Genomic DNA, 265,579 nt, shown 5'->3' with positions numbered 1-265,579 from the left:
CCTGAATTAGAAATGATTGTGAATGTAGTGGATTTTTGACATGCATGAATCACTTTACGTTTTTGTCTAATTTTTTAGACACCTGGCCATAGGCCATGCGAATTGTTGCTCTCCCTTGGTGTCCAGGGTCGTCTAGTGTCATCTTCGTTGTTAACAATTTTTCTAAACTCTTTTCCTCTAGAAAGTACTGAACCAATAAGAATTAAACTCGGTATAAATGTTCTGCATAGAACTCTTGAGGGGATTTTTTTATCTGTACAAAAATAACAGCTGCTGTTACTAAAAATCGAACATGTGTGAGACAGAAGTTTTTCACATATATCTCCAAAACTGCTTGGTTTAGCCATATTCTGATTGTGTGAAAGTGTTCAGCATGATGAGAACTATCTGTAGTCAAATGTTTTTTTTTAATCGGCTAAACCATCTTAGGAGTTACTGCCCTTTTTCCATGTTTTTCCCCTATATTTAATGTTATTTCATTCAAAAATTTTTTCGTCTGATACTACTTGACCAATAAGAGCCCAACTTGGTTTGAATGTTTCTTTGGGTATTCTGCATAAGACTGATGCAGGGATATTTGATCCGTTGTAAAAAAAAAAAACATGGCCATCATTACTAAAAATAGAACATAGGGGTCAGACAGTAGTTTTTCGCATATTTCTCAAAAATTGTTCTGTTTAGCCAAATACTGACATAAAGCATTAAAATGCTCAGCATGATGAGACCTCTCTGTGGTCAAATTATGTTTTAATCTGTTTAGCCATGTTGGAGTTACTGTCCTTTTTTAATGTTTTTTCGCTATTTTTAAAGTTGTCTTTCAAAAATCTTTTCCTCTGACACTACTTAGAACCAATTAGAACCAAACTTGGTATGAATGTTTCTTAGGGTATTCTAGCACAATTTTAATGTGATCCATTCCCTTTCACGCAAGTTATCCAGATATCAGAAAAAAAAACTTTTCTGGCCCCTTATTCTTACTAAGCTCAAGTCACAACTCCAAAAATCAATCCCAGTCTTCTGTTTGTAGTATGGTATCTTATAGTAAAATTTATATGACCTGCATTCACTTAGACTCAAGTTATTATACAGACATATAAACATAAGGAAAATACACTTCACTCCCCTTTTTGGCTCCTAATTCCTACAAGATTCAAGTCTTAAACCTCAAAAATCAATCCCAGTCTTCCTTTGGTTGTATGGCACCTTGTTATACTATTATAAAAGATTCATTGGGTAGGGCAAACATTTCCAAAATCTATAGGGCCCTCCACCATGTCCATAGGAACAATGTTTTAAAATTTCAAAAAGATGGGACAAGTTTTACTCAAGATTTTGTAAATAAACTAAAGTTAAATGAAGACAACAACTATGATGACACTGACAAGATGATACCAATATATAACTAAAAAAAAAAATTGGTACATGTATTTATGAATATCAGTACCAGTAACTTCACAGTATTCATCTGGAATTAACAAGAGGTTTATCAACTAAAGTCTTATAAAAAGAAAGAAATAAAGCAACAATATTTTTATTATAATTTAGTAAATACAAAAATAAAAATTTTTCAAACAATCTGATTAAATACAACTTCTTCAAAACCCATATCTATCAATATTTTTATACATAAAATATATCAAGTTATTATTGGAGGATTGCATATTAACAGATACATTTGGGTGGTAAAACTTTAAAACAAGTTATTTCTTTGAATAACTGGGGTAAATTAGTTATATATAAATGTTATGTTATGTAATACATCCAAATCAATTATCATAAAGTTAAAATTTTTTGTTGTTCTCAGGCCCTCCAAAAAATGTTTTGAAAGGTGTCTCATTTTTAATACATTTTTATTGCCATACCCATTTAAAAAGGGCTGAAGTAAATCCTTCATTTTGAAACGTATAAATAGCACCCTCATCGCTTGTTTAAGTTTAAACATTTTTAAATCCCTTTCTCATTGATTTTCATGCCAATTTTTCTGATAACCAAGAATACGATTAAAATGGCCTAATTGTATAAAAGTTATACATGTACTGTAATCATAAATGATTTTTTTTATTCATGATATTAACGAGCTAAATTTATTTCTGGTTTGTCTTTAAGGTCACTTATTGATAGCTGCTTTTTTCTTGGCTGGTTTTGTCTTTGCTTGCTGTTTTCTTGATACTGTCTTGTTGGTGTTCACATATTTCTTAGCATCATCTCTGAAATGAAGTATATCATTGTTAGTTTGAATCAACCTGAAAAACTTTAAGGTATAGTTTTGGTTAAAATAAGAAGACAGCTTTGAATCAATAAACAAGACAAAAAGCACAAGTTTTTGTAAGAATCAGGCAAAATAGGAAAAATCAGAAACATGCATATCAAAACCCCACTGATCTGAAAATACAATTTCACTCATGCATGTTTTCTGTATTTGAAAAGGCCATTATTTGATTTCTGCATCATTGGATTTGCTTGGAAATTTTGAAATAAGATGTTAGAAAAATGAGGTCTTTGACAAAGTTACCTGCCCTTTGAAATTTTCATTTCCCATGCACTTCAATGAAATTATAATTCAATTTCCCAAAGGGATATGTAAAATCTTACCCTTTTTCCTTGAGTCTGATGATGCAAATAGGCAAATTATACTTTCAAAATGGTGTGTTTTTTTCTACCATGTTTCACCCACTGAAGGATTCTTACAGAAACTGACACTTAATCTCTATTATTTCGTTGTTTTATCTACTTTATGGATGACTAGATATTTTGCAATATTACAACATCACTGATCATGGGAAAATGGGATATGAACTTGTGATATGAGAAATTCGCCAATGTCACTATTGAGAAAATCTGATTGGTCTAAAGTTGTGTTGCGCTCATTTCATCCACTGTTTTCCTTTATAACTTGCTTGTTTGTTATAATGTTGAAATTAAATAATTTGAGGTGTCATATTGCATTATTCAAACATTCACTCATTATGGAATCTGTAATTATATTGTGAACCTTGATATTTTCTGGGTAGTTTTACTTGCAGCTGTCTTGAATATTTTCACCAAAGAACATTAAAATATGATTTGAGAGGAATGATTGCAAGTTAAAACTTTGCAAAGAAGATTGACCACAAAAATAAAAGATGTAATGAATATTTCCAAGTTCACAGTATCATAATAAAATCTTTGAAGACATAATATGGGCAACAACATCTTAACTACACAAACTACACATAAATGATACTTTGAGTATTATTATTTACACAAATGTAATGCAAATACTGATGGTTTACATGATTAAGCAACCAAAATAAAATATTTAAAACTAAAAAAAGATCCTATTGACAAATTTGACGAAAATGTCAAAATCTTCAATACTAAAACCCCAGAAACTAATACAATTTTTGCATCAACATATACATAGACGCCCATAAATTTTAAATACTTTCACAGTAAAATGTTTACATACTTGCTCATCTTTGTTTTGTCTCTACAACCTTTTCCACCTTCCCAATGTGAAGAGCGACTTTTTGTCATCAGCTGATGGCATCCTTTGCATGGCTTTTCTAATGCAAATGGCTGTACAGAACAAAAAGTGAAGCTATACTAAAAGTTCACATATAAAGAAAATGTAGAATTATTAATAGGATAATTAATTGGAAGGAGTAAATAACCAAAATATGATCATGAGTGTCGAAGAACGCCTAGATTTAACGAGTATGTGGAATTTGTTCTGCACACAATTTAATCTTAATGCATTCTTGCCATGAGTGATCATATTTTGGTTATTCATGATACCAAATTGATTATCCTATTTATTATATAGATTTCTTCCATTATTCATTGTTATTTTCAACATAAAATTTAAAGTTTTGTGAACAGCAGATTGATATTCGTGTTGTGACGTTTTGGCAGGAGAAAGCGTGAGAGTAAAATTACCAAATTTATTTCACAGTGTGAATTATCAAAAAAAATTACACTGGGAACATTCAGTAAATCACTACTATCTATATAATAAAATTGTGTCATTACTTTCTCAAAACTTATGTACAGTTCTTATCAGAATGGCAACTTTCTGAAACATTTAAGGAAGGTTAGAAAATTTGACCCAAAAATTTGATTTACTGTGCAAGTACTAGTGTTTGTTGGGTACTAATTTTTGTGGTTTTCGTGGGTAGGCCAAACCATGTAATTTGGTTCCCAATGAAAAGGAGATTTCCATTGGTGTGTACACTGAAAACCTCAAAACCATGAATTCAAGAATCCACAAACTTGTGTATCTTCCCTAATCCACAAAAATTGGTATCCACGAGTTAAAGTACTTTCACAGAATCACCAATCCCTTTTTTCCATGATTCTTATATGGACATATATTTCTTTCCTTTGTATTTGCTTTACATGATGAACACATGAATCAGAAATAATTTTGCTATCAATTATTGTCTACGAGATAAAAAATTAAAAAAATTATAATTCAATGCTCAAGGGTCTGTACCTTGAAAAAATCCATTATTTAGCAAAATTTAGTGTTTTCTTCTTTGTCTGTTTTATATTTTCATCTTAAATCATTTACATCAAGCAAGTCAAACAACATTTACACTGCAAATATTTACTATGAAAAGACTCCTAGAAAATTCAGCTTCTACAAAAAGTGGGATAAAAAAAATTAAGAGATCTAGTCCACAAAATGATTCTTGTGTTTCCAAAATAATATATTTACCTGTTCCTTGCAGCAGTGTCCACAAATCATTCTGTTTGCCATCACCATTTCATGGTCTTCCTTTTCGTCATGACACACATCACATGGGTAACATTTTCCACAACATGGAAATCTACAAGAAAGACAAGTGCATCAGTTTAAATTTATATGAATTTCCTTAATTCAATACCTTTGAAGATGAATTTTCTAACCATAAATTGTTGACTAGCATACATGTATAACTATTCACTAATCTCTCCATATTTAACAAACCAAAAATATAAACAAAAGTTAAAAACCAGCCTGCTTCATTTGATAGAAATATCTAAATGCTGGAAAATTCTTTAGTCCAAAAACAAAATAGGGCAATTAAAGGATAAACTAATACCACAACATACATGTATGACTATTCAAATAGATATAGATCAAGTTTTTATAGGTCAGAATCAAGGCAAAAATGTTGATTCTTGTTTTTTTTTTTTTCAAGGCATGTCTTGGATTAAGAAAGGATGGTTTGAAGGTTATGTCACTACAATGCTTCATAATTGAGGAGATTATAAAAGCATGAAATTTTTTTTCCTATAATCACCCAAATTGCATAGTTATCTCCCTTTTCACCACTTCCCACAACAAAATATTTTACCTAAACCAACGGAAGCTTTTCCTGTAGTGTTTACATGTTCCGTCATCTGGCAGAGGACTTCCCAACATGATTCTTGGGTCTTTAGGAATCTTCTTGATTTTCATGACTGGGACATTAACTGCATCTCCTAGAAAAAGAAGATTACATGCAAGTATTAAAATTTAGTTTTTACTTAACAATTTTAAGAATAAGAAAACATATGTTCCCCCATTTCTAAGCAAGGGATTACATTTTTATGACAGGTTTCCCACCATTTTATTTTCTGAATTATCTACAGATCTCATGAGGGAAACTGATAACCCTTCAGCAAAGTCTTGATTTAACTTTATCACTCTCTATGGTAAAATTTCAATTTTGACATGCTCACTTAAGCTCGTACAAACATGTGGATGAGCTCTATTTACAATAAAATTTGTTTTCAACTGCACCTTTATCAACAAAGGAGGGTGATATCTCTGAAAAGCGGGTTGAATCAGCAGCAATCTTCATCTTTTGATAACAAGAGAAGCATGAGACATCAAGCAGCTGTCCTGGTGATAAACCCTGTAAAGCAGAAATTAAAATGGTATCAAGACATTCTGCAGTCACAAGATTTTTAATGGAATAATGAAAGTGGCATAATAAAGGTTAGATCAACCATATTGTAGCTCGATGATTTTTTTTTTCATTTTGTGTCACAAGATTCTGCATCTAATACTATTTCAAATGTGAAAAGAAAACACTGGCATCAGGGACCTGGATTAGATTTTAATTTTCAGTTGAAAATGCACATTCTCATAATTTTATATTTTTTTAAACATTTTTTATTGCAATCTATTCCAGATATGAAGGAAAATAATATGATTTTAGGCCATGCCTATGATTGACAGAGCTCTATGTCACACTTAAGACAAAACAGCGTGTCTGCACTTGCACAATTTTCTACATCCATGTCAACACATTTCATCAATTCAGTCAGAATATTTTGTTGCCATTCACAGTTCTGGCCTTACATTTTACATATATAGACTGATGCTCCATCCATAAAATGAAGCTTTCAACCATGAAGACAAACATTGTACTGAAAATATTATTAAGTCATCGCATGACCTATCAAGAACAGAAAATTGACAGTGGCATGCCATTATACATGTATGTCCATTACAATACAAGTGTATACATGTACATGTAATAAAACATTAATTCTTCCAAATATACCTTTACATTTGTCTCTTTAGAGCATCTCATACAACCAAGCTTGAAGTTACAGTCCATCATTACAAGATCAAATGGAGTACAGCCTTCCACATCTAAATAGCCAATCACAGATGAGAACTGGTGAGCAATAACTGGTCTGAAATTGACCAGTTGTGACTGGTTACATTTCTGACAGGAAACAGCATTGATCTGCCCTGGTGGAGTTTTTATGTCCATCCTATTGTGGCATCGTGTACACTGTATTACTAGTTTGATCTGATGAACAACCAGGGTTGATGCTGCATCTCTAAGCTGGAGGTTTCTCAATCTTATCTCAGTTCCCCTGACTTCTGTTCCTGAGACGTCTAATCTCTTTTCTGTAGCCTGATCTATAAATTAAAATGCAAAAAGAGAGTCAGAATTGGATACTATTCATGGATAAGGGCAAAATTTACCAAACAGGTGTACTATGAAAGTGATATATCTGACCATGTTTATTTGGTGCTTTTAGTCCCATTATCTTGAAGGAAAAAAATATTGGATTCAATAAAATAGAAACAGAATGTCTAACATTGAAATTATCATTCTAACAAAAAGTTGTTCAATCCTTCAAAGCATTTTTAAGTAATCATATGACAATCAGAAGATAGACAGAAGCAGACAATAATATGTTGGAATGGTTATTGAAAATGACTAGCATTAAAGGTTTAAGGGGTAGAACTTGAAAAATGAGAAAGCAATTATCAAAAAAAATGTTTTTGTTTTCTCTTCACATTAAAATACCCTTATTTCACCATAAATTAATAAAACATACATGTATAACAATAAAAACAACAAGAAACTGCTATTATAACATGTATAAATGCCAGTAAAAATTTTGAAGTATAAATACCTTCTACATAATCATATTCCTCCCCACTACTAGCACTATCAATGGGACCCACATAAACCTCTTCATTGGCATCATCTTTTCTATAGATTGTAAACTCTGGCTCCTCCCCCTCGCTACTGCTGTCTGTCTCCTTGCTGTCATTCACTTCCTCATTTGAAATCGATGAAGCTTGCTCTTTCTTGAGCTGACTTGCAGGAATAAATTCCATCCCAGCTGCCTTAGCCATGAGTTCTCTCTGAAGCTACATTTAGGTAAAGAAGAAATGCAAATTGTAACATTGTGTACAATTATATTGTGAATTAGTGGTTATATGTAATATATTAATGTATATACTTTCATAACATTGTATTTCTGAGTTGTTTTCATAAACAAACTTCTGTTATCTATAATGTAAATAAACAATATCTTTTTAAAATTCACTGCACTTTTGTCTTTAAATTCCTTAACTTTAATTTTGAAGGAAAAGTATATGTTAGAATATTTTGCAACTTTTTACAGTTGAAAGCATTCATTTCAAAATAAGCTCTTTTTACAAATACATGTACATTTCTACACAAAGCCATTTTTGAAAATGAGAACACTATATCTGTATATACCTGTTTTAATCCTTCTGTAACAATATTCTCCAAGTTTTTGTCAAACCATTTCAGGAAAGGCCTAAAAACCTTTGTAATAACTCTTCTTTTTTCATCCTGCTTCATCTTTTCCTCTATCCATTCTTGAATTGATACTTCCACGTATCTAAAAGAAAATTAAAGTACATGTAGATTTAATTAGATATGGAACACCCCCTGTAAAGAAAAAAAAGCACCCTCTTTTTTGTTATAAATGTAGTGGATAAAACTATATTATAAACTAGGCCAACTTAAAAAAATTTCTTGGTTTTTGGGCCTCCTTCATCTCTCTTGAAGGTGCAACATTTTATTACCTTATCAATAAAATAAAAACAATAATCATCTTTCTCCTTATTTCTTCTGGACATGAACAACATAAAAGTATCCTCATCATTCATTAGGCAGTCATAAAATAGTACAAAGAAATGGCTCCTATCATCATCGATATTCATGAAAATGACTTGAGAATCAAGAAATTGACTTTGAATGGCCCTACTTTATCAATTTATTTTTATAACAATCCACCATCTTACCTTCTTACTGTCTCTGGCAAGTTCTGTTCTTCTGGTAAAATGATATCTAAAGGCTAAAAATAAATATGACAAGGTTGTTAATTGTATTAAACAAAGAACAGTGTATGAAAATGCAAGAATAAGTTTACATACAAAATAAAATTGAACACATCTGATCAAAGTGTACATTTTTGTACTTTTGGTAACATTCCACAATTGAAAATCACCTATGCATGTACATTGTACATGACACTTGCAGGGATAAGCAACAACAACATACATATAGTGTTGCATAATTTGAAAAAAAAAAGTTCATTCTACAGCTAATAACAGGGATCACCAACCTGGGTGAAATGAGCAGAATCACCCAAAAACTTCAACTTGACCCTGTAATATCCTGAAGGTCAGGTTGCGTTGGCCTCCATAATTATGGAAATTGGTACGTGTTGTACATGTAACTTTGCCCTTATATTGGACATTACCATGATCCAATCAAATAATTTCATATGCTTATACATGTATTTGTAGTTATCATTCAGAAACTCTGTTTTTTTATAATGTAAATTAAAATTTTGAGTAAAGCAATGATTAAGAGTCTTGTCTAGTTTGTTTTGTGAAATAAAAATGACAAAATGCACAACACGTAAACATGTATGATCAAATATGTATACTGACATTAAATGCAGAGTTTATGTATATCAAACGAAGTAGGGAAGCAGACAAATTTCATCCCCTACTACATGTAAATACATACAGCTGTCTACTTGTAGAAATTTCATGCACATGTACCTGTAGAATCATTGAGATATTTTGAAAGTCAAGTTTAATCATATTTTATCAAAGAACTGCACAGATAGTGAGATACTGAATTACAATAAAATTTTACAAAGTGTACATGTACATTGTATACCCCAACATTATTCCTTCCAGACAGATATTGTTTTATTAATGCATGTACATTTCTGAATATTACACAAGTACATATATGTGTATATATGTCGAACATGTACATTGTACAATGACTTTTATGTATTTGAATCTTTTGGTTAGTTACATGTACAATATAAGGCTGGATCTGGCTTTCACATTTAAACAGAAGTAATATATACATGTGGATTTAAAAATATTTTGTAAACATGTATGTACATATACATGTACATTTTTGTGTACATGTAGGTTTCCCATTTACAATTTTAAATATTTTTTTTACTAATTACAGTTTAATGTGCATGTATATATGTTTCACATACCTGCAAAGGATATTTGTTGGGAAAGACAATCTCCAGTTCAAACAGCTTGACATCATAGGGCTGAAAATGGTAATGAAAACAAATATTATAATACTATTGAACCATTTCATCATTCTTTTCAAACCTGTATTAAGATTTTATAAGTACACCAGAAATTAATGTAAATGTACATGTAGATGTACATAGCTCTAACCAGTATATGTGCATGTTCATACATGTATCTAAATGAAGTATAATGATTCACCAGTGAATCGATCATACTGACTGTTAGTACGGACATTTTGCATACATGTATTGTATCATCAGTCCAGAATTGCAATCCTGGAGCTACATTGCAGCTTTTTTCATTATTTATTCCCGATCTGGGTCTTCTGCTCTTAGTAATGCCAATATGGCGGAAGTTGTTGAAATTGACAAGTTTTAAAAAAAGTGATTGTAACTGTCCCTTTAGTATTTAAATAATATAAAATGCATGGAAGTAGTTTAGATTTCTAAAAAAAATGATAAAAAGAAGGTTGTGTGCAGTCTGTGTAATGGCAATATGCATTGCTTCTAGACATCATTATACTTATCATATCTTGAAATTTCTTACGATACACAGCTCTATATCTAAGACTCTATATGGTACATTTGTATAGGTACACATATGCTAAGTGTTCCATATGTAGTTAATTTGTACTACATGTACATGTACATGTAAGTTTAATGTGTATGTACATTTTTGTATCCATATACATTTACATGTACATACATGTAGATTGTTATATCTCACAGCACTTACCCAATCAGGATCACTTGAAGAGAAGATTAGATGAAACACATCTTTATCGTCGACCTTTGGCAGAACGGTCAATTTTTCAGTAGTAAATCTCTTCTTCAATTGCTCAATTTCAACAGATCTTTCATGCAAAATTTCTTCATCTGTAGCAGTTTCCCTTTTCAACTCTTGAATGAAGTTTCCCACAGGTATAAAAGGTCTTCTTTGTATCCTGTTCTGTCTCTTAAGTTTTGTTTGTTCTTCATCCCTTAGTGCTTCCTGGTGTTTAATACTAGTACTTTCCACCCTCACTTTATTACTTTTATCTGATGCTTCTTTTTCAGCATTTTCAGCTGGTTTGTCATCAATAGTCAACTCTTGTGCCTTCTCTACAACTAGATTCTCAAAATTTGAATCCTGTTGTGCAAAAGTTAATTCTCCAATGAACTCTTCTGCCTTTCCAACATGTCGAAACTTGCATTCATTTCCCTTTCTGCATGACCCAGCCTGATAATATTGACAAATTGGTTTAGGTCTTTTTCTAGATCTCACATCTGGTTTATCTTTTAAAAAAGTATTCCTGGTTTTAGGTCTTTCACTTCTTGCTCCAGTTGAAGCAGAATACCCCACGCCATCAGTGTCATCAAGTTCCTCTCTCTGATGAGAAAACCTGCACTCTGAGCCAAATCTACAATTTCCATTCTTGATAAAATTGTAGCAAAGTTTAGAAGTGTTAGAAGTTTTATTTGGAGCTGTAGCTTTCCTTATTGAATCATCTTTGTTCCTTATTTGCAGACTGCGAGAAGAATTTTGTTGATTTGCTGTGATGGAAGAATTGATGAATCTGCTACTTAATGATCCATCATTGCTTGTTGAATCAGGTATATCTGGTGAAAAACTGTGCACAAATTTACAATTAGTCCCAAATTTACAACCTCTTGAGCTTTTGTAAAACTGACAAATAGCTGAAGAGGATTTGCGCATACTATGAAAAGAAGAACTTGGCAAGGTTTTGGTTGTCTTTGCAGACACTTTTGAAGTTTTGTATTCCTGAGTGGAAACCAAAGCTAACACGATGGCTTTAGACCTTTGACTTCTAAAAGGCGTTGAAAGCACACCAAACTGTCCGAAATCTGAGGCTAAGGCAAATGCAAGCTGTCAAAGCCGTCAAAGGGGGAAAAACAATACAAAACCAAAGGTTAAAGTTCTAAGAAGCCTTTTACCTCTTCGGCTTCCACCTCCCACCTGACACAATAAGTGTTGTCAATTTCCCCTTTTATAGCTATTGGAGATTAAAAATAGACAGTGGTGACGAAATTCTTGCACAACAAGTCGAAATGTAGAACAAAGACAAACTGAAACTTCGGCCAAAAGAACGAATCTTGAGTAAATGTGTCACCAGTATGTAAAAGTTGGTAAACCAGTCACCTAAAGTAATAGTTAAACCAACATCGGGTAGGCATAAGAAACTATTCCGGTATGAAATATTTCTGGATTAAATATTTTCACATGTACAGATTTATAGTTAACATTTTTTAAATTGAAATGAAAGATAATATTAATCTTGAAATACTGTTTAAAAAAGTGGTTTTGTTTTAAAAACCGTTTAATTGAGACGATAAAGAATTTAGAAAAGGAATAGTTAACGTCATAACACCGACAGGCACAAGTCATTCTCTCCCTCTATAACATGGTGCATTAAAGAACAGGATAATAATATGCATTAAACAGTATAATTATCACTGGAAAAGAGTATTAATGAAAAGGGAAGAAAAGATCATCACGCCTAAAAGTGGATTGACGATTTCTTTATACTCAGAACATAGACAGTCCTTGTTGATGGTGAGAGTTCAGAAAAAAAAATCATGTTACATCCGGCGTACCATAACAAACAGTATTGGGCCCCATACTGTTCATTGTATACATCAATGACTTTAATGACAACATCAAACATAGTGTCTTATGGCTCTTTGTAGATGACAGCATCATTATAAAACTATAAAAAATATCACGGATGCTTCACAGGTTTTAAATTTTATCAAACGTAACCTAAAAGTTAACTCACAGGCTGTCAAAGAGAAAGCACACACACCAATCGTTCGACCAAAACTACAACACGACAGCTGAGTATGGGACCCTCACAACAAATCACATATACAACAGATTGAAATGGTACAACGGAGAGCAACACGCTATACCTGCAACAAATACATACCATAACACTATCTCCGTAACTGACATGCTGAACCAACTAAACTGGCAAACTTTACAAATACGACGAACAAGAACACGTGTCATCTTCATTTACAAAGAAATTCATCACTTAGTAACTATTCATCCTACAAACCTGCTATATTCCATCAGACGTCCGTACCAGAGAACACACACACAATTTCTCCCTCAGACACATCAAAACACAGAAAGACACGTACAAATACTCCTTTTATCCAAAAGCAATAATACAGTGGAACATCTTACCGGAAATTATTGCACACTGCACAACCATAGAGAGCTCCAAACTGCAGACCACAACGTCAGGCCTTGAAAGCCTCTTCAAGCAGTAAAATAAAAACATTGTTTATAGTTTTAACCTTAATTATATAGTACAAAATAAAGGAAACCCTCAATTCATTAAGTAAATGAATAATCAAAATAGCCGATGCAAAAAACCACTTTACCATTTCCTGATTGCTTTGTTACAGCTTCTAGAGAGGATGGGGGCATATTTTATATCTTTACAAAAAAGGGTGAAAAAAAAATTATATTCACAAATTCTAATGATACAATGTAACATATTAATAATACGAATATTTAATATTTATCGTGATCGAAATATATTGCTTTCTGGATGTTCTGAAAGTTAATACCTGTGGAGTGGGGTCCCTTTTCATTTGCCCATATAATAGTTGTATGTCTGGTGACTTTTTCATAGGGTATTCAATATTTTTCACTTACAAGACTACCTGCAAGTTTTTTTTGTAATATATGCATGTATTCTTTTAATCAATACTATCAAATATCCATTCACTATCAATCTACAATTTCTGTAAAGCGCAAAAAAGCAAACATTAAAAAAAAAGACATAAAATAAAACAGAAGAAAAGTAAACATTACTTATAAAAATGAGACAATAATCAGATATTACGTCACTGCATTAAAAAATATGGCAAAATTCGTATAAGAGATAAACGAATGTCAATCAAAACGAGTATGCAACAGTTAGGTGTCAGCAAAATTACCATATAGTTGCATGATAGATATCTTTTGCAAAATGAGCAAGACTCACAAAGAGGATACCCCCGCTTCGAATGGAATTCAGTATAAAACGCCTAAGTTCATTTATCTCAATTTGGAATCCTCTAACAGTAATTAAGTTCCTTCATGCACGTCTACATATGATGTCCAAGCGTAAATTGCTATAAAGGTTTATCAAAATCCACCAAGCGGCCTAGAAGTAGTTGCCCGTTACGAGGGTTTTATATGTAAAACTCAAGTTGGATTATCTCCTTTTGGAGTCCTCTGGCAATAAATATATTCCTTCCAATAGAATTAGAAACAGAAATGGGAAATACAATTACGAATTCTATCGATATCAGTACGGGATCCAATAACGAACTTTGTGTAACATTAATGGATTATGGCGGATGTCTTGGTAACGCTATCAAAAGCCAATCATTTATTCTAGTAAAAAATCAACACAACAGGAGCACATCGCATTACTTATTAAAAATCCAAGAAAGTTTTACTAAGATTCTTAGGGTGCATTGTTAGGGAAAGTTTCATCTGTCCAAGTAAAGTTATTTCAGAGTTACTATTATCCTTGGCAACTTTTTTTTTATTTTTAGAAACATTTAGTTAAAAATTCAAGATAACAACTTGAAAATTGATGGTTGATATTAGTGCAATAATGACTGAAATTGTACATTAGATCGGTTGGGTTTGCGATATGTATGTGTCAGATTTAGCACATTTTGCCTGCTTTTTACAAACACTTGTACTTGAGTATGAAATAGAAAATGAAAGGACTTAAATTTTCTCAAAATAAAAAGGCAGGATACAAAATCTGATCATGGCCTTCCATAAAAATCAAATGGTTGCTCCATAAATTTTAGTTTCTTAACACAATGGTAACAGTAAATATACGTTTAGTCTTTCATGCATAATGCATATTTAGCACGTTGGATACCTTGAAGATACATGCACTCAGAAAAAAAGTTTTATTGCGAAAGACTTGGTGTCACTTTATTCCACATTATATCCATAAGCGCATGGTTTCTTGATATGAATATACGAGGCATCCACTCTGTTACCAACTTTGGTACCAACTTGCACGACCTTCATTCTTAAAATTGAAAAAAAAGAATAATGTTTGATAACAGGATAGTTGCAGAAATATATATAAATAACATCACAAACTAGTATTACGAGATACTTGTAACAAAATACAACTCGACTGGAGCCTAAAATGATTTCCTTATTAAGTACTTCAAGAATCATGAACTTTATATAGAATAAAAAGATCTAAGCTTTAAATTGTTTCTTTGTGCCTCATCAACATTACAAGACTAGTTTGTTGAAACGCAGTTAATAAATAGCTTTAGGGGTGATGTTGAGCTGTTTTCAGATGCACCAACATGTACTCTTTTGAAATACATGTATGACTTGACGAATGATTATCAATTGTAAAGTAATACAATATGATTTTGGTTAGTCATCTTTTTTTCTCTGGTTAAAATATTATATATACTATATAAAAGATGAATTCGAACATTAATTACCATTTAGGTCAGCAAATATGTGTTTAGAATAGTCTTTTTGTTTCCTTGGGGTACCACGAAATTCCTCCATAAGACCCATTTTGTTTAACAAGAAACACTGTCACATTAGGTTCCCATCCATGAGATGTCTATTTCAATACCAAAAGAAATAGAATGATATCCGTAATATACCCCGTACAATATGAAATATTCAGAAACAAGAAATAAAATGGTACACATCACACTTATGCGCACGATTGATACTTCATATAATCACATTTACACGAGTCTCTCGATAAATACCGTTAAATCTCATAAATATACGGTTGCACAATGTATCCTTTGAGCTGCGCATAAAAATATTTAATACCTGGACCGATTTGGCGAGACCTAGTACTGATTTCCTTGGGACAAAGCCGAAACTGAAAAAGACAATATAAGTTATAACCATTCAATACAAATAGATATAACCACCACACGTCAGGAAAATAAAAGATCTTACAAATATGACAAGTATGAGAACGGAAAGGGATCGAATAGTCATTGCTTCCTCAGAGGTATAACAGGTATTTTACAAATGATATATTCATACACAGTAATAATAAAGGCCATGCATTTTATCGAATAGTCATTGTTTCCTCAGAGGTATAACAGGTATTTTGCAAATGATATATTCATACACAGTAATAATAAAGGCCATGCATTTCATCGAATAGTCATTGTTTCCTCAGAGGTATAACAGGTATTTTGCAAATGATATATTCATACACAGTAATAATAAAGGCCATGCATTTCATCGAATAGTCATTGTTTCCTCAGAGGTATAACGGGTATTTTGCAAATGATATGTTCATACACAGTAATAATAAAGGCCATGTATTTCACCGAATTTTATCCCATATTCTGTAAGAGTAATCAAGGGAACCAAGGTTATAACGGTAATCAAAAGAATGTAACCCAAGGACAAAGACCAGTCATGGAAAACAGACATACACAACAAAGAACATAGAGTAACTAAAAGTATACATACAAAGTAACAAGAGCAAATGAGCAACTCGGACTCCAGTAAAAACTGGGAGCATGGACCAGGTGCACCGGTAGGCTAAACGTCCTAAAGTTTCCTGTAAGTTTGTTTTGGATTCAAAGTAGATACTTTCACGGCACATACTTCATCAGCAATGAAGGTAACGATTTCTTGTACTTTCTGTTTTTGCTCTTCAAGAGGTATCTTAATACTTATTAAGCTCATCGACATCGATAGTTTTGAAATTATAATCCGTTTTGTTAAAAAGACCTATCATATTATACTCTTTCAGAATTGGTTGTAAGCTGGGTGTTAAATATAAATACATGTATATATACCATATCAGGTGACATACGAATGAATTTCTTCCAATCAAATCTAGCACATGCAACTTGAACAACATTCGGTTGAAGTGCAAAAAGGAGAAAGTCATTTATTTCATTTTCTGAAAGGCTTTTGTAACCATGGGCATTCATTCAAATGCTTCTCAACATAATCATATGTTACCGGCAAACCTAATTTCAAAGAACCCAATTAAAAGCCCAGTTAGTCCTTTCAATCCCTGTAAAAAAAGCCATTGCGTCTAGAAATAAATTCCATGCTCCAAAATTTGTTTGTCCGGAATAACCAAGTACGGCAGTTATAGAAGAACAAAAGCAGGTCTTTTGATATCATAAGAAGGTTTCAATGTTCCTAAGACTTTTGTCGAAGAACTTAGTCAAAATTTTCACCTGTCATTTCTAAAATGATTAAGTTATGCACCACAGCTGCCCATGGAATATGCCTCGTATTTTATGAAGTGGGTAACTTTACCTCAAATCCCACCTTAACAAAAGATATTTTATCTGATACATCTGCCTGTATGAATTATGATACAGCGATGAATTGTCACTAGATCATCAATTATTTGTTTTTGTTTCTGGTTTGGATTTCTCCTGGATAATATAGCAACAATTCCTCCCCAATTTCCACAAATTATACCACTATTTACCACCCAAGCCCTGTCAAGTCACCTAGGATGAAATATATATATAAGTCTTCTGTGGTTTCAATAGGCAAGTCACTTTCGTTCATGTTGCTTTGAAATGAAACTTGACGATGATATTACATTTAGTTTATTATGATTCATTTGCTATACAATGTCTAAAACCCTTGAAAATTTTTTTCATAACACAGGTAGTTGAAATTTAACATTTGAATAAAATTTGGTAGCCTGTAGTATTGATTTAACAAGCGCTATTCTTCTCTTTAGCCTCTGTGCAATGTTTTAATATATTTTGTATTTATTTGTAGATCTGCATCGGACAAGATCAGTAGCACTCTAAAAAAATAATTTAAAGATTATAACAATCTCTCTTAAGGAACATTGTCTATACCATGGAATTACTTTTTTTTATAAATGCACGCTTCAGGTAATATTGCTTAATTGTTACAATATGTTGGAAAACATGTAACAACTTCTTTGTTCTTGCCTCCATAGTCCAAGTTTACTACCTTTCCGTCGATTTTCAGTCGGATAAATGGGTGATCATCATTTCCAGAAATGCTCCAGGGATTTGTATCGTAGTCTTCATCAAATGATGGAATCCAAATGTTATTAATGTAACAATTTGAAACTTGGATTTTGACGTGTTTTTCAAGCAGTGCGCTTTGTTCAGTATCTAAAGTTGGTATTAAGAATGGCTTTTTGGCTCTATCCTGAATGTTTGATCTTTACTCGAGCATATCTTCTGAATTATATAGCGTATGTCGTGAAGCTGGTGTCTATGAAGGACGTTGCACTACTTGTTGAATGCACATACTTCCATTTTGAAGTTTGTACTTCGGAGCTCTCAGTTATATTTCAACGTCTGATGTATTCTCAATGAACTTTAGAGATCTTTTCTCAATGGAAGAGGGAGGTTCAGCGAGTTGTAAAACCTAGATTTAACCCATCATTTCGTTTGAAGTGCCTGTACCATTGCGGTACCAGCTGCCCCGGTGGTGTAATATCTATTTTGTCAGATTTATTTTGGGCTTGACTTATTTATGAAACGAATAAGTTTTGTGATTATACAAAACGGAATAGTCGATGCCATCTTTCAAAAGACGTCGGATGATATATGTGAGGACTATGCAATATGTTTTTACCACATCAGATATTTCAGTTGCCTCTTTGATGTCTGATCCAATATGAAACCCTGGGTAGTATAATATTTCACACACATTTGATAAAGCTCCATATTTCTATGGAGATGACTGCGATAAATCAATGAAAATAAAAATCTTAGGCTTAATTTTTCAAATGGATCAAACGGATCATTTTAAAGCGTTTAAATTTTGACAGAAATCGATGCAACGTTTTTAGCTCTTACTTCTGTCACGATGACTTAGGTTGCCAATCGACAAACTTAATATATGGATTAAAGTTGGTCGGGAATGCACACCAACAAATTCACGACAGTTTATCAACATTTTAATCAACAAGATCATTCAATTCTCTCTATGAAAGTTCGCATTCTCGAAAAAAATTTACCACCCAACGAACAGTCCCGTCCTAAGTAAAAACTATCGTAGGGAAAGAGAGGAATACTGGATACACAGACCAGGTACTGCAAAGTCTTATGGATGCAATGACAACATCAAAAGTATAGAAAACCTTTCAAGCCAATATAACAGTAGCATAAATGTGATGAATTTATTATTTATTTAACAAAAATCCAAGACGGAAAAGGAGTCATGGCCATCGCCACTACACGTCACCTAAGATGCATGATGTCTCCACAGATGGTCATCGTCCTTTCATACAGAAACCTCTTGGACTTCATCACATTTGAACTAAACTCTATTCTATACCTCTCACTCTACTACACTCCCTTTACAAAACAAGTCTTGACACTCCTGTTTCTGAACCTACCTCATCATTATACAGACTTTTTGCCATCATTTTGGATATTGGTTTCCATACTCTTTAAACCAGTCTGTGTAAAAGGTCAATATGAAGAAAAACGATAATTTCTTCCACTACCGTTTGTCAACAAAGGTATAGATGCAACTAATTTGGCTTACATCCTCCATCACAGACACGTACCCAACAAAAATCCCCCATATTTCAAGAACAAATCAATACAGATTATTTCATATTCCTATACCTCACCTATTGCATTCAAAATTTTCAATTATAAAGGGCTGTTGCAGAACCCGTAGGTTGAGGATTCTTAAGGCTAAACCACCTGGCTGTTTTTGCATACTCTCTCCATTCAAATATGGTCCTTCCGGTCACGTCGTCACGGGAGATTTTTTCAACAAACGGTCGGCATTCCAGTGGGAACAAAGATGTTCCTCTACTTGCTGACCTATTCTTTCACTTTTATGAGGCTGACTTTATAGCTGATCTGATCCGAAAAAAAGACTATCGTTTAGCTAGACCATTTAATCTCAGTTTCCGCTGTATATATGACGTATTATCGTTAAACAATCTTAGTTTCAGGGACTTGATACATCGCATCTACCCCGAAGAACTTGGAAAAAGGATACTACAGACGCTGTGAAGTCAGCCTCATATCTTGACCTACACTTAACAATCGATAATAAAGGAAAACTATTGATTAAACTATACGACAAACGTGATGCCTTTTCATTTCTTTTCATCTGTGCCAAACCCCTTCACCACCTGCATATGGGGTTTTCAAATCACAACTCATATGTTATGCCAAAGCTTGCCGTAACTACGCAGACATTTTTTTCTTACACTTAAACAATTACAATTAGGTTTCTGGAACAGGGTTATGTTGCTACAAGATTGAAGTCATCACTACAGAAGTTTTATGGTCGTCATCATAAACACCTGGATAGTCACGGTGTATCCATCTGCACCATGAGAACTGATTTATTCTACGTGTCATAGTTTTCCTTTTCTCTTTCGTCTACACCGGGCTTAACTTTTTATGAGCAACTCGGAGGATGTTTCTCGAAAAGAAGGGGACGCTTACCCTACCGGTGCACCTGGTCCATGCTCCCAGTTTTAGTGGAATCCGAGTTGCTTATTTACTTTCGCTACTTTGTATGTATTATTTTATTTACTGTATGTTCTTTGATGTGATTTTCTGTTTTCCATGTCTGGTCTTTGTCCCTGGATTACATTCTTTCGATCTCCGCTAGAATCTTGGTTCTCTTGATTACCCTTGTACGGCATATGGTAAAGTCTATCGGAGCTGGCTTTTGCCTCCTACTTTGATAGTTTTGGTACTTCTTAGATATTATCAAAATTTGAATTTAGATCTTCGTATGAAGTTGGTTCTAATACAGTAATTATGGACTAAGAGAGTCCAACGTACACCTCCGCCCACTCATCAACTTCATGATGATTTTCATGTGCCTTTATACCTCCCATTTACGAATCATTTTGTCACCAAAAATATACTCGGATTCTTTTCGAGTATAATCTTATCTTTGTATCCGACTCGGTCAAAAATTCAAAAAGATTTTACTGAATCTATTGTTTGAGCGTGTATTTGAAGTCATCTTTGAACATCAAATATGAATAAACTAAATATTATATACTATAGTAGGTGCAATCATGTAACATCCCAGTTCGTTCTCCAATTGTGCCAATGTCAGTGTTTTATGATTCATTATCTATTATCATTGCTTTAATATAATTGTATGTGTTAACGTTCTTACTGAGTCTGTTGAGTTCAAGTAAGCACATATGATGAATGATTGACATACCTATACACCACCTAGGTGTAGAAATGCTACCAGTACCCCTGTATTAATTCTCGGAAAATAAAGTTTTGTTTATTCAGTCTATCGAAAAAAAAACAAATGTTAAGTGAATAACTAATACAATGATAAGATCTCTATCCTTTTGTTTTAAAACATCAGTAGCAATGTATTTTGGAACTTGTAATTTTTTTTAGAAAAATCCTAAAAATACCAATTAATATTTGTCGTCCAATTATTAAATATTTTCCATTAAAGACGTTTCTTATGCATTGCTATCCAAAACATTTGATTGAAGACAACTTAAAGTTCTCTTTTTACGTAAACAGCATATATCTTATTGTTTATTGACTGAATTTAAATAATAATAATGATTTCCTTGAAAACCTATAGTTCTTGTTTGTGTGTTAGTTAAACATTTTTTTAACCGGATCGGGGTATATGTATGTCAAATATTCATCATAGTTAATGCCTTGAGACATTTAAAGAATGATAGCAAACACTTATCTGAAATTTCTTGTTTTTTTTAAATTGTGCCCTATTTTTGGATACTGAAGCAGTGAAATTAAGCATGTATGCTAGACAATATGATTTATACATAAATATCTTCATTGTAAATTTCAAAAAACCATTCCGTATTACTTCACTTAAATGGCCTTGAAGTCGCGTTCTTGAAGTAGCTCAAGTGCTAATTTTATTTTATTTTATTTTATTTTATTTTATTTTATTTTTTTGGCTCCATAGAAAGTTTAAGATGTTATTCAAATGTGTTTTATTGTCGAAAACTATTTTGAAGTACAGTTTTTGAATAACAGATGGCCATTTACAGGTGAAATAGTGTTTTGCAAAGTTTTTTGTCGTTATGGTGTATTTTTCCCGCAATCTCGTATGTGTGTATACCGGGAACTTTTCGTCAACAATCCTAATTGTATTGCGTATTGATTTCATATAGTTAAAATGTTTTCCCCCTAATATTTGAAAGGAACAGTCCGCAATATTTACACATATACTATTAGCAGATGCATTTCATTAATAACTTTCGTATCTTATTCGAAGTCGTTTACGCTTCATAGGATTTCGATCTATTTCTATCCGCGTAATTTGATTGGTTGTTATTTTTGTCGTTAAAAGAACTAGAGAGTCTTTCAAATCAGCTACTTTTACAAGTTCAGGTAAATCTTGCACACAAATGATTTATTTAATTCGCTCTGATATTGTATATTATAATTACTTTTAGGGGATTAATAATCAATAACGAAAGAAAAGTCTATGTTGACAACATCATATTAAAGATTGATTACAAAGATACAAACATGTAAATGTGTATTGCGTAATGATGCTTTACTCTGTAAATTATATTTTATCTTAGTGACGTATTGCGATATCAAATGCTGAAACCTTAGGATAATATGTGTTGAAATGAACTTCAACGTGCTGAAAGAATTGTAAGTTAGATTTTTAATTGATTTTAAAGCTTAATTTCATTGAAGAATCGATTGCTTAGTGCTCTATGCGTATCTATGTAAACGCATATTAATAAGGATGACATTTATCCACCTATCGTACACAATGTATTACATTATTTTGAGATGAAGTGCTCTCTTTTATATTTTTATATGAATGTTTCTTTTTTTTGTTTGAGCAAGTTTGAGAATCATATAGAAATTGGTAATTTGTCATTCACTTCTGTGAAATAATATAATGATGCACATTTCCGCGGGTTAATGGATTTTACATTGTATTTTCCTATAAACCATTAAATGTATTTCGATGCTTTCGCGGTGACTAATAAACAACTTTACAGTTTTAAAGTCTAAATTCCAAATTTGATACTCTACCGTCAATTACCATATAATTATTACCGGACTATTCACTATTTACTCTCAGACAAAATAATATATATATGACTCTATCGATATGAAAGGCTAGAGTACCTGATGAGGATGTATGGCATTGGTCATCTTGACCTATATGATATCCGTAACACAAGGTGAACAGATACGAATATAAGTTCATCCTGACTAAATATAAAAAAGGTAACTGCTACCTCTTATGAGTAAATTGAATATTACAGAGGGAATGACAGTATTAACTTATTGGAAATATGCAGCAAATAGCCAACTAGAAATTCTGTTGAACCCAACAAGTGAAAATAAATATTATGAAACAATATAAGAATCAAAATAAACGTAAACATGTTGCAGTTCCATCCTTAATCATAGGAGGGATAAGACAGATGTTTATATATATATAAGTTTACGTTATCTTCCCTGTATCAATTTGATCCGATGGAGCAGTGTAGCGAATAGAGTCGTCACATTCTGAGACGTTGTATAATATTGATTTGTTGTGACATGCATCATTAATTTGATCCTCTATCCTACATAATAACACCTAGATGAACTGTCCCGTACTACCATACATCGTGTACTAAGTTACAGCCCTAGATTAATCCTACGAGGAGGAATGACCCGGCCAGCGAAAGCTATATTTTATATAGCCTAGCTGGCCGAGTGGTCTAGGGCGCTGGACTTAGTGCAGGCGGTGTTGCCATAGATGTCACATCGGTACGAGTTCGAGTCCCGCGGAGGGAACGCCCAAAAATTTGCTTCGCAAATTTGACAGTTCTAACATCGTTGGGAATTTTTCAGACCCTTATATATATATATATCAATAGTAGCAGTGAGGAAACATAATCGTAAATATCTTTTTAGTATTTCCGGAATAAAAAAAAATAAGAAGGGGTCCCCTCGGAAATACATTTCTTTAAAAGATACCCTAATTTGATACCACTAGTCTAGTCTCTATGGGGACATTTTCTCCATAGAAATTTGCTAACAATTTGAATACGTTTATAATACGTTTTGTATATGTATTAATTTTTATCAGCGCGATTTTTAACCGTTGCTAAAAATAGAACACTTTCGAGAGCTAACCATCAGTCAATTACCTATTAAACAACAGAAGCCATAAATAACATGATATATCTTCTCTAAATTGTTAACTACTTACATCTAAATAGGCCTACTAGACAGATACACAATCTAAAGCATTATTGACGTGGTTAGATGTTTTAACACAAGTTTCACAAGGTCCTTATCAATTATGTATTTTGGAATTATTTTATGGGCTATCTTAACTATGAAGAAAAATTCAAGCACATTATAAGTATTAGTATTTTTGGCACTTTAAAACTTTTATTAGCATCAGTTTTGAAATACTTTCTTCAACTTATTAGATAGCATTAATAAAAATCTGACCGGGAGTGATTCATGAACCAAATACAATTATATATCTAATTCAGTAATGGTTATAGGCCACAAAACCAGTTTGAGTTGTTGCAATAAAAACTTATAGATTGCGTATTGGCATTTTACCAGAGTTATCGTTCTTGGTTTGGTTTATTTGGTTGATTTTAGAGGCAGATAAATGTATGGTTTCTAAAAAAAATGCTGACCTGAATAAAGAAAGGACTATCGTTACCTAAATATATAGCATGTGTTGACCTCAAAAACATCGTTGGTTCGGTGAGTTTTTGTACACCATGGATTAGATACGATAACGTAACCCTCCCTACATTAAGCTCCAGAAAATGTTGTATCCAAAATAAAATAAAGACAACATCTTTTCTAATAGTAAAAATGGTCATATCAAATTATTCTCATTCGGAAAAAAGCAAGCTACAATTATCAAAGTGTATTTGAATCAAGGGAATTAATGTAGTATCATTCTCCAGGTACCAGAACTTCATCAAAGTAGACACAATCACCATGAACCAAAAACTAACAGTACCATGAATACTAAAATGGGTTAGGGCAATATTTAATAATACGTAAGTAAAGTGGATGGTCGCACGACAACGACGACTGAAATTTATTACAGGATGCATCAAACACTCATAATATAAATATGTATCAAAACATATATATGTATATATGACCAAAAAAGAAAAAAAAATTACCTGTTCAGTGCAACGTCGTTGTGCTGAATGAGAAGACTTGCACAAAACCCGGAGAACTTAATTCAGTGAAGCGTGACCAAAAAGCCTAAAAGCGGTGAAACATGGTATGAAAAAAAAATTATTTTGATAGTGTAATTTGACTATTTGCACCAACAGAATCAAGGAAAACACACAAGACTTTCCATATCATGCTGGACCATTGAGTTACAATATCACGGAGGTGCACTGAACATGAATATTTCAAGGGCAGATAGATAACTCCAAAGCCTCATTTTTGTAAGACTATCGAAAAAGTTCCGCGCAAAGCCCGTAATGCAAACATCAAATTATGGCCTTTTCAAATAGAGAAAGTATCCTTGAGTGATATTACATTGTCAGATCGGTACCTGATTCTTACAAACACTTACACTTAAGAGATAATACATGCAGTGGATATTGATACCATGGTTATGATTAAACGTGAAATGCGTATGTTGTAAAATTTAGTATTGGAGGAAATAACATTTTATCACATAAATATAAATATCATTTAAACTTGGCCACATTAATAAAGGTAGGAGTTTGTCGTTTATCCGTTCTATTGAAATAAAAAAAAAGAATTAATTTTGTGTATTTTGATGGAACATAATATGAGTAGTTAATATTCAGCATTCATTTTTATATGTAGTTTCTTTTGTCATTGCAGGTAAATTTTAAATATTGAAGTTACAAGAAGGAGACTGGAGATACATGTATGTATAAGGAACTATAACCTATGTGTTAGACTCACACTGGATACATATATTAAAAAGTGAGATTTAAATCGGTTGCAATTTCTGTTGAAGTAATGTTTTCTAAGGTACAACGTTGTAAAAATATTCCATTCAGGGATCAAAACCAGCACCTATTACAATAATACATCATTCAGACCATAATCTGTTTTGAAATAACTTTATTGAATCACATCCCCTTTTAAGTTACTTTTACAATTGTCTGAAGTCCTGATAAATGGATTTGACGTAGTCGATATATATCCCCAAAATTAAATGTGATATACTGAATATTACATGTCAAAATCTGTATCGCATGCTGTATCAACCCGAGACTCATTTATAATCCCAAATGCCACCGGCCCACGGATGATATAGGTCGAGGGTTGATACAGCATGTGATAAGATTTTGACATGGTATGTTCATTATATCATATATTATAACCATACTTCAAGTATGGTCTGCAAAGGAGTATGATATAGGGTATACGATATAGGTCTAGGGTGTGATATAGGGTATGCGATATACATGTAGGTCTAGAGGTGTGATAAGGGGTATGCTATATACGGTAGATGATATAGGGTTTAAACAAACACTTATAATGCGTATACAAAAAAGTTATACTTTAATCTAAATATATGATATAGAATGATATTAATTCTATTGAATTATTCAGAAAGTAATATATTATAAAGTATTGAAATGCCTCTGTAATTACCTGTTATCACTTCTGTAGGTGTTTTGGAACTAGCATCCTTTGGAACCCATGGTACCCATTTTAATTAGCACTGGAAATAAAACTATAATAATGATTTTCAATGTTTTAATTGAAACATATATTATACAAGCAACATTTGTATTGATATTTAATATAAAATGCAGTAAAATTTGAGTTTTTTTTTAGATGATGTTGGTTTTGACTTTATCGAAACCTTCAAACCAAAAAACAGAAGGTGGATATGTGGTATAGTTTTCAAGCACAAAATAATTAATGACAAGACAGATGAAGTGCATTTACAAGATACACAGAAAAGTAGACGAGATCATTGAAGGTGTATTTGGACGCTATGGAAAGTTCATGGCGAATCATCCATTAAAAGTAATTAGTATTGTGTCAGTCATAGAAATTGGCCTGGGTTTAGGCGTCCTTTCAATGGAAAGAGAATCTGGAATAGAGCAGTATGCACCAACTGGGAGTGAAGCAAGTAAAGACCAAAATACGGTATCTATCATAGATATCTTTTTGTGACTCTATTGCAACTCGACAATTAACGAAAAAAATAATATTTTTGCTTATCATGTTAAATGTAACTTAAAAGGCAAGCAAGGGGAATATAAAAATAGGCAGTAATATTAAACTAATGAAAATCTTTGAACAGTTTTGCCTGAAATGTTTGGACAAAATATCCAGAATGATAAACTTGATATATATGTTTTGTAAAGCGATACTTTGTTACTTTGTATGTATTATTTTGGTTATTTTATGTTCTTTGGTGTGTGTGTCTGTTTTCCTTGTCTGAACATTGTCCCTGGATTACATTCTTTTGATTTCCACTAAAATCTTGCTTCCCTTGATTACTCTTTCGAGCCGTTTTTAAGATCAGGTGCGGACAACAAAGGCAATTGAAAGTGAAACTAAATGTTATATGATATGTCAGCCTTTTCAATACTAGTATTTTTTTGATAGCAATCGCAGTAGATTGTAAATTCTTTCCAGGTAAAGTCTTTATTTAATGTCAACACAAGTGAAAACTTCTATCAACAAAGTCTTCATGATTTTGGACTGTACGCTGAAGTCATTGTTCAACTGAAGAGTGGAGGAAATATTTTTAACTATACCTACTGGGAAGACATTCAAAATTTAATCACTTATATAGAAAGGATATCTACTCTCCGTAAAAATGGCATAACTTTTGCATATAAAGACATATGTGCTCGTACCCATGGGCAATGTGAAACTGGAGGGAACATTTTGTTTAACCAAGAATTCCTCGTCGATTTAAAACAGGGAACTGTATCATTTCCGATTTACCAACTGTCAACTGGCCAGCGGTTTTACCTAGATCAGATTATTGGTGGTGCTATTAAAATCTCTGGTAGGGTCTCATCGGCAAAAGCCCTTAAGTTTAGGTATAATCTACAGAAGGAACAACCAGAGCTTGCCTCAATGTGGGAAAAGACATATTTGACTGACATAACATCTTTCACTAACAAAAATATTAGTATAGAGTACTCGACATCCGAAAGTCTTAGCGAGGAGCTAAGCAAGCATGTTTCAGGGGATATCTCATTTTTTCCCGTTTCCTTTACACTTGTTATTATCTTTTCTTGTTTGACATTGATGAGAATTAACTGTGTGGACAACAGTTACTATCTTGGGCTAGCTGGAGTACTGTCGACGGGGTTGGCTATTCTCGGTTCTTTCGGTTTATGCAGTCTATGTGGTGTGAAGTTCGTGGATAGTGTTGGAGCAATGCCTTTCCTGATATTAGGTACATTAATCATACCTTTAGTTGTAATTGATAAGATAACTTTTTTTCACATATTTAGTTTTCATTTGTCTTCTAACGTAAAAAAAAAAAAATTCGTTTATTTTTGTTTATGAAAACGTATTTTTTTCTGTGGGAGTTCGTATCTCTAGTGCTATGGTTTTGTTTGTGTTGTACCGTTACCATTTGTTTCACATGGATAGTCAAACAACTTTAGGTGAATAAGAGAAAAAATGTTGCTATAGATCCTTTTTTGATAATTGAGGGACAGGCGATTTGCATGCGTCAAATATACTTCCGTGAGGTAGGTTTTGGGGTACAACCAAACGATTTTACTCGTGGAAGTGTTTATTGAGCATGCTCATCAACTATCCCGCACTTAACACGAAAAGGTCAACTTGATTAACGGAGTTATCAAACACATGATCACAAAAAACATTTTACGGTATACTTCAAGTTCTCTGTTTTCACAGGAATTGGTGTTGACGATATGTTTGTTTTACTGTCTGCCATAGCTGATACAAATAATGGAGACGACGTTCCTACCCGAATCTCTTCTGCCATGAAAATAAGTGGGGTAGCCATTACAATTACGTCACTTACAGAAATAGTTGTGTTGTGTGTGGGTGCTGCGTCTGTGTTTCCAAGCGTTAGCAATTTCTGCTGGTATACAGGTAATTTGTAACATTAATTACGATCTATGTATTGTTTATTATGACTGATTTTCTGGCCCATGTTTTTTTTTTTTTGTGATGGAGTGTGGGTTTCTCATTTTCGTTTAATTAAATATGGTTTGCTTCCGTCGTTTGTTGGTGGTTTGTTTTTTGCTGTCTCCGTTTTTTATGTCATGTCTATTTCTATTATGTCGTGATTTGGGTATTGCTTTAATTATGGCTTAAAATCTAACATATCAAGCCAGGCTATTAAGAGACTCTAGTTTTGTTATTTTATTGCTATTACTTTCAAAACTCTTTCCTCTTACACCACTAGACCAATTAGAACAAAATTTGGCATGAATGTTTCTAAGGGTATTCATCATAGAATTCGTGTGGGGATATATTTTGATCTGTCAACATACAAGATCGCCGTTACTAAAATTAGGACATAAAGGTTCAACAACATTTTTGTTTTTTTTTTTAATTTATCTCCAAAATCTTTGGTATCCACCAGAACTCAAGATAAAGGAGAATACAGTTTTGCATCTTCTGTGCCATCACTTGGCGTCCGTCGTCGTCAACAATTTTTGCAAACCTCTTCTCCTTTGACACTATATGACCATTTGGAAACCTACTTGGTATGAATATGCCTTGGGGTATCCTGCACAGAACTGACGAGGAGACTTTTGATCCGTCAAAAAACATGACCGTCGTTATTAAAAAAATGGGGATCACACAGTAGTTTTTCGCTACGCTAGAGCAAGTACTAACTATTCTGATTTTCTTGTTCGCCATAAATATCTGCGTAACAAATTCCTAGATCAGGGGTATGAGGAAATGCGTTTCAAAAAGGTATCTTACCAAATTTTTCAAAGATATCAGTCCTTTGTTAAAATATACTAAATTTCTTCTACAATAATGAGTAATGTTTTTGTAAATTGTTCTTTGTGCTGATGTTATCGCTGATTTACCCATTATGATGCAATTACATGCAAATGCTATTTAATCACCACCGGTACATTCACCGGTACATTCAGCCTGCAATGGGAGAGATTAAGCGCGTTGAAAACCTAGATTTAACCAACCATTTCCTTTGAAATGCCCTTACCAAGTCAGGACCATTGCGGTACCAGCTGTTCCTGTTAATATCGATTTATTTTGCCAGGTCTGTTTTGTTCTTGACTTGATTATGGATCGGATTAGTGTTCGGTAATTTTGTTGTTACCATTATATGTCTGTCGACAAACATGGCCATCGTTACTAAAAATAAATCTTTGTGGTCAGACGACAGTTTTACGCATTTATCTTCAAAACAATTAGGTTAAGCCAAATTCTGACGGGGTAAAGGAACGCTCCTATCGTGTGTTTAAAGGAACCTTTCTATCGTGCGTTTGTCGTGCGTTTAAACAAACGTTTCTATTACAGAATGTAGCTTATCAAGCTATGTGTGCGATTTATGCTCTTTAGTGCCTCTTGTTCTATAATCCCCTCTAGAATCCCCTCCTCTTCTTTTAAACTTTTCGGATATGCACCTGTCTTTAAAGATTTGTATCACCAACAAAAAACCTTGCAGCACTTGAAATCTACACCGCTCTGTAGAGTGCATTTTTCTCTCTGACCGTTATCATTTATTTACTATTATTAGTCCGAAACATAACCAATCCTGGAAGTCGTCGCATTCGACTTTTACAAACAGTTTTAGAAACTAATGTAATTCCAGTAGTCATCTTTCTCTCCAGGTGAAGAGGGACGTAACAGTGGTACTTTAACTACAGCAATCAATTTATAGATAACAAGTTTCATTTATTGCCAATAATGAATAACCATTCTATTAATATATTGACTTAAACTGTATTGCAGGTTGTGCAATCCTGTTTTGCTACTTTAATTACGTGACCTTCTTCGTCGGAGTGATGACCATCATCGAAAAACGAGTTCCGAGAAATCTGCATTGGGCAACATGTATAAAGTTGAAATCGAATGCGGGTAACGATAATGAAAACAAGTCAAATGTTGATGTTTTGTGTTGTTGTGATGAACCACAAAAAACAACAGATGAGTTGGAAGCACCAATTGAAAAATTTCCGAAACGGGTGGTCAAGCGCCTGTTGCTCTTTACACCTGCAAAAATACCAGTATTGTTGTTATTTTTTGGGTATTTAGGTCTGTCAGTTTGGAGTGTGACCAATTTCCGGGATGATTTGGACCTTCGGGATCTCGTTTCTAAGGATTCTTACTATTATAAATTTTACAATTTAAACCATAATATGTTTAGTCAAAATTTGTTGCTTTCATTAAATATCTATTCACCAATAAGTTATCGATCAAATTCGACATTAACATCGATCAACTCTTTTCTAGAAAATGCTAAAAAAGAAATTGATATAGAAAATGATTTTCAGATATCTTGGTTACACGCCTACATGCAAACTCCATTGTATGACAATACTTCTGATGTCAATTTCATCGACGGCTTAAAACAATTTCTTTCAACCAAACAAGGTAACCTCTTTATCAATGACGTCACAATCAAAAAGTTTTCTGTCGTTGCCTCGAGGTTCTTTGTAAAAAGTACAAGTCTGTTAACTTCAAGATCACTAGCAGGTCTGATGAAACGTTTACGGGTTGGTTTAAAAGTATCGGATCTCCCTGTTTTTGTTTACTCTCCAGCTTTCATATTCTTTGAACAATATGTCCAAATTATTCCTCAGACCATTCAGACATTGCTTACATGCATACTTGTGGTATGTTTGGTAACTGTATTTTTCATGCCACTTCCGGTTCTTATCCTTCTTGTTACTTTGTCAGCCGCAATGATAATGGTTGGGGTTATTGGATTCATGCATTTTTGGGGCTTGACTTTAAGCTCAGTAACAATGATACATATTATTATGTGTGTTGGTTTCTCAATAGATTTTAGTGCTCGTATATGTCACGCTTTTTTTCAAGCGGAAGGGACTATAAACAATGCGAGGGCAGCGACAGCAATTGATAGGTCAGGAGGGCTAATTTTAAATGGTGCTATTTCAACAATCATTGGGGTCATGATGCTGGCATTTTCAAAATCGTTTGTTTTCTTCTCCTTTTTCAAGGTAATTGTCATCGTCATGGTAATTGGAGCCATGCATGCTACGCTATTGCTCCCTGTAGTTTTATCGTTGGTCGGACCGAATTATTATGTGCCTAAAACAAACACTAACAATACGGAAATCGAAATATCATCGCAAAAAGAAAGCATTGGAGGACAAGAAGAAGAGGAACTTCTATGAAGGCATACTAACAAAATAATGTAAATATATTACTTTGCGTGAAATTGCTTTGCATATAGTATTTTTACAGAAACTTTTGATTATGCGAAAGACACAATATTTTTCTTGTCTTTCAAATTGAATGAGGATGTGGGTTTCGTGTCAATAAATGTTAGTTGCATGTATACTGTCATAAATTTAAGTCATAGGAAAATCCAGTAGCGTTGCTACAATGTATTTCAAGAAGCCAAGACTTCAACATGCTTGCCAAAGTGATTTTTTTTAAATGAACAGCATTTTAAAGAGTAATCGAGGGAAACAAGATGCTAGCGGAAATCAACAAAGAATGTAATCCAGGGACAAAGATGTATAATGTGGAGAATAGAAGTGAAAAATGTTGAAAAACATAGGTTTTAATGCTATTATTTCCTGATAATAATCTTGAATTGAGGGTTTCCAAACATCTTTCGAATTTTTCAGGATCCACATTGAATTAATAACACTACAGGAGTAACAAGTGTTGTGGTACGACTCGATACCCTATTTGACGCTGTGAGTATAGAAGTTAAAAGTTTTTTTGAAAGAAGTTTGGTGGTACATTTTGCAGATCCATCTATGTAACGTTGTTTGTATGGATTCTTGTGGAGTTTAGGAACCCAGTACATAGACGGTAAATCACAACCATCGTCTTTGATAGAGAGACCAAAAGAGGATAGCACAGATTCGTAGTTTTCCACTATCTCTTCTCTGGGAAATGTTGTAACAGCAACAGAATTACCAACAATATTCATAATATTTTTTTTTCGAATAGTAGTTAATTATTTTACTATCTTATCCAGCCCTTTCCTTATAGAGTTACTCTCGTTCAAATAATTATGCCGTCTTGGGTGGCTAATTCTGATTTTACATGGTCGCTCCCCATTACCTCAAATAAATGAAATGCTTCAGGAAGCGTCTTGATTGTCAGGACAAGTTTTAAATTTTATACTCAATGTCATCGCTAAAGACTTCCCTTGCGTCTTGTAATTATCAAGCCTTTTTTTCTCATTATTTTTCTGTCTTTTTTTATCATTATTAAAATGATAATTGTCTTTAAGGAAGTAGACGTAGGTTAAAGGACACAAATCTTAAAAGTCATTGGAACGTTTGTTCTTACCATATTACATCAGTCTCATAGAAGCGTCAAAGTAACTTTGACTGATTTAATTCTGTTTCAGATGAAAGCTTGAAAGGCTTTTATGAAATTGAATATGATACAAACACATCACTGATTTCAAGAGTTATGTCCTATACCCTAGGTCGACCTCCTTAAATTTATTTTATTGTTCATGTTTCATATATTAATTATGTGCTTTACTAGAGCAACACAATTCAGCATTCTTGCACTGAGTATTCATGCTACTCAAAGTACCTTTCAAAATGTGTTATACTGTTTTTACTTTGTTACTTAATAGATCATTTAAAACGATTTACTTCCTATATATTGTATATTTTGATTGTCTGTTAGAAATAAAAGATGCACATCTCGGGCTAATTTGTATGACAATGGGGCAAGATGTTTTTTAATGAATTTCCATTGTTTTTCAGTTATGGAACTTTATTCGTACAAATATGGGGTGATTTTCTGTTTTTGGACCATAACTCATAAACCCATGCAGCAATTGTAATGACATTTTGCTGAATAGTTTATCTATATTTATGGAAGTTCCCATTCAATTTTTGAAAATTTGTGATTTCTGATTAAACGTTATGGGACTTAATTCATAAAAAGGGAGTCTCATATTATTTAACTCTTTTCATTCTAATCAAAATAATATGATTTTACGCTGTGCAAATGATGGACGGAGTTTATTCATGGTTTACGGTGCACTGCCATGTTGCTACATGTATATATGGACGGAATCTCATTCGGTGAGGAGAATGTGTGAGACTTTCTTTTGGGAACGCTTATACCTTTCTACGCAGCCAATAATTTTCAAATTATAAAGTAAATAAATAAATATAAAATCGTATTCATCGAGGTATTATTTTAAAAGACAAAACGGTGCCTCCGCACTTTCGCAATCGTCTACTTCCTTGTCGACAATTTTCGTCACTTTCGTCAGAATATAGCCATTCATAGTTTTGAACTTACATTCTACATACTTGTATATCTATATATAGGACGTTGCTCATATTAACTTGTGTCATACATTTAGTCATAAATAAATTTCAGTGTTGTACCAAGCTTGAACTTTGTGTCAATATTTGTCCCATCTGTTCAAGGTTCGACTCCTGCAGGCATATCTAGGTGAGATGCGCGAACAATTTTATTTCAACATGGTCCTAATTTGTAGAGAAGCGTAATTATTACTTATTTTACGTACGTTACAACTGTTGTGAAATAAAAGATTTGTTTACGGCTTATATTTTTCCTTTCCTCGTTTGTCTACCCCGGACTTGAATTTTTATGAGCAACTAGGTTTGTGTTTCTAGAAAAGCAGAGGACGCTTACCCTACCGGTGCACCTGGTCCATGCTCCCAGTTTTTAGTGGAGTCCGAGTTGCTCATTTGCTTTTGTTACTTTGTATGTATGATTTTAGTTAATTCATGTTCTTTTTTGTGTATGTCTGTTTTGCATGTCTGGTTTTTGTCCCTGGATTACATTCTTTTGATTACCGCTATAAGCTTGGTTCCCTTGATTATTATTTCAAAGATATTTGGTTTCCTGTAAACCCAACTGATCTACGACAATTTTAAAGTCTTTGATAATAAAATAAGGCTTTGGTTGGTTTTGATGGTTATGGCCCTAATCATTTAAGAAATGTGTGGGATATAAACTTTTAATGGAATTAAATATAGGAGTTGCATATTTCTATACCAATTCAATTTAGGTTTGACACAAATAATCAAATATTTAGGTGCAATCTTGTATTATTTGGATTTAATGTTCGTTGTGATACGATGATCAATTGTTGATATAAGAATGAAGATTTTATGTCATGCATAATATTAGTTACATTGTACAAATGCTTAGATTTTAGACCTACACATAAATCATTGGTCGCTAGTGTTATATTAATTACCATACACAATGTGTTCCGTTTTAAAATTTCTACACCCCCTCCAAAGACAATCATGTTATTTCCTGCCACACTTTCAGAGAAGAGATATTGTAAAACCATACATCTGTGCTATCCTCTTTTGGTCTCTCTATCAAAGACGATGATTGTGACCTTCCGTCTATGTACTTGAATTTCTAAACTCCACAAGAATGGTACAAACAACCCTACATAGCTAGAAAGGCAAGTGCACCACCAACCCTCTTTCAAAACTTTTAACTTCTATACTCATAGCTATCAAAGAGGGTATCCAGTCCTACCACGGTACTTGTTACTCCCGTAGTGGTATTAATTCAATATGGATCCTGAAAAATTCTAAAGGTCTTCTGGAAACCCTCAATTCAAGTGTATTATCAGAGTACAATGGCATCAAAACCTATGATTTTTATAATTTAACTCTTTATATTTCTATTCCCTACTTTAATTTGAAATCCCAACTAGAAAGATGGTACATCTAGATATAAATATATAGTTCTTGGTAGATATTCTCATACTTTGTAAAAAAAAAAGATTCCAAATCATCTCCCAAATATTCTGAAGAAGATGTTTCCAAAATGCTGGATTTTTTTTAACATATTTGTCTAGTGTAGTGGACGCGTTTTTCAACAAACGGTCTGATTTCAATTGGAAAAAATGGTGCCCCTCTTCTCGCTGACCTATACCTGACTATAGCTGATCTGATCCGAAAGAAGAAAAATCGTTCAGCTAGATCCTTCAATCTCAGTTTCTGCTATAAAGATGACGTATTATTGTTAAACAATCGTAGTTTTGTGGATTTTATACATCGCATCGCACCCCTAAAGAACTTGAGATAAGGGTGTCCTATACAGTTACATTAAGGCGCACTGTTTCGCACACCAAGTTACTCCGGTCAAATTTTGTAAAACTTAAAATTAAAAGTTGAAATTTGGTGGATATTTTGATTAAATGTAGATAAGCATTTATACATAGACAGATGTAATATATGTTATGGTAAACAGGTCTAATTTAAATGAAAAATGGTATCCAGAATGTTTCAGTCCCCTGCCGTATTAGGTTCTCTCCTCAGCATCAGATGGCTGATTTTCAAAATACCTTATTTCGCACGAACTTTTGGGACTAAAATTGTGCTAGAATGAATCGAAAAGAGTCTTATTATTTTTACCTTTTTCCGCCTACTCCAAGCATGCTTTCATCCTGTGGTAGTGTCTAAGTGCCTGATATTTTATAAAATATAGTATTTGGCTGTTAGTTTTGGAAAGGCACCCCTGATTTGTACTAAAACTCAGTAATATTTTTTCAGTATGTTACCATGGCTACTGGATTTCATAAGAATAATCACTAAATTACTTATAAATGACTTGAACCTCCACACACCAAGGATTTAGAAAATATGCACTTTTTTTATGACAAAACACTAGAAATTCCTGTGTGGACTGCCTCAAAATTGCTTTATTTCAACAAAATGAGACCAAATTTTCAGAAATGACCTAACTGTATTGTACTACCTAAAGGATACTACAGACACTGTATAGTCAGTCATATCTTGACCTACACTTCGAGATTGATAGTAAAAGAAAATTATTTACTAAACTATACGACAAACGCGATGACTTTTAATTCCGTATTATCAACTTTCCTTTCATCTGTTGCAATATCCCTTCAGCACCTGCGTATGGAGTTTTCATATCACAACTCATACGTTATGCCAGAGCTTGCCGTAACTACGCAGACTTTTTGTATCGTGCTAGACTTCTTACAATTAGGCTTTTGGACCAGGGCAATGTTACTACGAGATTGGAGCGAAGTCATCACTACAGAAGTTTTATGGTCGTCGTCATGAACTCGTGGATCGTTAGAATATATCCATATGCCCCATGAGAACTCATTTGTTGAACATGTCATAGTTTTCCTTTCCTCTTTCGTCTACCCTGTATTTGACTTTTTATGAGAAAATCGGTGTGTGTTTCTAGATAAGCAGAGACGCTTACCCTACCAGTGCTCCTGGTCCATGCTCCCAGATTTTAGTGGAGTTCGAGTTGTACATTTACTTTTGTTACTTTTTGTATGTATTATTTTGGTTATTCTATGTTCCTTGTTGTGTTTGTCTGTTTTCCATGTCTGGTCTTTGTCCCTGGATTACATTCTTTCGATTTCCGCTAGAATCCTTGTTCCCTTGATTACATCTTTCAAAATATTACGTTTGGTCTTAATATGATGTTCCAGTAAGGTTTTAGATAATAAAAGATGAAGACAGTGAATATTTCGACATCATAGCGCAATGTATTAAGTGTCAGTCTCTGTAAGAATCAGGCAGTGGGTGAAACAAAGAATAAAAAAAACCATCATTTTGAAAGTTTAACTTGACTATTTGCACCACCACTATCAAGGACAAAAGACAAGATTTGCCATAGTATTGTGGTTAAATGAGTAAATAAACATTTCAAGGGCAGATAATTATGTCATAACCTCATATAACCTCAATTTTCTAACATTCTTTTGAAACATTTCTGATAAAATCATGCAATTATGCAGAGATGAAATGGTGGCCTTTTCAAACAGAGAAAGCACATTCAGTGAAATTATAATATTTTTCAGATCAGTGGTTTTTTGACATGTTTGTTTCATATTTTCCCATTTTCCCTGATTCTTAAAAAAACTTACACTTAAATATAGTACATTTAACAGTCACAATGTACTTGGTATTTTGTTTTATCTTTTTGCCACAGCAAAATCTCAATGACACGGTACAGATACTAATCTTAATTGGCTACGTTTCTACACGTAACACTTGACTTTCACCATGGCTTTATATAATTACTATGATTGACATTTTTCCTTTTAAGTGTTTGCTTCTATATCAAAACATCATTTTTGCATATAACTATATTTAAAGGTTAGGGATAATATCAGACACTGTCCAACTTTTAAACGTACCACATGCCAAAAATCCCGGGATCGAAATGCACCCAGTACTATATAAAACGAAATCACTTGGAAGATTGAAGTATAATGACAGATCGAATCAATTACATAATGTCTACCTTATAAGGGGAGAATAAGCGATATGGCACATTTTAAAACGAACATTACAAAAATTACATTAAAAGCGCCCGACAATACCATTCGTAAATTTTAATTCGTATAAACTGGTTCTCGTATAGTGAAGTGCAGAATAAACAAAGTTATTAATCAGTGCATGACAAATAACAACAAAACATACAAAAACAAACAAACAAACAATTTAAACCGAATGAAGCTGTCACAACTGGTCCCTGCTTACACTGAAGACAAAATGCCAATGTTTTCAGCACGAAATGAATTTTGTTAACTGCCCATATATAAGGTAAACGTCATTGCAAAACTTTTTCGTGTGTTTCGCTATTTATTTCTTCACCGTATGACTTAAAGTTAAACATATCAACTAGTGTTATGAAATAATAATAATAATAATAAAACAATATGGCAAAATTTTTCAGATGTAATTACATAATTGATCAAGAACTACCATTGACATAAACATTTATATTGCTAAATGTATCATGAATGTTCAGTTTACGTCTACAGCAGGGGTATCTCAATAGTTGTGTCAAAAGAGATCATTTTAGTGACATTTGATTTGGAAAAAAAAGAAATAAAACAAATGTCAAGGAAAAGAGTTTTTTTTCTAACTTCTGATAAACATAAAAGTACAGTCACTGTGGGTCCAGAAATGCCCAAAGATTTAGAGTAACTATCTCTCACTTTCACATATTATGCATCCCATCAGGGACTTTATATTACATTTTGTGCTACTGCATATTGATAGTGGGATTAACAAGTTCTCGTGTTGTATTATTCCCGTTTTGGTTAATTAACACAGGGAGTGTATGATAGAGGAAGAAGTCAATTGTACTTCAATAACCTATATAGAACTTGGCTCTTTTTTAGCAAATTTTTTCAAATTTCTCTGTTTAAAATAGGGAAACTTTGCTAAGGGTGTTTGTAAAAAACCACTGGATGTATTTTGATGAGTGATGTCCCAAAATGCTAAAATGGCAACATATATTATTTATTTATTTAAAATAAGAGGAATGTAAATATTTTCCATTTCAGAATTAGATCTTTTTAGACAAATAAGAAAACAAATTACCTTTTTAAAGGGTCATAAAGTATGATTTGTCATTGAATGTTTGTGAAAACTGTTGTATTCATTAAAAATGAAATTAGTATCAATGAAGGAAAAAAAAACTACTGAATGGTAATGGCTATTTTAAAAAGCGTGGTTTGCATAATAATGTGTATATGTCTCGAGAAAAAAAATATCAAAATTTTCATTTTCCTAAACTATACCCCAGTAAACTTTTAATCATTGGGTCTTCTGTTTGTTTAACCATATGAATTTACTACCAATTAAAAGATTAAAGAAACTTCTTTCAAATGATATATTTTTTTTTATTATTCAATAATGAGTATGAAATACTTAATCAACAGTTAGTTTACCACTTTCACTGCTTTTCCCTGAGACAATTACTGGTAAATAATAATTATAATTATTCATTTTTACAGGCAAATTGAGACATTTTTATTATATTTTAGTGTTTTGAGAGCACACTCTTCCCCATTATTGTCACCATAACTTATATAACTAAAATCCTGAAGTATTTTTATCCCCCCACTATGCATATTGTCAAATGTAAATTAAATCTTATAGGTCTGAGTAAAGACATTTTTGAAACATTATATGAAAGAGTAATCAAGGGAACCAAGGTTACAGCGGTAATCAAAAGAATGTAATCCAGGGACAAAGACCAGACATGGAAAACAGACATATACAACAAAGAACATAAAGTAACTAAAATCATACATACAAAGTAACAAAAGCAAATGAGCAACTCGGACTCTACTAAAAACTGGGAGTATGGACCAGATGCACCGGTAGGGTAAGCGTCCTCTGCTTTTCTAGAAACACCCGCCGAGTTGCTCATAAAAAGTCAAGTCCAGGGTAGACAAACGAGGAAAGGAAAACTATGACCCGTTGAATAAATCAGTTTTCATGGTGCAGATGGATACAAAATAACGATCCACAAGTTCATTATGACGACCATAAAACTTCTGTAGTGATGACTTCAATCTTGTAGCAACATAACCCTGTTCCAGAAGCCTTAGGAGTGACCAGTGCCAAAATATAAAGTTCTCGATTAACAACAGATACAGAATTAATATCTTTTAATCATATACCTTAAAAAAAAAAACAAAAAACAAAAACAAAAAAAATGTATGAGGTAAGGACATTGCACCATATTAAGACCTTTCTCAATCAGTTTGGTCCGATTATGATATGGCACGATTTGACAAAAGTCAAACATATTTAATCGCAATTACACCTCCCTGTCCATGACATCCGCTAAATCTTAATCATTTTCTAAACGAATATTATCAACGAAAATGGATGCTGTTGCATTTGAAAGTAAATCTGAGAAGAAGGCCAGACGAAAAGAAAAACAAGAAGCACGTGAACGAGTCATAGAAAAGGTAAGTAATTGTTTAAAGTCTTTAGTGTATACATTTAATATGGTGTAGGAGCTCACTTTGTGCTCGCTATTTTACTTATTAGGTAAAAAATGTAGCCCCAACCCGGCCACATTCTTGTTACATAAATGTATTCTACTTATAGTCGGCGTCACATAAATAACATACTGTTAAAATTTGAATAAAAATATTTTCTACGACTTTATAATTTATTGACACCTACCGTCGTTTAAATTGTCTTGAATGACTTGCTCATTCGTTTAGCCAAACGGCTTCTCCCTAAACATTGAATCGTTAAATTCCGGTCAGATTTTAATTCTAGGTGGCAATATTTACATTGTAAAAAGTCGGCCATGTTTACAGTGATCGGGTTGCTAGGAGATGTTGTTTACGTTTAAATGGTTTGTCCAAAAACCGAAGAACCCAGAATGCAATTCGGCGTTATTTCGGATATCTCGGATTTATTTTACGCGAACAACGTATAATACCGAGAAGTTGATCAAGCAGACGATTGTCACCGGAGTTCGACGGGAACTTACGCACTTCGTTTGTAAACAAATCGTCCCGTAAAAACCAACATGGCGGATATTAGTATGGGATTTTCCCGTAAGGATTTGTTACGCATGATTTAAGCTAATAAGCGACTTGTTTTTGAGAAGCTGTTTGGCTAAACGAATGAGCAAGTCATTTAAGACAATTTAAACGAAGGTTGGTGTCAATAAAGTCGTAGAAAATATTTTTATTCAAATTTTAACAGTATGTTATTTATGTGACGCCGAGTATAGGCATAATCAGGAAGAGGTCTCATGGCTTTTAACTGAGCAAACACAGTCATAGTGGGTTAACCCCACTAGTGGTCAAATTACTAAGTCACCAACAATTCAGAACAACAATTGTCAATTTATGGACATGTTTTGTCTTTATACACATAGCCTGGTTATTCTTCTATGCAGTGTCAGAAAAAAATACTATGTAATTGCTGACCTACATTTACTTCAGGAATGGATGAATGACAATGGCCATTGATCATCACTATTGTTTTTGTTTAACCTAGTTCTAGTACAAAGGTGAAATTCTTCATCATGCAAGCATTTACATGTACATATAGTTATCATCTATTTTAGTGAGGAATGTTTCCTGCATAGCAGACCATTAATCAGTCTGTTCACACTATTTATTGTAGTTTGAAAATCAATGTTAAAATATGAATCTACATGTACATGCACATGTAATTTTGAATGCATACACAGATTTTTAGGGTGAACAGTATATATCACAATGGCGAACTTATAAAAAGAATAATTTACATTTGTACCATATATGGAATATTGAGCTGATTTGAATATTTGAACACCTCTTGACCTGACCTTGATGTGGTATGATTCACATGAGCAAGCACTTTTCTTAGTTACAAAAAAAATCCAAATTTGTGATTGCACAAGAGAAACAGGTTAAACCTCTATAATATTTTTGAAAGAGGATAAGTTGAACTTGGCAACAACAATACTGATATATATGACTGAGTATTGTCTATAATACTCATTTATAAACATGATAAAATGTACATGTATAGAAGTATTGTATTGCATTTTTAAAATTGGTAGGTTAGTAATATAAACAAATTATTTTGGAGGTTTTTGTCTTCTGATATGTTTATGTCGTAATTAAAAGTACCTGAAAAGATAATTTTAAGTATTTAAGGATCACATATGTTTTAAATAAAAAATGTCTTAGGGGCTGTCCATAGACAATTATCACTCTTATCTAATTAGAGTTACACAGACACAATAACCTAGTGATCATTTCCATTTCAGTTTATTCATTTTCAACCATATTATTACTAGGAGTTGTCTGAAAACAACTAAAATAATGAAATAAAGCTATTTTAGAGTACTAATGACAAGACTACAATGAATTGTTTTTATAGTAGTAAATGTATATTATCAATCAAATGATAAAACAGTTGTAACAATACATGTACATTGTATCTAAAATACAGCTCTACATGTAATTTCTCAAAACATGGAGGTTATCCAGTGTCATTTCCATGCCTTCAATGTTTCTTGTCTTAATGAGTCCATGTTTTGTAGGAAATTGAAAGTACAGTGTACAATTATCCTTCTTAGCTACATATACCAATGTCTTCTTTAGTCATCTCAAAAATAACTGTCACTAAGTCAAGTCAAGCAAATTTAATTGAGAATTAGTGCATTTTTAATAGCCAGTCTATATAAGAAATAGGCACTGGGTGAAACATGGTACATGTGTCACCATTTTGAAAGTTTAATTTGACTCTTTGCACCATCAGAATCAAGGCAAAAAGAGAAGATTTTTCATATCATTTTGGTAAAATTAGTTATAATTTCATTGAAATGCACTTAAAATGAACATTTCAAGGGCAGATAACTCTGTCAAAAGCCTGAATTTTCTAACATTCTATTGAAAAGTTTCTGAGAAATATAGACTTTTCTAATAGAGAAAGCATCCTTGAGTGAAATTATATTGTTAGATCAGTGGGTTTCGGTTTTTGACGTGCATGTTTTTGATTTTTCCCGTTTTGCCTGATTCTTACAAAAACTTACACTAAACAAACAATAAACATTAGTTGGACAGAGCTTTTTTAACCAACATAATAATCTAAACTATTATACTTGCATTGATGAGAATAATTGATAAAATTATATCACCGTTGATGTATTGAAGTTGTTACTTTCATCCTTTTTTATTTGTTTGAATCTAAAACTTTTATATATATATATTATATTATATTATATTATATATATATATATAATTCAATGTGGTCTAATACATTGCATTGCTCATAAACATTGAAAACTGTCTGAATCCAATAATTTTTACAAAATTTTAAATTGAAATGTCAGTGTAGGACAACAAAAAGGAATTCCATATACAGTAATACCAATAGTCCACTTTCACATTTGCCATTTATTAAAACATTCCTGGTGAAAACTGGTTTACGGTTTTATACTAGACAAAGAAATGATTCAAAGGCTGCAAGAACAGTTATAGTTATTTCGAAATACGTCTGTGCTCATTTAAATATTGGAAATGCTTAAGTAATATACATGTGTGTATCATTTAAAAATTTCTGACACTAATCTAATCAAATTTCTGCTCCCTTGGTCCCAATTGCAATGTCACCAGATCTAACCCCAGTTGACCTTCATAAAATAACTTTTCCAGAATGAAAGTGAATGTGAAAGACATCTATACAGACTTGACAAAAACTTGTATCACCAGTGTCCAAGTGTTCTTATTTGGCTTGCTGCTACACTAGGGACATTTAGATGGGGGGTTCAAATTAGCATTGGTCCATGATCATGGACCCTTAATTTCTGATGCAGGATAATTGCAATATCATGTATCTACGTTTAGGACCCACATACATGTACTTTCATTGAGGACCTTTCACTGTTGGAAGTAAATTTGTAGTTTTTAGTCTCAACCTTTATAACTGGCATTTTTCTACATTGTTGTAGCACCCCTTTTGGACTTTGAAAATGGTTTGGTTCAGATAGATGCCTAGATTACCAAGGTTAAGAATACATTTAGACTTTAAAATTGTTCCGGTTTAGACAGGTTTTTGGAGTATTCAGGGTATGGTTTAGACAGGTTTTTGGAATATTCAGGGTTCAGTTTAGACAGGTTTTTGGATTTTTCAGAGTTAGATTTAGACAGGTTTTTTAAGTGTTATGGTTCGGTTTTAGACATTTTTTTAGTGTTCATGGTTTGGTTTAGATGGTTTTATTTAGTGTTCTGGGTTTGGGTTAGACAGGATTTTTGAGTATTCATGGTTTGGTTTAGACAGGTTTTTTGTGTCTTCATAGTGCAGACTAGACTGTTTGTTTTAGTATATGGGGTTTGGTTTAGACAGTTTTTTGAGTATTCAGGATTTGGTTTAGACAGGCTTTTTAGTGTTGAGGGTTTGGTTTAGACAGATTTTTTAGTGTTCAGGGTTTAGTTTAGACGTTTTTTTTATTATTCAGGGTTTGATTTAGACAGGTTTCACTGTATGATTATATTTTTTTTCATTTTAGGCGAAAAGAGATTATGAAAGAGATCAATGGAAGAAAGAACAGGCTAAATTAAGAGGTGAAGACACTTGGATGCTACCTGCATTAAATGATAGACTTGAGCAGGAACAAAAGGTACTATGTCTGCTACTTGTGAAATATTTCATTTTTAATTTCTACAAAACAGGCTTTTAATTAGAAAAAAAATTAAAAGCAGGCATTCAGGTCCATTGTAGTTCACACTTGTTACAAGGAACATCTTTTAAATTTGTATAGAAATACAGTACATGAACATGCATGTATTTCAAACCAGCTAGTACTCTAAAAAGTGTTTAATATAATGCAAAAGCTCCTTTCTTTAAATATTAGCTGAAAATAATTCATGACTAACAAAATAATGAACATTTATTCTAAAATACCCCATTCAAGGTGAAAATAGTTTACAGGAAAATGTTTTAAAGATACATGTATGTAATGGAAGATTTAGATTTTAAAAATACCCAGAAATAGTTTAACAATGTATAATTTACTGATAATAATTTAAAAGAATCACAAGAAAAAGTTTGTTGATCTAAAATTCACCGTTAATAATGAAAGAAATAGCATAGCAACCCTGTTACAAGTAATCACTTCTGCCAAAATCTGAAAGAAATAGCATAGCAACCCTGTTACAAGTAATCACTTCTGCCAAAATCTGAAAGAAATAGCATAGCAACCCTGTTACAAGTAATCACTTCAGCAAAATAAAAAAAAAAACAACAACAAAAAATGATTGAATTTATACATTATGTACATGTAGTTTACATCTCATTTTTCATAGGAATATGAGAAAAAGGCAAAAAAAGTAAAAAAGGAGAAAAAGAAAAAGAAAAAGCATAAAAAAGAGAAAAAGAAGAAGAAGTCAGAAAGTAATAGTTCATCAGAGGTATATGTATTTGAGGATATTTGTAAAACAGTGTTCGGAATTATACATTTTATCTCTCAATTTGGTGTTATATTTCTGTGAAAATTTGTTCATCTCTGAGTTTGTTGTTGGGTTGTTTCGTTGATTGGTTCTTGCACCAAGACCAAGTTGACAATCAGTGATTTCTTCCATTTGTTCAAGAACTTTTTTCTATTGCATAAGTGGAGAGTAGCAAATGGAGCAAAAAGATCATAGATTTCTCGGAAAAATATAAGAAATCCCAGAATTCATTAGGGAAAATTGTAAAAAAAAAAATTTTGGACCCATAGGAGTTAACATTGGAAAATTCTCCCTCTTAAATTTTCCCAAAGTAGTTTTGCTGAGTTTTTTCCTGCAATGTTTTTAACAAATCGAAGTAACTTATTACCATTTTAAGCTTAAAATTCAAATAAGATGGGAGAAATTTCTGAAAATGTGACTTAATCTCCCACTTTGACATGGGCTTGTGAATGAGCGATTGTTGAATTTTTCATGAAATATCAGGAGGGTCCTGGCAAAGCTGTAGAGTTTTCACCTACATGTATGAATATATCTGTAGTCAGGGAGGACACCATCATCATTTCCCTTAAATTGTCATCTTGACATCAACTTAGTCATGTTACAAAGAAGTACATCAAAAGTTGATAAAATTCAAACGACATGCAAAAATATCATTTTAGATAAAAGAAAATGTTAATGTCACTCCCCTATCAATGCCTACAAAAAGAAGTTCTTTTATGAATGAACATTTAAGGGAGAAGCATTAAATATCTTATTTCAAAAATTAATACTTTTACAGTAGATTGTAACTGAATTAAGTTTGAATCTTTTAAAAAGGATTCTGATGATAGCCCTGTATGGGTTGAGAAAGGAGGATCCAGCAGTAAATTAGGCTCTGAACAGCTTTCAGTGAATGAGGATAAACCTGTAATAATGAAAGGACCACAGCTCCAGGTACCTACATTAGTAGCTCTCCAGTTACTTGTAAATAATCATGCAACAAAAACTCTGATTTTGTTCTGCTTTCAAGATTCACTCTTACACTTCTTGAGGAGTTTGGATTTCCCGCATGCACGATATCAAAATACATGCGAAACGCTCACCAAATGCACAATGAACACGACTTCTGTGTTGAAAAGTTTATGACTCATAAAATGCAAGATGTGGTTTATTGGTGGTGGATTTAATGTATGTTTTGTACATACAGAAGTACTTAAATTTCACCATTGGATACAGGGGGTGTTCTTGGAGTTTGAATTCACCCTTTTGTTGGTAGGAAAATTTTGTTACATATGAATTATTGCATTTTTTCAATAAAAAATAATCAATGATAGCCTGGAATCCCCTTCCAAATCTCGTTATCTACAATTTCATATTATGCACGAATGATTTTCTTTCATTTTTTTGTTTAATGATTTTCATTAGTTATTATGTTTAACAATTTGGCTGAAAGCTGCAGACTTATAGCAAGGTCTGCTTGATTGATAAAGCTTTCTTATCCATTCAATAGATAAAATACAGTCTACCTCCAGAACAACCTTTAAGTTACTCACTCTTGCTTTGTCAGTTGTTTGTTTTATTGGCTTCGTAAATCTCATTCTAAGTTAATTTTGCCTTACTGCAATTTCTAATATAGAATGTATTGGAATCGAAAGACTGATTTGCATTTTTTGGTTTTTACTTCTTCAGTATCAAAATACCTTTTATTATATATAGTATGTCACAGGTTCATGTCTGGAACTTCCATACTGTTTCTGAATACTACATAGAATTAAGTCCATACATAATTCCTTTTAAACATCTCCCACATTAGACAGTGTCAGTGGTGGAAAATCTAATGTGTGAACTGTTCCAAAGATTTACAGGTTTATCTCTGAAATCAGCACTAAAGATTAACATTCAGTTTAAACATTTAATAAAAAGAAACAGTTCTAAATTATATGGGAAATGCAAATTAATGATTACAGTTTTATTTTACATCATGTTGTCTTTGAGATTGAGTGTATAGTGCTATTTTCACATGAATTGAAAACCTCCAGTGCTACCAGCAGTTTGATATCATTTACTTCCAGGATCTTGAAACACTGCATTACAATCCATTTTTGCTTTTCTTGATAATTTTATCAAGCAGCAATATTGTTTTGTCATTTTTCATCAGTTTATTTACATGAAAAGATGTTTTGCTGTTAATACTGAACACAACACTCTGTAAATGGAAAATCTCCAGGCATTCGAATAGTAGATTAGAACCCATTCTCATGATTGAAGTGGAGACTTTCATACCCTATTGCATTTGATTGTTAAATTTATATTCTTATTGCTCATCTTTATTTTACTCTCAATAGTTGAATTGGTATTTAATAAACTCGCCTTAGGCTTGTTTTTTTTGGCAGATAAAGTGATAAACTGGACTGATTTGCAGTATTCAATATCTCTTAAATAATTTTATCTTCTGTGAAATAATTTGAAAAACTTCACCTGGTTGTATTTTCCTGTTTTAGAGAGATAGTTGGATGGAGAGCCCTTTAGACATTATTCCAACAATATCAAAGAAAGAAATTATGGAACAGAAAAAGCTAGAAGAAGAAAAACAAAAGGCAGAGGACAAATCAAATTTACTGAATAAGGTAAATAATTATTTTTGGAATTATTTTCTTTCTGGAGTTTGAATTTTGTTCCATCAAAAGTAAGCTGAAAAGTATTTGAAGGATATTTTCTATGTAAGACCAAATAAAATAAATTTGTAGATTCTTTTCCCCCCTATCCCTAAAAATTTGGGCAGGAATTTCAAAATCAGGGTTTTTTCAAGCAGTTATTAGTATTGAGATACTATTTGACACAAATCTTTCATTTCTTGGCGACTTAACTGATGTTTCTTCTTTGAAACTGGATTTAGAACATATCTATGCTTCAAAAATCTAAAATTAGGCTAGCAAATATCTGGTTAGAAATAAAAATAAATGAAAAATAAAATCCTTCCACCTGTTGGATGTGAGTTTAACATTTAAGTTGACTTTGCCTAATTGGTTTAGAATATATATTCTGTGCATTATTATCACGTAAGTAGCATTCCACATAAGAGTCATGTGAAATCTTATTCATGGTTGGAAATCCTGCATATTTTTATTTTTGATATTTTGTTTAAAATGTCATGATAAACAGAAAGTAACCTGTGGCTTTTCATATAACCCTTGTTGTAGGAGAGAGAAGTTATATAGAATGCACTGTAGAATTCAAAATTAAGGGAGATAACTCTGTAAATGGCACTGAAATACAATAGAAACTGTTGGATTTTACATGTGGATTATCTCCTAAGAGATGACTGATTGGAATGAATAATTATACATTTCATCATAAAGATCTATAAAGCAACTTAATAACAAAAATAAAAATATGTAGCCTTTTTTAAGGTGTATCACATTTTACAAAATTTGCATGATTCTTATAAAGATTGCTTCTTAACAAACATACAAATGTAGAAGTGATGATTTTTATTTGTAATAAGAATGCAATGACTTTTGATAAAAACATACAAAAGAACTTATTTGAGGATTAAAATATAGTTAAGGTAATGTAGGAATGAAACAGACACATGTCTTTTCTTGTTATGGTCTACTATGAACCATGAAATTTACTTAACAATTTTATTTTTGTTATTTTCACTGTCAGACCTGTAACTTGAACATTAAGCTGTTGTAAATATTTTTTTTGTAGAACATTATATTACTAGTTAAGGAACAATCATAAATTTACATCTTGTGAAAGTAGATTGATCACATAAACAGTGAAAAAAAAAGACAAAACAAAAATCTCTGCGTTTACAGGATAAATATGTGTCTGATATACATTAGAATATCATATTAGCCAGGGCAGCATGAAAGGGAGCTAAATCCTTACTGGAAGGATGGAGGCACTGGTTTACCAGAGAACAAATCCAAATCATCAATTATGGGAGGGGTTGGAGATGGGGGCCTTAGCTGGATGAAGAGGGCTTACCAGAGGTGTGTAGAACAGGCCAAAGAGGAGAAGAGAAGTCTTGAGGATGTAGCAACAGAAAAATATGGGGTAATTTGTTATATTATTAAGTCTTTTGAAGTACACATAAATGTAGTTGAGAATCTTTTTTTATAACTGTATTTTCAGTTTTTTACTAGGTTTAATTTTCATGATTATTTCATATATTTCAATTGCTTTGTTTTAAAAAAATAAGTAGAATTTCATAAAAAAAGGGGAGAGTTCACAGTTTTCAGACTTCAGTTCAGTAGTCTCTAGATGGTAATAAAAATGACATTATTTACAGACATTTCAAAAGAAATTAAGTGAATCAAAATTAAAGGAGCTACTTTTACCTTGACAAAAGTGGACATTAACAAAGTGCACTTGTTGTTGATACAGCTCTTCTGAAAGTAATGTTTTCTTTTCATAGTCTTTGAAAAAGTTGGAGAAAATGTTGTCTGATGCAGAAAAAGCAAGTGTTAAAATGAAAGAAGATCAAGAAAATGAAAGAAGAAACAGATTTAGAAGGCCAAATGATGAAGAGAATGATTCTCCTGAAAATAGATACTCTTCATCAAGGAGAGACAGAAGTAGGTCAAGGGAAAGATACAGAAAAAGGTCAGGGGAATGGGAAAGGTACAAAAGGTCAAGGTCAAAAGAAAGGATGAAAAAGTCAGGGGCTCCAAATGATAGAAAATTCAAAAGACCTTCCAGATCACACTCTAGGTCCCCAGAAAGAAAGAATGATTACAGAAGTAGGTCTCCATTTGAAAGAAATAGTTCCAGAAGAAGAGAAAGGTCTAGATCACCAAAATACAACAGAAAGAGTAGGTCAAGGTCACCAAGATACAGCAAAAGTTTCTTATCGAGTAGGTTTAAAAGGCCTGGCAGTGATGAAGAATCAATGAATCCTAGAGATAAACCTAAAGGCAGATTTGCTAAACCTGGTGATTTTGATGATGATGATTCACTTGATAGGAAGGAGACGAAATTCTCCTCTAAGAAACTAGATGTGCCAGCATGGAAAAAGATGGAGTATGTAAATGTGGAGAAAAAGACTGAAGAAAGGGTTTCTGAAAGGAAAAGAAAGGAAGTTACTCCTTCTAGTAAGTCTCAAACTAATTTAGTAACCCAATGCTACCTAGTCTTTCTGTGCAAGAAGCATGATGAGATATTATGTGCAGAATCTTTCAACAGATTAAAGGTACCAGCCATTTCGCAAGGTTTCATATTTTTTTCTATTACATGTAATAACGTGAAAATTTGTCCCCATAATCTTTGATGTTAAGCTAGTTAGTGGTATGTAATGTTGTGAAAATGGTGATAGTGAAAAGTACAAAATCAAAGTATGCAGTAGGTCAGTTAAAATGAAAAGACATGGTTTTACAAAGCCAGGGATAGTGGTAAATTGGCAAAATATCAAGTATATGTATATGGTAAAAATGAAATTGTAAAATACAGAGTTGAAAAAAGCAGATTTCCATTTTAAAAAGAAAGAAATCATGTTTGAATACAAAAGAAACATCTCACAAAACTTCCTGAAATTTGACAAATATGCATATAACAACCATACAAGCAAATGTATGTTTATTATGAGTAAACCATGCTGTCTTTCTGTTTGTTTATAGGTACTAGTGGCAGTGAAAGTGAAAGTGAAAGTTCAGAGTCTGATGAACCTGAAGTGGAAACAGCACTCCCTATTAAAATCCTCACAGAACAAGAAATGAACCAGCTAGGAGCTAAAATTGTCAAAGCAGAAATTTTGGGTGATACAGTATGTTGTCACAATAAAATATTTTCACTTTAAACCACTAACTCATCATTGATTTTAAACAAAAAAAATTCCATTGTTTTTTTATCAGGAACATTTAAGGCATTGCTAAAAAACAGGGAAATGATGAATTTATAATTTAAATTATAGCCATGCTTGCTATAGACCTAACAGGGACAGTGTTGTAGGCTCTATTTCAAATCATTCTTAAAATCAATCAATTGCTAGGCATTATAAGGTTTGATAGTTAGAGTTATTCCCCTTTGATTGCTGAGTAAAATATTTAAATTCATCAAACCAATCAAAATAATGTCCTTTGATTTGGAAACGAAAAGAAACTTTTGTATTTGTTGAGGTATGGTATGGAGTAAGGTCATAAACAATATTCTTAATTTTAGGCTCAACTACTTTAGAGATACAGTACATTGACTGCAATACTTTATTCTCCCATTTTTTACTAACAGGAATGGGTGACCTTGAGTATACGGAAATTTGACAATTCCACCAAAGTTGATATATATGTAAATTTATATTTATTGCAAGCCAAAGGTATTCATCCAAGATAGTTATACAAATATATTTTTTCGTTGAATAAATCTTTGTTGGATGTCAGTAAAAAAAAAAAAAAAAAAAGACAAAAAACTTATCTTGACAGGAAAAAGCTGCTAAATTAAAGGCAGAGTTGGATGAAGCCAGAGAGCTGAAGGAAAGAAACAAAGCACCTCCAGCAGCAGAGAAGAATGAAGAACTAGGGGTGGATGTTGTATTATTGACAAAGACTGATAAACATGGTCGTGTCAGACCACTACCTGACATGTCTACTGATGGGAAAGACTTGGCAAATAAAAGGAGGAGAAAGAAACAGAAGGTAAGAAAAACAAAGTTTATTTTATAGAAAGTTAAATAGGGCAAGAAAAACAATACATGTGTTTAGGGAAAAATACTTTAAAAATTAGGTGTGTGTTGAAATGTACGAGATTTTGTTTTGGTTGAGTTCATTTGACAATTATACCTTATTTAAAAACACATCTTTAGAAAAATTATTAAAAATGTTTAGAACAGCAGAGGATTTTATATATATTTTCATACATTATTCTTATTTATACATGTAACTACTAGTATGATATATACATGCTCTTTAATTTTAGGTTGACACTCATGGAAAACAAGGTGAAAGAAAACAATATTTTGATGATGATGAAAACTTTGATCTTAAAACTCTGGTAAGTCAGTTAAAGATTTCAGTTTTTATGATTTACAAATTCATTACACCAAAATTATGTTTGATGAGATCATGCATTCAATTGACAAATGGACACCTACAAATGTAAAGGCTGTTCCAAAGCCTTCTCAGCTTCTAGCCTATAATGTAAGTTTTATAAGTAACATCACCAGAAGATGGTAAAATTTGAATTGAATAACTAATCTTCCTTCCTCAGCATAAAACTCATAAAGCTATATGTATATATATATATATAAAGAAACGCCATGATATATATATTGAGCATGGTGTTTCTTTATATATATATATATACATATAGCTTTATGAGTATATGGCCTAGCTGGCAGAGTGGTCTAGGGTGCTGGACTTAGTGCAGGCGGTGTTGCCATAGATGTCACAGCAGCACGAGTTCGAGTCCCGCGGAGGGAACGACCAAAAATTTGCATCGCAAATTTGACAGTTCTAACATTGTTGGGAATTTTTCAGACCTTTCTATTTATATATATATATATATATATCTGATGGAGCAGTGTAGCGAATGGAGTCGTCACATTCTGAGACGTTTGTATATCTATCTATATATATATATATATATATATATATATATATATATATATATATATATATATATATATATAAAGAAACACCATGCTCATTCTGTCTGCTCACCCATGTACCTTTTAATGGTAGTAATCATAATTCCCCTAATATGCTCTTTGGATATTGTTGAAACTTAACATAAGGTTTTGAATTATGTATTTAGTTAGCAATTTTAGGTTCTTACAGGGGAAGGTAATCCTATTTCATGGTTTAGGGTCCAGGTGGAAGTGGATGGTATTCTTTTGTGAATTTATTCACAAATATTGTTTAAAAAAAGAAATTATAATGTACTTTGGATGAAAGACAAGTGAGGCAAAACATGTTCTATAGATGGATAAAACTTGGGCTGCACCAGTTACTCAACTTTAATGCTGATAGCCCTCCATTGTACATGTAACATTATATTACTTAAGCATGCATTTTTGTCTCATTTGCATTCTATGCTTTTCAGTTTAGTTGTTTCTAAGATTCAGCAGTCACAAATCTGTTTGTTGCAGAATCAATATTGCTGAAATTAAATGGCTTTGCAACAGTTTTTAAGAGTTTAACCAAAAAATCTAATCTAAAATTAACAGGTTGAAAGAGAAAAGATGGGAACTGCAGAGGATGACAGTCTTATGTTTGCCAGACTTGCTGGAAGGGTATGTTTTTTATTTATACAATCCTTTGTTTTTTTTCTTGCCAAGTGTTGACATTTTCTTAGAAGTATATACAGTTGTCCTTTTTCACTTCGTAAAATTATAAATACAAAAATATCTATATTCACCTAATCAATTCTGAGTAGCTGATTGTTATGAATAGGTCTTTAATAGACAATTTTATATTATTATACTGTTCAGTTGTCTGTCTGTCTTTTAGCACTTCTTACAAAAAACTCTACATTGTTTTCATGTAATTATGGGAATAATGAAATCACTGATAGACATCATAAAACTTATTTAGCTTACATTTTTCTGGTTGTCATAGAATTAAAAAAAAAAACAGGGAAATTAGGTGATATGTACTTTTGTGTTTGGCATGGGAGATAACCCTTTGTTATTATTGTCTTAGTCTGTAGACAAAACTAGTGATGACTATCAGATTGATGATGTTTTCCTGGACAGAGCCGCAAAGAAACAGTCAATATCTGTATCAGAGATGAAAGAAAGATCTCAAGCCATAGCTGGTAATATTGTAACTTTTTTATACCCCTGTGTGTTGGTGTAAGGCCCTCTGTTGTCAATCAATGTGATGGTGTGAGGCCCTCTTTTGTCAATTAATGTGATGGTGTGAGGCCCTTCTTTGTCAATCAGTGTACCCTCCTGTTCTTCAATTTCTGCATCTGTCCCTGAGTATATGAGAGTCACCCTGCCTGGCTATATATGACTTTATCTATCAAATTGCTGACTGGATTTTAATTAAACTTTATAGGATGGATAGGCTATGATTTTTAGATGACTGTAATGGAAGATAATTAAAATTATGATTTTTATCATGTTCACATTTTGTATGAACAAGTCCTTCTAAACTGCTGAATGTATTGTAATGAAACCTTTTAAGAAAGTTAAGTAAGATAAGTAGATACGTATTTAGAAATAATTTGAGGCAGATGCAAGGCATAAAAGGATGAAGATGATGTATTGATTTTATAAAAATAATTATGCCATTTACAGTTTAACATTCACTAGAATTTATTTTTCTCCATAATTTAACAAAACTTTAAGATATGATTTATAAACATTTTGCTATTGTTAAAGATGTGAAGTAAAGGTCCTAGCTCGGTACTACAGGTTTACCTCCTGTAAGACTGAAATCGAGCTATTGGTGCTTTTAAGGCCAGAGTAATTTTTTTATAGATTACTGTTAATGTGCACTCTGCTATAATAATTGGTTTGTGCCTTACAAAAGAATTTATCTGAATTAAGGTTTTTACATCCAAAAGAAGTTAATTCATAAATAGGAAGTTTCCAATACCATTGTAAAATACATTAAGCATAGTGAAGACTATTTGGGCTAATTCAATTGTTTTTTGCTAGAAGAGTAAGTCCCGTTCCCTCTCTCTTTTTTAGCTTGTACACTCATTATACAGGTATTAATTCATATTAAATCAAACTTCAACCTCTTTCAGACCATAAGAAAATGGCAGGAAAACTTGAGAAATGTCAATTTTGTTTTGGCAATGTACCAAAGCATCTCATTATTGCCATTGGAACTAAGGTAAGTATATTTTCTAAGGTGTGAAAGTCCATAACTAAATCTTGCTTGCTATAATTGTACTTCAGCTTGGCTTTGTTGGTGCTATTACCCCCAAGTTTACCCTTTTTTAATGGAAGTGTTATGATGTGGTCAATTATTTCTTTGACCCGAGTCAGATGAAAATGGAGTACTGGACAGACACTGAATTACAACTGATACTGTATAGCGAGTTATTTTGGCAGGCATAAATTTGTCAATTTTTAGGCATAAAAGTATGCCAAAATATTTGGTGACTGCAACTTTGGTGGATATTCAATTTTCAAAGCTCAGAGTAAATACATGTATTTCATGGAATTTTTTTTGGCATTTTTAGACAAATCGCTAAAATACACCAAAATTAGTGTCTTCCAAAAAATTTCCCGCTATATGGTAATTGGAAGTTGTAAAAGAATATCAGTTGCTTTAATTACTCAGAGTGCAGTTTATTAGAGACCTCAAAATCTTTTGAATGCTTGACAAAAAGGTAGTAAAAAATTGTCTTGAAAAATATTTACTTATAAGAATTTTTTTTGAAGTTTACCAAATACCAGTGTGAAGGATTATGTTGGTGTTATAGAGGACATTTAGACATTACCTCGGGATTAGGAGGTTAATGAAAAAACAAATCTCACTTTTTTCTCTGATGTTTTAATTGGAGAATTCCTAGTGAATTCTGATCAATTTGGGTGATCCTTTATATCCAGATAAACAATATGGTTAAAGCTACACAACCAAAAGAATGAGTGACAGAATGGAATCAATAATTATGTTTCTTTGGCTGTTTTTTTACACATCCTCACATTGTATGATAACTCTAAAATACATTAATGAATATTAGTATAATTGTTTTGTACAAAACTTGTCATCATGAAAGACAGCTCCGTTCTCCATCTTTTTCTGGTATCTTTTTTCCAAATCCCAGGTAAGATGGGGAATGGACATATCATACTTAAGCATGACAATTTGGTTTTGTTTTCCTAAGATTTTAACTAATTATCTAATACTATAGTGGTTTGTTCAAAAGTGTCCTCCTGCAGGATGTTTTTGAACAAAATGTTATTAATAAATGGTTATGTTAATATCTTTATTTATCTTTACGCAAGAATTAAAGGAACTTGAACTTTATGCAATCATACACATATACTTGACATTCCATTTCAAAATAACTTGATAGACTTTTATTGTGTATTTAAGTAGCTGTCTTTATATCTTTATAAGAATCATACAAAATCTGAAAAATGTGATACACCTCAAAAAAGGCTACATATTTTTACTTTTGTAATTAAGTTGTTTTATGGGTCTATTCTTTGAAATGTGTAATTATTCATTCAAATCTGCCTGCTCTTAAGGGATAATCAACATTGAAAATCCAGTAGATTCTATTGAATTTGAACGTCATTTACAGAGTTATCTCCCTTAATTTTGAAATCTACAGTGCATTCTATATAATTTTTATCTTCTAAGAGCACGGGTTATATGAAAAACCACGTTAATTTCTGTTCACTATGACATTTCAAACAAAATATCAAAAATTAAAATAATGTAGGCTTTTTACCCATGAATCACATTTTGCATGATCCTTAGCTGGATTGCTACTTAAATTTTGACATGCCGACTTAAATCGATTTTTTTGCCTTTTATTTTAGTCCTATCTGTGCCTACCTAACCACAAGTCATTAACAGAGGGACATTGTCTGATAGTGCCAATGCACCACACTGCTGCAGGAACTGCATTAGATGAAGATGTTTGGGAGGAAATGCAGGTACACTTTTATCACTTACGTAATCAATTAGATACAAGAGGAGAATCTGTTTCACTTTTAATTTAGTGGAAAGCTACAGGCCAGCCTGCCTTAGCCACCACATGCATTCAGCAATAATCTTTCTTACAAGTATAAGGTGAAAGTGTTGGGAATCAGATGAAAATTAATACTCAAATAATCAGATAATCAAATAATCAAATAACCAGTCCAATGCGACTATTGATTAAAATCACACTTACTGCCTGAAGATTCAAGTCTTTGATGAATATGTTCTATATATGCATTTACCTGTGTTTGAATTTTACTATTAACATAGTTTACAGGTGGGTTTGGTCATAACAAGTGTCATTTCTAATTGCTTGGTCATCTTGTATTTTAAGGAATTTCAACAGGAAACTTTTTTTTACCTTCAAGTCATGTCAAGTTAAGAAACAGCTAACTAATAAATGTTTGAATGACTGAAAGTGTAAACACGAAAAGATAACTGATAGCACGAATTTGGATTTAAATTAGTGATTTCTAATTCTGAAAAAAAAAAAAACAAAAAAAAAAACAATTACTCATGCATCGTTGGAAATTGAAAAATTAATCGATGTCAGATTATGATTGATTATCGAAACATCAGTAGTGCATTCTGGGTAAAATCAACCTGTATGTTAAGACCATGTGTCTGTAAAAGACATTTTTGACTTAAGTAATAGTTATTCTAATTTAATACAAGGCCCATTATCTCATTAATCACTAGATCACCTTTCTCAATGTATCTTTTTTGTAAATGGAAAGTAACAGTGTATAGACATGAATTATAAACAATTTACAGATGATGCCTGTAATCGAGGAATTTTGTGGGGCTTTGCCATACATTTTTTCTGATAAAGTACCAAATTCATTTATGTTTTTTTTTTTTTTTCTGGTCAATATACTGTTATAGTTTTTATATTGCAGTTTAAGTAGCACTCCAGCTAAGGATCACGCAAAATGTGATTCATGGGTAATAAGACTAGTAAACATGCCATAGTAAACAGAAATAAACAGGTGGTTTTTCATTTAACCTGTGCTTTTAGAAGATAAAAATTATATAGAATGCACCGTAGATTTCATAGTATAAACCCATAAAACAACTTAATTACAAAAATAAAAATATGTAGCCTTTTTTGGGGTGTATCACATTTTTCAGATTTTGCATGATTCTTATACAGATATAAAGACAGCTACTTAATACTTATACAGTGTCTATTACATTTCTTCCCCACTAGTGTCCCCAAATAGTGATGCTACAAGAAACAGGTGCAGATCTGTAGTTCATACAAGGGTAGAAAAATAGGCAGAGCTTTAGTGATATATCACTGACCAATATGTCATTGACCATATATCATCAATAAATATACTGTCAATGCATACTGGTTGCTCAAATAGAGAGATTGCAGTATAAAAAAAATAAATAATAACTACACTGTAACATTTGGAACATGTTGCCATGACTTCTGGTATAATGCTGTTTTATGTTGGAAGATCAAATCTCTGTTTTTTGTAAACTTCTATTCTCTTATCTCCCACCACCCCCTTTTCCAGAAAGAGTAATCAGGGGAACCAATTGCAAGATTTGAGTGGAAATCAAAAGAATGCAATATAGGAACAAAGACAAGATATTATACAGACACATACTACAAAGAACATAAAATAATACATACAAATTAACATAAGTAAATGAGCCTCCACTGAAAACTGGGAGCAAGACCAGGTGCAAGGTAGGGTAAGGCACCAATCATTTTTATACCGAGGGGGGTGGGGGGGCTGGGATTTTCAATGTTGCTAAATAATTTTTTTTCTGCTCTTCTTATAATTTTTTTTTTTTCAGGAATATGGCAGGTTTTTTTTTTGCTAATCCATTTTAAGATAAACAATAAATGTAAAATATTATATAAATATCGAGGGAGGACATATAAAAGTAAAGACCCAGATATTCAGATATTGTATTCTTGTTTAAGACCAGATAAAATTACTTAGTAGGTTTACATCACCTCCTGCTTTTAAAAAATAAATTTTTTTTTTTAAATAGAACAGGAATTTAAAAATCAGGATTTTTTTCACTTCATTTTCTTGTATTTATGCACTATAATATACAAATCTTTCACCTTGGTTCCCTTGATAACTCTTTCAATTCTTGGTGATCAAAATAATGTTTCTTCTATGAAACTGATGTGGCTATGGATTTAGAACATGTCTATGCACTAAAAAGATAAAATTAGGCCAGCAAATATCTGGCAAGGAGTAAAGAATAAAAAATAAAATCCTCCCAACCACCCCATATTTTTGGTGAGGGTTGAATGAAATTTACTTGCCCTAAACAATACATGGCTTTGTCTGTAGCCAGGAATTGATGAGAAGCTGCTTCCTTGTTCTAAAGCATACAGAGCACGAGAAAGTCTGGCACTCGTGCAGGCTGGGATTAGCTTCCCCTGCGATAGCACGAGAAGGTCTGGGACTCATGAAGGCTAGGATTAGCTTCCCCTGCGATAGCACAAGAAAGTCTGAGACTCATGCAGGCCTTACAATTTCCCCTGCAATAGTACAAGAAAGTCTTGGACTTTTGCAGGGAAGCGGCCCACGTCACAATCAATTATGCATGGCCAATGTAGAGTCTATAGCCCTTTTAGCACCCCAAAATATATCAGTTTGGTAAGAAGCAATCTTTGAGTAAATTCATGATTGTAAATTATATCTAATTAAAATTCTTGCACACTTATATAGAAAATAAGGGGTGACAGGAGACAACCTTGAAGTATTTCTTGTATGTTCATTGAAGGATGGTAAGAGTGTTGATTGTGGATGACTTTGCCTTTGGTGTTTTTGTAGAGTCCTTGGATATACTTTACAATTTGACAGGGATTCAACAGTGTTTTAGTACCTTCCAAAGTGCATTTCTGTTAACTTTGTTAAGGCCTTCTTGAAGTCCAAGAAGTTTATGTAGAGGGCTGCTTGCCATTCTATTTACTCCTCGATGATGACCCGTAATTTAGTCAAGACATGATCAACTGCATCAGAATCTGGAGAGTAGTTGAATTCCTCTACAGTTTTTTGCAGTTGCTCAGGATGCCCTTCTTTGGAAGCATTATGATGATGTAGCTAAAACTCCACGCTTCAGGGATTTCCATTGTTTCCCAGATGTTTTTCAAACAGGTCATGCAAGATGATGTAGGGCTCCTTGCAGGCCCGAGTGTCAACAGAACTGGTGAAATATTGCTGCTGGGGCGTTAAACCCTAACAATCAATCAATCTAGATGTTGTAGGTTTTTTTTCAGGTTGATCTTCAAGACCTCAAGTGGAAATTTGGTTCGGTCCTGGGGCTTTTCCAGTCCTTATTTGTAGGGCTTTTATGATTTCATCCTTTGAGATTGGGCCAGTATCAACTTCAAGGTCTTCTCCAGGAGGTAGATCAGGAGCATCTAATATATCTTTTCTATTTAAAAGTGGTTGATCTAGGTTTGTTATAACATTGTCATCTTTTGTCTTTCACTGGTTTGGATGTGTTGGTTTTTCTACCTGTCAGTTGGTGTGTGATGTTGTACTCAGCTTTTGTGTCATATCTGCCTATTGCATTCTTTGCATTCTTTGGAGCAAACTCGTTGATGTAGGTTCTTTTATCCTGTCTGTTCCTTTCTCTTTACTTCTTTCCTAATGCTTATATGGTCGTCAACCATTCTTTCAACAATCATGTTTTTAGACCTGGTCATGTTATATCCTAACAGACCTACGCTTCTCAGTTGTCTCGATTGTATCGTCAGATAACCATGGCTTGTATTCCTTCTTTGAGAATCCAAGTTCTTCTTGGCATGTGGATTTTACTCTTTCTAATTGTTTGTCTACTATGTCTCTTCCTTATGTTATACTTTCGCCTTCTAATCTGATCTTGTCTGGTTGCCATGGCTATCTTGATCTTCAATTTAGCCACCACAAGTTGATGATTGGATGCTATATCAGCACTGTAATGTAGTCTATCTGGTTTCTGTCTTTCATCTCTGGAGACACCCAGGTTGTTTTATGAATATCCTTGTGAAGGAGTTGGAATGTTGTACCTCCTATGACCAGATCGTTCTGGGAGCAAAAATCTGCATTCTGAGTTCTCCATTTTCGTTGATGTTACCAATTCATTCCTTCCCCTTGATGAGTTCTCTCCCTGTGTTATCTTCTCAAACTTTGGCATTCATGTCACCCATTACAATCAAGATGCCCCAAGTGTTGTTCAATCTTTGGTGGCTTGGAGCTTGTTGTAAAACTCTTCTTTGTCCTCTTCCTCTGCTATGTTGGGAGGAGCATAGCATTGAATGACTGTTACTTTTTGTATCTTTGACATAAATCTTGCCACGATAAATCTTTCACTCACAGGATTCCATTCGATGAATGATGATTAAGCCTTCATGTTAAGTGAGATATCTGCTCCATGTTGATCGTTGCCATTCTCGTTTTGTGGTTCGGAGTACAGTAGAGTTTGCCTTGAAGATAGTTCGACCTCTTCAGATGATGTCCATCAAACTTTGTCCCAAAATATAAAGGTTGTAGCGCTCCATTTCTATTGCAGCCTGGGCAGCTTTTCCGGTTTCGTATAATGTCTCCACGCTCCAGCTTGCAATCATTGAAGCAGTCTTAAGGGAGAAAGTTTTCATTGGCGGATGAAAAATTATAGTTAAGTGAAATCGAATGTATTTTGTAATACATATACACATATCACAAGTATATTTCAGGAATGTTGCATTGGCTTCAGAATCTATAGTGAAAATATTAATTAGTTTCATAATTAAATGTATCATGTAAAAGCATATATAGAGAACGGTATATACATGTGATGATTCTATCTTCAACAAAGTGCTATGCAGTAATATTAAAAGTTTAATTGTTCATGAAAGACATGCATTATAAAGGTTTGACCAGGGTCTACTTTAGTGGTGCTTCTATTAGTTGAGAGCCTTCAGGGTCACTAATTATATAAGACCACTGCTTTCGTAACAAACACATGATTGTGTGTAATGTTGGATAGTATTTTGTTACAAATGTTAATAACTTTTTTTATTATTTTTTTTATTGACTTTAAGTCTGAGAGCACACGCTCTGCTAGTGGGCAGCACAAGCTGTATATTTTGCAGTCGAGTAACTTTTTAATGAATTCAAACTGTTGAGATTGTGCATTCGGCACATTGGACTACTATTAAGTCTTAAGTATCGTAAGGTTTCACCCTATTCCATTTGGATTTAATTAATTTTTTTTTTTTTTCAAAAATATCCCAGGCCCCCCTCCTCAATATAAAAATGGTAGGTGCCTAAGCATCCTCTGCTTTTCTAGAAACCCCTGCTGAGTTGCTCATAAAAAGTCAAATTCTAGGATAGCTTTAAAAAAAAAACCAGGATAGAGGAAAGGGGAAAGAAAAGACACGTTGAACACATCAGTTTTCATGGTGCAGATGGATACACTATAATGATCCCAAGTGACAATATGATAGACAGATAGTTTAAGAAAGAAAGTGTAAAATTCTAAATGAGCTCAATATAAAACAATTTAGGTTATATTAAATGTGTTGTATATGTTATGAATTGTTTTTGTCTGTCCAAAACAAATAGATTCCTTTTGGTTTCCGTATAGGTATTCAGGAAAACTTTGGTCAAGATGTTCTTAGAGGATGATGAAGATATTGTGTTTATGGAAACCAGTATGAGACTAAAGTCTTATCCTCATATGTCTATAGAATGTATACCATTGCCCAGGGAACTTGGAGATATGGCACCAATTTATTTTAAGGTACTGGAATATTTATATCAGATTATTTTTTATTGAGTAACATTTGCATGTACCCCTCAAATAAGGATGTTTATAGTGAAATTATGGTCTTCCATGATAATTTAAATGATAAATTAAGTACCAGTCTATAACAATGTTGATGATGCCTGGACCTGAATGTGAAATTGTAAGAATTCCAAAAATAACCACTGTGCCCCAGCATTAAAAATTCAAAAAAACTACTTCTGAATTATGTAGGTCATTTCTGACAATGATTTGGAGAGTTCATAATTCAGACCCATTATACAAATTGTATGTATAGGATATCCCTTGCAATTTAAAAAAAAGCTGACCCAAACTTGTTTAATTTAAGATTTTCTTAACATCTATTGAAACTAACCTGAAATACCTACTACAACATAAGAGGTTTAAATTCTGCAAGCCATAAAATAGGTTCCCAGCCAGCACTGGTAAATTAGTTTTATTATGGCAGATATTTCATGCATTATAGGATAAAATGATTTACCAATCAAAACAGTCTCTGTTTTGTCTGACATGCTGAGCAGGATTTACATTTTTCTAGCTCTTAGAAAGAGTAATCGAGGGAACCAAGGTTATAGCGCTAATAAAAAAAATGTAATCCAGTGACAAAGACCAGACATATAAAACAGACATACACAAAAAAGAACACAAAGTAACTAAAGAAAATAAAATCATACATACAAAGCAACAAAAGCAAAGGAGCAACTTGGACTCCACTACAAGCTGGGAGCATGGACCAGGTGCACCGGTAGGGTAAGCAACAGTCTACTGTTAGGCATGTCACCTCACTTAGACACATTATTCTGACTACATGCCAACCAGTTACTCTATCCCCTTAAATACTGCATACTTGGAAGAGAAGCAGTGACTACCAATTAAATTCTTTGGTATGACTCAAACAGGGAACTGACCCACAACATTTCAAATTTGATGCTAGCATGCTACCCTGAGAGCACTAAGGCAGTTTTTACATTGCTAGAGTCAAGCTCCGAACAGCATCTGATGTTAAAAATTCACTCTAGATGCTGCAGCCAGCCCTATTAGAAAATGCAAGAATCTTGCAAAGTCAGGAAAAAGGGAATGATTTTACACGACATAATCCAATTGTCAAATGTTGTATGATTTGAATAATGCCTGAGAATTTCACAAGTCATGCCTGGAGTGGTTAGTAAGAAAGGAAACAAACGTCTGCCACTACATGGAGTTTTGCTAGAGTAACCCAAAAATACTTCAGAAGTCAGGCTTCTGGTGGAATTAGACTTGGGTCTACACAGGTTTCATGGCATTGTGCTCATTTATTGTTGGAAATTTTTTTTTTCCTGAAATGAAAAATCAGTTTTCGTAACCTTATTAATTGGAAGGAGTACATACATTTTCTGTGAAAAACAACAAAACTAATTTGTTGAATGTATAATGTTCTTTTTACTTCAGAAAGCCATTCAGGAATCAGAATATGAGTGGTCAGACAACAAAAAATTGGTTGATTTGAAAGGGAGAGATGTACGACGTGCTGTAAGTATAGTCCATACCTCCTGGAGTAGTGAACGATTTTTATCATGACAAAAAGAAAGATAACTGTTGCTAGTATATATTTTTGTAAAATGTCAACCCAAATATAATGAACAATTGTTAAAAATTTGAGTTTATTTACAGTTGCTTTCCTTCTTTGTGACGCACTGGAATTGTATTTATTTTTTAAGAATCTTTTGTTTGCAAGAGGTTAAAATTAGTACAAACTATGATGACCAACAGAAATTGAACTTCAGGTTCTCAGGTCTCACTTGTCTCCATCAAGGATATCTCATTTCCAGCCTTGATTCCATACCAAAAAAGCACATCCTGTATCAATTTTGTGGCTTTTAACAAGGAGGAAAGCTCTTTACTATTTTATGAAATGAAATGGAGTAAAATTGTCTCCCTTTCTCATTTTTCTTCATGAACTAAGAAATCAACTTTGAATGGTCTAACCTGTAACACAGACCAATTTTTACTGGGTATTGCTGTTTGTTCAATTAAGCCTAAGCCTCAATGATCATGCATTCTTTATTTTTCAGATTCCAAAAGGTTTCCCTTATTTTAGTGTAGACTTTGGCAATGAAGGAGGATTTGCTCATGTAATAGAGGATGAAAAGTCCTTTCCATACTTTTTTGGAAGGGTCAGTGTAATATTTACATTTTCAAAAAAAAAAGAATGTTTTATATGTGAATTTTGTATCATGGTGGAATATTAATTATTATTGAATTTATATCTAAAACCAATGTAGCTTGATTTAAGAAGGTAGAATTACTAGAGTTCATGTGACCAAAAAAAAAAAAAAAAAACAGAAGTGGTTGGTGAGACCGTGGTCTCATATTCCCTGCCGGCATTCTCATCTCCTGTAAATATCCTGAATAGCATTGTTTTGCATAACTTGCATCTTAGGCTAGTTATTTCCTCATATCAGACCCTATTTTAATACAATTGATTACCTCCCTTATATTACAATTTATATCAGAAAAGTAATTTAAGAAAAAAATGATATTGTTGCTTGTCTGCAATATCTTTTAGAGATGAATGATAAGAATGACTTCTTGGTATTTTTGAAGTGTCATCCAGGTTAAAGAATGTTAATAATGCCAACGCAAATTCTCTTCAAGGAGAGACTATTCATTATATAAATACACAGGAGAAAGGATGATAAAGGCTCTTCTTAGCCAAAATTCAACTGAAAATTAATCATTAATGAAGATGTCTGATAATTCTTGCATTAAAGGAAAAAAGAATTGTTTGAAGTTTACCAAAAATGTATATTCTGTCAGTTTTGTACTTTTTTGTCACTTTCTTGTCATATTTTTGCCCAGCAAATGGTACCCACACTCAAGAAACAATTTCATATTTCATGAAACTTTCATTATAACATTATGTATCTTGTGTGATAATATAAAGTTGTTTTTTGGGTTTGGACATTGTTTTCTGGATGTAAATATGCCCAGAAAAATAACAAAATTTACCATTTTTAACAGTTTTTGTTTAATGAAGTACAAATGTGGCACCATTTTGACATCATTACTATAAATTAACCATAAAACATGCTTTTTCCTAGTACTTATATACTTTTGATAAACTTTTATGTTATTACAAGAAGGTGATAATTTTAAGGCAATATTAATTATATTTCGATTCATTCATTCTTCATTAAACTCTGCAATACACAACATAAAGGGTTAAATGTTAGAAATTTAATATTTGAATTCAGTTAGAAAAACACCACATAGTTCAGGATCAGACCTTTTTTTTTAAAATATATTAGAATATTAAGAGGCTGTCCATGTAAAAATAAGGCAGATCCTATGATATGAATTGCACTGGGTAAATTTTATCTCACTGAATTATTCGTTCCAAAGTAATAAGACTTTTTGAAATGGACAGTGGATGGCTCAGAAATTGACTTTAAAGTTTCCTATCAAAGCAACCAATTTTGCTCAAATTAAAGAGTTATCTCCCTTTTTCAGTGAATTACAATGCTTTCTATGTAGTTCATTTATCTTTTGTTCCTATAGTTAATTGAAAAACCAACATTCGACTTTGACAAGGAATACATTTGTTATATGAAATGAATGAAAAACAAAATTAGTCATGTGTCACCCACTGCCTGGTTTTTGCATGAGTACAAGATAAGCCAAAAACTATCTGATTGCTTTAATTGTCAGTGATGTTCGTAACCATAGATACATGGTTATGACATCGTTTTGCTTTCATTTTGTCTTTGTTTGCATTTTTTTATTTGCAACTGATGAAGAAGGTTGTGCTTTCAAAATATATTGCAAATGTGGTTTAATAAAATATTGTATTAGAATAAGAATTAAGTAGCACTTCAGCTCAGGATCATGCAAAATGTGATTCATGGGTAAAAAGCCTATATATTTTTATTTTTGATATTTTGTTGAAATGTCATAGTAAACAGAAATAAACATGTGGTTTTTTATATAACCCGTGCTCTTAGGAGATAAAAATTATATAGAATGCACTGTAGATTTCAAAATAATTACACATTTCATAGCATAGACCCATAAAACAACTTAGTCACAAAAATAAAAATATGTAGCCTTTTTTGGGGTGTATCACATTTTCCAGATTTTGCATGATTCTTACAAAGACTGCTACTTAATTGCAATGTGAAACTTTCTAAACTGATGTCATAGTAAACTAGAAAGTTGTGTCAACTTTTGAAGTCTCTTTTATGTCAGCTTCATTGCTTATTGATCCTGTGTTAATAGGGTGAAATGAAGAACAGGTCTGAATTGGTTTAGTTCAGTGAGATTTATTACTATAGAATAATGATTTTTATTTTTCAATCCTTTTTATAGGAAATAGTAGGTGGTATGTTAGATGCTGAGCCAACATTATGGCGAAAACCTACCCGTGAAAACTTTGATGATCAGAGAAAGAAAGTTTTACAATTTGCAGAGAAATGGAAGTCACATGATTGGACTCAGAAACTTAGTAAAAATGACAATGATGATGACTGAAATGTTCCTGTTTATTAACAAAATAATTAAATTAAGAATAAAAAAAATAGCACCCTAGTGGTTGTTTATACCTTGCTTATTAATTCAGCCATATGTTTTCATCCTTAAAATAATTTGCTTCTTCATCCAGTTTAACCTGCAACTAAACGTTTAATAATCTGATAAACCAATGGCCAAACTTTCAGCGATCTGATAAACCAATGGCCAAACTTTCAGCGATCTGATAAACCAATGGCCAAACTTTCAGTGATATGATAAACCAATGGCCAAACTTTCAGCGATCTGATAAACCAATGGCCAAACTTTCTGCGATCTGATAAACCAAGGGCCAAACTTTCAGTAATCTGATTAATCCATTTCTAATCTTTCAGTAATCTAACAAGCCCTTGGCCACACTTTCTGTAATCTGATAAGCCCATGGCAAAATATTTAATAATTTGATAAACCCTTCACTAATCTTTCAGTAATCTGATAATCATGGTAAAACGTTTATTAATCTGATAAATCCATTTGCAAAACCTCTTCTTAAAAGTTCATTTCTGTTTTTAATGAGGTTTGTTCTACTCATCTTTGTGTGTATCTTATTTCATTTTTAACTCAACTGGACAAAGCCCAAGTGAGCTATTGCCATCACTTGGCGTGCATTGTGGTCGTCGTCTTGGTCGTCATCCGTCATCGTCGTAATTAACAATTATACAAAAAACTTCTCCTCTGAAACTACTTGACTAATTAGAACCAAACTTGGTATGAATGTTCATTGGGGGTATCCTGCATACAACTAATGTGGGGATTTTTTATTTGTTAAAAAACATGGCCGTTGTTACTAAAATAGAACATAGGGGTCAGAAAGTAGTTTTTTGCTTATATCTCCAAAAACCGTTATTTTTAGCTAATTTTTTACTTGGGTAAGTGTTCAGCATGATGAGATCTATCTGTGATCAAACATTCGTTGTAATTGGTTAAGCTATATTGGAGTTCTTGTCTTTTTTGACGGTTTTTTTTTTTTTTTTTGCTATTTTCATGCTATTTCTTTCAAAAATCTTCTCCTCTGACATTATTTGATCAATTTGAACCAAACTTGGTATGAACGTTTCTTGGTGTATCCTGCATCCTGCAGTTACTGAAAATATAACGTAGGGGTCAGACAGTAGTTTTTCGTATATACCCGTGTCTCCAAAACCGTTAGGTTTAGCCAAATTCTTTTAATAGCTGAAATGATCCTTATAATTAGGACTACAAAAGTCTTCAGGGATAAAAAGTTGTCAGACCACTGCTTGTAAGAGTTATTGTCCTTGAAAGGGGAAAATTACTCTTTTTTACAGTTTTCAGTCAATATTTTGAAAACTATGATAGATTAAAAGAAACCTTCAACTGTTGAAATGATCCTTATGATAAGTCTTACCAAAGTCTTCTTGAGTCAAAATTGTTAGTGATCATAGGAACCAAGGTTATAGCAGTAATCAAAAGAATGTAATCCAGGGAGAACTTCTTGTTAAATTTATCGCTTTGAAAAGCAAAGTTCAACCAGGTGAGAAATTCAGGCTCCTGGGAGCCCCGTGTTGTCTCTTGTTGGTTGTCTTTGTTACCAAACATGTTTTGTGCATGGATCTCCCTTTTTATATCAGCACTCGGATAGTTTTTCGCTTTTCTTGTACTGAGAAATCACCACCCCCCCCCCCCAAAAAAAAAAAAAAATAAAATAAGACCAAAAATTAAACCTGTATTAGCAACTACTTAATGTTAAGAGATCATGATTAAAACATCCTGATGTTGTGTATTTATATATAAAATCAACATGTAATATTAAGACCACCTGTCTAATATGACCAGTATTTTGCTCTCCCTTGAAAGGTCATGTAACACAGGTTACAATCTAATTAGAACTAAATCGATATTAGTTGTAATCAGGATTTAGACTGGGGTTTGAAAAAGTCAAAATTGAAGTCAATGTGAAAAAAATTAAATATGTAGTTATCTCTAATATCCATTGCAACCTTTCTTTTGTGGCGTAGTACCTTGTGGTACAATTTCATGTAGATCAATGTAGATGTATTTATACTCAAGTAATTGACTAAGTAGTTGATATCAAAGACATATTTTGTTAGCCCTTCTATCCCAAACAAAATGGTCTTAAAAGCTCCAAAATATATCTAATCCAGCTCTTGCCATGCTGTATGATGAAGGTAATTGTGTTTGAAGAGGAGTGAAACACATTTTTTTTGCTTCTTTAAAGCTGAATAAACCAAGTGTTCAAATATATTATAATTATTCATGTTATGTTTATTTTGTATTCCACTAGCAAAAGATTGATTATACTCACCTGCAACATGGCGGATGCAGCTGGTGGAGTAGGGCTTGCTTACACAACTGGAACACCTGACGTCACTACCATATTTTGTGTGGGACTCCAATTGCTAGTGCTTTAGTTTTGTGTGTGTGTGTGTATGTGTGTGTGTGTGTGTGTGTGATGTCTTCAGTTTTATGTTATCTGTTTTTTTTTCACTTTATTACATTGTGTTTGTAGGTTGTCTTTGTTATCTATTTTCACGTTCAGTCCATGTTTTTGTCCTTACTCTCTCTCATTGTTCGGCCACAAGCTATGTGGTAGTATCGTGATGCACCTTATGAACATTTCTGTCCTTGTGTAACTTACCAAATATTTACTTTTTCTACAACGTGATTGATGTCTGAGGACTATAATTTGTGTCCAGAGAAAGTATTGTGAATTAAATGCATTTAACCAATCCACAATCAACACAAACTCAGGCAGTCTTGATTCTTATGTAGATATTATTTATCATTCGAAATTATTTCATCAAAAAATAATTTAAAAATTTGAAGTAATATCAATAATGTTCCCCCATCATACTTCATGGTTAAGAGCTTTATCTTCATAAATTGATAATGATTGATTGATTCATTGGTAATCAACGCATCAATATTTCAGCTATACCGGGCGATGAACATTAAATGGATGATAAAGTGAACATGAAATATTGATGGAATGAAAAAAAATGGGATGGGACACAAGGATAACAGGGACGACGAATTTCAACTGCCACTAGAATTAGGGAGATGTGGGTAGGGTCGGGCAATTTAGCGTCCTGAAGCGAAGACGAGGTGTCTGCTCCTGTTGAATACCATGACAGTGTTCTTTAACGTGCGAGGAACGTGGTATTTATCAAAAACGGTCCACCACTATGGTTTGCTGTCAGGTTTCCAGCATACGTTAACGTACATGTATTATCATAGTCTTAGCCTAAATGTTAAATAGTAAAGTTGAATGGTATGATCATGAGTTGATTGATTAGCAGAAAATGTAATTGATGTAATGGATCTTCCGTTGGATTTTGTATTAGGCAGAAAATGAAACACCATTTCATTGGCTAGCATGCTCATTGGACATCAGTAGTTTAAGTTCTATTCAGGTTAATTTCAAATACCCCTTAAGCAATTTGACGTTTATAATCCTTTCAATCATACACCAATTAAACATGCTGAATGTTTCTTTAAGAAAATTCGTACATTTTATTTCTCTGACACGTTTGAAATGTCTCAGAACTATAATTCGTGTCCAGTGAATTACATTATTAATGTAATATTTTGTACAAAATAAGACAGAAAAACACTATTTTATTGGCTTCTATACTAATTTTTTAAACGAAAAGATTGAATTTCAGTGATGTAAACTAAATTCAGTTGATTTTAAATACCCATGTATTTCATGTCAACAGGTAAGCATGCTCATCTTTCCTTAACATTTATTAGTTTTGTACACACGAATATAACAAAAAATACATTTTGTGTGTGTATATATATATACAAGAACAACTGTACCGTATACTGGCTTCCGAGGCCAGCTTATCTACGGTTTTCCGCAAACTGCAGTAAGCTGGCCTCCGATGGAGGCCAGCTTATCTTCGAATGTTGTTGTGAGGATAATGAATCATGTTTGACTAATGTAATGTATATGAATGAAAAGCGCCGTGTTTATAGATTACAGAATGATTTTATTTTCAAAAATACATTCATAAATAAGAAATTTATCGCAATTTAAAGACACCTCCCCCCGAGAAAACATATATCTCTCATATCCGGTTTGCGGTCAGATTGGGTATAAGCTGGATCCTATCTTAAAATCAAGTTTTCATCTAGATATTTGCTTTATATGTTATATTTTATTGCACGAATCAACGTATGATTCTTTAACCTATATATTTTAAGCATCATATACTAGATATATGTCTCAATTTTAATGTTGTAAGAGATATATATTTGTTTTGCAATCTAAACATCCATTTTAAAAATATATGTGAACATCCGGTGTCATCTACGTCACAGAAAAATGGCGGAACAGAAAACGAAGCGGTGACCTAGATTCTAACATTGTTTTGTAGGATTTACAAATGGATTTACATCCAAACATGAAGGAAAGCAATTCTTCCGAGCTTAGATTTACACTAATAACAGTTAACAGGTTGGTACACGTATGAATTTATAAGAATCGATGAACAATATATGCAGGGAGGAGGGGATTGTAGAGAATGCGAACAAATGTTTTCAATTTTGTGATTTTTTGGCCAATTGTGGTAACAAATAACTACTAATATCAAGAATATCCCTGAAACCTCTTTCGGGATCCATCTATTCAAAGTGTATGAATTCTGATATTAGTATGGCTTCAACAAATAGCACCACGATTAGTAGCCACATACATGTTTACATGTATACATGTTATTCACTTCAGTTTAAAGAATATGAATACTTATAAAATAACTGCCATGCATGCATCTTTATACATCTATGATCACTATTAACTGAGAGTAAAACAGTGGTTTTACATAAACAGTTTTGTAGTATGAGACAAACTCTCCTGATGCTTAAGATTATCAATCATTGGACTTGTTTACTATATCTTTTAATGACAATATGAAATGTACAGCCAACAGAAAAAAGTTAATATCTGATATGTAACAAGAAATGATACATAAAGTGTGGATGTATAAGAAAACCACCAGTTGTATTTGCAATGCAAAACAAAAATTTCAGAGTAGACCTCATTTACTTGCACATATGCATTGTATGCCTTGACACAAATAACATGAAGAAAAAAACATGTGATAAAGGATAAAATCATCATTCGTTTTAACTATATGGCATGCTTTGACACAAACTTGACTGAATCAAACATTTATTCTGATTTGCCAATACTCCTTCATGAATTGTATTGTTCTTTTTGAAAGCTGTTATTGAAAAAAAAGATATTATTTTAATTGGAGCAGCAACTTGTTCCTTTAAAGCTTGCTTTTTGTGGTACAATTTATATACATTGCAGAAGCACATAATGAGCTGATGAATATCATGTAATCTATTGCTAATCCTTCTTTAAAATTATCTTTCTGATATCTGATATGTCTTCATTATACATGTATTTGTATACCCACTACAGAGATTTCAATGATTTAAGTTCTTTGAACTGAAAAAGCAACACTGAAAACAACTAGGATATAATTTTAACAGGGGTTCAACAAACTAACTTTCTAATTTGTTTAGTTCTAGGTTATTTTTCTTATTTTGTACACAGTTTCTTATTATGTGTATGTTGTGTTGATCTAAATATTCTAAATATAGTTCACTAATTTGCAGTGTGTAACTGTGAGAAGTTATATTTAGAAATCCTACATTGTAGTTAGTTTACACATAATTATAAGCTAAATGTGTCTGTACATGTTTATAAACAAAACAAAATTAGTTCCATTAGGGGCAATATCCAGTTATGTTCTGTCATCAATTATGTTGCAATTTTGAAAATCAGAAATATTTTTAAAACATGACTTAAAAATTCCTTCAAACATCTTATTGTGGTATAAGTATACATGACATTCCTTCAACTACTTATGTTTCAAAATGAAATGTGCCTTATATTTATTCATCCAACACTATAAGTGTGTACATTAAAGTGCAAAAAATCATTTCCAGAGGTATTGAAACAATCATAATAATCAAATCATTTTATCTTTATGAAGAAAATACAAATCAGTTGTTTGGTTAATTTTTTCTCATCATGATAATTCAATGACAGATATATGTACAAGTATACATTTACATAGACTAAAATGCACCACTTACATGTTTGAAATAATATCTATTATTTTATTTCTGTTTAATAACAGAATCTTTTCTTTTCAGACTACATCATATTTCATACAAAGACTTCTTGGATAATTGTGGTTTATATTGTGCAAGTATAGACAGAAGAGAGCATGAGGCTGAATTGATTTGATATTGTTTCAAATTAGCAGAAGTGTGTTTCATGCATGACTGTTTTATTGTGACGAAGAATTTTATACAGGAAACCTACTCTTTATACTACATGTTTTGATGTCTGGTAGGGAATAATAAATACATATGCACACTTGGATTGTACATGTTGAGTTGTATATTTACACATGTATGTAAAATTAAAATTCTATTGTTGCATTATGTGGATACAAACTATTGTGTTATGATACCTTGTACATGTGCTGCTTTGGTAGTTAATTTAAAATTTAAAGAGAGATTGTGGGGAATATCTTATTTCAAAAAATGTTAAGGACAAAATGACTAATTTAAACCAATGAAATAATTCAAAAACATTTTGTTGCTATGGATAGGGCAAAAAATTGAAATACATTCTTACACAAAGAAACACTGTTTACTTCCCAAAAAGCTGTTTACAATTTAGTCAAAAAATTAATATCCAATTATCCCACACAAGACCATCTATTTTTTTTTCTCTGTAAGAATCAACCAGTGGATGAAAAATCAATGGTATGAAATAAGCCTCTACTTTGATAGTGTGATTTGACTGCATGAATTTGTACTAACGGGATTAAGGAACAAAGACGAGATTATCCATGTTAGTTCGATAAATTCAGTTGAATGAACATTTCTGAGGCAGGTAACTCCTTGAAAGTCTCAGTTACTGTCATCTGTCATTCTAAAGACAAACATATCAAGTGATAATGGGCATTTCGACTGCAGAAGATACATGAAGGTACATGAATAAATTGTCATTTTTTTTTTGACATCCATGTCTTAGTTTCTTCGAGTTCTGTCTGATTCTAACAAATACTTGACAATGTACGTAAAAGTACTAATCTCCAAAAACCTTCAAATACGAGATTAAGTTGGGTTATTACTATGAATTCCCTAATGGCTATCCATTTAGAGGATGGGGTAGTTTTGAAAAAGCAGAAAACAAGTATAACATTCAATATACACAAACAACAACGTTATTGACTTATCTTCCGGACACAACAGCCTTAATTTCCTAGGCTTTGTAGTTTTTTAAAAATATCTCGACTCAAGCTCCTGGAGAACAAAAAAGAACAACATTCAAGATAGTAATTGCATACCATATACAAATGTAATAAAAATGAAACGCTCATGATTAGGTAATAGCATGGTTGTTCCTAGTACATGGAACTGATGGAGAGAAAGTCTTCCTTACTTAAAAATGTGACTTGCTTAGAGCGATGGTTGAGACACGTCTATACTTTCAGTAAAAAAGTACAAGTAGTCACTAGTAGAATAAAAGTGTCAAAACTTACATGTACCTGAATAAGGAAAGGAGAGAAAATAAGTACGAGCAGGGGAGGTGAACAGGATAGAAAGCAACAGGGAGGGAAGTGGTGGAGACTGAAATGTATATCAAAATAATTATGAGCCGGAAAACAAATGTTGAATGAAATCACAGTCATCAAAAAAGCTTCAAGAATATGCTTATACATGTCCTAGTAATGAAAATGGCCTAATAACCCGGTTGTTATCTCTTAAGACTGTTGTCGCAGAAAAAAATGATCCCTATACCTTATGATAACTCGAAGGAATTTCATGAACCAAAAGTTATTTCAGTCGGTAAAGATGTGGTAATTCTGTTTAAAAAGAACTGTACTGAGCTGAAACTTCTTCAGAATGAATGTAATAAAATTTCGTCAGTAATCTAAAACATGGAACTTTTGAAATTGTATTGCCTACTGTTATTTCAAACCAAAACCAATAATATGCAAAACATAACCTTTGCAAAACAAAATTCCAAGAAAGAGTTAAACAATAGACTTAAAAATTGCTATTCACTGTTATACAATGTAACAAGCACGCAGTGTTTAAGGAAATATAGTGACGACTGGTTGGCTCAGATTCAGAGTAATGTGTCTGAGTAGCATACCTACCTACTGACTTACATAAGTGAGCTGCAAGGCCGTAGCCAAGGGGTGCGATTGTACCCCCGTTTGAAAAAAAAAGATTGATTTACATCTTAGCCCCTAGTTAAAGATAAATCATATCAGATGACCAAGTAAAATTGCTTATCAGTGATCAGTTCGCACCCCCTTTCAGAAAGCCTGGCTACGGCCCTGATCTAACAAGATAAAGCTTAAAATCCAGCTCAGCCTGTCGGACTAATACAAAGGAGGCTTTGTTCGATTGGACAATGACCGTTTTCTCCCTGCACCATGAATGAAATATCTGCTATAGGACGTTAAGCCATAACAAATCAATCAATTCAATAATGATGATAACCACCTGTTGGAGTGACAACTATTCATACAACTTAAAGTTGCTGTAGCCCCCATAATATAAAGTGAAGTGGAATTATCAGGAATATTACTTCTACAATGTAAGCGGTTGGAATTCCGTTCCTCCATACCAAGTCAGAAAATAGCTTGCCAGACAACCTATAGCAATGCTGGCGTAAAGGAATATGTAAAAAAACGTACCGGACAAGTGTTCTGTGGGATAGCATCTGCATACAAAATCCGAGTAGAATAAACATTTTTATGAATATATTAAAGTGTAGGCACCATATAGGCGAGAGGTCTGAGGTACCAGGTCCAGGACAGAGCCCCAGGAGGGGGGTCGAAGCCCCGCAAAGGAAAATGGTTTTTACCTGTTAAAAATTGAAATACATGTATCTACTTTATAGACATGATTGATGTAGCAAACATTAAGTCGGATCTTCAAGCATGTCAAGCATTCTAGCATGTGATACAAATTATAAAAAGAGAAATCATGTAATACATTAAAAAAGTGAAATAAAATCAAGTCAGGTTGCAAACGTGTTGATGGACATGCCACCGTGATTAACAGCAGTCACGGTATTGTTCATGTCGTGATCAGTGGCGGAACTAGAGGGATAGTTTTGGGGGTTTTATTCAGTACAAAAGTGAGCAAATACTAGTATCAGACTTGAACTCCCTGTCTTCTTATACTCCTCTAGAAATCCGTTTTGGATTCGTCACTCTTGAAATAGTTCAAATTTTATTTCATGATGAAAATACATGTAATCTACCTGTTGGGAGTTGGGAACTTGAAAATACGTGTAATGGCTAATCGCCCCACAGAACGCCCAATGACCGACAGAATATTTTGCTTAGAAACTGATAATTCAGAGAGCTACAGTTTCTGTTGGATTTTCAGTGCTTTGATTACTATTTGTAACTGAAAGTTTCCAGACTGAACAGCTTCACTCTCAGTTATGTTGTCAGTTTGGGACGTCTCCCTCATCCATTTGAACATCTGACCCAGTGTCCTCACTTTGAGTCATGACTACAGTCTGGTCGAAATGTCAGGCTGATATTTGTTTTAACTAACCACGGGATTTATTAACTTTCTCATTTTAAATCGTGTATGTTTGTGTTGAATCTTTGTTCCCTTAATTACTCTTTCTTTCCAAACTCAAATCTTCGTTAATGATGGTAATAAATATGATTTAAACCGTATAGCTCTGATGTAGAATACTAAGGTACCCAACATCTTCATATTGAGGAAGTTGGGGGTAACATGGATGCCTGAGACTATTTTTTTTTAAAATTAAATGTGGGATTTTTCTTTTACTTAGCCATGGACAGAAAAAAAAACATTCAGTATTTACCCCATGGTAAGTAGTCAACACTGTAAGTTGTCAAAATAAAAAAAGAGGTGAACTCCGGCTACTGTTCCCAGCCCCCCTTCTTTTACATAACAAAATGACCACTGAATGAGAAAAAAGAACAGAATTTTTGTTTGCAAATTCTCTATTATATTGTTAAAGTCTTATTGACAGAAATTCATGACGTCTGGGTTGACACCAATTGAAAGTTCCAACGTCAAAGCTTGGCAAAGCTAGTTTGATTTAGTGGAAACAGGTATCACATCGTTTCCATTAAAACTGTGTTATACTCGCACAATTGGAAAATCTCCAAATACTGATGAGGTTTCGTGGGTTTACATGTAATCCCCGCTGTAACTCACATGGACCAAGGGTTACTCTCAGTACTGTAGAACTTCAGCTTAGCCAACAATTATAGAATGATGTAAGAGATTAAAAGCTTTGCTGAAATATCATCTATACATTTGAATCATACATCAATTACTAGTGCTGTTCTACACGAACTGTCTTTTCTAAAATATCGGATCGATTTACCTGTAGTAGAATACTTATGTATGCATAGAGTTTCGAACCAACATGTCTCTCAAAAGTCTTGGACATTGTATGTAAAGAACTAACTGCAGTAGGACGATAACAAGAAGGCGTCTGTTGGTCCTCTTTATACAAAAGCGCATACTCTTGTAAACATTTTTGTATTAGTAAAACACAAAACGATATACTATTGTTTATGAGAAAAAAAATCACTTTTGCAAGAATCTTTAAATTCTTGGACCAGTCGTATTCCCCTTTTAAATTCCTGACTTTTTTGCCCTATTTTTTATTAGAAAAGAGTGCTTACCTACTTACTCAAGTTTCAATGCGAATTCCAATACCAATCTACGTTGGATTTCGAGAAAAGGGACTTTCCGGTATGGTAAGGGCATGTGAAAATGTGAAAAAAAACTACGCCAAAGTAAAGTGAATATATCTTGACATGCATCCTGTTTAAACGGAATATGAACTTCATACTCCATGATATAATTTGTCGAATTCTAAAACTATTCTTCCCACGTGGACCTTGCATGTATATTAAAACCGGTGTTTTGTATACCTGTGTGAACTAAACTGGAAAACCTGGAACCCACTGCTTAAACTAAAATCTTGTCTAAACTGAGCCCTCTGCTCCTTACTGAATTTGGACAAATTCTAACTGTTAATTAAGTGTTTCACTTTTTCTACGGAACTGAATGCCATGCGTCTGGTCCTATTTCCTTCACCCCCCCCCAAAAAAAAAAAAAAAAAAAAAAAAAAAAAAAAAAAAAAAAAAAAAGGCTGCAGGCGTTGTTTTGCATTAGGCGTTCTTAATTCGTACAGGAAGAAGATATCGGAGATCAACCAGAAACATTTACAGCGTAAGCCCATCTTTGTAATGCCACACCATATTTTGAAACAAACTCATCAACTGGGATACCAAGATAATCGGTCGGAACGACGGACAGACAAGGGGTATTTAATCTCGTTTAGTGGGGATTTAAAGTGATAAAATAAAATAAAAATCAACACTAATGAATACACGGATGCAGAAGCTTATATCAGCCACTCTTTTATATCTTGACTTTTCAACTTATTATCTTGATTTTTTTTTTATATAATTATAAAGAGAGTGCCCAATGAAGGCTTCTATACACAGATCACAATAAGGTAAATTATACATGAATATTATAAAAACATAACACAAATAATTTGATAGCAATAGAAATGAGAAGTTCTTTAACCATTGTAAATTCATTTTTGTCAAACTTTACTTCCTCTATCCCAATAATCACACTTTTGCGAAAAAAAAATGAAGTGTTCGCCCGAAAAAAGGCACAATCGGTGTTGTTTTTGTACGTATATTAAATGGATTGGAAGTTTAATCTCTATTGTAGGATAATTTTAAATCTGTCAAAGCTCATGTACAAATGTACTGTATACCCCCCCCCCAAAAAAAAAAATATATATATAAAAATGAAAATGATGTGATGGAAAGGAATTGCCATGCATGTATCATGTTTGTCTTTCAATGTTTTGTTTGCGCTAGTCCTCTTATACTGTATTACATGTGAGTGTATGTACGATACGAAATACGTGTGCTGGCAAAAGGGAGGTCTATCGATAAAAGTGTATGGGGTGAATAGCATTGTCCATGAAATCAATTCTGATAGTACTCACTGCACTTTTAATGTTTTTTTTTTTTCGAGAAAAAAATATTACAAGTTAAAAGTCTACTACAAATGTACGTTAAGTGTGGTACCATCGTTTTGTTTTGTTTTTTGTTTTTTGTTTTTTATTTATATTATTTCTTTTAATAAGCCCTTTCCTGTCGATAGTATCGTTTGCTTTTTGTTCATTTACGCTCACATTCTGTGACTTCTCATCAAAGGAAATACAATTTAAAAAAATGGTAATGGGGGCAGTATATTTCATGTAAAGAATATCTACAAAAATATGGTATGTCTTTGTTAAAGACTAAAGGAAGGATCATTTTTCATAATCAGCTCAAGGGGGATACATATTTTTTCTGCGTTCATTGGTCAGAGATGAATAGTTCCCGGGGGACAACAGCGTAACTTAGAAAAATCCTGTTGTTACATGTATACTTCATGGATGGGTATTCGGGGGATGAGGTGGGAATAATTAAACAAAGTCATGGAGGGTAACTTGGAAAGGCTTCCTTGCCCGTCTTTCATAATAATACAGGTGGGACCAAATAATCTTGGTAAGTAATGTGAAAAGTTGCGAGTTATATACAAAAATATAATGTGATTTGACACGTCTCCACACAATAAGCTAATTTGCTCGACTAATTTGGTCTGATATTTTCATGCGGAGATATTGGTCCGTTGCTACAAATGGAAAACGCTATTGAAACGGCTACGAAAAGAGTGAACCTGCTTCTAATGATGGAAATGGGGGTTGTGTCATACGACACTATAATGTACGTGCCAGACATGATAATTTGTATAGAACAGATGGCACTCGCGTAACAGACCAGCGGCGGATTTAGGCCGAGGCGTGGCAGGTATGCGCCCTCCCCCCCCCCCACCTAAAATTTGCAAAGTATAGGTTTACAGGGGTATTTTTTGGCGGTTTTAGGTTGAAACTTTAATTTCTCGCTGATTTTACCACAAAGGATATCTACATTGCGCCAAATTTAGAAGAATATTTCAAAAAGCTAACCTCAATTTTTTTTTCAAAATTTCAATGTGCGCCTCCCCTAATCTAAAATCTTGGATCCACCCCTGCAGACTCTTGTAATGATATTTACCTTAATAATATTCAAGGTACTCTTGAAAAGTTCATATATGTGGAGCAGGGGTCGCTCGTTTTCCAACTTATGGACAATAAAAATAAGCTTAAATAAAAAGTCGTGAAAGGAAGCCGGGTTGGAATTAAAAAGGGGGAATTATGTGGAGGTGAGCAGGCGAGCTGCTCATCTGGCGGGATATGGCAATAATTTATGATAAATCGGATATGTCGGGATCCCAAAATTGTACGGAAGCTTATATTTTTTGGGTTGATTTTCGGTGTTATCGCAAAGATCGGTATTTGCTGATATGTAAAATAGTGGTTTTCTTTGTTACCAGAGAGACCGGTTCCTGAATTTTTACCATTTCCGAATCTTTGAACTTCTTTGAAAACACCGGAGAGTTCGGGTAAATATTTGCTATCGTACCGTATCTCTTGTCGTGTGTTATAATGGGACCAGGAGGATTGTAGCTTTTACTGGTAGCAGGGGGGGGGGGCTAGGCTTGCCCCGTTAGTAAATAGGCGGTCTAACTTTTGTCATCTTGCCATATCCTGTTCACGGAATCACTTCTCACTGTGGCCGTATCTTCCACCTAAAGTTTGTGTTATTCGATGCCAAATGAATCTTTCGATAATATTCCAGTATTATTCTATTATACCGTAGAAAACTCAGTGAATTCCCAAATGCTTTGTTGTGCATAGAAAGCTCATCATACAACATCAGTTTTGTGCATACTTGTCTGCTTCTCCATACTTTCTTTTCTGTCAGTTTTTTTTTTTTTATAGATGTAACAATATAGTAAAAAAAAGACATCAATCCATAAGTTTATTTCTCGTAAATTCTTGAGAAAAATAACTGAAAATTTATTTATAATTGCATGTATATGGCATTGCCTTACTATTCTGGTGTTGTTCTGTATTTTGGGTTTATTTTCAGTTTTATTAAATGAACTATTTATCGCCTGATAGATAAACAGTGCTATATTGCAGATATTTTGTTTCTCAAAATCTACATACTGCAGAAATATTACATTTTACTGATCTAATTCTTTATTATCCTCCCTGTAAGACACTAACCTACATTTGTACTATTAAGAATTTCTTTTTCATTCCAATACTTCAATGAAATCATGCTGAATCAATTACACTAACTCAGATAACGAATAAAACATGGTTTGATATTTACATGATTAGCCTACCACTATACTAGAAGTTGAGCGAGAAATTAAATAAGCTTAAATTGAAAGTCGTTGAGCGAGAAAGTAAGCCAATACAATGCATGTCGATGCTAGACCTGCTGACCGGAGAAGATTATTATTTTCATCAGAACATTTTCTTTGTTATTGTTTTAAAGATACATGTGTGCATCTCACCTACTGCCACTACGTTTAGAATATATGCGTTCAGACCATATCGTGTTTTCTTCACGGTCACTGCTTTTGGTAGGTACTGGAACACTCTGGAAATAATTTTTTTTTTGGCATGGCCTGGAATAAGAAGAAAATAATCATTCTGGGCTAAACCTCATGAAAATACCAACATCAATCAATAATTTGAAATAACTAAAAACGATAATGAATTGTAATCCTACCTTAAAGTGGAAAAAATTGTACGAGCTAGTGTTTTAGGTTATTTCTATTCAGATTCATCTAGCTCCATATCAAGGTCCAATTTGATAAGCAACCGATGGGTTTGTCGCGACTTTGGAACGCAACTGTATACAACCGATACAACGATCCGCTCTTGTCAGGGGGTAATGGTTATTCAACATATATTCTCTGAATATGTTTATTTTTTCTGCATAGTGGTAATAAGTTACGTTTGGAGAAAATGCAACGTCGAAAACCAACGACTGACTAAGCTTTGCATGCTTCGTACTTCCCTGGTACGAAGCGTAGTCGATCAAGGGTTTCCGACGAACGAGAAGATGCACGGTATAATATTTTAATCATACAGACCCTCCTTTAAACTAGCCGTACAGCCAAATAAAAGAAGTTCACACTCTCGCTTGCACCGAAAACAATGTGTCTGGCTATTGTTTTTGTTAAGATGTAACTTGTATAATTATTGCGAGATATGTATTCAAAATCTGTAGCGGATGTTCCCCGTTAATGTTGTAGATACATAATTTCGCATGATAACCCAAAAAAATATAATAATAAACAGTTCAGTTGACGCTAATAAGCCTCTGTGGTTACATGTACATGTTTGACATAATATACATATAAAAGGTTTATGAACTATCTCACTTTTTATCTAGTAAAAAGCAGACAAGTGGCATGCAGCATATTTGTATCAGTTTCATGTTTAACAATATACATGTTATAAAAACATGTAATTATTGACTCTTTTTAGTTTGGCTATGCATTATAAAATGGAATGTTTGAATTTGTTGACAACAAACACAATCATCTTAATCATCTGAGATGTAAGTTGGTTGTTTCTATGGTTTATAAGCTATTCTTTTTTTTAGACAGCAGTTTCGGTGTAATACTTAGATAGTATGTATTTTAAAGGAACATATTGGTATCAGAGAGGAGCCAGTAACGCGGGGGTATAGAGGTGAAAGATGTCTTTTCTTATATTTGTATAGTTATTGACCTGTATCAAATTAAAAGGGACTTCGTGTATGTACATGTACCTGTATGATGAATTGTCAATGTGTACATTTGTATTACTGTTTTTCTATATAGTAATCTTTATAATATACACGTATGTTTTATCGCTAAATTTAGGGCGAACCTTTCTTGGGTTAGTCCCAATATTATAAAAACCTTAATCAGGGGCTGTATTATTCCCTAATTAATTAAGTTTTCAGAATTTAACATAAATTACATGTATTCAGGCACATGGTAATTAGCTGACAGTTGATAAGTGACACGCGAGTATATTGCGTCTTTAGTGACATTACACAGTTACTGAGTGGAATTATTTAATATGTACTGACCAAGTGTACTGAAGACGAGAAATATGAATAAAATTTAAACCTTATACACATTTAGTTACACTTGTAACAACGATTAATTATTTTCATTGTGTGATGTTTAGTACGGAGGCTCATTTCCTTTACATCACATGTATCGTGCATGTATAATTCACACGCACAATTAATTTGCGCGTTGGGGTTTGAAATATGCAGCAGATAGATTACACACTGAGTAATACCATTTATAATCAAAGTAATATCTGTTTTCGATAAGTTACATGGGCTCTGTATACATGTTTTTAGAGATGCCTCATTGGAATAAATATAAAAATAGAACTTCATGTATGTCAGTGGTAAACTCACCTCAACGGTGCAACCAAAATTGAAATCATTAATTAAAAATATGTTTACATGTAATGTTAGACTAGGAGCTTGATACTAGTATTTCTGTATTAAATATTAATTCTTTAAAAAAAATGACGGTTTATGTTGATTGTGCCACAACCCTGTTGTCGGCTATTTATTTTAGATAATCGAATTCTTTGGGAAAAATCCACGATGATATATATACTTATAACTTAATTTTCCGTTTGGACTGATTTGTAAATATATTATGTATCGGACTTCATTTTTAGTTAATTCAAGATAAAAGATTAAAGATAGCGTGGGCAGCTTCTTTTATCTTTTCGCGGTTCTAGGATCTGTTGACACAGGTGTGGGCTTGCAATTAACAGACATGTATACACATAGGACTTCATATGGTGCAACATGATTATCTAATTATGAAACAAGTTTCAGTTTTTTTAATCAGGAAAACAATCAGTTTTGATCTACCACAGTGGTTTAATGCAAATGTTGCATAACAAGAACAATAAACATTTTACAAGATTTTTTTAATATGTTTTGTGGAGGAAAAAAATTGTCATTCAAAAGCTCTCACTTAAAAGAGTTGAAATCAGGGAAATCTGCCCTATACCGACTGTCAGAGGTTACAAGACCTCAAGTTTGGGACCCCCCCCCCTCATGTTTGGGGTACTACCCCTCATATGGCAGTTTTTAAGTCAATTATAAAACTTTAAAGTTATCTAAATACATGCATGCAATTTGTTTAAAAGTGGGAATATTTGTGTAATTTTAAGTAACTTTTGAAAATGAAGTACATTTTTTTTTCATTATTTCATAAGTTACAGGCCCAAGTAAACGCAATATTTCAAGGCCCACAACTATTTAGATATATCCTGGGTAGGAAAATTGAGAATATTATACGTTTGAAGTGCCTCGAATAAAACGTTTATTTCAAATTATAAGGAATAAGTGAACAATAGCGACTTTTAAAAGGTAAAAAAGAACTACATAAAAAATATAAATTAAAGGTACAAAATTGACAAAATGACAATATGTCGTGAAATGTTAAAGTAAAGGTATATCTAATATTTAGATATTAGAATAAAAAGTATCTTTATTCAGAAAAATATACTTCAAATACAATAAACATCCCCGCTTTTAAATAAAATAAGACAATTTAAAAACATTATAATGCTATAATGGATGAATAACTCATGTCGAGACTAATAAGGTTGTTGAGAGCTTTGAATTAAATTGTTGAGACAGTTTAAGACTTAGTTGAGACTGGTTGAGACTAAGTCGAGACTATTCGAGACTGGTAAGACTGTTTGAGACAGGTCAAGACTGTGTCAAGACAAGTCGAGACATGGTCGAGACTAGTTGAGACTAGTTTGGACAAGGTGAGACTCGGTCAAGATAATCCAAGTATTTTTCAGACATATTTAGAAAAGTTAAGACAGAGTTAGCACAAGTTAGAACACAATATGCCCTATTCAGACTTATATAACTTAATAGTGTTTTTAGCGGTCACTTATATAAAGTTTAGCAGACAGAACCCTTCTTTGTCGGATACCACGAAAAATTGGAACCAATCCTCCCAACAAGATCAGTGTACATATTGTCAAGGGCTAATTTGCCCATAATACCATCTTTACAGGGCGGTCATAATTGAAAATTCGGATAGTGAGTGCAAATCAGCATGATTATGGTGATCTAGTTTTGTGACAATTTTGGTTCCAATCCGTTGGACTGTTTTTAGGAATATATAAGAAGAAGGAGAATAAGGGGACACTGACCAAAAATATGTTCCTATGTTTCCCCACTCCGTTTAGGAAACAAAATGAATGAAATTATTACATATTGACAGAACCATTGAAATAATGCCAAAAAATTTTTTTAGTGTGTAAACATGTTATTTACACTGTTCTAGGTATCGTCAGATTAGAATTAATCATCCATATAATCAATATAGTCGACAGTATAATTAGCGGCAGTTATAATATTATGACGTCATTTTGAGACTTCGTCAGCTGTTTCCTCAAAAACGATGTACCTGTGCCTCTCCTTAAAAAGAACAGTCACTTGGAGGTGGGAAATAACAGACCCGTCAGTATACAATGTACTACCAGTGGTTTTGAAGTTTTTCTGGAGGGCCATATACCGGCAGCTTATGGACTTGTTTAAAGCATTGTTCATGCGTCATAGTCTGCTATTAGGCCTGGGTAATACAGCACTCTTCGAAGTTATTGAGGAATGAAAACAAGCAGTCGATAAAAACATCTACGCTGCTGCTGTGCTTATTGGCCTTTCGAAAGCTTTCGGTTGCCTACCACATGGTCTTTTTTTATTAAAACTACAAAAGTACAAGATTAAAAATTGAAATAAAAAATTCAGTTTAGACAGTAATGAAATTAAATGTTAAACTCCTGGGTGTGACAATAGACTATCAACTTAAATTTGATAAACATGTATCTGAAATTGTAAAAAAAAGCTGCAAGGCAGCTGAATGTACTGAAACATTTTCGAAAACATTTAACAAATTTGGGGAGGCAAATTATCTACTATTATTTCATCATGTCAAACTTTAATCATTTTTCAATTATTTGGCATTTCTGTGGGGAGGCACATTTTTGTAAAACTGAAAAATGGGAAAAAATTAAGAACGCGTCTTGAGATTTATTTACGAAGTCTATAACAGCCCTATGAAATTTTACTTCGGAAATCTGGTCTTCCAACATTAAAAATAAGGAGATTATGAACAATGGCTACATAAGTTTTTAAAATGCTATCCAAACAGTCTCTTTTATACTTACAATTACTTATAATTAAATGCATAAATACTTCTTATACTTTTGGAAAGGCAAATACAGTAGAAAAACCACAGGTAAAACAACAATACATGTATTTGAGTTACACTGATTCAGATATGGAGAATCAATATATGGAATGAGCTGCCTGATAAAATTCGAAAAGAAACCTTGTACAATGCAAGAGTTTCATTAATAACTGGAATGGCATCTTATGCAAATGTGGTTCTCGCAGTTCTTGCTAATCATCTTTACTCATATAGCTTAGCATGGTCTTGCCTTTATTTTACTCAGTAATTTTACTCAGTTATTTATTCATGAAGTCAGTGCTCATTTAAGCTTTCAGCTTGCTTTGATTAGTTTATCAATGTGCTTTTTATAGTGATTTAACATTGCATGTACTTTAATTTGATTGATTGATTGTTGTTGGGGTTTAACGCCCGAACAGCAATATAACAGCTATATTCAGGCGATGGACATTATATAGATGATAAAATGAACATGAAATGAAGATGATAATGAAATTAAAATTGGGATGGGCACAAGGATAAAAGGGTTGACAAATTTTGGTTGCCACTAGAAATAAGGAGAGGTGGATAGGGTCGGGCAATTTAGCCTCCTGTGGCGGAGCGCAAAGGTTCAAACTTTTATCGAATACCACAGCAGGGTTCTTTAATGTTCGAGGATTGTGGCATCTTTCCCAACACGGTGCACCACTGTGCTTTGCGGTCAGGTTTTCTTATTATAGCCCGACGATCCAAGCATGTAACATGCCCGGGGTACCCTATTCCACCACCTGGGGCACACAATCCAGTTGCTGTGTGGGCACAGCGCCCTAGCCCCGACAAGGGTTCTGAGCACTGACTGCTTAGGCGCCTTTAACGACAAGCTTATAATCAGCGCTACTGTGGGCCTTTTGACACACAGACCCGCACGGGACACTAATTTGTGTGTATTTTAATGATATATGTATTGCATGCGTCTAATTAACATGCATCTGTATATCTGCATGTTTGCAAGACATTTGTGTACTTGTATGTGTTGTTTTGTTTTGTGAATTGGTATAAAAGCTCTACAGAGCTTATGTTGTATGTAATGTTTGCATTCAACAGAAAATAAAAAAAAATGTTCTGTACCGATCTCTAACAGTTCGGTTCTGTTCTGTGATTGGAAAGTCTCCAAATACAGTGTCGGATATCCGAAAAGGATTCCCGGATGGAATTCATTTGTGTTGCAAAAATGTGGTAATCTTGGGCAAAACTATGGCTAAAATGTGGAAGTGCTGAAAACACCACTTTCATATTTTTGGGTCAGAATCACGCATTTTTTGGTTTTTTTTATTTACCCAGAAATTATACATCATATGTTTTTATTTGTTGTGATTTATATTCCCCCTTCTAAAGTGCTGTGGAAGGGGTAATGTCTATCAGCTGGGGGAATGAATCCTCCACCCTGGCAGACTAAAAAACACAGGCTGGGATCGAGTGGTTGTTCTGGTAGAGATTTTATGTCGGTGGACAAAGTTCGGATGTTGACGAATTTATATAATTATGTTCTTCTACGGTAGGATTTTCTGACAACTCACAAGAAACCGACAAGTTAGCACTCCAATTATATTCTGTTATATACAAATGTACATGTACATGTTTATTTTTGTTCCGTTTGTTTTTGTTTTTATTTCTTTTGTTTTTAGTTTATGTATAGGTGAATTTAATAAGTATCAAGAAATGGCCACATTGAGTACTTTCTGTATTTTTTTGTGTTTTTGGATTTAGTGTTTATATCGGCTCATTATGGCGAAACCAAGATACCAATTATTGATACCCCTTCACCTGAAATTCAGTGAATGGCAACAATACAGTATAAACCAATTCTGCTAACTGGAAGATGACAAAACCCTATATCAAAAGATTAAGTCCAGAAGTACAGCACAGCTTGTTGCATTATATCAAGTGGCAAGTACCTGAAAAGTGTAACGAAAAGGGTAACAGACAGATGGACACCTCACTCCTCTTGCTTTGATATGGCGGTATAAATGAATATATTCTTGTTTGCAGTATATTGATGTCGTATTATTTGTCAAAACACTATAATATTAAATGTCAAGCCCCCTTTCCTCTAGGCCAGCTAGCACCCCCCTTTTCAGAGCATGCCGATGAGTATACCGGTAGTAAATGAAATAATTCACGAAGCGATTACTCTGTCAACCGACAGTGGAATTCCTTAGCAATTAAATTGTTATTTTGTTCTGAAGCAATAGATACGGCGCTCGTAAACCACGTGATTAAACTGAAATCTGACCTATGTGTTTGTTATATTATACATTATGTGTTAGTACACTATATTTTAGTAATTTGAATATTTCCGTGAAAGTGAAGTTTAAAGTATTTTTATCGATTACGGAGAACAGAAGAAATGTTCAGAATGTGAGTAAATCATTAATTTCAAATCAATATATAAAGTCGTACAAATGTAACCGAAACCAAAAAAAAAGGCATGGGGGTGATGTCCCCCTTTGTGAAACTGAATGTACTCGGATTGCAATTAATAGATCGGTCAATGTTGCATGCATGATCTTTCCGTTTCACAGTAGACGAAGGAAAAGAAAAAGAAGGCTTATTTTGCTATCGACGGCATCGTCACAAAACATAACAAAATGATTAAATAAATAAAGGAAGGACACGTGTAATTTCTCAAAATAATGTGAGTGAATCATTAATTTCAAATCATTATATGAAGCACTTGTATAAAGTCGTAGAAATGTAATGGCATCTTAAAGGCCTGGGGAGAGGCTGAGAACATCATTTTTCAAGTAACTTATTAAAGTGGTGTATCGGAAATATTCTGTCTGTCTGCCTTGAAATATTCTACTGGAAGGCTTTGCATCATATTTAGATCTACATGTAGGTGATAGATAATTTATGTCAGACCACTGATTGGGAGGTGGTGGTAATTCCAACCTGGTTGCACTTCATTTGTAAGGTTGCTCACAGTATTTCTAGTTTTCAGTTGTCGCCAGAGTGTGTTCTTATACACTGTGAGCTAGTAAAAATGTCTATAATATTTATTATGTTTTATATTGGCCATAATACTATTATTGTACTTTAACCAGTTTCTGAAAAGTAGCACCTCGATCCCTACTTGCTATAGGGCAACACATTGAAATTAAAATCTGACTTATTGAAAATACATCTGTATTTATAATATTTAATTAGAGTATTTGTTCTATAATGTTTTGTTGTAATGTAGAGGTGTATATTTTCATGATAATTAGTTGCATGTCTAGATAAGCATATTTTGATTTAGTCATTGCACCATTAATCTTATACCCAGAAGTTTATCTTTATTATAATTTTAAGTGGTTTACTATAGGAAAGATGTAGGATGTTTTTAAGTAGCTGTCAAAGTTTTTTATTTGGTGCTAAGTTGGTGTTGAATTGGTGCTTAATTTAGGTCAGTTATGTAAGATATGATAATTAAAATAGTTGATGTGAAATTGGTGTTGAACAGTATATAAGGGCTTTGATTTTCAGTTTTTTTTTTTAAATTGGATCGAACTTTAGTAGTGGAATAGAATGGGATAGCCCACCAAACTTGATGTTGAGGAATATACGGCTGCAGGAATGTTGTTTTTGAGAGTTGCAACTTGCCGTAACTGGAAGTTTTGACGTATACTTGCCTTAGGGTGCACTATACAGTTACATTAAGGCGCACTGTTTCGCGTTACCCCGGTCAAATTTTGTAAAACTTAAAATTGAAAGTTGAAATTTGGTGGATATATTGTTTAAATGTGGATAAACATTTATACATAGACAGATGTAATATATGTTCTGGTAAACAGGTGCAATTTAAATGAAAAATGGTATCCGGAAGGTTTCAGTCTCCTGCCGTGTTAGGTTCTCTCCTCAGCATCAGATGACTGATTTTCAAAATACCTTATTTTGCACGAACTTTTGGGACTAAAATTGTGAGAGAATGAATGGAAAAGGGTCAATTTATTTTTACCTTTTTTCCACCTACTCTAAGCATGCTTTCATCCTGTGGTAGTGTCTAAGTGCCTGATATTTTATAAAACATAGTATTTGGCTGTTAGTTTTTGAAAGGCACCCCTGACTTGTATTGAAACTCAGTAATATTTTTTTCAGTATGTTACCATGGCTACTAGATTTTATAAGAATAATCACTAAATTACTTATAAATGACTTGAACCTCCACACACCAAGGATTTGAAAAAATATGCACTTTTTTTATGACAAAACACTAGAAATTTCTGTGTGGACTGCCTCAAAACAGCTTTATTTCAACAAAATGAGACCAAATTTTCAGAAATGACCTAACTGTATTGTACTACCTTAACAGGAAGTATTTGTATTCTGGACAATATATTCCGAGGTTCCGGACAATGGTCCGAGGTTATTGTGAATTATTGACGTTAATATACATGTAACTTGCCTTAACATGAAGTTATTGTGTTCCGGACAATGGTCCGAGGTTCCGGACAGTGGTCTGAGGTTCCGGACAGTGGTCCGAGGTTATAGATTGTATATTGTTGAAGATAGTATAACTTGCCTTAACAGGGAGTTATCGCTGTATGGAGAATTCCTCGCTTGTTGATGTCTGTTGTATTGTTCCCCTGTGTCATGTGAATCCAATCCGTATTAAGGAATTCGATAACTTGATTGAGCGCACCGTGTATGTGAGTTTTCGTAATTTCCTGATGTCGAAATAACTTTTCATTCTGTAACATGTATTTTCTGTATAGTCGTAATAAATCGTAGATTAGTGACAATTCTCTTTATTTTATACCCGCCTGGAATTGTGAGCAACTTGGCATCAGTGGTTAAAACATACCAGCCAAGAGCTTTGCACATACTCGGCCGCCATGGCAGTAACTTAAAGTTGTTTTTTACCGGACACAAATTCGGTACCAGTATTTATGTTAATTGTATAACCGACAATTTACCCAACACATGTGACAGTTCATTTGAATCGAATTATTCTAGGACAGTCGATTAAGAACTAAAGACCGAAGAGGATAAAACAATTACGTTTTGTCTAGATTGCCAATTTCTTGGCCAGATTTAAAAAAAGTTCTAAACTCTCCATCACGCTAGGGTGTTGGTATCTTACTACACATATGTATCAAAGAGAATAGACTTGTTTTAATTTTGTGACTTGAACTAGTATAAAGTTGAGACCGCAAACAGACATTTCATTTCTCCGCGCAATGGTTGTAGAGTCAAATTGTACATGTATATCTCTATGAAATCGTATTACAAGGTTCTATACAGCAAACAAGGTAGATTTGGTTTTATGACATGCAATTTGTAGGAAATAGAATCAAACTGTGACCAAAAACATGTTCATGATAGTTAACAACACATACTTAATTACCGCCAAGTTTTCTATTTTAGAAATATTCTGATTGCGTGGTCAGTTACTGAATAAGTAGAAAACTATAGGCCCAAGAGAGCTTGAATCGCCAACCTGGTTAACCATATGCTTTTTGAAAAAAAACTTGAGGAATGAGACAGGCTAAGTTAAAAATCAACTGAATGGTCAAATGCTGGAAATGCTTTTAATGTCATTTTGATGATCTGAGCCAGAATTTGGCTAAAGGCAACAATTTTTTAATTATTAAAAAAAACTGGCTTCCGACCCCTAAATTTCAATTTTAAGTCGTTAATATTTTTACCGACTTTTGCACTTGTAATTTCAGTAAATAACATTTGCATATCATTTGCTTGAATATGTAGTTATACGACACATAATGATGCAGATCCTCGCCGTGTTTACCGCCATAGCGTCATAGTTCTAGCTTCATACGAGATAAAAATGTACCTCTTAAGTATCAAACGTGTGTTCTACGTGTGTTTCTTGCTTGTACGAGAACGGGAAGTTAACATGAAATCATTGGTTAGCTTTGAACATAAGCCAGTTTCCGATTCAGGCACTGTGACTCATTACAAGACAATATATATCATATACATTAGCACGCCCCAATATTTATGAATAATAGCCAGCTGCTTAATCTGGTCCCTAAACTGGTTCCCAGGTCAACATCATTAGCGACACAAACGCTACAACGTACCTTTTTAAAACATATACACATTTCTATGCGTGTTTTTTTACTTGCATTAGAACGGGGAGTTTGCATTATAATAGATAGAATAACCGGTTAGTATTGAATTTATGCCATATTGCCCAGTTTCCGATTCAAACAAAGGCGTTCCTTACAACTGATTATATAAAAGTCAAATATATTATAAGGACATCGATATGTATACACACATATATAGCCATTGCCAGTTGTTTGATCTGGTTCCGGGTAATTGACAACATTCGTGTCATCTCGGTTACATTTACATGTACGAAAGACTGCGCAATCGAATCAAGGAAACCAAGATTTTAGCGGAAGTCACCCGATTTTAGAGCATATCGTATTTGTACCATTTCGGATGTTGAAAGTAAACCAAAATTAGTGACAGTGAATACTTGACGATTAGCGACTTGGAAGACTTCAGTCTTTGATTAATATAGGCAGCCATATCTATTTACGAATTAAATAATCCCGACAGTCATTTTGAGCACAATACACTAAAGAATTGTCATGCTTGTTTTCATTAAATGATCTTAATAAATGGTTTTAGAGAAGATTTTCAAAGTTGTACATGTGAAAAAAAGCAAACAAAAACTGCTTCGGGGGCCGTAACTCCTACATCAGTCGATGGTTTTGAAAATTTCGGCATAGGTCCGTCTAATGATGCTGAACGATATTATTCCCTGCCAGAATTTCACTAAAGGCAACGGTTTTTGAGTTATTTGCAAAATAACTGCCTACTGAGCCCTATGTTTCATTTTTAGTAACGATGGCCATGTTTTTTTCATGGATCAAAAATCCCAACGGATTTGTGCAGAACACCCTAAGGAACCATGTTTGAAACCTGTCGGTCAAGTAGTTTCAGAGAAGATTTTTGAAAATTTGTCCACGACGACGACGGACACCAAGGAATGGCATATGCTCACATGGTCTTTGGCCAGGTGAGAAAATTGAATTGTTTAATCACTTTTTAAACCCATACCCCCCCCCCCACAAAGCAATATGTATAGGTGTACAGGGTACTTCGTCAGTCCATGTAATCTTGTACAATTCTATATTTTAAAACCTTGTCAAGATTTGATCCTGTGTTAAACATTTAATAGTAATCCAAATCTAGAGCTACATCAAGTTTGAAAGTTGTGTCCACAGTGTGTGTACTCTCCCTGTGATATTTCCATTGGCCGATGCAGTCGTATTAAGCTGTGCCCGGCGAAGCATGCTACTCTTGACAGGATCACCGGTGAGGATCACGAAGTGATCCGAATTTGCTAGGGTGGGTTGAGGGATGCCCCCACAAGAAGATTTTGAAATATTAAACCTCAAATCTTGCATTCTGAGAGTATCTTGAATAATTTTTCAACAATTTTCTAAGGGAGCAGCCCCTTAACCCCCCCCCCCTGGATCCGCCACTGGTACATGTATTAAGATTTTTCGATTTAATTAATGCCCCTCTTGTCAAATGAATGAATTTGTTCCAACGTCGAGCTCTGAATTCGTCAAGTGTTCCCATGTACTGCCTTTGGGATATTTTATTTGGTTTGGAAGGGGTAATCAGGTTTCAGATTTAACACCAACTACTTTTTTGTAAGTTTGATGACTTCAAACGTGCTACTTTCAAGAATAAGAATGTACAACATAAATTTTAAGTGATTCTTGAAGGTTCTTAAACTTGGATACCAAAATGATGAAAAGTAAATACAATACGAGACAGGTATAGTGTGTGAAATATGTAATTTGACACCTCATCAGTTTTCGTTGTGAATTTGGGTCAGCTAGTGCTGAAACTGTGTATTACATGACATCATCAGAATTTATCGTGTAGCTACATTCATGTGTAGATCGATTCTGACTTACACATGTTACCAAAATTTCATGCCACCCCCCCCCCCTTTTTTGAAAAAAAATATATATTAGCGAGATATAACGTTATAGAACCCATCAAAACAATATTGAATTCATCATATTTTCGGTATTTCATGAAGTCGACTCATAGTTCAGTCATGTATGCTATCATCTCAGCTTTCACGCGACCTATATAAATGTCAAAACGTCGACGTACATTTTCCTCTCTTTGCAGAAAATGATAATCTCTATAAAAGTTGACTTGGGTAAAAGCATATGGGTCTCTATATAGATTTGTACTACTGTTGGTTCCCTACCACGATGAATTTACCTCTTAAGAGGTAGGTTCAAAAAGGTGTCAGATCTGGCACTTTTTATTCTGAGCTACCGCTCTTATTAAGGTTAATTTTAATGTTTGGCTCATAATAACCATAAAAATGGGCCCCTGTGGTTGTATCAAGCGGCACCCTTCTTTATTTCTTTTTTATGCAAGATTTATAATAAATTGAAAACAGTCTTTGGACTTGAAAATAAAGTCCTTTGAGCAACGGGGGCGTTTCACTGGTTGCGTATTTCATCATGCAGATTACAAATTGATACATGTACATGTCGGTATAAGGGTATTCCCAGACAAAATACAATGTATACATATATGTATACTGTGCCTCAGATGTACACATGTACATTCTCTGATATTGATGATGAAAAACATCTAAAATTTCGATTATCATGTACCTCTGCTCCTACTTTAAAAATTAAAAAAAACGTAAGTAGTAAGATATGTGTTCAAACTTTAATAGATTTAACCAGAATAAAAAAAAAATTATTTGGGCAATGCGGAAATATTAGTCTCTATTTCTATATTTTAATCATAGAGAGTAAAAAGGTTTGTTATTATTTTTCTGACTATTTTACATGTGGTACGAGGTGGCATTATAATTAAAAAAAATGTGTATATATTATTCGCATATTTATGCCTGACATAAACTACATCAAATTTTATGTAACTAAAAAAAAATCAGTTTTCGATTTATTTCGCGTCATTTGCCACCTCTAGAATGCTTATGCAAGCACAAGTACCTATTAACAGATAAATGTCAAATGTTTCAATAGGTTATTTTAAATCAAAAGCGTTCGCGCCCCGTTTCATTGAAAAAATGTGTATTACGTTTGCTTTGTTCCTTTTGCATTAAAGCCATCAAATCTTGTTAAAAAGTAAACATGTATAAAAAAAAAATAAAAATTTGGGCAGCTCAACCAGCTGACCAAGGTCTTGATCCGCCACTGTTCCCCATCTATAACATTTCACCCGACACGAAAAAGTAAAATGAGTGAATTTTTTGGTACTATCCACATGCTTGATTCTAAATTGTTAGTTAATTGTCCAATGAATAAAATACCGACCCGAAACGAGTAGCGATACGATGTTCGAACGCACCTCTTTTCGTGTTGCTAAGAAAGAAGACTTGTACCGTCACGCAATGACGATGCCGTGAAGGACCAGGTCTATTTCATTCGGAAAATTGTGTTCTCTGAAGGATAATTAGCATACCATGTTATAGCATTCAAAATGCGATGCTTGATGTGCGATTATTGTCAAAGTTGTACATGCGATGTTTAATTCGCATGCATGTATGTGAGATGAGGTTTATGCTAGTCTTGCCTGATGCTGGCTTGAATTGGATAGACCAAAAGAATTTTTCTCTTCAAAGTATGTACAGTAATACACGATATGCATGCATTTATACTATCAATAATACAACTTAGTTACTCAAAACACAACCTTGAACTTGAACTTAGATATCTTTTCACATGTGTTGCAAGGGCGATACAAAATTAATTCCTTTCCCCTGGCGTTGGTTCTCATCACTGACATTAGGCACAGACACTTAGATCGACGGTGTTTACATAATGATTTGTCTGAGGAACGTGTGGTTAGTAAAGTCCCGTCATTGATAGAAGCAAGTTTTTCAATGCCTGTGTTCTCTAGTCGGCCTGCATGTGTACATGCATGCATGCATATAGCATGTACAATGTACGTCGGGCGGATCACAGGATCTTTCTCCCACTATTAAATTAATCCCTTTTTGGATTTGCCAGTGGCCAAAAGAAAAAATATCTCCACCCGTGATTCCCAAAAGGGATTAGCCATTAAATATGCAGCCCCACTAGTATGTAACCACAAAAAGGTTGATCCCTGATTTGGGTGTGTCTTGCTTGTTTAACTCATTTTTTTCAAATAAAATTGGTTATGTCAAATGATAAATCAAATGGATGATGATTGGGGGTTTTTATGGTCTTGACTATGCTTACGGATCTCGCACAAGCGCCCCTTACAGGGATTCTGTTAGTAAATGTCTGTTAGTAGTTGGAGGTAGCAGAGCCCAGCCTTTGGGATACCCGACCGAAGAACTCAGTCAGAGTATGTTTTACTAGCAGCTGGGCTGCTCTGTTGACGCTCTGGCTTACTCCCATACCCCATATGGGTCTGAGAGCGTTTCCCCACTCTAACTATTTGAGAGTACGTCAATGCGTAGAGTGAATCAAATGGGGAAAAAAAACAGGTTATATATACTAGTGGAGTTGCATATTTGATAGTTGGAGCAAGCCCCTGTGGTGGATCCAGGAGGTGTGTGTGTGTGGGGGGGGATTTGGGTTGGGGACACAAACTGTCAACTTAGACCCCAAGAGCTACATGTATATAGTTTTTTGGAAAGAATATAGAATTCTATAAATCGGTCAGACTACACAAGGAATAATATAGGCTTGAAAATTGATTTAGGTGTTTATGGTCCCAACTGTTCTAGAATTAGGGACTTGAAAAGGACTTAAATGAGCATTTGAAAGACTTAATCTAAAAAATTCGAGTAAAAGCATAGGAATGTCTATGATATTGTTCCATAATATTTTCTACCTTAATGGTCAAGACTTCGATTGATTTTGGTGATGAAACATGAACTTTTCAGAAATTAGGGGCCAAAAAGGGGGAGTTGAAGCATGCATTTTCCATGAAGGAAATAGGATTAGTTTTGCAGGTTTAACTTGAACCATTTTGGAGTAAGGGCCAAAAAATGACCACTTTCGGTTCTCGTCAAATGTGTCAATGCTTGCCCCCAACTGTTCAGGGTTTGACCTCTACGTATACATGAAGCTGGTCCCTGTGAAGTACTTTATCTCTCAAGAAGCATTATTTCTGTCTGATTAATTAATTTGATTAGATGAATATTGTTGCTATTTCACTTAATAAACTTCATTGCAAGCTATGCCTTTGCCATATGCATATTTGCATATCATCATGGTCATATATTCATTGGATATGGTGACTTCCAATTTGAAGGTCAAGCATTAACATTCCAAATTCACTTGCTTATACCAGGTTGAGCAATAGTGTAGTAAGTCAGATACATTTTTCAGCTCCACATTTCTGGTAAGCACAACTCCTCCTAAATGGTTTAGGCATTTGGATAAAATTTTATAGTTTTCGTTGCATATTATATGTAGATGCACATGAAGGAATATAATTGCTGTCAGAGGGACTCCGAAGGGAGATAATTCAAATTAAGTAAGCACAACTCCTCCTAAACCCCTCTTGGGATTCTAATGAAATCTTATGGGAAGGTTGGGCATCATGTGCAGATGTGCATGAAGGAATATGTCGGAGGACTCCAAAAAGAAATAGTCCAAACTAAGGGTCTTGCATGTTAAAACCTTGTAAACACAACACCTGAAACTGCTCAAGAAAATTATATACAATTTTATAGGAAGGTTGGTTATCTAGAAATTTGAATTTAAAGGGAGATAATTCAAATTATGGTCAAGGTTCAGTGAGGTCTCACTAACCACTTCCGGGTCAAATGGCCACCCCCTATGTAGTACCAAAAACACACTGAACCTAGACATATGCATTGTAAGTGCATTATTTGTGTGTATTATGATTAAAAGTAGTCAAAATGAAGCTGAGAATGTGTACTTTAAAATCATATATGTAATTAACTACAAAAGTGTATGAATATTGTTTACATGTGTGAGTAATTTGCCTCCATGCTGTCAGTTAGCAGAATAGGCAAAAATGTGGATTTTCAGTATTATTTATGCAAGTAAATTTTGTGAAGAATTTCTACTATCATCGTACCATTAGCATAATGATTTTGGAAGCCTTATTTTCCAAGTTTCGCAGCGGTATGCAACTTTAAGATGTCATTTGTCATGGGAATTCACAGTGAGACTTTGAAAATTAGTTTTTTAACATGTAAAGTAATGGAAACGTTAGAAGTGGTTAGTGAGACCTGAGGCATCTGCCCATAGAATAAAAAAAATGTTAGTTAGAGCGTGTCATTCGACATAACACTCTAATTTTCAACATAGGTTACAGGGTTTTAATGGAGAAAAAAAAATTTTATTTCCAGCAATAAGTAACATCAAAATATATAGAAATCCCTGGAAATCTAGTAATATATACCACATTATGTGTTGTTATTATACAGAGCACAAAATCTGATACATAAAATTTCTTGAAAACCTTCTATTCCTTAGTATAGTATAGGGAACATTTTTAGTAAATACAATTTGAGGGTCACCAGCCTTGTTTATTCACTATGGACAGTGTTAGAAAATTGTTGGTCAACATAGACCCATCATAAGTTATGTAGACTGCACTGTACATTTCAAAAGATATTGAGCCTGCTTGATTTTACATAGACTCGGTCTGTAAGTCTACTGTTAATTTCTTTCTCTGCATGGACAAAGAGATATGTTATAAAAAATGGAAAAAGGGCAACTTCACCTTGTTTTATGGGCTTTGCTTGTCTCTTAATTTTATTCAATGTCTAATAGCATAGAACTTAAGTTTCTGATTTAGTCATTATAAAGGTCTAACCAAGGACATAATGTACATATTGCTGGAAAGTAAAATGACTAGCCTTTGAAAGAAATAGTTCCTTTGTATAACTTCAAGAGTTGTGACATATTTTTGAATTCAGATGAATTGTTTCTTTCGTTATTTTCTTTCTTGAAGGTCAATGCAATGTGCATTGTTTCTATTATTTTTATAGAATTAATCAGCTTGAAACAGTTTTAGGTCAAGGTCTGTCCAAGAATTTTTTTTTAAAGATTTAATTTTCATCATAAGTCTATGGGGTATTTATGGCGAAATATGAATATTCCGTTAGGCTTGGATAACTCTTAACCATAGAAATCACTGGAATTATAAAGGTTTCGGTACAACTATTTGATTTCTAACTATTAGAATCATAAGCTGATGAATACATATATCTATGGTAATTTGAAGTACACATGCAGTTACTTGCTAGGTGCAATAAATGAACTATACGAGATTAAGTTGTTTGGTTGTAGTTTCAAGAAACCAAGAGGTTCAACATTTTTGCTAGAATTACACTTCCAGTAGCAAATGCTGTAGTGGTCCATACTTTGCTACCTGTAAGGCACGAAACAAGTAAACAAGTAAACAAGTGTAGAAATAGATAACACAATGTGTTAAAACACACCAGATTTTTACATTTTCAGAGCACATGATGTCGGTCATTATTAGCAATTTGGTTTAAAACAGGATTTCATTATTTTTTATTAAGCATCAATAGACAAGCAGTGCTATAGTTCAAGAAAAAATGAATCGGATCCGGTTTAATGGTACAAATGTATCTTATAAATAATATACATAATGGCTACTTAACCAAGCCAGACATAGGGTTATAAAGGTTAGCATGTTAAAATTTTTGACACTTAGTTTTCATTGTTTTGTTTTCAAATGGTGGATGATATGCATTTCTGGTGCTTCAAATTTTTATTGGATAAGAATGTCTTCTGTGACCATAAATGATAGAATATACTCTTTTGGTTTAATGGTCTTATGAAAAGAAAGGCTTTATTTTTTTTATAATTGCTGCTGTTCTAAAATGCATGAATCTGTGACGGATACATGTACTTTGGGATGATTTCAGGATTAGGTCATCTTTTTTTCATTTGAATTACTGTCCCATTTTATAGCTCACATGGTAGTCGTCGGTTGTTGTCGTTGAAGTGCTCGCCTTTAGCCACTAGCCTGATGCCTGGGGCTAGTAAAAATTGATTCGGCTAGTGAAATGATATGTACTTTTTTTTGGGCTAGTTGAATCCCATACAGTCCTCTATTATTTGGGCTAGTTGTTGATAATTTTGAAGGAAAGGACTGTCGCTGTTGTTAACAATTTTTCAAAACTCTTCTCCGCTGACAATACTTGACCAATTAGAACTTAACTTGGTATGAATGTTCCTTTAGGTATAGAGCTATTGTGGGGATTTTTGATCTGTCAAAAGATGTGGCTACAGTTACTAAAAACAGAACAGGGGTCAGAGAGTAGTTTTTCACAAAATTATCTCCAAAATTGTCAGGCTTAGCCAAATTCTGACAGAGGATAAAAGTGTTCAGCATGATGGGATGTATCAGTGGTGAAATCATTGTTTTATTCTGTTAAGCTACATGAACATGTACATGTACATGTATGTTGGAGTTATTGCCCTAAGACTTGTTAGCTCACCTACAAAATGTAGCTGAAGGCCATGTGAGCTATTGCAATCACTTGGTGTTTGTTGTTGTTGTCGTTGGCGTGCCCCATGCTGGTCCGGGTGTCTAAAGAATAGGCCTGCAGCAGCCCTAAGCTTGTCGTAAAAGGTGACTAAATAGTGCTCAGAAACCTAGCCGGGGGCTAGGCGCTATGCCCACAGAGCAATGTTTCATGTTGATCGCCTGAATATAGCTGAAATATTGCTGCTCGGGTGTTAAATCCCAATAATCAATCAATCATTGTTGGCGTTGTCATCCATGGTTGTTAAAAATTTTTCAAAACTGTTCTCCTCTGACACTACTTGACCAGTTAGAACCAAACTTGGGGTATTCTGCATGGAACTAATGTGGGGATTCGTGATCCATCAAAAAACATGATAACTGTTACTAAAAATAGATCATAGAGGTCAGACAGTATCTTCAAAACTGTTCGGTTTAGCCAAACTCTGAAAAAGTGAAAGTGTTCAGCATGATGAGATCAACTTGTGATCAAATTTCTGTTTTAATCTGTAAAGCCATATTGGAGTAATTGGTGAACCTGGTCCATGGTCACAGTTTTTAGAGGAGTCTGCGTTGCTCATATACTTTTGTTACTATGTATTATTTTAGTTCCTTTATGTTCTTCGTTGTGTTTGTCTGTTTTCCCTGTCTTGTTTTTGTCCCTGGATTACATTCTTTTGATTTCTGCTGGAATCTTGATTCCCTTGATTACTCTTTTTGCCCTTTTATGATGTTTTTTTTGCTATTTTTAATGTTATTTCTTGAAAAAAATCTCCTTTAACACCTCTTGACAAATTGGAACTAAACTTGGTATGAATATTCCTTGGTGTATCATGCATATAACTGATGAGAGGATTTTTGAGCAGTCCAAAAACATGACTGCCCTTACTAAAAATAGAAAAGGGATCAGACAATAACTTCAAAACTGTTAGGTTTAGTCAAATTCTTTCAGTTGCTGAAATGATCCTCATTATAAGGCCTAGAAAAGTTTCCAAAGGATCAAAGTTGTCAGGTGACTCTTGTAAGAGTTATTGGCCTTGAAGGTGAAAAAGGATGGTTTTTTTTTACAGTTTTCAGTCAATATCTTAACTCGAATAATATAGCGCCCTCTATCAGTCAGAGTCCTCTCAAGTTAATGGAACAATCAGAGACAGTGCAATATAAAGACTGATATTATTCAGGTTACCAGTATCCTGAAAACTATGATAGATAGAATGAAACTTTCAATTGCTGAAATGATCCTTATGAAAAGGCCTACAAAAGTTGGTGGGGATTAAAGTTACAATGTATTAGAAAACTCCTTGTTGTTTTATGCAGTTTTCAGCCAATATCTTAAAAACTATAATAGATAGAATGAAACTTTCAAATGAGCAATACATGTCATGTATGAGGTCAACTATTTTTAATTTGGTTGTGTTGTTAATTCAAACCAAATTAATCAGCATATTTAGTTATGTTGTGTATTGGTTTTATTTATTTGCTTAAATATCATGAAATTGATTCTGATATTTTAGAAATAATGGTAAAGGGTACTTTAGTATTTACATTAGAACCTAAATGTTGTTTGCCAGTGGAACTATTTTTTCTGCGGTGGTGTAAGAGATAGTTGTATATGCTAACAAGCTTTACAAATTTATAGGCTCTGGCAACTGCAATATCAATTCTGATCTATGATCTTAATTGATAACAACTACTGTAATTAATAAAACTGTCAATGTATGGTGCTGTCCTGAAACAATTATGTGCAAATGTGTAAAATTGAACTGGACACGCTTTGCTTACAGTATGCATGTGGAAGTGAAAGTTTAACATATAAAAATAGGAAATGTGGTATGATTACCAATGAAATACTCACCAAATCCCAAGAAATGAACGAAGATCCAGAAAAGTGCAGCACTCCTAGTCATCAATTTCAGGCTGTTTTTCTTCAGTGACATAACAATACTACATAGTTACCCCTTCAGCAACATTCACTACTAAATCTTTATCTTAAGGGTTTTGCATGTTAAAACCTCATAAGCACAACTTCTCAGAAAGAGCTCAAGTGATTTTTATTAACTTTTATAGTAAGTTTGGGCATCATATGTAGATGACATGCATATAGGAATATAATTACTGTTGGAAGAATGGAAATGGAGATACATGTAATCCAAATTTTTACGATTTTTACTTTATGAAACCCTGTAAGCATAACTCCTCCTAAACTGCGCAAGGGATATTTTTTTAAATTTTAAAGCAAGGTTGGGCATTTTTTGAGGCTGGGGGTATTGTTTTCTTGAGCTTGCTTACAGTATTTCTAGTTAGTTAAGGCTCAGATAGGATAAATGTATTTATCGAAGGGGATATCAAATGCAATATTGAAAGTTGAAGTACTCTATAACATCATATTTTTTTCTTGTTTCTAAACATACATTCATTCATTCATGTCTTTATATTTTAAGTAATGAAATTACAATGAACATATTACAAAATCAGCATAACAAAATGAATGTATATTATAATACTAACTATTGATATGATATGTAAAAAAAATGCTTTATGAATATTACTTGCTAATGTATGTATAATCAAAGTGCTGAGGCACTGAATCAAGGAAGATTTCAAAGTAATCAAAAATATTCATGTAACCAACTTGTAGGCTAAATAAACCGATCAAAACTTAGTCCTTTTAAAGAATAACCGTTTGTTTTAGTGCCGTGTATATTTATACAGTCCGTTTATCAATATATATTTTTGGATCTTATTTTGTATTGTTGCTTTTGGTATTCCTGGCTGTACACATGTTGATGTCCTCAAATTCCCGAACACTTAAATTTGCATATCTTACAAAATATGAATTCCACTGAGAATCACTGACTATTAATATTTGATGAATTTTCAAAGTTAGAATGGATCCACACCTTGAAATTTCAGTTTGGAGATGCATGAAGTAGAAATGAATCCTGTAGACTGGATTGATTGATTGATTGTTGGGGTTTAACGTCAGAGCAGCAATATTTCAGCTATATTCAGACGATGGACATGAAATGGATGATATAATGAACATGAAATGAAAAATGGGATGGGACACAAGGACGATGGGGTTGACAATTTTTGATTGCCACAAGTCAAAAGGGAGGGATGGGTAGGGTTGGGCACCCGAGCCTCCCATGGCAGAGCACAAAAATCCCTGCTCTCATCGAACACCACAGCAGGGCCCTTCAACGTGCAAGGAATGTGGCAACCTTCCCAACACGGTACACCACTATGGTATACAGCTAATCTTTCCATATTACAGCCTGACAACCCCAGCATGCAACACGCCAGGGGTACCCCATTCCACCACCTTGGGCACACATCCCAGTTGCTCTGTGGGCAGAGCGCCCAGCCCCTGGCCAGGTCTCCGAGCACCACCCAGTCGCCCCTCACGACAAGCCCAGCGCCGCCACAGGCCCACCCCCTGACACCCGGACCTGCACAGGGCTCGACAAAGTTTGATTGCCACTAGAAAAAGGGGGGATGGGTAAGGTCGTTCAATTTAGCCTCTTGTGGCGGAGCGCAAAGGTTCCTACTCCTATCAAATACCACAGCAGGGTTCTTTAATGTGCGAGGAATGTGACATCTTTCCCAAGACGGTGCACCACTATAGTTTGCGGTCAGGTTTTCCGTGTTATAGCCTGACAACCCCAGCATGTAACACGCCAAGGGTACCCCATTCCACCACCTGGGACACACATCTCAGTTGCTCTGTGGGAAGAGCGCTTGACCCTGGGTAGGTTACAGAGCACTATTTAGTTGCCTTTTATGACAAGCTTAGCGGTGCTGGAGGCCTATTCTTTTAACACCCAGACCTGCACGGGTCCTTTAGACTGGAGGAAGTTGAATTCAGTAGCCTAATTCAGACAACAATAACAAGGACAAATTTTAGTTTCATGACCAAAAAAAAATCTACATCAAAGTGAGCACAAACAGGGAAAAGTTTTTTTGCTCATTTCTCCCTTGAGATTTGGCCTCTGCAGACTGGAGGAAGTTGAACAAAGGCCTAATCTCAAGGGAGAAATGAGCAAAAAACTTTTCCTTGTTTGTGCTCACTTTGATGTAGAATTTTTTTTGTAATGAAACTAAAATTTGTATATGATATCTTTGTCACAAGTGCACTTTGAGTATAAATCCATCTTTTTTTCTCTCCAAAACAAAAAAGTACTAGTGAACCCATACCCCATAAGTACCACTTTGTTTATGATGAATCACTATTGCTGAGTGTTTTATAGCTGTCTACCTTCAATAATGTATGCACATTTCTTTCACTTTTTTCTGCATGAAATATAACTATAATACAAGTAACTCTTATGTTTTGCAAATATATAAGTGCTAATATATCAGGCTTCCTGTTTTTATAGTTTCTTTATTAAGAGATGTTGACATATACATTTACTGCTGCTTTGTAGTGTCCCAGCACAGAAATGGTCTGTTTTACTTTTGCTTTCTTCTCGCTTCATCTAGTGAAACTTTTAACCACTGAAAAGAAATCAAGGAAAAAAAATCATAACAGTGTCTGATTTATGCAAAATGTTACACAGTAAATTCATGAAAATATACATGTATTTTAACTATATGATATGGAGAAACCTCCTCTTGTTTGGAAATATTGTTATATGTGATATAATTTTGTGCAAATCAGGCAAAAATAATGGTTGGTGGTTATAACAGTACCAGGTTTTAACTGGTTTTTAAACCACCTGGTCAATATTCCCACAGTGATCAATACTGGTCAATTGAAATTTTGCAAACAATATTTCTGTCTTTATTCATAGTTTTTTGTCCTACATTAAAAAATGTTAATATAGTATACATTTACTATATTTCAATGTTCTTAGATTTTATTCTTTTAATAACTCTATAAGCTGTATTTATGATTAAGAAAAAATAAACATTTATCAGAAATAATATAACAAACGTTACAAAAATGTACAGTGTATTTCATGAGCACATCTTTGTTTCAATAACTATTAATAACAGGTAACATAAGTAAGAGTAGAAAAGGTTACTTTTCACCTGTCATTGTTAAAACAACATTCCCTCATTGCCAGATACATTTTGTAAATCATTAAAAGTGGTTTGAAGTGATGAGTTTAAAACAATAAATTAAAGGCATTTCATTTACCAGACAAAAACCTTCTAAATACAAAAAATGGAAAGCTTGCTAAGGATATTGCTTTATGGCTTCTTCCATGTATAATTTTAGCTACCTGCTGGTTTATAATGATGTTTGGACCCCATTTCAAAATCTCTGGATTAATCCCTGAATGTTGATTTATCTATGAGCAATTAATGTCACACTGTAAAGTAGAAAACCAATTAGATACATGTATTACTATATTTCAAATATCATGATTTCATGTACGAAATCTTAAATTGATACTGTACTGCATATGCCAGTGTCCATAGATAGAGAACATGCACATGTATTTTTGTGGTTTTCAGTGTAAATTTCTTGTTCACAGACATACAAATGTAAACTGCAAATTTTGCTAAGAAATATGACAACATTGTTCTACACTGTTCTAAAAACAGTATACCTATTACTCGTTTTGAAAATTTTGAATAACTGTGTACGTACAAAGTAAATGAATAAATAATGTATACCTTACTTAGTACATTGTACATGTAAGAATGTCCATGAAAATCAGCTCTTAGAAAAGGTCTACTTTTGGTAGCCTTGATATCCAACACATTTTCAATGCACTTTCGTGGACACAGAATTTGTAACATAACTCTCTTTCTTGAGGCTTAAAAATCTTGTTTCTTACTTTATTATCTGCATCAAAAATAAATGTATCTGGTATATCTTGACCATGTACTGAAAAGAAACATATTGATAATCATAGTTATGACTTAATGGATATATACACATGTTCATTGTATTACTATTTCTTTAAACTCCATACTGAATTGTACATGCCAAAATGGAAAGTTATATATATATAGTACTTTATACATACAACTGGTCATTCACTGTTCTGAAAAACACATACATGAAAATAAAAACATTACTGTAATAGTTTTTGGGAATCTAACTCCCTCAAATAAAATTTGGCAAAAGTTGACTCAGAAGCCCAATCTGCTGCTTCTAAAATAGTTTTGACAGATGCACCCTTGTACAATGCCCAAGTTAGAGCAATCACTCTTGTAGAATGAGCTTTAACTTTCATATCTTTATCTGCATATGCCGTTTTGATTGCCTGAACAACCAACTTGAAATAGTAACTGTTGATACTGGTTTATGTGGTTCTTTAAAAGCCAGAAATAACCTAAAACTGTCTGGCGCTTCCAACCTATGTCGAAAATCTTTTGTCATATCTAAATAGATTTTCAAACATCTATTACGATCCAAAAGTGGCCTTTCCTCGAAATGAGGAACATGTATTTTCATCCCAAAATGCCTTTGTCTATCCTGTTTAGATAAACCATGTCTTATGAAAGTAACACCCTTCTCTTGTACCTTCATAGACTCCTGATCTATTCTGAGACTCCAAATCACTACATCCTCTAAAAGTAGTTATTGCCAACAGAATACTGTTTTTAAAGTAACCAATTTTAATGAAACTTTATCAAGAGGTTTAAACTTTGAACTCTCTAAAGCTTGTAAAATAATTTCTAAATCCCATTCAGGGAGTAATTTTACTTGAGGTGGCCTAGAATGAAAAATTCCCTTAATCAATCTTGAAATGTGTGGATTTTTTCCCACTGGACAATTCTGAATTGGAGGCACAATTGCTGACAACATAGATCTATAACCAGATATGGTTCTATATTGTAAACCTGATTCATATAAATAAACCAAAAAATCATCTACTTCACTTAAAAGGTGCTGAATATGGATTAATTTGTTTTGAACTACACCAACTATTGTATTTGACAAATTTGGTGGAATAATCCTTCTGAGTTCCCTGCCTCCATGAAGCAGTGAGCAACTCTCTAACTGGTTCTGAAAAACCTTCTGCTTTGAAATTTCTGTGAAAAGAAGCCAAGCATTCAGTTTTAACATCTGTGGATCTGGATGATACATCTGAGTTCCTGGTTGAGTCAACAGATATTTCTGTAATGAAAGTTTGAGGGGAGGAGCTATCAACAACTCCTATATCTCCTTATACCAAATTCTCCTTGACCACTGAGGAGCTATCAAAATTAGCTGACAATGGTACTGCTTGATATATTTTAGTATCTTCTGACTTAGACAAATTGGAGGGAAAATGTAAACAAACATGTTCTCCCATGAAATCGACAGTGCATCCAGAGCCACTGCTTCCAGATCCACTGTCCAAGTACAGTACTTGACAATCTGTTTGTTCTGCACAGAGGCAAAAAGATCGATCTGAGGTTTCCCAACCTTGGAAAAGATCTGCTGAACAATTTCCTTGTTCAACATCCATTCTGTTGGTCGAATTTTGAATCGACTCAACTGATCGGCTTATATATTTTTCTTGCCCATTATATGAGCTGCTTTCAAAATTATACCATTTTGAATTGCCATCTGCCACAATTCCCTTGTCAGAAGACACAATTTCGGTGATCGTGTCCCCCCCCCCTGACGAGTTACGTATGGAACACAATTGGTATTGTCGGTCCTGATCAAAACTACCTGCCTTGTAGTTGATTCAGAAAATGTTTCATTGTCAGAAATATGGCTTTCATCTCTAAACAATTTATATGCTTTTCTGATCTACATTCAACTCCCCTTGAAAAATTTTGGTCCCAATATAGCCCCCAAAACCTTTCATTGAAGCACCTGTCGTGACTATAGCATCGACTTTCGGAAATACTAAAAATCAGCCTTTCAGCATGTTGACTGAATTTTTCCATCATAAAAGATGGTACTTGAGATGTTGAGTAAAGGGAACTACTTTTGACATATCTCTGGAAGATGGTCTCCAAAAATGCAATAGATGTAACTGAATGGGTCTCATGTGTAGACTAGCATTTGGTACTAACTCCACACAAGAAACCATCATACCCAGAATATTTAGATAATCCAAAGCCACTGTCTAACCTGAAAACGTCTTCTGAATCAAGGCTTGAATTTTTTGTACCCTTTCCAATGTTGGATGTACAATTCCCTTGTCTAAATGAAAAACTCTTTCCAGATAAGTTATTTTCTGAGTTGGAATCATAATGGATTTCTCCTTGTTTATTATGAACCCTAATGAAACCAGAAGATTGACACATTTCTCTCGATCTTCTATCAACTGATGTTTTGACGGACAGACTATCATTATATCGTCTAAATATACTACTAGTCTGATGTTCTGTTTTCTTAAGTAAGCTTCCACTACAAATACTATTTTTGTAAATATTCGTGGAGAAAATGTTGGACCAAAGCACATTGCTTTCCACTGATGACTTTGTTTTTGAACTCGAAAGCGCATATATGGCCTGTGGTTGTAATAAATTGGTACATGTAGATATGCGTCTGACAGATCAAGAGATTTTGCCCTATTGTTTGGCTTTACTGGGCTCAATACTTTGCTAATAGTGTCCATTTTGAAATGAATCTTTTTCAAATACCCATTTAGAGGTTTGAGGTTTGTCACCATTCTCATTTTCCCGTTCTTCTTTGGAACAGGAAATAATGTATTGTAAAAACCGTTTACAGCCTGTGGAAAATTTACTTTTTCTATGATATCTTTTGCCAATAGAGTATCTATTTCTTGCATAAAAAGACTCTTGATTTTTTTTAGAAACCAAAGTAGTCTTTATTCCCTTCCAAAGAGGTTTCTCTTGAAATTCCAATTTATAACCCTCTTGAATAATTCAAATTATCCACCGATTTGTGGAATTGTTCTGCCAATTTTGAACAAATTTAGTTAGGTTACCCCCAACAGGTATTTGTGGACACAGACATATTGTACTTGCCTCTGAGTCAACTGTCATTCTTCTTGGGGATCGGAAAAGAACCCCCAGAACTCTTGCCAGACTTGCCATCTTTCTTCTGGTTAGCCTGGTTAGTCTTATACACCACTGACTTCAATTCCCCTTTCTCACGGCTAATTAAATGACAAAAAGGCCTGATACGACCCGCTTGGTCAAGAGTTTTTGTTGACATTGCAGATTGGTCCTTAACAGTTTGACCTACAGTTTCTTTGTCAGTGTCCTTATCCAATGCATTTAACAAAGACCTAATGCCTGTTGCATGTAAAGAATAGAAATAATGTTCATATGAGATGAAAGCTGTGCTTTTCAATTTGACATAGTGGTTGGGTATACAACTGATGGTGACTGTCCCAAGATTTAACAGCCTTCTGACCATGAGTTTGTTTAAGCATAGGTTCAAGAATATCTAAAGTAGGAACCTTCAAAAACTCCACTGCACTATCATGTATAGGGAAAATGTTCTCGTATTCCTCCTTGTAAGATGTAATGTGATCAGGGTTCTTGCTACGCCAAGAATTTTCCAGAATACCTACTTGTGCTTGGTCTAATATTAACCCTACCCTACTCTTTTATTTCGCAATGTCTTCCTTAAAGATCTGTGACAAAAAATTACTCCTTGTCTGACTACTTTCATTAGTCAACTCATGCTCACTCACAGATTGCTGCAAATCTGTATTCTGTGTTATAGCACATGAAATATGTTTCAGAAACCATTCAACCTTACTGTTTGAAACATTACTTGTATTGTCATTTACATGTATGCTATCAGTGTCTCTTTTAACTGGATTATTTCCAGAAACACTTCCATTTGGTTCACTTTTGTCATATTCAGACCTTATGTCTAAGTCCTGACGTTCCCTTTCATTAACCACAAGAAGCAATTCTGACCAGGTGTCAAAGAGTAATCAAGGGAACCAAGGTTATAGCGGTAATCAAAAGAATGTAATTCAGGGACAAAGACCGGACATGGAAAACAGACATACACAACAAAGAACATAAAGTAACTAAAATCATACATACAAAGTAACAAAAGCAAATGAGCAACTCGGACTCTACTAAAAACTGGGAACATGGACCAGGTGCACGGTAGGGTAAGCGTCCTCTGCTTTTCTAGAAACACCCGCCAAGTTCAGGGTAGACAAATGAGGAAAGGAAAACTATGATCCGTTGAATAAATCAGTTTTCATGGTGCAGATGGATACACCATAACAATCCTCAAGTTCATTATGACGACCATAAAACTTCTGTAGTGATGACTTCAATCTTGTAGCAACATAACCCTGTTCCAGAAGCCTATTTGTTAGAGTTCTAGCGCGATACGAAAAGCCTGCATAGTTTCGGCAAGCTCTGGCATAACGTATGAGTTGTGATATGAACATTCCATACATAGTTGCCGAAGGGATGTTGCCACAGATGAAAGGAAAGTTGACAATTCTGAATGAAAAGTCATCACGTTTGTCGTAATAGTTTTCCTTTACCATTGATTTCTAAGTGTAGGTCAAGATATGAGGCTGACTTCACAGTGTCTGTAGTATCCTTTATCTCAAGTTCTTTTGGGTAGATGCGATGTATCAAATCCCCGAAATTAGGATTGTTTAAAGATAATACGTAATCTATATAGCGGAAACTGAGATTGAAGGAGCTAGCCAAACGATATTCTTTCTTCCTGATCAGATCAGCTAAAAGAAAGCCTCATAAGGGTGAAGGAATAGGTCAGCAAGTATAGGAGCACAATTTGTTCCCATTGGAATGACGACCATTTGTTGAAAAACACGTCCACCACACTGGACAAATATGTTGTCGATTAAAAATTCCAGCAATTTGTAAACATCTTTCTCTGTATATTTGGAAGATGATTTGGAATTATTTCTTACAAAGTATGAGAAATCTCTACCAAGAACTATATATTTGTATCTAGGTGTACCATTTTTTTTGGAAAAAACAACGATGTATAATGTTTTTAAGACGGGATTTGAACTGAGTATGGGGAATAGAAGTATACAGTGTTGAAAAATCATAGGTTTTAATGCTATTACATTCAGATGATAGTCTTGAACTGATTGTCTCCAAAAGATCTTTCGAATTTTTCAGGATCCACATTGAATTAATACCACTATGGGAGTAACAAGTGTTGTGGTAAGACTGCAGACCCTCTTTGGCAGTTGTGAGTATAGAAGTTAAAAGTTTTGAAAGAGGTTTGGTGGTACAATTTGCAGATCCAGCTATGAAACGTTGTTTGTATGGATTCTTGTGGAGTTTAGGAATCCAGTACATAGACGGTAAATCACAATCATCGTCCTTGGTAGAGAGACCAAAAGAGGATAGCACAGATTTATGGTTTTCCACAATCTCTACTTTGAAAGTCTCTATTACGAGATATTCTAGGGGAACCTAAATCTTCATCTAAATTAGGATTTAACCCTATAATTTGTCGCTGTGGTCTATGCTCCCCTACTGGGTCATTATCCACCTCTCGACCATCAGATTTAGACAGAACTGAGCTCTCCTTATTCTGACAGTTATATCTTGGGAAAATAGCTGAAAAAGTCTATCAAACTTATCATTGAAACTATTTTCCATGTTACTAAGTTTTTTTTCTACCTCAGCCCGAATAGTTTCTGTTTTCAATGGTGTCGAGGAGTACTTCCTCTTACTTGGGACCTTTTCTGTCTGTGAACAAGAAGAATTATCACTCACAACCCTGGCTGTCGGATTCTGAAAGTGAGTTGTGACAATCTGATTCAACCTCCATACCGCAACTGCAAATGCAACTTGAACTATAACACTTTGAAACATAAAATTTCCAAAGCTATGATAAATTTACGATGAGTCCGTCTTGAACGCAAAAATTAAAACTAAATTGCTTACCTGTATTTTCAGGTGCATTTCCGGGTGATGAGGGAACCGGATGTGGTGAATTCGAATTCACTCGGATGTTTTTAATTGCGATAAGAACACGTGTTCGTACGAACGTAATGATCAATATTCTATTGTTAAAATAAAATATTATTTTAGTTACACTTCAGAAATATATTTAACATAATTATTATAAAATCTGTTTCATATGCAGTATCAACAGGTGACTCCTATATCAACTCAAGGGCCACTGGCCTGCTGTGTGATATAGGTCGAGGGTTGATACTGCATATCAAAAAGATTTTTGCATGACATGTTCATTCTTTCTTGTACTTCAATTGTGTTCTGTGCAAGGTGTGATATATGATATTCAATATATGTCTAGGCATGTGCCATAAAAGTCTATGGGTGTGATTTAGCAAATTCGATATAGGTCCATGGGTGTGATATACTGTATTTGATATAGGTCTAGGGGTGTGATATACTGTATGTGATATAGGTCTAGGCGTGTGATATAAGGTATGCAATATGTGGGTGTGATGTGATATATAGGATACTTGAAATATGTTTAGGGATGTGTCACTGTGATATATGGTATGTGATATAGGTCTAGGGTTGTGCGATATAAGTCTAGGGGGTGATATACAGGAGGCAATGAAGGTCTAGGGTTGTGATATATTGTATGCAATAAAGGTCTAGGGGTTTGACATTCAGTATGAGATATGTCTAGGGATGATACAGGTCTAGGGTGTGATATAGGGTATGCGATATAGGTCTATTGGCATGATATAGGGTATGCCATAAAGGTCTGTGGTTGGTGTGGAAGTTTGGATTTTAGGAGCATGTACAAATGTATGCATCATGCATCCACTGGAGTCCCAAAGACATTACCTAATTTCACTGGATACCCAGGCCTTTCATTAAGAGGCTGTACCAGGTACTTTTATCCTTCTAAACTACTGAAAGGTACCTCCAGAATTTTATACATTTTTATCAAACAAAATGATGAAAAGTATCTCCTACAGAACCAAAGGTAACTGCATTGTAAAAAAAATATTGAAACTTCTGGATACCCCCCCACTGAAATTGACAGTGGAATTTCACTGGAATTCCAGTGAAAGATCTTTTTCCAGTGAAATGCCCTAGGAATTCATTTGTAGAAGAAAATATTCCAGTGGTTTTTTTTGTGGAGTGAAAGTATTATCATTGAAATACATGTATTCCAGAGGAATTTTAGAGAAGCCTGCCATGTTTTGTTCCAAAGAAATATTTCAGAATGAGTTTATACAATTGTCTCTCCTAATTGTTTGAAATAATAAATCCAAGTTTGAGATTTATGGCTTATATTTTGCAAAAAAATATTTAAAAGTAATCATATTTTGTTTTCACCACATTCCAATAAATTAACAAAAACCTTTGGTCCTTTTCACGTAAGTGTAAAATTAGTTGTAAGTTATGACATTGCAATACTTTGACTTACTAAATAATGACGTCATAACTTACGACTAATTTTACACTTACGATTTTTTGTGAACAGGACCACTGGTATTAAAAGAGAATTCAAGTTGCATAATTAAATGCATTGGAAATTAAATTAGTATTTGATTCTGATATATTAAAACAATTATGTTTTTTAGGTAAATAGATGATCTTTATAAAAAGTCAATTCAAACCATATGTTCCTTAATAACAATGCCAGTTTACAATTTTGTGTTAATTGATACAATCAATAGATATATTCTTATCAAATGACTAGAAATAATTTATAAGTAGTTTCTGCATCTTCAGGAGGTCATTTATTTGTACAGTTGATAAACTAAAGTAACCAGGACGAATGAGTATGAATACATACAATTGTTTTGTATGTTTGTTTGCTGGGGTTTAATGTCCGAGCAGCAATATTTCAGCTATATTCAGACGATGAACATGAAATTGATGCTAAAATGAACATGAAATGATGATGAAATGAAAAAGGGATGGGACACAAGGACAATGGGGTCCACAATTTTGATTGCCATTGGAAATAGGGAGAAGTGGATAGGGTCAGGTAATTTAGCGTCCTATGGCGGAGCCCTAAGGTTCCTACTCCGGGAGAATACCACAGTAGGGTTTTTTAATGTGCGAGGAACGTGGCATCTTTCCCAACACGGTGCACCACTATGGTTTGCGGCCGGGTTTTCCGTATTATAGCCTGACAACCCCAGCATGTACCACGCCAGGGGTACCTCATTCCACCACCTGGGGCACACATCCCAGTTGCTTTGTGGGCAGAGCACCCTAGCCCCTGGCTAGGTTTCTGAGCACTATTTAGTCGCCTTTTACGACAAGCTTAGCGCTGCTGCAGGCCTATTCTTTTAACACCCGGACCTGCATGGGGAAATACATACAACTGAAAACCAGAACAAAAAAACAAAAATTGTAAAACAAAGTTTCTGCTGGTTATTGAACTTTTATTTAAATACATGTACATCTACTGAAAATAAAATGATTTCTTTGTATCAACTAAGGTACAACAATAAGTAAATTAATTTTCTTCAGAAATAAGAAGGAAGTATTTTTTGTGAGGAATGACATATTATTATGTGGGTTTTCTGAATTAAAATTTTGGCACTCAGAAGGGTTATTGGCTGACATCAAGGGATAGCAGTTGGGCACTCTCTTTAGATAAGTTGTTTTTATTTATTTATTCTTTTAATTATAAATATTTGCAGAAAAAAATCACTTACTGTGAAAGTACTTAAATTTGTGGAAACCAATTTCCTTGGATAAGGGAAGAAACACAAGTTTGTGGATTCTTGAATTCGTTGTTTTAGGTTTTCAGTATACACATCAATGGAAATATCCTATTTGATTGGAACCAAATTTCGTGGATTGACCTTCCCACGAAAACCACGAAAATTGGTACCCCAGGAACAATAGTACTTTCACAGTAATTAAATGAAATGTTTAGATATCATTTAACTCATATGTAATAAGCATCAATAAACTGGCTTGCATTCTTCAAAAGCAACTTGAAAGATTTTAAACTTTTCCATTTTAACTGTAAGGTAAACTTTTCCTTAAGTTATATCAGTGAAAAATATTAGAAAAATATACTTTTTATAGTTTAATCTAAATGAAGATAGTATTTTTTTCTTGTAACTTGCATTATATATATAATCAAATGAACCTCAGTCAGAGTAAACAAACTTTCAGACCATCATGCTTTTTATTGAATATGATTTTTTGTGGGTATTTTAATTTTTTTCCAGATAGGCAGAAACTTAACTTTTTAACACTGAATTAAGTTCCCAATGAAATAATTTTAGTGATCAATTCTTTTTCCTGTTCTCACATGTATCACTTTTAATATTTGTTGTTGACAATAACATGAATATTAAACTGCAAATTTACTAGAATATACAACCATAATCCCTACAGGAGCATATTTCAGTTCGAGTAAATTTCAGTGGAGTGTATAGTGGGTTCCACTGGACTTTCCATAGGACACAGACCAGTAAACTACAGTAGAATTCCACTTGAATTTCAACTGAATTACAGTGAATTCCAGTAGAAATTCCATTGGGCATTTCGCCCAAATTTTTACTGTAATTTCAGTGGATTCCACTGGAAATTAAACCAAATAACAGTGGAAATTTCACTGGAATTCCAGTGAAATTCTGAATGAATTTGGGTGAAATTGCCCAGTGGTATACTAATGGAATTCCAGTGGAATTCCAGTGTTTATTTTCACTAGGGGGCCCTCCTGTTTGATAGTTCAAGATAACCTACTGAATATGATGAAAAATGGAAAATAGTTTCAATGATAAGTTTGCTACAAGTATGTACAAGTATGTTTACCATTTTATTTTATTTATGGACATGTACATGCAGTAATTAACGTATATGTACACTGTGCTTGCATTTTATGTACAGAAGTTCAATTAATCACACATGACATTTTCCAATAAAAAGGAGGGGTGCCCTCCCCTGGATCTGCCACTGTAATCTATACTTACTACACAAAAATGTACATTGCACCTTCGAAAATCTGTCATTAGAACCTCCCAACTTCTTCATTAGAAGGGTCAGAATGAGTGAAATAAATTGGCAAATCTCGATTGAGCTTTCCTCCCTGTGAATGTTCAGGTCAATTTGATGATATAGTCCAGCTCTCTGCGTCAAAATTTAAATAGTTAATATCATATAATCATTGAAATCTTGCAGTTCAATGCAGTTTAAATAGCATTAATATTGTTATTCGCCCATGTCATATTTAAAGTAAATATCACATATTTGACATGGAGTATGATCAGCGGTGGAGCGATATCTTAGAATAACCCGTGGAGTGTTATTTTGGTAGTTATATGTTGAAATGTCTATCCTTAATTAAGTGGGTTCCCAGTCTTTTAGATCAGTTGGCGTCTGTTTTCCTGATAAGATTTAGTACAAATCCCATCATTATAACATGAAAGTGCCTGGTAATTTCTCAATTATTATGTCTGACCATGTATCAAAAATGTTAATGTGTGAACAACTATGTAGGAAATATGTGCTAACTGATCTCTGTATCTTCAACCACAAATGGAACAATACTTCACTGATAGTTCAAGAATGTCACATAACAATTTCTTAATAAAATTATACCAGGTACTAATTTCACTGTAACAGAAATTTGCAAATGTCAAAGTTGCAGCTATTGTGCAATACTATCAAGATTTGAAATGCTAGTTCAGTTCAATACCTTCATGAGTTTAACTTTTAACACAAATAAAATGTCTCCACTTATTTTCCATACATAGTTTATTGCAACAGGTCTTATATTCAATAAAAAATGATTAAAAGATTTGTTTGCACTAACGAGCTACTTTCTTATGAATTACTGAAGCAGACATCCAGCATAAATTGGACAGTAGCCTCATCATTTCTGATGCATAATATATCATCTGGGATAAGGGCACAGCTAACAATATTAATAATAACGGTATAAGAATTTGAACATTCAGTATCATACAATAGATTAACAAAGACTAAATATTACAAGAAAAAAGTGCACCCTGTCTCACACTTTCAAGAATTCTGAAACAAAGTGACTTATTGATTTAATGTTGATTTACTACAATAACACTGTGAGTATGAATATAACAATTGTCATTGATTTGGCTTAATTTGCCTTTAACCCATAACTGCTTTAACCCTTACCCCATACTGTAACTGATGCTCTCCTGCCATCTAGGAAAGCAACATATACACATTTCTAAATTATAATGCTAGCTGTGCTCTGGGAAACATTTTGTTGTTATACTGTGCACCAATCTACTTATAGACAGACCTGACTTCACTTTATATCGGAATTCTGATTTTTCAATGCAAGGTTTTAATGTTACGATTCATTTTTCCGAGTTGCTCATTTGCCTTTGTTATTTTGTATGATTTTAGCTACTTTGTGTTCTTTGTTGTGTATTATTGTTTTCCATGTCTGGTCTTTGTCCCTGGATTACATTCTTTTGATTACTGCTATAACCTTGGTTCCCTTGATTACTCTTACTATATATTTACTTCTGATTTTGCCATTTTTCACCATGTTTCTTGACCTAGGAAAATCTGGTCTGTTAATGATTGAGAATTATTCAATGTGTCTGAATTCTTAGTCCCATTGTCATTGACCCAAGAATAGGTTACACTACAGATCTACATTGTATGCCATTGAGGTGCACTGTTTTGTACTCAAAAGTAGGCCCAGTCTGATTTAGTAAAATATAAAAATAATAGGTGAAACTAGATGATGTTGATTGTTGGTAGTAAAGGGCTTACATGTAAATATGTGAAATACTTGAAAAAAAAAAGTGTAAAGTGCATGCTTTAAGCTTCAGATCCTCACTGGATTTCACTACTCTGTACAAGCTGGGTGTTTCTCAAAAATGCTTAGTTTCACACAATTTTTAAAGTTAAAATCATGAAAAAAATGAGAACAAACAGGTACATATTTTTATATGCATCACCGCAAGTAGTGGCCCTATGATAAAACAAAACAAAACTAAACAAAAAAAGGAAAAGAAAGAAAAGAAAAAATGGGAAACTTATAACCTGTTTCCATGTTCAGGGCCATATATTGGGATTTTTATATGTTTGGACTGTTCCATTGTTCATGCCTCAGTATTTTTTTTTTATATTGAATGTCAATAAACAAGCCGTGGTGAGTCATACTGATTTCATGAGCATACATATACCATATTTGTTAATTTATAATTTTGATTTCAGGATAAGGAAAGTGAATAATTAAACTGTGAGTTTACTTAATTTAAAAGTCCCAACGATTGGTTACTGCAATACTGGTCCATTTTTTATGTAATCCACCAAGTCACACTTTTTACTGGAATCAATTAGATTAATTATTTGTACAATACCACAAATTGGCAGAAAAGTTACAGAAAAATATGTCCCACAACTTGAAAAGTGTTAGAATTCGCACCCTGACGGCTCCTGGATTTAGGTTAAACAGTACTATTTATTTCTTTTATAGACAACAATAGTAAAACTTTTGAAAAATTGACCTTTTTAAATAATAATGTAACTATTAACTGACTTTTCCAGTCATTATCTTCATTTCCCTTACTTAAAATGTGAGCAAAGTCATAGCATAACAGTCATCTTACTTTGATATTTTAAGCGGATGATGTTTAATATCAAAGTTCCCTATTTCTATGAAAGGCACATGAATTAAATTAATATAAATATATTTATATAAAATAGTTTACAAAAAATGTTATGCAGTTTTAAAGTATGATAATGTTAGAGTCTCAAATTAATAAAAAAAAATTTGTCCAATCATAGTGTCCGGAAGTATTTACTTAAGTAGGATACACGAAAGGGCAACCTGAAAATGAGAAATAGTACTGGTCTGCCTGTGCAGAGAACCCATCACTTTACCTCTTAATTCAAAATCATATGATGAGTCATCAATTATTATTGAGATTTTCTAAAGAATATGAAAGACTGACAGTATTCCACAATATTTTACATGACAATTCTCAGACTGGTATTGATTTTGGGAGTTAAGATTTGAACATTTGAGAAGTTAGGGGCCAAAAGGGGGCCAGAAACATGCATTTTCCTGAAGTCCAGACAATAATTTGACTATTAATAAAGTGATCTCTTTGAATCTGTATTACAAGGTGCTTCATCACCAAAAGAGGACTTGGATTGATTTTTGGGATTAAGACTTGAAGTATTTTTGAATTAGAGGCCAAAGAGATGTCTGGAACAAGCATTTTCCTTATGTCCGGACAATTACATGAGAAAAAGTGAATGGATCTGATATAAATTTTACTACAAGTTGCCATATAATGAAAGGAAGACTGGGAACAGTATTTTGGGTTGTTAGTAGAGCAAAGTAAGAATATGGGAGCACAAAGGTGCCCGAAACTACAAGGTGCCCTTTGAGGTTTTAACTGAAACCGATTAAGAATAAGGGCCAAAAAGTAGGAACTAAGATTCTGGTCATATACTTATCCTGTGTTAAATATCGAATAGTAATCTTAAGTTCAAAGTTGTATCAAGTTTGAATAAGTTTGTCCATATTTTCCCTAGCTGTTCCAGATTTGACCTCTGTGTTTGTATCAAGCTGTGTCCTGCAAAATATTTCATTGTTGATTTAAGTAGAGCTATTCCTGGGCGATATTAATGTTCTTGATGGTTTGTTAGTTCACAGTTGACTAAACTGGAGAACTGAATATCAAATTAGAATATGAAATCGAATAAATTGAGTGTCAACCATAAGAAATGTGCTGTTAACCCTATCACACTTGCAAGCTTCAGTTTTTCCCTGCTTTCTTAATCTTGGCAATGGTAATGTTATTTTAAGACAAGCATCTTTGAATAGTAAAATTGATAATGAATTGATGTGTGATTTTTTATTGGCCTAAAACTGGATGCAACATATTGAATACTGCCCTGTTTTGAATTCTGTACTACAACAACCATGAGTAAAGTGACACGTGATACTAATGTAATGACATCAAAATATGTGATTCTATGTAGAAGTACAACCATAGTCAGAATGGTATACTGTTGTTAACAGTATTTATGAATGCTTAAGTCCTAAAGGAGAACTACCAGTATGTAGTGTAAAGAAATTTAAACTATATCTGTTCACCATTACAAACTTTATAAGTTGGAGACCTGACTGAAGTTGATTAAATTTCTTAAGACAAGTGCTTGCATTATATAAAGATCAAATATTTGTTTTAACAAATAGTACCTGATTGTTACTGGATTCATGCAACTAAAACTTTTTTTCAGCAAGGAGAAGTATTCCCTGATTAATTGGTGAAATAAAGCCACAGTGTGGAGTGGAACCAGTGTCTGCTGATCAATGTGTATCTGTGAGTTTAATATCCTGAATATTTTATCTGATGTTTTTGACAAAATTCTGAAAAGTGGACTGCAGATATCACTTATGGTATAATAAATGGTTTTAATCAAGTGCAAAAATTTTGTGGTTGTATAATGGTATGATGCTTTGTTGCCATTGTCAATGTATTCATTGTCTCGGTCATCCATAGACATTCTGTTTTGGCTCAATAACTTGAACTTTGGTTTGTTGATTTTTAGAAGATTTACTAACAAGGCTATAAACTGCAAAAGGAAGGTTGATATTGATTCTGTGGCGAATGGTTCTAACCGGTTTTGAATTATGGACCTGAAAAAGGCCAAAAACAAGCATTTTATCAAATTTCAATGTATAACTCCAATTAAAAAATATGAATGACTATGACAGTATTCCACAATATTCTACATGACAATACTCAGACTGGTATTGATTTTGGGAGTTAAGATATGAACATTTTAGAAGTTAGGGGCCAAAAGGGGGCCAGAAACATGCATTTTCCTGAAGTCCAGACAATAATTTGACTATTACATGTATTAATAAAGTGATCTCTTTGAATATGACTGTATTACAAGGTGCTTCATCACCAAAAGAAGACTTGGATTGATTTTGTGGATTAAGACTTGAAAGTATTTTTGAATTAGAGGCCAAAAAGATGTCTGGAACAAGCATTTTCCTTATGTCCGGACAATTACTTGAGAAAAAGTGAATGGATCTGATATAAATTTTACTACAAGTTGCCATATGATGAAAGGAAGACCGGGAATAGTGTTTGGGTTGTTAGTAGAGCAAAGTAAGAATATGGGAACACAAAGGTGCCCGAAACTACAAGGTGCCCTTTGAGGTTTTAACTGAAACCGATTAAGAATAAAGGCCAAAAAGTAGGAACTAAGATTCTGGTCATATACTTACCCTGTGTTAAATATCTAATAGTAATCTTAAGTTCAAAGTTGTATCAAGTTTGAATAAGTGTGTCCATATTTTCCCTAGCTGTTCCAGATTTGACCTCTGTGTTCATATCAAGCTATGTCCTGCAAAGCATTTCATTGTTGATTAAAGTAGAACTATTCCTGGGCAATATTAATGTTCTTGATGGTTTGTTAGTTCACAGTTGACTAAACTGGAGAACTGAATATCAAATTAGAATATGAAATCGAATAAATTGAGTGTCAACCATAAGAAATATGCTGTTAACCCTATCACACTTGCAAGCTTCAGTTTTTCCCTGCTTTCTTAATCTTGGCTACATCTTGGCAATGGTAATGTTATTTTAAGACAAGCATCTTTGAATAGTAAAATTGATAATGAATTGATGTGTGATTATTTATTGGCCTAAAACTGGATGCAACATATTGAATACTGCTCTGTTTTGAGTTCTGTACTACAACAACCATGAGTAAAGTGACATGTGATACTAATGTAATGACATCAAAATATGTGATTCTATGTAGAAGTACAACCATAGTCAGAATGGTATACTGTTGTTAACAGTATTTATGAATGCTTAAGTCCTAAAGGAGAACTACCAGTGTGTAGTGTAAAGAAATTTAAACTATATCTGTTCACCATTACAAACTTTATAAGTTGGAGACCTGACTGAAGTTGATTAAATTTCTTAAGACAAGTGCTTGCATTATATAAAGATCAAATATTTGTTTTAACAAATAGTACCTGATTGTTACTGGATTCATGCAACTAAAACTTTTTTTCAGCAAGGAGAAGTATTCCCTGATTAATTGGTGAAATAAAGCCACAGTGTGGAGCGGAACCAGTGTCTGCTGGTCAATGTGTATCTGTGAGTTTAATATCCTGAATATTTTATCTGATGTTTTTGTCAAAATTCCGAAAAGTGGACTGCAGATATCACTTATAGTATAATAAATGGTTTTAATCAAGTGCAAAAATTTTGTGGTTATATAATGGTATGATGCTTTGTTGCCATTGTCAATGTCTTCATTGTCTTGGTCATCCATAGACATTCTGTTTTGGCTCAATAACTTGAACTTTGGTTTGTTGATTTTTAGAAGATTTATGAACAAGGCTACAAACTGCAAAAGGAAGGTTGATATTGATTTTGTGGCTTATGGTTCTAACTGGTTTAGAATTATGAACCTGAAAATGGCCAAAAACAAGCATTTTATCAAATTTAAATGTATAACTCCAGTTAAAGAATATGAATGACTATGACAGTATTCCACAATATTCTACATGACAATACTCAGACTGGTATTGATTTTGGGAGTTAAGATATGAACACTTTAGAAGTTAGGGGCCAAAAGGGGGCCAGAAACATGCATTTTCCTGAAGTCCAGACAATAATTTGACTATTACATGTATTAATAAAGTGGTCTCTTTGAATATGACTGTATTACAAGGTGTTTCATCACAAAAAGAAGACTTGGATTGATTTTGTGGATTAAGACTTGAAAGTATTTTTGAATTAGAGGCCAAAAAGATGTCTGGAACAAGCATTTTCCTTATGTCCGGACAATTTCTTGAGAAAAAGTGAATGGATCTGATATAAATTTTACTACAAGTTGCCATATGATGAAAGGAAGACCGGGAATAGTATTTGGGTTGTTAGTAGAGCAAAGTAAGAATATGGGAGCACAATGGTGCCTGAAACTACAAGGTGACCTTTGAGGTTTTAACTGAAACCGATTAAGAATAAGGGCCAAAAAGTAGGAAGTAAGATTCTGGTCATATACTTACCCTGTGTTAAATATCTAATAGTAATCTTAAGTTCAAAGTTGTATCAAGTTTGAATAAGTGTGTCCATATTTTCCCTAGCTGTTCCAGATTTGACCTCTGTGTTCATATCAAGCTATGTCCTGCAAAGCATTTCATTGTTGATTAAAGTAGAACTATTCCTGGGCAATATTAATGTTCTTGATGGTTTGTTAGTTCACAGTTGACTAAACTGGAGAACTGAATACCAAATTAGAATATGAAATCGAATAAATTGAGTGTCAACCATAAGAAATGTGCTGTTAACCCTATCACACTTGCAAGCTTCTGTTTTTCCCTGCTTTCTTAATCTTGGCAATGGGAATGGTATTTTAAGACAAGCATCTTTGAATAGTAAAATTGATAATGAATTGATGTGTGATTATTTATTGGCCTAAAACTGGATGCAACATATTGAATACTGCTCTGTTTTGAATTCTGTACTACAACAACCATGAGTAAAGTGACATGTGATACTAATGTAATGACATCAAAATATGTGATTCTATGTAGAAGTACAACCATAGTCAGAATGGTATACTGTTGTTAACAGTATTTATGAATGCTTAAGTCCTAAAGGAGAACTACCAGTATGTAGTGTAAAGAAATTTGAATTATATCTGTTCACCATTACAAACTTTATAAGTTGGAGACCTGACAGAAGTTGATTAAATTTCTTAAGACAAGTGCTTGCATTATATAAAGATCAAATATTTTTTTTTAACAAATAGTACCCGATTGTTACTGGATTCATGCAACTAAAACTTTTTTTCAGCAAGGAGAAGTATTCGCTGATTAATTGGTGAAATAAAGTCACAGTGTGGAGCGGAACCACTGTCTGCTGACCAATGTGAATCTGTGAGTTTAATATCCTGAATATTTTATCTGATGTTTTTGACAAAGTTCTGAAAAATGGACTGCAGATATCACTTATGGTATAATAAATGGTTTTAATCAAGTGCAAAAATTTTGTGGTTGTATAATGGTATGATGCTTTGTTGCCATTGTCAATGTCTTCATTGTCTGTGTCATCCATAGACATTCTGTTTTGGCTCAATAACTTGAACTTTGGTTTGTTGATTTTTACAAGATTTACTAACAAGGCTACAAACTGCAAAAGGAAGGTTGATATTGATTTTGTGGCTTATGGTTCTAACCGGTTTAGAATTATGAACCTGAAAAAGGCCAAAAAACAAGCATTTTATCAAATTTAAATGTATAACTCCAGTTAAAGAATATGAATGACTATGACAGTATTCCACAATATTCTACATGACAATACTCAGACTGGTATTGATTTTGGGAGTTAAGATATGAACATTTTAGAAGTTAGGGGCCAAAAGGGGGCCAGAAACATGCATTTTCCTGAAGTCCAGACAATAATTTGACTATTACATGTATTAATAAAGTGATCTCTTTGAATATGACTGTATTACAAGGTGTTTCATCACCAAAAGAAGACTTGGATTGATTTTGTGGATTAAGACTTGAAAGTATTTTTGAATTAGAGGCCAAAAAGATGTCTGGAACAAGCATTTTCCTTATGTCCGGACAATTACTTGAGAAAAAGTGAATGGATCTGATATAAATTTTACTACAAGTTGCCATATGATGAAAGGAAGACCGGGAATAGTATTTGGGTTGTTAGTAGAGCAAAGTAAGAATATGGGAGCACAAAGGTGCCCGAAATTACAAGGTGCCCTTTGAGGTTTTAACTGAAACCTATTAAGAATAAGGGCCAAAAAGTAGGAACTGAGATTCTGGTCATATACTTATCCTGTGTTAAATATCTAATAGTAATCTTAAGTTCAAAGTTGTATCAAGTTTGAATAAGTGTGTCCATATTTTCCCTAGCTGTTCCAGATTTGACCTCTGTGTTCGTATCAAGCTATGTCCTGCAAAGCATTTCATTGTTGATTAAAGTAGAACTATTCCTGGGCAATATTAATGTTCTTGATGGTTTGTTAGTTCACAGTTGACTAAACTGGAGAACTGAATATCAAATTAGAATATGAAATCGAATAAATTGAGTGTCAACCATAAGAAATGTGCTGTTAACCCTATCACACTTGCAAGCTTCAGTTTTTCCCTGCTTTCTTAATCTTGGCTACATCTTGGAAATGGGAATGTGATTTTAAGACAAGCATCTTTGAATAGTAAAATTGATAATGAATTGATGTGTGATTATTTATTGGCCTAAAACTGGATGCAACATATTGAATACTGCCCTGTTTTGAATTCTGTACTACAACAACCATGAGTAAAGTGACATGTGATACTAATGTAATGACAACAAAATATGTGATTCTATGTAGAAGTACAACCATAGTCAGAATGGTATACTGTTGTTAACAGTATTTATGAATGCTTAAGTCCTAAAGGAGAACTACCAGTATGTAGTGTAAAGAAATTTAAACTATATCTGTTCACCATTACAAACTTTATAAGTTGGAGACCTGACTGAAGTTGATTAAATTTCTTAAGACAAGTGCTTGCATTATATAAAGATCAAATATTTGTTTTAACAAATAGTACCTGATTGTTACTGGATTCATGGAACTAAAACTTTTTTTCAGCAAGGAGTAGTATTCCCTGATTAATTGGTGAAATAAAGCCACAGTGTGGAGCGGAACCACTGTCTGCTGACCAATGTGTATCTGTGAGTTTAATATCCTGAATATTTTATCTGATGTTTTTGACAAAGTTCTGAAAAATGGACTGCAGATATCACTTATGGTATAATAAATGGTTTTAATCAAGTGCAAAAATTTTGTGGTTGTATAATGGTATGATGCTTTGTTGCCATTGTCAATGTCTTCATTGTCTGTGTCATCCATAGACATTCTGTTTTGGCTCAATAACTTGAACTTTGGTTTGTTGATTTTTACAAGATTTACTAACAAGGCTACAAACTGCAAAAGGAAGGTTGATATTGATTTTGTGGCTTATGGTTCTAACCGGTTTAGAATTATGAACCTGAAAAAGGCCAAAAACAAGCATTTTATCAAATTTAAATGTATAACTGCAGTTAAAGAATATGAATGACTATGACAGTATTCCACAATATTCTACATGACAATACTCAGACTGGTATTGATTTTGGGAGTTAAGATATGAACATTTTAGAAGTTAGGGGCCAAAAGGGGGCCAGAAACATGCATTTTCCTGAAGTCCAGACAATAATTTGACTATTACATGTATTAATAAAGTGATCTCTTTGAATATGACTGTATTACAAGGTGTTTCATCACCAAAAGAAGACTTGGATTGATTTTGTGGATTAAGACTTGAAGTATTTTTGAATTAGAGGCCAAAAAGATGTCTGGAACAAGCATTTTCCTTATGTCCGGACAATTACTTGAGAAAAAGTGAATGGATCTGATATAAATTTTACTACAAGTTGCCATGTGATGAAAGGAAGACCGGGAATAGTATTTGGGCTGTTAGTAGAGCAAAGTAAGAATATGGGAGCACAAAGGTGCCCGAAACTACAAGGTGCCCTTTGAGGTTTTAACTGAAACAGATTAAGAATAAGGGCCAAAAAGTAGGAACTGAGATTCTGGTCATATACTTATCCTGTGTTAAATATCTAATAGTAATCTTAAGTTCAAAGTTGTATCAAGTTTGAATAAGTGTGTCCATATTTTCCCTAGCTGTTCCAGATTTGACCTCTGTGTTCATATCAAGCTATGTCCTGCAAAGCATTTCATTGTTGATTAAAGCAGAACTATTCCTGGGCAATATTAATGTTCTTGATGGTTTGTTAGTTCACAGTTGACTAAACTGGAGAACTGAATATCAAATTAGAATATGAAATCGAATAAATTGAGTGTCAACCATAAGAAATGTGCTGTTAACCCTATCACACTTGCAAGCTTCAGTTTTTCCCTGCTTTCTTAATCTTGGCTACATCTTGGCAATGGTAATGTTATTTTAAGACAAGCATCTTTGAATAGTAAAATTGATAATGAATTGATGTGTGATTATTTATTGGCCTAAAACTGGATGCAACATATTGAATACTGCTCTGTTTTGAATTCTGTACTACAACAACCATGAGTAAAGTGACATGTGATACTAATGTAATGACATCAAAATATGTGATTCTATGTAGAAGTACAACCATAGTCAGAATGGTATACTGTTGTTAACAGTATTTATGAATGCTTAAGTCCTAAAGGAGAACTACCAGTGTGTAGTGTAAAGAAATTTAAACTATATCTGTTCACCATTACAAACTTTATAAGTTGGAGACCTGACTGAAGTTGATTAAATTTCTTAAGACAAGTGCTTGCATTATATAAAGATCAAATATTTGTTTTAACAAATAGTACCTGATTGTTACTGGATTCATGCAACTAAAACTTTTTTTCAGCAAGGAGAAGTATTCCCTGATTAATTGGTGAAATAAAGCCACAGTGTGGAGCGGAACCAGTGTCTGCTGGTCAATGTGTATCTGTGAGTTTAATATCCTGAATATTTTATCTGATGTTTTTGTCAAAATTCTGAAAAGTGGACTGCAGATATCACTTATGGTATAATAAATGGTTTTAATCAAGTGCAAAAATTTTGTGGTTATATAATGGTATGATGCTTTGTTGCCATTGTCAATGTCTTCATTGTCTTGGTCATCCATAGACATTCTGTTTTGGCTCAATAACTTGAACTTTGGTTTGTTGATTTTTACAAGATTTACTAACAAGGCTACAAACTGCAAAAGGAAGGTTGATATTGATTTTGTGGCTTATGGTTCTAACTGGTTTAGAATTATGAACCTGAAAATGGCCAAAAACAAGCATTTTATCAAATTTAAATGCATAACTCCAGTTAAAGAATATGAATGACTATGACAGTATTCCACAATATTCTACATGACAATACTCAGACTGGTATTGATTTTGGGAGTTAAGATATGAACATTTTAGAAGTTAGGGGCCAAAAGGGGGCCAGAAACATGCATTTTCCTGAAGTCCAGACAATAATTTGACTATTACATGTATTAATAAAGTGATCTCTTTGAATATGACTGTATTACAAGGTGTTTCATCACCAAAAGAAGACTTGGATTGATTTTGTGGATTAAGACTTGAAGTATTTTTGAATTAGAGGCCAAAAAGATGTCTGGAACAAGCATTTTCCTTATGTCCGGACAATTACTTGAGAAAAAGTGAATGGATCTGATATAAATTTTACTACAAGTTGCCATATGATGAAAGGAAGACCGGGAATAGTATTTGGGTTGTTAGTAGAGCAAAGTAAGAATATGGGAGCACAAAGGTGCCCGAAATTACAAGGTGCCCTTTGAGGTTTTAACTGAAACCTATTAAGAATAAGGGCCAAAAAGTAGGAACTGAGATTCTGGTCATATACTTATCCTGTGTTAAATATCTAATAGTAATCTTAAGTTCAAAGTTGTATCAAGTTTGAATAAGTGTGTCCATATTTTCCCTAGCTGTTCCAGATTTGACCTCTGTGTTCGTATCAAGCTATGTCCTGCAAAGCATTTCATTGTTGATTAAAGTAGAACTATTCCTGGGCAATATTAATGTTCTTGATGGTTTGTTAGTTCACAGTTGACTAAACTGGAGAACTGAATATCAAATTAGAATATGAAATCGAATAAATTGAGTGTCAACCATAAGAAATGTGCTGTTAACCCTATCACACTTGCAAGCTTCAGTTTTTCCCTGCTTTCTTAATCTTGGCTACATCTTGGAAATGGGAATGTGATTTTAAGACAAGCATCTTTGAATAGTAAAATTGATAATGAATTGATGTGTGATTATTTATTGGCCTAAAACTGGATGCAACATATTGAATACTGCCCTGTTTTGAATTCTGTACTACAACAACCATGAGTAAAGTGACATGTGATACTAATGTAATGACAACAAAATATGTGATTCTATGTAGAAGTACAACCATAGTCAGAATGGTATACTGTTGTTAACAGTATTTATGAATGCTTAAGTCCTAAAGGAGAACTACCAGTATGTAGTGTAAAGAAATTTAAACTATATCTGTTCACCATTACAAACTTTATAAGTTGGAGACCTGACTGAAGTTGATTAAATTTCTTAAGACAAGTGCTTGCATTATATAAAGATCAAATATTTGTTTTAACAAATAGTACCTGATTGTTACTGGATTCATGCAACTAAAACTTTTTTTCAGCAAGGAGAAGTATTCGCTGATTAATTGGTGAAATAAAGCCACAGTGTGGAGCGGAACCACTGTCTGCTGACCAATGTGTATCTGTGAGTTTAATATCCTGAATATTTTATCTGATGTTTTTGACAAAGTTCTGAAAAATGGACTGCAGATATCACTTATGGTATAATAAATGGTTTTAATCAAGTGCAAAAATTTTGTGGTTGTATAATGGTATGATGCTTTGTTGCCATTGTCAATGTCTTCATTGTCTGTGTCATCCATAGACATTCTGTTTTGGCTCAATAACTTGAACTTTGGTTTGTTGATTTTTACAAGATTTACTAACAAGGCTACAAACTGCAAAAGGAAGGTTGATATTGATTTTGTGGCTTATGGTTCTAACCGGTTTAGAATTATGAACCTGAAAAAGGCCAAAAACAAGCATTTTATCAAATTTAAATGTATAACTCCAGTTAAAGAATATGAATGACTATGACAGTATTCCACAATATTCTACATGACAATACTCAGACTGGTATTGATTTTGGGAGTTAAGATATGAACATTTTAGAAGTTAGGGGCCAAAAGGGGGCCAGAAACATGCATTTTCCTGAAGTCCAGACAATAATTTGACTATTACATGTATTAATAAAGTGATCTCTTTGAATATGACTGTATTACAAGGTGTTTCATCACCAAAAGAAGACTTGGATTGATTTTGTGGATTAAGACTTGAAGTATTTTTGAATTAGAGGCCAAAAAGATGTCTGGAACAAGCATTTTCCTTATGTCCGGACAATTACTTGAGAAAAAGTGAATGGATCTGATATAAATTTTACTACAAGTTGCCATATGATGAAAGGAAGACCGGGAATAGTATTTGGGTTGTTAGTAGAGCAAAGTAAGAATATGGGAGCACAAAGGTGCCCGAAACTACAAGGTGCCCTTTGAGGTTTTAACTGAAACCGATTAAGAATAAGGGCCAAAAAGTAGGAACTGAGATTCTGGTCATATACTTATCCTGTGTTAAATATCTAATAGTAATCTTAAGTTCAAAGTTGTATCAAGTTTGAATAAGTGTGTCCATATTTTCCCTAGCTGTTCCAGATTTGACCTCTGTGTTCGTATCAAGCTATGTCCTGCAAAGCATTTCATTGTTGATTAAAGTAGAACTATTCCTGGGCAATATTAATGTTCTTGATGGTTTGTTAGTTCACAGTTGACTAAACTGGAGAACTGAATATCAAATTAGAATATGAAATCGAATAAATTGAGTGTCAACCATAAGAAATGTGCTGTTAACCCTATCACACTTGCAAGCTTCAGTTTTTCCCTGCTTTCTTAATCTTGGCTACATCTTGGAAATGGGAATGTGATTTTAAGACAAGCATCTTTGAATAGTAAAATTGATAATGAATTGATGTGTGATTATTTATTGGCCTAAAACTGGATGCAACATATTGAATACTGCTCTGTTTTGAATTCTGTACTACAACAACCATGAGTAAAGTGACATGTGATACTAATGTAATGACATCAAAATATGTGATTCTATGTAGAAGTACAACCATAGTCAGAATGGTATACTGTTGTTAACAGTATTTATGAATGCTTAAGTCCTAAAGGAGAACTACCAGTATGTTGTGTAAAGAAATTTAAACTATATCTGTTCACCATTACAAACTTTATAAGTTGGAGACGTGACTGAAGTTGATTAAATTTCTTAAGACAAGTGCTTGCATTATATAAAGATCAAATATTTGTTTTAACAAATAGTACCTGATTGTTACTGGATTCATGCAACTAAAACTTTTTTTCAGCAAGGAGAAGTATTCGCTGATTAATTGGTGAAATAAAGCCACAGTGTGGAGCGGAACCACTGTCTGCTGACCAATGTGTATCTGTGAGTTTAATATCCTGAATATTTTATCTGATGTTTTTGACAAAATTCTGAAAAATGGACTGCAGATATCACTTATGGTATAATAAATGGTTTTAATCAAGTGCAAAAATTTTGTGGTTGTATAATGGTATGATGCTTTGTTGCCATTGTCAATGTCTTCATTGTCTGTGTCATCCATAGACATTCTGTTTTGGCTCAATAACTTGAACTTTGGTTTGTTGATTTTTACAAGATTTACTAACAAGGCTACAAACTGCAAAAGGAAGGTTGATATTGATTTTGTGGCTGATGGTTCTAACCGGTTTAGAATTATGAACCTGAAAAAGGCCAAAAACAAGCATTTTATCAAATTTAAATGTATAACTCCAGTTAAAGAATATGAATGACTATGACAGTATTCCACAATATTCTACATGACAATACTCAGACTGGTATTGATTTTGGGAGTTAAGATATGAAGACTTTAGAAGTTAGGGGCCAAAAGGGGGCCAGAAACATGCATTTTCCTGAAGTCCAGACAATAATTTGACTATTACATGTATTAATAAAGTGATCTCTTTGAATATGACTGTATTACAAGGTGTTTCATCACCAAAAGAAGACTTGGATTGATTTTGTGGATTAAGACTTGAAGTATTTTTGAATTAGAGGCCAAAAAGATGTCTGGAACAAGCATTTTCCTTATGTCCGGACAATTACTTGAGAAAAAGTGAATGGATCTGATATAAATTTTACTACAAGTTGCCATATGATGAAAGGAAGACCGGGAATAGTATTTGGGTTGTTAGTAGAGCAAAGTAAGAATATGGGAGCACAAAGGTGCCCGAAACTACAAGGTGCCCTTTGAGGTTTTAACTGAAACCGATTAAGAATAAGGGCCAAAAAGTAGGAACTGAGATTCTGGTCATATACTTATCCTGTGTTAAATATCTAATAGTAATCTTAAGTTCAAAGTTGTATCAAGTTTGAATAAGTGTGTCCATATTTTCCCTAGCTGTTCCAGATTTGACCTCTGTGTTCGTATCAAGCTGTGTCCTGCAAAGCATTTCATTGTTGATTAAAGTAGAACTATTCCTGGGCAATATTAATGTTCTTGATGGTTTGTTAGTTCACAGTTGACTAAACTGGAGAACTGAATATCAAATTAGAATATGAAATCGAATAAATTGAGTGTCAACCATAAGAAATGTGCTGTTAACCCTATCACACTTGCAAGCTTCAGTTTTTCCCTGCTTTCTTAATCTTGGCTACATCTTGGAAATGGGAATGTGATTTTAAGACAAGCATCTTTGAATAGTAAAAATTGATAATGAATTGATGTGTGATTATTTATTGGCCTAAAACTGGATGCAACATATTGAATACTGCTCTGTTTTGAATTCTGTACTACAACAACCATGAGTAAAGTGACATGTGATACTAATGTAATGACATCAAAATATGTGATTCTATGTAGAAGTACAACCATAGTCAGAATGGTATACTGTTGTTAACAGTATGTATGAATGCTTAAGTCCTAAAGGAGAACTACCAGTATGTAGTGTAAAGAAATTTAAACTATATCTGTTCACCATTACAAACTTTATAAGTTGGAGACCTGACTGAAGTTGATTAAATTTCTTAAGACAAGTGCTTGCATTATATAAAGATCAAATATTTGTTTTAACAAATAGTACCTGATTGTTACTGGATTCATGCAACTAAAACTTTTTTTCAGCAAGGAGAAGTATTCCCTGATTAATTGGTGAAATAAAGCCACAGTGTGGAGCGGAACCACTGTCTGCTGACCAATGTGTATCTGTGAGTTTAATATCCTGAATATTTTATCTGATGTTTTTGACAAAGTTCTGAAAAATGGACTGCAGATATCACTTATGGTATAATAAATGGTTTTAATCAAGTGCAAAAATTTTGTGGTTGTATAATGGTATGATCCTTTGTTGCCATTGTCAATGTCTTCATTGTCTGTGTCATCCATAGACATTCTGTTTTGGCTCAATAACTTGAACTTTGGTTTGTTGATTTTTACAAGATTTACTAACAAGGCTACAAACTGCAAAAGGAAGGTTGATATTGATTTTGTGGCTTATGGTTCTAACCGGTTTAGAATTATGAACCTGAAAAAGGCCAAAAACAAGCATTTTATCAAATTTAAATGTATAACTCCAGTTAAAGAATATGAATGACTATGACAGTATTCCACAATATTCTACATGACAATACTCAGACTGGTATTGATTTTGGGAGTTAAGATATGAACATTTTAGAAGTTAGGGGCCAAAAGGGGGCCAGAAACATGCATTTTCCTGAAGTCCAGACAATAATTTGACTATTACATGTATTAATAAAGTGATCTCTTTGAATATGACTGTATTACAAGGTGTTTCATCACCAAAAGAAGACTTGGATTGATTTTGTGGATTAAGACTTGAAGTATTTTTGAATTAGAGGCCAAAAAGATGTCTGGAACAAGCATTTTCCTTATGTCCGGACAATTACTTGAGAAAAAGTGAATGCATCTGATATAAATTTTACTACAAGTTGCCATATGATGAAAGGAAGACCGGGAATAGTATTTGGGTTGTTAGTAGAGCAAAGTAAGAATATGGGAGCAGAAAGGTGCCCGAAACTACAAGGTGCCCTTTGAGGTTTTAACTGAAACCGATTAAGAATAAGGGCCAAAAAGTAGGAACTGAGATTCTGGTCATATACTTATCCTGTGTTAAATATCTAATAGTAATCTTAAGTTCAAAGTTGTATCAAGTTTGAATAAGTGTGTCCATATTTTCCCTAGCTGTTCCAGATTTGACCTCTGTGTTCGTATCAAGCTATGTCCTGCAAAGCATTTCATTGTTGATTAAAGTAGAACTATTCCTGGGCAATATTAATGTTCTTGATGGTTTGTTAGTTCACAGTTGACTAAACTGGAGAACTGAATATCAAATTAGAATATGAAATCGAATAAATTGAGTGTCAACCATAAGAAATGTGCTGTTAACCCTATCACACTTGCAAGCTTCAGTTTTTCCCTGCTTTCTTAATCTTGGCTACATCTTGGAAATGGGAATGTGATTTTAAGACAAGCATCTTTGAATAGTAAAATTGATAATGAATTGATGTGTGATTATTTATTGGCCTAAAACTGGATGCAACATATTGAATACTGCTCTGTTTTGAATTCTGTACAACAACAACCATGAGTAAAGTGACATGTGATACTAATGTAATGACATCAAAATATGTGATTCTATGTAGAAGTACAACCATAGTCAGAATGGTATACTGTTGTTAACAGTATGTATGAATGCTTAAGTCCTAAAGGAGAACTACCAGTATGTAGTGTAAAGAAATTTAAACTATATCTGTTCACCATTACAAACTTTATAAGTTGAAGACCTGACTGAAGTTGATTAAATTTCTTAAGACAAGTGCTTGCATTATATAAAGATTAAATATTTGTTTTAACAAATAGTACCTGATTGTTACTGGATTCATGCAACTAAAACTTTTTTTCAGCAAGGAGAAGTATTCCCTGATTAATTGGTGAAATAAAGCCACAGTGTGGATTGGAACCACTGTCTGCTGACCAATGTGTATCTGTGAATTTAATATCCTGAATATTTTATCTGATGTTTTTGACAAAATTCTGAAAAATGGACTGCAGATATCACTTATGGTATAATAAATGGTTTTAATCAAGTGCAAAAATTTTGTGGTTGTATAATGGTATGATCCTTTGTTGCCATTGTCAATGTCTTCATTGTCTTTGTCATCCATAGACATTCTGCTTTGGCTCAATAACTTGAACTTTGGTTTGTTGATTTTTACAAGATTTACTAACAAGGCTACAAACTGCAAAAGGAAGGTTGATATTGATTTTGTGGCTTATGGTTCTTACCGGTTTAGAATTATGAACCTGAAAAAGGCCAAAAACAAGCATTTTATCAAATTTAAATGTATAACTCCAGTTAAAGAATATGAATGACTATGACAGTATTCCACAATATTCTACATGACAATACTCAGACTGGTATTGATTTTGGGAGTTAAGATATGAACATTTTAGAAGTTAGGGGCCAAAAGGGGGCCAGAAACATGCATTTTCCTGAAGTCCAGACAATAATTTGACTATTACATGTATTAATAAAGTGATCTCTTTGAATATGACTGTATTACAAGGTGTTTCATCACCAAAAGAAGACTTGGATTGATTTTGTGGATTAAGACTTGAAGTATTTTTGAATTAGAGGCCAAAAAGATGTCTGGAACAAGCATTTTCCTTATGTCCGGACAATTACTTGAGAAAAAGTGAATGCATCTGATATAAATTTTACTACAAGTTGCCATATGATGAAAGGAAGACCGGGAATAGTATTTGGGTTGTTAGTAGAGAAAAATAAGAATGTGGGAGCAGAAAGGTGCCCGAAACTACAAGGTGCCCTTTGAGGTTTTAACTGAAACCGATTAAAAAAAAGGCCGAAAAGTAGGAACTAAGATTCTGGTCATATACTTATCCTGTGTTAAATATCTTATAGTAATCTTAAGTTCAAAGTTGTATCAAGTTTGAATAAGTGTGTCCATATTTTCCCTAGCTGTTCCAGATTTGACCTCTGTGTTCGTATCAAGCTGTGTCCTGCAAAGCATTTCATTGTTGATTAAAGTAGAACTATTCCTGGGCGATATTAATGTTCTTGATGGTTTGTTATTTCACAGTTGACTAAACTGGAGAACTGAATATCAAATTAGAATATGAAATCGAATAAATTGAGTGTCAACCATAAGAAATGTGCTGTTAACCCTATCACACTTGCAAGCTTCAGTTTTTCCCTGCTTTCTTAATCTTGGCTACATCTTGGAAATGGGAATGTTATTTTTAGACAAGGATCTTTGAATAGTAAAATTGATAATGAATTGATGTGTGATTTTTTATTGGCCTAAAACTGGATGCAACATATTGAATACTGCTCTGTTTTGAATTCTGTACTACAACAACCATGAGTAAAGTGACATGTGATACTAATGTAATGACATCAAAATATGTGATTCTATGTAGAAGTACAACCATAGTCAGAATGGTATACTGTTGTTAACAGTATGTATGAATGCTTAAGTCCTAAAGGAGAACTACCAGTATGTAGTGTAAAGAAATTTAAACTATATCTGTTCACCATTACAAACTTTATAAGTTGAAGACCTGACTGAAGTTGATTAAATTTCTTAAGACAAGTGCTTGCATTATATAAAGATTAAATATTTGTTTTAACAAATAGTACCTGATTGTTACTGGATTCATGCAACTAAAACTTTTTTTCAGCAAGGAGAAGTATTCCCTGATTAATTGGTGAAATAAAGCCACAGTGTGGATTGGAACCACTGTCTGCTGACCAATGTGTATCTGTGAATTTAATATCCTGAATATTTTATCTGATGTTTTTGACAAAATTCTGAAAAATGGACTGCAGATATCACTTATGGTATAATAAATGGTTTTAATCAAGTGCAAAAATTTTGTGGTTGTATAATGGTATGATCCTTTGTTGCCATTGTCAATGTCTTCATTGTCTTTGTCATCCATAGACATTCTGCTTTGGCTCAATAACTTGAACTTTGGTTTGTTGATTTTTACAAGATTTACTAACAAGGCTACAAACTGCAAAAGGAAGGTTGATATTGATTTTGTGGCTTATGGTTCTTACCGGTTTAGAATTATGAACCTGAAAAAGGCCAAAAACAAGCATTTTATCAAATTTAAATGTATAACTCCAGTTAAAGAATATGAATGACTATGACAGTATTCCACAATATTCTACATGACAATACTCAGACTGGTATTGATTTTGGGAGTTAAGATATGAACATTTTAGAAGTTAGGGGCCAAAAGGGGGCCAGAAACATGCATTTTCCTGAAGTCCAGACAATAATTTGACTATTACATGTATTAATAAAGTGATCTCTTTGAATATGACTGTATTACAAGGTGTTTCATCACCAAAAGAAGACTTGGATTGATTTTGTGGATTAAGACTTGAAGTATTTTTGAATTAGAGGCCAAAAAGATGTCTGGAACAAGCATTTTCCTTATGTCCGGACAATTACTTGAGAAAAAGTGAATGCATCTGATATAAATTTTACTACAAGTTGCCATATGATGAAAGGAAGACCGGGAATAGTATTTGGGTTGTTAGTAGAGAAAAATAAGAATGTGGGAGCAGAAAGGTGCCCGAAACTACAAGGTGCCCTTTGAGGTTTTAACTGAAACCGATTAAAAAAAAGGCCGAAAAGTAGGAACTAAGATTCTGGTCATATACTTATCCTGTGTTAAATATCTTATAGTAATCTTAAGTTCAAAGTTGTATCAAGTTTGAATAAGTGTGTCCATATTTTCCCTAGCTGTTCCAGATTTGACCTCTGTGTTCGTATCAAGCTGTGTCCTGCAAAGCATTTCATTGTTGATTAAAGTAGAACTATTCCTGGGCGATATTAATGTTCTTGATGGTTTGTTATTTCACAGTTGACTAAACTGGAGAACTGAATATCAAATTAGAATATGAAATCGAATAAATTGAGTGTCAACCATAAGAAATGTGCTGTTAACCCTATCACACTTGCAAGCTTCAGTTTTTCCCTGCTTTCTTAATCTTGGCTACATCTTGGAAATGGGAATGTTATTTTTAGACAAGGATCTTTGAATAGTAAAATTGATAATGAATTGATGTGTGATTTTTTATTGGCCTAAAACTGGATGCAACATATTGAATACTGCTCTGTTTTGAATTCTGTACTACAACAACAATGAGTAAAGTGACATGTGATACTAATGTAATGACATCAAAATATGTGATTCTATGTAGAAGAACAACCATAGTCAGAATGGTATACTGTTGTTAACAGTATTTATGAATGCTTAAGGCCTGAAGGAGAACTACCAGTATGTAGTGTAAAGAAATTTAAACTTTATCTGTTCACCATTACAAACTTTATAAGTTGGAGACCTGACTGAAGTTGATTAAATTTCTTAAGACAAGTGCTTACATTATATTAATATCAAATATTTTTTTAACAAATAGTACTTGATTGTTACTGGATTCATGCAGCTAAAACTTTTTTTCAGCAAGGAGAAGTATTCGCTGATTAATTGGTGAAATAAAGCCACAGTGTGGATTGGAACCACTGTCTGCTGACCAATGTGTATCTGTGAGTTTAATATCCTGAATATTTTATCTGATGTTTTTGACAAAATTCTGAAAAATGGACTGCAGATATCACTTATGGTATAATAAATGGTTTTAATCAAGTGCAAAAATTTTGTGGTTGTATAATGGTATGATGCTTTGTTGCCATTGTCAATGTCTTCATTGTCTTTGTCATCCATAGACATTCTGCTTTGGCTCAATAACTTGAACTTTAGTTTGTTGATTTTTAGAAGATTTACTAACAAGGCTACAAACTGCAAAAGGAAGGTTGATATTGATTTTGTGGCTTATGGTTCTTACCGGTTTAGAATTATGAACCTGAAAAAGGCCAAAAACAAGCATTTTATCAAATTTAAATGTATAACTCCAGTTAAAGAATATGAATGACTATGACAGTATTCCACAATATTCTACATGACAATACTCAGACTGGTATTGATTTTGGGAGTTAAGATATGAACATTTTAGAAGTTAGGGGCCAAAAGGGGGCCAGAAACATGCATTTTCCTGAAGTCCAGACAATAATTTGACTATTACATGTATTAATAAAGTGATCTCTTTGAATATGACTGTATTACAAGGTGTTTCATCACCAAAAGAAGACTTGGATTGATTTTGTGGATTAAGACTTGAAGTATTTTTGAATTAGAGGCCAAAAAGATGTCTGGAACAAGCATTTTCCTTATGTCCGGACAATTACTTGAGAAAAAGTGAATGGATCTGATATAAATTTTACTACAAGTTGCCATATGATGAAAGGAAGACCGGGAATAGTATTTGGGTTGTTAGTAGAGAAAAATAAGAATGTGGGAGCAGAAAGGTGCCCGAAACTACAAGGTGCCCTTTGAGGTTTTAACTGAAACCGATTAAAAAAAAGGCCGAAAAGTAGGAACTAAGATTCTGGTCATATACTTATCCTGTGTTAAATATCTTATAGTAATCTTAAGTTCAAAGTTGTATCAAGTTTGAATAAGTGTGTCCATATTTTCCCTAGCTGTTCCAGATTTGACCTCTGTGTTCGTATCAAGCTGTGTCCTGCAAAGCATTTCATTGTTGATTAAAGTAGAACTATTCCTGGGCGATATTAATGTTCTTGATGGTTTGTTATTTCACAGTTGACTAAACTGGAGAACTGAATATCAAATTAGAATATGAAATCGAATAAATTGAGTGTCAACCATAAGAAATGTGCTGTTAACCCTATCACACTTGCAAGCTTCAGTTTTTCCCTGCTTTCTTAATCTTGGCTACATCTTGGAAATGGGAATGTTATTTTTAGACAAGGATCTTTGAATAGTAAAATTGATAATGAATTGATGTGTGATTTTTTATTGGCCTAAAACTGGATGCAACATATTGAATACTGCTCTGTTTTGAATTCTGTACTACAACAACAATGAGTAAAGTGACATGTGATACTAATGTAATGACATCAAAATATGTGATTCTATGTAGAAGAACAACCATAGTCAGAATGGTATACTGTTGTTAACAGTATTTATGAATGCTTAAGGCCTGAAGGAGAACTACCAGTATGTAGTGTAAAGAAATTTAAACTTTATCTGTTCACCATTACAAACTTTATAAGTTGGAGACCTGACTGAAGTTGATTAAATTTCTTAAGACAAGTGCTTACATTATATTAATATCAAATATTTTTTTAACAAATAGTACTTGATTGTTACTGGATTCATGCAGCTAAAACTTTTTTTCAGCAAGGAGAAGTATTCGCTGATTAATTGGTGAAATAAAGCCACAGTGTGGATTGGAACCACTGTCTGCTGACCAATGTGTATCTGTGAGTTTAATATCCTGAATATTTTATCTGATGTTTTTGACAAAATTCTGAAAAATGGACTGCAGATATCACTTATGGTATAATAAATGGTTTTAATCAAGTGCAAAAATTTTGTGGTTGTATAATGGTATGATGCTTTGTTGCCATTGTCAATGTCTTCATTGTCTTTGTCATCCATAGACATTCTGCTTTGGCTCAATAACTTGAACTTTAGTTTGTTGATTTTTAGAAGATTTACTAACAAGGCTACAAACTGCAAAAGGAAGGTTGATATTGATTTTGTGGCTTATGGTTCTTACCGGTTTAGAATTATGAACCTGAAAAAGGCCAAAAACAAGCATTTTATCAAATTTAAATGTATAACTCCAGTTAAAGAATATGAATGACTATGACAGTATTCCACAATATTCTACATGACAATACTCAGACTGGTATTGATTTTGGGAGTTAAGATATGAACATTTTAGAAGTTAGGGGCCAAAAGGGGGCCAGAAACATGCATTTTCCTGAAGTCCAGACAATAATTTGACTATTACATGTATTAATAAAGTGATCTCTTTGAATATGACTGTATTACAAGGTGTTTCATCACCAAAAGAAGACTTGGATTGATTTTGTGGATTAAGACTTGAAGTATTTTTGAATTAGAGGCCAAAAAGATGTCTGGAACAAGCATTTTCCTTATGTCCGGACAATTACTTGAGAAAAAGTGAATGGATCTGATATAAATTTTACTACAAGTTGCCATATGATGAAAGGAAGACCGGGAATAGTATTTGGGTTGTTAGTAGAGAAAAATAAGAATGTGGGAGCAGAAAGGTGCCCGAAACTACAAGGTGCCCTTTGAGGTTTTAACTGAAACCGATTAAAAAAAAGGCCGAAAAGTAGGAACTAAGATTCTGGTCATATACTTATCCTGTGTTAAATATCTTATAGTAATCTTAAGTTCAAAGTTGTATCAAGTTTGAATAAGTGTGTCCATATTTTCCCTAGCTGTTCCAGATTTGACCTCTGTGTTCGTATCAAGCTGTGTCCTGCAAAGCATTTCATTGTTGATTAAAGTAGAACTATTCCTGGGCGATATTAATGTTCTTGATGGTTTGTTATTTCACAGTTGACTAAACTGGAGAACTGAATATCAAATTAGAATATGAAATCGAATAAATTGAGTGTCAACCATAAGAAATGTGCTGTTAACCCTATCACACTTGCAAGCTTCAGTTTTTCCCTGCTTTCTTAATCTTGGCTACATCTTGGAAATGGGAATGTTATTTTTAGACAAGGATCTTTGAATAGTAAAATTGATAATGAATTGATGTGTGATTTTTTATTGGCCTAAAACTGGATGCAACATATTGAATACTGCTCTGTTTTGAATTCTGTACTACAACAACAATGAGTAAAGTGACATGTGATACTAATGTAATGACATCAAAATATGTGATTCTATGTAGAAGAACAACCATAGTCAGAATGGTATACTGTTGTTAACAGTATTTATGAATGCTTAAGGCCTGAAGGAGAACTACCAGTATGTAGTGTAAAGAAATTTAAACTTTATCTGTTCACCATTACAAACTTTATAAGTTGGAGACCTGACTGAAGTTGATTAAATTTCTTAAGACAAGTGCTTACATTATATTAATATCAAATATTTTTTTAACAAATAGTACTTGATTGTTACTGGATTCATGCAGCTAAAACTTTTTTTCAGCAAGGAGAAGTATTCGCTGATTAATTGGTGAAATAAAGCCACAGTGTGGATTGGAACCACTGTCTGCTGACCAATGTGTATCTGTGAGTTTAATATCCTGAATATTTTATCTGATGTTTTTGACAAAATTCTGAAAAATGGACTGCAGATATCACTTATGGTATAATAAATGGTTTTAATCAAGTGCAAAAATTTTGTGGTTGTATAATGGTATGATGCTTTGTTGCCATTGTCAATGTCTTCATTGTCTTTGTCATCCATAGACATTCTGCTTTGGCTCAATAACTTGAACTTTAGTTTGTTGATTTTTAGAAGATTTACTAACAAGGCTACAAACTGCAAAAGGAAGGTTGATATTGATTTTGTGGCTTATGGTTCTAACCGGTTTAGAATTATGAACCTGAAAAAGGCCAAAAACAAGCATTTTATCAAATTTAAATGTATAACTCCAGTTAAAGAATATGAATGACTATGACAGTATTCCACAATATTCTACATGACAATACTCAGACTGGTATTGATTTTGGGAGTTAAGATATGAACATTTTAGAAGTTAGGGGCCAAAAGGGGGCCAGAAACATGCATTTTCCTGAAGTCCAGACAATAATTTGACTATTACATGTATTAATAAAGTGATCTCTTTGAATATGACTGTATTACAAGGTGTTTCATCACCAAAAGAAGACTTGGATTGATTTTGTGGATTAAGACTTGAAGTATTTTTGAATTAGAGGCCAAAAAGATGTCTGGAACAAGCATTTTCCTTATGTCCGGACAATTACTTGAGAAAAAATGAATGGATCTGATATAAATTTTACTACAAGTTGCCATATGATGAAAGGAAGACTGGGAATAGTATTTGGGTTGTTAGTAGAGCAAAGTAAGAATATGGGAGCACAAAGGTGCCCGAAACTACAAGGTGCCCTTTGAGGTTTTAACTGAAACCGATTAAGAAAAAGGCCGAAAAGTAGGAACTAAGATTCTGGTCATATACTTATCCTGTGTTAAATATCTTATAGTAATCTTAAGTTCAAAGTTGTATCAAGTTTGAATAAGTGTGTCCATATTTTCCCTAGCTGTTCCAGATTTGACCTCTGTGTTCGTATCAAGCTGTGTCCTGCAAAGCATTTCATTGTTGATTAAAGTAGAACTATTCCTGGGCGATATTAATGTTCTTGATGGTTTGTTATTTCAGTTGACTAAACTGGAGAACTGAATATCAAATTAGAATATGAAATCGAATAAATTGAGTGTCAACCATAAGAAATGTGCTGTTAACCCTATCACACTTGCAAGCTTCAGTTTTTCCCTGCTTTCTTAATCTTGGCTACATCTTGGAAATGGGAATGTTATTTTTAGACAAGGATCTTTGAATAGTAAAATTGATAATGAATTGATGTGTGATTTTTTATTGGCCTAAAACTGGATGCAACATATTGAATACTGCTCTGTTTTGAATTCTGTACTACAACAACCATGAGTAAAGTGACATGTGATACTAATGTAATGACATCAAAATATGTGATTCTATGTAGAAGTACAACCATAGTCAGAATGGTATACTGTTGTTAACAGTATTTATGAATGCTTAAGTCCTGAAGGAGAACTACCAGTATGTATTGTAAAGAAATTTAAACTTTATCTGTTCACCATTACAAACTTTATAAGTTGGAGACCTGACTGAAGTTGATTAAATTTCTTAAGACAAGTGCTTACATTATATAAATATCAAATATTTTTTTAACAAATAGTACTTGATTGTTACTGGATTCATGCAGCTAAAACTTTTTTTCAGCAAGGAGAAGTATTCGCTGATTAATTGGTGAAATAAAGCCACAGTGTGGATTGGAACCACTGTCTGCTGACCAATGTTTATCTGTGAGTTTAACATCCTGAATATTTTATCTGATGTTTTTGACAAAATTCTGAAAAATGGACTGTAGATATCACTTATGGTATAATAAATGGTTTTAATCAAGTGCAAAAATTTTGTGGTTGTATAATGGTATGATGCTTTGTTGCCATTGTCAATGTCTTCATTGTCTTTGTCATCCATAGACATTCTGCTTTGGCTCAATAACTTGAACTTTGGTTTGTTGATTTTTACAAGATTTACTAACAAGGCTACAAACTGCAAAAGGAAGGTTGATATTGATTTTGTGGCTTATGGTTCTAACCGGTTTAGAATTATGAACCTGAAAAAGGCCAAAAACAAGCATTTTATCAAATTTAAATGTATAACTCCAGTTAAAGAATATGAATGACTATGACAGTATTCCACAATATTCTACATGACAATACTCAGACTGGTATTGATTTTGGGAGTTAAGATATGAACATTTTAGAAGTTAGGGGCCAAAAGGGGGCCAGAAACATGCATTTTCCTGAAGTCCAGACAATAATTTGACTATTACATGTATTAATAAAGTGATCTCTTTGAATATGACTGTATTACAAGGTGTTTCATCACCAAAAGAAGACTTGGATTGATTTTGTGGATTAAGACTTGAAGTATTTTTGAATTAGAGGGCAAAAAGATGTCTGGAACAAGCATTTTCCTTATGTCCGGACAATTACTTGAGAAAAAATGAATGGATCTGATATAAATTTTACTACAAGTTGCCATATGATGAAAGGAAGACCGGGAATAGTATTTGGGTTGTTAATAGAGCAAAGTAAGAATATGGGAGCACAAAGGTGCCCGAAACTACAAGGTGCCCTTTGAGGTTTTAACTGAAACCGATTAAGAAAAAGGCCGAAAAGTAGGAACTAAGATTCTGGTCATATACTTATCCTGTGTTAAATATCTTATAGTAATCTTAAGTTCAAAGTTGTATCAAGTTTGAATAAGTGTGTCCATATTTTCCCTAGCTGTTCCAGATTTGACCTCTGTGTTCGTATCAAGCTGTGTCCTGCAAAGCATTTCATTGTTGATTAAAGTAGAACTATTCCTGGGCGATATTAATGTTCTTGATGGTTTGTTATTTCACAGTTGACTAAACTGGAGAACTGAATATCAAATTAGAATATGAAATCGAATAAATTGAATGTCAACCATAAGAAATGTGCTGTTAACCCTATCACACTTGCAAGCTTCAGTTTTTCCCTGCTTTCTTAATCTTGGCTACATCTTGGAAATGGGAATGTTATTTTTAGACAAGGATCTTTGAATAGTAAAATTGATAATGAATTGATGTGTGATTTTTTATTGGCCTAAAACTGGATGCAACATATTGAATACTGCTCTGTTTTGAATTCTGTACTACAACAACCATGAGTAAAGTGACATGTGATACTAATGTAATGACATCAAAATATGTGATTCTATGTAGAAGTACAACCATAGTCAGAATGGTATACTGTTGTTAACAGTATTTATGAATGCTTAAGTCCTGAAGGAGAACTACCAGTATGTATTGTAAAGAAATTTAAACTTTATCTGTTCACCATTACAAACTTTATAAGTTGGAGACCTGACTGAAGTTGATTAAATTTCTTAAGACAAGTGCTTACATTATATAAATATCAAATATTTTTTTAACAAATAGTACTTGATTGTTACTGGATTCATGCAGCTAAAACTTTTTTTCAGCAAGGAGAAGTATTCGCTGATTAATTGGTGAAATAAAGCCACAGTGTGGATTGGAACCACTGTCTGCTGACCAATGTTTATCTGTGAGTTTAACATCCTGAATATTTTATCTGATGTTTTTGACAAAATTCTGAAAAATGGACTGTAGATATCACTTATGGTATAATAAATGGTTTTAATCAAGTGCAAAAATTTTGTGGTTGTATAATGGTATGATGCTTTGTTGCCATTGTCAATGTCTTCATTGTCTTTGTCATCCATAGACATTCTGCTTTGGCTCAATAACTTGAACTTTGGTTTGTTGATTTTTACAAGATTTACTAACAAGGCTACAAACTGCAAAAGGAAGGTTGATATTGATTTTGTGGCTTATGGTTCTAACCGGTTTAGAATTATGAACCTGAAAAAGGCCAAAAACAAGCATTTTATCAAATTTAAATGTATAACTCCAGTTAAAGAATATGAATGACTATGACAGTATTCCACAATATTCTACATGACAATACTCAGACTGGTATTGATTTTGGGAGTTAAGATATGAACATTTTAGAAGTTAGGGGCCAAAAGGGGGCCAGAAACATGCATTTTCCTGAAGTCCAGACAATAATTTGACTATTACATGTATTAATAAAGTGATCTCTTTGAATATGACTGTATTACAAGGTGTTTCATCACCAAAAGAAGACTTGGATTGATTTTGTGGATTAAGACTTGAAGTATTTTTGAATTAGAGGCCAAAAAGATGTCTGGAACAAGCATTTTCCTTATGTCCGGACAATTACTTGAGAAAAAATGAATGGATCTGATATAAATTTTACTACAAGTTGCCATATGATGAAAGGAAGACCGGGAATAGTATTTGGGTTGTTAATAGAGCAAAGTAAGAATATGGGAGCACAAAGGTGCCCGAAACTACAAGGTGCCCTTTGAGGTTTTAACTGAAACCGATTAAGAAAAAGGCCGAAAAGTAGGAACTAAGATTCTGGTCATATACTTATCCTGTGTTAAATATCTTATAGTAATCTTAAGTTCAAAGTTGTATCAAGTTTGAATAAGTGTGTCCATATTTTCCCTAGCTGTTCCAGATTTGACCTCTGTGTTCGTATCAAGCTGTGTCCTGCAAAGCATTTCATTGTTGATTAAAGTAGAACTATTCCTGGGCGATATTAATGTTCTTGATGGTTTGTTATTTCACAGTTGACTAAACTGGAGAACTGAATATCAAATTAGAATATGAAATCGAATAAATTGAATGTCAACCATAAGAAATGTGCTGTTAACCCTATCACACTTGCAAGCTTCAGTTTTTCCCTGCTTTCTTAATCTTGGCTACATCTTGGAAATGGGAATGTTATTTTTAGACAAGGATCTTTGAATAGTAAAATTGATAATGAATTGATGTGTGATTTTTTATTGGCCTAAAACTGGATGCAACATATTGAATACTGCTCTGTTTTGAATTCTGTACTACAACAACCATGAGTAAAGTGACATGTGATACTAATGTAATGACATCAAAATATGTGATTCTATGTAGAAGTACAACCATAGTCAGAATGGTATACTGTTGTTAACAGTATTTATGAATGCTTAAGTCCTGAAGGAGAACTACCAGTATGTATTGTAAAGAAATTTCAACTTTATCTGTTCACCATTACAAACTTTATAAGTTGGAGACCTGACTGAAGTTGATTAAATTTCTTAAGACAAGTGCTTACATTATATAAATATCAAATATTTTTTTAACAAATAGTACTTGATTGTTACTGGATTCATGCAGCTAAAACTTTTTTTCAGCAAGGAGAAGTATTCGCTGATTAATTGGTGAAATAAAGCCACAGTGTGGATTGGAACCACTGTCTGCTGACCAATGTTTATCTGTGAGTTTAATATCCTGAATATTTTATCTGATGTTTTTGACAAAATTCTGAAAAATGGACTGCAGATATCACTTATGGTATAATAAATGGTTTTAATCAAGTGCAAAAATTTTGTGGTTGTATAATGGTATGATGCTTTGTTGCCATTGTCAATGTCTTCATTGTCTTTGTCATCCATAGACATTCTGCTTTGGCTCAATAACTTGAACTTTGGTTTGTTAATTTTTACAAGATTTACTAACAAGGCTACAAACTGCAAAAGGAAGGTTGATATTGATTTTGTGGATTATGGTTCTAACCGGTTTAGAATTATGAACCTGAAAAAGGCCAAAAACAAGCATTTTATCAAATTTAAATGTATAACTCCAGTTAAAGAATATGAATGACTATGACAGTATTCCACAATATTCTACATGACAATACTCAGACTGGTATTGATTTTGGGAGTTAAGATATGAACATTTTAGAAGTTAGGGGCCAAAAGGGGGCCAGAAACATGCATTTTCCTGAAGTCCAGACAATAATTTGACTATTACATGTATTAATAAAGTGATCTCTTTGAATATGACTGTATTACAAGGTGTTTCATCACCAAAAGAAGACTTGGATTGATTTTGTGGATTAAGACTTGAAGTATTTTTGAATTAGAGGCCAAAAAGATGTCTGGAACAAGCATTTTCCTTATGTCCGGACAATTACTTGAGAAAAAGTGAATGGATCTGATATAAATTTTACTACAAGTTGCCATATGATGAAAGGAAGACCGGGAATAGTATTTGGGTTGTTAATAGAGCAAAGTAAGAATGTGGGAGCACAAAGGTGCCCGAAACTACAAGGTGCCCTTTGAGGTTTTAACTGAAACCGATTAAGAAAAAGGCCGAAAAGTAGGAACTAAGATTCTGGTCATATACTTATCCTGTGTTAAATATCTTATAGTAATCTTAAGTTCAAAGTTGTATCAAGTTTGAATAAGTGTGTCCATATTTTCCCTAGCTGTTCCAGATTTGACCTCTGTGTTCGTATCAAGCTGTGTCCTGCAAAGCATTTCATTGTTGATTAAAGTAGAACTATTCCTGGGCGATATTAATGTTCTTGATGGTTTGTTATTTCACAGTTGACTAAACTGGAGAACTGAATATCAAATTAGAATATGAAATCGAATAAATTGAGTGTCAACCATAAGAAATGTGCTGTTAACCCTATCACACTTGCAAGCTTCAGTTTTTCCCTGCTTTCTTAATCTTGGCTACATCTTGGAAATGGGAATGTTATTTTTAGACAAGGATCTTTGAATAGTAAAATTGATAATGAATTGATGTGTGATTTTTTATTGGCCTAAAACTGGATGCAACATATTGAATACTGCTCTGTTTTGAATTCTGTACTACAACAACCATGAGTAAAGTGACATGTGATACTAATGTAATGACATCAAAATATGTGATTCTATGTAGAAGTACAACCATAGTCAGAATGGTATACTGTTGTTAACAGTATTTATGAATGCTTAAGTCCTGAAGGAGAACTACCAGTATGTATTGTAAAGAAATTTCAACTTTATCTGTTCACCATTACAAACTTTATAAGTTGGAGACCTGACTGAAGTTGATTAAATTTCTTAAGACAAGTGCTTACATTATATAAATATCAAATATTTTTTTAACAAATAGTACTTGATTGTTACTGGATTCATGCAGCTAAAACTTTTTTTCAGCAAGGAGAAGTATTCGCTGATTAATTGGTGAAATAAAGCCACAGTGTGGATTGGAACCACTGTCTGCTGACCAATGTTTATCTGTGAGTTTAATATCCTGAATATTTTATCTGATGTTTTTGACAAAATTCTGAAAAATGGACTGCAGATATCACTTATGGTATAATAAATGGTTTTAATCAAGTGCAAAAATTTTGTGGTTGTATAATGGTATGATGCTTTGTTGCCATTGTCAATGTCTTCATTGTCTTTGTCATCCATAGACATTCTGCTTTGGCTCAATAACTTGAACTTTGGTTTGTTAATTTTTACAAGATTTACTAACAAGGCTACAAACTGCAAAAGGAAGGTTGATATTGATTTTGTGGATTATGGTTCTAACCGGTTTAGAATTATGAACCTGAAAAAGGCCAAAAACAAGCATTTTATCAAATTTAAATGTATAACTCCAGTTAAAGAATATGAATGACTATGACAGTATTCCACAATATTCTACATGACAATACTCAGACTGGTATTGATTTTGGGAGTTAAGATATGAACATTTTAGAAGTTAGGGGCCAAAAGGGGGCCAGAAACATGCATTTTCCTGAAGTCCAGACAATAATTTGACTATTACATGTATTAATAAAGTGATCTCTTTGAATATGACTGTATTACAAGGTGTTTCATCACCAAAAGAAGACTTGGATTGATTTTGTGGATTAAGACTTGAAGTATTTTTGAATTAGAGGCCAAAAAGATGTCTGGAACAAGCATTTTCCTTATGTCCGGACAATTACTTGAGAAAAAATGAATGGATCTGATATAAATTTTACTACAAGTTGCCATATGATGAAAGGAAGACCGGGAATAGTATTTGGGTTGTTAATAGAGCAAAGTAAGAATATGGGAGCACAAAGGTGCCCGAAACTACAAGGTGCCCTTTGAGGTTTTAACTGAAACCGATTAAGAAAAAGGCCGAAAAGTAGGAACTAAGATTCTGGTCATATACTTATCCTGTGTTAAATATCTTATAGTAATCTTAAGTTCAAAGTTGTATCAAGTTTGAATAAGTGTGTCCATATTTTCCCTAGCTGTTCCAGATTTGACCTCTGTGTTCGTATCAAGCTGTGTCCTGCAAAGCATTTCATTGTTGATTAAAGTAGAACTATTCCTGGGCGATATTAATGTTCTTGATGGTTTGTTATTTCACAGTTGACTAAACTGGAGAACTGAATATCAAATTAGAATATGAAATCGAATAAATTGAGTGTCAACCATAAGAAATGTGCTGTTAACCCTATCACACTTGCAAGCTTCAGTTTTTCCCTGCTTTCTTAATCTTGGCTACATCTTGGAAATGGGAATGTTATTTTTAGACAAGGATCTTTGAATAGTAAAATTGATAATGAATTGATGTGTGATTTTTTATTGGCCTAAAACTGGATGCAACATATTGAATACTGCTCTGTTTTGAATTCTGTACTACAACAACCATGAGTAAAGTGACATGTGATACTAATGTAATGACATCAAAATATGTGATTCTATGTAGAAGTACAACCATAGTCAGAATGGTATACTGTTGTTAACAGTATTTATGAATGCTTAAGTCCTGAAGGAGAACTACCAGTATGTATTGTAAAGAAATTTCAACTTTATCTGTTCACCATTACAAACTTTATAAGTTGGAGACCTGACTGAAGTTGATTAAATTTCTTAAGACAAGTGCTTACATTATATAAATATCAAATATTTTTTTAACAAATAGTACTTGATTGTTACTGGATTCATGCAGCTAAAACTTTTTTTCAGCAAGGAGAAGTATTCGCTGATTAATTGGTGAAATAAAGCCACAGTGTGGATTGGAACCACTGTCTGCTGACCAATGTTTATCTGTGAGTTTAACATCCTGAATATTTTATCTGATGTTTTTGACAAAATTCTGAAAAATGGACTGCAGATATCACTTATGGTATAATAAATGGTTTTAATCAAGTGCAAAAATTTTGTGGTTGTATAATGGTATGATGCTTTGTTGCCATTGTCAATGTCTTCATTGTCTTTGTCATCCATAGACATTCTGCTTTGGCTCAATAACTTGAACTTTGGTTTGTTGATTTTTACAAGATTTACTAACAAGGCTACAAACTGCAAAAGGAAGGTTGATATTGATTTTGTGGCTTATGGTTCTAACCGGTTTAGAATTATGAACCTGAAAAAGGCCAAAAACAAGCATTTTATCAAATTTAAATGTATAACTCCAGTTAAAGAATATGAATGACTATGACAGTATTCCACAATATTCTACATGACAATACTCAGACTGGTATTGATTTTGGGAGTTAAGATATGAACATTTTAGAAGTTAGGGGCCAAAAGGGGGCCAGAAACATGCATTTTCCTGAAGTCCAGACAATAATTTGACTATTACATGTATTAATAAAGTGATCTCTTTGAATATGACTGTATTACAAGGTGTTTCATCACCAAAAGAAGACTTGGATTGATTTTGTGGATTAAGACTTGAAGTATTTTTGAATTAGAGGCCAAAAAGATGTCTGGAACAAGCATTTTCCTTATGTCCGGACAATTACTTGAGAAAAAATGAATGGATCTGATATAAATTTTACTACAAGTTGCCATATGATGAAAGGAAGACCGGGAATAGTATTTGGGTTGTTAATAGAGCAAAGTAAGAATATGGGAGCACAAAGGTGCCCGAAACTACAAGGTGCCCTTTGAGGTTTTAACTGAAACCGATTAAGAAAAAGGCCGAAAAGTAGGAACTAAGATTCTGGTCATATACTTATCCTGTGTTAAATATCTTATAGTAATCTTAAGTTCAAAGTTGTATCAAGTTTGAATAAGTGTGTCCATATTTTCCCTAGCTGTTCCAGATTTGACCTCTGTGTTCGTATCAAGCTGTGTCCTGCAAAGCATTTCATTGTTGATTAAAGTAGAACTATTCCTGGGCGATATTAATGTTCTTGATGGTTTGTTATTTCACAGTTGACTAAACTGGAGAACTGAATATCAAATTAGAATATGAAATCGAATAAATTGAATGTCAACCATAAGAAATGTGCTGTTAACCCTATCACACTTGCAAGCTTCAGTTTTTCCCTGCTTTCTTAATCTTGGCTACATCTTGGAAATGGGAATGTTATTTTTAGACAAGGATCTTTGAATAGTAAAATTGATAATGAATTGATGTGTGATTTTTTATTGGCCTAAAACTGGATGCAACATATTGAATACTGCTCTGTTTTGAATTCTGTACTACAACAACCATGAGTAAAGTGACATGTGATACTAATGTAATGACATCAAAATATGTGATTCTATGTAGAAGTACAACCATAGTCAGAATGGTATACTGTTGTTAACAGTATTTATGAATGCTTAAGTCCTGAAGGAGAACTACCAGTATGTATTGTAAAGAAATTTCAACTTTATCTGTTCACCATTACAAACTTTATAAGTTGGAGACCTGACTGAAGTTGATTAAATTTCTTAAGACAAGTGCTTACATTATATAAATATCAAATATTTTTTTAACAAATAGTACTTGATTGTTACTGGATTCATGCAGCTAAAACTTTTTTTCAGCAAGGAGAAGTATTCGCTGATTAATTGGTGAAATAAAGCCACAGTGTGGATTGGAACCACTGTCTGCTGACCAATGTTTATCTGTGAGTTTAATATCCTGAATATTTTATCTGATGTTTTTGACAAAATTCTGAAAAATGGACTGCAGATATCACTTATGGTATAATAAATGGTTTTAATCAAGTGCAAAAATTTTGTGGTTGTATAATGGTATGATGCTTTGTTGCCATTGTCAATGTCTTCATTGTCTTTGTCATCCATAGACATTCTGCTTTGGCTCAATAACTTGAACTTTGGTTTGTTAATTTTTACAAGATTTACTAACAAGGCTACAAACTGCAAAAGGAAGGTTGATATTGATTTTGTGGATTATGGTTCTAACCGGTTTAGAATTATGAACCTGAAAAAGGCCAAAAACAAGCATTTTATCAAATTTAAATGTATAACTCCAGTTAAAGAATATGAATGACTATGACAGTATTCCACAATATTCTACATGACAATACTCAGACTGGTATTGATTTTGGGAGTTAAGATATGAACATTTTAGAAGTTAGGGGCCAAAAGGGGGCCAGAAACATGCATTTTCCTGAAGTCCAGACAATAATTTGACTATTACATGTATTAATAAAGTGATCTCTTTGAATATGACTGTATTACAAGGTGTTTCATCACCAAAAGAAGACTTGGATTGATTTTGTGGATTAAGACTTGAAGTATTTTTGAATTAGAGGCCAAAAAGATGTCTGGAACAAGCATTTTCCTTATGTCCGGACAATTACTTGAGAAAAAGTGAATGGATCTGATATAAATTTTACTACAAGTTGCCATATGATGAAAGGAAGACCGGGAATAGTATTTGGGTTGTTAATAGAGCAAAGTAAGAATGTGGGAGCACAAAGGTGCCCGAAACTACAAGGTGCCCTTTGAGGTTTTAACTGAAACCGATTAAGAAAAAGGCCGAAAAGTAGGAACTAAGATTCTGGTCATATACTTATCCTGTGTTAAATATCTTATAGTAATCTTAAGTTCAAAGTTGTATCAAGTTTGAATAAGTGTGTCCATATTTTCCCTAGCTGTTCCAGATTTGACCTCTGTGTTCGTATCAAGCTGTGTCCTGCAAAGCATTTCATTGTTGATTAAAGTAGAACTATTCCTGGGCGATATTAATGTTCTTGATGGTTTGTTATTTCACAGTTGACTAAACTGGAGAACTGAATATCAAATTAGAATATGAAATCGAATAAATTGAGTGTCAACCATAAGAAATGTGCTGTTAACCCTATCACACTTGCAAGCTTCAGTTTTTCCCTGCTTTCTTAATCTTGGCTACATCTTGGAAATGGGAATGTTATTTTTAGACAAGGATCTTTGAATAGTAAAATTGATAATGAATTGATGTGTGATTTTTTATTGGCCTAAAACTGGATGCAACATATTGAATACTGCTCTGTTTTGAATTCTGTACTACAACAACCATGAGTAAAGTGACATGTGATACTAATGTAATGACATCAAAATATGTGATTCTATGTAGAAGTACAACCATAGTCAGAATGGTATACTGTTGTTAACAGTATTTATGAATGCTTAAGTCCTGAAGGAGAACTACCAGTATGTATTGTAAAGAAATTTCAACTTTATCTGTTCACCATTACAAACTTTATAAGTTGGAGACCTGACTGAAGTTGATTAAATTTCTTAAGACAAGTGCTTACATTATATAAATATCAAATATTTTTTTAACAAATAGTACTTGATTGTTACTGGATTCATGCAGCTAAAACTTTTTTTCAGCAAGGAGAAGTATTCGCTGATTAATTGGTGAAATAAAGCCACAGTGTGGATTGGAACCACTGTCTGCTGACCAATGTTTATCTGTGAGTTTAATATCCTGAATATTTTATCTGATGTTTTTGACAAAATTCTGAAAAATGGACTGCAGATATCACTTATGGTATAATAAATGGTTTTAATCAAGTGCAAAAATTTTGTGGTTGTATAATGGTATGATGCTTTGTTGCCATTGTCAATGTCTTCATTGTCTTTGTCATCCATAGACATTCTGCTTTGGCTCAATAACTTGAACTTTGGTTTGTTAATTTTTACAAGATTTACTAACAAGGCTACAAACTGCAAAAGGAAGGTTGATATTGATTTTGTGGATTATGGTTCTAACCGGTTTAGAATTATGAACCTGAAAAAGGCCAAAAACAAGCATTTTATCAAATTTAAATGTATAACTCCAGTTAAAGAATATGAATGACTATGACAGTATTCCACAATATTCTACATGACAATACTCAGACTGGTATTGATTTTGGGAGTTAAGATATGAACATTTTAGAAGTTAGGGGCCAAAAGGGGGCCAGAAACATGCATTTTCCTGAAGTCCAGACAATAATTTGACTATTACATGTATTAATAAAGTGATCTCTTTGAATATGACTGTATTACAAGGTGTTTCATCACCAAAAGAAGACTTGGATTGATTTTGTGGATTAAGACTTGAAGTATTTTTGAATTAGAGGCCAAAAAGATGTCTGGAACAAGCATTTTCCTTATGTCCGGACAATTACTTGAGAAAAAATGAATGGATCTGATATAAATTTTACTACAAGTTGCCATATGATGAAAGGAAGACCGGGAATAGTATTTGGGTTGTTAATAGAGCAAAGTAAGAATATGGGAGCACAAAGGTGCCCGAAACTACAAGGTGCCCTTTGAGGTTTTAACTGAAACCGATTAAGAAAAAGGCCGAAAAGTAGGAACTAAGATTCTGGTCATATACTTATCCTGTGTTAAATATCTTATAGTAATCTTAAGTTCAAAGTTGTATCAAGTTTGAATAAGTGTGTCCATATTTTCCCTAGCTGTTCCAGATTTGACCTCTGTGTTCGTATCAAGCTGTGTCCTGCAAAGCATTTCATTGTTGATTAAAGTAGAACTATTCCTGGGCGATATTAATGTTCTTGATGGTTTGTTATTTCACAGTTGACTAAACTGGAGAACTGAATATCAAATTAGAATATGAAATCGAATAAATTGAGTGTCAACCATAAGAAATGTGCTGTTAACCCTATCACACTTGCAAGCTTCAGTTTTTCCCTGCTTTCTTAATCTTGGCTACATCTTGGAAATGGGAATGTTATTTTTAGACAAGGATCTTTGAATAGTAAAATTGATAATGAATTGATGTGTGATTTTTTATTGGCCTAAAACTGGATGCAACATATTGAATACTGCTCTGTTTTGAATTCTGTACTACAACAACCATGAGTAAAGTGACATGTGATACTAATGTAATGACATCAAAATATGTGATTCTATGTAGAAGTACAACCATAGTCAGAATGGTATACTGTTGTTAACAGTATTTATGAATGCTTAAGTCCTGAAGGAGAACTACCAGTATGTATTGTAAAGAAATTTCAACTTTATCTGTTCACCATTACAAACTTTATAAGTTGGAGACCTGACTGAAGTTGATTAAATTTCTTAAGACAAGTGCTTACATTATATAAATATCAAATATTTTTTTAACAAATAGTACTTGATTGTTACTGGATTCATGCAGCTAAAACTTTTTTTCAGCAAGGAGAAGTATTCGCTGATTAATTGGTGAAATAAAGCCACAGTGTGGATTGGAACCACTGTCTGCTGACCAATGTTTATCTGTGAGTTTAACATCCTGAATATTTTATCTGATGTTTTTGACAAAATTCTGAAAAATGGACTGCAGATATCACTTATGGTATAATAAATGGTTTTAATCAAGTGCAAAAATTTTGTGGTTGTATAATGGTATGATGCTTTGTTGCCATTGTCAATGTCTTCATTGTCTTTGTCATCCATAGACATTCTGCTTTGGCTCAATAACTTGAACTTTGGTTTGTTGATTTTTACAAGATTTACTAACAAGGCTACAAACTGCAAAAGGAAGGTTGATATTGATTTTGTGGCTTATGGTTCTAACCGGTTTAGAATTATGAACCTGAAAAAGGCCAAAAACAAGCATTTTATCAAATTTAAATGTATAACTCCAGTTAAAGAATATGAATGACTATGACAGTATTCCACAATATTCTACATGACAATACTCAGACTGGTATTGATTTTGGGAGTTAAGATATGAACATTTTAGAAGTTAGGGGCCAAAAGGGGGCCAGAAACATGCATTTTCCTGAAGTCCAGACAATAATTTGACTATTACATGTATTAATAAAGTGATCTCTTTGAATATGACTGTATTACAAGGTGTTTCATCACCAAAAGAAGACTTGGATTGATTTTGTGGATTAAGACTTGAAGTATTTTTGAATTAGAGGCCAAAAAGATGTCTGGAACAAGCATTTTCCTTATGTCCGGACAATTACTTGAGAAAAAATGGATGGATCTGATATAAATTTTACTACAAGTTGCCATATGATGAAAGGAAGACCGGGAATAGTATTTGGGTTGTTAATAGAGCAAAGTAAGAATATGGGAGCACAAAGGTGCCCGAAACTACAAGGTGCCCTTTGAGGTTTTAACTGAAACCGATTAATAAAAGGCCGAAAAGTAGGAACTAAGATTCTGGTCATATACTTATCCTGTGTTAAATATCTTATAGTAATCTTAAGTTCAAAGTTGTATCAAGTTTGAATAAGTGTGTCCATATTTTCCCTAGCTGTTCCAGATTTGACCTCTGTGTTCGTATCAAGCTGTGTCCTGCAAAGCATTTCATTGTTGATTAAAGTAGAACTATTCCTGGGCGATATTAATGTTCTTGATGGTTTGTTATTTCACAGTTGACTAAACTGGAGAACTGAATATCAAATTAGAATATGAAATCGAATAAATTGAGTGTCAACCATAAGAAATGTGCTGTTAACCCTATCACACTTGCAAGCTTCAGTTTTTCCCTGCTTTCTTAATCTTGGCTACATCTTGGAAATGGGAATGTTATTTTTAGACAAGGATCTTTGAATAGTAAAATTGATAATGAATTGATGTGTGATTTTTTATTGGCCTAAAACTGGATGCAACATATTGAATACTGCTCTGTTTTGAATTCTGTACTACAACAACCATGAGTAAAGTGACATGTGATACTAATGTAATGACATCAAAATATGTGATTCTATGTAGAAGTACAACCATAGTCAGAATGGTATACTGTTGTTAACAGTATTTATGAATGCTTAAGTCCTGAAGGAGAACTACCAGTATGTATTGTAAAGAAATTTCAACTTTATCTGTTCACCATTACAAACTTTATAAGTTGGAGACCTGACTGAAGTTGATTAAATTTCTTAAGACAAGTGCTTACATTATATAAATATCAAATATTTTTTTAACAAATAGTACTTGATTGTTACTGGATTCATGCAGCTAAAACTTTTTTTCAGCAAGGAGAAGTATTCGCTGATTAATTGGTGAAATAAAGCCACAGTGTGGATTGGAACCACTGTCTGCTGACCAATGTTTATCTGTGAGTTTAATATCCTGAATATTTTATCTGATGTTTTTGACAAAATTCTGAAAAATGGACTGCAGATATCACTGATGGTATAATAAATGGTTTTAATCAAGTGCAAAAATTTTGTGGTTGTATAATGGTATGATGCTTTGTTGCCATTGTCAATGTCTTCATTGTCTTTGTCATCCATAGACATTCTGCTTTGGCTCAATAACTTGAACTTTGGTTTGTTGATTTTTACAAGATTTACTAACAAGGCTACAAACTGCAAAAGGAAGGTTGATATTGATTTTGTGGCTTATGGTTCTAACCGGTTTAGAATTATGAACCTGAAAAAGGCCAAAAACAAGCATTTTATCAAATTTAAATGTATAACTCCAGTTAAAGAATATGAATGACTATGACAGTATTCCACAATATTCTACATGACAATACTCAGACTGGTATTGATTTTGGGAGTTAAGATATGAACATTTTAGAAGTTAGGGGCCAAAAGGGGGCCAGAAACATGCATTTTCCTGAAGTCCAGACAATAATTTGACTATTACATGTATTAATAAAGTGATCTCTTTGAATATGACTGTATTACAAGGTGTTTCATCACCAAAAGAAGACTTGGATTGATTTTGTGGATTAAGACTTGAAGTATTTTTGAATTAGAGGCCAAAAAGATGTCTGGAACAAGCATTTTCCTTATGTCCGGACAATTACTTGAGAAAAAATGAATGGATCTGATATAAATTTTACTACAAGTTGCCATATGATGAAAGGAAGACCGGGAATAGTATTTGGGTTGTTAATAGAGCAAAGTAAGAATATGGGAGCACAAAGGTGCCCGAAACTACAAGGTGCCCTTTGAGGTTTTAACTGAAACCGATTAAGAAAAAGGCCGAAAAGTAGGAACTAAGATTCTGGTCATATACTTATCCTGTGTTAAATATCTTATAGTAATCTTAAGTTCAAAGTTGTATCAAGTTTGAATAAGTGTGTCCATATTTTCCCTAGCTGTTCCAGATTTGACCTCTGTGTTCGTATCAAGCTGTGTCCTGCAAAGCATTTCATTGTTGATTAAAGTAGAACTATTCCTGGGCGATATTAATGTTCTTGATGGTTTGTTATTTCACAGTTGACTAAACTGGAGAACTGAATATCAAATTAGAATATGAAATCGAATAAATTGAGTGTCAACCATAAGAAATGTGCTGTTAACCCTATCACACTTGCAAGCTTCAGTTTTTCCCTGCTTTCTTAATCTTGGCTACATCTTGGAAATGGGAATGTTATTTTTAGACAAGGATCTTTGAATAGTAAAATTGATAATGAATTGATGTGTGATTTTTTATTGGCCTAAAACTGGATGCAACATATTGAATACTGCTCTGTTTTGAATTCTGTACTACAACAACCATGAGTAAAGTGACATGTGATACTAATGTAATGACATCAAAATATGTGATTCTATGTAGAAGTACAACCATAGTCAGAATGGTATACTGTTGTTAACAGTATTTATGAATGCTTAAGTCCTGAAGGAGAACTACCAGTATGTATTGTAAAGAAATTTCAACTTTATCTGTTCACCATTACAAACTTTATAAGTTGGAGACCTGACTGAAGTTGATTAAATTTCTTAAGACAAGTGCTTACATTATATAAATATCAAATATTTTTTTAACAAATAGTACTTGATTGTTACTGGATTCATGCAGCTAAAACTTTTTTTCAGCAAGGAGAAGTATTCGCTGATTAATTGGTGAAATAAAGCCACAGTGTGGATTGGAACCACTGTCTGCTGACCAATGTTTATCTGTGAGTTTAATATCCTGAATATTTTATCTGATGTTTTTGACAAAATTCTGAAAAATGGACTGCAGATATCACTTATGGTATAATAAATGGTTTTAATCAAGTGCAAAAATTTTGTGGTTGTATAATGGTATGATGCTTTGTTGCCATTGTCAATGTCTTCATTGTCTTTGTCATCCATAGACATTCTGCTTTGGCTCAATAACTTGAACTTTGGTTTGTTGATTTTTACAAGATTTACTAACAAGGCTACAAACTGCAAAAGGAAGGTTGATATTGATTTTGTGGCTTATGGTTCTAACCGGTTTAGAATTATGAACCTGAAAAAGGCCAAAAACAAGCATTTTATCAAATTTAAATGTATAACTCCAGTTAAAGAATATGAATGACTATGACAGTATTCCACAATATTCTACATGACAATACTCAGACTGGTATTGATTTTGGGAGTTAAGATATGAACATTTTAGAAGTTAGGGGCCAAAAGGGGGCCAGAAACATGCATTTTCCTGAAGTCCAGACAATAATTTGACTATTACATGTATTAATAAAGTGATCTCTTTGAATATGACTGTATTACAAGGTGTTTCATCACCAAAAGAAGACTTGGATTGATTTTGTGGATTAAGACTTGAAGTATTTTTGAATTAGAGGCCAAAAAGATGTCTGGAACAAGCATTTTCCTTATGTCCGGACAATTACTTGAGAAAAAATGAATGGATCTGATATAAATTTTACTACAAGTTGCCATATGATGAAAGGAAGACCGGGAATAGTATTTGGGTTGTTAATAGAGCAAAGTAAGAATGTGGGAGCACAAAGGTGCCCGAAACTACAAGGTGCCCTTTGAGGTTTTAACTGAAACCAATTAAGAAAAAGGCCGAAAAGTAGGAACTAAGATTCTGGTCATATACTTATCCTGTGTTAAATATCTTATAGTAATCTTAAGTTCAAAGTTGTATCAAGTTTGAATAAGTGTGTCCATATTTTCCCTAGCTGTTCCAGATTTGACCTCTGTGTTCGTATCAAGCTGTGTCCTGCAAAGCATTTCATTGTTGATTAAAGTAGAACTATTCCTGGGCGATATTAATGTTCTTGATGGTTTGTTATTTCACAGTTGACTAAACTGGAGAACTGAATATCAAATTAGAATATGAAATCGAATAAATTGAGTGTCAACCATAAGAAATGTGCTGTTAACCCTATCACACTTGCAAGCTTCAGTTTTTCCCTGCTTTCTTAATCTTGGCTACATCTTGGAAATGGGAATGTTATTTTTAGACAAGGATCTTTGAATAGTAAAATTGATAATGAATTGATGTGTGATTTTTTATTGGCCTAAAACTGGATGCAACATATTGAATACTGCTCTGTTTTGAATTCTGTACTACAACAACCATGAGTAAAGTGACATGTGATACTAATGTAATGACATCAAAATATGTGATTCTATGTAGAAGTACAACCATAGTCAGAATGGTATACTGTTGTTAACAGTATTTATGAATGCTTAAGTCCTGAAGGAGAACTACCAGTATGTATTGTAAAGAAATTTCAACTTTATCTGTTCACCATTACAAACTTTATAAGTTGGAGACCTGACTGAAGTTGATTAAATTTCTTAAGACAAGTGCTTACATTATATAAATATCAAATATTTTTTTAACAAATAGTACTTGATTGTTACTGGATTCATGCAGCTAAAACTTTTTTTCAGCAAGGAGAAGTATTCGCTGATTAATTGGTGAAATAAAGCCACAGTGTGGATTGGAACCACTGTCTGCTGACCAATGTTTATCTGTGAGTTTAATATCCTGAATATTTTATCTGATGTTTTTGACAAAATTCTGAAAAATGGACTGCAGATATCACTTATGGTATAATAAATGGTTTTAATCAAGTGCAAAAATTTTGTGGTTGTATAATGGTATGATGCTTTGTTGCCATTGTCAATGTCTTCATTGTCTTTGTCATCCATAGACATTCTGCTTTGGCTCAATAACTTGAACTTTGGTTTGTTGATTTTTACAAGATTTACTAACAAGGCTACAAACTGCAAAAGGAAGGTTGATATTGATTTTGTGGCTTATGGTTCTAACCGGTTTAGAATTATGAACCTGAAAAAGGCCAAAAACAAGCATTTTATCAAATTTAAATGTATAACTCCAGTTAAAGAATATGAATGACTATGACAGTATTCCACAATATTCTACATGACAATACTCAGACTGGTATTGATTTTGGGAGTTAAGATATGAACATTTTAGAAGTTAGGGGCCAAAAGGGGGCCAGAAACATGCATTTTCCTGAAGTCCAGACAATAATTTGACTATTACATGTATTAATAAAGTGATCTCTTTGAATATGACTGTATTACAAGGTGTTTCATCACCAAAAGAAGACTTGGATTGATTTTGTGGATTAAGACTTGAAGTATTTTTGAATTAGAGGCCAAAAAGATGTCTGGAACAAGCATTTTCCTTATGTCCGGACAATTACTTGAGAAAAAATGAATGGATCTGATATAAATTTTACTACAAGTTGCCATATGATGAAAGGAAGACCGGGAATAGTATTTGGGTTGTTAATAGAGCAAAGTAAGAATGTGGGAGCACAAAGGTGCCCGAAACTACAAGGTGCCCTTTGAGGTTTTAACTGAAACCGATTAAGAATAAGGGCCAAAAAGTAGGAACTAAGATTCTGGTCATATACTTACCCTGTGTTAAATATCTAATAGTAATCTTAAGTTCAAAGTTGTATCAAGTTTGAATAAGTGTGTCCATATTTTCCCTAGCTGTTCCAGATTTGACCTCTGTGTTCGTATCAAGCTGTGTCCTGCAAAGCATTTCATTGTTGATTAAAGTAGAACTATTCCTGGGCGATATTAATGTTCTTGATGGTTTATTATTTCACAGTTGACTAAACTGGAGAACTGAATATCAAATTAGAATATGAAATCGAATAAATTGAGTGACAACCATAAGAAATGTGCTGTTAACCCTATCACACTTGCAAGCTTCAGTTTTTCCCTGCTTTCTTAATCTTGGCTACATCTTGGAAATGGGAATGTTATTTTTAGACAAGGATCTTTGAATAGTAAAATTGATAATGAATTGATGTGTGATTTTTTATTGGCCTAAAACTGGATGCAACATATTGAATACTGCTCTGTTTTGAATTCTGTACTACAACAACCATGAGTAAAGTGACATGTGATACTAATGTAATGACATCAAAATATGTGATTCTATGTAGAAGTACAACCATAGTCAGAATGGTATACTGTTGTTAACAGTATTTATGAATGCTTAAGTCCTGAAGGAGAACTACCAGTATGTATTGTAAAGAAATTTCAACTTTATCTGTTCACCATTACAAACTTTATAAGTTGGAGACCTGACTGAAGTTGATTAAATTTCTTAAGACAAGTGCTTACATTATATAAATATCAAATATTTTTTTAACAAATAGTACTTGATTGTTACTGGATTCATGCAGCTAAAACTTTTTTTTCAGCAAGGAGAAGTATTCGCTGATTAATTGGTGAAATAAAGCCACAGTGTGGATTGGAACCACTGTCTGCTGACCAATGTTTATCTGTGAGTTTAATATCCTGAATATTTTATCTGATGTTTTTGACAAAATTCTGAAAAATGGACTGCAGATATCACTGATGGTATAATAAATGGTTTTAATCAAGTGCAAAAATTTTGTGGTTGTATAATGGTATGATGCTTTGTTGCCATTGTCAATGTCTTCATTGTCTTTGTCATCCATAGACATTCTGCTTTGGCTCAATAACTTGAACTTTGGTTTGTTGATTTTTACAAGATTTACTAACAAGGCTACAAACTGCAAAAGGAAGGTTGATATTGATTTTGTGGCTTATGGTTCTAACCGGTTTAGAATTATGAACCTGAAAAAGGCCAAAAACAAGCATTTTATCAAATTTAAATGTATAACTCCAGTTAAAGAATATGAATGACTATGACAGTATTCCACAATATTCTACATGACAATACTCAGACTGGTATTGATTTTGGGAGTTAAGATATGAACACTTTAGAAGTTAGGGGCCAAAAGGGGGCCAGAAACATGCATTTTCCTGAAGTCCAGACAATAATTTGACTATTACATGTATTAATAAAGTGATCTCTTTGAATATGACTGTATTACAAGGTGTTTCATCACCAAAAGAAGACTTGGATTGATTTTGTGGATTAAGACTTGAAGTATTTTTGAATTAGAGGCCAAAAAGATGTCTGGAACAAGCATTTTCCTTATGTCCGGACAATTACTTGAGAAAAAATGAATGGATCTGATATAAATTTTACTACAAGTTGCCATATGATGAAAGGAAGACCGGGAATAGTATTTGGGTTGTTAGTAGAGCAAAGTAAGAATATGGGAGCACAAAGGTGCCCGAAACTACAAGGTGCCCTTTGAGGTTTTAACTGAAACCGATTAATAAAAGGCCGAAAAGTAGGAACTAAGATTCTGGTCATATACTTATCCTGTGTTAAATATCTTATAGTAATCTTAAGTTCAAAGTTGTATCAAGTTTGAATAAGTGTGTCCATATTTTCCCTAGCTGTTCCAGATTTGACCTCTGTGTTCGTATCAAGCTGTGTCCTGCAAAGCATTTCATTGTTGATTAAAGTAGAACTATTCCTGGGCGATATTAATGTTCTTGATGGTTTGTTATTTCACAGTTGACTAAACTGGAGAACTGAATATCAAATTAGAATATGAAATCGAATAAATTGAGTGTCAACCATAAGAAATGTGCTGTTAACCCTATCACACTTGCAAGCTTCAGTTTTTCCCTGCTTTCTTAATCTTGGCTACATCTTGGAAATGGGAATGTTATTTTTAGACAAGGATCTTTGAATAGTAAAATTGATAATGAATTGATGTGTGATTTTTTATTGGCCTAAAACTGGATGCAACATATTGAATACTGCTCTGTTTTGAATTCTGTACTACAACAACCATGAGTAAAGTGACATGTGATACTAATGTAATGACATCAAAATATGTGATTCTATGTAGAAGTACAACCATAGTCAGAATGGTATACTGTTGTTAACAGTATTTATGAATGCTTAAGTCCTGAAGGAGAACTACCAGTATGTATTGTAAAGAAATTTCAACTTTATCTGTTCACCATTACAAACTTTATAAGTTGGAGACCTGACTGAAGTTGATTAAATTTCTTAAGACAAGTGCTTACATTATATAAATATCAAATATTTTTTTAACAAATAGTACTTGATTGTTACTGGATTCATGCAGCTAAAACTTTTTTTCAGCAAGGAGAAGTATTCGCTGATTAATTGGTGAAATAAAGCCACAGTGTGGATTGGAACCACTGTCTGCTGACCAATGTTTATCTGTGAGTTTAATATCCTGAATATTTTATCTGATGTTTTTGACAAAATTCTGAAAAATGGACTGCAGATATCACTTATGGTATAATAAATGGTTTTAATCAAGTGCAAAAATTTTGTGGTTGTATAATGGTATGATGCTTTGTTGCCATTGTCAATGTCTTCATTGTCTTTGTCATCCATAGACATTCTGCTTTGGCTCAATAACTTGAACTTTGGTTTGTTGATTTTTACAAGATTTACTAACAAGGCTACAAACTGCAAAAGGAAGGTTGATATTGATTTTGTGGCTTATGGTTCTAACCGGTTTAGAATTATGAACCTGAAAAAGGCCAAAAACAAGCATTTTATCAAATTTAAATGTATAACTCCAGTTAAAGAATATGAATGACTATGACAGTATTCCACAATATTCTACATGACAATACTCAGACTGGTATTGATTTTGGGAGTTAAGATATGAACATTTTAGAAGTTAGGGGCCAAAAGGGGGCCAGAAACATGCATTTTCCTGAAGTCCAGACAATAATTTGACTATTACATGTATTAATAAAGTGATCTCTTTGAATATGACTGTATTACAAGGTGTTTCATCACCAAAAGAAGACTTGGATTGATTTTGTGGATTAAGACTTGAAGTATTTTTGAATTAGAGGCCAAAAAGATGTCTGGAACAAGCATTTTCCTTATGTCCGGACAATTACTTGAGAAAAAATGAATGGATCTGATATAAATTTTACTACAAGTTGCCATATGATGAAAGGAAGACCGGGAATAGTATTTGGGTTGTTAATAGAGCAAAGTAAGAATGTGGGAGCACAAAGGTGCCCGAAACTACAAGGTGCCCTTTGAGGTTTTAACTGAAACCGATTAAGAATAAGGGCCAAAAAGTAGGAACTAAGATTCTGGTCATATACTTACCCTGTGTTAAATATCTAATAGTAATCTTAAGTTCAAAGTTGTATCAAGTTTGAATAAGTGTGTCCATATTTTCCCTAGCTGTTCCAGATTTGACCTCTGTGTTCGTATCAAGCTGTGTCCTGCAAAGCATTTCATTGTTGATTAAAGTAGAACTATTCCTGGGCGATATTAATGTTCTTGATGGTTTATTATTTCACAGTTGACTAAACTGGAGAACTGAATATCAAATTAGAATATGAAATCGAATAAATTGAGTGACAACCATAAGAAATGTGCTGTTAACCCTATCACACTTGCAAGCTTCAGTTTTTCCCTGCTTTCTTAATCTTGGCTACATCTTGGAAATGGGAATGTTATTTTTAGACAAGGATCTTTGAATAGTAAAATTGATAATGAATTGATGTGTGATTTTTTATTGGCCTAAAACTGGATGCAACATATTGAATACTGCTCTGTTTTGAATTCTGTACTACAACAACCATGAGTAAAGTGACATGTGATACTAATGTAATGACATCAAAATATGTGATTCTATGTAGAAGTACAACCATAGTCAGAATGGTATACTGTTGTTAACAGTATTTATGAATGCTTAAGTCCTGAAGGAGAACTACCAGTATGTATTGTAAAGAAATTTCAACTTTATCTGTTCACCATTACAAACTTTATAAGTTGGAGACCTGACTGAAGTTGATTAAATTTCTTAAGACAAGTGCTTACATTATATAAATATCAAATATTTTTTTAACAAATAGTACTTGATTGTTACTGGATTCATGCAGCTAAAACTTTTTTTTCAGCAAGGAGAAGTATTCGCTGATTAATTGGTGAAATAAAGCCACAGTGTGGATTGGAACCACTGTCTGCTGACCAATGTTTATCTGTGAGTTTAATATCCTGAATATTTTATCTGATGTTTTTGACAAAATTCTGAAAAATGGACTGCAGATATCACTGATGGTATAATAAATGGTTTTAATCAAGTGCAAAAATTTTGTGGTTGTATAATGGTATGATGCTTTGTTGCCATTGTCAATGTCTTCATTGTCTTTGTCATCCATAGACATTCTGCTTTGGCTCAATAACTTGAACTTTGGTTTGTTGATTTTTACAAGATTTACTAACAAGGCTACAAACTGCAAAAGGAAGGTTGATATTGATTTTGTGGCTTATGGTTCTAACCGGTTTAGAATTATGAACCTGAAAAAGGCCAAAAACAAGCATTTTATCAAATTTAAATGTATAACTCCAGTTAAAGAATATGAATGACTATGACAGTATTCCACAATATTCTACATGACAATACTCAGACTGGTATTGATTTTGGGAGTTAAGATATGAACACTTTAGAAGTTAGGGGCCAAAAGGGGGCCAGAAACATGCATTTTCCTGAAGTCCAGACAATAATTTGACTATTACATGTATTAATAAAGTGATCTCTTTGAATATGACTGTATTACAAGGTGTTTCATCACCAAAAGAAGACTTGGATTGATTTTGTGGATTAAGACTTGAAGTATTTTTGAATTAGAGGCCAAAAAGATGTCTGGAACAAGCATTTTCCTTATGTCCGGACAATTACTTGAGAAAAAATGAATGGATCTGATATAAATTTTACTACAAGTTGCCATATGATGAAAGGAAGACCGGGAATAGTATTTGGGTTGTTAGTAGAGCAAAGTAAGAATATGGGAGCAGAAAGGTGCCCGAAACTACAAGGTGCCCTTTGAGGTTTTAACTGAAACCGATTAAGAAAAAGGCCGAAAAGTAGGAACTAAGATTCTGGTCATATACTTATCCTGTGTTAAATATCTTATAGTAATCTTAAGTTCAAAGTTGTATCAAGTTTGAATAAGTGTGTCCATATTTTCCCTAGCTGTTCCAGATTTGACCTCTGTGTTCGTATCAAGCTGTGTCCTGCAAAGCATTTCATTGTTGATTAAAGTAGAACTATTCCTGGGCGATATTAATGTTCTTGATGGTTTGTTATTTCACAGTTGACTAAACTGGAGAACTGAATATCAAATTAGAATATGAAATCGAATAAATTGAGTGTCAACCATAAGAAATGTGCTGTTAACCCTATCACACTTGCAAGCTTCAGTTTTTCCCTGCTTTCTTAATCTTGGCTACATCTTGGAAATGGGAATGTTATTTTTAGACAAGGATCTTTGAATAGTAAAATTGATAATGAATTGATGTGTGATTTTTTATTGGCCTAAAACTGGATGCAACATATTGAATACTGCTCTGTTTTGAATTCTGTACTACAACAACCATGAGTAACGTGACATGTGATACTAATGTAATGACATCAAAATATGTGATTCTATGTAGAAGTACAACCATAGTCAGAATGGTATACTGTTGTTAACAGTATTTATGAATGCTTAAGTCCTGAAGGAGAACTACCAGTATGTATTGTAAAGAAATTTCAACTTTATCTGTTCACCATTACAAACTTTATAAGTTGGAGACCTGACTGAAGTTGATTAAATTTCTTAAGACAAGTGCTTACATTATATAAATATCAAATATTTTTTTAACAAATAGTACTTGATTGTTACTGGATTCATGCAGCTAAAACTTTTTTTCAGCAAGGAGAAGTATTCGCTGATTAATTGGTGAAATAAAGCCACAGTGTGGATTGGAACCACTGTCTGCTGACCAATGTTTATCTGTGAGTTTAATATCCTGAATATTTTATCTGATGTTTTTGACAAAATTCTGAAAAATGGACTGCAGATATCACTGATGGTATAATAAATGGTTTTAATCAAGTGCAAAAATTTTGTGGTTGTATAATGGTATGATGCTTTGTTGCCATTGTCAATGTCTTCATTGTCTTTGTCATCCATAGACATTCTGCTTTGGCTCAATAACTTGAACTTTGGTTTGTTGATTTTTACAAGATTTACTAACAAGGCTACAAACTGCAAAAGGAAGGTTGATATTGATTTTGTGGCTTATGGTTCTAACCGGTTTAGAATTATGAACCTGAAAAAGGCCAAAAACAAGCATTTTATCAAATTTAAATGTATAACTCCAGTTAAAGAATATGAATGACTATGACAGTATTCCACAATATTCTACTTGACAATACTCAGACTGGTATTGATTTTGGGAGTTAAGATATAAACATTTTAGAAGTTAGGGGCCAAAAGGGGGCCAGAAACATGCATTTTCCTGAAGTCCAGACAATAATTTGACTATTACATGTATTAATAAAGTGATCTCTTTGAATATGACTGTATTACAAGGTGTTTCATCACCAAAAGAAGACTTGGATTGATTTTGTGGATTAAGACTTGAAGTATTTTTGAATTAGAGGCCAAAAAGATGTCTGGAACAAGCATTTTCCTTATGTCCGGACAATTACTTGAGAAAAAATGAATGGATCTGATATAAATTTTACTACAAGTTGCCATATGATGAAAGGAAGACCGGGAATAGTATTTGGGTTGTTAGTAGAGCAAAGTAAGAATATGGGAGCAGAAAGGTGCCCGAAACTACAAGGTGCCCTTTGAGGTTTTAACTGAAACCGATTAAGAAAAAGGCCGAAAAGTAGGAACTAAGATTCTGGTCATATACTTATCCTGTGTTAAATATCTTATAGTAATCTTAAGTTCAAAGTTGTATCAAGTTTGAATAAATGTGTCCATATTTTCCCTAGCTGTTCCAGATTTGACCTCTGTGTTCGTATCAAGCTGTGTCCTGCAAAGCATTTCATTGTTGATTAAAGTAGAACTATTCCTGGGCGATATTAATGTTCTTGATGGTTTGTTATTTCACAGTTGACTAAACTGGAGAACTGAATATCAAATTAGAATATGAAATCGAATAAATTGAGTGACAACCATAAGAAATGTGCTGTTAACCCTATCACACTTGCAAGCTTCAGTTTTTCCCTGCTTTCTTAATCTTGGCTACATCTTGGAAATGGGAATGTTATTTTTAGACAAGGATCTTTGAATAGTAAAATTGATAATGAATTGATGTGTGATTTTTTATTGGCCTAAAACTGGATGCAACATATTGAATACTGCTCTGTTTTGAATTCTGTACTACAACAACCATGAGTAAAGTGACATGTGATACTAATGTAATGACATCAAAATATGTGATTCTATGTAGAAGTACAACCATAGTCAGAATGGTATACTGTTGTTAACAGTATTTATGAATGCTTAAGTCCTGAAGGAGAACTACCAGTATGTATTGTAAAGAAATTTCAACTTTATCTGTTCACCATTACAAACTTTATAAGTTGGAGACCTGACTGAAGTTGATTAAATTTCTTAAGACAAGTGCTTACATTATATAAATATCAAATATTTTTTTAACAAATAGTACTTGATTGTTACTGGATTCATGCAGCTAAAACTTTTTTTCAGCAAGGAGAAGTATTCGCTGATTAATTGGTGAAATAAAGCCACAGTGTGGATTGGAACCACTGTCTGCTGACCAATGTTTATCTGTGAGTTTAATATCCTGAATATTTTATCTGATGTTTTTGACAAAATTCTGAAAAATGGACTGCAGATATCACTTATGGTATAATAAATGGTTTTAATCAAGTGCAAAAATTTTGTGGTTGTATAATGGTATGATGCTTTGTTGCCATTGTCAATGTCTTCATTGTCTTTGTCATCCATAGACATTCTGCTTTGGCTCAATAACTTGAACTTTGGTTTGTTGATTTTTACAAGATTTACTAACAAGGCTACAAACTGCAAAAGGAAGGTTGATATTGATTTTGTGGCTTATGGTTCTAACCGGTTTAGAATTATGAACCTGAAAAAGGCCAAAAACAAGCATTTTATCAAATTTAAATGTATAACTCCAGTTAAAGAATATGAATGACTATGACAGTATTCCACAATATTCTACATGACAATACTCAGACTGGTATTGATTTTGGGAGTTAAGATATGAACATTTTAGAAGTTAGGGGCCAAAAGGGGGCCAGAAACATGCATTTTCCTGAAGTCCAGACAATAATTTGACTATTACATGTATTAATAAAGTGATCTCTTTGAATATGACTGTATTACAAGGTGTTTCATCACCAAAAGAAGACTTGGATTGATTTTGTGGATTAAGACTTGAAGTATTTTTGAATTAGAGGCCAAAAAGATGTCTGGAACAAGCATTTTCCTTATGTCCGGACAATTACTTGAGAAAAAATGAATGGATCTGATATAAATTTTACTACAAGTTGCCATATGATGAAAGGAAGACCGGGAATAGTATTTGGGTTGTTAGTAGAGCAAAGTAAGAATATGGGAGCAGAAAGGTGCCCGAAACTACAAGGTGCCCTTTGAGGTTTTAACTGAAACCGATTAAGAAAAAGGCCGAAAAGTAGGAACTAAGATTCTGGTCATATACTTATCCTGTGTTAAATATCTTATAGTAATCTTAAGTTCAAAGTTGTATCAAGTTTGAATAAGTGTGTCCATATTTTCCCTAGCTGTTCCAGATTTGACCTCTGTGTTCGTATCAAGCTGTGTCCTGCAAAGCATTTCATTGTTGATTAAAGTAGAACTATTCCTGGGCGATATTAATGTTCTTGATGGTTTGTTATTTCACAGTTGACTAAACTGGAGAACTGAATATCAAATTAGAATATGAAATCGAATAAATTGAGTGTCAACCATAAGAAATGTGCTGTTAACCCTATCACACTTGCAAGCTTCAGTTTTTCCCTGCTTTCTTAATCTTGGCTACATCTTGGAAATGGGAATGTTATTTTTAGACAAGGATCTTTGAATAGTAAAATTGATAATGAATTGATGTGTGATTTTTTATTGGCCTAAAACTGGATGCAACATATTGAATACTGCTCTGTTTTGAATTCTGTACTACAACAACCATGAGTAACGTGACATGTGATACTAATGTAATGACATCAAAATATGTGATTCTATGTAGAAGTACAACCATAGTCAGAATGGTATACTGTTGTTAACAGTATTTATGAATGCTTAAGTCCTGAAGGAGAACTACCAGTATGTATTGTAAAGAAATTTCAACTTTATCTGTTCACCATTACAAACTTTATAAGTTGGAGACCTGACTGAAGTTGATTAAATTTCTTAAGACAAGTGCTTACATTATATAAATATCAAATATTTTTTTAACAAATAGTACTTGATTGTTACTGGATTCATGCAGCTAAAACTTTTTTTCAGCAAGGAGAAGTATTCGCTGATTAATTGGTGAAATAAAGCCACAGTGTGGATTGGAACCACTGTCTGCTGACCAATGTTTATCTGTGAGTTTAATATCCTGAATATTTTATCTGATGTTTTTGACAAAATTCTGAAAAATGGATTGCAGATATCACTTATGGTATAATAAATGGTTTTAATCAAGTGCAAAAATTTTGTGGTTGTATAATGGTATGATGCTTTGTTGCCATTGTCAATGTCTTCATTGTCTCGGTCATCCATAGACATTCTGCTTTGGCTCAATAACTTGAACTTTGGTTTGTTGATTTTTACAAGATTTACTAACAAGGCTACAAACTGCAAAAGGAAGGTTGATATTGATTTTGTGGCTTATGGTTCTAACCGGTTTAGAATTATGAACCTGAAAAAGGCCAAAAACAAGCATTTTATCAAATTTAAATGTATAACTCCAGTTAAAGAATATGAATGACTATGACAGTATTCCACAATATTCTACATGACAATACTCAGACTGGTATTGATTTTGGGAGTTAAGATATGAACATTTTAGAAGTTAGGGGCCAAAAGGGGGCCAGAAACATGCATTTTCCTGAAGTCCAGACAATAATTTGACTATTACATGTATTAATAAAGTGATCTCTTTGAATATGACTGTATTACAAGGTGTTTCATCACCAAAAGAAGACTTGGATTGATTTTGTGGATTAAGACTTGAAGTATTTTTGAATTAGAGGCCAAAAAGATGTCTGGAACAAGCATTTTCCTTATGTCCGGACAATTACTTGAGAAAAAGTGAATGGATCTGATATAAATTTTACTACAAGTTGCCATATGATGAAAGGAAGACCGGGAATAGTATTTGGGTTGTTAATAGAGCAAAGTAAGAATGTGGGAGCACAAAGGTGCCCGAAACTACAAGGTGCCCTTTGAGGTTTTAACTGAAACCGATTAAGAATAAAGGCCAAAAAGTAGGAACTAAGATTCTGGTCATATACTTACCCTGTGTTAAATATCTAATAGTAATCTTAAGTTCAAAGTTGTATCAAGTTTGAATAAGTGTGTCCATATTTTCCCTAGCTGTTCCAGATTTGACCTCTGTGTTCGTATCAAGCTATGTCCTGCAAAGCATTTCATTGTGGATTGAAGTAGAACTATTCCTGGGCGATATTAATGTTCTTGATGGTTTGTTATTTCACAGTTGACTAAACTGGAGAACTGAATATCAAATTAGAATATGAAATCGAATAAATTGAGTGTCAACCATAAGAAATGTGCTGTTAACCCTATCACACTTGCAAGCTTCAGTTTTTCCCTGCTTTCTTAATCTTGGCTACATCTTGGAAATGGGAATGTTATTTTAAGACAAGCATCTTTGAATGGTAAAATTGATAATGAATTGATGTGTGATTTTTTATTGGCCTAAAACTGGATGCAACATATTGAATACTGCTCTGTTTTGAATTCTGTACTACAATAACCATGAGTAAAGTGACATGTGATACTAATGTAATGACATCAAAATATGTGATTTTATGTAGAAGAACAACAATAGTCAGAATGGTATACTGTTGTTAACAGTATTTATGAATGCTTAAGTCCTAAAGGAGAACTACCAGTATGTATTGTAAAGAAATTTAAACTTTATCTGTTCACCATTACAAACTTTATAAGTTGGAGACCTGACTGAAGTTGATTAAATTTCTTAAGACAAGTGCTTACATTATATAAAGATCAAATATTTTTTTTAACAAATACTACCTGATTGTTACTGGATTCATGCAACTAAAACTTTTTTTCAGCAAGGAGAAGTATTCTGTGATTAATTAGTGAAATAAAGCCACAGAGTGGAGCGGAACCACTGTCTGCTGACCAATGTGTATCTGTGAGTTTAATATCCTGAATATTTTATCTGATGTTTTTGACAAAATTCTGAAAAATGGACTGCAGATATCACTTATGGTATAATAAATGGTTTTAATCAAGTGCAAAAATTTTGTGGTTGTATAATGGTATGATGCTTTGTTGCCATTGTCAATGTCTTCATTGTCTCGGTCATCCATAGACATTCTGCTTTGGCTCAATAACTTGAACTTTGGTTTGTTGATTTTTACAAGATTTACTAACAAGGCTACAAACTGCAAAAGGAAGGTTGATATTGATTTTGTGGCTTATGGTTCTAACCGGTTTAGAATTATGAACCTGAAAAAGGCCAAAAACAAGCATTTTATCAAATTTAAATGTATAACTCCAGTTAAAGAATATGAATGACTATGACAGTATTCCACAATATTCTACATGACAATACTCAGACTGGTATTGATTTTGGGAGTTAAGATATGAACATTTTAGAAGTTAGGGGCCAAAAGGGGGCCAGAAACATGCATTTTCCTGAAGTCCAGACAATAATTTGACTATTACATGTATTAATAAAGTGATCTCTTTGAATATGACTGTATTACAAGGTGTTTCATCACCAAAAGAAGACTTGGATTGATTTTGTGGATTAAGACTTGAAGTATTTTTGAATTAGAGGCCAAAAAGATGTCTGGAACAAGCATTTTCCTTATGTCCGGACAATTACTTGAGAAAAAATGAATGGATCTGATATAAATTTTACTACAAGTTGCCATATGATGAAAGGAAGACCGGGAATAGTATTTGGGTTGTTAGTAGAGCAAAGTAAGAATATGGGAGCAGAAAGGTGCCCGAAACTACAAGGTGCCCTTTGAGGTTTTAACTGAAACCGATTAAGAAAAAGGCCGAAAAGTAGGAACTAAGATTCTGGTCATATACTTATCCTGTGTTAAATATCTTATAGTAATCTTAAGTTCAAAGTTGTATCAAGTTTGAATAAGTGTGTCCATATTTTCCCTAGCTGTTCCAGATTTGACCTCTGTGTTCGTATCAAGCTGTGTCCTGCAAAGCATTTCATTGTTGATTAAAGTAGAACTATTCCTGGGCGATATTAATGTTCTTGATGGTTTGTTATTTCACAGTTGACTAAACTGGAGAACTGAATATCAAATTAGAATATGAAATCGAATAAATTGAGTGTCAACCATAAGAAATGTGCTGTTAACCCTATCACACTTGCAAGCTTCAGTTTTTCCCTGCTTTCTTAATCTTGGCTACATCTTGGAAATGGGAATGTTATTTTTAGACAAGGATCTTTGAATAGTAAAATTGATAATGAATTGATGTGTGATTTTTTATTGGCCTAAAACTGGATGCAACATATTGAATACTGCTCTGTTTTGAATTCTGTACTACAACAACCATGAGTAACGTGACATGTGATACTAATGTAATGACATCAAAATATGTGATTCTATGTAGAAGTACAACCATAGTCAGAATGGTATACTGTTGTTAACAGTATTTATGAATGCTTAAGTCCTGAAGGAGAACTACCAGTATGTATTGTAAAGAAATTTCAACTTTATCTGTTCACCATTACAAACTTTATAAGTTGGAGACCTGACTGAAGTTGATTAAATTTCTTAAGACAAGTGCTTACATTATATAAATATCAAATATTTTTTTAACAAATAGTACTTGATTGTTACTGGATTCATGCAGCTAAAACTTTTTTTCAGCAAGGAGAAGTATTCGCTGATTAATTGGTGAAATAAAGCCACAGTGTGGATTGGAACCACTGTCTGCTGACCAATGTTTATCTGTGAGTTTAATATCCTGAATATTTTATCTGATGTTTTTGACAAAATTCTGAAAAATGGATTGCAGATATCACTTATGGTATAATAAATGGTTTTAATCAAGTGCAAAAATTTTGTGGTTGTATAATGGTATGATGCTTTGTTGCCATTGTCAATGTCTTCATTGTCTCGGTCATCCATAGACATTCTGTTTTGGCTCAATAACTTGAACTTTGGTTTGTTGATTTTTACAAGATTTACTAACAAGGCTACAAACTGCAAAAGGAAGGTTGATATTGATTTTGTGGCTTATGGTTCTAACCGGTTTAGAATTATGAACCTGAAAAAGGCCAAAAACAAGCATTTTATCAAATTTAAATGTATAACTCCAGTTAAAGAATATGAATGACTATGACAGTATTCCACAATATTCTACATGACAATACTCAGACTGGTATTGATTTTGGGAGTTAAGATATGAACATTTTAGAAGTTAGGGGCCAAAAGGGGGCCAGAAACATGCATTTTCCTGAAGTCCAGACAATAATTTGACTATTACATGTATTAATAAAGTGATCTCTTTGAATATGACTGTATTACAAGGTGTTTCATCACCAAAAGAAGACTTGGATTGATTTTGTGGATTAAGACTTGAAGTATTTTTGAATTAGAGGCCAAAAAGATGTCTGGAACAAGCATTTTCCTTATGTCCGGACAATTACTAAAGAAAAAATGAATGGATCTGATATAAATTTTACTACAAGTTGCCATATGATGAAAGGAAGACCGGGAATAGTATTTGGGTTGTTAGTAGAGCAAAGTAAGAATATGGGAGCAGAAAGGTGCCCGAAACTACAAGGTGCCCTTTGAGGTTTTAACTGAAACCGATTAAGAAAAAGGCCGAAAAGTAGGAACTAAGATTCTGGTCATATACTTATCCTGTGTTAAATATCTTATAGTAATCTTAAGTTCAAAGTTGTATCAAGTTTGAATAAGTGTGTCCATATTTTCCCTAGCTGTTCCAGATTTGACCTCTGTGTTCGTATCAAGCTGTGTCCTGCAAAGCATTTCATTGTTGATTAAAGTAGAACTATTCCTGGGCGATATTAATGTTCTTGATGGTTTGTTATTTCACAGTTGACTAAACTGGAGAACTGAATATCAAATTAGAATATGAAATCGAATAAATTGAGTGTCAACCATAAGAAATGTGCTGTTAACCCTATCACACTTGCAAGCTTCAGTTTTTCCCTGCTTTCTTAATCTTGGCTACATCTTGGAAATGGGAATGTTATTTTTAGACAAGGATCTTTGAATAGTAAAATTGATAATGAATTGATGTGTGATTTTTTATTGGCCTAAAACTGGATGCAACATATTGAATTCTGCTCTGTTTTGAATTCTGTACTACAACAACCATGAGTAACGTGACATGTGATACTAATGTAATGACATCAAAATATGTGATTCTATGTAGAAGTACAACCATAGTCAGAATGGTATACTGTTGTTAACAGTATTTATGAATGCTTAAGTCCTGAAGGAGAACTACCAGTATGTATTGTAAAGAAATTTCAACTTTATCTGTTCACCATTACAAACTTTATAAGTTGGAGACCTGACTGAAGTTGATTAAATTTCTTAAGACAAGTGCTTACATTATATAAATATCAAATATTTTTTTAACAAATAGTACTTGATTGTTACTGGATTCATGCAGCTAAAACTTTTTTTCAGCAAGGAGAAGTATTCGCTGATTAATTGGTGAAATAAAGCCACAGTGTGGATTGGAACCACTGTCTGCTGACCAATGTTTATCTGTGAGTTTAATATCCTGAATATTTTATCTGATGTTTTTGACAAAATTCTGAAAAATGGATTGCAGATATCACTTATGGTATAATAAATGGTTTTAATCAAGTGCAAAAATTTTGTGGTTGTATAATGGTATGATGCTTTGTTGCCATTGTCAATGTCTTCATTGTCTCGGTCATCCATAGACATTCTGTTTTGGCTCAATAACTTGAACTTTGGTTTGTTGATTTTTACAAGATTTACTAACAAGGCTACAAACTGCAAAAGGAAGGTTGATATTGATTTTGTGGCTTATGGTTCTAACCGGTTTAGAATTATGAACCTGAAAAAGGCCAAAAACAAGCATTTTATCAAATTTAAATGTATAACTCCAGTTAAAGAATATGAATGACTATGACAGTATTCCACAATATTCTACATGACAATACTCAGACTGGTATTGATTTTGGGAGTTAAGATATGAACATTTTAGAAGTTAGGGGCCAAAAGGGGGCCAGAAACATGCATTTTCCTGAAGTCCAGACAATAATTTGACTATTACATGTATTAATAAAGTGATCTCTTTGAATATGACTGTATTACAAGGTGTTTCATCACCAAAAGAAGACTTGGATTGATTTTGTGGATTAAGACTTGAAGTATTTTTGAATTAGAGGCCAAAAAGATGTCTGGAACAAGCATTTTCCTTATGTCCGGACAATTACTTGAGAAAAAATGAATGGATCTGATATAAATTTTACTACAAGTTGCCATATGATGAAAGGAAGACCGGGAATAGTATTTGGGTTGTTAATAGAGCAAAGTAAGAATGTGGGAGCACAAAGGTGCCCGAAACTACAAGGTGCCCTTTGAGGTTTTAACTGAAACCGATTAAGAACAAGGGCCAAAAAGTAGGAACTAAGATTCTGGTCATATACTTACCCTGTGTTAAATATCTAATAGTAATCTTAAGTTCAAAGTTGTATCAAGTTTGAATAAGTGTGTCCATATTTTCCCTAGCTGTTCCAGATTTGACCTCTGTGTTCGTATCAAGCTATGTCCTGCAAAGCATTTCATTGTGGATTGAAGTAGAACTATTCCTGGGCGATATTAATGTTCTTGATGGTTTGTTATTTCACAGTTGACTAAACTGGAGAACTGAATATCAAATTAGAATATGAAATCGAATAAATTGAGTGACAACCATAAGAAATGTGCTGTTAACCCTATCACACTTGCAAGCTTCAGTTTTTCCCTGCTTTCTTAATCTTGGCTACATCTTGGAAATGGGAATGTTATTTTAAGACAAGCATCTTTGAATGGTAAAATTGATAATGAATTGATGTGTGATTTTTTATTGGCCTAAAACTGGATGCAACATATTGAATACTGCTCTGTTTTGAATTCTGTACTACAATAACCATGAGTAAAGTGACATGTGATACTAATGTAATGACATCAAAATATGTGATTTTATGTAGAAGAACAACAATAGTCAGAATGGTATACTGTTGTTAACATTATGTATGAATACTTAAGTCCTAAAGGAGAACTACCAGTATGTAGTGTAAAGAAATTTCAACTTTATCTGTTCACCATTACAAACTTTATAAGTTGGAGACCTGACTGAAGTTGATTAAATTTCTTAAGACAAGTGCTTACATTATATAAAGATCAAATATTTTTTTTAACAAATACTACCTGATTGTTACTGGATTCATGCAACTAAAACCTTTTTTCAGCAAGGAGAAGTATTCCGTGATTAATTAGTGAAATAAAGCCACAGAGTGGAGCGGAACCACTGTCTGCTGACCAATGTGTATCTGTGAGTTTAATATCCTGAATATTTTATCTGATGTTTTTGACAAAATTCTGAAAAATGGACTGCAGATATCACTTATGGTATAATAAATGGTTTTAATCAAGTGCAAAAATTTTGTGGTTGTATAATGGTATGATGCTTTGTTGCCATTGTCAATGTCTTCATTGTCTCGGTCATCCATAGACATTCTGCTTTGGCTCAATAACTTGAACTTTGGTTTGTTGATTTTTACAAGATTTACTAACAAGGCTACAAACTGCAAAAGGAAGGTTGATATTGATTTTGTGGCTTATGGTTCTAACCGGTTTAGAATTATGAACCTGAAAAAGGCCAAAAACAAGCATTTTATCAAATTTAAATGTATAACTCCAGTTAAAGAATATGAATGACTATGACAGTATTCCACAATATTCTACATGACAATACTCAGACTGGTATTGATTTTGGGAGTTAAGATATGAACATTTTAGAAGTTAGGGGCCAAAAGGGGGCCAGAAACATGCATTTTCCTGAAGTCCAGACAATAATTTGACTATTACATGTATTAATAAAGTGATCTCTTTGAATATGACTGTATTACAAGGTGTTTCATCACCAAAAGAAGACTTGGATTGATTTTGTGGATTAAGACTTGAAGTATTTTTGAATTAGAGGGCAAAAAGATGTCTGGAACAAGCATTTTCCTTATGTCCGGACAATTACTTGAGAAAAAGTGAATGGATCTGATATAAATTTTACTACAAGTTGCCATATGATGAAAGGAAGACCGGGAATAGTATTTGGGTTGTTAATAGAGCAAAGTAAGAATGTGGGAGCACAAAGGTGCCCGAAACTACAAGGTGCCCTTTGAGGTTTTAACTGAAACCGATTAAGAATAAGGGCCAAAAAGTAGGAACTAAGATTCTGGTCATATACTTACCCTGTGTTAAATATCTAATAGTAATCTTAAGTTCAAAGTTGTATCAAGTTTGAATAAGTGTGTCCATATTTTCCCTAGCTGTTCCAGATTTGACCTCTGTGTTCGTATCAAGCTATGTCCTGCAAAGCATTTCATTGTGGATTGAAGTAGAACTATTCCTGGGCGATATTAATGTTCTTGATGGTTTGTTATTTCACAGTTGACTAAACTGGAGAACTGAATATCAAATTAGAATATGAAATCGAATAAATTGAGTGTCAACCATAAGAAATGTGCTGTTAACCCTATCACACTTGCAAGCTTCAGTTTTTCCCTGCTTTCTTAATCTTGGCTACATCTTGGAAATGGGAATGTTATTTTAAGACAAGCATCTTTGAATGGTAAAATTGATAATGAATTGATGTGTGATTTTTTATTGGCCTAAAACTGGATGCAACATATTGAATACTGCTCTGTTTTGAATTCTGTACTACAATAACCATGAGTAAAGTGACATGTGATACTAATGTAATGACATCAAAATATGTGATTTTATGTAGAAGAACAACAATAGTCAGAATGGTATACTGTTGTTAACAGTATTTATGAATGCTTAAGTCCTAAAGGAGAACTACCAGTATGTATTGTAAAGAAATTTAAACTTTATCTGTTCACCATTACAAACTTTATAAGTTGGAGACCTGACTGAAGTTGATTAAATTTCTTAAGACAAGTGCTTACATTATATAAAGATCAAATATTTTTTTTAACAAATACTACCTGATTGTTACTGGATTCATGCAACTAAAACTTTTTTTCAGCAAGGAGAAGTATTCTGTGATTAATTAGTGAAATAAAGCCACAGAGTGGAGCGGAACCACTGTCTGCTGACCAATGTGTATCTGTGAGTTTAATATCCTGAATATTTTATCTGATGTTTTTGACAAAATTCTGAAAAATGGACTGCAGATATCACTTATGGTATAATAAATGGTTTTAATCAAGTGCAAAAATTTTGTGGTTGTATAATGGTATGATGCTTTGTTGCCATTGTCAATGTCTTCATTGTCTCGGTCATCCATAGACATTCTGCTTTGGCTCAATAACTTGAACTTTGGTTTGTTGATTTTTACAAGATTTACTAACAAGGCTACAAACTGCAAAAGGAAGGTTGATATTGATTTTGTGGCTTATGGTTCTAACCGGTTTAGAATTATGAACCTGAAAAAGGCCAAAAACAAGCATTTTATCAAATTTAAATGTATAACTCCAGTTAAAGAATATGAATGACTATGACAGTATTCCACAATATTCTACATGACAATACTCAGACTGGTATTGATTTTGGGAGTTAAGATATGAACATTTTAGAAGTTAGGGGCCAAAAACATGCATTTTCCTGAAGTCCAGACAATAATTTGACTATTACATGTATTAATAAAGTGATCTCTTTGAATATGACTGTATTACAAGGTGTTTCATCACCAAAAGAAGACTTGGATTGATTTTGTGGATTAAGACTTGAAGTATTTTTGAATTAGAGGCCAAAAAGATGTCTGGAACAAGCATTTTCCTTATGTCCGGACAATTACTTGAGAAAAAGTGAATGGATCTGATATAAATTTTACTACAAGTTGCCATATGATGAAAGGAAGACCGGGAATAGTATTTGGGTTGTTAATAGAGCAAAGTAAGAATGTGGGAGCACAAAGGTGCCCGAAACTACAAGGTGCCCTTTGAGGTTTTAACTGAAACCGATTAAGAACAAGGGCCAAAAAGTAGGAACTAAGATTCTGGTCATATACTTACCCTGTGTTAAATATCTAATAGTAATCTTAAGTTCAAAGTTGTATCAAGTTTGAATAAGTGTGTCCATATTTTCCCTAGCTGTTCCAGATTTGACCTCTGTGTTCGTATCAAGCTATGTCCTGCAAAGCATTTCATTGTTGATTAAAGTAGAACTATTCCTGGGCGATATTAATGTTCTTGATGGTTTGTTATTTCACAGTTGACTAAACTGGAGAACTGAATATCAAATTAGAATATGAAATCGAATAAATTGAGTGTCAACCATAAGAAATGTGCTGTTAACCCTATCACACTTGCAAGCTTCAGTTTTTCCCTGCTTTCTTAATCTTGGCTACATCTTGGAAATGGGAATGTGATTTTAAGACAAGGATCTTTGAATAGTAAAATTGATAATGAATTGATGTGTGGTTTTTTATTGGCCTAAAACTGGATGCAACATATTGAATACTGCTCTGTTTTGAATTCTGTACTACAACAACCATGAGTAAAGTGACATGTGATACTAATGTAATGACATCAAAATATGTGATTCTATGTAGAAGTACAACCATAGTCAGAATAGTATACTGTTGGTAACAGTATTTATGAATGCTTAAGTCCTAAAGGAGAACTACCAGTATGTAGTGTAAAGAAATTTCAACTTTATCTGTTCACCATTACAAACTTTATAAGTTGGAGACCTGACTGAAGTTGATTAAATTTTTTAACACAAGTGCTTGCATTATATAAAGATCAAATATTTTTTTTTAACAAATAGTACCCGATTGTTACTGATTCATGCAACTAAAACTTTTTTTCAGCAAGGAGAAGTATTCCGTGATTAATTAGTGAAATAAAGCCACAGAGTGGAGCGGAACCACTGTCTGCTGACCAATGTGTATCTGTGAGTTTAATATCCTGAATATTTTATCTGATGTTTTTGACAAAATTCTGAAAAATGGACTGCAGATATCACTTATGGTATAATAAATGGTTTTAATCAAGTGCAAAAATTTTGTGGTTATATAATGGTATGATGCTTTGTTGCCATTGTCAATGTCTTCATTGTCTCGGTCATCCATAGACATTCTGTTTTGGCTCAATAACTTGAACTTTGGTTTGTTGATTTTTACAAGACTTACTAACAAGGCTACAAACTGCAAAAGGAAGGTTGATATTGATTTTGTGGCTTATGGTTCTAACCGGTTTAGAATTATGAACCTGAAAAAGGCCAAAAACAAGCATTTTATCAAATTTAAATGTATAACTCCAGTTAAAGAATATGAATGACTATGACAGTATTCCACAATATTCTACATGACAATACTCAGACTGGTATTGATTTTGGGAGTTAAGATATGAACATTTTAGAAGTTAGGGGCCAAAAGGGGACCAGAAACATGCATTTTCCTGAAGTCCAGACAATAATTTGACTATTACATGTATTAATAAAGTGATCTCTTTGAATATGACTGTATTACAAGGTGTTTCATCACCAAAAGAAGACTTGGATTGATTTTGTGGATTAAGACTTGAAGTATTTTTGAATTAGAGGCCAAAAAGATGTCTGGAACAAGCATTTTCCTTATGTCCGGACAATTACTTGAGAAAAAGTGAATGGATCTGATATAAATTTTACTACAAGTTGCCATATGATGAAAGGAAGACCGGGAATAGTATTTGGGTTGTTAGTAGAGCAAAGTAAGAATGTGGGAGCAGAAAGGTGCCCGAAACTACAAGGTGCCCTTTGAGGTTTTAACTGAAACCGATTAAGAAAAAGGCCGAAAAGTAGGAACTAAGATTCTGGTCATATACTTATCCTGTGTTAAATATCTTATAGTAATCTTAAGTTCAAAGTTGTATCAAGTTTGAATAAGTGTGTCCATATTTTCCCTAGCTGTTCCAGATTTGACCTCTGTGTTCGTATCAAGCTGTGTCCTGCAAAGCATTTCATTGTTGATTAAAGTAGAACTATTCCTGGGCGATATTAATGTTCTTGATGGATTGTTATTTCACAGTTGACTAAACTGGAGAACTGAATATCAAATTAGAATATGAAATCGAATAAATTGAGTGTCAACCATAAGAAATGTGCTGTTAACCCTATCACACTTGCAAGCTTCAGTTTTTCCCTGCTTTCTTAATCTTGGCTACATCTTGGAAATGGGAATGTTATTTTTAGACAAGGATCTTTGAATAGTAAAATTGATAATGAATTGATGTGTGATTTTTTATTGGCCTAAAACTGGATGCAACATATTGAATACTGCTCTGTTTTGAATTCTGTACTACAACAACCATGAGTAAAGTGACATGTGATACTAATGTAATGACATCAAAATATGTGATTCTATGTAGAAGTACAACCATAGTCAGAATGGTATACTGTTGTTAACAGTATTTATGAATGCTTAAGTCCTGAAGGAGAACTACCAGTATGTATTGTAAAGAAATTTAAACTTTATCTGTTCACCATTACAAACTTTATAAGTTGGAGACCTGACTGAAGTTGATTAAATTTCTTAAGACAAGTGCTTACATTATATAAAGATCAAATATTTTTTTTAACAAATACTACCTGATTGTTACTGGATTCATGCAGCTAAACTTTTTTTTCAGCAAGGAGAAGTATTCGCTGATTAATTGGTGAAATAAAGCCACAGTGTGGAGCGGAACCACTGTCTGCTGACCAATGTGTATCTGTGAGTTTAATATCCTGAATATTTTATCTGATGTTTTTGACAAATTTCTGAAAAATGGACTGCAGATATCACTTATGGTATAATAAATGGTTTTAATCAAGTGCAAAAATTTTGTGGTTGTATAATGGTATGATGCTTTGTTGCCATTGTCAATGTCTTCATTGTCTCGGTCATCCATGGACATTCTGTTTTGGCTCAATAACTTGAACTTTGGTTTGTTGATTTTTACAAGATTTACTAACAAGGCTACAAACTGCAAAAGGAAGGTTGATATTGATTTTGTGGATTATGGTTCTAACCGGTTTAGAATTATGAACCTGAAAAAGGCCAAAAACAAGCATTTTATCAAATTTAAATGTATAACTCCAGTTAAAGAATATGAATGACTATGACAGTATTCCACAATATTCTACATGACAATACTCAGACTGGTATTGATTTTGGGAGTTAAGATATGAACATTTTAGAAGTTAGGGGCCAAAAGGGGACCAGAAACATGCATTTTCCTGAAGTCCAGACAATAATTTGACTATTACATGTATTAATAAAGTGATCTCTTTGAATATGACTGTATTACAAGGTGTTTCATCACCAAAAGAAGACTTGGATTGATTTTGTGGATTAAGACTTGAAGTATTTTTGAATTAGAGGGCAAAAAGATGTCTGGAACAAGCATTTTCCTTATGTCCGGACAATTACTTGAGAAAAAGTGAATGGATCTGATATAAATTTTACTACAAGTTGCCATATGATGAAAGGAAGACCGGGAATAGTATTTGGGTTGGAAGTAGAGCAAAGTAAGAATATGGGAGCACAAAGGTGCCCGAAACTACAAGGTGGCCTTTGAGGTTTTAACTGAAAGCCATTAAGAATAAAGGCCAAAAAGGAGGAACTAAAATTCTGGTCATATACTTATTCTGTGTTTAATATCTAATAGTAATCTAAGTTCAAAGTTGTATCAAGTTTGAATAAGTGTGTCCATATTTTCCCTAGCTGTTCCAGATTTGACCTCTGTGTTGGTATCAAACTGTCCTGCAAAGCATTTCATTGTTGATTAATGTAGAGCTATTCCTGGGTGATATTAATTTTCTTGATGGTTTGTTATTTCACAGTTGACTAATCTGGAGAACTGAATATCAAATTAGAATATGAAATCAAATAAATTGAGTGTCAACCATAAGAAATGTGCTGTTAACCATATCACACTTATGATGGTATAATAAATGGTTTTAATCAAGTGCAAAAATTTTGTGGTTGTATAATGGTATGATCCTTTGTTGCCATTGTCAATGTCTTCATTGTCTCTGTCATTCATAGACATTCTGCTTTGGTTCAATAGCTTGAACTTTGGTTTGTTGATTTTTACAAGATTTATTGAAATGTTTTCCGAACTATATCTGTTTATGATTTCATGGCGATTATTCCCTAAATGGTAATAGTTAGTCTCTTGAGAATAAAAATTGAGTATATATTATCCCAATTTTATGAAATTTTAATATTTTCTGATTCCAAGACCAGACAAAATGTTTTCACAATGTACCATGTATAATGAAAAGAGACACTTTTCATATTAAAAATGCAATATTTTCTTTTTTTTACACAAATAACATGGTATTGCATTAGTTTACATAGCTAAATTATTTCATAATAGAGTACTTTTTACCAATACTTTATGAAATTTTGGTATTTTTCTTCTCTACGAACAAAGAAAATGTGTTCCCTATGATTCATATACAACAGATATAGACATATTTCTGATGAAAATTACTTTGTTTTAATATCCAGAGTAATATGATGGTATTGCATCAGTCAAAAACACCATATTGTCTAAAAAATGAGTATATATTACCCTAATTTTATGAAATTTCAATATTTTCATACTCGGAGACTAATGCAAATGTTTTCTCAATGTACATTGTATAATAAAATGGACATTTTTCATATCAACAATGCCATATTTTCTTTTTTAGATAAATAAAATGGTTTGCATTAGTTAAAATAGCTAAATAATTTTAAAAAATGAGTACTTTTTACCATTACTTCATGAAATTTTTGTATTTTAGTTCTCCTGGAACAAGGAAAATGTGTTCCCAATGATCAATATACAACAAATATGGACATTTTTCATATTATTATTTTTTTTTTTCATATTTAGAGCAATAACATGGTATCACATAAGCAAAATATACTCTATTATCTTGAAATTGAGTATATTTTACCCAAATTTTATGAAATTTCAATATTTTTATACTCAGAGACTAATCAAAATGTTTTTGCACTGTATCATGTATGAGAAAATGGACATTTTTCATATCAACAATGCACTATTTTCTTTTTTAGATAAATAATATGGTTTACATAAGTTAAAATAGCTAAACTATTTTTAAAAAAGAGTACTTTTTACCATTACTTCTTATGAGGCTGACTTAATAGCTGATTTTATCCGAAAGAAAGAATATCATTTGGCTAGATCCTTTAATCTCAGTTTCCGCTACATAGATGATGTATTATCTTTAAACAATCCTAATTTCGGGGATTTGATACATCGCATCTACCCCAAAGAACTTGAGATAAAGGATACTACAGACACCGTAAGGTCAACCTCATATCTTGACTTACACTTAGAAATCGATGGTAAAGGAAAACTATTGACCAAACTTTACGACAAACATGATGACTTTTCATTTAGAATTGTCAACTTTCCTTTCATCTGAGACAACATCCCTTCAACACCTTCGTATCGAGTGTTCATATCACAACTCATACGTTATTTCAGAGAATGCCGAAACTGAGAAATTTGTATCGCACTAGAACTCTAACAAATAGGCTTCTGGAACAGGGTTTTGTTGCTACAAGATTGAAGTCATCACTAAAGAAAGTTTAATGGTCGTTGTTATCTTTGTTGTATATGTCCGTTTCCCATGTCTGGTCTTTGTTTTTGGATTGCGTTCTTTTGATTACTGCTGTAACCTTGGTTCCTTTGATTACTCTTTCATGAAATTTTGGCATTTTTGTTCTCCTGGAACAAGAAAAATATGTTCCCAACGATCCATATACAACAAATATGGACATTTTTTACACTTAAACATAGGTTTATTTATTTCATATTCAAAGCAACATGATTGTATGGTAAAAACACTTCATCAACATATTTTTTTGTAGAATTTTCCTTCAATTTAAAAAATAAAAAATCAACATTTTCATACTTCCAGACCAATGACAATGTTTTCACAATGTATGATGTATGACGAAAATTAAAGTGATTTTATATCAAAACATTTATAGACATTTAAAAATTGTGTATATCGAATGTATTTACAAAAGCATAATTCACATTAATGTAAAAGTTCATGTAAGATTTTATCAATCAACGAAATACGACGAACACGTACACTGTATAATAAATTATTATTACTTTCATTTTGCAAGTAAGATTTCGAAATATACCAATTACTGAGAAGAATACTTCCGGTGGACACGATCATTTGTTTATTGTGCTTCGTGCAAAGTGTTTCGTGTGGCTTTCGTGTATCGTGTGCTTTGTGTGTGTGTTTCATGTGATCGTGTTTCGTGTTTCCCGGGATAGTGTTTCATGTGCTTCGTGTGCGTGGGATTGGGAACATTGCACATTTCAGGAGGTATAAATTAGTTTTTAGTTTTTTAATTGGCTGTAAACATTAGCATGTACGCAGAACAGTTGGTTATTTTTGAAATAATTTCAAAGCTCTGAGCATAATTAAGTAGCCTTCAATAAAGAATATGCAGTACATTTAACAATAGTTTATTTGTGACATATTGTATAACTCTTCATTTTTGCAGATCCTTGCTTGAAGTCTGAATGAAGATTGACGTTGTCTGTTATCTTGTTACTATCCATGTGCTGTGTTTATTTTATCATAGTACTTTATAGTGACTAGTTTACATGACATGGTTAACATCAGCAGCATCTTAAGAGAATGCCATTAGCGGGAATTATCTCACAACTTTTTTGTTTTCAGGAAACAGCAGGCATACATGTAAGAATGCAGCAGTTTTAGGAAAGTATATTAATGATTTATTTATATCATTTTAAGATAAATGTTGAAGAGGTAACAGTTGTATGACGTGCAATTGCAATATTGCTGTATGAACAACATTATATTTGTATATAAAATACAGCTATACCACACATAAAACTGAGAAAAAGCCTCCCACTAACCACTTGTCTACCAAATTCAAGGTCGGTTGATGGGACCAAGGACTATCATTCCATCTTTGGACTATGATGAGAATTTTGGGCCTTCTTGAGTACTATTAATTCTCAAAATATTGGGAAATTTTCTATATCCACCTCTGTTGTTGAGAAGAATATTAAAAGGGGGCCATTCCTTACTGCTTGTGTACCAAATTTGAGGTCAGTGACTGGGATCAATGTCCATTAGTCCACCTTGGGATTAGGATAGGACTTTAGACCTACTTGACAATCAATTTCTAAGATATTGGGAATTTCCACATCTTCCTCTGTCGTTGAGAAAACCTTAAAAACCAAGGTCCATTAGTCCATTTTGGGACTGGGATTAGATTTTAGGCCTACTTGAGAGGTATCAATTCCTAATATATTAGAAATTTCTATATCTTCCTCTGCCGTTGAGAAAACCTTAAAAACAGGTCCTCACTACCGCTTTTGTACCAAGTTCGAGGTCGGAGACTGGGACCACGGTGCATTAGTCCATCTTGGGAGTAGAATGAAATTTTAGGCCTATTTGAGGACTTCCAATTCCAAAATTACGGGTATTAAAGGCCACCCCCTTACCGCTTAGGTACCAACTACGAGGTCAGTGGCTGGGACCAAGGTCCATTAGTCCATCTTAGGAATGGGAAGAGATTTTAGGCCGCTTATCTACCAAATTCAAGGTCGACGGATAGAACGAAGGAGTTTAAGTCCATCTTTGGACTATGATAAGAATTTTAAGTTATTTTGAGGACTATCCATTCCCAAAATATTGGGAAGTTTCCATATCTTCTATCATTGAGAAAAATATTAAGAAGGGGCCCTTCCTTACCGCTTATGTACACAATTAGAGGCCAGTGACTGTGATCAACATATTTTAGTCTGCCTTGGGATTGGGATAGGATTTTAGGCCTATTTAAGGACTATCAATTCCCAAAATAAGGGGAATGTCCATACCTTCCCTTGTAGTTGAGAAAATTTTAAAAAAGCTTCCCCCTTACCACTTATGTACCAATTTAGAGGTGGGTGACAGGGACCATGATCCATTAGTCCATCTTTTGACTTGAGTGAGATTTAAGGTCTACTTGAGGACCATCAGTTCCTTAAATATTGGGTTTTTCAATAACCTTCTCTGTCACCGAGAAAATTTTAAAATGGGGGCACCTTACTACTTATGCACCAACTTCGAGTTAGGTGACTGGGACCAAGGTCCATGAGTGCATCTTGGGACTGGGGTTAGATTTTAGTCCTACTTAAGGACTCTCAATTCCAAAAATATTAGGAATTTCCATATCTTACTCTGTCGTTATTAAAATTTTAAAAAGGGGACCCCCTTTCCACTGATGTACCAATTTTGGTGTCTGTGGATGGGACCAAGGTCCATGCGTGCATCTTAAGAATAGGATGAAATTTTAGGCCTACTTAAGGACTATCAATTCCCGAAATATTGGAAATTTTAATATCTTCCTCTTAAAAAGCCTTCTCCCTAACAACTAATGTACCAATTTTGAGTTGGGTTACTGCAACCAAGGTCCATTAGTCCATCTTTTGACTGGGATGAGATTTTAGGTTACTTAAGGACTATCAATTCCCAAAATATTGGAAAATTCCATACCTTTTTCTGTCGTTGGCAACAAAATTTTAAACAAGGACCCCCTCAACACTGATGTTCCAACTTCAAGGTGGGTGTCTGGGACCAAGGTCAATTAATCAATCTTGGGACAGAGATAAGATTTGGCCTACTTGAAGACTAACAATTCCCTAAATATTTGGAATATCCATATCTTTTTCTGTTGTTGAGGGAAAAAAATTAAACAGCGATTCCCCCTACAGTCCTTAAACCGATTGGCGGAACGATTTGACGGAGATTGATCTGATCGCAGTTTTGTTATGTAAAATGACGTAAGATCTGTTTAGAATGAAAGAAATGTAAAATAATAGTATAAATTGATGATTAAATCTATAACATAATGTAAATATATGTAAAATGGACAAAAATTACAAAAAAAAAAAAAAAAAAAAAACTGTAAATTACATTGACCGCGCTAGCACTGTGGTCATATGATGCAATCACCACTTTAATGGATCGATTTAACGGCTCGATGACTGACCGGAAACTGGTCGGTGATCTCTGACCGATCGCAATTTTTGTTGCACGGATCGGTTCAGGTACTGTACCACTGATGAACCAAATCCGAAGTGTGTGTCTGGGACCAAGGTCCGTTAGTCCATTTTTAGAGAAGGATATTATAGGCCTATTTGAAGAACATTACAAAAAGGAGGCCAATCTCACCACTTATGTACCAAATTCGAGGTGGGCCATCTTAGGACTTGGATGAGATTTTAGGCCTTCTTAAGAACTATCAATTCCCAACATTGTGGGAATTTCTATATCTTCTTCTGCCGTACAGAAAATTTTTAAAAGGGGCACCCCTTACCACTTATGTACCAAGTTCGAGGACGGTGACTGGGACCAGGGTGACTGGGACCATCTTGAAACTGGGATGAGATTTAAGGCTTACTTGAAGACTATTAATTCCTAATATATTGGGAATTTCCATATCTTTCTCTGTCGTTAAGAATTTTTTATATAAGGGGGCCCCTAACTACCTATGTACCAATGTTGGTGTCGATGGATGGGACCAAGGTCCATCTTGGGACTTGGATGAGGTTTGATGGAAGACTATCACTTGCCAAAAATATTCGGAATTTCCATATCTGCTGCTCATGTACAAACTTCGAGGTCAGTGGATGTAAATTATTTGTTACATGTAACCATTTGTACTATAAATGAACTGGCCATCCGATGCTAGTTAACATGCAAACAAACTACAATAAGAAGGCCTGATAACTTACATAACTTTTATTTCTACCTTTTTGTTAAATTATCATGGGAAATTCATGGTGTGTCAGACAAAAGGAGAAGTTTTCTCTTAGAATTTAGCACATATAAATCATGTACTACTATTTAACAAAACATTTTTTTTGGAAAATATTCATCGCTAAGCAATACAGGAAATCTAAACACCGAATTTCCGATTTTGTATATGTAAATATGCGATTTATCAATAATAATGTCAACAAAAACCAAACGTATTGTATCAGGTACCCCTATAACTGTATAAATAAATAATGTTCTCTACCTTTCGAACTGTATCAAGTACCCCTATAACTGAAGAAATAAATACTATTCTCTACCTTTCGAACTGTATCAAATTCTCCTAATTACTGTAAAAATAAATTATATTCTCTACCTTTCGCCAATTTTACATTCAATTTATTTGTTATAAGTAATTATTCAAATGCCAGATTATGTACAAACTTTTTTATTTTTTATGTTATTTCTTTCAAAAATCTTCAGCTCTGACACTACTTGACCAAAGGGGACCAAACTTGGTATGAATGTTCATTGGAGTATCATGCATAGAACAGATCTGGGGATTTTTGATCCGTCGAAAAGCATGGCCGTCGTTACTAAAAATAGAACATAGGGGTCAGAAAATAGAGTTTTGCATATATCTTCAAAACAGTTAGGTTTAGCCCATTCTACAAGGAGTAAAAGTGTTCAGCATGATGAGATCTATCTGCGGTCGAATTTTCATTTTCATCCATTAAGCCATGTTGGAGTTATTGCCCCTTGTCAAATTTTTTTTGCCATTTTTAATGTTATTTCTTTCAAAAATCTTCTCCTCTGACACTATTTTACCAATTTAAACAAAACTCGGTATTTAGTGGGTTTTTTTTATCAGTCGAAAAACATGGCCACTGTTACTAAAAATGGAACATAGGGATCAAACAGTAGTTTTTCGCATATATCTCCAAAACCGTTCAGTTTAGCCAAATTCTTTCAATAGCTGAAATGATCCTTATTTTTAGGACTACAGATGTCTTCAGGCATAAAATTTGTCAGACGCCTTCTTATAAGAGTTATTGCCCTTGACAGGGGAAAATTACAGGTTTCTTTTACAGTTTTCACCCAATATCTTGAAAACTATGATAGATTTAGACTTTCATTTACTGAAATGATTCTTATGATAAGTCCTATCATAAGGCCTCGAAAATAATATATTGAACTTTTAAGAAATATAGAAAATAAGAGGTTAAATGTTATGTTATCGGAGAAACTAGAGCATAGAAACTGTACATATTTAATAAAATAGAATTTTTTAAAATTCTTTTTGCCTCGTAACAATGGAATACTTATTTTGATTTCCGATGATCATATGTAAATATATAAAGTCAATAAAAATATATACTAATTTAATAACAATCACCATGCAGACTGAATCAAAATACCCCTGATCATTGTAAAAATGAATTGTATTTACTATCTATGTATCCATACTCTATATTTAAGTTATTTTTACAATACATATGTAAACAACATTCGTACCATAAACTGGCCTTTCGATGCCAGCATATGTACAAATTCCGCAAACTACAGAAAGCTGGCCTCGAAAATTATATATATCCTTATATCTACCTTCTTGTTTAAGAAATATAGGATATTAAGGTCATGTTATCAGAGAAAAGAGAAGTTTTGGTAGTTTTCAGCAAATATTTTCTTTTCCGTCAGAAAACTTTTTAATAAAATAGTTTACTTTTAATTTTCTTTGCCGCGTAACAAATGAATATTTTACATCATATGTAGTCATACATTTAAATAATAAAAAAAGCTAATGTACAGAAATCCGCAAACTACCGTAAGCTGACATAGAAAATCATTTATATTGTTGTTTAAGAAATATAGAAAGTAAGACGTTAAATGTCATGTTATCAGAGAAAAGTTTTTGTAGATTTAAGCACATATTTTCCGTGAAAAACTTTTTAATTAAGTAGTTCATTTTTAAATTTTCTTTCCCATGTAACACAGGAATATTTTATATTCGGATTCCTGAAATCGTATTTAAACATACATTTAAATAAATAAAAAATATCAACTAATTTGACAACAATCACCATACGAACTGCATAGTAGTACCCCTAATTTTTGTAACAAATAAATTGTTTTCATTATCTTTTGGTAGGGGCTGTAAACAGTAAGCTGTTATTAGAGAAATATAGGAGATAAGATGTTAAATGTCATGTCATCGAAGAAAACAGAGGCCTTTCTAGATATCAGCACATATTTTCAGTGAAAAACATTTTAATGAAGTAGTTCAGTTTCAAATTTTCTTTGCCACATAATAAAGGAATATTTTACATCCGCTTTCCGGTGATCATATGTAATCATACATTTAAATCAATAAAAACATCAAACAATTTGATAACAATCACCATAAAAACTGCATAGTAGTACCCCTATTTTTTGTAAAACTTATATTCACTACCTTTTGGTAGAGGCTGTGTCCATATTCAATATTCATGTGTATATGTGAAGAACATTCGTACCATAAACTGGCCTTCCGATGCCAACTAATGTACAGAAATCCGCAAACTGCAGTAAGCTGGCCTCCAAAATTATATATCCTTTATATTTACCTTGTTGTTTAAGAAATATAGGAAATAAGGTGTTACATGTCATGTTATCAGAGAAAAGAGAAGTTTTCGTAGAGTTAAGCTCATATTTTTTGTGAAAAACATTTTAATAATATAGTTATTTTTAAATTTTCTTTGCCCCGTAACAAAGGAATATTTTACATCCGGTTTCCAGAGGTCATATGTAAACATACATTTAAATAATAAAAAAAATATTATAAGAACTGCCTTGTAGTATCCCTAATTTTTGTAAAAATAAATTATTTTCACTATCTGTTGGCAGGTGCTGTGTTCATATGCAATATTCAAGTTACTTGTTGAAATATATATGTGAAGAACATTCGTACCATAAACTGGCCTTCCGATGCCAGCTAATGTACAGAAATCCGCAAACTACAGTAAGCTGGCCTCCAAAATTATATATCCTTTATATTTACCTTGTTGTTTAAGAAATACAGGAAATAAGGTGTTAAATGTCATGTTATCAGAGAAAAGAGAAGTTTTCTTAGAGTTAAGCTCGTATTTTCCGTGAAAAACGTTTTAATAATATAGTTATTTTTAAATTTTCTTTGCCACGTAACAAAGGAATATTTTACATCCGGTTTCCTAAGATCATATGTAAACAAACATTTAAATAAGAAAAAAATATATCTACTAATTTGATGACAATCAGCATAAGAACTGCCTTGTAGTACCCCTATTTTTTTGTAAAAATCAATTATTTCACTATCTGTTGGCAGGTGCTATGTTCATATGCAATATTCAAGTTACTTGTTACAATATATATGTGAAGAACATTCGTACCGTAAACTGGCCTTCCGATGCCAGCTAATGTACAGAAATCCGCAAACTGCAGTAAGCTGGCCTCCAAAATTATATATCCTTTATATTTACCTTGTTGTTTAAGAAATATAGGAAATAAGGTGTTACATGTCATGTTATCAGAGAAAAGAGAAGTTTTCGTAGAGTTAAGCTCATATTTTCTGTGAAAAACTTTTTAATAATATAGTTATTTTTAAATTTTCTTTGCCCCGTAACAAAGGAATATTTTACATCCGGTTTCCAGAGGTCATATGTAAACATACATTTAAATAATAAAAAAAAATATTATAAGAACTGCCTTGTAGTATCCCTAATTTTTGTAAAAATAAATTATTTTCACTATCTGTTGGCAGGTGCTGTGTTCATATGCAATATTCAAGTTACTTGTTACAATATATATGTGAAGAACATTCGTACCATAAACTGGCCTTCCGATGCCAGCTAATGTACAGAAATCCGCAAACTACAGTAAGCTGGCCTCCAAAATTATATATCCTTTATATTTACCTTGTTGTTTAAGAAATATAGGAAATAAGGTGTTACATGTCATGTTATCAGAGAAAAGAGAAGTTTTCGTAGAGTTAAGCTCATATTTTCTGTGAAAAACTTTTTAATAATATAGTTATTTTTAAATTTTCTTTGCCCCGTAACAAAGGAATATTTTACATCCGGTTTCCAGAGGTCATATGTAAACATACATTTAAATAATAAAAAAAATATATTATAAGAACTGCCTTGTAGTATCCCTAATTTTTGTAAAAATAAATTATTTTCACTATCTGTTGGCAGGTGCTGTGTTCATATGCAATATTCAAGTTACTTGTTACAATATATATGTGAAGAACATTCGTACCATAAACTGGCCTTCCGATGCCAGCTAATGTACAGAAATCCGCAAACTACAGTAAGCTGGCCTCCAAAATTATATATCCTTTATATTTACCTTGTTGTTTAAGAAATATAGGAAATAAGGTGTTACATGTCATGTTATCAGATAAAAGAGAAGTTTTCGTAGAGTTAAGCTCATATTTTCTGTGAAAAACTTTTTAATAATATAGTTATTTTTAAATTTTCTTTGCCCCGTAACAAAGGAATATTTTACATCCGGTTTCCAGAGGTCATATGTAAACATACATTTAAATAATAAAAAAAATATTATAAGAACTGCCTTGTAGTATCCCTAATTTTTGTAAAAATAAATTATTTTCACTATCTGTTGGCAGGTGCTGTGTTCATATGCAATATTCAAGTTACTTGTTAAAATATATATGTGAAGAACATTCGTACCATAAACTGGCCTTCCGATGCCAGCTAATGTACAGAAATCCGCAAACTACAGTAAGCTGGCCTCCAAAATTATATATCCTTTATATTTACCTTGTTGTTTAAGAAATATAGGAAATAAGGTGTTAATTGTCATGTTATCAGAGAAAAGAGAAGTTTTCTTAGAGTTAAGCTCGTATTTTCCGTGAAAAACGTTTTAATAATATAGTTATTTTTAAATTTTCTTTGCCACGTAACAAAGGAATATTTTACATCCGGTTTCCTGAGATCATATGTAAACATACATTTAAATAAGAAAAAATATATCTACTAATTTGATGACAATCAGCATAAGAACTGCCTTTTAGTACCCCTATTTTTTTGTAAAAATCAATTATTTCACTATCTGTTGGCAGGTGCTATGTTCATATGCAATATTCAAGTTACTTGTTACAATATATATGTGAAGAACATTCGTACCATAAACTGGCCTTCCGATGCCGGATAATGTACAGAAATCCGCAAACTGCAGTAAGCTGGCCTCCAAAATTATATATCCTTTATATTTACCTTGTTGTTTAAGAAATATAGGAAATAAGGTGTTACACGTCATGTTATCAGAGAAAAGAGAAGTTTTCGTAGAGTTAAGCTCATATTTTCTGTGAAAAACTTTTTAATAATATAGTTATTTTTAAATTTTCTTTGCCCCGTAACAAAGGAATATTTTTACATCCGGTTTCCTGAGATCATATGTAAACATACATTGAAATAAAAAAAATATTATAAAAGCTGCCTTGTAGTATCCCTAATGTTTGTAAAAGTAAATTATTTTCCCTATTGTTTGGCAGATGCTGTGTCCATATGCAATATTCAAGTTACTTGTTACAATGTATATGTGAAGAACATTCGTACCATAAACTGGCCTTCCGATGCCAGCTAATGTACAGAAATCCGCAAACTGCAGTAAGCTGGCCTCCAAAATTATACATCCTTTATATTTACCTTGTTGTTTAAGAAATATAGGAAATAAGGTGTTACATGTCATGTTATCAGAGAAAATAGAAGTTTTCGTAGAGTTAAGAACATATTTTCCGTGAAAAACTTTTTAATAAAGTAGTTCGGTTTTAAATTTTCTTTGCCACATAACAAAGGAATATTTTACATCCGGTTTTCGGTGATCATATGTAATCAAACATTCAAATCAATAAAAACATCAACCAATTCGATAAACATCAGCATAACAACTGCATAGTAGTACCTGTGTCCATATTCAATATTCAAGTGTATATGTGAAGAAAATTCGTACCATAAACTGGCCTTCCGATGCCAGCTAATGTACAGAAATCCGCAAACTACGGTAAGCTGGCCTCCAAAATTATATATCCTTTATATTTACCTTGTTGTTGAAGAAATATAGGAAGTAAGACGTTAAATGTCATGTTATCAGAGAAAACAGAACTTTTTGTAGATTTAAGCACATATTTTCTGTGAAAAACCTGTTAATAAAATAGTTATTTTTAAATTTTCTGTGCCATGTAACAAAGGAATATTTTACATCCCGTTTCCAGAAGTCATATGTAAACATACATTTAAATAAATAAAAATATCAACTAATTTGATAACAATCAGCATAAGAACTGCCTTGTAGTATCCCTATTTTTTGTAAAAATAAATTATCACTATCTGTTGGCAGGGGCTGTGTCCATATGCAATATTCAAGTTACTTGTAACAATGTATATGTCAAGAACATTCGTACCATAAACTGGCCTTCCAATGCCAGCTAATGTGTCAGAAATCCGCAAACTACAGTAAGCTGGTCTCGAAAATTATATATCCTTTACATTTACCTTGTTTAAGAAATATAGGAAATATGGGGTTAAATGTCCAGAGGTTCCACGCTATGTCTTACTAAGAATACCCCCAATGACTCATTTCATTAAAAGCTGGGAAAAGGGAAACCCAATTCAAGTCATCACGAGAATGCAATATACCAAATATCTATGCATCCCCTCCAGTAGAAGCTGAGTAATCTGTTACGAAGCCTACCATCATGCAGCTACTAAAAATATACTAAGTCGACCAGTACACAGGAAATAGATGAGCAACGAACCTGAAAAGGGAAAACATGGTACAGGTTATCAAGAGAAAGCAGTATACCAAATATCTAAGCAGTCCCTCCAGTAGGAGCAGAGACATCTGTTACAAAGGGTGTAACGGACGGATGGACTGATGGAGATGGTGATTGAAATGTAGTCCCCACTCTAATGAGTAACATTACTGACCAAGAACGCTAGATTTGTGAATTGTATGTCAATGGAATACATAACCAGGTAAACACACCTGCACAAAACAAACTTTTTCCCAGGCAGGCAGTAAGAACATTGGAGCAACAATAGACATATCAGAAAGTAGTACTGCTATAAGCACCAATGAAAGTCATTTGCAACAGAAACATTAAGAATTAACAGAATAGACCACCAATTCTATCACTAGCCTTTCATGATTTTTGTTTGGAAATACAAATCAGTAAATAATTCAAAACTTGTATGAAAATATGTGATAAACAGATTAATACTTGGCCTTATTTAAATATTGCTCTATTATTAACCTTCATGTATCATGCACACTAAAATTCTAACATCACATTATTAGTAAGATACATGTATGAGTAATTATAGACAAGATAGCAGACACACTAACAGGATAGCCTGTGGCTCAAGTGGACTTGCATTCCTAACCTTGTAAGTCTTCATGGGTGACTTGTTAAAAAAATATACATACTTTAGAATTTTATATTTTTTTATTTCTATAATGGTACAGTTTGTTCTGTCTTTTTAATACATTCCACTGGTTCCAGCTTGCTGTGATCCCTATGGCCGTTGTAAACCATACCTACAAACATATAAGAATGCATTCATTTAACTAAAAGTTAAAATATTTCTAGGAATTATATAAAAACAAATTATGACAAATATTCATACATTTCCTAATGTAAAACAAAAATACCCTTGTTTTACAAAAATAAACACTGTTATCACAGAGATACATGTATGTCTTGCCTGTTGTGCATGGTCATTGTTGTTCAATATTTGATAGTACTTGCAGAGCATATGGATGAAACAGATATGATATCGTAATGTAGGCGAGAGACCACAATAAATTTTCAAGTGTATTTCAATATACACATTTGAGCAGATTTTTAAAACTCCACCACCACAAACTAAATAAAGCTTCTCTGGCCTTAAGATACCTACAAGCCTGATTTTATATATAAATATTAGAAAAAGTAACAAATTTTCTGGAATAAATTCATATGACCTGGAGATGGGGAACTATCAGTGGTTCATTCCATGACTCACATGTCTTGTGGTCAAAATAAATAAGAGCCCTTTAACAAGTCCGTTTTTTTTTTTAAATGCAATATTTTTGGTAACTTGTTTTACATCAGTTGCATCATCACGTGTATTTTAATTTACAAGAGCTAGAGTTGGTTTGAGGCAAAACGTGTTTTTTAAGACCACGTAAAGTGGTAGGTATGAAAACTCATTTTGTGATTCTGACAGTGACTTAAAAGGATCAACTTAAAATTTGAAGTGGCCTATATATATTAAAATGTACATTAGAAATAATATGAAATGGTTTCAAAGCTAACAGTGTCACTTCAGATCATTTTAAACCAGACCTTTACATAGCTTGCTGAAGTGCGATTTTGACCTTTATCTTATGCTAGCCTTTATTTTGGCTTTGAACAAAAAGCTGAAAAAATGTGAAATAATGTAAGGTTCTAAGCTTATAAGATACATAAGCCAACAGTCAGCTGTATTTTATGTGTGTTTCTACAAAATTTGTCTGTTTTGAAACCTTACCTTGTATGACTTACTCTAAATAAAGTATTTCTGAGACCTCATAAGGTACATGAATATACATGTATTGACTAGATGTATTAATGTCAATGGAATGAAACTATGAGGTCTTCTTTCACATTATAAATGTTTTTTCTCTAGCAAATACAAAAATTTCAAAACAATTAAAAAACACAACTCTGTGTTTTTATAGACCCTAAGACAAGGCTGTGAAAACCCCTGATTTTGACATATTGAATTAATTGGGTTCATAAAAATGAACTAAATTGTCAGATTTCAGTCTAAACCTTGTTCACAGATAATTTTGTGGTTATTTTAATGTTCCTAGTGTATAGTTAGTCCAGAAAATCTCAAAGCTGAGCAATGTTTTGCTCACTGGTTTATATTTCACACCTAGCAGCCCTAGCAAAAGTATAGTGCAGTTTCAATGGAAAATCAGAGTACATTTCTTTTGGTCTCTCTACCAAGGACAATGATTGTGATTTACCATTTATGGATTCCTAAACTCCACACGAATCCATACAAACAACGTTTCATAGCTGGATCTGCAAAATGTACCACCAAACCTCTTTCAATACTTTTAACTTCTATACTCACAACTGTCAAAGAGGGTCTACAGTCCTACCACAACACTTATTACTCCCATAGTGGTATTACTGTGGAACCTGAAAAATTTGGAGACAATCAGTTCAAGACTTTGATAGCATTAAAACCTATGATTTTTCAACACTGTATACCTCTATTTCCCATACTCAGTTAAAATCCCGACTTAAAAACATTATACATCGTTTGGCTAGATCTTTTAATCTCAGTTTCCACTATATAGATGACGTATTATCTATAAACAATCCTAATTTCGGGAATTTGATAAATCACATCTACCCCATAGAACTTGAGATAAAAGATACTAATGCCACTGCAAAGTCAGCCTCATATCTTGACCTACACTTAGAAACTATTCACCAAACTACGATAAACGTGATGACTTTTCATTCAGAATTGTCAACTTTCCTTTCATCTGTGGCAAGTTCCTTCAGCTCCTGCATATGAAGTGTTTATATCACAACTAATACATAATGCCAGAACTTGCCGAAACTACGCAGACTTTTTGTATTGCACTAGAACTCTAACAAATAGGCTTCTGGAACAGTATTTTGTTGCTACAAGATTGAAGTCATCACAACAGAAGTTTTATAATCGTCATCATGAACTCATGGATCGCTACTGTGTATCCATCTGCGCCATGAAAACTTATTTGTTCAGCGTGTCAAATTTTTCCTTTCCTCTTTCAGCTACCCTGGACTTGACTTTTTATGAGCAACTCGGCTGGTGTTTCTAGAAAAGCTGAGGATGCTTTTGAGGATGTATGTCTGTTTTCCATGTCTGACCTTTGATTCTGGATTACATTCTTTTGATTTACTGCTATAACCTTGGTTCCCTTGATTACTCTTTCATGTAGAATTACAGAATTCTTGAAAATAAACATCAACTTACCCCCCCCCCCCCCAAACACTAGCAAATAACATTTCTGATACCCCCTATTAGGCACTAGACCACAATAAATTTTCATGTGCATGTCAATATACACATTTGAGCAGATTAAAAAGAATTCACAAGCGCAAACTATATAAAACTTCTCTGGCCTAAAGATACTTACAAGCCAAATTATATACATAAATTTCAGAAAAAATTATTATCGTTTTCTGTAATTAATTCATAAGCCCCAGCAATGGAGTAAACATGACAAATGAACTGAGTTAAAAGTCCTTAACAATAAATAACCTTCTACTGAACAAAATCACAAAATTGATTAATAATAAAAAAAATCCCAAGATCTACTTTTTACCAATTAGAGGCAAAACTACAGCAAATTACAACCTTACAAGAGTTTAAAATTTCAAAGTCACTAGATCGTGAATGCCGGGGCATATGCATAAACTTATATATAATTTTGATTCAGTGATCTACCACAAGTGGTTCATACTAAACTGACCTAAAAAGAAATCTTAACATTTAAATCTGAAGTTTCAAAATCAATAAAGTCAATAAAACATGACTGCAAACGCATATGCAAAAAATGAAACTGAATTGTGATGTAGTAATGCTAATCCAACTACATACCAGATATGATTAACTTAAATGTAGCAAATTTAGTGCTTCATAATCAAGTGATCTAATCGAAAATCTTAAAAATGATGCAAACAAGTAATACCTTAAAAATTGTATCTTAATTTTTTTTTATTAGATTCCTCAAATGTCGCAAAACTTTCGTGACATATGAGGAATATATTAAAAAAAATAAGAAACAATTTAAAAGAACAAAAGGCTCTTGAAAAGCCTGAATCACTCACCTACTTGATTGATTGATTGTTGGGGTTTAATGTCCAAACAGCAATATTTCAGCTATATTCATGCGATGAACATGAAAGGGATGATAAAATGAACATGAAATGATGATGAAATGAAAAAGGATGAGACACAAGGATAATAAGTCAATAAATTTTGATTGTCACAAGTTAAAAGGGAGAGATGGGTAGGGTAGGGCAGTTTAGCCTCCTGTGGCGGAGCACAAAGGTTCCCACTCCTATCGAACACCACAGCAGGGTTCTCTAAAGTGTGAGGACTGTGGCATCTTTCCCAACATGGTGCACCATGGTTTGCGGCCAGGTTTTCCTGACAACCCCAACATGTAACATACCAGGGGTACCCCATTCCACCTCCTGGGGCACACAACCCAGTTGCTCTGTGAGCAAAGCACCTAGCCCATGGCTAGGTTTCTGAGCACTATTTAATCACCTTTTATGACAAGCTTAGCGCTGCTGCAGGCCTATTCTTTTGACACCCGGACTTGCAAAGGGCCACTCACATAGTAAACCCAGCCTAATTAACCAAATAAATAAAGGTATCACGCTTTGTTACCATGTTTAACCAAAATATTGCAGAAAAAGAGTACCTGAGATGTAGGAAATTTTAGAATCCCTCAACAAAATTTAGAATGGGGTTGCTCTATGCCTTGTTATCCAATTTGGTCAAGGGTGGGTGGGGCCATTAGACCGCTATGCATTTGCTGCAAAAAAACATAAAATGAAGTTAAATCATGGTATGCAACATTTGCATCATTACCATTCAACTAAGGAGACAATACTAACTATATACATCAAATATCGTTGAAATTAAAGCACATTTTTTTAGGGTGTGGCCTCTTTGACCTTTAATGACTTGAAAACCTTAAGAGAAACAGAAATCTGATGAAAAAACACATGCAGGGATCCAATACAAAATACTTTTTTTTTTAAATTTGACCAAAAATTGAACAAAAAATTTTGCATGACCCAATTTTGTATCCCCTTTACTCCAAAGACTACCCTGTAAATATTTTTAAAACAAAATTTTAAAAGAAACACATTGACTTTTGAAACATAAAAATCAGATTTAGAACATTCTTTTTTATTCCAATTATAACACTCATCTTCCCTCTTTTTAAAAGTGATGGGGTAAAAACCACAAAAAAACAATATGGCTTTCCACCATGTCCCTAGGAACAGTGTGTTGAAATTTAAAAAAAGACCAGACAAGTTTAACCCAAGTTAACATAACTGAGAGGACAGGGTGATTATATGACCAAGACAATTTTTTTCTTGTAAGTTAACTAGTCAGATAATTAAAGTATTCTAGTATGATAAATAGGTTTACTTGTCAGATAACTAAGTGACAACTAGTACTTAAAATGGTGAACCTTTAAGAAAGCTTATACAGTATATTTATTGTAAAAGCACTGATTCAAATTAATCGAAAAAGGGAAAGAAATGCTAAAACCAATAAATGCACCATTGTATAAACTTTATAAAAAATGTAGACTGGATTTCGAGTAGTAACATTAAGTACTTAATTAGATAAGATTTGAAGTAGTGCTGTACTAAAACAAGAGGCTCCCAAAAGCCTGAATTGCTCACCTGTTGAATTTTCCCTTTCAAGGGCAATAGATTAAACAAGAAGTTGTCCAACAATTTTGACTCAAGATAACTTTGATAGGACTTATCATAAGCATCATTTCAGTAAATGAAAGTCTAAATATATCATAGTTTTCAAGACACTGGCTGAAAACTGTAAAAAAAAACCCTGTCATTTTCCTGTGAAGGGCAATAACTCTTCTAAGAAGCCGTCTGACAAATTTTATGACTGAAGACTTTTGTAGTCCTAAAAATAAGGATCATTTCAGCTATGAAAGAATTTGGCTGAACTGAATGGTTTTGGATATATGCGATAAACTACTGTTTGACCCCTATGTTCTATTTTCAGTAACAGTGACAATGTTTTTTTCAATGGATCAAAAAACCCCACTTCAAGTCTATGCAGGAACACTTATACCAAGTTTTGTTTCAATTGGTGAAATAGTGTCAGAGGAGAATATTTTTGAAAGAAATAACATTAAAAATAGCAAAAAAAATTTGAAAAAGGGCAATAACTCCAATATGGCTTAATAGATGAAAATGAAAATTTGACTACAGATAGATCTCATCATGCTGAACACTTTTATCCCGGTTAGGAGATATATGCGAAAAACTACTGTCTGACCCCTATGTTCTATTGTTAGTAACAGCGGCCATGTTTTTCGATGGATCAAAAATCCCCACAACAGTTCTATGCAGGATACCCCAAGAAACATTCATACCAAGTTAAGTTCCACTTGGTCAAGTAGTTTCAGAGGAGAAGAGTTTTGTAAAATTGTTAACAACGACGATGGACGACGATGGACACCCAGTGATGGGAATAGCTTACATGGCCTTCAGCGAGGTGAGCTAAAAATGACTTAGTTTTTACATAGGGTAGCAATTAAGGGTCACCGAGGTATATGTTTTTTTGATAACAATGACCAACAATACTATCTAGATTGCACAAACAAATAAGACACTATTTTCAAAAGGAAACTATTTCTTCCACAAGAAGCCTAGATAATGGTGTGAAATTAAACGCTTTTAAAAGGGAGTTAGCTCATCTTCCCAAGGCAAGATAATATTTTTTCTGTATACCCCTAATATGCTTCTAAAGAAATCTGAAAAAAAAAATTTAAGAGGAACAAATTGACACTTAATTCCTTAAAAAATAGAATTAAAATAAATTTTTTCTATCAATTCAAATGATTTCACCTTTTTTTCCTCTTTTTAGTTACATATTTTCAAAGGAGTTGGGGCAAAAAACCACCCAAAACTATGGAGTCCTCCACCATGTCTGTCCCTAGGAACAAAGCTTTCAAAGAATTGAATTAGTTTTACTTGTGTTATCATAAAAAGACCAAAGTGAAGAGACACCAATGACTAGGATGACAGGGTGATTCCATTATACCATATCAATTTTTTTAGTGGTGTTATAAAACTGTGACTGGATGCAATCACAACTATTAGAAGTAGTAGTAATAACTTGTTGGTATTACTGAAGATGAAAACATAGAAAATATATAATCACAGACAAAATCTCATTAACTTCAGAACTTACAGCAGTACTATAACCATAAAAATATTGCTAATTCTTTGACTTACATATTCTATTATGTCAAAAAGCTTTTTCTACTAGAGTCATGACTGCTAGATTACAGACCATATAACCGGTACATCAGGAGGCTTCAAATGATCTGCTGAAATAAAAAAGATTATTTTAGCAATAAAATTTTGACCTGTTAAGTTAAGGAAACTGTGAGCAAAGCCTACATGGTGATACCCTCACAAGTTATTTCCCTCCCCAGAAACCATATATGATACCCCATAAGTGATTTTAGCATTCAGATGGTAATAAAATTGGAGGTACACAAAGGTCTAATGTAATAAAGAATCTGTGATAATTTCAACAAAGTCCATTCAGCATTTTCAGAGAAGTAGACGATTTGCAGAGGGTACCCTTTTGGTCTACATATGACTAAGTACATATTTTGCATCAGGAAACCCCAAAAGTCAATCAGATGGGAAAACAAAATAGGAGATGCAGTATGGAATCATGTACAGTAAAAGTACAATTGTTCCTGGGGTACCATTTTTCAAGGTCTCAGTGGGTAGGCCAAACCATGAAAGGAATAGGTTTGGTAAGGTCCTATTTTGGCCCCAGTATTCAACATTTTTGAAAGATTTGTTTTGGTCTTTACTAGATAATGGTTGAAGTAAATACATCTCAGCCGATTTTGGTGACATCATGAATGTATTTGACCTAATAGCAGTCAAAATTAACACGTAGTAGTGAAATCTTCAATTTTGTTGCATTTTTGTGCATATTTCTCTATGGTTTTTGCCTAAAAAGGGAGTGGTGATTGATATCCGTGTTTATCCAAATATTGACATAAATGTTGTATCTTACAAACTACACAATATATATAAAGATAAGAATGATCACAAATGTGACCAAATTGATTTTTCACAAAAACCATCAAATATATGCTGAATTATTAAGATTTTATGGATTTTTCATCATTTAGGCAATTTTGTTTGTGCTACAATGATGAGATGCTTTTCTGTTTTGGCCTAAATCTTATCAAACTAGCTGGTTTAAACACTTATGTGTACAAAAAGGATAAAAAGCTCTATTTTGAACAATTCCAAATTTTGAGGCCAAAATTGGCCATAACAGGACCTGTTTCTTTGGTTCCCAATGAAAAGTAGGTTCCCACTGATAAAACTTCAAAACCACAAATTCGATAATCCACAAACTTATGTTTCATCCCTGCTCCATAGAAATTGGAATCCACAAATCAAAATACTTTCACAATATCAAAGAATCTGTTTCATCAAATTTCATTCAGCAGTTTCAGAGGAGTTGCAGATTAGAACTGGGAACAGATAAACGGATGGACACATCATCACTATATACCTCCTGCTTTTCAAGTGGGGGTATAATTTAATTTATCTCAGTGCGCCAGTTGATTCAACTTACAGGTGTTAAACTGAATATTGAGAGCAGGTACTTGTACAGTCAATAGTTTAAATTAAATACAATATCAAACATGTTTGTGTACATCTTAGGGCTTAACTTTGAAAAACTTTCAACTTTCTTAATGCTGAATGTGATCATAGAATATAGAATTATAATCAGATATTTAACTGTTAAAAAATTCAGTGAAAAGTGGGATTTACAGATACATTTAGTATGTTGATAATTACAAAAGAATTATTTTTTTTTAAAATCAAAATAAAGTTAAACTTCATCCCTTTTAACCCCAATGAAAACCAAATTAAATAAAAGGTCCAAATTCTAAAAGGTGAAGGGGCATTAAGCTATGAATATTGCCTAAAAATATCAACTTTGTTGTATAAGTTGTTCAAAACATAGTAAAATATAAAAAAATAAGAAAACTAATCATTTGTGGCATTAGTTCATTGTAAAGGAGTCATAATGGTGCCATACTTTTACATAATTTAGCAAAAAACTGCTGAGAATTTTAAATTTTGTTATACAATAAATTTTTTTTTTTTTCAGACATATTTACATATACATCCAGAAAACTATGTCAAAACCTAAGAAACAACTTTATATTTTTACATATATATGCTAATTTATGTAATAATGAATGTATTTACTAAATATGAAGTAGTTTCTTGCCAAAAATATGACCAGAGAGTGATCAAAAAGTACAATATAATATTTTATTATTGGTAAACTTCAAGCAATTTGTCTGTCCGTTGAATTCAAGAATTATTAGAAGTCTTTATGTTTTCTCATTTGTGATTGATTCAAGTCTCAAAATTCACAACTGAAATTATTGAACACTTTATGATAAATTTTCAGTTGAATTTGAGGCCAATAAGACCCGTTATCACGGTAAGTATTCACCCCTTCTCCTTTGAAGAATATACAGGTTGTGAATCAATCAAAGTGCAGAACTTTTTGTTTCTGACTGAAAATGCTGTCCATCTAACTTCCTTAGGTCTCACTAACCACTTCTGGGCTAAATGGCAACTACCCCCCCCCACCCCCCGAACACGTAGTGCCAAAAACACACTGAACCTAAAAATATGCATTGTATGTGCATTATTTGTGTGTATTCTGATCAAAAATAGTCAAAATAAGACAGACAACCCCATTCCCAAAAATACTCCCTCTTTGCAAGTGGTGGGTATTATAAATGCTCACATACCCTTGTGTTCACATATTGGAAACTCAAATAAAATGTATTTGAAAAAAAAAACAGAGGTTTTAGAGTGCCAGAATCACTCACCTTAAAACTTTGAAATCATGTGGTCATATCATTAGATCATTTAAATAAAAGATTAAGAGAGTTTTCTATACATACATCATTCCTGCCATCCCCAGAGCCATACAAAACATAGACTATTTGTAAGGTGTATTGAGGTCATTATCCCTATCAAGTTTCAAAATTTTGGCACGTTTTTTAAAATGGATTGTTAGGGTTGTCCCTTTCATTACTTCTGCCAAGTTTGGTCACCACTGCCTTCAGAAGAGTAAACATGTAGGCCAAAACATGTTTCCACATAGGGTTTCATAAGCCAAAGCCACCCACTGTGCCACCTGAGCCACACACAAGGTGGATCATGCAGAAGACATTGGTAGTTAACCCTACTCAGTTTCAGATTATTGGCACCTGTAGTTTCAGAGGAGGTGATTATTGAAAACTCAGAAAATCAGAAGCTTAAATGGCCTCCGGCCGCAATCTTGTTTAATCAAGTGGAATCAAAATTTAATCAAATGTTAAAGTTGTCCATTTTATTATTTCTGCCAAGTTTGGTCACTTTTGACCGCTTTGCAAAAGCAAAGATAAAGGCCAGAATGTGTTTTCCCATAAGGTTTCAAAGGCAATTTCGAGTGGCTGCAGCCACCCCATGAGTTACAAGAGCCCCACAAAAGGTGAATCATTTGTTGAAGGCATCAAAGTCATTAACCCTATCATGTTTCAAAACATTGATACTTGTGATTTCAGAAGTTGATCATTGAAAATTGGCCAATCAGAAGCTTAAATGGCCTCTAAGGGGACCATTTTGATTAAGGGGAACCATAAGTGGATCTTTTGTAGAGACTTTTGCGTACAATGTTTCTGCCAAGTCAGGTTAAAACTGGTCCAATTCATGTATATGAACATGAGAGAAAACGGACACAAAGTCAAAGCATGAGCTCACTGGGAACTTTGTCCATGTGAGCTTAAAGGAAAGTTTAAAGGGCCTTAATTCAAAGTAAATTTCAATGAAGCAAAAACTTGATCTGAACTAATCAGGGTACAAAAATGCAAAATGAATTCTCAAATACCAAAAAATCAGCTCAATATCTGCAAGAGTTTAGAAAAAAAAAGTGCAAAAAACTGTTATTTTGTAATTTTGGTAAAAATCAGCAGTATGGTACAAAAAATATGCTTGATCTGTAACTCATCATAGTCGAATAATACACCAACAATCAGCCCATTAATTGCAAGTGTCTGAAAAACTTTAATTTTTGTAAAATTTGCAAAGTCTAAGGACCATAATTTCTGAAAAAATCAGTGAAGTGGAACAAAAACTTAATCTTGATCTGTAACTCATTATGGTAGACTCAAATACAAAAAATCAACTCATTATCAGCAAGCTTTAGAAAACAAGAGGCTCCCATGATTTGAATTACTCACCTAGCTAAATTTTTGCCTTTCAGGGGCAATAACTCGAACAAGGAGTCATCCAACAATTTTAAATCATGTACACTTTGATACAACTTTTCATAAGGATCATTTCATTAATTGAAAGTTTCTTTCTACGATAGTTTTCAAGATACTGGCTAAAAACTGCTAAAAACCTTATTTTTGCTTTTCCAGGGCAATAACTCTAAGGCCAAAAACCACTAATTCCACTTCCCATAGGCTTCTATGCTAATTTCACAATATTCAATGACTTCTCTGGACTTTACCTTAACTTTAACCTGCAGAGGACTATATATCAGCATGATTCTACATATGTCAGCTCACAATCCTCAGAATGGCATGTGGGGTTAGCAGACTTGCAGTGCAGTACTGGTCACCGGAAGTGAAGGGTCTATAAATAGCATGGGAAATCCCAGTGTTTTCACAAGATATGGGTATATTTAAAAATCATTATGGAGATTAGGCTTCACATCACAAGAAGCAAAATGCACCTATAAAATGTACAGAAATGTTTTTCCTTTCAGAAACTGTTTAAATTTTTTAAATAAGATGAGAACTTTTTTCACAGCACTATGAGGAACAGGGGTAATTTCTGTGTAGGACTATTTTTGCGTACGTTCCAAATGCTCATTGGTTGAATTGGTGGTCTGTAACCTCTAACAAGGCATTGTCTGACAACTTGATCCCAAAAGACATTTGTAGGCCTTATGATAGGGATCATTTTGGTAATGAAAGAATTTGGCTAAACCTTTCAATTTTGGATATATACATGTAAGAGAAAAACTGGACTGACCTCTTTGTCCTATCTTAAGTAACTGCGGTCATATTTTCCATGGGTCAAAAATCCCCACATCAGATCTACATAGAACAAGTTAATGAATATTCCAAGTTAATGAATATTCATACTTACTTTAGTTCTTATTGGTCCCGTAGTTTCAAAGGAAAAGATTTTTGAAAGAAATAACATTAAAAATAGGGACAAAGCATTAAAAAAGGGTAATTATTTCAACATGGCTTAATGATTAAAATGAAAATTTGACCAGAGATAGATCTCACTATTCTAAACACTTTCAACTGCTGTCAGAATTTAGCCAAACATAATGGTTTTGCAGATATGTGCAAACTACTGTCTTATCCCTATTTTCTATTTTTAGTAATGGTGGCCATGTTATTTAAGGAATCAAAACTCCACACACAGTTCGGTGCAGAATACCCCAAGAAACATTAATACCAAGTTTTGTTCTAATTGGTCCAGTAGTGTCAAAAGAGAAGAGTGTAAAAAATTGTTAACAAACAGGGCTGCTAAATGATGCCAACAGTTCATAAAGCCTTTGGCCAGGTGAGCTAAAAAGGGACAACAGCTGAAAGGGGGAGATAGGATAGGTAAACAGTGATGTCCATTTTTTAAAAAAATAATTCAGTGTACTGTACCTTCACGTAAATACTGTAAATAATAATATATATATATTTATATATCTTAATTTTTACCCAATTTAAAGACCACTTTCTCTTTGAATTCACTACCTTGATCAACTTCTTTGGACCTATCTGATACCTATTCCAGTTTGACTGAAAGTCTATCATTTGCCTTGCATGCAATGCTCAGTATAAAAACCCTTAAGTTGGATTACCTCCCTTTGGAGTCCGTAACAGGAACTATATTCCTTCATGTTCATCTACAAAAGATTCAAACTTTCCTTTAAAGTTTCATCAAAATCCCTTCAGCGGTTTAGGAGTTGTGCTAACAAGAACTGTGGCCAGTTGGACAGACAGACAGACAGACAAAGAGATTCCAATATATTCCCTAAATTTGTTTGCAGGAAGTATAAGAACATGTTTTAAATACCTGAATCCTTATTACATCAAGAGCATAATCTAGTAGCTAATGTTTACAAGCCAGACTGCAGTACAGATCCATTCAACTTTGATGCCTGTAAATAAATTTAACATATAAATGTACCATGTACATATGTAAATTTTAGATATCTTCAAGAAATATGAAGCTGTATGCAGTGTTGTGCTAGGTATACCCCAACTCGTACAGGAAGGTGACATTGGAGAACAACTTGTTTCTTACTTACATTTTACATGTACATATATAAATCCTCATATAAAATTTGAAATCCATCCCCTTGGAGCAGAACAATTTTAAGTAAAAATATTCTCACAGAAAGAGAGACAAGGTGATACCAATATGTACAATGTATGCAACAATATATACATGTACTTCCAGAAAAATAATGAAATGATAACCATAATAGCAATGCAATTTTTCTTATTTTTATTAGTTTTCTTTTTCTCAAGGCAATGTGCATGTATGTTACAATGTACATGTATGTGCACCAACAAAATTGTATAATTGGGCAAAATAAGTAGGTATAGAATTACAGCCTTAAGAAATATGGTACACATATTATATTTAAAATTAAATTATTGCCTTACATTTTCCCAGTAACAAAAGGATATATCATACTTTGTTTCAAAAGATCTTATCAGCTGAAAAAAAAACAGTGTCTTTACCTCCACTTATCTGAATGAAGCAACAGGAAAAGTGTTTTTTCACTAAGTGTATCCATTTTATTACACAAATAAGAAGTTACAGAGCTCTCATACTTTGGTTTGATCCTTGCCAGGGCATATTAGAATTAATGTGCGCATCATGCAAGACAGCTTTTTTTCCTCCTGCAAAAAAAAATATATTAAATGCTGTTCATTACATAAATAATGAAAGCTGAACAAAATACACCCTTGTTTCATCATTAGTTTGATGAAGTAGTGTATTTCCTATAGGAACATAGCCCCAATACATAACACTGTAAAATTTGCTTATTTTTATCACATCTTCCATCTCAGGAAATTAGTTAATGAAAAACACATATTTTTTACTAAAATGCAGTTTTTTTTTTTCTGGTAAAGCATAAAATCAGCATTTTAACTACATGATAGAATAGTGTGGTATATGCTAACAAATAAAAATGCTTACATAAATCTTTCAAGAAGGTTATTTTCAAATCAAGTGTCAAAATACATAAAGCTGTGGTGCAACAGCAGGGCACAGTTGTTCAGTCAAACCTCTAAAACCTGGCAATTGACATCTATTCTCGATTGCTTAAACCTATAAAAGACAGAATACTGTATTTATTACATGAAAAATTCACAATTTGCCACCATATTACCAAAAAACATGAAATTCATATGTTTTATGCTATGACATTTAGGAATCGGACTGAGTAACAGACAATTCAGGTTTACAAGAAGAAATATGACTAAAGTATGATAAAAATTGTTATTCCAGATTTGTCGTAAACTACAATATTTATAGCGAGTGCCACGAAGCAGTGTGAGCTCTACCGCTATTACGTGTACTTTCTAAATTCCCCTTAAGATTCCACAATATACTTAAGAAAAAAAAAGTCATGTCCCTGAAGTAACAAAAAATGACTGTCCTTACAGAGAAAATTCATCATTTCCATAAATCAAACAAATAAAAATATATAGGTTAAGATTACATTTCAGTAAGAAAATATAAGACGTTACTGGTGAACCAGGGTTATATTTGAGAGAAACTTGTGGAAAGAAAATATTACCAGGGCTTCCAGGTTAAACAGCAGAGATACACGCACTTACATCCACATGTTTCCCAAAGTTTTTATAAATATAACATTCACTTCTTTAAATAAGTATAACAAATTAGAAAAAGACTTGAAACTATCAGAAAAGAGGATTTTTTTTTACTGAAATGTAATCTTAACCTGTATATTTTTATTTGTTTTTCAAATAGAAATATTGATTTTGCTTGCTGCTTAAATATAAATAAGAATATTGCACTTGCGAGGCAAAAATTTCATCCGGGTCGACCCCCCCCCCTCCTTTGTAATGTCCTTTATTATTTTTACAAGTCTCGCACAGACGATACATGGTAAAGCTCATGGTGCTCGCTGATTTAGGTGATGCCTACCCCATATTAAATAGTAACAGTAATTTGCACCTTTAAAAAAAAAAGTTGTACGTGAATGAATCTGATATTAAGTGACCATATGTAAGGGGAAATAACTGTTTTTTCTCAAAATCCTCAAGAACTGCATAAAAACATTATTTCTAGAAAAAATATAAATTGAAAGGAGCAAAAATACATTCAGTGAGTGATTCTTACATTCAAATATACATAAACAAAGTGCACCTACTTTGAAAACTTCCATATCAAGTCATGTAGGTGTAAAGTGTGTGTTTACGCCATGAAGCAGTGTCCGCAGAAAGTTATCCAGTTATTTTTTTTTCCATAGTAATACACTTATTTCTGTCATTTTTGTGAATCAAGTTTCATCTTAGTGATACTATGCAAAAACATGCTACAAGTATCAAGATGTTGCATTGCATGTGTTGAAAAATTGAAAAACACCATTCAGCAGAGTTAGAAATAGTAGCCTGTCCCCAGCCCGAGACTTTTTTGACAGGGCTGACCAATTTTAACAAAAATCTATAAAGCCATATATTGAAAAACTGTATTCAGGACTGACCAGAATTTGAATGAGTTTCATACCCTACATTCAGGTATAGGAAAAACAGTAGTATTTATTTTCCTATAGCTGACAATACTAACCTTTTTAAGTTTTTCAGTAATTTCTTATACATGTACATTCCATACATATAATTCAATTGATAACTTAAAATTATATACCAGTACATGTACTGATACACTGTATGTACAATTCCATGTTTTAAATTAAAGCCTGCATCCAGCAAACATAGCCACATACATGTATTTCTTACAATGAAATTTCTGCATAAAGAACTGAATATCATTTTCGCCTCCTATTTAAATTATCAATGAAAATACTACAATTTCTTTGTACCTTGTATATTGCCCTTACTAGTCTAAGGAGTTAAAGAACGATCAAAACTATTTTTTCATACCTTCGTTATTTTTATTCTTCCTGTCTTAAAAATGGAAACCAGATGTACATGTACACAAAGGAGTATAAATGTATTATTTATGTACATTCATGCATGTAATAATGTACAATAATATGGGTTCAGGCAAACTGTTTACCTACATGTTCATGTATAATTGCATTTGCACATGCACTTGTCTACTGCTCGTAAGACTTCAGTTATCCCCCATTGTTATGCTTCAACATACATGTATATATTCATACGTTGCTTTCATAATCTGTTGTGTCAAGGAATTTCAAAACTTGTGCATGTCGTTTGAGTGTTTCCTTCATTAGGCTTTATTGCTGAAGTTATATTCTAAGACTCTGGCATTTCAAAGGTCGATGCACAGTTGTATTTTGATACTACTATGCTGGCATAATGTACTATATCAGGATAGGCAATGCCATTTATGTAATTCTAAAGAATTCGGAAATGTCAAAATGTCTTTTATAGCTTCAGCAATACATGTACATTGCAACTATAAATATAAAAGAAACAAGATTACAAGTGCTTACATGTAAATGAATGAATTACTAAAACAGGGGTCGCGCTGGGCTTCGCCAATGTCGTAATTTGTGATTTTTTATTTTATCTGGCGACAAAAATAGCCAGTTGGCGATTTTCTTGGCGCCTAGGTTTTGTATATTAAAATTGACAGCTAGTTTACCAGCAACGGATATTCTCTCTAATTTTGTGTTGACACCTGGTCAGAGTTAATTGACTATGATCTATTAACGACTGAAAGCAATTAAAGGTAATTAGACCAGGCGAATATATTCATGGGAGGTGTCAATCAAATGTAAATATATTATTGAGCCAATCAAAACTCTCATCTGGTCAAAGGTAAACACAATTAAGGCTATGTGCACGTGGCTACACACAAGTTTCACAGCCCTGTTTAACAATGTAATACATTCAGAAACAGACTCACCTAATAACAGAATAAATTAAATCCAATTAACAATGATTATCCCATCAGGAAGTGTCTAAATACTTCGAAATGAAAGAATTGGTAAAAGAAAATGGATGACATTTGTTTACACTTTTGCCATGTGACTTTTTTGGCGGAAAAATTGGTAAACAAATAGAATGGGGATTCCCAAAATCTAATTAAAGAAATGCTATTCAGATATCAAGATAATTAAACAGGGACACAGTTAATGGTCCATGGTACAAAATGTAGTTTGATAGAAATTTTATCACTTGAGAAAAAGAATCGAATAAAAAAAAATAAATTATATTGTATTAGATAAATTAGCCCATAAATGACAAAGGTGAACATGTTTTAAAATCATTGAATATATGAGAATAGTAATATAAAGTCTTTGATAGAAGTAAAGTACCAGTTTCTGGAGTAGTACGTTTTTATTTTATGCATATGAAAGTGACAGACTAGAGCAAAAGACCTGCTTTATACATGCATCAAGAGTGAATCTTGGGTACATGTTAACATGTCATGACAACATGGCGACAAAAAATGGTAGCTGGTGATTTTTCTGGGAACATAATTTTGGAAACCAGAGCAGCCCCTGCTAAAATACATTTTGTATCCAGTGCCACAATCATGAAGTATCTATTTCCTTAATTGTTTAAATTTTTGTTCAAATAAAACAACTTGGTTATGCATAATCATATTCATAAATTAAAGTCTTCTATCTTTAGATAACGGATGTTATCTAAAAAACGTTTTTTGAATTCACATCTTTAGTTAATAATAACCAATACACTTAAATAATATGGGCTGTACCAATGGTCTGACAGTTCTTTAGTCCAACAGGTTGATGGTCTGACAGTTTGATAGTCTAACAGTTCTAAGAAATGTTATTGAAAAGTAAAAGAAACAATTCATCCATGTACATGTACATATATATCTCAGTCTATAGAGATACATGTACATGTATATAACCGTCAGGAGTTTCATTAATTTTTCAAGCCGGAGGTACTTTACAGAAAGTAGAAGGTAGCAAATAAATTCGGCAAGGGGTCTGGGGGCCGCTTAAGTGGGTCAAGGGCAATGCCTTGGTAAGGGGTCCGGAGGGTGGGGAAGGGCAAAGCCCGGAAGCTCCTGAGATTTAAATTTTGGCTTGAAAATATGGGATTAAGTCTGCAATATTTGATTCATTAAAGCATACAAATTTGAAATCAAGATATATGATGAATCATAACTGATTTAGTCTCATAACCCTGAAATCCAGGAACTCCCCTTGATTCCCACCAGATACAATTCTAGACTAATCATTTTCATAATAAAACTTCATTGTTGTTTATTGCCTATAATTATTACTGTGGCATGTAGAGCAATTGCTTGTGTCTCATTATGAAATGTTGGTCTAAAAATCATAGTCTGATAATAAATTCTTTGCTTCTGAAAAAGAACAAGGCTGGCAGTTTTCAGTCTGGTTGACTTTAAGACGGACAGAATTTTTTAAACATTACAATGCATCTATTTTCTAATATTATATATATAGCAGTGTTGAATCTCGGATTTTTTCTATTTTTGTGAGCAAAGACCAGACATGTTCTTTTAAAACTTAGGGTTACCAGAATATTTTTACAAAAACTCCCCCTCCCCGCTGAATCGAATGGTCGTCCCTTAAATTATATTTTGTACAAGTTTGTTTCACGACGTTAACTCGTTGTCAACATTAATAATTCCTGCTCTCGCCTGCACAAATCACAACAAATATCGGGAAAAATGACGGGTATGGGGCAATTCCAAATACGAACGACATTTTTTACACGTTTTATAGAATCTTTACCTGTGTTAAGCTTTTTGTTCAGCACAAAATAATCGGTGGTTGAGTCACCACATGTTTTCTACAAATGGACACTACTTTATATCCCGTAGGTTAAAGCGCTTTACCGATTAGATTTCGACGCGGACCTCGACGAAGACACCAATATAAACAATAATTAACAATTTTGGAGACATAGCCTACACGGGCTACAGACAGAACGATCTTAGATATCTATTAACTAGATTTTTCCTCAAGATTTGTTTTGTTTTTATTTTATTCTGTCGGTACCATACGCTACCGTAGCCGGGTAAAAGTACCGGGTACCGGCTCTTAATGAAAGCACTGCATTTATAATAAAGAAAGTTGGTGTGCTTAGGGCATACAAAGATGAGGCGTTTTTTTTTTCTGACCTGACCGGTTGTTTGTCACATATCTTCAAAGTGCATATCCAATGAAAACTACAATACTGAATACATGTATAATGAAACCTGTCAATAGGCGTAATTAATTGTCAACTTATAAAGACAAAAATTATGAGATAAAAAGTTCCAGAAAGGTCTTAAGTAGTAGTCTTTGTAAGAATCATGCAAATTCTGTAGAACCTGATACATTGTACATCTTACAAAAAGGCTACACATTTTTTTTTTTTATTATGTTACTTAATAGGTCTATGATAAAATATATAAGCATTCATTCCAATCTGTTTGATCTTAGATATAATTCACATTGAAAATCAAACAGCTTCTATTGTATTTTAGTGTCACTTACCAGGGGCAGATCCAGGATTTGAGTTTAGTGGGGGCATTAATTGAATTTAATGCAAAGCAAGGCAAAAAATATTGTGGGGTGAAACTTGTGGTGAATTTTTTTTTCTTACCAATTTAGGGGGGGGGCGTATGCCCAGCATGCCAGTCCTTGGATCCGCACCTGCTTACAGAGTAATCTCCCTTAATTTTGAATTCTATAGTACATTCTTTATGATTTTTATTTCCTAAAGACAAGGGTGATATGAAGAGCCACATATTAATTTCTGTTTACTTTTAAACATTTTAAAATAAACAATACAATTGTATCAAAAATTAAAAAAAATATGTAGGCTTTCCAACAAATGAATCACAATTGACTGAATCTTATCTGGAGTGCTACTTAAATGTTATTTATAAATCCTAGGTTCTAGGACCAATTTTAAACATGTTCTAGCAATAACAAGTCCTGGATTGCAGAGTGGGGGGTACATGTTTATGTACATAATGATAGGGGTGTCCATCCTTCTGCCTATCCTTCCTTCCTTCTGTTACAGAAGGTGGGATCCATCCATTAATCCTCCTACACCACTGAATAGAATATGTATGAATTTTCACAGAATCTTTATTACATATATATTCCCATTGTGCACCTCCTACTTTAGGTTCGAAATAACATATACATGTATGTTGTGAAGTGGCTCAAATTAAATGCACATTGTAAATAAGAATATTGTATAAGTAAACAAAAGCCACTTTTAAAAGGTAAAATGGAATTACAGATGAATAAAATACATGTATCAATAAAATGTAAAAAAAAATAAAGAATATAGGCTACAATTGTTGGCCTCATGGTCTTTGTCAGGGCCATTTGCAATGCAGGACATACCCAGACAAGTTTGTCTGTCAGGTACATTTTGTACAGTACATGTATCCAGAAGTCAGACCGGCTCTATCCACAATTGCTACAAATGTACCAACATTCATATGTTATAGACGAACAGCTAACAAAATTTCTGTAAGGTTTGGTTGTGTGAGATCCACAAATCATACATGTACATGTACATGCATGTACGTGTATGATAAACCACCGTATATACTTACGATTTTTGATTGATTGATTGTTGGGGTTTAACACCCAGGCAGCAATATTTCTGCTATATTTAGGTGATGAACATGAAGTGGACAATAAAATGAACATGAAATGAAGATGAAATGAAACATGGGATGGGAGACAAGGATAATGGGGTCGACAAATTTTGATTGCCACTGGAAATAGGGAGAGGTGGGTAGGGTCAGGCAATTTAGCCTCCTGTGGCGGAGCCCTATGGTTCCTACTCCGGGAGAATACCACAGTAGGGTTCTTTAACGTGCGAGGATTTTTGAAACTTTTGTCCATTTTTCACCAATATCATGTCAAATTACTGTGGAAAATCAAATGGCTATGGCTAAGCTTCAATGTCAAGATGCTCGTACCAACCTATTATATTTTTTTTCCATACCACATTCTACATATGATGCTTTTATTTCAATAATTTCTAAATTGTCAGTTTCTTCTTGGATCAATAATGTTACTAGTACATTCCACAGTTAAAGTGACAGCCCTGTGTACAATGTACCCCTTCTGTTTGCTAGTCCCACTGTCCCAGAGGTAGAGATCATTATTGTTTAAGTATTGTAAACAGTATCTGATTTTGTTCAATCTCATTTTAAATGACTTTTTGTGCATACAATGAATGTCCTAGATCTTGACCTTTTTGCCTACCTTGATGCATGACTATCAATAAACTTTCATTCTGCTATTCCCATCTTGTTTCACCATATTGGTGAAATGTTAAATCTTGCTGGATAAAACTGAATTCAAGATCCCGTCACTTGGTTCATTACTGATACATGTATATATTACAAGTCCATATTATCGGCACCAACGTGATCGGCACACGCCTTATGATAATAAACAGACGTTTCTTTACTGCAGGATATTTCCTTCGAATAAGACTTATCACAATTATAATAACATCTTAAACTTCAAACACATGGTTTGGGATTTACCCCCTTTCTCTTCTGTACACACCACGTGCGCATGGAGATTAGATCCAACAACACGATTAATTTAAAATAAACAACTTAAATTAAGTCTAGCTAATCCGTACATTCCTTACATATGACGTCAATGAATGTTATATCTCAGTCCAGTTTATCCCACTAACTTTCTGAGGTCATGGGGTACATAGTCCAGCTTACGGGCTTGTTGTGCATGAACAAAAAATAGGTGCCGTAAGCTGGCATCGTATATAGGTTTTAGCAGTAATCTGGCCTCGAGGAAGCCAGTTTACTGGCCAAAAATAGTTATGTCTTTCAAAAATTGCAAATTTAATACAGTCAAATACTTAACCGTTAAGTAACACAAAATAATGTTAAACTAGTTAATTTAGGCAATATATAGCGTAAAATAACAATAAAATACCGATTTTCGTAAAAGGCCAGTTAATGGACATTTGTAAGCAAGGCCAGTTTACGGGCTTATTGTGCTTATATATATATATATATATATATATATATATATATATATATATATATATATATATATATATATATATTTAAACAGGAAGCAAACTAAATAAAAGACGACTGACAATGGCAAACTGTATACTGTGCATATTGTTCGTGTTTCCTCTAACAAAGATTTTCGTAAGTGGATTAGATTATACTTTAACCAGCCCAGATGGCATTAAAGACTTGTGGTGCCCTAACGATTGTTTTATTGGTTTGACTGATTTAGATAGTAGAAAATGTTGTGCATGTGATGGCATCCCTAATTACGAATTGCCAAAAAACATTGGAAACTTGATGAACTTACACGTTGAAATTCTAAACGTTCGTGGTAATTACAAATTATTAATGCCTCAAGTTTCTTCATCTCAAATACCGACATATCAGTTTATATATACGGGAATGCGATTGAAAGTGTTTCCGTTTAATCTATGTGATATAAATCCGGTGAAAATTGATGTTTCTTATAATTTGTTTACCGAAATCGGAAACATTTCATGTCTAACGGAGTTAGATACCCTTATCATGACAAATAACCGCATTACAGTATTAACAAACGGAACATTTTTAGGTTTACCGAAACTAAGGTATGTTGATTTATCATTTAATCTGATAAGAGAAATGGACTACAATGTGTTTCAGTTGAGCGATCTCTTTACCCTAAAGATGGCCGGTAATTACTTGCATGAGATTGACATTGCTAATTTGATGAAATTCAACAAAACTGCATGTGGTACTAACTATGCCAATGCAAAAACTTTTATAGAAATGACGAATAAAGCAAATTTTCAAGTTGGAGAAGATGCAGGTGTTTCTTGCAATGATGTAAACTTGTCTAATGTTTCCTTCGACACACAACCATTATTTCTGATATCAAAGTCAATAGATTTCAGATTGATATCAAAATACGTTCCATGTGGACAAGCATTGCATTATGGATCTGCATATAACTGTGACTGTACAACCGGCGACTTTTTCCATCTTTTACTACCAGACGTCATTCGTTTAATGCAAAAAGAAGACAAGGATAATTTTTGTAGTAGCCCTACCGAGCTTCAACATATTAAAATAGCGGACGTTTACAACAATCAAACTTTACGCGATTTAATGATTTGTGATGTTGTTGACTATTGTCCAAAAAATGGAAATTGCAAATGCACGTGTACGTCACAACCAAATCAACGTGTTCTTATCGTTGACTGCTCCAATCAATCATGTACTGATTTTCCAGAGATTGTCCCAGAAACGAGGTACGATATCATTTTGAACATGAGCTACAATAAAATAACAAATATCCACACAAACAGACCATATTTCTCTCAAGTTAAAATTCTTGACATGAGAGAAAATGCGGTCACAGAAATTACAGATGGCATTCCATCTCTTATAAAAGTCACAGATGTCATAATAATTGACCACAGACTCTCTGATTTGCCTAAATCTATACAACTTCTTGATCCTAACATCTTTCACTTTGGTAACAATGGTATCCCTTGTACCTGTGATAACCGTTGGATTGGAGAATGGAGATCTATCAAAAAAGCCTCACAAGTATATCCTTTCGCTTTGAAATGTTCAAACTTTGATGGAATTCTAATCGAGAGAGACTTGGAAAATCTTCTGAAATGTGAGCCCGATATCAATCTGAAGACAGTAATAAGTGTTACTTTATTTCTCTTTTTCTTGTTACTAACAACGATTCTAAGTTATTGTTTTAGATATGAAATTCTAATTGGAAGAAGATTGCTTAAATTGAAATCTATAAAAACTAAGATTTGGGAAATCGATGTTTATATTTCGTTTGAAGACGAAAATGAAGAAATCCGTTCATATATTATGGTCGACTTAGAAAATTTCTTTAAGAAGGAAAGAATGACGACATATATTCAGTGTCGAGATGCTTGGTTCGGTTGTTCCGAAGAAGATAATGTCAGAAATCATATGGCAAAGTGCAAATATGCTCTTATTGTACAAACAAAAGGGATGTATACAAATCTTGGTCGTCATCAAACCAGACGATTTGAGTATAGACTTGCATGGGATCTTATGATGTCTGGCAAACTAGCAAAAATATTCATAATACAATTCGATCGGGGAATGGAAAAATTCATGGAATCAAAAACTAGAGCACTTAAACGAATGGGGTTGACTCTTGACATTTGTGAAAGAAAACGACGATTATACGATGAAATATTGAAAGCGTTTGATGAACCGATCATTGTAAATTCTAAACACAAATTTCAAAGAGGAATCCAGATAAAAGCAAATCTTCTTAAAAAAAAGATGTCCCCTGAAATTGATGTTCTTGCTGTGTACAGAGATATCAATATCTAATACGACATTGTAAGGTATTTCTGTACATATTTACTTTTTTGCTAATTTATTGTCTTTGGATCATCTACTTGATTTTTAACCAGTATTAAACATATTTATATACAAGAATATATGTCATACCATTTCATTCATTTATGTTCTTGCCTGTTTGTTTCTCTGTGTGTGTGTGTTTAGAATTGAAATGCTTGTTGGATGTCAGTTTCAAATAATATTAACTCTTAACTAAAGAGAAACTATAATTGCAGCCAGCAAAACCGACCAAAGATAGACGCATCTGGATGATATTCCATAAGTTTAAAACAAAAACAATCCTTATTTCGGAGATTTGATACATCGCATTTGATGACAAGCTAAATTAAACATAGTAAGTAATGGAAACCAGAAATAGTGGTATGACACCTATTAATAAATATGGCAAACAAATAAAAGTACTCAATATTCATCTTTATGGGGAAAGTTTAAGTGTTTGCCACCTAAGGAATACTAAACAGACCATTCTTGTCTTTTTGTCTTCTTTTTTTTTTGTTTTGGTAAGTAGCCTCATAATATCCAAGTTTGTTGAAATTTCATAAATGTTGGGTCATATTTCAAATTTTGGGGTATTTTGCTCAAGTGTAGGTTTTAAAATGTCATTTTCTGCCTAAAATCTCTTTTCAAGCTTGCAATATGTAGATTTATGAGTTATTGTGTATGTTAAATCTGTGTTTATCTCCTGGTGAGCTAAAAACACTTTGTTCTTGTAATGTTTTACAGTGCAATTTGACAGCCAGTACCCTCTTATATGAAATCTAATAATTTTGGCCAAAATAAGTGGGGGGGGGAGAGCACGCTAATTTTGGGACATATTTCTTACTTTTTACATTTATCTGGTATTAATTTTGCTATTTTTGTATATAATTGATACTTTTGAGTGGCTTTTTTATAGCTGAACCCAAATCTAAGAGTGAAACACAATATATTTGCCTATTAGAAATAAACAAAATTGAAATGAAGTTTCAGTTCCAATTTCCCATAGAGTTTCTATAGGATATGGGCGCATTGTTTTTCCCGCAGAGTGACCCAATACGCCAAAATATACACTTTGTATATACCGTTGTGATCACAATACTCTATTCTAACAGATGAAACAAGAAAAAAAGAAGACTTGAACATTTATTTCTGTAATAAGTGTAATACCACTATTTCGGAAACCAGTCGCCTGAACATCCGAGAAAGTAGTTCGTAATGACACGGAGTAGTCCAAATATTGCACCCTATCATTCTCCTTGTTTAGTATGGGTATACAAACATGGTGTCATCTGAAAGCCAAACGTATCAGCAATACTCTAAAAACTTCATTTTCTTTATTCAGTGTAGGGTAAAACAATTCTGAACAAAAACTCTTGGCCCCCTGATATGGCTAAAATTCAAAACGAAAGTAGTGATTTCTACACCTGTCTACTTTCACTTTACCGTTCTTTCGTAGAAGGCGCATAAAATTTGTATATATTTTTATGAGAGTTAAGCTAAAGGGTGAATATTGAATGGATGATAAAATGAACATGAAATGATGATGAAATAAAAAGATGGGATGGGACACAAGGACAATAGGGACAACGAATTTCGACTGCCACTAGAAATAGGGAAAGGTGGATAGGGCCGGGGAATTTAGCGTCCTGAAGCGAAGAAAAGGCTTCTCCTGTTGAATACCACGGCAGCGGTCCTTAACGTGGCATTTATCAAACACGGTGCACCACTATGGTTTGTTGTCAGGTTTCCAGCATACATTAACATACATGTATTATCATAGTCTTAGCCTAAAAGTAAAAATAGTAGTGGTATGATCATGGTTTTCAGTTCATGGCTTGATTAGCAGAAAATGATTATATATTATCAAAAGTATTAAAATAATCGATGTAATGGATTTTCCGTTGGATTTGTATTAGGTAGAAAACAAAACGTCATTCTATTGGCTAGCATGCTTATAAAAGGATTGCAAATCAGTAATTTAAATTCTATTCAGGTTGATTTTAAATACCACCACAAAGCCATTTAACATATGTCTTCTTTATAATCCTTTCAATCATACAACAATTAAACATAGTGAATCTTTCTTATGAAAATTCGTAAATGGCCCTATTACAATGGATAATGGTATACATATATTTAAGTATCATTCTGTGTAAGAATAAGTGACATATCATTTTTCTCAACTAGGTCTTTTTGCTTTAAATACATTCGATACATTTTAAACCGAAAAAGCTATTTAAATCTATCCCGAAGCATCCCTACGTAGATATTTTGTTACTTCTTGTATAAAGAAAAGTAGGGGACAATTTGTATCCCATTTTTACGGCAACGTGAGCTATTGCCATCACTTTGTGTCCGTTGTCGTCGTAATAAACTACTTTTCAAAATTGATGTCATCACTACAGAAGTTTCATAGTCGTCATCATGAACTCGTGGATCGTTATGGTGTATCAATCGTTATGGTGTAACCATCTACCCCGGACTTGACTTTTTATGGGCAACTCGGCGAGTGTATCTAAAGAGGCAGCGGACGCTTACCCTACCGGTGCACCTGGTTCATGCTCCCAGTTTTTAGTGGAGTCCGAGTTGCTTATTTGCTTTTGTTACTTTATATGTATGACTTTAGTTACTCTATGTCCTTTGTTGTGTATGTCTGTTTTCTATATCTGGTCTTTGTCCCTGGATTGCATTCTTTTGATTACCGCTATAACCTTGGTTCCCTTGATTACTCTTTCAAACATCCCCTCTGAAACTATCAAATTGATTTGAATGAAACTTCATTAGTTGTTACTTAATTCTGACATAGGAGTAAAATGATGAGATCTATATGTGTTCAATTGTTGGTGAAAATCTTTACCCATGTTAGAATTATTGTCCTTTTTTTGGACCTTTCTTTGCTGTTTTTGATATTATTACTTTCAGAAAATCTTCTCAGAATCTGGTATAGATAAAACATAGTTATTACTTGCTAAAGCGGATCGAATCAATTGTAGAATATAAACACTATATGCAGGAGATGAAGATATGTTGATCGACAGGTAAGGAATTTTTTTAATTTTAAACTTAAAGTCGTCTTTTTATATAAATCTTAGTGCTGAGATCACTACTGTTGTCGAATTCGAGATATATGTAAAAAAAAAAAGATGCCGAACGAGCTATTTCTGTGATTAACTTACACGCCAGTTCCAGACCAGTTTAAACCTAAGAAAAATTATGTCCTCATCTTATGTAAAATCAATCCTAATTCTTACCATGCGAGGTTGAGAACCACTCTACATCATAAGTTATACAAAAAGAGGAGAATGACATATTGTTTTGATTCTTCCGAACTTAATTTAGCCCTAAGTTTTTATCTGGAGAGGCAAATGATGAAATTAATGACAATTGTTAAAGATTATCTGTTATAGATATATTATGCTTAAACATGTTATCCATACTATACTTTGTCTGACTGTTCAGGCACAACCTGTATGGTTGTATCGTGATACACCCCATAAAAAATTGAAACATTTGTTTCCTAGTGTAAACTACCAAACATTTGCTTTCTTTAACACGTTATATATATCTCAGACCTATAATTTGTGTCCATGTAAATTCTAAGCACAAATTTCAAAGAGGATTCCAGATAAAAGCAAATCTTCTTAAAAAAAGAGAGATATCCCCTGAAATTGACGGTCTTGATTTCTACAAAGATATCAATATCTAATACGGCATTGTAAGGTATTTCTGTACATATTTACCTTTTTGCTAATTTATTGTCTTTGGATCATTTACATGATTTTTTTAACCAGCATTAAACATATTTATCTACAAGAATATATGCAATATCGTTTCATTCATTTATGCTCTTGCCTGTCTGTTTGTTTCTCTGTGTGTCCGTAGGTGTATGTATGTGTGTATATGTTTGTGTGTTTATAATTGAAATGTTTTATTGGTTTTTAAATAAAGAGAAACTAGAATGGCAGCCAGCAAAACCGACGCATCTGGATGATATTCCATAAGTTTAAAACAAAAACAGTCCTTATTTTGGGGATTTGATACATTATGTCTACTTCAAAGAACTTGAGATAAAGAACACTACAGATACTGTGAATTCAGTCTCATATCTTGACCTACACTTAGAAATCGATTGTAAAGGAATACTATTGACCTAACTATACGACAAACGTGATAATTTTTCATTCAGAATTATCAAATTGCCTTTCAGCTGTGGCAACATTCCTTCAGCATCTGTGTATGGAGTATTCATATCACAAATTTTACGTTATGGGAGAGCTTGTCGAAACTACGCAAACTTGTATGGCTAGAATTCTAACACATAGGCTTCTGGAACAGGGTTATGTTGCTAAAAGATTGAAGTCATCACTACAGAAAAGTTTTATGGTGGTCATCATGAACTCGTAGATTATTACGGTGTATCAATCTGCGCATTGAAAACTGATTTGTTCAACGTGTCATAGTTTTCCTTTCCTCTTTCGTCTACCCCGGACTTGACTTTTTATGGGCAAATCGGCGGTGTATCTAGAGAGGCAGCGGACGCTTACCCTACCGGTGCACCTGGTCAATGCTCCCAGTGTTTAGTAGAGTCCGAGTTTACTTTTACATTTACTTTTGTTACTTTGTATGTATTATTTTAGTTACTATATGTCCTTTGTTGTGTTTGTTTTCCATATCTAGTCTTTATCTCCTAGATTACATTCTTTTAATTTCCGCTAGAATATTGGTTCCCTTGATTCCTTCTATGGATTGTATTATCATTTATTCCAATCTGTCTGCTTTTAGGAGATAATCCACATTGAAAGTCCAATTATATCTATTTTGTTTAAGTGTCATATACATATTTGTCCTCCTTAATTTTGAATTCTACAGTACATTCTATATCCTTTTTATCTCTTTAGGGTACGGATTATATGAAAAGTCACATGTTAATTTCTGTTAAATATAACATTTTTAACAAAATATCAAATATCAAAAAATGAATCACACTTTGCATAGTTCTTATCTGTAGTGCTACTTAATTGAACAAAGTTAGTGATTATGTGTATTCAATACTTGCTATTTTTTTATAAAAGGATAGTAGTGGTGAAAAAATTTTAATGTGCCAAGATATAATATAGCTATATTTGTCGCTTATCGACAACAATATATGGGTTTTATATATAGATTTTGTAACCAGATACTTCCTTAATGACCTTTCAATATTGTGTAATAATAATAAGTATTTTAAGTAGCAGACAAGAAGTGTAGTATCCGAGCTATAAACCACACATTAATGCGATATTTCACTTGTAAAATCTATTGTATATTGTGACCAGGTAATTAAGGTAAGTATAAATATTACACTTTATAATTGCGTATTGCTAATGAAATATTGTGAGTATTACTTATTATGTTGAGTTTATTTCTTTTTGCTCTGCACAAGAAATGTGTCATGGAGTTTTGTATTTGTTATAATATTTGGATATCCGCTTCATTGTTTTAAGTGTGATTCATAATTCAATAGCCAATGTTCATAGTCTTTCAAAACTTTCGACCTATAAATGTATAGATCCGAACACCAACAATACAAAAGGCAAAATAAAAAAAACAAAAACAAAACAAAAAAAAAAGAAGAAAAAAAAACACATTTCGGCTTGACCCCAACATTGTATTAATATGCACAAGAACGAGAAATATAATTTCAAATACGTTAACAGGGCGCTTCACAAAATCAAGTTTAACCATTACGAAAAGTGTTTCATCAAGACTTATATAAAGCAGCAATTCATTTGGTTTGCATGACCCAAAAGGTCGTTTCATTATAATGCTTTGCTTGTGATATAAAAGGAGAATTAATGTCATTTTCATTATTTTCCGTATACTTATCTTTTTGCTCATACCTTACCATACAGAGGGAGTCCATATCAAATTAGAGATATGGTAATATTCATATACTGTTATTTGCAATATAAAATTACATCATAATTCTGAATCTTATGTCGTTATTGTGAAATCTTATAACACAGACGTTCTAGTTTTGTACATGTGAACTCTGGCTTCAGATAAGACATATTGCCACCAAGAGCAAGATATATGTAAAACAAAGGTATTTTGTAAATTGCAAAATTCTGCAACTTATGAATACCAAAACTGATGGTGATACTATCTCAGCGTTTTGACATAGGAAAAAGAACACTTGGAGCAGGGACCAAATCACCGACAGGAAAAGCGATCTCTGCTTTTAAATAAGACAAACGAAATCTTTGTTTTCTGTTTAATACACGTTCATGTTTATGTTTACAATAGATGTGATAGAAGCTTATGTAATTATGGAGGTCGATAAAAATGCTATTTAATTGAATCGGGAGGTTATGTGCCCTATATCAAATGGATTTACCCACAATTCATTTTGAAATACATGTACCAAGTCAAGACTATTACGTTGGTTTTCCAACTTTCCGGTTTTCCCCCTGGTATTGCCGTTTGTTAAACGGACTTTCCTTCTAGACTTCCTGTGTTGACAACTGCCTAGATTTTATCATCTTGGTAATTTTATTAGTACCATTTATTTAAGGGTTTAACAAACTTTTGAGAAGTTGACAATGCAAAAAAAGAAGATATTGACTGATTTATTTCATTGAAAGGTGTGTCGGGTTGGCTATCGGACTAGATGGGTACACTGTATGAAGCAGAAATTGAATGCGCTTTTATTTGAAACTATTATGAGAGGGTTAATCAATTACAAAAACATGTAAAAGCTACTAAAATTTTCTAACTGAATCTATATTTTTGTTAACTTCGATTGCATATTTAAGAATGCTTCTGTAATAATCTTATTTTCTTGTATGAAAATGGCACTATACTACCGATTTAAATAAAATAATGACGTCATCACGTCATGAATTTATGTTTTATATTGCCGAATGATTAACAATCAAAACAAAGTAAAACGACAGATTTAGAAAATAAGGTAGACTGACGAGAAAGACTTAAACACTTATGTATTCATTTAAATATGTCTGTGACAATATAAACCTTCCAAGCATTTTTGAATTTCTTTGTTATATAAGATATTCTCTTAAATGTAAGATAATATGATGTTTATAATTTGACAAGTGCTTTTTCTGTTTTTGTTTTCAAATCAATTGCGCGAGATAGACACCTTTAACATGTATTTATTACGCACACTGCATATTCACTAAGTTTTCATGAATTTCTGTGTATTGTTATGTTTATAAAATTCTAAAGACTTTCACGATATGTTATCAGTGCATGAAAGGCGGTAATTAAAAACGAACTTGTACTTGTGACATACGGAACTGTTTTGTAAATAAATACCGAAATATGAGCAAGATTTTAAAGTTTTGTGCGACTTTTGAAGGTTCCCATGCAAAATAACACCAAAACGAACATATTCAGACGCTACCGATGAATTTCAATTTTGTCTCAGTATTAATGTTTGCTTGATTGTCAGTTACAGTATACGACAATGTTAGATATGATAGCAGAAAATGGTTGTTTATTCCTAAAAGGCGACATTTATAATAGACGGAAACTACCTTTATGAATTAGACATTGCTAATATCTACAAAACTAACAAAACTACGTGTTTAAGTAGCTATGCTCATGGCAACAGTTTCATAAAAGTGACAAACAAAGCTGATTATCAGGCTGGACTACAAGAAGATACAATTTGCAATGACGTAAATTTGTCGAATGTATCATTCGATCAGCAACCTTTGACTTTGATATCTAAAGACAATTTCACAATACATAACTTGTGGGTCGAAAAAGCAGCATGGTTCTGAATATCACTGTGACTGTACGACTGGTGAGTTTTTCAGTCTTTTATGGCCCGATGTTGTGCGTTTAATGGAAGAAGAAGAAAGAGACCTGAATGTACTAGCCCTTATGAACTGGAAAGCATGAAGATTGCAGATGTCTACAACAATCAAATTTTGTGCGATTTAATGACATGCGATATAGTAGACTACTGTCCTAAAATGGCAAGTGCAAATGTTCATGTACATCAAAACCGAATAGAAATGTTTTAATTGTTGACTGTTCCAATCAATCTGTTCTGATTTTCCAGAGACTTTACCTAGTTTAAAGCACAATATTATTTTGAATATGAGCAACAACAAAATTGCCATTGTCCACACAAACAGAACGTACTTTTCGCAGGTGAAAATACTTGACTTGAGTGATAATAAGGTTACAGATATTATGGATGACATTCCATTTCTGACAAAAGCCACAGACTTAATTATAACTAACCATATACTTTCTGGTTTGCCAAGATCTATCCAACGTCTTGACCCGAATATATTTCACTTCGGTAACAATGGCATCCCTTGTTCGTGTGATAACCGTTGGATTGGAGTTTGAAGATCTATCAAAAACGCTTCAACAACACCACCCCATGGCTTTGAAATGTTCAAATTTTGATGGAATTCTAATCGAGAGAGACTTGGAAAATCTCCTGAAATGTGAGCCCGGTATTAATCTTAAAACCGTAATAGGTGTTACCTTATTTCTCTTTGTATTGTTACTAACAGCCATTCTAAGTTATTGTTTCATATATGAAATTCTCATTGAACGAAGGTTGTTTAAAACGAAATCTATAAAAAAAAGCAAGATTTGGGAAATCGATGTTTATATTTCGTTTGAAGATATTATATATCGTTCATATATTATGGTCAACTTAGAAAATTTCTTTAAGAAGTAAAGAATAACGACATGTATTCAGTGTCGAGATAATTGGATCGGTTATCCCGAGGAACATATTGTCAAAGATCATAAAATGATAAAAAGATGCAAAAGTGCAAATATGTTCTTATCGTACAAACGAAAGGGATGTAAATAAATCTTGGTCGTAATCACACCAGGAGATTTGAGTATAGACTTGCATGGGATATTATGATAACAGGGAAACTAGAAAAACTTTTTGTAATAGAATTCGATCGGGGAATGAAAAAACTCAAAAACTCGAGCCATAAAACAGATGGGGTTGACGCGTGACGTTTGTCAAAGAAATCAACAATTGAACAAGGAACTATTGAATGCGTTTGATGAACAAATCATTGCAAATTCTATACACAAATTTTGGAGAGGAATCCAGATAAAGGCAAATCTCATAAAAAAAAGAAATGACCAGTGAAATTCCAGTTTTTGATGAACACTTTGATAACAATTACTTATACTGCAGTGTTCGGTATTTTTTTTGAACATATTTAATCTTTTTGCTTGATCATGGTCTTTGGGTGTTTCATTGGATTTACTAGATAACAGTGTGACTTTATAACATTCGAAAAAATCATAAATCTCCATCAAGTTCTTAGCGAGGAGTGAAAGTTAAAAATCGAATAACATTTTAAAAGGGGAGACAGACAGGCAGACATCGCTATCAATAAATACTACACATCTTTAAAATATAATATTAAGCGATCTGAAAAGTAATCTAATCTAGAATAAACGGACAATAATCAAATCTGACTGTCGGTTACATTTAATTACTTTTGAAAACTTTCGTGCACTTTAATTTCCTCGTGGTGGTTTGAACAATAGAGGACATTAAAGGAAACAATTTTAAAGGGAAAGTTTGAGTTGTATTATTTGTACATATGCTTGATTTCACACTATATTACTTATTTAAACATATATACTAATATTAGGGTAAATTACAATAGTTGGATTACACTGTTTTAAAATCTTTATGTATAACGAGAATATGTATGGTTAATATGTCAAAGAGCCCCACTTATATGAAAAAATATATATTAAGTGAATATCAAATAAAACTTCCTTCGTGAAACGATATAGAACTCTCCCTAAAGCCATTGAAAATAAAGTGCATGTTAGGTGCACAATGACATAAGCTGTCAAGGAAGTGTGTGAGTTTGACAGATTCCATTCAACGGGTATGTAAGAGTTGCACCTTGGAACTGATGTTGGGGAGATAAAGAATCGGACGAACATTATGAACACCGTTCAATTTTCCTTATCATGAGAAGTAAAATTGGCTTTGAAATTCTGAAATAATGAATATGAATGTTACAGTTCTGCACACTTTTAATTCCATAATGAAAAACGACACAGTTTACTTGGGTCCAGGACGAAACTGAGAACAAGAGTAAAAACTACAGTTTCAATTTTATTTAACTTATGAAATACAGATGGTGACCAAGACATCAACAATAATCAATATAAATATAGCGGAGTATATAACTCCATTCTCTGTCTGCAATGCCTTAAATAATATTAGTACCCTTTCTGTGTCAATGTCCCACTGTTCAACATCTTTGCAAAAAATTCTCTGAACTTGACAGGTAATAAGTGATGGCAAAGAACGAATAAAACTACTGTTCCAACAAAACAAAAACAGCTGAAATGAAAATTATATTGAATAATAAAGTAAAACTTCATGAAATTTGAATTGCGTTTTCCTACCAAATTTTAGAAATAGAAAAATTCAAAATTAAACATGTTGGAAAATTCCATCAAGTGTTTTATATCCTCATGTGTACTAAAATACATTTGTTAGATGTAGTCTTGGTATGATGTTATTGTCTCCTACATATGTCTTCTTTTTTTTTATTTGTAATAGGGTAAGTAAGTTCCATCCGTGGTTTCACTAGAATGGGTCCTAATCTACCACTCAAATACATTGCGATTTGTCCTCATCAGAGCGTTGGGTTCAGTATAAAAAAGCAAAACATAATTTCGTATAAAAATACCAACAAATGACAAATATCTATTTCCACATGATAAAGAGTAAATAAAAAGCGCAAAATAGCAGATTTCGCATTGTAATACTGTATTTGAGATCCCGGAAGTAAACAATAAACCAAAGACCCGTCTTCGGATTTCAATACGTTCTACATCAGAAATTCCGTTAAGGAAAATGAAACTAGAACAAGACTTATATACCCTAGTACATATTATTCTTAAGAGTTTCGTCTTGCTCATTTATTTTTGTAGGTTTATCAGAAATACTATCAGATTAAAATTAATTAAATTGATTATTAATTAATTAAAATATGACGCAAAATATGTACAACAAAAGGAATATACCTTAATATAACGTTGCCTGTTATCAAGAGTACGGAGATTGTAAATGCATATGTACATCAAAACCAACTAATCATGCATTCGTTGCTGACTATTCCTATCAATTATGTACAGGCACAATATTATTATTTGAGCTTTAAAATAACAGTATATATTTACATGATTTTTTTTTACTTAAAAGGTATTACGGTAACAGACATTAAAGACAACATCGCATTTTTAACGGAAACAAAACACAGTCGCCGTTATAACTACCCACATACTTTTTGGTTTACCTAAATTCATCAAGCGTCTTGATACTAACATCTACCACCTTGAAACAATGGTATTCCTTGTATGTGTAAACAACCTTTAGATGTGAGACTGTGATCAAGGAATTAAGACCAAACACATACAACAATGAACATAAAACAACAAAAAATACATACAAAGTAACAGAAGTAAATGGGCAACTCGGACTCCAGTATAATATGGGAACATGGTACAACGGTAGGATTACCATCTTCTGATTTTCTAGAAACAGCCACAGAGTTGTTCCTAAACAGTCAGATCCGGGAAAGACGGAAGAAAAAACTATCACACGTTGAACAAATCATTTTTCATGGTGCAGATGGATACAAGGTAGCGATCCACGAGTTCATGATGACGACCATAAAACTTCTGACTGCAATATTGTAGCAACATAAAACTGTTCCAGAAGCCTAATTGTAAGTAGTTTAGCGCTATACAGAAAGTCTGCATAGTTAATGCAAACTCTGGCATAATGTATGAGTTGTGATATGAAGGGATGTGTCATCTGTGGCAACATCCCTTCGGCTCCTGCGTATGGAGTGTTCATATCACAACTCATACGTTATGCCAGAGCTTGCCGAAACTACGCAGACTTTTTGTATCGCGCAAGAACTCTAACAAATAGGCTTCTGGAACAGGGTTATGTTGCTACAAGATTGAAGTCATCACTACAGAAGTTTTATGGTCGTCATCATGAACTCGTGGATCGTTATGATCTATCCATCAGCACCATGAAAACTGATTTATTCAACAGGTCATAGTTTACCTTTCCTCGTTTGTCTACTTTATGACTTTTTATGAGCAACTCGGTGGGTGTTTCTAGAAAAACAGGGGACGCCTACTCTACCGGTGCACCTGGTGAATGCTCGCAGTTTTTAGTGGAGTCTGAGTTGCTCATTTGCTTTTGTGACTTTGTATTTATGATTTTTTTACTTTATGTTCTTTGTTGTGTATGTCTGTTTTCCATGTCTGGTCTTTGTTCCTGGAACACATTCTTTTGATTACCGCTATAACCTTGGTTTCTCTTGATTACTCTCTTACATTACATATATAAATTGTAAACCAATTGTGTGAGATGTTCAGAAATGATAAGTCTAATCGGAACAAAATTAAACATAACACAAATGATAATCTAAAATTGATATCACAAAATTTCCAACGAATACACCTACAACCGTGTAGATTTCATCTTAAAGCTATGATACAAACCCTTACAAAATATAACATATCTTGATCAGATATTTGACATAAGATGTGCAAAACATCATAGAAATGCTTGATGCGGAAATGAACCTTATATCAAGGTCTATGATCAAGTAGCATTAACACTACAGGAAATATAAAATTTAATCGCAATTCAAAGAAACAGGTAAAGAACGGCATTGCTAAATAATCATAATCTTAAAATTTCGTGCAAACGCATCTTCTCATATTTTTTTTGGTTGTGGGGTGGGGGGGTTGGGTTGACATGGCATCAAACTTTGTACCGGTACCATCTGTGTAAGTACAAAGCGATGCCCTTGTTACACTAATACAACACCAAACTATCGACATAAAACTTGTTTTAAAAAGAAGGCACAATGGCATCCTCTCTCAAATTAAGAAAAAATCATAACAATCAAGTAACTAGTACACGAGGAAGAGTAGAGGAGGAACTGCAGATATCAAGGGTGTACTTAACCAATCAGTGTAAATGGCAAAGTCTATCAAAAGTAAGTTCATTTGGTCCAAAAAGAAATACCAGGTACATAATGGCAATACCTAATAATCATTACTTAAAACGTTCATAAACCAACATCAAATGGTGCATAAGGAGTTTAAAAAAGACAATAAGCGAAAGAAAGGACGGACATACAATGGCATTTTGAACGCAATGTATCAAGTAGCCTTTTAACATTGTTATAATAATACGTACCCACGCAAAATCAGCACCAAATGTTTCTATATAAGATAGTTGGGAGAATATGTTATATACTCAGGTACAGTACGCGATATAATATATAAATCTTTTGTAACCCGAGAATACTCAAACCATATTTTCTTTTTATCTTAATTTGTAATTTTACATGATCATACCTTATTATCTTTGCGAACAATTTATGTCCTTGAACTGGTTCGAACAGTGACGAAAAAGTTTTGAAGGGGAATTTTGTATTATTATATTATTTACAAGTAGGATCATTTAATATTCTAACGTACATGAACGCCAGAATTAGAATTAGAATACATTGAAAAATTTGGTTTAACAGATTTAAATCTAGATAAACCATTAGTATTCAATCTATTTACATGCAGTCACAAGAAAGCAAGAACTAGGAGCATGTCAAAATTTAGAACTTAAAAAAGTACATAAAGAATATGAATAGGCTAAATCATAAGTTTTATAATTCGATCGAAAGGAAGAATTTAATCGTAACTGTTTCAATAAAGTTACTCCATGTAAGCTAAAAAATAACATTTTGGTTCATGTTGAAATTGTTTATGGGTAGGGGTGGCTATTTTTTGCCTAACAAAACTGATGTGTTCAAAGTGTCCTAGTTTGCTTAGTTACTTTATGTTCTTATGTTGCGTATATCTGTTCCCATGTCTGGTCTTTGTCCCTGGATTACATTCTTTTGATTACCGCTAAAACCTTAGTTTACCTTATTACTCTTTGACTTGGAAAAGTTCAAGTATTTATTACTTGGGGTCATTTGAAAGCTAAGATACTATATAAAGTTACTGTATTGCACACAATCTTATCTACATTACCGTATTTTGACAAAACTTACAAAAACGGGTGATATAGAAGAAATTCTGAAATTCTGTTGTTTTTTGTACGATTTTCTAGTTATTATAACCACAAAAAGAAAATGCAAGTGTCGGAGTATACAATTATCATTTAAAACTTAATGTAATAATATAGAAAATGTATGAAATAATTCCCGATCAGACTTTTATAAAAAAAAAAAAAAGAAAGAAAAAACATTACTTGCATCGTTATGGTGTATCCATCTGCACCATGAAAACTGATTTCAACGGGTCATAGTTTCCCTTTCCTCGTTTGTCTACCCCGGACTTGACTTTTTACAAGCAACTCGGTGGGTGTTTCCAGAAAAGCAGAGGACACTTACCCTACCGGCGCACCTGGTCTATGCTCCCAGTTTTTAGTGGAGTCCGAGTTGCTCATTTACTTTTGTTACTTTGTATATATGATTGTAGTTACTTTATGTTCTTTGTGGTGTATGTCTGTTTTCCATGTCTGGTCTTTGTCCGTGGATTACATTCTTTTGATTACCTCTATAACCTTGGTTCCCTGGATTACTCTTGCATATGCATGTATATGCATATACTCATTTTCTCAACCTTACAGTCAAAATAGAAAGGTGATATTGTAGAATCATGCTTGTCAAGTCACTGTTTGCTTGCGTGCTTGTCATGTAAGGGATATGATCGATTTTCCGTAATATTTTTGTGTTACGTAAAAACGAAAAAACAGCACTTTATTGGCTAAAATTTCTTTCAGCTTGATTTCAAATACACACCGATGGCATTTGGAACTATAGGTTTTTTTAAACTCATTTCTATGATCACACATTTTAACATGCCGAATGATTTGTGTACGTTATTGATATATTGGTATTTATTTTACTTAAATGGAAAGTAGACTCAGTCAAAGAAGACTATGCAAGATTGTGAACTCTGCGTTATATTCTTTTTAACTCTGACAAAAGTTTTCGTCAATGGATTAAGTTATACTTTGACTAGTCCTGATGGAATTAAAAATGTGTATTGTCCAGCATATTGCTTTATTGATATGACTGATGTAGAAAGTAGAAAGTGTTGTGCATGTGATGGCATCCCAAATTACGAAATGCCACAAAATATCGGAAATTTAATGAACTTGCATGTTGAAATTCAAAGCGTTGATCGTAAAAATTACAAACTACTAATTCCCCAAGTTTCGTCATCTCAAAAGCCAACCTTCCAGTTTATGTATACGGAAAGGGGCTTGAGATGCTTTCCTGTTAATTTATGTGAAATCAGTCCAGTGAAAATTGATGTTTCTAAAAATTTGTTTTCTGAAATCGGAAACATTTCATGTCTAATAGATTTAGATGCTCTTATTATGGCAAATAACCGCATTACAGTATTAACAAACGGAACATTTTCAGGTTTACCGAAACTAAGGTATGTTGATTTATCATTTAATCTGATAAGAGAAATGGACTACAATGTATTTCAGCTGAGCCATATTTTTACACTGGAGATGGCTGGTAATTACTTGCATGAGCTAGATATCGCCAATCTAATGAAAGTCAACAAAACTGGGTGTCTTGCTAGCTATGCCAATGCACAAAATTTCATACAAATGACAAATAAAGCCAATTTTCAAGCTGGGGAACAAGAAGGTGTTATTTGTAATGATATTAATTTGTCCAATGTTTCCTTCGACACGCAACCTCTTTTCTTGATATCAAAATCAATAGATTTTAAAACAATTTCACAATACGCCCCCTGTGGACAAACATTTCAGTATGGATCTGCATATAGCTGTGATTGTAACACCGCCGAGTTTCTTCATCTTCTGTTACCAGATTTTATGCGTTTAATGACAAAGGAAGAAAAGTATAGTTTCTGTAGTAGCCCAGCGGAGCTTGCAAATGTAAATGTAGTTGACGTATATTCCAATCAAACTCTGCGCGATTTAATGATTTGCGATGTGGTTGACTACTGTCCTAAAATTGGCAACTGCAAGTGTACGTGTACGTCACAACCAAATAGATATATAATAACGGTTGACTGTTCGAATCAGTTATGTACTGATTTTCCACAAGTTGTTCCTGAAACGAGGCACAATATAATTTTGAATATGAGTTACAACCAAATTACAAATATTCACACAAACAGAACATATTTCTCTCAAGTAAAAATTCTTGACATGAGAGGAAATGCGATTTCAGAAATTAAGGATGACATTCCATCTCTTATCAAAGTCACAGATATCATTATAACTGACCATAGACTTTCTGATTTGCCTAAATCTATCCAACTTCTTGATCCTAACATCTTTCACTTTGGTAACAATGGTATCTCTTGTACGTGTGATAACCGTTGGATTGGAGAATGGAGATCTATCAAAAAAGCCTCACAACTATACCCTTTTGCTTTGAAATGTTCAAACTTTGATGGAATTCTAATCGAGAGAGACTTGGAAAATCTTCTGAAATGTGAACCCGGTATCAATCTGAAAACCGTATTAGTTTTTACCTTATTTCTCTTTGTCTTGTTAATAACAACAATTTTAAGTTATTGTTTTAGATATGAAATTCTAATTAGCCGACGGTTGCTTAAATCGAAATCCATGAAAAGCAAAATTTGGGAAATCGATGTTTATATTTCGTTTGAAGACGAAAATGAAGAAATCCGTTCATATATTATGGTCAACTTAGAAAATTTCTTTAAGAAGGAAAGAATGACGACATATATTCAGTGTCGAGATGCTTGGTTCGGTTGTTCCGAAGAAGATAATGTCAGAAATCATATGGAAAAGTGCAAATATGCTCTTATTGTACAAACAAAAGGGATGTATACAAATCTTGGTCGTCATCAAACCAGACGATTTGAGTATAGACTTGCATGGGATCTTATGATGACAGGCAAACTAGCAAAAATATTCATAATACAATTCGATCGGGGAATAGAAAAATTCATGGCATCAAAAACTAGAGCACTTAAACGAATGGGGTTGACTCTTGACATTTGTGAAAGAAAACGACGATTATACGATGAAATATTGAAAGCGTTTGATGAACCGATCATTGTAAATTCTAAACACAAATTTCAAAGAGGAATCCAGATAAAAGCAAATCTTCTTAAAAAAAAGATGTCCCCTGAAATTGATGTTCTTGCTGTGTACAGAGATATCAATATCTAATACGACATTGTAAGGTATTTCTGTACATATTTACTTTTTTGCTAATTTATTGTCTTTGGATCATTTACTTGATTTTTAACCAGTATTAAACATATTTATATACAAGAATATATGTCATACCATTTCATTCATTTATGTTCTTGCCTGTTTGTTTCTCTGTGTGTGTGTGTTTAGAATTGAAATGTTTTGTTGGATGTCAGTTTCAAATAACATTAACTCTTAACTAAAGAGAAACTGGAATGGCAGCCAGCCAAACCGACCAAAAATAGACGCATCTGGATGATATTCCACAAGTTTAAAACAAAAACAATCCTTATTTCGGGCGTTTGATACATCGCATCTACCCAAAAGAACTTGAGATAAAGAACTCTGCAGACACTGTGAGTTCAGCCTCATATCTTGACCTACACTTTGAAATCGATCGTAATGAAAACTATTGACCAAACTTTACGACAAACGTGATGACTTTTCATTCAGAATTATCAACTTTCCTTTCATCTGTGGAAACATCCCTTCAACATCTGCGTATGGAGTATTCATATCACAAATCCTACGTTATGTCGAAGCTTGCCGATATCTTATTTTGTACAAAATATTACGGAAATTCCATTATATCAGTTTCATTTTCTTTTTATCAAGCTGTGACTTGAATAACATGATCCTACATGAAACTTTCCTTATTTGTTCTTCAAGGGTAAGACTGTTTTAATGTATAGAAATAGTCCTCCCAATCATAAGATAGAATAATTTTATTTACATAACTTCAACCTTTAAAATTATTTTTTTAATTTGAAATAATTTCTAATGGCATACAATCATATTTCTAAATAAAAAAGCAGGAATTCCTGAAGTTTAGCGTGCAAGATTATGGATTGCTTAAATTTATACAATGAACAAATAATTCACTGGACACGAATTATAGTTCTGAGACATTTCAAACGTGTCAGAGAAAGAAAATGTTTGGAAGTTTACACTATGAAACAAATGTTTCATAGTGTGTATCACGATACGACCACACTGGTGTTGCCTGAACAGTCAGACAAGGTATAGTACGGACAACATATTCAAGCATTATAGATCTATAAACAGAAAACCTTTAACGGTAGTCATTAAAGTCATCATTTGTCCCACCAGATAAAAAACTCAGGGCTAAATTAAGTTTTGAATAATGAAAACAATATAGCAGAATTAAGTTAAACCAAATGATTTTGGAGATATATGCGAAAAAAAATTGCTGCAGACTTTTGTATCGCTAGAATTCTAACACACAGGCTTCTGGAACAGGGTTATGTTAAGATTGAAGTCATCACTACATAAGTTTTATGGTGGTCATCATGAACTCGTGGATCATTCCGGTGTATCAATCTGCGCATTGAAATTGATTTGTTCAACGTGTCATTGTTTTCCTTTCCTTTTTCGTCTACCCCGGACCTGACCTTTTATTGCGGGTTTTTCTAAAAAAAAGGCAGAGGACGCTTACCCTACCTGTGCACCTGGTCCATGTTCCGAGTTTTTAGTAGAGTCCGAGTTGCTCATTTACTTTTGTTAGTTTGTATGTATTATTTTAGTTACTTTACGTCCTTTGTTGTGTTTGTCTGTTTTCCATATTTAGTTTTTGTCCCTGGATTACATTCTTTTGATTTCCGCTAGAATCTTGGTTCCCTTGATTCCTTTTAGGGATTGCGGGTCAATAAGGTCCCAAGGAGATCTCCAAATTCTGTATGATGAAATGTATTATCATTCATTCTAATCAGTCTGCTTATAGGAGATAATCCACATTGAAAATCCAATAGTTTCTTTTGTGTTTAAGTGTCATATACAGAGTTATCTTCCTTAATTTTGAATTCTACAATACATTCTATATCATTTTTATCTCCTTAGGGTACGTTTTATATGAAAAGTCACATGTTAGTTTCTGTTAACTATAGCGTTTTTAACAAAATATCAAATATAAAAAAAATGAAGGCTACCAAACCATGAATCACAGTTTGCATGGTTCTTACCTGGAATGCTACTTAATTGAACAAAGGTAGTGATTATGTGTATTGAATACTTATTTTTTTGTTTTATAAAAGGATAACAGAGGTCAAAAAGCCTTCAAAAAAACGAATTTTGATGTGCCAAAATATCATGTAGATATATTTGTCGCCTATCGACTACAATATATGAGTTTTAGATAGATATTGTATAGAATTTTTAACCAGACACTTCCTTAATGACCTTTCAATATTGTGTAATAAAAATAAGTATTTTAAGTAGCAGACAAGAAGTTTAGTATCCGCGCTATAAACTACACATTAATGCGATATTTCACTTGTAAAATCTATTGTATATTGTGACCAGGTAATTACGGTAAGTATAAATATTACACTTTATAATTGCGTATTGCTAATGAAATATTGTGAGCACTACTTATTATGTTGAGTTTATTTCTTTTTACTCTGCACAAGAAATGTGTCATGGAGTTTTGTATTTGTTATAATATGTGGATATCCGCTTTATTGTTTTAAGTGTGGTTCATAATTCAATAGCCAATGTTCATAGTCTTTCAAAACTTTCGACCTATAAATGTATATATCCGAACACAAACAATACAAAATACAAAAGGCAAAATAAAAAAAACAAAAACAAAAACAAAACAAAAAAGAAGAAAAAACATTTCGGCTTGACCCCAACATTGTATTAATATGCACAAGAACGAGAAATATAATTTCAAATAAGTTAACAGGGCACTTCACCTGATCAAGTTTGTCCATTACGAAAAGTGTTTCCTCAAGTCTTATATAGAGCAGCAATTCATTTGGTATGCATGACCCAAAACGTCGTTTCATTAACACAGAAGTTCTAGTTCTGTACATGTGAACTCCGGTTTCAGATAAGAGATATTGCCACGAAGAGTAAGATGTATGTAAAACAAAGGTGTTTTGTAAATTGCAAAATTCTGCAACTTATGAATACCAAAACTGATGGTGATACTATCTCAACGTTTCAACATAGGTAAAAGAACGTTTCTCAAAGTAATCAAGAAATATACTAAAAATGTTATGACAAATGTCAACCTTGAATTGCAATAGTGTTGCCTCAGCTGATGTAGAAGACGATATTTAGTTTTCCCATTTGAATCAAAGAGAAACATAAAACTAAACACACAGAACAGGAGCGTTAGTTCTGTGAAAGTGCTATTGTTCGTGGGGTACCAATTTTCGTGGTTTTCATGGGTAGGCCAAACCACGAAATTTGGTTTCCAATGAAAAGGAAATTTCCATTGATGTGTATACTGAATACCTCAAACCACGATTTCTAGAACCCACTAATTGCTGTTTCTTCCCTAATCCACGAAAATTGGTATCCACGAATTAAAGTACTTTCACGGTATACGAATGGGTAAAAATGTTTCTAAATAAACTCTTGTACAGCATTTCAAACAGTAATTTTCTCAACAACTTTCAATAAACTCAACAGCTTATTAATGACATTGTAGGTGCGTTGAATGTAGTGCAGCATGAGAAAATCCATACTAATTTCTATGCATATCAATACTTCATTAATTCCTATGTATATATGTAATTATCTACAAATTAATTTTCATTCAATATTATTATCAAAAACTGTATTTAAAAAGTTAAAGTATATCAATTACGTTCTGATTACTAGTCAGGATTACGGTCTTTATTTGCATATACAGCGAAACTTGTTTAAACCAAACCAAACCAGGAAAACAGAAAACCTGTCTACACCGGACTTTATTTATGCTCTTGTGTCAGTTCCAATGTATTTTGAATCTGAGTAAATTAAACACCTATCTAAACCAACCAAATTCAACAGATCAAGAGATATTGGGTTTAGAAGGGTTTTACTGTATTTTTTAATCTGCAATCGAACTAAAACATTTGCATAAAGGGCATTTTCTGTCAAGTCGTTGTTACTAGTAAACAAATAAACAAAATGAAAATTCCATAATTAGGTTAAAAAGAAACGCAAAGTTTGATTGGCTAACTTTCTCACACATGGATTTAAATTCTGATCTTTAATTCTATTTTCTTTCAAATATTTATCACTAGAATTTACATTTTATTCTTTATAATCCATTTAAATGCACACAATTTAACATACATACTATTTCTTTTATGGTCTTTGAACTTAATTATCTTACAATTGATAAGTTTGGTACATATAATAAAGTGGAAAGCAAAGTAAATCAAACAGTAAACATGGAATACCGTTCACTGTGCGTAGTATTCGTACTAACTCTGGCTAAAATTTTCGTCAGTGGATTAAATTATACTTGGAGTAGTCCAGACGGAGTTAAAGACTTGTGGTGCCCAGAAGATTGTTTTATTGGCGTGTCTGATTTAAAAAGTAGAAAGTGTTGTGCATGTAATGGTATTCCCAATTACAAAATGCCACAAAACATTGGAAACTTAATGAACTTGCACATTGAAATTTTAAGTGTCGATCGTAGCAACTACAGGTTAATAATGCCTCATATTTCTTCATCTCAAATGCCTGCCTACCAATTTATGTATACAGGAATGGGCTTGAGGGGTTTTCCTGTGAATCTATGCGATATGAACCTAGTGAAAATTGATGTTTCGTATAATTTGTTTACGGAAATTGGAAACATTTCATGTCTTACAGAGTTAGATGCTCTTATAATGACATATAACAGAATAACAGTTTTAACAAACACAACATTTTTAGGTTTACCGAAACTAAGGTATGTTGATTTATCATTCAATCTGATAAGAGAAATGGACTACAATGTGTTTCAGTTGAGCGATCTCTTTACCCTAAAGATGGCCGGTAATTACTTGCATGAGATTGACATTGCTAATTTGATGAAATTCAACAAAACTGCATGTGGTACTAACTATGCCAATGCAAAAACTTTTATAGAAATGACGAATGAAGCCCATTTTCAAGCTGGAGAGGGAGAAGGTGTTTCTTGCAATGATGTCAACTTGTCTAATGTTTCCTTCGACACGCAACCTCTTCTTTTGATATCAAAATCAATAGATTTTAGAATAATATCAGATTACGTCCCGTGTGGGGATATATTGCAGTATGGATCTGCATATAACTGTGACTGTACAACCGCCGACTATTTCCGTCTTTTACTACCAGACTTCCTACGTTTAATAAAGAAAGAAGACAAAGATAGTTATTGCAATAGCCCTGCTGAGCTAAAAAATATTCAAATAGCAGAGGTATACAACAATCAAACTTTGCGTGATTTTATGATATGTGATGTTGTTGACTATTGTCCAAAAAATGGAAATTGCAAATGCACTTGTACGTCACAACCTAATCAACATGTTTTCATCGTTGATTGCTCAAATCAATCATGTACTGATTTTCCAGAGGTTGTTCCTGAAACTAGGTACGATATCATTTTGAACATGAGTTACAACAGGATAACAAATATTCACACAAAAAGATCATACTTCTCTCAAGTGAAAATTCTTGACATGAGAGGAAATGCGGTTACAGAAATTAAGGATGACATTCCATCTCTTATCAAAGTCACAGATGTCATTATAACTGACCATAGACTTTCTGATTTGCCTAAATCTATCCAACTTCTTGATCCTAACATCTTTCACTTTGGTAACAATGGTATCTCTTGTACATGTGATAACCGTTGGATTGGAGAATGGAGATCTATCAAAAAAGCCTCACAACTATACCCTTTTGCTTTGAAATGTTCAAACTTTGATGGAATTCTAATCGAGAGAGACTTGGAAAATCTTCTGAAATGTGAGCCCGGTATCAATCTGAAAACCGTATTAGGTTTTACTTATTTCTCTTTGTCTTGTTAATAACAACAATTTTAAGTTATTGTTTTAGATATGAAATTCTAATTGGCCGACGGTTGCTTAAATCGAAATCCATGAAAAGCAAAATTTGGGAAATCGATGTTTATATTTCGTTTGAAGACGAAAATGAAGAAATCCGTTCATATATTATGGTCAACTTAGAAAATTTCTTTAAGAAGGAAAGAATGACGACATATATTCAGTGTCGAGATGCTTGGTTCGGTTGTTCCGAAGAAGATAATGTCAGAAATCATATGGAAAAGTGCAAATATGCTCTTATTGTACAAACAAAAGGGATGTATACAAATCTTGGTCGTCATCAAACCAGACGATTTGAGTATAGACTTGCATGGGATCTTATGATGTCAGGCAAACTAGCAAAAATATTCATAATACAATTCGATCGGGGAATGGAAAAATTCATGGCGACAAACACTAGAGCACTTAAACGAATGGGGTTGACCTTTGACATTTGTGAAAGAAAACGACGATTATATGATGAAATATTGAAAGCGTTTGATGAACCGATCATTGTAAATTCTAAACACAAATTTCGAAGAGGTATCCAGATAAAAGCAAATCTTCTTAAAAAAGAGATGTCCCCTGGAATGGATGTTCTTGATTTACACATTGACAGCAAGATCTAATTTCTGTACATATTTACCTTTTTGCTAATTTATTGTTTTTGGATCATTTACTTGATTTTTAACCAGTATTAAACATATTTATCTACAAGAATATATGTCATATCATTTCATTCATTTATGTTCTTGCCTGTTTGTTTGTTTCTCTGTATGTCAGTAGGTGTGCGTGTACGCGCGCGCGCAAGTGTGTGTGTGTGTGTTTAGAATTGAAATGTTTGTTGGATGTCAGTTTCAAATAATATTAACTCTTAACTAAAGAGAAACTATAATTGCAGCCAGCAAAACCGACCAAAGATAGACGCATCTGGATGATATTCCATAAGTTTAAAACAAAAACAATCCTTATTTCGTAGATTTGATACATCGCATTTGATGACAAGCTAAATTAAACATAGTAAGTAATGGAAACCAGAAATAGTGGTATGACACCTATTGATAAATATGGCAAAAAAATAAAAGTACTCAATATTCATCTTTATGGGGAAAGTTTAAGTGTTTGCCACCTAAGGAATACTAAACAGACCATTCTTGTCTTTTTGTCTTCTTTTTTTTTTTTTTTTTTTTGTTTTGGTGAGTAGCCTCATAATATCCGAGACGCTTGGTTCGGTTGTTCCGAAGAGGACAACGTAAGAAATCATATGCAAAAATGCAAATATGTTATGATCGTACAAACAAAAGAGATATATACAAACGTGGGTCGTCATCAAACCAGAAGATTTGAATATAGACTTGCATGGGATCTTATGATTGCAGGAAAACTAGCAAAAATATTTATAATAGAATTTGATCGGGGACTGGGAAAATTCATGAGATCACAAACTAGAGCACTGAAACGAATGGGGTTGGTTTTTGACATTTGTGAAAGGAAGCGACGTTTGAATGAAGAAAGATCGAAAGCGTTTAATGAACCAATCATTGTAAACTCTAAACACAAATTTCGAAGAGGTATCCAGATAAAGGCAAATCTACTTAAACGGGACTGGTCCCCTGATATTGAGATACTTGATTTACACTGAACACAATTAATAACGAGTAGGTGTGTACCATTGTCTTTGTATAACAATCTACATGTTTAGTGTATTTTGGAACGTTTTATTATTATTTGTTTTGTAAATCAGCGTTAATCATATTAATTTGAAGAAGCACTAAATACTTACATCTTTTACTTTGCGTTTGTTAACTTTTAATTTGGGGATCTGTATTTACGATCGTAAACTCCTTAAATGATTTTATCAAATTAGGAATAATGAAAAAACAAACAAGAAAAAGTCGTAAAAAGCATATCCAGAAATAATATAAAATGTTATTTTTAACATACACAAACACAAAAAGATACACATATAGCAACAAACTTACATTACATGTATTTATTATTAAATTTCAACCACATGTGTGTTCTGTTCAGAAATGTCAGGACTGATCGGAAGAAAATTTCAAAAACCCCCTTTACTGGTACACGTAGAAGCGAAATAGCGGATATGAAATGGTCATGTACACTATACTATCGGTCAGTTTAAATGTCGAAGTCCATCAAAACCCTTTGTTCATTCGGTTAAAAAGAAATAGTAGATACACAATTGCAATACCTAATAATCATTCCTTAGAAGTTTCATAAAACACAGTCAAGTGATGTATAATGAGTTCAAAATTGGCAACGAATGACACGAAAATGGAAAGACAGGCTGATATTCTTATCATGATGTAACGATTAGCCTTTTGGTGGTATTATCTTAATACCAATAGAAAGTAAACACCAAATGTTGCTATATAAGACAGCTTGGAGAACATGTTTTATGCTCAGGTAGAGTAACCGATCTAATCATATGTAAATCTGGGCTAACCCAAGAAAATTCAAACAAGATTGTCGAATGTTTAATTATTTTAGTTTGTTCAAGGAGGTAGACCTCGGGTAAGGAAAACAACTCTTAAAAATCACTGGAACGTTTGTATTCAGCATTTTACATCAATCTTATATTAGCATATAATTAAGTTGGATTCATTTATTCTGCTTCAAATGAAAGCTTGAGAGGCTTAGATGAAATTGTGTATTATACAAACATATCACTGATTTCATGGGTTATGTCCCTTACCCCAGGTCTACCTCCTTAAATTCGTACATTGCACGCGGTCGTACTTATTGAACTTTGCGAACAATTATTGTTCTTGTGGTTTGAACAGTAAGGAAAACGGTTTAAAAGGGAATTTTTTAATATGCTCATTTGATATTCTAAAGTACATCAATGCCGTAATAAGAATTAGTTAAGTTTTATTGATTTAAAATCTAGATAAAGCATGAGTCATTAATCTATCTGTTTTTGCATGTACATAAAATGTCACAAAAAGCAAAAAAATTGAAGGATGTACAAATTTAGAAATCAAATGACGTACACAAAGAATATGAATTAGCTAAACTGTAACTCCCGCATTAAAATAAATCAAACTCGTTTAACTAAAAATATACTGTTATTGCATGAATACTGGTGAATATTGTCCCGGGTAGAATATTATATTGCACGAGCTTGCGAGTATTCAGTAATCACCAGTATTCATGCAATAACCCTTTTATTATATAGTAATAAATATTTCAGTTAACATTATACTAATTTGTTGAATATAATGCATTTTACAACGTTGTATGTGTTTTATTGCACTAGTTAAAATATGATGCATAATAAATATATGAACTAGTGCAATATGAATTTATGACTGTAGAAAAATTGAAAGGAATGCATTTATTGTTTGTATTATTTGAAAGAAAAAATGGAATCACAATAACTGTCACCAAACGAGGAAATATGTTGACCCATATAAAGAGGTCATTGTCATTTTTATAACAACGTGTCAATATCCCGTTCAGTCATTTTTTTAGCAGACGACAACAATGCAATAAATTTATAAACATATTCGGAACGTCTCCGCATTTTTCCCGATATGAATGAAATTTGCGTGCAAATATTGGGATATATTGCAAGCTTTGTTTTCTATTGATTTGAATAGAAAAATATGTTTTACTATGTAATAAAATAGATTATGTGCATCGTTCAAATTAAGAAATTGAATACTAAGAGTAAAAAAAATCCTGTCTTGTTTTATGGAAAGTCGTGAGCAGATATAATTAGTAAATAAAGGGGAAAGGGTCCTCTTTTTGAGTACTATTAGTTTTTGCATAATATATGAAGCATAGGAAAAATAATTATTTATCACCAAAAATGTTCGAAACCCTTCTTTAACTTTTTGAAAACGTAATACATTTCCTGAATCGTTTAACATTTTCCGTGTACTGTACATATCCATGTTTTTATACTCAAATTATTGTCTGTAATCAAAATATATTTGTTATAAGACTTTCTTCGGAAGCTTATTTCTAAGCAACAAATAAATCAATGACAATTGAAGGCTTGCTGTACAGATTGATGATGAATCTACACGATTATTATTCAGGTCATCTTACAGCAGTTGATTTTTAGTACATCATGGTACAACAATATTGACAACATAGAATTGTCCTGGTAGTATTTTTCATATACTGAATATTGGACAGACCGTTTGACAATACAACACCGGTTCCACAAACATTACAAGACACAAGGAACAAATCTTACAACACAATACACTCTAAAAGTACACACACACAAGAAAAAAAAACGAACAGCACAATCCCATTAAAATTGGAGGTAAACTTCACCGCTCTGGTAGGACAAGCATATCCTGCTTTTTACAAAACACATGCTTTGCTTTCCGTTGAAGGTCAAAGACTAATCAAGGGAACCAAGGTTATAGCGGTAATCAAAAGAATTTAATACAGGGACAAAGACCAGACATGGAAAACAGACATACACAACAAAGAACATAAATTAACTGAAATCATACATACAAAGTTACAAAAGTAAATGAGCAACTCGGACTCCACTAAAAACTGGGAATTAAGTAAGGTAAAGAGGAAAATTTCCATGACAGTTGGAAGTTGCAGATAATATTCGAACCGGATGATCTGTTGGTTAATTCGGTCATGCTTACGACCGTGAAGCAAATGATAAATCGATTTAACACTGCCTACTACGACAATTTCAAGCAAAAATTTCAGTTCTAAAATAAAACTTTGAACGCTTTTTAGTAGTTGCTTCAGTATAATATCATTTGAAAAGGGATATAAAAAAGGACAAATCGAAATCATTTTGCTTGTCATTCATCATTCATTGTAAGATTTTTTACAGAACAATCAACAATTTTAGTATGACAATGCAACAGTTAAGAAATAATACATTTGTATGTATATAATCCATGTATATTGCCGGAAAATATATAATATTTTAATGAGTTTTCGCGAGGATTCCCCGAGCTAATCTGATTGTTTCGAATTGAGTACATATATTGACTTTCGGCAATATGCATGTATGGTTTTTATCCTGCAACCACAATTTCTAAATTAAAAAAAAACCGATTTTTTTTAAATAGTTTATTTTTTTATCAATTTTTGATGTTGCTCACAACTGAAAACGTAACAAAGAGGCATTAATATGTAGGATTAAAGCTTTGCGTGGTTGACACCCTTTTTTGTATAGTAGAAAGCTTAGTTACAGGATAAAAACAAATATATTTCCTCCACCAAAATTTGAACATGGATACATGGATGTACATAGAATTGTACATGATCAATACCGCAAAAGAAATATTGCCATGTGTTTCTTGTGGTTATAACTTGTATCATATGGAAAATGGGAGAATGAAATTGTACAAATAAATCTTCCTATCATATTTTGGGGTAAATTACTTTATTTGCATATGTAAATAGATTGTCATAGTCTTCATGAGTAATCTAGGGAACCACGGTTCTAGCGGTAATCAAACGTATGTAATCCAAGGACAAAGACGTATACAACAAAGAAATAAAGTAACTGAAATAATGCATACTAAGTAACAAGAGCAAATGAGCAAAACTCGGGCTCCATTAAAAACTTGGAGCATGGGCCAGGTGCACCTGTATGGGAAGCGTCCTCTGTTTTTCTAGAAACACCCACCGAGTAGCTTATAAAAAGTCAAGTCCGGAATAGACGAAAGAGGAAAGAAAACAAATCATGGCGCAGATGGATACACGAGTTCATGATGACGACCATAAAACTTCTGTAGTGATGACTTCAATCTTGTAGCAACATAACCCTGTTCCAGAAGCCTATTTGTTAGAGTTCATGCGCGATACAAAAAGTCTGAGTAGTTTCGGCAAGATCTTGCAAAACGTATGAGTTGTGATATGAACACTCCATACGCAGGTGCTGAGGGAATGTTGCAACAGATGAAAGGAAAGTTGACAATTCTGAATGAAAAGTCATAATCTATCAATGAAAGTATCAAAGTGGCATAAAAAAACTACAAATATAATGCAAATGTCGAAACACGTATTGGTGACCGCTCATCAGCGGCATTACAATCAAATATAGAGAACGTTCTTATTACAAAAAAAACTTGTGCATACTAACAGTACTCAAAACCAAAACTATCCAAATAAGAAACCATATCCATCTACTATGTGAAATACAATAAATGAAGCATCAGTATACGTTTGTTTACGATATTTTGAAAAATGTAACTCGACAAGTTTCGAAAAATAGGATGAATAAAATTTAAAATAATTCGGTCCGATTACTGTGCTGGTAAATACCATTGAGACTTTAGATCCACCAGCACTGGCATCGACCATGTAAAATGGATTTTCCTTAATATTTTGAATTAGAAAAGGAAGACAAAATCGGAATATTATTCGCTAACATGTTTACAAAAAGATTAAATTCTAGTGGCTAGGTTTAATTCACTTCGCTTTCAAACAATTATACATTGTGAGTACTTCTTTTTTGAATTGTGTAGAAGGAAAATTAGATATATATATTTAAATGGGACTAATACTTAAGTAGTACTCCAGCTAAGAATCATGCAAAATGTGATTCATGGGTAAAAAGCCTACATATTTTAATTTTGATATTTTGTTTGAAATGCCAGAGTAAACAGAAATTTAAATTCAGTTCTTCATATAACCCGTTTTCTTAGGAGATAAAAGTTATATAGAATGCACAGTAGATTTCAAAATTAAGGGAGATAACTCTGTAATTGACACCCAAATACAATAGAATCTATTGGATTTTCAGTGTTGATTATTTCCTAAGAGCAGGCAGATTTGAATGAATAATTATACATTTCTTAGTATAGACCCATAAAACAACTTAATTACAAAAAATGAAAATATGTAGCTTTTTTTGGGGTGTATCACATTTTTTGTCAGATTTTGCACATTTTCATACAGCCATTCATTTAATCGGTGGTATAATAACTCATTTTCAAATAAAGTAAGCAATCAGGTAATTTGATAATGATTGTCTAACCTTACCCGATAATACTCAAATCCGGAGGTATAATTGCCGTTTTTATTTTCATTTGTTAACCATCCCGTTGGTCTTATTTTAAAGTTTTTCGAATAATGAATGTTCTTATAGTTTGGAATGTATAGGGAAATTTTGAATTGTATAATTGGCAAGTAGGCTAGACTTATTCACATCAAACATACATCAATGCTAAAATTAGAGTAACTAGAATAATTTGGTAATCCTGAATTTCCATCGAAAAAGACAAGGAGTTTATGATCTTTACGTATAATTGAACTTTGAATGTCAAATTAAAGACCCAAAACAAGAAAAATGTGGAAAATTAGAATATATCGTTCCTTTGAACTCGTGTTCATGGTACACAATTACAAACACTCTGAGTATAGCTCAAGCACTGATACCTCTAGCCCCTAATACTTAATATGATATCCGCATCCCCTCCCCAAGCCAGTCAGATGGAAACGCGAAAAAGTTCACTATTGGCATTAGCTGAAGATGAATATGTGAGTTTGGTTAATTCGTGCAATTTATAAGTTGTGGAAAAATTCCGGGTCGAAATCAAGGACATGCCAACGAACGAATGAACAGATGGTCATCATGACCTCAATACACTTATAAAATATCTTTTATCATGAGAAATAAAATTTAGAAACACTGAAAATGATTCTATAATTTTGTATATTTTTAATCGCATAATGAAACAACGCAAATTTCTTAGGCCAAATGATAAAATTGATTACCAGGAATAATTACATACGGGTTGATATAACAATTGCCGTAAAGGAAGTGTTGTCTTTGCAGTTGACAGCTCTAATTAAGTGCATTTTTATGTTATTTAGGAAGCATATGAGAAATCAAGCAGTCATATTCCTGCTTATTTATCTTTCAAATTTCAAAATGTACTCATACTTGAAACTTTCCAATTTATAATAATGAGGGTTTTTTTTTTGTTTTTTTTTTTGTTTTTTGTTTTTTGTTTTTTTGTTTTTTATTTTTTTTATTTTTCTTTTTTGGCAGATAAAAGTTTTTCGTAGTTTCGGCAGGCTCTGGCATAACGTATGAGTTGTGATATGAACACTCCATACGCAGGTGCTGAAGGGATGTTGCCACAGATGAAAGGAAAGTTGACAATTCTGAATGAAAAGTCATCACGTTTATCCTAAAGTTTGGTCAATAGTTTTCCTTTACCATCGATTTCTAAGTGTAGGTCAAGATATGAGGCTGACTTCACAGCGCTAGTAGTATCCAAGTTCTTTGGGGGTAGATACGATGTATCAAATCTCTGAAATAGGATTGTTTAAAGATAATGCATCATATAGTAAAAACTTGTATTAAAGGATCAAGCTAAACGATATTCTTTCGGAACAGATCAGCTTTAAAGTACTAGTAAGCCTCATAAGAGTGAAGGAATAGGTCTGCAAGTAGAGGAGCACAATTTGCTGAAAAACGCGTCCACCACACTGGACAAATAAGTTGTCGATTAAAAATTCCAGCATTTTGTAAACATCTTCCTCTGTATATTTGGAAGAGCTATATATTTGTAGTACCATCTTTTTTTTTGGAAAAACAACGATGTATAATGTTTTTAAGTCGGGATTTTAACTGCGTATGGGGAATAGAAGTATAGAGTGTTGAAAAATCATAGGTTTTAATGCTCTTTTCTCTGATAATAGTGTTGAACTGATGATTGTATTGATTTTTTGCAGGATCCACATTGAATTAATTCCACTACTGTAAGTGAATTTGTGAAATGTTTTTATTTGTCCATAGAATTACAAATCAGTCACTTTTGACCAAAATAATTAATATGTTATTGAAATGAATGTTTCTTTGCGTATTTCCTTTCCTTGGTACATTCATTACACTTTATTCTATGTAGCGACTTCACAAGTATTTGACACTCTTCATATCCTTATTTTCCTTTTTTTATTTCTTTTGACACGGCGGATTTATGTGAACTAGATTTTGCCCGATGAAATTACTGTGTATTTAAATAGCAAACTTCCGAGTTCAAATAGTACAAAAACTTGTCCGATCGAATACGAGTGGTGAATTAATAAATGTGCAGGGGTGTCATACAAAGGTCAGTGAAGTTGGGAAAAATATAAAATCCAAGGCAAAGAAGTAATTACATGTAACATGAAACCTTGTTATACAGAAACAAGATTATTTTTGTTTTGTTTTTTATATAACATTGTTTTCAGACGGAAATATCAATTCAAAACAAATTTAACCTTTTAGAAATGAAAAACATGTCAAGTTATTTGTATGCCTGTAGATAATTATTTAAATCATTATTGTTAAAAAGGTAAAAGGATATTTATTCTTTTGATGTTACTTTGACCATTAATTTAGACTTCCCTAATCGCCGACCTTGGAAATTTCGACATATTTTTTTCAACATAATATATAATATCTGTTCGAAAAACAAACAAAAACATGATATAAGTAGGTCATATATCGGTATACGGTACACGTGTTTTAAGTTGTTTCAACTTCTCAAAGACGTTCAAGGTCCAACAATTAAGTACCAGTCCACATAAAATTCACACACTACCAACGGTGAAGTGATTTATGGTCAAGAAAAACCCACCAAACAAACGATGCTTTTTTAGTCTACATATGCTATACTTTTACATAACACCAACCTTTTCTGCATTCAGATTTGCACTTTTTAGGAAATAATACATTTATCTCCCAATAAAAGCAACCAAATCAAGCCAAATCAAGAACGATAACTCTTGCACAATCTATATAATTTTTATCTCAAAAGCGCAACAACCAAATGAAAAAGAAAAATGAAAAGACTGGTTACATAATCAGTTACTGTTTATGGACAAAAAATAAAACTGAATTTGGTGGGTTTTTGTGATGCATGAATCGCCTTCTGTCTGACTTGTAAAAAGATTGATACTTAAATATAAACAAAAACCCCTCATAACCAAAAATATCAAAATAATAGACTAAATCAAGCATCGATATTTTCTATTAAATAATATCATAGCAGTTCCATTTTTGTAGCTACATTGTACAATGTTTGATACAATGAATGGGGCATTGGAAACTCAGCGTTTCTACGTTCTACGAAGAAAAGACAGACAATAAAACAATTTTAACTGAAACGATACGACATTTTTTTAACTATGCAATTTGAGAATAAAAAAATAGTTCATTGGAGTTAAGGGAGAAATCATACGACTTTTTTATATTTTTTTACTAGAAAGTTTGTAGATATTCTTGCTGTACATATCTTATATTGTTGTTTGGGCTGCAAAGTTCGTATCTTTTAGATTATTTAAGTAGATTTTAAATACATTTTGTAATATGGACATGCATGACTAAAACCTGGGTGTAATACTTTTTATATGTAAAGATGTATATGTAAAACAAGAGTACTCAGTATCAAGTGTCAATTATCTTTCCCCCTTTTTAACAGGTTAGCTTTAATCTGAATTCCTCTTCTAAATTTATGTTTCGAATTTACAATTATCGGTTCATTAAAGGCGTTCAATAATTCTTCATACAGAGATCTTTTCCTTTCGCAAATGTCAAAAGTCATTCCCAATCGTGTTAGTGCTCTAGTCTTTAAGGCCATGAATTTTTCCATTTTCCGGTCAAATTTTACAATAAATATTTTGGCTACTTTTCCTGCTATCATAAGATCCCATGCAAGTCTATATTCAAATCTCCTCGTTTGATGACGACCAAGAGTGGTATACATTCTTTCTGTTTGTAGGATAAGAATGTACTTGCATTTAAGCATATGAATTCTTACATTGCTTTCTTCGGGGTAACCGTACCAAGCATCTCGACAATGAATATAAGTTGTCATTTTTTTCTTCCGGAAAAATTTCTCCATGCTGATAAAAACATACGAACGAATTTCCTCATTATCTTCCTCAAACGAAATGTAAACATCAATTTCCCACATTTGACTCTTAATGTTTGCTGATTTGAGTAAACGTCGCCATATTAAAATTTCGTATCTGAAATGATAACTTAGAAAAAGAATCAGTAATAAACACAAGAGAAATACAACTATACCGAAAGCAGTTTTGAAATGTGTTCTTCCAGATTCACATTCTAAGAAATTTTCTAAGTTGCTTTCAAAAAGTCCCTCAAAGTTCGAACACGACAAAGCATATGGAAAATCTTTCGATGCTTTTTTGATATATCTCCATTCTCCTATCCAACGGTTGTCACACGTACAAGGAATGCCATTGTATCCAAAATGAAAAATGTTTGGATCAAGAAGCTGGATTTTTTTAGGTAAATCGTAAAGTTTATGGTCAGTTATAATAACGTCAGTAACATGTGTAAGAGCCTGGATGTTTTCTTTTATTTCCTTGATTGTGTTTCCTCGTAGGTCAAGAATCTTCACTCGTGGAAAGTATATTCTATTCGTGTGAATATTTACTACTCTATTGTAGCTCATGTTCAGTATTATATTGTGCCTAGTTTCAGGAACAATTTCCGGGAAGTCAGTACATGACTGATTAGAGCAGTCCACAATTAAGACATTTCGGTTAGGTTGTGATGTGCACGTGCATTTGCAATTTCCATTTTTAGGACAAAAATCAACAATATCGCATGTCATAAAATCTCGCAACGTTTGGTTTGTGTACACCTCAGCTATGGCAATGTTTGCTAGCTCATCAGGAGTGTTGCAAAAATTATTTTTATCTTCTTTTTTCACCAAACGCACAAAGTCTTCCAACAAAAGATTGAAGAGCTCGCCAACTTTACAGTCACAGTTAAATGCAGATCCATACTGTAATGTTTCCCCACATGGGAAATACTTTGGTAGTTCTCGAATATCAATTTTGTTTGATATCATTAGGACAGGTTGAGTGCTGAAAGATGTATTAGATAAGTTTATATCATTGCAAATTTCATCTTTCGTTCCTCCTATTTGAAAATTTGCTTCGTTGGTTATGTCTATTTCAGTTTTGCTATCTGCAATACTACTAAGACAAGCAGTTTTGTTTGTTTTACATATATTTGCAATATCAAGCTTTTTTAGATAATTGCCGTCCATTAAAAAAGTGAAAATATGGCTGCTCTGAAAAACATTGTAGTCCATTTTGCATATCATGTTATATGACAAATCCACATACCTCAGCATATTTAAGTGGGCAAATGTAATGTTTGTGACAATTTTTATTCGGTTAAAAGCCATTATAAGTGTATCCAATTTATATAAACATGAAATGTTTCCTATTTCAGTCAGCAAATTATGTGAAAGGTCAATTTTCACTAGACTAACGTCACACAAGTTTACTGGTAAACCTCGCAATTGTCCTCCTGTATATAAAAATTGGTATGCTATAACTTGCAATGATGAAGATGGAGGTACCATAATTATATAATCATCATTACGGACGTTTAGAATTTCCACATAAACATTTATAACATTTTCAACGCTTTCTGCCATCTCGTAATCAGGAACGCCATTACACGCACAGCATTGCTTGGTCATTAAGTCAAAATTGTCACCAAAACAATATTCAGGACACCATAAATCTTTAAATCCATCCGGATTAAATAATTGATAACTTAGTCCGCCATGAAATACAAGAAATAACACATATACGAAATATATAGTAAAATATGTTTCCATAGTTTAAGCCATTCAATCTACCTCTTTCTCTATATTTACATACAATATGATTTGCTACGCTTTAAGGAGTAGTTACAAGAAATCTAACACTGTGGGACATCTACACAATTTATACATAAGTAATGATTTACAGCTATTGGGTACACGTATGATTTGACTAGCTATATTTCACGACAAAAATTGATAAAGTATACTTACGTGGAAAACGCTTGAGATCGAACAATGAAATGAAATGTCTTCAGGATTACACTTAGACTTGCTTTTATGATTTCAAAAACAAATAGCAAGAGGAATACTCACTACCAAGTAGGAGTGCAATGAAAATTAGAATCTATGATTTAAAGAATAGTGCAAAAAATTACTGATATTACCAGTAAGAGAAATACATGGTCTTTAAAATTGAGTGCTCAGTTTCATTGAGGTCATAATAAGCGTATGATTTCAAATGTACTGGAATAGAATGCATCTTTTTCTATTAGCAAGTTATTGAAAGTTTATTACAAACCGCTATTATACATGAAAATACTCATCTATACCAAATGGTTGCAAATAAAAAATAATATCAGAACAATTAAGCGTTGATCAAATCCTGTAAAAGAATGTGTGAATCCCGAAATTTAAAAAGGGGTGACTTATTTTTTTAATGAAAGGGGTTACATGCAATCATTTGTTTATTTTTCCAATATTTTGCACACAATGTAAATACAGAGGATTGATTGGAATCCCTTGAATTTTCCCTTACGATCCAGCATTTATTTATTTATTTATTTTATTCATTTATAACACAAGCAGTTATTTGATATACATAATACTCAAATCTTTCTCAAATCATTTTACATAGATTACAACTATTTATTCTTCATTTAAAAACATCTTCTAAAAGTTATTAAAAATTTCAAATATCCTTCATAATATGAATATTAGACATATGTGACTAAATATAAACATATTTCTCTGTCTTGGAACCCTTTGATCAACCTTCAACGTTTACTTGTATTACATTCATTTCATTTCATTTGATTGGACTCTTTGATTGAATCAACATTCAACGTGTCAAAATACTTGCTAAAGATTTAAAGTACTTGTAGGTTTACAGATTTTCAAGTGTTTACTTTAGATTGCTTCTGTTTACAACATATCTTATTTTGAAAAATTTCAGTGATTATGCTATTATGACGATCAACATTATATATTTCTAAAGACTTTAAATAACGAGGTAAATAAAAGTTGGTGGTTTTACCGTCTTTATTTATCACCTTCCGGGTTCAGAAAAAGGTTTCTTTTGTTTAAAATCAATGGGTGTGGCATTTTTATCAATAATTGTCTATGAATGACAGCAACAGAATAGAGCAGAGTAGAATAATGGTAACACATGCTTAAAATTACAAAGAATATGAACGTTTTAGATTAAGTGTGTCGAAAACTGTATACATATAAACCCTACCTTATAAAATGACACATCGTCGGGCTCAGAAGAAAGTTATTTTTTGTTACTTTTGAAATTGCAATACAATCAGACAGATAGTCGGACGTTTTACTTTTGATACAATATCATGCCACTATTCTTTGATAATTTATTTGTGAATATTTATATGTTTGTCGTTACCCCAAAAAAAAAGAAAAAAAAAAAGAAAAAAAAAACTGGTACAAAAATAAAACACAAGTTTATTAGTAATTGGGACTCCAATCAGTACATGTAGCAGGAACCTGGTGTTATGGTGTGAGAATCGCTATCCTGTGAAACTCAAAAGATAGAAATCTTAAACTCTTCTTGAAACAGACGGAATGACGGAATGACTATGTACATGATGTAATACAAAACCGAATCATAAACCTTCCACGACTATTGTTAGCTTCCATTCAACAAGACCAGTACCAGTTTCATTTTTTTTTGTAAATGAAAAGCACTTTTGTAATTACTGGCTAATAGGGGAAACTGAAAGTTGTTTAGCATATATGTGCGTTTTCTAAATAACACCTTACGACATTTGATAAAGTCCTCTATGGCCTGTGAGTGAGATCAAAAAGACATTTGAATGATTAACATAATTATTGTACATACAACCATATTTACTTGAAAGTTTGAAGGTATTATCAAAGCATTGGCATCGTGTCATTGTCTCAGGTTAAAACAATTTGACAGCTTTTGGGTGACTACAAAGCAATATTTATAATCAACAAAGCGTGCTTCCAAAAGTAATTTTAATAGGATAGCGGTACTTCAATCAATGTCTGAATATTCGATTAAAAAACAATTATACGACGCAATAGCTGTTTCTCATGAAAAAAAAGGATGGGAAAAAACCAAAAAGGACGATTTTTTTTTTTTTTTTATAGAATACTGTTTTAAATTAATGCCTGATTGTCAGAGTCTGCTCCTTAAATCATGTGTACAGCATATGGAAATTTGTAATATATATGATTTAGTATGTTTTTATTTTATAACCACTGGATTAATGCCGCTGCTGCTGGACCTAAGGTCCCCGAGGGTATTCGCCAAACCTGTAGTCAGACACCTCGAGCTATATCAGATTTTATTCATCATATTTATCAAAATTTGTTGTATTGCAAATTTAAAATATCCAAAACACTGTGGTTTCATCCCTTGTATTGCACAGGGTTAAGCATCTCGGGGATGGAATTAACTTACTATTTCTATAATTTTTGCTTTGAATACTTCTTGTATACAATGTTTGTTTGAATTGAAATATTCGTTTATTATTGATTCTAATGCTGCAGACGAGAGATTATTTCTCGAAGCACGTGTACAGCATATTACAATATATATGTATTGCTATTTTTACGTATTTTATTTACAATAAACATCTATGATATTCGTCAAAATGTCGGTGACATCAAACAATGAATGAGAATTGACACAAAAACTATTGACAAAATGAATAATTATTTATTTTATACATTGCGCATATCAATGATAACCAATGCCCATTTCCTTCATCATACTTTAAGCAGTTTTTCTGGATGGAATCAACAACTTAATGTATCATGCAAGTCATATTGTAATGACTGATTTGGAAAGAAAACTTGTTTATGCATGTTATGCATTCCCTGATTACAAAATACCATAAAATGTCGAATATTAGTTAACGAAACAGAAGCAATCACATAACAAACAATGGAAAACTTATTTACATTGATTATAAAACTGAGGCACCTGCGTCTTGCTTTGGTGAAATGCGGCCTCGTTCAAAATTACATTTTCCATAATGTTTATAACTACTGTCCAATAGAAACATCAAATTCAAATGATTAGTAAAAATTATATGTACTTGTATTTTGCATGTTTGCTCTTGTTAAATCAAAGTCAAAAGTTTTTTCTTGTTTTTACTTTACCGTGAAACACAAACGGGTAACGGATTACTTACAAACTTTATTTCTGACCCGAATAAACGATAATGACCAATAATTTTGTAATCACAAATTTTATTGAAAAAGTAATCAAGGGAACCAAGGTTATAGCGGTAATCAAACGAATGTAATACAGGGACAAAGACCAGACATGGAAAACAGACATACGCAAAAAAAGAAAATAAAGTAACTAAAACCATACACACAAAGCAACAAAAGCAAAGGAGCAACTCGGACTCAACTAAAAACTGGAAGCATGGACCAGGTGCATCGGTAGGGTAAGCGTCTTCTGTTTTTCTAGAAATATTGATTTTGCATATATAAGAAAAGCATTGTTTTCTGTATGTTATCTGCCCTAAAGGTCAGTAACATTTCAAGAGAGCAAATAACATGTTTCGAGAATGTGTGTGTTTTGATTTTTTGTCTTAGCTCTGTGAAATTGTCTTTATTTATTCATATAATTACAAAATCAATTACTCATCAAATACTTAATATTTCATTGAAATTTCGAATTTATGTTAAGAAGTCTCACAATTTGCTTCTTTCGCTATTTTTGAAGTTTATCAGGTGAATGTTCACAATGTCTTTTTTGTTAAAAACAGTTTATTACCGTATAAAGTTTTAAAAAATATTTAGGATTCTATCACGTGTTAGTTACGTCACCATGTCATCTGGAACATTCTCCATAATTTACAATAGAGGTCTGGCTGATTAAATCTGTTTTGATTTCATACACAAGAACAATACAGAAATTAAAGTTTCAATTGGCCCTGAATAAATGTCTGCAGCTCACATGTCGAATCGATAAATTCACTGACGAACAAGAATTAAAAACCAATCCCATAGAAGCAAAATGTTTCAGTAAATATAAATCCTCTACTTCGAGAGCTGAAGGTTTTCTTTTCATAACTAAACTATAAAGTCCATACCACAGATCGTGTTTCTAACTCAAGATCATCGAATCTTGTATCATCCATTTCATGTTCATCGCCTGCATACAGCTGAACTTTTGCTGCACGGGCGTTAAACCCCTACAATTAATCAATCAATCAGTCGTCTCTAATTCGACAAATGCGGCACAATTGACGTTCGGGAGTCCCATGTTGCATGAAAAATTAATATCGTTTACGAAATATACGTTTTTTTTCTATCTCTTTGACGAAAATGCCTAGAACAGTGATGATAAATGTGGCATTCAAAGATTTGCTTCCAGTTTCCAAACACTTGCATAACATGGAAAATCTTGTCTTTGACAAATGAACGTTTTATTAAGTACTTCACTCGTATGACAGGAAGTTGCAAGAGCAGGACTCAGATTGTTTCCTGTTTTCTATGTTGAATTATATGTATTTATTTTCTTTTTCTTTAATGGTGATCATGACGGACAATTTCTTGGAAGGTAACCAAATTGAGCTTGTACAGTATTATCAGTTTGCATAAAAATAATAAATATTACGAATTGTGTGCTTCTCCCTGAATAAAGATGCCCCAAAAAGAAATGGAATAAGTCTTGTTTTTATTTAGTTTAGTTAATAATATTTTTCCTGATGGAGGTAGACCTAGGGAGAGGGAAATAACTCTTGAAATCAGTGGTATGTTTGTATCATATTCAATTTCACCAAAGCCTTTTGTGCTTCTTTTTGAAACAGAATGAAATCACTCCAAGTTACTTTGATGCTTACATGATATTGATGTAAAATGGTAAATACAAACGTTCCAATGATTTGTAAGAGTTGTATCCCTTACCATAGGTCTACCTCCATAACTAGAATAAATGGGACTGGACACAATTGAGTCAA

The 265,579-nt window shown here is 33.1% G+C and overlaps 7 protein-coding genes and 3 long non-coding RNA genes across 28 annotated transcripts; 7 read left to right on the top strand and 3 right to left on the bottom strand.

Moving 5' to 3' along the window:
• Positions 1-1,515: 1,515 nt before the first annotated feature.
• LOC148621346 (uncharacterized) lies at positions 1,516-11,868 on the bottom strand. Its single transcript, XM_088575544.1, has 11 exons — positions 10,547-11,868; positions 9,766-9,825; positions 8,537-8,589; positions 7,986-8,130; positions 7,390-7,630; positions 6,519-6,886; positions 5,750-5,864; positions 5,322-5,448; positions 4,700-4,811; positions 3,449-3,558; positions 1,516-2,207 (listed from the first exon to the last, which is right to left on the bottom strand). The coding sequence occupies exons 1-11, from the start codon at positions 11,504-11,506 to the stop codon at positions 2,108-2,110; spliced, it is 2,391 nt and encodes a 796-aa protein (XP_088431670.1). The 5' UTR covers positions 11,507-11,868; the 3' UTR covers positions 1,516-2,107.
• A 10,242-nt stretch (positions 11,869-22,110) lies between these two features.
• Positions 22,111-33,640, top strand: LOC148621345 (patched domain-containing protein 3-like). Of its 10 annotated transcripts, none has more exons than XM_088575535.1 (7): positions 22,164-22,179; positions 22,377-22,452; positions 25,654-25,699; positions 26,623-26,940; positions 27,436-28,210; positions 28,681-28,881; positions 30,724-33,640. In XM_088575535.1, the coding sequence occupies exons 4-7, from the start codon at positions 26,710-26,712 to the stop codon at positions 32,130-32,132; spliced, it is 2,616 nt and encodes an 871-aa protein (XP_088431661.1). In that variant the 5' UTR covers positions 22,164-22,179; positions 22,377-22,452; positions 25,654-25,699; positions 26,623-26,709; the 3' UTR covers positions 32,133-33,640. The 10 variants fall into 10 exon arrangements, with proteins under 10 accessions (XP_088431662.1, XP_088431667.1, XP_088431668.1 ...); XM_088575543.1 differs by lacking the exon at positions 22,164-22,179 and having other exon boundaries at positions 22,201-22,452; positions 30,724-30,849; positions 31,956-33,640; XM_088575536.1 differs by lacking the exon at positions 22,377-22,452 and having other exon boundaries at positions 22,111-22,179.
• A 6,888-nt stretch (positions 33,641-40,528) lies between these two features.
• On the top strand, positions 40,529-67,639 carry LOC148621344 (pre-mRNA splicing factor CWF19L2-like). Its single transcript, XM_088575533.1, has 18 exons — positions 40,529-40,705; positions 44,761-44,871; positions 45,557-45,661; positions 46,517-46,633; positions 48,181-48,306; positions 49,544-49,744; positions 50,106-50,781; positions 51,304-51,449; positions 52,102-52,314; positions 52,595-52,669; positions 53,844-53,909; positions 54,319-54,433; positions 55,376-55,464; positions 57,129-57,245; positions 62,881-63,036; positions 64,489-64,569; positions 65,112-65,213; positions 67,405-67,639. The coding sequence occupies exons 1-18, from the start codon at positions 40,619-40,621 to the stop codon at positions 67,564-67,566; spliced, it is 2,745 nt and encodes a 914-aa protein (XP_088431659.1). The 5' UTR covers positions 40,529-40,618; the 3' UTR covers positions 67,567-67,639.
• A 3,578-nt stretch (positions 67,640-71,217) lies between these two features.
• Positions 71,218-234,172, top strand: LOC148621340 (uncharacterized). Its single transcript, XR_015921162.1, has 3 exons — positions 71,218-71,300; positions 227,626-230,027; positions 232,157-234,172. It is a non-coding gene; the product is annotated as an uncharacterized LOC148621340 (long non-coding RNA).
• Positions 71,879-74,049, top strand: LOC148621343 (uncharacterized). The gene is made up of 2 exons (XR_015921163.1): positions 71,879-72,043; positions 73,756-74,049. It is a non-coding gene; the product is annotated as an uncharacterized LOC148621343 (long non-coding RNA).
• Positions 200,019-221,974, bottom strand: LOC148621342 (uncharacterized). 10 transcript variants are annotated; one of them, XR_015921155.1, is made up of 9 exons: positions 219,086-219,694; positions 216,446-216,804; positions 214,375-214,506; positions 213,912-214,073; positions 213,238-213,322; positions 207,328-207,422; positions 202,278-202,455; positions 200,709-200,819; positions 200,019-200,037 (listed from the first exon to the last, which is right to left on the bottom strand). It is a non-coding gene; the product is annotated as an uncharacterized LOC148621342 (long non-coding RNA). The 10 variants fall into 10 exon arrangements; XR_015921156.1 differs by lacking the exon at positions 219,086-219,694 and adding an exon at positions 217,258-218,585; XR_015921154.1 differs by lacking the exon at positions 219,086-219,694 and adding an exon at positions 221,573-221,974 and having other exon boundaries at positions 200,020-200,037.
• Positions 222,399-224,802, top strand: LOC148621341 (uncharacterized). Its single transcript, XM_088575531.1, has one exon. It carries the CDS (start codon positions 222,445-222,447, stop codon positions 224,692-224,694), a length of 2,250 nt encoding a protein of 749 aa, XP_088431657.1. The 5' UTR covers positions 222,399-222,444; the 3' UTR covers positions 224,695-224,802.
• A 5,283-nt stretch (positions 234,173-239,455) lies between the features above and the next one.
• Positions 239,456-242,068, top strand: LOC148621339 (uncharacterized). Its single transcript, XM_088575530.1, has one exon. The coding sequence runs from the start codon at positions 239,708-239,710 to the stop codon at positions 241,958-241,960; it is 2,253 nt and encodes a 750-aa protein (XP_088431656.1). The 5' UTR covers positions 239,456-239,707; the 3' UTR covers positions 241,961-242,068.
• Positions 242,069-245,994: 3,926 nt separating this feature from the next.
• Positions 245,995-248,514, top strand: LOC148621338 (uncharacterized). Its single transcript, XM_088575529.1, has one exon. It carries the CDS (start codon positions 246,088-246,090, stop codon positions 247,777-247,779), a length of 1,692 nt encoding a protein of 563 aa, XP_088431655.1. The 5' UTR covers positions 245,995-246,087; the 3' UTR covers positions 247,780-248,514.
• Positions 248,515-256,529: 8,015 nt separating this feature from the next.
• On the bottom strand, positions 256,530-260,620 carry LOC148621337 (uncharacterized). Its single transcript, XM_088575528.1, has one exon. It carries the CDS (start codon positions 260,409-260,411, stop codon positions 258,201-258,203), a length of 2,211 nt encoding a protein of 736 aa, XP_088431654.1. The 5' UTR covers positions 260,412-260,620; the 3' UTR covers positions 256,530-258,200.
• Between the last annotated feature and the right edge of the window lie 4,959 nt (positions 260,621-265,579).

The sequence above is a fragment of the Perna viridis genome, chromosome 3, assembly GCF_037379345.1.
Source record: "Perna viridis isolate PV_CMFRI_1.1 ecotype Kerala chromosome 3, ASM3737934v1, whole genome shotgun sequence".
In the NCBI taxonomy this organism is placed as follows: Eukaryota; Metazoa; Mollusca; class Bivalvia; order Mytilida; family Mytilidae; genus Perna; species Perna viridis.
This window is presented reverse-complemented; position numbering and strand designations above follow the sequence as displayed.

Bases quoted from the DNA above. Each gene is read 5' to 3' on its own strand.
- LOC148621341 (XM_088575531.1), top strand. From the start codon at position 222,445: ATGGCAAACTGTATACTGTGCATATTGTTCGTGTTTCCTCTAACAAAG.
- LOC148621346 (XM_088575544.1), bottom strand. From the start codon at position 11,506: ATGCGCAAATCCTCTTCAGCTATTTGTCAGTTTTACAAAAGCTCAAGA. The intron at 8,131-8,536 runs GTAAGATGGTGG...ATTTTCTTTTAG, and splicing joins TTGCCAGAGACAGTAAGAAG to ATACGTGGAAGTATCAATTC. The intron at 7,631-7,985 runs GTATATACAGAT...ACCTAAATGTAG, and splicing joins TTACAGAAGGATTAAAACAG to CTTCAGAGAGAACTCATGGC.
- LOC148621344 (XM_088575533.1), top strand. From the start codon at position 40,619: ATGGATGCTGTTGCATTTGAAAGTAAATCTGAGAAGAAGGCCAGACGA. The intron at 51,450-52,101 runs GTATGTTGTCAC...TTATCTTGACAG, and splicing joins CAGAAATTTTGGGTGATACA to GAAAAAGCTGCTAAATTAAA. The intron at 54,434-55,375 runs GTAATATTGTAA...AACCTCTTTCAG, and splicing joins AAGATCTCAAGCCATAGCTG to ACCATAAGAAAATGGCAGGA.
- LOC148621338 (XM_088575529.1), top strand. From the start codon at position 246,088: ATGGTCTTTGAACTTAATTATCTTACAATTGATAAGTTTGGTACATAT.
- LOC148621345 (XM_088575536.1), top strand. From the start codon at position 26,710: ATGACAAGACAGATGAAGTGCATTTACAAGATACACAGAAAAGTAGAC. The intron at 26,941-27,435 runs GTATCTATCATA...AATTCTTTCCAG, and splicing joins CAAGTAAAGACCAAAATACG to GTAAAGTCTTTATTTAATGT. The intron at 28,882-30,723 runs GTAATTTGTAAC...ACTGTATTGCAG, and splicing joins CAATTTCTGCTGGTATACAG to GTTGTGCAATCCTGTTTTGC.
- LOC148621337 (XM_088575528.1), bottom strand. From the start codon at position 260,411: ATGGAAACATATTTTACTATATATTTCGTATATGTGTTATTTCTTGTA.
- LOC148621339 (XM_088575530.1), top strand. From the start codon at position 239,708: ATGCAAGATTGTGAACTCTGCGTTATATTCTTTTTAACTCTGACAAAA.